The sequence below is a fragment of the Trachypithecus francoisi genome, unplaced genomic scaffold, assembly GCF_009764315.1.
Source record: "Trachypithecus francoisi isolate TF-2019V2 unplaced genomic scaffold, Tfra_2.0 Lachesis_group0, whole genome shotgun sequence".
In the NCBI taxonomy this organism is placed as follows: domain Eukaryota; kingdom Metazoa; phylum Chordata; class Mammalia; order Primates; family Cercopithecidae; genus Trachypithecus; species Trachypithecus francoisi.
The window spans coordinates 138114782-138403139 of NW_022681453.1; the positions used below are offsets into that span (position 1 = coordinate 138114782).

The 288358-nt window shown below is 41.3% G+C and overlaps 1 long non-coding RNA gene across 1 annotated transcript; it reads left to right on the forward strand.

Annotated features, from left to right (window-relative positions):
- The first annotated feature begins 29178 nt into the window (after positions 1-29178).
- LOC117083936 lies at positions 29179-132033 on the forward strand. The gene is made up of 3 exons (XR_004437257.1): positions 29179-29477; positions 90049-90193; positions 131841-132033. It is a non-coding gene; the product is annotated as an uncharacterized LOC117083936 (long non-coding RNA).
- The last annotated feature ends 156325 nt before the right edge of the window (positions 132034-288358 follow it).

Below are 288358 nucleotides of genomic sequence, written 5' to 3' on the forward strand. Positions count from 1 at the left end.
AGATCTCTATAATGAAAACCATAAAACGCTGAGAAAGAAATTGAAGAGGACACCAAAAATATGGAAAAATAGATCATGTTCATGGATTGGAAGAATCAACATTGTTAAAACGTCCATAACTACCCAAAGCAATCTATAGATTTAATGTAATTCCTATCGAAATACCAATGACATTCTTCACAGAAATAGAAAAACAATCCTAACATTTATATGAAACCTCAAAAGACTCAGAATGGCAAAAATAATCCTAAGCAAAAAGAAAAAAACTGGAGGAATCACATTACCTGACTTCAAATTATACTACAGAGCTACAGTAACCAAAACAGCATGGTACCGGCATAAAAGAAGACATATGGACCATATGGAACAGAATAGACAATGCAGAAACAAATCCACATGTTTATAGTAAACTTATTTTCAACAAAGGTAACAAGAACATATACTGGGGAACATATGGATATCCATATGCAGAAGAATAAAACTAGACCCCATATGTCTCACCATATACAGAAGTCAAATCAATATTGGCAGATGACTTATACCTAATGCTTCAAACTATGAAACTACTCCAGGAAAACACTGGGGGAAACTCTCCAGAACATTGGTCTGTGCAAAAATTTTTTGAGCAATACCCCATAAGCACAGGCAATCAAAGCAAAAATGGACAAATGGGATCACATCAAGTTTAAAAGCTTTTGCACTACAAAGGATATAATCAACAAAGTGAAGAGACAACCCACAGAAAGGGAGAAAATATTTGCAAACTACCCATCTGACAAGGGATTAGTAACCAAAGTATATAAGGAGGTTAAACAACTCTACAAGAAAAAAAACTGTAATAGTGCGATAAAAAATGAACAAAAGATTCAAATAGACACTTCAAATGGCAAACAGGCCCATGAAAAGGTGCTCAACATCATTGATCATCAGAGAAATGCAAATCAAAACTACAATGAGATATCATGTCACCCCAGTTAAAATGGCTTGTATCCAAAAGACAACTGCTACGGAGGATGTAGAGAAAAGGGAACTCTCACACACTGTTGGTGGGAATGTAAATTAGTACCACCACTAGGTACAAGTGGACATACCATATGACTCAGCAATCCCACTGCTGGCTATATAACTAAAAGAAAGTAAATCATTATGTCAAAGAGATATCTGCACTCCCATATTTGTTGCAGCACTACTCACAATAGCCAAGATTTTGAAACACCCTAAGAGTCCATCAACAGATGAATGGGTAAAGAAAATGTCATATTCCTACACAGTGGAGTACTATTCAGCCGTTGTTATTTGCAACAACATGGATGTAACTGGAGATCATTATGTTAAGTGAAATAAGCCAGGCACAAAAAGACAAACATTGCATATTTTCACTTATTTGTAGGATCTAAAAATCAAAACAATTGAACTTATGGAGAGTAGAAGGATGGTTACTAGAGGCTGGAAAGAGTAGAGGTGTGGTGGGGCATGGGGAGGTGGGGATGGTTAATGGACACAAAAATTAGAAAGAATAAATAAGACCTAGTATTTGATAGCACAACAAAGTGACTATAGTCCAATAATAACTTAATTGAACAATTAAAAATAACTGAAAGAATATAATTAGACTGTTTGCTGCACAAAGGATAAACGCTTGAGGTGATGGATACCTCATTCTCCATGATGTGATTATTATTCATTGCATGCTTGTATCAAAACATATACCCCATAAATATATCCACCTAGTGTGTACCAACAAAAATTAAAATATAAAATTAAAACATTAAAAAAATTTAAACTTTACCAAAGTTACTTTAAAAATAATACTCAGTACAATTAATGAAGTAATACAAAGTAACACATACATAGAGAAAAAAGTTTAACCATTTCCACCTGCTTGCCTTTCCATTCCTCCCTTCTCTGACAATGTCACTTCCTTATTCATACTTCAAATTAACTATTAAGTATTGTAGAGATTGCTGAAGACTTCTCAGTATCCATTCTGACTCTTCATCTTAGTTTAACAAACCCCATATTTTTAGCTGGTACATTGCTTCCCAAATAAAGACTACATTTCCTAGCTTCCTTTGCAATATCATATGGTCATCTTTCTAAGTTCTGGCCAATGAAATGTAAATGTAATTGTCACATGGGACTTCTCAGAGCCCTCCTTTAAAAGCGAGCCTTTCTAACAACTTTTCCTCCTTCTTGCTTCCTTGAATGTCAATATGATGGCTGGACTCTAGCAACCATCTTGGACCATGAGGAAAATAGCCAGGCCATGAGGATGAGGGCTATATCATGGCACTTTGCAGTGGTGACCCCGAAGAAGCCCTGTCCCTGGTGACTTTGTAGAGCCACTATACTGGACTGCCTGGCTCTAGGCTTCTTTGTCATATGGAGAAATGAGCTTCTGTCTTGTTTGTGTCACCTGTTGTTCTAGTCTCTGTTACTTATGATCGAACCTAATTCTACTTGATAGCAAATATTGGCAATCTTGGTGTTTCCTTTCACATATTTCTACAGGCCAAACAAACATGTACAAACACATATACATATATGTAAAATTTTTTATGTCCATTGTTTAAAAATGGAGTCAATAAATGTGTCTGCTTCTAGCTTTTCTCTTTTGATAATGCATTGTAGATATTGAAGTATTGCTCAAGTGATTCAGAAAGAAAAAATAAGCAAAACTTGAAACAACTTGAAAGCCATCAGTAGGTGACTGAATAAATTATGAGTCATCCATACTATAGAATAGCCAACATTTAAAAGAATCAGTTGTGTCTATATTTATTGATCTTTTAAAGCTTATCTCCCTTGATAAAACATTTTTTGATCAATAAGGTTCTAAAGGACCCACGAGGTTTCACTTTTACCCCCATCTCAGGAAGCTCAAAGCTCCTGATTAAAGCAACTCTCTTCCTTAGTAAATGAAACAATGATCCTCTTTGTCCACATAATACCCAATATCTTTCTTATCTTTATTGCAGTCTTCCCAAACTACCATGTGTGCTTTTATTATAAGTTCTTTTGAGTCTTTTGTGGGAGCAAGTGGAACACAAACAATACATTAACCAGTAATTCAGCCATTTAGTTTCCCACTGAAACTCTCCAAAGCAATTGGAAAGATCAACTGCAAATTTGGGTGGATGGAGATATCTTTTCATTCTTGTTCTAAGAAAGTGAATTGGTTCACAGCCCTGGACACTCTACCCTGGACTCATCTGTTCATGAGATGAACAGTTCAAGAAAAGGATGAAGAATTTTGACTCTTGGATATGGCCAATACCACAGAGTGGTGGTTCTCATTGGGAGGGTGGGATGCCTATGCGTCAGGAGCATTTAGGAGTCCCCGCACTGCCTGCGTAAAATTCTCGTTTGTGTCCCAGCTCTTACCTTGCAGAGAACCACTGCTGTAGCATGCTTTCCAGATGCCAAAAGAACAAGCCGAGGGCTTTTAGCCTGCCTCTTCGTTCGTTCCTTCCATTCCATCCCTTCTTTATCCCCGGGCTTCTCCTGAAATTTCTCTAAAGAACCAGAAGCAGGTGGTTCTTAGCTTGAATTATCAAACCCATCCATCTATGTGGATCAGATTAACCAAATGCTTGCTGGGTCTCTAGATTGGTGAGGCTCAGTGGTTAGTGGAACACCCAGGCTTCTGCATTGGCTAAGCCTCCCTTACTGACTCTGGACACTCTTCCCAATCTTGAGGATATTGGGTTAGAAGATACATTCTTGCTTCTTCCTTGGAAAAGCTGAAGCTTTGATCAGGTCCTAAAAGAATACGCAAAGGCTGATAAGAAAGAAAAACACATGTAATCATCCCCAGTAAAGATTTTTTAATTAAAAAATTATTTTTATGAAAAGAGATGTGTTTGGTCCCTGGAAAGAAGAGAACTTAATTGATAGATCTGTCTAATGGAGGAAAAGAAGAGCTTGAAGAAGACGAAAATAATTTTAGTGGGTTGATAGGGTGTGACAAATGCTTGATTAACTGAGTTGAGGGTTTCCAGAGATCTAAAATCAGCAGCTGCTATCTTGACATGTGACTCAGAATAAACCACCTTCCCAGTGGGTCTCACTTTGCCCAAAAATACGATAAGAGGATCTCTTGGGACTCTTGGTTTGAATACTGTTGGGTTGTGAGTAAGCTGGACTCATTTGAGAACTCTCAGGTCTGTAAGCCAAGCCACTTCTGTTTCTCTTTGGGTTGCTGTAAAGTACAGATAATTATACCAACCTTGACACAAATGCCCAGCTGCCCCCAGTTCAGTTCCACAGAGAAAAGTCTTGCAGGACAGGTTGAGTTTGTGGGTGGGCATGGGGTAGAAGGTATCATCCCTTCTCTATCAATGACTTGGGTGATACTTCTGGCAACAAAACAGACAGGTAAGTGCTCCTAATTTGGTGTGATGTGAGATATGTCTGGGTATGGTGGGACCTCAGAGGGGATGCTGAGGATATATGTGCTGCCTCAGGGGAGATGGACCAGATCATGAAGGGCTGTGCCAACAATGGACAGAAGGGGGTTTTTTGTTGAGGGAGGCAGGAAGAGAAAGCAGTAGCAGGTTCACGACTGGGGCTCTTTGTTGCATATGACAGAAATAGACTCTGAATGATATGACCAGGAAAAGAAATTCACTGAAAGAATATTGGGTAGCTGACAGGATCCCTGAGAGCTCTAGAGACTCAGGCTTGACGTTGTATGTGGATAGATGGTGGCTTCACTGAGAGAACCACAGTCACTATTGTGCCACAGAAATAGGTGTGTAATGGGGGATGCCCCTGCAACTGTGAATGGGCCACTGGCTTCTGAATTCTGTGTTCACACCACCCCCACCATCATCAAAAGAAATTTTCCTCTGCTTCTGCTTCTTTGGGTGGCCAACTTCCAACTGAAAGTCTACAGATTGTGGGTGTGAGTGACCAAGCCCTGACCACCTGCCTGTGCCCTACCTGCACAGCTTATTGGCTTCTATTGTGAGAAATAAAGTGGTGGAGAAGACCCTAAACATAGGACAATGAGCTTGGGACACTCAGAAGCTTTCTTCCCCCACAAAAGAGAAAAGCAGCATATAGTTATTAACATGTTAAATTAAGTTAACATGAACTTAGGAGATCTTTCAAGGTTTAGAGGAAAAAAAAGTGGAAGAGACTAAAGATCAAGTTACAAAGAAGGGAAAAAGTGATATTGAGGGTCCTCAAGTTTCCGTACATTAGTGACTCCTTAGTTTAGATTTAAAATCAGAGCTTGGATATAAAAATGTGATCAAACCTGGTGTCCACCAGCGTTCCGTATGATCAGGGTGACACATGTTTTGAAAAGAAGTATGATCTGGGATGCATTCCTGTTTGAAATGTTAGGGAATTAACAAGGGTGACCTGACACATGGACCTATCATCACAAAACTTGGGAGACCCAAGAGAGCTTGGCAGCAGGTCGGGTGTCAGGCAAGGAACTTTCAGCCACTTTCATGGGACAGGAGGAACAAAGTAACTTCCCATCCAAGTGGCAACCAATCACATGCTTATAAACAGATAGCACTTTTATGAGAAGCATGACCCCAACCTATACCTTTCTCCTAACCTTCTGATAGTGTGGGGAGGTCTTCAGGCACTGTGCTCAGGTCTCTTAAAAAGAACCACACATATGTGTATGTGCTTATACACACCCACACACATACAGCCAGGTCTACCAAGGTGGCCAGGTCTACTTTGGGACAAGGGAAACACAAAGATGGCAGGTTAGGTCACAGGATGACCTTGAAGGGGTGGACTCATGACCTTGGACTCCCTACTCACTCTCTGGATTTCTGAGACAGAGAAAGAGGACCTCCAACAAAGAAGACATCTGGTCCTGCCCAGGAGAACATGGATTGGATTCAGAAAGGTGCTATATGCGAGTGAATCTTGAAAGAGGAGAGGATATTGCTACTTGAGGGAGCAGGAGGGATGACAGACCACACTGGGGGATGGGTATGGAAACACTCCAAGTCCTCTGCCCTTCTCTTACAGTGATGCTCAGTGAAGGTCTGGGCCTTCCAGTTATTCATTGAAATAATGAATTCCTGCTCCTCTGATGGCTCTTCATGCCATGATTTGAAGACAAGTTAAGCAATAAAAGGTATTTATGGCAGCATGAGATTTTATACTCAGAGTTGTAAGGGAAATCTTAAAAATGGAAGAGGTTATTATGAGATTTTCCAAAGCAACTCTGAGTTTTCATGAGTCAAGCATGGTGACGGTGTGACCCTTCCAGAGATAAGGACTGTACCAAGAGAATTAACAGATGCAGAACCTTCATCCTGGAATTTTCTGCCATTTCTCTGAATGGTGACGTAGCACTGGGACTCAAATTGTGGAATGTCCCCACCGGAAGAGGCCCCTGAGAGGCACAGCAGGAGTGGAGGTCTTGGGGGTGGGAGTCAGGATTTTACCTAAGGTTATGCAGCTAGCTCTGGCAGGAGCAGGGTATCATGTGAACATAAATATGCTAGACCCAATTCTTCCAGATACAAGACACAGAATGTCTTGAGGAAACAAGGTTATTTGTTGGCTTACATCCCTGAAAAGTCTAAGGGTAGTCACAGCTATCGGGGACAATTGGATCAAGGCACTTGAAAAATGTCCCTAAGAAGCTGCCTCTCCCCCACCCTTGGCTCCGCTCCCTTTCAGATTGCCTTCATTCTCAGGCAGGCTCTCTCTCGTGGTGACCCCTGGAAACTTCACACGCTCATCCTCACAGCTCCAGGTTTAGCATAAACAAAGTGTCTCTTTCCTGGTTGACTCAGTAGAAGTCCCAGGATAAACTCTGATTGGATGACTTAGGTCATGTGCTCATCTCCGAGTTAGTCATTGGACTGGAGTTATGAAATATGCTGATTTGGCTGGGATCAGGTGGGCCTCACTGTCTCAAACCTTTGGGATTAAGAAGGGGGAGATGTGAGATTTCCAAGGAAAATCTGGGAACTGTTTCTGACAAAAGGGTGTCTGGCTACTTGGAAGATAAACCCATAGATGCCCACTACATTAGTTTATCTGTATGTGAGCCTCATGGATTTCCTCTACATCAGCTGCCCTTTCCAGTACCCTGGGAAAGCCCAGGTTTGATTTTTATGACCAGGTGCCCAGAAAGCTCAACCAGTGGTGCTCAACAAGCAGTCAGTGGTCATTGCCAGGCTGTTCAGGGAAGGGTGGGAGGTAGGAGAACAATTAAGTCTGCCCTAATGCATCATCCTACCCCAAATGAAGAGCTTAAGCAGCTTATTGTTTTAACTGCATAACTCATTAAAAGAAAATGCATAGTTTTATAGCTCTCCTTGATTGAAACTATGTGGCTCATTAATGTTTGATACACCTGCCAAGGACTCAGAGGAAGGCAGTGAGCCTGGTGCTGGGGGCCAGCAGGCTGAGAGCCCCACCCAGGATGTCTACCCAGGGAGCCTGAGGGCAGTGGAGCACACTGCTTGGCACTCTGGAGGCATCACTTGCCTGAGCAAAGTAGCACCTTGCAGAGAAAGACTGGGCAGGGGCAACAAATGTGAAGATTGGTGCTTTCTCAAACCTCTGCTTTCTCAGAGCTCTGGCTAGGGCTGAACGTTTTCACAGGCTGTGGCTGAAAATGATAACTTGGATTTAGCTGTCAGGCTGCAAGGCTTTTGTGGACAGAAAATTGAGATTTTCAAGACAGATACGACCTTGGAAATCTTCTAGCTGGGGTCCTAGAGTGGGCAAGAGATTTGCTTGAGGTCACACAATCATGAGTGCAAGAGCAGCTGGAACACTAGTGCTTTTTTTTGTTTTTTTGTCACTATGGTTTAATGTTCTTTCTGCGTCCCTAACTAGGGTATTATGATTTGGGGCCACAGAGATACGCCGTTCCTTCAGGTGCTGTGGCCCCCACACTCTCTGTTCTCTGACACCCGGTGGCTCCTTACAGCGGTGCCTGTTACTCAGCCTGAGTGCTTCCTCTGGCTGCAGGGCTATGCATGGTGAGTAGGCAAGGCACCAAGGAGTTAACCATCCCAGGAGCAGCCTTCAGTCAATGACAGATGAGAAGTGACAGATGAATATGCAACTCTTTACCCCTAGGCAGGACCACTCTGAGGCATGCGCTTCACTGTTACTCTCAAAAGTATGGTCCCAGGGCCAGCAGCATCAGCATCACCTGAGAACCTGAAAGAAATGCAGATTTGCAGGGCCCACTCACTTCAGACCTACTCATCAGAAACTCTGAGGGTGGGACCCAGCAGTCAGTTTCAATATCCCTTCCAGGCGATTCTGATGCACCCACAAGTTTGAGGATCAACCCTTTACAGTCTCCAGCGCTTCCTCAAAGCCCTGTTTGCTCTGTGATAACCTCCTTATTAATGTACCCTGCTTGTTCTGTCTGCTTCTCTTACTTCCCTAGTTTTTGACTGGTGATTTCTGAGATCATTTCCCGAATAAACAAATTGCCCTCAAATCCTTGTTCCCCTGCTTCTGCAGGAACCTGAATAGTGCCAAGGGCTCCAAACACATCTGAGGTTTCTTTTTCTTTATAGCCACAGCTGGTCCTAGAAGCAATGTAGGTTGATGCAAAGCCCTTGAGAAGTCATACCATCTTGGGCCAGTAATTTAACCTCATTGAGCCAAAGTTTTCTAACTGAGAGCCTAAATTTTGGTGACTGAAGGCCTAAGAATCAAAAGATGTGGGTGAGTGGAGTTCAGTATTCTTTTCTAGTATACTCAGTATTTAGGGACTAAATGATGCCTCCTGAAGGAGGGCAGATCTCCTTTCCTAATACATTTCTGCTGCAAAAATTTTCCCAGAGGCCATGAAAACTCTGGGAGAAAGGGACTGGGATGCTGGTCACTCACTTGACATCGAGTTTCAAAGGTAAATCGAATTATAGGAAAGTAGTTAGAAGAGAGGGCAGCAGCCTCCCTGAGGGCTTAGTACATCTGTTTCAGTAAACCGCATTCCCTTGAGGGTTCACTGGAGAGGGCTGCTGGTCCAGATATAGCGTGTGCCCAGATCCACCACCCCAAGGGCACATGCCAGAACAAATGGCCATCAGTGTGTACTGTAATTGTTGTAACCTATGTATGAGCTGTGACACTAGGGGCTCAGATGTTCAGCCATGGAGCACCCCTCAGCGAGGATGATACAGAGGGATAAGTGTCCTGTTTCTCACCGTGTGAAATCCTCAGGACGAGAAAGAAGGGTCTCTACCTGAGCTTTCAGAAGCAGGTGGCTTAGCAGTGACTGCAGGGTTGAGGAGTAAGATCTCAGTGCCAGTGGGAGGGGATGGTTTGGTAAAAACCAAATTCCTGTGATCCTGCCAGAAGGTTTGAAAAGCACCACAGATCGCTGGTTCTCCCCTCCCCCAGCAGCCTGGCAGACACTGAAGTAACTGAAGCCAGAGGCTGGCAAGGATGTTGGGAGCCAGAAGTTGCTGAGCTCAGTTTCAAGTAAAGTTACCGCCATCCAGCCCTTCCGCAAGCCAAAGCAGTGAGCATTAACTTTGTATTTTGGAGAAAAATTTATGAGAATTTCTGGCAATGAAGTAGGTAGAGTTGTTGCAATTTGGAATACTCATGTATACATATACATGCAATACACATTCATGTATATATATTCACACACATACATGTATATCTGCATCTATTAATACAAACCACGTGTATCTGCATGTATTAATACACAACCCCATTGAGACCCTCAGTAGATAAAAAGGCAGATAAACCTTAGCTGGCTGTAGTGGGAACTGAGTAAGTTAACAGTAGTGCAACAGCTCAAAACAGTGCCTGGCATAGAGGAGACAATAAATGTCAGGAGTATCCCCATAAAGGCAGAGGGGCAACCATATGGAATACAGTGAGGAGCAGGAATGTCTCAGACTCATGGATACAGGAATCTGGAACACAGACATCCAATCAGTCAGTCTGAGCTCTCAGCCCCCTCCCTCAGGTCCTCCATGGTCAGCCCAGCAGGCTCCATTGACAGATAAGGAATGCAACTCCTGGAGCGTACATGTGGTGACCTGGGCCCCCAAGATTTTCCACTTTAATCCTGGTTTCACTCTCCACTGGAGACACAGGATTCCGAGTGTTAGGTCAATGGTCATTGCCATCAAAGCCAAGAAAAAGAAAAGCTTACAGCTTCTCAGTGTTAGCCTCTAAGACCCTGAAGACATACTTCATATCTCCCAGAGCTGCAGTAATATGCTATCCCACATACCAACATTGAAACTGGCTGTTCCAACCAAAGGCACCAACCAGTACCAATGCATGGCCAGGCCACTCTGAAAAATGTACCAGGGTCACCAAACCACAAAAATCACTTCCTTTAAACAACAACAACAACAACAACAATGCTGGGCGCGGTGGCTCACGCCTGTAATACCAACACTTTGGGAGCCCGCAGCAGGTGGATCACGGGGTCAGGAGATTGAGACCATCCTGGCTAATATGGTGAAATCCCATCTCTACTAAAAATACAAAACTTAGCCAGGTATGGTGGTGGGCACCTGTAGTTCCAGCTACTCGGGAGGCTGAGGCAGGAGAATGGCGTGTACCCAGGAGGTGGAGCTTGCAGTGAGCCGAGATCATGCCACTGCGCTCCAGCCTGGGCAACAGCGCAAGACTCCATCTCAAACAACAACAACAACAACAACAATGAAGAGTTGCTTAGTCACATTTTCAATTACAATTAAATGAAGAAATGGAATCAGCCACCACAAAATACTAACTATAAACTTCATATTTGCAGCCCTGCAAGTGTCGCTCTTCCTCAAAATACAACCTTGCTGGATTTTCTCCTTCTCATCCTTCACTGGTGAAAATTAGTGATGGAACACTCCCATATGTTACTGACAACAATGCACCCTTCTAAAAGGCTAGTATTTGGCCGGGTGCAGTGGCTCACACCTGCAATCCCAGCACTTTGGGAGGCCAAAGTAGGTGGATCACATGAGGCCAGGAGTTCAAGATCAGCCTGGCCAACATAGTGGAACGCTGTCTCTACTAAAAGTACAAAAATTAGCCAGGTGTGGTGGTGCTTGTCTGTAATCCCAGCTACTCAGGTGGCTGAGGCACAAGAATTGCTTGAACCCAGGAGGCAGTGAGCCAAGACTGTGCCACTGCCCTTCAACCTAGGCAACAGAACAAGACCCTGTCTCAAAAAAAAAATTAAATTAAAATAAAAGGCTAGGATTCATCCAGCTAGAATGGGGACATGGGAGTGAGGGTTTCTGCAGCACAACTGAAGTCCAGTGACTCAGTAGCCCTGGGTTGGTATAAAAATGCTCATTGCCTTGATTTATTGAGTGTCAGACAGGGTGGTACCTGCCTTCATACAGTATTGCTAGTTGTCACAACAGTCATGCAGACTGCTAATTCCTTATCCTGTGATCTTAGGGTATGTAGGAGTTTCCAGATCTCTAACCCTGCTACTAGTGAGAGCCCACAATGTGCCACCTCCTGTACCAGCTGTTAACAAGTGGTACTTCTAATATTGACCAATGTCATGGCTGCCAAACTGTAGTCTTACAAATGAGGAGAATAAAATGGAGCCGATATTAACTGTGTTGCTAATGAATGGCTACTGTAGAGGAAAGTGGACCCTTCTATTTTTTCAAATCAGTAATTACAGGGCACACATTTTAAAGGAAATAAACTAATATGAATGACTTCCAACTATGATTGGTAAAATAGACAATTCTTTCTAAGAAAATATGTATTTTGTAATCTTGGCTTTTTAAAACAGCTTTAGCAATATATGTATGCTATACTTTAGCAAAGTATATTTTACATATCATAAAATTCATACATTTCTGGTGTATAATTCAATGCATTTTGAGTAAATTTATAGAGTTGTACAACAATCACCATAAATCAATTTTATGAGATTTTCAATATGATCCCTTGTGCCAACTTACAGTTAATCTCCATTCCCACCCCAGCCCCAGGCAACTACCAATATATTTTCTTTCTCTATAAATTTGAATCTTGGCTGTTCTTTAATGCAATTCTGGGCCTCTGTGTTTTCATTTGTCCAACTGAAGATTAGACAAAAGGCAGCATGGGGTGGTGGATAAATCGTGGACCAGGAGCGAAGCAAAGATCTGCTCACCTGGGACACTCATCAGGTAAGTGAGATTGAGAAGGGGACTCCTTTTGGATCTTAGTTTCTTCACTGACTAGCAGGCATTGCAAGACCAGTTTTGCAAGGCTGCTGAGAGTCAACTGTGCAAATATGCTGTGAACTAGGTAAGTGGCATCATCCTTATTTACAGACGAGGCAACCAAGGCTTAGCAGATTAAGTAATAGTCCCAATGTCACTCAATTAGAAAGTGATGGTGTTGGGATACACACTCAGTCTTTCTAGCCTTGAAGCTCATGTGTTTTCTAGTATACCTCACTGGTCCCCAAAATTCAATCCAATATTGAGCTGAGTGAATTTTCTCAAGTCTCACAGTTGTCTGCACTAATTCTCCCTGAGCTTACTTACAGTCAACCTTCAGTATGAACCAGAGACTTCTGCCTCCTCAGCAGCTCTCATTGGCAGCACCCCTGGAGATGCACGAATGCAGATGGCAAGCGCTTTGAGTCTCTTCCAGGTTTACAGCTTCATCTGTGAGTTCTCTAGGGTCCTAGGTGTGTAGCTGCAGACCAGGCATCCAAGCTGCCTCTCATCCAGCATGTTTCTTCCCATCACTTGGAATTTCCATTACAAAGTGGGTTCATGGCAACTGTTCCTAATCAAGGAGCGTCACTATTCTCATCTTTGACTCTCCAGCTGTTAGCCAAACATACAGGACTCACCTTCCCACAAGCACAGGCAACTCTCCTAAGAGGCAGACTCACATCCTGCAATTCTGACCTTGATAATCAGAATCTAAAGTTGTTCTGCTAATAGTCATTTGCCAAGGAGTCAATCAACAGATTCTGCCCTAGGAAACAAAGGGGCCAAGGTTCAAGGTTTTGAGGACTTGAAACCTCCAAAATGACTATTTGGCTCAGTTCATTTTCCAAAATGGTTACCTGAAAAATATTAAAAGCCCTAGACTCAAGGTCTCTGTGAAATTCTGAACTTGCCTGCAAGGAGTAAGGTAGGAGGCGCTGAATTCTGCTGTTGGTTCTATACTAATGCACACTTCCTTGCAAAATGAGTTTGGTCAGGCCGGTTTTTGTTATTTTGCTTTGTTTAAGTTATTTTCCATAGCAATTCACCCTCCACCCACCAACCCACACTTACCAAGTTCTGTTTTTATGCATTTTATATATTTGGGTTTTATGTAAGACTTTATTCAAAAAAGAATTCCACTACAAAAAAGAATGGAAAAACACTGGGTTTGTTGCCTTCAGCTCTAACAAATAATTTAAGACTTTGTAAAAGATTTCTTTCAAAACTCAGAGCCATCCCTATGATTGATGTGAAGTAGCACTTAGTTGACAAGCATTCTATTACAGCTTTCTTTACAGACAGTGTTTTAAGAATTCACCCATCTGTGATCCTTCAGGAATTTTACTTGGAACAACAGATAAAGTAACAAACACCATGGACATCTGTGCAGGACATTCAGCCATCACATTTGTTAATTTGTTTTGGTCCTGTCTCTTATGTGCAGGTTATTGAAGGAGGACTCAATAACAAGAGAGTCTCAAGAAAGCCAGTGGAAGGGTTATAGCACAAAAAGCAGAAGACGCTTTGATAAAGCTGCACTCATGTTTAAGCTAGGGACCTTGTTTATTTCTTCAGCTCCAAGTTCATACACTTTCAGCCACAGGTGTGTGCAGGACTCCCTTACAGGATATCCTGGCTGTGCATGTATATGTGTGTGTGTACGCGCCTGTGAGACCCAAAGATAGACAGGACTTGGGAAGGAGGGAGAGAGAAAAAGAGAGAGAGAGAGAGGAGAGTAAGATACAGATAAAGGCACAGGCAGACAGAAAGCTATTCACAGAGAGATAAAGTTACACAGAAACAGACCTGGACAGACAGAAACCAAGCCTGCAGAAACCAAGATGTTTATAGAAGGGAGGATAGAAAAATAGACACAGAGAAACAGAAAGAGATGTGGTCAGCCAAAACATATTTGGTGACGATAGCCTAACAAGACTTATTACACAACACAATGTATGAATCTTATTTAGATGCTCATCTGAATGAACAAACTGTAAAAAATAAAAAAGAAGTGGAGTCAGTTGAATAAATCTGAAGCACTGATTCAGTGTTTAATAATAGCAAGAAATTATTCCTAACTATTGAGTGTGTTAATGGTATTGTTATGTTTTAATCGAGCCATTATCTTTTAGAGACACTTTCTGAAATGTTTAGGGGTAAAATGATACAATGCCTGAGCCTGGTTCAAAATAACATGCAGGGAGGGTTGGGTGAGAATGTCAATGAAAGATTATTAAAACTGGGTGATGGGAACATGGTGGTTCCTTATATTATTCCATAACTTTTGTGTATGTTTGAAATTTTCCGTAATATGAAGTTTAAAAAATTGTTAAATGCCTACCATGAGTCAGGCAATAGTGTAGGGAATGGGAAATAGGGTGAACAGGATAGAGGCAGGGATGAGAGGGACAGACAACGGAGATGGAGGGATGGTGACAGAGGCAGACAAAAATCCAAAGAGATAAAGGAGAGAGGGAGGGAGGGAGTGGGGAGGTTGAAGGCGTGAGTGCTGTGCTCACAGCCATGTACAGAAAGGAGGCTTCATCCCAATGATATTAGGGTAGTGACAAATATTTCGGCATTCCAGGAACCCCAGGGTTAAAAATGAGACTTCAGCAGAAATCACTCCACCCACCACCAGCCATGACAGGAGTTCAGCTCATGTCAAAGCCTCCCCATATTATATTTATTGGTGTCTTCTGGGATCTCGAGCCCAAGTCCATTCAGCTGCCACACAACGTTCCCCCAGGCTCCTTTGTCTCTTTCTCTGGCTTATGGTCCAGGCTGGGCCTCTGCAGGGCACTGCTCTTCTTTCCTCTCACTGGTCACTAGGGTTTTCCTGGTGGGCACCTTCTTCCTTCCCTCCTACTGGGCACCGCAGCCTGTCCTGTGCACTGCCATGCTTGCTGGGCATGGCCACCTCTTCTAGGTTTTGCTTCTGCCCCACACTGATAGCTGCCACCCTAGCCAGAGAAAGTGCTAGAGCCTTCCATATGACAAAATGCATAATGGCCTGCGGCAACATGGAGAAGATGAAGGCACCTCTCCACTCTGCCTCACATGGAGACCAAGGACAGTCAGAGCTGGGCTGCTCATGCTCCAGCGCTTCGCCACTCTTCATTCGACAGCCCTTTCCATTTTCCCACATAGCACTCTTTCTTCCAGCGATCACATGAATCCATGGGGCTGGGTAGGGCCAGACCCAGGGCCAGCCACTACACTGTACTTCGCATCACTCTGCTTCTAATCACTTCACATCATTCTGCTTCTAATAATCAAAGCCAAGCATGACCCACCATGCAGATGGAGTAGTAGTCAGGGTTCTCTAGAGAACTAGGACCTACAGACTATATCTAGATATACAGAAAAAGACATATTAGGAAGGATTGTCTCATGCCATTATGAAGGCTGAGGAGTTCCACAATCTTCTATTTGCAAACTAGAAGCCCAGGTCACATAGGTCCAGTCCAGACTCAAAGGCCTGAGAACCAAGACAGCCAGTGGCATACGTCCCAGTCTGAGTGAGAAGACTCAAAAACTCAAAAACTGAGAACCAAGACAGCCAGTGGCATACGTCCCAGTCTGAGTGAGAAGACTCAAAAACTAGGGCCACTGATGTCTGAGGGAAGGAGAAGATGGAAGTCTCAGCCTAAGCAAAGAGCAAATTCAGACGTCCTCTGCCTTTCTGTCCTAGCAGGGCCCTCAGTGGATTGGATGATGGCACATTGGTGAGGGGAATCTTCTTTACTCAGTCTACTGATAAAAATGCTTATTTCTTCCTAAAACACTCACGGGCAAAGCCCAAAGCGATGTTCTTCCAGCTATCTGGGCATTCCTTAACCAAGTCAGACTGAGATAAAATGAGCCATCACAGATGCTTTCCTCCCATGCGGTTCTGTGGTCTTCAGAAGGCCTACCCCACTACTTCCCATCCCCAAATGTCTCCAGACATGCAGAGACCACGCTTGGCAGAAAGCAGATCCCTCCTACACACGGTTATCAGGAAGGAGAACTCCAAGAGGGAACACTGCAATTCCTTGTGCCCTATGCTGTCACATTCCAGAGCCGTGGCTCCTGCCTAGCTCCAACCTTTCCATAGACGTCTTCCTTTGTATTTAAATTCAAAAAGACACTCTGAGCCTACTGGACTTACTCCTCGAGACTTAATCCTCCAAGACTTAAGAGGGAAAGATGTGTTTTCCAACAAAGGCAGAAACTTTCAGTGATGAAGAAATGATTCCTCAAACCATACTCTGAGAGCATGGATGTGTGCAGAGTGTTACCATGCAAAGGGAGGTATTTCCGCTTAAGAAGATGCTGCCCCTTCCTTTGTATGTAAGGAGGAAAGGACTCTGGCATTGACTGAGATAATGTCTATAAAGCACCTGGTATTGTGCTCTTCACTTACAGGGTCTCTGTAAATAAGAGCTCCTTTCCCAAGTCCTATCCTTTCCTCCTCCCTCCACCCCCACCAGGAAGATCTTTTTTTCTGTAAAGCAGGCAGTTGTCACACTTCTTCCAGGGGGAGTTTGCATTCTAAACCTTCTCTGCATTTGCAGGGTGATTAAAGAAGGGGCAGGAAGATGGAAACCAACTAAAGGCTGATAGATACCCTAAGGAAGCAAAAGGGAGCATAAAAGAAAAACTTATCTTTGGCTTAGATTTTGCAAGTATTTATTGCACATCTTCTATGTGCTAAGCATTATGCTAACTTTCACATTCTATGAGATGAATATTCTTTTAATAATAATAATTATAGCAGCTAGCATTTATTGAGCATTTACTATTTACCAACTGTTGTGCAATGTGCTTTACACACACTATTTAATTTTCATGTAATCTGAAAAGGTATATATTTTTGTTATGCCCATCTTACCAATGAGAAAATGAGGCTTGGGGAGAACTATGAGTCCCAAATCCCACCTGTGTCAGTGCCTTATTGCTTTGGTCCTTTAGACCAGAGGGCTTGTTATTGTGGCTCAAAGGCTCTGGATGTTGTGGCTGTGTAACTCTGAGAAACCTGTTATGAGGCTCTGATGTTATTTGTGTTTTTGAAGGCACTGACTAGCTCTGAATCAGAAAGGAAATAGGCGACAAAAAGGATTTCCCTGTTGTAGGCAGAGCACGTCAGCTGTATGTGAGACACCGAGACACCCTGAGAGGAGGAACCACCTTTGCCTCATCCCCCTCATTGCTTGAGCTCCCTGAGATCCCATGGCCCTCTTCAGTCCAGATGGTTTTTGACAACCCCAAATAGGGCTTTATGTCACTTAGTGTGTCAGCGTAAGACCGTCACCATCCTTAGCGTCAGGCAAAGAGCTGGAAGGCAGGAAGTGATTTCCTCCCATGTCATTTCTCTCATCCAAGCTTTGAAGGGTGAAGTTTATATTTTACTCTATCCTGAATTCAGACACAATCCCACTGACCACCATTGAAGAGATTTCCCAAATGCATGGATGTGACTTCTATCTCAGCAATCCCTTCAAGACCTAGAAGTCCTCAAGTCCTCTATAGACCCTCCCATCCTATCTACTTGTTGTTTCTGCCCATTCAACCAGGGAGAGGTACAGGGTATCATTAAAGACTCTTAGCCTTGGCTACTTGAAGTGTGATCCATAGACCAGCAGAGTCAGCACTCCTTGTTAGGCCTCCAGAATCTCAGGCTGAATCAGAACTTATTTTTTTAACAAGATCCCAGGTGGTTCACATATATATTAGAGTTTGAGAAGGACTGTTAAGCCAGTGGTTCTCAAACTTGGCTGCATGCTGGAACCATCTGGGGAGTTTTTAAAAATATGAGTGCCTGGTCCTACCCCCTGGAGATTCTTATTTTCTTGGTTTGGAGGTTGATTGGGTAAAGAAGTAGTGAAAGGTCCCCAGTGATCCCGGTGTGCTGCTGGGGTTGAGAATCACTGGCTTAGAGAATTGGATAACACCTACTTTAACTACACTGATGAAATCTAGACGAGCGACCCCCTTGTGCACGTCCTATCACTTAGAGTGCCGAGGGTGATTCCCCTACAGGACTCTGATTCCAGAGCCAGTTCTGCCTCCTCTCTCCCTGGCAAGGAGGAGCAGGGACCTCTCTCTTCTGCAACAAAGGGGGCTTCTTTGGCTTGTTTCATGGGAAGATGGGAGGTGAGGGAGCAGTAGTTTCCAGCCAGAGTGCTTTCACTGCCCTGTGGCCAGGGAGCCACAGGCCCTGTCGAGAAAGAAGGCATTACTGGCCAGTGCATCGGAAGGTCAAAAGTACTTGAACACCTTTCCTGAAGGATGGAAAAGCAGTGAAAGGAGTCAGACTTGGCTGCTGCCTGGCCGTGCTTTTATGGGAAGAACAGAAGTTATGGGAGGAGCATGAAGAGTGGGTGTTGCCGGCCCTCCTGGCATCACAGCTTGTGAACTGTAGCAGTGATAGGCAGTCTGCTCTCTTCACTGACCCTACCAGGTCCCGAGATCCCTGCAGAGGCGCTAAGAATTCACCCACTGCAGAGGCTCCACCTCGAGGCAGTTTCCTGTGGGCAGTTATTTTGGGAACAGGAACTGGATGTTTGGGAGGAAGAGGGGTAGCCAAGGGCCTGGAGGCAGGCGGTGGAGAGGTGAGGCCCAGCAGCTCAGCAACACTGAAAGGGCTCCAGTGTCCAGACACCCAGGCAGCTTCCACTTGCCTCCACTCCCGGGACAAAGGCGCAGTCACGTGGCCGCTGGGGCTGCGACTTGAAAGAGCTCCCATTGTCCATGCTGCCTCAGGTTTCAGGGAACCAGACGCTGGGAGGACGGACTTTTTTTTCTTTTTTCTTTCTTTTTTTTTTTTTTTAAGTAACAAGGGCGAAGGCCAACAGCATTTTCGACTCCGGAAGTGGGTCTACACATGCACATACGCCAAACAGACTTCTCCAAGTTTGTTTTTCTAACACATTGGAAACCACACGGTTCAGGAGAAAATGCATCTCACATGCTGTAGCCTGCTTTCCCGGAACGTGTCCAGAGACTGCTGTGTCAACACTGCCAAACTCAGCAAGCCGCCCTCCCAAAGGAATGGTGTGATTTGCCAAGGAAAAAACTCAACCCAGAGCCTGGGAGGAGGGAGCAGGAGGCAGGCAGCTGGGGGGGATTGCGCATAGTTCAAAGGGAGGGTGGGCTTCCAATTGGACAAGGTGCTTCCCCGATTACACAGCTGTCACTGACCCCTCCAAAGGCCACCGCTGCATCCCCTTGGACTCCCTGTTCCCAGACAGGGCTGCATTTGTGTGCTCAGCTGCTGACTGTCCTACTCTTAAAGCACTCAGGGCGGGAGTGTGCGGAGGGAGGAATGAGGCTGGGGTTGAGGATGTTTCTCAGCCTAAGTTCTGCCCCGAGGCAGCTTGGCGGAAGAGGAAAGGGCTTTGGCATCACTGAGACCGATGTAAATGTAGCTCTTAGGTCCTAGCTGTATTTCCCTAAAACAAAGATGAGCGCTTCCTCTTTGCAGAGAGATTACAAATAGAAACGACGCTAAGGATGACGAAGGTGTTTACTACAGGGCAGGGGCATAACAGGTGCTTACTGAATATCCGTTTCCTCCTACCGGTTTGTCCCTGGAGGTTGAATGTAGGGTTCTGCCTCTCTTACTTGATTTTCAGGAAATAGAGGACTGCTCCCCCATAAAGGACTGTCTTGGATATGGAATTTCACAGTTAAAGCAGCCCCCCAGACACTAAGTACAGTGACGAAACTCCTTTTCTTTCTCCCCATGGAATATAAGCCCCAGTTCTACTGGGTGGCAGGAAACATCGTTCAGTTTGTGTAATGACTCCAGTCATTGTTAGGGTTAACTTAGGATCTGCAATTTGCAATTTGGTCACAGTCTAGCCCGAAATACTGTGGGATTTCTTGCCTCTTCCCCTGTTTTGTCCTAACTTAGTCTCTGAGGAGCAGGTGGTGACTGGAGGTCTTAGTGACTGGATGTGTGGGAGGGACTGGAGGTCTTCATGATTGGATGTGTGAGAGGGAGCAGCCACCTTGACCTCTTCTACTTTGGGTGTCTGCATGCAGGGTGGTAACCACCTTCTCCGTGCGGGTGGACTGGACGTGGGCAGTCTGCTGAGGAGTGTTGCTCATGTAATTTACACTCTGGGTGTGGCAAGTGGGTGGTCTGGTTTCCAAAAATTTATCTTAGAATCAAATCAGTCATGCTTCCCTTCTTCTACCTATCCCAACCACCATATAAGCTGCACACTTTTTTGGTGTTTGTCTTCCTGAATTTACCTCACTCATCTGGCAACTTTCAAGAGCATGCTGACTCTTTCTGCTGGCTATATGGGACCTGCAGAGTCTCCTCCACACCACTTGGGGGCTGAAGACAGCCTGATGCCTGCCTCCTGTACCTCTCCTGTACCAGCTCTCTAACACTCTGCTGGCTCCAATGAGGTAGTTCCATGAGATTGCCACTGTCAGAAACCTCTGGAAGAGAAGCAAAGGCCTTCCTCTTCTCTCTCAGCTGTCCTCAGCTCTCATGAGGAACCCTCTCCCATTTCTTGCTCCTTCCTTTGATGATGATGATAATGATAATGATGATGATGTTGATGATGATGACAACCTCTGTGTGTGTGTGTGTGATGGAATGTATCACTCCTCATTCTTGATCTTTAAACTCTTCTCTCCTCAGGCAGAGGAAAAACCTGTCTCTTGCTACCGCTTTGCATCAAGTCTGTCTAGTCTCAAACTCAGAGCTGTGTTCTTTAGCAACTTTAGGGTTAGGAGTCTCTGCTCTCAGTGCTGGGGGGATGTCTGCAGCAATGGATGATCCTGATTTTAGTTTCCATTTGGTGGAGAGTCCCAACAAGAAGCCACGAGGGGTCATGAAGGAGCACATTTAATGAATATCTCACTTATCAACCTGTCAGTTATGTCATTTTAAAATTGACTGGTTTCAGGTCCCCTCTCAAGTTGTTCACTAGCTACTGGCAACCATCTCATGGTATGACCTTGAGCACATTGCTTCAGATTTCTGAGCTTTGATTTTCCCAGGCTGGATCATCTCTAAGTCCCCTTCCAGCTCCAAACTTCTAACATGTATGTGTTTGAGATTCTGGACAAGCCTCTATGTGCTGAGCTCTGGCATCCATATGAAATACAGGGAGTCCCCATCAGACTTCAATTTCTCTAGTAATGGAGGGGAGGTCTGGTATAGATTAAATATAATCCACTGATAATCCAAAACCCCACGTTAGCCTTTGGTTTTGATCTCATGTATTAGAGCAGCGAACAAGCTACAAAATTGACCAATTTGAATTCTACCTGTCCCTTCCCCTTCTATCCTCTCAAAGACATGCTAATTTGATCTGTAATGTGGCCAAAGGGCAGACAGTAGAAGGGAGGAGAAGCCAGAGGCATGAAAAATCCTCAAACTGGATCATCCACCCCCTGGATAATGGGCAGCTGCCTGAACAGAATGCTCAATGAGGGCTCATCTTTTTTCAAGCTAGCCCTGTCCCCATGCTGCAATAGCTATAATCTCCATGGCAAAATGCATTAAACCATTGAGTTCCTTAGACAAATTCCACCATTCCTCACTCAATTCACAGGCAGGCTAGATTTTTTGAAATTGAGAAACTGGTTAATTGTCATTTGGAAGTAACAGGATATTTAAAAGACCTAACCAAAATGCCCGTCTGGGGATCCAGGAACCTAGTTTTCTGCTATCTGGATAAGTAAAAGCAAACAGAAACTTGCATAAATTTTTCATGATTGCCTCCATAATTATGAATGTTTTTCTATGAATACCCCTTAAGCTATAAATGTACCCCACTTGTAAATATTGCTATGACCTCCTCTGGTCTCTCTCTACACTATAATCTCTTTGGAGTGCTGGGAGTACCCATTTTTGCTAACCATAATCTCTCTCTATATATATCTCAGTTCATATCTTTGAAGAAGGAAATTTGATTGGCTCTTGGCTTGACAATGGATAGGCTGCCTTTGGGTCAGAGGAGGATGTTTGCTGTACCCACAGTCCCTGCCTGGACAAGGCTGCTCCGTGTACCTTAAAACTATGACAACAGGTACTTAGACTAGGAGTGGACATCTGAACTGGTCTGCGCTTACAAAATTCTTGTACTCTATGGCAAGAGACTAAACCAGCATGTAGCAAGGTCCTTCCCCGCTATGAATTACAAGTTAGGCTACACGAGACTCTGAAGGTCCCTCAAGTTCGAATGTTCTGTAATTTCTTTCCTAAGCCTAAAGATTCTTACAGTCTCTTGAAACCAGATCCCAGCAGAGATGAGGACTCACCAGGATATAGTGCCTGCCATGGAGCAGACTGGAAGCCAAGAGACTCTAAGCCAAGGTTAAAGAGGACTGGGAGTTAACAGGAATGCATAAAAGTCAGGGCCAGAACTGTGATGACTGTGGCCATCAGGAAGGGGGAGCAATCAAAGATCAGGTCTAAAACTGGTGTCACAGGTGTCTTGCTAGGGCTGGACACCTGTATGCTTCTGGCATATGGAATTGGATACCCCTTGTCTCTACCCTCTGATTTATCTTGAGGCTGAGGAACCTCCTTGGAAAAGATTCAAACTCTGCTCACAGTTGGAGTGAGACCCCACTCAGATTTCCTTTACCTGCTTTCGCACTCCTCCCCCAGCTCCTGTAAGTGGCTCGAGAGAATTGCCTTTGGCTGAACCTGAGGTTTTGCATCGCAGTCCCAAAAGGCAGCGTAACTAACTTCTATAGGGCTACAAAAGGCTAGCTCCCAGCCCATTTTTGGGACAAGACTGAGGCTGGTATCCATCTGAGACCACGTCCTTGATTAGTTGCTTTCTCATTCCATCCTGTTCCCTTTCTCCTGAAGAGCTTCTTTCAATAAATTGTGTACCTTGAATTTCCTGTCTCAGGTTCTATTTCTAGAAATCCTGACCTAAGTGACGTTTTGTTGTTTAATACTGGGGAAAACTTGTATTTCAGAGATTCTAAGGACACCACCTTTTTAATACCTGCTTCTTTCACGTCTTTAGGATCTTTCATCCTAATAAGGAGAAAATGTGTTAATTCACCAACATGGTGGATTTGTTGACTGTTACGGAATAAGATAACCACTGCTCTACAAAGGTAATTTATTTAAAGCAGAAAGCTACTTTTGTTTTTGGTGTTAAGAGATGTTTTAATTTAGTATGCTGTGACAAAAATTTGTATACTAGCAATTGAGTTTAAAAAAAGGTATTTGTGTTATTTTGAATTGCTTCCCAAACACACAAATTAATAGAAATTGCTTAAAGACTTCGATACAGGCTTTTATTTTTATTAATTAATTTATTTTTTAAGATACAGTCTCACTCTGTGAACCGGGCTGGAGTGCAGTGGTGCGACCTCGGCTCACTGCAACCTCCGCCTGCCAGGTTCAAGCGACTCTCCTGCCTCAGCCTCCCAAGTAGCTGGGACTACAGGCATGCACCACTACGCCCAGCTAATTTTTGTATTTTTAGTAGAGATGGGGTTTCAACATGTTGGTTGGCCAGGATGGTCTCGATCTCTTGACCTTGTGATTCACCCGCCTCGGCCTCCCAAAGTGCTGGGATTACAGGCATGAGCCACCATGCCTGGCCCTGTATAGGCATTTTTATTGTGGACATTTCTTTCTTTTTTGTTTTCCGTATAGCCCTCTTTCCCTCTCCTTCTTCTCCTCCTCCTCCCCTTCTTTATCTTTCTCTCCTCTAGGTTAGCTATTACCTTCTTATTGATACACTCATCTCAAAAATTTCAGCTCTTTGAGCTATTCCAGTTGTATATTTTCTCACAAAAGGCCTGTATTCACGTCTCTTCCTTCAAATAGTGATCTCAAGCATAGTTCCTGCTCTTAAGAAAGAAGCCCCCTTTCCTGACTCACCCCACCAGGCTGCTGCAAGCTTTCCCACGACTGCTTTGGGTTCCGAGTTGTTCCTCTGCTCGTGCAGCTGTTTTATCCAGTTAGCCAGTGCAGCCTTACTGTGCCTCCCCTTTCTCTTGGTTTCAATCCCCTAATCTTGCCTCATACCCAAGGCTTTTCTTCCTGCTTGGTTCTCCTTATAGTGGTAATGGCTGCTCCATGATAGTCATTGGTGACCATTGGTGAGAACAAACGCAAACAGGTCTAGAATTGCTTTATGGGTCAGTATATCAGTTTTCTATGGCTGCATAACAAATTACCACAAACTGAAGGATTTAAAATATTTAGGTTGGTGAAAAAGTGATTGCAGTTCTTGCCATTACTTTTAATGGCAAAAACCACCATCAATTTGTACCAACCCAGTAATATCCATTTGTTAGCTCATGGTTCTGTAGGTCAAAATTCCTGGCCCATCTTGACAGAGTTCCCTGCTCAGGTCCCACATTTAAGGGGTCCTTCTTATCTGGAGGTTTTGGGGCTGGGGGGTGGGGTGGGCAGAAATCCAAGCTCATTCTCATTGAACTCATTGGCAGAGTCTAGTTCCTCAGTTACAGGACTGAGGTCTCCATCTTCTTGCTAGCTGTTGACCAGGACTTGTTCTCAGCTCCTAGAGGCCAGCTGCCCACTGCATGCCATATGACCCCTTCATATTCAGGTAGGCAGTGGAGACTGTCCCTTGCAATGATTCCCTCTTATATTAATATATTGGGTCTCTTATATCCCCTGTCTGTAATCTCAAGACCCAGATTTAAAGGACTCATGAGATTAGGTCAGGCCCACTTGAATAATCTTCCTTCCTTAGAGTCAACCATGGCATATAATGCAACTTAATCACATGAACAATACCTGCAACTCTTTGCCTGAGGACTTTGATCCGTCCATGTGGGAACAAGCAAGAAGTGTTCAGGACCCCCAAGAACAGCCATCAACCAATAGCAGATGAAAACTCCAGCTTTCCTGCCTTTCAGTTCCTAACAGGCCATGGACTGGTACTGGTTTGTGGCCTGTGGGTGGGGACCCGTGACCTAGGGTGTCAGGTGGAAGAAATTGCTAAATGGCAAAGGATTCAAGATGTGATCTGGCTGCTTCTAATGGCCTACAAGCAGATACAGGAGCAAATAAATGAGTTAAAGTTGAACTTAGAAGGAGAATATAAAAATTTGGAAAATTTGCAGACTGGCCATGTGATAGAGAAGGAAAAAACATTTTCAGGAGAGGAATTCAAGCAGTCTGTGGAGCAACCACTTGCTGGAGAGATCAGTGTAACTAAAAGGGAGCCAAGTGCTAATATCCAAGACAGTGAGGAAAAGGCCTCAAAGGCATTTCAGAAATCTTGGAGGCAGCCCTTCCCATCATAGGCCCAGAGGCTTAGGTGGACTGAATGGCTTCCAAGGGCCAGGCCCTGGGTGCTGTTGCCCTGAGCCACTTTAGGAGGCTTCCCACCCTATCCCTGCTGCTCCAGCTGCAGTTCAAAGGGCCTTAGGCACAGCTCAGGCTGCCACTTTGGAGGGTAATCCTTGGTGGATTCCATGTGGTGGTAAGCCTATAGGTGCACAGAATACAAGAATGAACTAGGGTTGGCGGTTTTTATGTAAATTCCAGACTATGTCTGAGAAAGCCTGACTGCCCAGGAAGAAGCCTACAGTAGGGTTGGAGCCCCCACACAGAATTCTCACCAGGGCACTGCCTAGTGGAGCTGTGGGAAGGGAGCCATTGTCCTGCAGACTCAAAAATGGTAGAGCCACCAGTAGCTTTTATTCTGATCCTGGAAAAGCCACAGGCACTCAACTCCAACCTGTGAGAGCAACCATGGTCTCTGCACCCTGCAACTACAGTGGCAGGGCTGCCCAAGGCTTTGGGAGCTCACCTTTTGCACCAGTGTGCCCCAGATGCAGGACATGGAGTCAAGGGAGATTATTTTGGAGCTTTAAGGTTTAATGTCTGCCCTGCTGAGTTTTGGACTTGTATGAGTCTTATTGCCCCTTTTATTTGGCCAACTTCTCCCATTTAAAATGGGGATATTTACCCAATTTCTGTTCCACCATTGTGTCTTGAAAGTAAATAACTTGTTTTTTACTTTACACACTCATAGATAGAAGGAACTTACCTTGATTCTCAGATGAGACTTTGGACCTTAGACATCGGACTTTGATTTGATACTGGAAAAAGTCTTTGGAAAACTATTGAGAAGGGATGGTTGTGTTTTCCAAAGTGAGAAGAACATAAGATTTGGGGCCCCAGGGGAAGAATGATATAGTTTGATTTGGATGTTTGTCCTCTCCAAATGTCATGTTGAAACACGATCCCCAATGTTGGAAGTGGGGCTTAGTGGGAAGTGTCTGGGTCATAGAGGCAGATCCCTCATGAATGTCTTGATGCCCTCCTTGTGGTAATGAGTGAGTTCTTGCAAAATCTGGTTGTTTACAAAGCATGCGACACCTCCCCACTCTCTCTGTCTTGCTACATGGTACGCTGGCTCCCCCTTCACCTTCCACCACGATTGTAAGGTTCCTGAGGTCCTCACCAGAAGCCAAGCAGGTGTTGGTGCCATGCTTGTAACAGCCTGCAGAACTCTGAGCCAAATAAACCTCTTTTCTTTATAAATTATGCAGCCTTGGGTATTCTTTTATAGTGATGCAAAATAGATTAAGAGACCTGCTGAGCCACCAGCTTGAGCAATGTGTATGGCCAAGCTCTACTTTCCAAAGGAAGCCCTTCATTGTAAGACAGCCTTACATGCTAGAAAATCCTTCCTTGGAATGATCTGAAAGCTACCTTCCAGCAATTTCTGCTTGTTGGTACCAGTTCTGTACCCTGGGCCAGAAAGAGGGGCAAATCTGTGTCCTCTGCCGCACAGTCACTAGAGAAGACCTTGAAATGCTGAGGGGAACAATCTATTTAATCTGGCTAGCATCCCTTCCCATGCATGTAGATGCTGACTGAATATTCTTCCATGCCATGTGATTAGCTGCACATAAGTCCCCATGGCTTTAAGTACCTGACTCAGATAATGAAGTTAATTCCTCCCTGGAAGGAGAGACAAGAGGTCATCTGATCAGGAAGAGGGAATTGTCTTTGGATCCTCTGGAGAGGCAGCTGCAGAACGGAGTGTGGTAATTAGACAGGAAATCTCAGTATCCCTAATGCCTAAAATGGCTAATTGAGGCAAAGATGTATTTACTGAGCCTTAAATTATATACTTAATTTTTTTTACCACTACATAATAAGTGTAGACTTAGTCAAATAATATATAACCTCAAGAGACAAAAATAATTTAATAAGCAATTTTAACTTTGTTATCTCATTTAAACCTTTTAACACCCCTGGAAGATAGATTGAAATATTTTCATTTTATAGGTGGGAAAACCAGCCCTCAGAAGGCAAGTGTAATCAGCATACTCTCAGCAAACTAGGCCGGCCTTATTCTGGGCAAGCTGGAATACAGTACCCACTTACCCCTTGTGGAGAGGAATTTGGGAGAAGACCTGGATCTGGGGTTCTAATCCACGTTCCACATGGACCATGCAGGGTAAATGCTGGCAATAGTTCCAGTTTCACAGTTGTAATTTGGACCTTTGAATATCATTGATAGCAAAATAGCAACCCCTCCCCCCAAATCCATGTCCTAATTCCTGAAATCTGAGAATATATTATCTTCTATGGCAAAGGGGACTTTACAGGTATGATTAATTTAAGGATCTCTGAATAGGAAAATTATCCTGGATTATCTGGATGAGCCCAACATGATCACAACAGTCCTTATAAGAAGGAGGCAAGAGCAACAAAGAGAGATTTGAATATGCTATGCTGCTGACTTTGAAGAAGGGGGAAGGGATCACAAGCCAAGGAATGCATGTGGCCCCTAAAAGCTGGAAAAGGCAAGGACATGCATTCTTCCCTTAGGCCTCCAGGAACAAAAACAGCCCTGCCAATACTTTGAGTTTAGCCGAATGAGAACTCTGACCTACAGAACAATAAATTTATGTTGTTTTAAGCCAATTAGTTTATGGTAATTTGTTACAGCAGCAATAGGAAACTAATACAGTATACAACCATGGTTCCAACTCGCTTGCTATGAACTAAGGCACACATAAACAGATAACACATGTCAGCTTGTGTCTTTGTCTGGGTTCTGCAGAAGCAGACCCTCAAACTTATGTGAATGCAGTTGTTTATTTGGGAGCGTAAAGAAGCAAAGAAGACAGAGAGGCAAGGAAAGTTATTCTTGCTGAGCAAGTTACCACTGTGGTTAATTGGGGGTGAGGCTGACGGAGGGTCTTTGGGAAACAGTGTGGGATAGGCTGCCGAAATGTGCCACCTGAAGGGCAGGAAAGTTGGAGTTTTCATCTGTTATTGGTTGATGGCTGCTCTTAGGGGTCCCTAACACTTCTTGCTTGTTCCCACATGGACTGATCAAAGTTCTCAGGCAAAGACTTATACGTGCTCACATTAAGAAGCCATTGTTGTACAGGGGAATGTTGAGTGCTGAGGCAATATGTGGGCCCATCAACATCTGCTGAGGCTGATTTCATTGAGAGTTTGCCAGAAAAAACAAGCTGGTCCTTATTCTGCAGATTCACGTGGATCCTTTCGGAGTTGAATTGGAATGTTGCCTTGGGGTCTGAAATCTCAGTTAAAGAACTGAAGGGCTTGGCCAGGGGCTGGTTCATGCCTGTAATCCTAGTACTTTGGGAGGACAAGGCAGGGAGATCAAGAGGTCAAGAGATTGAGACCATCCTGGCCAACATGGTGAAACCCTGTCTCTACTAAAAATACAAAAATTAGCTGGGCGTGGTGGCACGAGCCTGTAGTCCCAGCTACTCAGGAGGCTGAGGCAGGAGAATCACTTGAACCCGTGAGGTGGAGGTTGCAGTGAGCTAAGATCGTGCTACTGCACTCCAGCCTGGCAACAGAGTGAGACTCCGTCAGAAAAAAAGGAACTAAAGAGCTTGACAACTCAGCACTTTTACTTCTTCCACTTGTCATACCTAAGGAATAACTGGATCATGTGGGCTGTGAACAGCTGACTCCAGCCACCAGCAAGAAGGAGGCATTTTACTTTTTTTTCCTGGACTGTGACCTTTGACGACACAGCAGGGATTCCTGGCTGGGGATGGAGGGCATTTCATGAAGAAAAAGAGAAAAGTGTTTCATAAGGACTTGCTTAAAGAGGGAGCTGAACTGTGCCTTGACCAAGGCAGGGAGGAATAAAACTCAGGGAAAATCAAGATGACCTCAAATTTTAATGTAGAGAGGGAACAAGAGTCTCATAAAATACACTCAGCTCTGGTAAATAATCAACTGAAATACAACTAGAAGGATGCTGTGTTCAGAAGAAAGGCAGACAGAATCACACTATAGAAGATGACCCAGAAACTCATGGATCCATGTGGAGAAACACAGTGGAGACTATTCTGGTGAGACTAAAATGTGGGAAGAACAATTGTTTTAGGAGTTTTAGCAGTGGGACCGGGGCTGGGGCTGGGGCTAGAGTGTCAGCTCTCCAGCATTTTGCACAAGCCTCATTCTGCTGAAAACAGGGTATATTCCTACAGTGCCCTGCTGACAACTTCCACTCCTAGCCAGGCAGGGGAAGCCACAAAGGAAGAAAGATTATTCTGGAATTGATTATGACCACCAACAACAAAAAAAAAACTAATTGGTAAAATGGAAACGATAAAAGCTTTGCATAAAGTGACTGTTTTACCCCAGGATTCATAAACGAAATCTTAAGGGTGGTAAGAAAATGGGTTCTAGACTTTGGAAGGCAGATTTCCAAAACATTCCCCCAAAATGGATACAATCCTGTGGCTAGAAAATCTAACTGGTGATATGACATAAGAAAACATGGAGACTTTAAAGCTAAAATTATTACAATCCAAGAATATGTCACCTCCAGAAAGAAATGTGCCTGTACATGATGCTTTCAGATAAATTCTACTCTAGAGTATATAAGGAAAAGCTAGAAGAAGGGGCACAGCCAAGGTATGTGACAAAAGTAAGACATGGGCCAGGAGGGCTTCAGGAAGCCTAACTTCCAGGAAAACCATTGACTACCCCAAATGCTCAAAATAGTAATAACAGCTGAACATTTATTCATCTCCTTCTATATTCCAATGACTGTGCAAAGCATATTATCCTATTTTATCCTCATATCAATCCTTTGAGGTAGGAAGAGGACCCTGAGGCTCCAAGTGACTAAGTGGCTGGTTCAAGTCACACAGCTAGTAAGCAGATTAAACAAAAATGTTGACAAGTAAGATGGACTGACAGCTAATTCAACCTGGCTCAAAGAGCACTGCTTCCTGCCTCCAAATGAACTTGGAGAAAGGTTTGTAGTAGTTGCCAACTGGTTCTGTATTTGGCATAGTTGTGGGTAACATTTGAGTAAATGACCCTGATCTACATTTCATAAAGTCAGGAGGCACAGAGAAGAAATGTTGATAGATAAAGATTCAAAATTATTGCAAGCTGGACTTCTTAGACAAAAGGAAACTGGTGCTCATGCATAGGTTGAAGGGCCTTCTGAGGACATTTCTGGGGTGGTTTCCAGTGGGGGCCTGATAACCACGAACCTCACACAAGACAGGGTGTTGTGGCCAGTCTCATGAAGTCCTGGTGGTCTGACCATCTGCTTGGAGCTCCTGCACTCACATTTGTAACGGGGTCGCTTAAGACTGGGGGTGGCGAGGAATGTCTGGGGTACCTCATGTGGTAGCTTGATGGCAGTATCCCAGCTAAGGGTACCCCTTCTTGCTCCTGGATTCCACTATATTGGGCCTCATTCTGCCTTCCCTTTCTGCGGCCTCACTGTCTTGCATACCCACCCTCCTGTCTTCCTTTTCAGTGTGATCCTCTACTTTCTGTTGTTGGTGTGTTTCTCATAGCTTTTTATCCATTGAAAGCCCCTCTTCTTATTTTTTAATGTGTTTATGTAGATATGTAATATATTATTTTTATGTTTTCTATCCTTTCTAGGATTTAGCCTAGGAGGGGCATAATGTAATGTTTGCCCAGTCATTGAAAGCAGAAGTTGTTGCCTAAAATAAACTGTTGAAACTATCTCTGAAGTGTCTGTTTGAGAGCCATGGAAAATGGGAACATTAAGTGATTTAATTTCAAATCCAACTCAAAAAGCACAGAGAGCTGCTTATGCTCATTGCTCAAGTGACAGCCTTTTTCACAGACCCACATAGGTGCCTCCCTAGTCAAAGACTGAAAAGACAGTCACTATAATACTTCATCAAACACCTTCTAGACTTGGGGCAATTTTTTTCTTCATGAAGTCTTGCAGGAAGCCTTGGACTATCTCAAAAATAGCCAGTGAAATTATAATAACTGGAGGCTGCAAAAACTAATCACATATTTTCATGATTACATAATGTTTTTATTTTTAAACATAGATTACAAGAGCCAAAACTTGATTTTTTCTGCACACTTATTTGAGCTATTAAAACTTATTATAAACGCCTTCTTTTCCTTCCTTCATTCCTTTTTTCCTTCATTCCTTCTTTTCTCTTTTTCTTTCTTGTATTTACAAGAAAAAATAAGAAAAGGGAAATTAAATCAAGTCTTCCTTATCTCATCTTATTATCAAGAATATGTTCTACAAATATAATGTGGCGTAGTATCCAAATGTGGTTTTGCAGTTAGTAGAACTAGCAAGATTCCCAGGGTCCAATTTCATCCTTTGATATAAATGTCAGGAGATTTTTTTAAAAAGACAAAAACACCTTGGAGAACTAAATTCATCAGAATCAACCATGAAAGATAGGTAAGGAAATGTGGATAATACAGTGAGGGCCAGAACTCTTATCATGCATACAAGAGTTTGAGAACATCTTATAGTGTGGAGAGGCCTCTTGTTGCCTGCCCAGGATTTAAGGTTCTTGATGAGCCAGCATCAATCTTCCCTTCCAGGTTTGTCTCTCATTATTTTCTCTTGCCCTCACTTTTTCTCACACACTTTCTTTTTCTCTCTACTTACGTACACACACACACACAGAGACAAAGGGGAAGTTAAACAATTCAGAGAACAGTCCTACAAATTAGGACCATATCTGCATCATGAGTATTAATATTCTGTGACTGTCATTAACCTTATTTATTTCAGGGATAAGCTGAAGTTCACCAAGATTCCCAAAATATTTTCATAGTTGATGGCAAGGCTAGGGTTGCCAGATAAAAATACAAGGTGCCCAGTTAAATCTGAGTTTCAGATAAACAGTGAATATTGGGAAATTTTTATACTAAAAAAATTATTGTTTATCTGAAATTCAGTTATAACTGGGTATCCTGTCTTTTGATTTTGCTAAATTTGACAATCCTAATAGGGGTGGGTGTCAATCAGGGTCTTGCCGGAAAACAGATGAAACACTTACACGGGGTAGTTTAAGGAGGGTTTTGAAAAGAGATTATTTTTTTTTTTTTTTTGAGACGGAGTCTCGCTCTGTCGCCCAGGCTGGAGTGCTGTGGCCGGATCTCAGCTCACTGCAAGCCCCGCCTCCCGGGTTCACGCCATTCTCCTGCCTCAGCCTCCCAGGTAGCTGGGATTACAGGCGCCGCCACCTCGCCCGCTAGTTTTTTGTAGTTTTTAGTAGAGACGGGGTTTCACCGTGTTAGCCAGGATGGTCTCGATCTCCTGACCTTGTGATCCACCCGTCTCGGCCTCCCCAAGTGCTGGGATTACAGGCTTGAGCCACCGCGCCCGGCCTGAAAAGAGATTATTTACAAAGGCGTAGTCAGCCCCAGGAAAACAAGGGATGATGCAGTACCTGGAGTTAGAAACAGCAGCTTCAGTTTCTGTCCCCACAGGAGCAAGGAGAGGGAGAGGCTTTCAGAACTGGAAGACAGGGAGGCTCCATGGGGATGGCTGCCTGAAGAGCAACAACCTCTGCATAAGAGGCTGGACCCAACTGGTGGCCAGCTGGAAGTTAGAAAACCCTGTGATGTGGCTCACAGAAATCAGTGTCTTGGCCAGAGTGCTGGTAAAGGCAGGTGGATATTGGATCTAAAGAGGCAAATACAACACTTCCAGCATGAGACATCTTGGGGGCTCTGGACACCCAGATGACATGGATCCAGCATATAATTAGGCCATAACACTGGGGGTAGAACCCACATGACTGTGAAATGCCTGCTTGGGAAGGGTCCCTTTGCCCTGGGACAGCCTCAGGGTCCCACTCCATGGGTCTGTGTGTGTGTCTTGGGTTTTCCTTTTCTCTCTCTCTCTCTCTCTCTCTCTCTCTCTCTCTCTCTCTCTGTGTGTGTGTGTGTGTGTGTGTGTGTGTGTATCTGGAGTCTGGCAAATGTAAAATCTGCAGGGTGGGCCAGAAGGCTGTAGATCCAGGAAGAGCTGATGTTTCAGTTCAAGACTGAAGCCTGTCTGCTGACAGACTTTCTTCTTGCTGAGGAGAGGTCAGTCTTTTGTTTTATTCAGCCCTTAAACTTGGAGGTTCACCCACATTTGAACCTCCTTGGAGGTTCACCCACATTTGGAGGGCAATCCATTTTACTCAAAGTCCACCAATTTAAATGTTAATCACATCCAAAAACACCTTCACAGAAACATAAAAAGTAATGCTTTACCAAATATTTGGGTATTGTGGCCAAGCCAAGTTGACACATTGTGTTAGTCCGTTCTCACACTGGACAAAGAACTGCTTGAGACGAAAAGATGCTTCATTGACTCACAGTTCCACGTGACTGGGGAGGCCTCAGGAAACTTACAATCATGGCAGAAGGGGAAGCGGGCACATCTTACATGGTGGCAGGTGAGAAAGAGCAAGCAAGAGCAGGGAAACCTGCCTTATAAAACCATCAAATCTCATGAGAACTCACTCACTATCATGAGAACTGCATGGGGAAACCACCCCCATGATCCAATCACCTCCCGCCAGATGTCTCCCTCAACACCTGTGGATTACAATTCAAGATGAGATTTGGGTGGGGACATAAAGCCTAACAATATCACACATAAAACCGTCACAGCTGACTTTTAGTGTAGCCTTGGTCAGATGCACAAAGATTGTCCTTGTCATCCTCTTGTGGTCCAGCTCAGCCACCAAGGTTGGACTCTTTCTATATGGTTTTGGGGACAAAGCAAGAGAAAACTTGCATTTTTCTCACCCTGGCCTCTTTCTTATCTCTCCTCTAGGAACCTGAAGTAGGTGCAAGCAAGTGGCAAAGGAGTGGGGGATTAGGAGTCTTGGTCCTCTTTTCCTCAATTTTAAATAAATTAGAGGAATTTTGAATAAGAATCTGCCATGGTCAAAAAGCTGTTTATCTGAAGTGGTTGTTATGAGTTCTTGATAAGAGAAAATATTAGATGCCAGTGTCATAAGTCCACTGGCATAAGATATATCTCCTGTAAGTGTTTGCAATATTGGGATTAATAATGGGGCATCAAGTGTAGGGTTTCTCCAGACTTTCTTGTGGACATTTCCTAGAAGGACCACTTGTATGATGGTTAGACTAACATGGTGAGTGTCTTTTGGAGAAAATGTGATACTTTGGGGGCAGATACAAACTGGTCCTAATATTTAAGAATGACTCAAATCCTTTGTATTAGAAATAATATTCAAGTGACATTATGAACCAATTTTGGATTTCACAGAATTAACTGTGCAAAATGATCACCCTGAGAATATCTAAATCTGGGACATGCTGTGACATTCAAAGTTTTATATTAGGAATTCCTCCTCTAGGTGTGTCACTAAGTCAAAGGATTTCAGCATTGCATAGATCAGAGCAAAAATTAAAACTATGGCATTTTCTTTGGATAAAAACTTGTGATCAGTGCCACCTGTAGTGTTCCAGTTGTCCCAGGAGCTACAGACATTTTTAACTACTGAGATGAGAAGGAAAGTCTACACTATGTTCCTGAAGAATGAATAATGAGAGCTACATTGTCATTCTTACATTTTGTGACAGGAACTTCCTGCCATCTTGCCATGAGCTAATTATTGGTTTACCTCATGAATGGGCAAAGACAGTTAATACATTCCCAAAAGATAGCACCTTCCACCCCCTGGGTGGATTCTAGATGGCAAGATGTTCATAAAGTATGAGAAAGTCCCGAGGTCAATAAAATTCCAAATCGATAACTCATAATGTAGTATGTTGAGTTTGATTGTGCTTTTGCTGTAATGTCATTAATAATCAGCTGTCGATAAGCTTAGCCAAGTCATATTTTATGAAGATTTTAATTCCCCAACAAGATCATCAAGAAGTTCAGTGACTCTCAGTAAAGGTAATGTGTAAGTGTCTCAGTTAAATTGTATTTTCAGTCTCTATAGAGTCTTACCTCACTCAGACTAGAGTGCTGGAATAAAGTATGTGTTACCAGTTCAAGGGCATCTTGTTTGATTAAATGTTCAGTCAATCTCTTATACAAAGCAAGAGCTCCATTTATAGATTTCAAGGGAATTGGCAAAATCATTATTGAAGGCTTTAAGCAGAGGATTGGCATGTTAGATTTGTATTTTAGAAAGGTCTTTCTGACTGTGGTGTGGAAAAAGGCTTGGAGAGATAAACATTAGCAACAGGGAGACCAGTTGGGGTTCTCCAGAGAATGGAAGGGTCTGAACTGGGCCAGGAGTTGTAGAGTTGATGAGGAGCTATGTGCCTGGGCATCAGTCTAGACTCCCCAATTACAGGGCACATAATGGACCATGGGCACTATTGCTGTGCTCTAAATCCAACCTCACGTTTGTGTTGAAGCCATGCTTCCCATGAACCAATGTCAACCAGTTACCAAGGGTGGCAGTAATACAAGTGCTCCCAAACAAGGGATCTTTCTGGGAGACCCGGAGCTCCCCTAATGGTGCTTGTAGCTTAAAACTCCCCAGTGGCTTTGTGGAACCTTCCTTGCACTGCACAACAGTGTGACACTTCCACCCAAACTTCTCTCCCTCTTTCCTTCATTTGAGGTCACACTCATCATGAACATCTACTGGCTTCCTCCACATTTGCTCTCGTAGATATTTTCCTTAACAAAAATCCTTGCATGTTTAACCTCACCTTGGTGTCTGCTTCTTAACAAACCTGGAAGAACACAAGGGCAATTTCAAAAAATTTTTTTGTGTGTGACAGAATCTTGTAATATTGGCCAGTCCTCAAGTGATTCTCTTGCCTCGGCCTCCCAAAGTGTTGGGATTACAGGCATAAGACATTGTGCCCAGCCAAAAATATTTTAAAAGTAGAATTCGCAAAGGAATGAGGGAGAAAAACCTTGGTTTCTTCATCCATAAAATGGTGATGGCAAGAATATCTTGTAGGGTTCCTGTGAGGTTTAAGAAGTCAAGCTTAGAAGGTCAGGAGATTAAGACAATCGTGGCTAACACAGTGAAACTCCGTCTCCACTAAAAATACAAAAAATTAGCTGGGCGTTGTGGCAGGTGCCTGTAGTCCCAGCTACTTGGGAGGCTAAGGCAGGAGAATGGCATGAACCCAGGAGGCGGAGCTTGCAGTGAGCTGAGATTCGGCCACTACACTCCAGCCTGGGCGACAGAGCGAGACTCTGTCAAAAAAAGAAAAAAAAAGACAAACCAAAAAAAAAAGAAAAACAAAAGAAAACGAAGTCAAGCTTTAAAAAATGGCAATATGTGAGTGGAGAATTTTAAAACTTTTTTAACCTGTCTGGGTCCTTAGTTGTAAAGCAAAGGTGTTAGACTAGATGACCTTATCAGATCGTAAAACCTAATTCACATGCTCCCTGACCCACTCCCCCACTCTCACTCTGAGAGCTCATCATTCCTTCCAAGGCCTTCCCACAATGTGCTGGGGACACCTCTAGTTGATACTCAGCTAGTTTTGCTTTATGTTTTACTTGGTTGTGTGCAAATCTCTCTACTCCCCTGGATGAGAGGCTGTTTGAGTGCAGGGAATATTTTTCCTTGTAACCCTAGAGTGACCAGCATGACAGGAACATAAAAATTCTTATGATTAATTAAATGATTAAGAATAGCTTCTAGAGAGAGATGGTGGCAAAAGTGGGATTCATTTTAATAACAGATAAGTTGATTAAATTCTCACTTATACGGGTCACTGTGTTTAAGTACTTTTTAAACATTATCTCACTCAATTCTCATCAGCCCTAATGATAGGCATTATTATTCTCATTTTGCAAGTGAGGAAAGAGGCTCACAGAGATTTAGGAACTCGCTAAGTAAGTGGCAAAACTGGGAGAGAAACCCAGCTCTACTGGCTTCTGAAGACCATGTTATTCATGCTACATTGCCAGAGTCTTTGATGCTAAATATTCCTCAAACTCTTGAAGACTAATTTGTGTTCATTATGGTCTGAATGTTTGTGTCCTCCCCAAATTCATGTGTTAAAGTCCTAATCCCCAGTGCGATGCTATTTGGGAGTAAGGCCTTTGGGAGGTAATTAGGGTTAGAATAGGTTATGAGGCTGGGGCTCTTATGATGGGATTAGTGCCCTTGAAAGAAGAGAAAGAATCTTTCTGTCTTTCCATGCTCATACATGGAGGAAAGAACATGTGATGACACAGTAAGAAGGTAGCTGTCTATAAGTCAGGAAGAAAGTCTCACTAGGAACTGAATCTACCAGCACCTTCTTAGACTTCCCAGCCTCCAGAAGTGTATGAAATGTCTATTGTTTAAGCCACCCAGTCTATGGTAATTTGTTATAGTAGCCCAAGCTAAGACAGTGTTGTATTTCACTTCTACCTTGGCCACACACTCAATAAATACTATGTTGTCACCTGCCTTCCCATTGCACACCTCCCCATCCATCCCTGGCAACTTTGGTTGCCATTCCAGGCTGGCTCTCTCCAGTGGTCCATGCACTAGACCTCTCCCTCCTCATTAGTAACACCCTGTCTGCTTAGAACTTTGCCAGTTGGATGGGTTAGTGCACATTAAGGTGTTAAACACTTCAAAGGGTTATTTCTTTGGGACAAGACTCTTGCCCAGGCTGTTGATACTTTGAACCCCACATAGGAGCCCTTTGAGTTCAAGGCAGGCTGGTGGGGAGATACGGGGGGAGCAGAAGGGTCTTTTAGTCCCTCCTGAATAAGATCTCAGCTCTCAGGTACTGTTACTTAACGCAATTCCATCAGTTTCTTGAGAGAGAGGTATGATCCTCGGGGGGAATCTGTTAATAGAAGCATAAATATAGGAAGCCCTCAGAGCCTCTTATTTCACAGTCAGGTAACTAAAGCCCAGCAAGGTTACTCACAACGACACATCCAAAGTAGCAAAGCCAAGGCCAGAAGGAAAGCACCATCAAGGAAGGCACATCCTTCTAGAGCAGGGCTTACTCATGCATGAGTTCCCTGCTTCCCTTTCTTTCTCCTCCTCTCACACACTTCCTTGTTGCTTTTGCTGAGCAGGAGGGCTAAATCACAGCCAGTTTTCAGAGGTCAGTTTCCAGGGTAGGCAGGTGCTGAGATTATGCAACTACATGGTGAATCATTCTGGAAGGACAGCTCAAGCACATTCTCATGTGGTCAGCTCCACGGGATGTGGCATTTTTCTACAGCTGCAGAGAAGCTGGAACAATCCTATCTGCAGGATAAAACCCCTCTTAAGAGTTTTAACTGTTTTAACCAAGCCTTTGAGGAGCTCTCCGTGCAGCAACTACAACAATCCTATGGGCAGCCATGGGGGATGCAAAAACCTTTTACAAAGATGATTTAACCCCCAAGTTTGGGTAAATAAAATGTGGCTCTACCAGAAGAAAATAAATATCCAGGAAAGGAGCCATTCCTTAGAAAATTATAAGTGACCAAAATTGGCTCAAAATTAGAAAACCTGTTCAGACCAATAATTATGGAAGGCCCAAAAATGTTGTCCAAGAATTAACTGAAAGAAAAGTCACCAGTTTCCAGTAGGAATATAAATGAGTAATTTAAAAAAACTTTTAAGGAATTTTTTTATTGTATAAATTATTTTAGGACATAAAAATGTGAAAAGCTCCTCTGATTCATTTCACAAAGCAAATTTAACCCTAGTACTAAACTATGACAACTGGCATTCCCAAAAGAAAATGCTGAACCAATCATCTCATTTGCAAGTATAGATATAAAAATTCCAAATAGAGAGGCTACCACTCAAAAGTATAGTGAAAAGAATATGCAGGTATGCAAGTAGGGTTCAGGGTACTAGGAATGCAAGAATGCTTCAAAATCAGGAAAGCTATAAATAGAATTAATCACGTAAATAGACCACAGAGCATTAACACAGTCTACATCTATTCCTGATGTTTAAATACGAGTAGAATGATATTTACCTGAGGTGCTGGTTATTCCCAGTTTTTGCTCCCAGATTTGTTTTTCTCCTCCCTTTTCAATTCCTGTTTTGTGTCCTTCTGTGGCTGACCTCCACAGACCGCATCTTTCAGGCTCTCAGATCCTCTGTCTTCAGACTGTGCTCCACCATCGGGTATGGGCAGAGGAAGGAAGGCGAAGGGAAAGATGTTTGGAATGTTTGTCCCCTCTATCCGTTTCACCTCCTGCAGTTTCAGCAGTGGCCGTGTTCAGCAGTGGATGTGCTCCTCCTCAACTACAGCTCCTCAAGGCAGATCTTCTGGCACGGCTCTGACTCTCACAGGCTCCAGTGATATTTTTCCCTCCCTTTTTTCCTTCACGTTTACGGGTATTCACAGATTCCCACTGTTGCTAGTCCCTGGACACCTCACCATCTTTGTGTGGTTCCCTTAACCCCGCTCACATCTCTATGCTTAGTTTCCTTGTTCAATTCTCTTTAGTTAAATATTTTTCGGCGTATTGTCTTACTGCCAGGATCTTGACTAATACATCCAGCTTGATGAATACTATTTATTATAGATCAATAAACAATCTTATATTTATTAGAGTAATTAAATTGTCTTGTAATGTAATAATAGATGGAAAACCCTGAATTTTCCCCTTTGATGATTTTTGAGTCAATGAGAAAATTGAAGCTGAAATTTCAAACTCTAAGGCTTAGCAATAATAAAATACTGCATGTCAAAATTAATGAAAGATGGCCAAAGCTGATTTTACAGGAAAATAAAACCATAAACACATATATTAGACACTACAAATGAAAAATTTTTAAAACGTGCTCCAGAAGTTAGGAAAAAAAATCATGAGTAACATATGGAAAGCATAAATAATAAAGTAAAAGCAGAAATTAATGAATTACAAGGCTGAAAAAGAAGAAACGAATTTTAAAAATTTGACAAAAATCATATTAGAAATAAAAAATAACAAATTAGAAAGAAAAATTAATGAAACATACAGAGGACCCTCAAAAAACTTTCAGGAAATGTTTGGCAAACCTAGGCACAAATTAAATTGAAACTTGGATAAAATAATTGAGTGTCTTAGAAAACATAGAAATTACCAAAATTCACCCTAGAGAAAATAAGAACTCTAAATGGATTAATAATCAGAAATTGAGACTAAAACATCCCCTAATCACCACGCTCAGATGATTTCTCAGGTAAATAATTTCAAATGTTCAAGGAACAAAGAATTCCAATACTTAAAACTGTCTCAAAGCACAGCAAGATAAGAGCTTCCACAGGAAGCCAAAACTAACACCACCACTCAAATCAGAGTACAAGGAAGATGACCAAATTCATTTATGAATATTGCTGTTAAAAACGTATTAATAATAAAAATTAGCAAATAGACTGAACAGATAAAAAAGAAGAGGTCTGTCATGAAAGCAAAAAAGAAGATGGGATACCTTGGGAATAAAAATTCTGCAAGTTACTGGGATCCAAGCAGTCCATTTTGATGCCCAGAGATTTGCAACAGCTTAAAAAAACTTGCAGATGAATCATATAGCCTACAAATATGGAAAAAAATTAAGAAAAAGGTATGGAATGAATGCATAAAATGTATATAGATGGCAGTCTATTTTTATAATTTACTATCATAAATTATGCTCATCTATTATTAAAAGTTTAAATTTATCAAAACTTACGCATACACACAGTGCCTTTTGCAGTTGAGAGAAATGTAAAGAAATGTAAAGATGCAATATTAAACCATAACTGCATAACATGAACTATAATACATACTGTACTACTGTAATAATTTTGTATTTACCTCTTGTTACTATTGAGTCAGCTCCAGTGTTGGGAGTATCTGCTTAAAACACCATGTGCTGCTAATCATCTCCTTTTGAACAGTTTGTCTCTCCAGTAAATTGCATATCACATTAAAAAATGATCTCTTGCGGTTTGCATGTATTTTTCATCGTGCAATACCATAAACCTTGAATAACATCATGGGACACATACAAACTTGCCAGTACTTGAAGTGCTCCCAAGTATCAGAGAAAAGTCATGACATTACAAGAAAAGACTGAGTTGCTTGATATGCACCATCAACTGAGGTCAGTGGTTGCAGTTGTCCACCATTTCAAGATAAATGAAACCAGTGTAAGGATCATAGAAAGAAGAAAGCAAGAAGAAAGAAGAAAGAGAGAGAGAGAGAAAGGAAGAAGAAGGAAAGAAAAAAGAAAGGAAGAAAGAAAGAGAGAGAGAAAGAAAGAAAAGAAAGAAAAAGAAAGAAAGAAAGAAAGAAAGAAAGAAAGAAAGAAAGAAAGAAAGAAAGAAAGAAAGAAAGAGAGAAAGAGAGAGAGAGAGGGAAGGAGGGAGGGAGGGAAAGAAGGAAGGAAAGAAGGAAGGAAAGAAGGAAGGAAGGAAGGAAGGAAGGAAGGAAGAACAATTTCATTAAGCCATCATTGAATTTAAAAAAAAGTGCATGAAACCTTGCACTTTTTGTGAAGTACTTTTTATCTCACATTGAAAATGTGGCTTTTCTGTGGATGCAGGATTGATATAAGAAAGGCATACGTTTATACTCTAATATGATTCAAGAAAAAGTGAAGTTATTACATGAAAACCTAAAGCAAAACCTAAGGCAAAGAATCTAAAGCCTGAGGATTTAATGCCAGAAAAGGATGGTTTGATAATTTTAGAAAAAGGCCTAACTTTAAAAATGTCAAGGTAACAGGAGAAGCAGCTTCTGCCAACCAAAAGGCAGCAGAAAAGTTCCCAGACACCTTCAAGAAAATCACCAAGGAGAAAGGACATTTGCCTGAACAGATTTTTAATGCAGATGAAAGTGCCTTATTCTGGGGGAAAATGCCACAAAAGAAATTTATGAGTAAGGAAGAGAAGTAAGCACCAGGATTTAAGGCAGAAAGAGATAAGCTAACTCTATGTTGTACAAATGCTGTCGGGTTTATGATCAGTACTGCCTTTACCTACAAAGCTGCTAACCCCTGGGCCTTGAATTGAAAGGACAAACATGAGCTGCTTGTCTTTTGGTTATACAATAAAAATGCATAAACAATAAGAACCCTTTTTCTGGATGACTTCCACTGATGTTTTGTCCCTGGAGTAAGGAAGTACCTTGCCAGTAAGAGACTGGCTTTAAAAGTTCTTTTAATATTGGACAATGCCTCTGTCCACCCAGAATTCCACAAGTTCAATACCAAGGGCATTAAAGTGGATTATTTGCCCCCAGACACAATGTCTCTAATTCAGCCTCCAGATCAGGGCATCATAAGGACCTTTACAAAATCATTACACATGGTACCTTATGGAAAGAATTGTCAATGCTATGGAAGAGAACCCCATTAGGGAGAACATCATAAAAGTGTGGGAGGATTACACCACTGAAAATGCCATCATTGTCATAGAAAAAAATCCATGAAAGCCATCAAGCATAAAATAACTTTCTGCTGGAGAGAACTGTGTTCACATGTTGTGCATGACTTCACAGGATTTACAACAGAGTCAGGCAAGGAATTCATGAAAGAGATTGTGGATAATGGCAAAAAAAAAAAAAGTGGTAGGTGAAGGGTTTCAAGATATGGATTTTGGAGGAATTCAAGAACTAGTAGACACCACACCATAGGAATTAACAGATGATGACTTTATAAAGATGAGTGCATCTGAACCAGTGCTGGATGATGAGGAAGAAGATGTGGAAGCACCAGTGCCAAAAACTTTAGACAATCTGGCAGAAAAGTTTTAATTATTCAAGAGTACTTACAACTTCTTTTGTGACATGGGCTCTTCCATGATATAGGCACTAAAGCTAAAGCAAATGGTGAAAGAATAATTGGAACCATATAGAAACATTTTTGGAGAAATGAAAAAGCAAAATGTCAGACAGAAATTATCAAGCAAAATGTCAGACAGCGTAAATTATCAGTTATACTAAGTATGGCCGCCTTTCCTGCTTCCCCTTCCACCTCCTTCATTTTGTCTGCCTCTGCCACACCTGAGACAGCAAGACTAATCTCTCCTCCTTCTCCTCCTCAGTCTGTTTAACCTGAAGACATCAAGGATGGAGACCCTTAGGATGATTCACTTCCACTTAATGAGTAGTTAATATATTTTCTTTTTCTTACTATTTTCTTAACATTTTTTTCTCTAACTTTATTGTGAGAATACAATATATAATACGTCTAACATACAAAATACATGTTAATCAACTGTTTATGTAATCAGTAAGGCTTCTGATCAATAGAAGTCTATTTGTAGTTAAGTTTTGGGGGAGTAAAGATTTATAAGCAGATTTTCAATTGCATGGAAGGTCAGTTCACCTACCTCCTGCATTGTTCAAGAGTCAACTATATATTAGTAGAATACGTATCTAATTTTGGAACACTTTCATCATCCCAAAAGAAAACCTATACTCATTAGAAGTCACTTTCTCCATCCCATTCCCACATACCCTACGCAATCACTAATATACTTTCTATGTCTGTAAATTTGCCAATTCTGGACATTTCATATAAATGGAATAATACAACATATGAGTTTTGTAACTGGCTTCTTTCTTTTAGCATCATGTTTTCAAGGTTCATCCATGCTGTAGCACCTATCAAGACTATTTCTTTTAGTGTTGAATGATATTCCATTGTATGAATGTATCGTATTTTATTTATCCATTTATCAGTTGATGGACTTTTGGGTTGTTTCCACTTTTTGTCTATTATGACCAAGGCTGCTATGAATATTGCTATTTCTGTACAAATTTGTGTGTAGAAATATGCTTTAATTCTCTTGGGTATATACCTATGAGTGAAACTGCTTGGTCATTTGGCAACACTGTATTTAAACTTTTAAGGGAATGCCAGACTGTTTTTCAAAGCAGAGGCAATATTTCATATTCTCACCAGCATTGTATAAGTATCGTGATTCTTCTACATTTTTGCCAACATTTGCTATTTTCTGGTTTTTATTTTATTTATTTATTTATTTATTTATTTATTTATTTATTTATTTTGCAGTTGCAAGATTTAATAGAGTGAAGACAGAGCTCCCATACAAAGGGAGGTGACCCAAAGAGGGTAGCCATTGTTGGCTTGAATGCCTGGGTTTATGACCTGAGCATTGGCCCTCCCACTGTGCTCTCAGGCGATATATGATTGGGTATTTCTTTACCTCCTGTTTTTGCCTAATATTAGCATTTTAGTGAGCTCTCTTTACTATCTGATTAGTCGGGTGTGAGCTAAGTTGCAAGCCCCGTGTTTAAAGGTGGAAGCGGTCATCTTCCCAGCTAGGCTTAGGGATTCTTAGTTGGCCTAGGAAATCCAGCTAGTCCTGTGTCTCAGTCCCCCTCTCAACAGGAAAACCCAAGTGCTGTTGGGGAGGTTGGCCAATGACCACTGTAACTGCTTCCTGCTGAATTTGGGCATAGTAGGAGTTGTGCAGTTGAGATTTTTTCGGAGGGGGTGCCTTCGATGTCATTAACATCAGAGCATGGACTAGCAGGCCAGTCCAGGGGTCCCTGGTAGCTCTGAGTCACAGACTGCATCTGGGACTCCATTTGAAGAATCATTTGTAGCTTTACAGCTTTCATTCTGGAAGAGACAAACTTAACAAGAAGGTTAAAGATACAGGGTCCAAAGAGGAGTAGAAATATTATAGCTGCTAGAGGTCCTAAGAAGGGGAGAATCCAGGACATCCATCGGCTGAGGAGGCCCCAGGGTGTAGTGTTTTGAAGCTCCTCTACTCTACGTTGTATTCAATCTCAAATTTCTTTAACTTTCTTGGTGACGATTCAAGATTGATTAACATAATAACAGCATTCTTCCCCTAAAAATAAACAGGTTCCCCCTCTTTTGGCAGTTAGCAAGTCTAAAGCTCTTCGATTTTAAAGGACTACTGCTGCTAGGGAGTTAAGTTGATCTTGCAAGGTGACTAGAGAGTCAGCGACTCATTCCACGTCACCCTTTAGTTCTTGAGATAGTTTGTAGTAGAACTGAGTAGAGGTTGTGATACCGCCAATGCCAGTACCTAGTCTGCCTAGCACCCCTACTCCGATAACAAAAGGTGTCCCGTCCAGCGGGATCATTAACACAGACCTTGGAGGAGGGGGTGGGAATTTAGAGAGACAAGAGACACAAGAAATGGAGACAAGAGAGTATCCTGATCAAGTCTCGTTTTTTGAGGGCATTGGTACAGCTTATATAGGCTGGTAAGAAAGAGGAGGTGCGGCAGAGCAGGCGGGGAGGAGAATAATGAGAGATGTCACCAGGCACATGCTCAGTAGACTTAGTCTTTCCCAGGCGCGGGAACTTATCTACGCGTGCGCGGGAAAAGTTCGCGCGCGCGGGAAAAGTTGATGATGAAGAACCAGGAAGTGCGCCATCTTGTCTCCGCAATGCGGAGCTTAAGCAACAGAGGCTGCGGCAATTTCCGGGCCTCACGGCTCCGGACAGGTCCTCCTTTTTTATATTATTAATGACTAGAAGATAGTCCCTCGGGAACTGCGCCTGTCTTAGGTTGGAGTGACACATCTCTTCACTGGTACCCGTCATGGGATTAGGCAGTAGCTATGACGGCCCTCCTGTCTTAGGTTAGTGAGAGATGACACTCTCTTACCCGTCATTGGCTGTCCAGTTCAGCGCACAGGGAAGGTGGTTTACGGCAAGCGTAAGTATGGACCACCGTGATCTTCTTGTTCAAGGCGATGATAATGGACCTGTATGGGTTTGGCTTGGATGGCCTCGATTTGTTGCTTAATGAATGTCTAGCTTATTGAAGATTATAGGTCCCAAAGAGAGTAAGAGCAATAGGCAAAACAGGGGGCCCAAGAACGGTATAATATAGGGGAGGAGTCCATGGAACCCAGTCCAAAAATGGGTTATCACTCATTTCTTTTCATCGTTTTTCTAGGTCTTCTTGTAGACATTTGATTTTATCTCTGACGATCCCAGACTTGTTGGCATAGAAACAGCATTTTTCCTGTAGAGCTAAGCAGATACCTCCCTGTTCGGCAGTTAATAAATCTAGGCCTCTTCTATTTTGGAGCACTACTTCTGCCAGGGAATCTACTTGATCTTGTAGATCTTGTATAGTACTTGAGATGACCTGCATATCTGAGATCAATTGGTGAGACAATCTGGTGTATTGAGTAACAGAGACCCCTAGGCTTGAAGCCCCAGTTGTTACGGCAGTAGTGATGCCTAATCCTACAAGTAAGGGGACAAATTGTATTGCCTTTTTGGCTCTTCCCAAAAAGTGATCTATAGGTGGAATAGGTACAGGTTCATCTCCAGGGATAATGTCTATATCTGGCAGAAGAGTGGCTAAGACACAACGTCCTGTCCAGTTTACAGGCAAATAGGTATACGCTCTATTATTGCCACGTATAAAAACTGAACTGTTTGGGGCACACAGCGATTGGGAAATATTTGTTGTGATGGAACAATTATTGAATTCAACGATTCCTACATCGATGTCGTAGGTGTTATTGAGGAAAGGGGAGTAGAAGCAAGGGGAGTTAGAAAATTCTAGGGGCTGCACTTGAAGGGGAGGAATTATGGTGCAGGAAGTATTGGATGTATAGTTTAAGTCATTGCTGGGTATGGCAAGAGGAACGGGATCTCCTAACGGTAAACATAGCCAGCAGTCATTGGCTAGACTAGAGTTGGAATTATTGAGCAGATTATGAGTAGCAGTGAGGAGGTCAAAAGTCTGGGCATCAATTTTTTCTTTCCCTCAGATTTTGGGCAGAGCCAAAGGGTGGTAGCGAATTTCTGGATATAGAGATTTTTGCAACTCTTCAAGTTTTTTGTGCACCATAATTTCCCGGACACTATCTTGTGGGCCCCCTCCATCAGAGGTATGGAGAGGGGGATGAGTATTCCAGCAGACAGGCTGGCCTATTGTACCAGTGCAGCCAGCCACTTCAAGGTTATGGTTATTTCCCAAAACTGTAGGGACATTACTGGCCCCTATAGTGGGGTTTCTAGTTGTAGCTAAGATAGTAGTATAGTATGTCTTATTGTCAGAGGTGCATTCTTGATAAGTGGTGTAGCAGGAGCTGTGCATGGTAGCCTTAAATGTGTCACAAGGGCAAGTTGTAGCGCCCCCTCTGCTAGATATTCTAGGGGTTGACACACACCTCCATTTGAGGGAGTCACTAGGCAGGTATGCTGTGTGAGCGGAGCAGGACACAGTTGAGAGGTATTTATTTGGAGGGGAGGTCACATATCCCCCATAACAATCACAGGGCTTACCGTGCCGTTGTTGTATATATGTAAGGGCCTCATGTGGATTACCGAAACCGGTATGAACCTGGAATACTTGGCAAGTCAGCACTAAGGTCCAGAGGGGCCTGTAGTTGGAGTTCATCTCTGTAATAGAAGGAAAGGGTACTCTCAGGGAGAGAGTTACTCCCTGGATTGACTATTGTTAGGTACCTGTCTTACCAGTCGCTCTGGCAGCCATCTGGCTGCATCATGAGTTTGGGAAAAAACACAAACTGAGCCTCTTCCCCAGATTAACACTGGGTCTGGACCATGCCATGTGTTGTCTAATGGGTCTTTCCACTTAACCATGGCAAATTGTTTTTTGGAATCAGAATGCCAAAATCGATCAGCTGCTGATTTGTTCAGATCATCTAAATTTAAAAAATTCAAAATAAAGAGTGTGTGATTAAGAATGTTTCTAGGGGTGCCCTTAGTAGGGTACCATTCTCCCTTTTTTATTTTTTCAATGGTGGTTTTTAAGGATAGGTGAGCTCTTTCAACTATTCCTTCTCCTTGAGGGTTATAGGGAATTCCAGTAATGTGTTTTATTTATAATTTAAGACAGAAGTCTTGGAAGGCTTTGGATGTATAGCCAGGACCATTGTCTGTTTTTAGTTGTTTAGGCTTTCCAATTATAGAAAAACAGTGTAGTAGATGAGCTATGACATGCTTGGTAGCTTCGCCTGTTTGTAGGGTGGCCAGTATAAGTCCACTAAATGTATCTATACATACATGGATGTATTTTAAGTTACCGAATTCTGAATAATGAGTGACATCCATTTGCCAGATCATGTTGGGAACTAGTCCTCTTGGGTTAATTCCTAAGTGAGGGACTGGCAAGTATGTTATACAGGTCTGACATTGTTTAACTATTTGTCTTGCTTGTTCTCTAGTTATTTTAAACATCAATCTCAAAGTTTGAGCATTAAGATGGTGTAAGGCATGAGTAGCCTGTGCTTGGGCTAGGTTTGTTTTTGTAGCTATGGCTACCATCTTGGTTGCCATATCAGCCAGTTGGTTGCCCTGGGATAGAGGTCCTGGTGATCCTGAATGAGCTCTAATGTGTCCAAGAAAGAAGAGTGTTGTTCTATTATGTATTAACTGTTGCCATTGTAAAAATAACTTGGCTGTGTCTGACACATGTTTGATTTGTGCTACGGTCTCAAGTAAAGGTATTGAGTGAGCTAAGTATGCACTATCAGTATAAATATTAAGAGCCTGATTAGGGAAGGCTGACAGCACCGCAATTAGGGCCTGTAATTCTACTAACTGAGCTGAGGTATGGCTGGTTTTGAATTTAACAGTGGTGTCAGCAAAGGTATATGCAGCAGTTCCTGTGGATGACCCATCAGTAAATACTAACAAGGCATTGTCTAAAGGTGTTTTACTGATGACATGAGGGAAGACAAAAGCATGTAGTTTACAAAATTGGATAAGCTTATTTGGTGGGTAATGGTTATCTAAGTTACTGGCATAAGAGGCGCAAGCAATCGGCCACGTTTCAGTGTTTTGCATTAGCCAATGGATTTGTGGCTTAGAATAAGGTTGTATGATCGTAGAGGGCTCAATTCCAAAATATTTTTTGCTATTGTCTCTCCCTAGAATAATTAAATCTGCTATGGCATCATAATAGGGGAGTAATACCTTTTTGGGTGATGAAGGCAAGTGGACCCACATAATAAGGTTATTTTGCCAGAATAAACCAGTAGGTGTTAGTGTTGTGTTAAATATTAAAAGGGTTAATGGCTGTGAATAGTCTATGTTAGTAACAAATTGCTCAGCAATGGCCGCCTCTACTTTATTAAGTGATAAAAGAGCTTCTTTTGACAATGACCTAAGGGACTTAGGGTTGGGGTCACCTCTCAGGGTGTCAAATAAAGGTTTTAAGTCTCCCGTGGTGAGTTTTAAGTATGGCCGGAGCCAATTTATGTCTCCAAGGAGCTTTTGGAAATCATTGAGGGTTTGTAACTTATCTTTACGGATAACTGCCTTTTGATTAGTAATTTTAGGTCCATTTATTTGAAAACCTAAATATGTATAAGGGTCTTGTAGTTGTATTTTTTCTGGAGCTATTTTAACCCCGCTGTGGTTAGTTCTTGTCTGAGTTGAGCAAAACACTGTAAAACTTGTTCTCCCATTTTTCCTGCTATGAGGATATCATCCATGTAATGTATAATGTATATTTGTTTCCATGTCTCTCTAACTGAGTGTATGGCTGTAGCCACATATTTTTGACACAAGGTGGGACTGTTGGCCATACCTTGAGGTAACACTTTCCATTGGTATTGCTTCATTGGTTCTTTAAAATTATAGATGGTAAGCTAAAGGCGAATCGTTTTTGGTCAGCAGGATGAAGGGGAATTGTAAAAAAGCAATCTTTAAGGTCTATGATAATTTTAAAATATCCTTGAGGGATTGCTACCGGAGAGGGTAGTCCGGGCTGCAAGGCACCCATGAGGATCATAGTAGCGTTTACTGCCCTTAAATCTTGTAAGAGTCTCCACTTACTGGACCTTTTTTTTGATAACAAATATGGGTGTATTCCAGGGAGAGTTACTCTCCACAATATGCCCTGCCATTAGCTGTTCCTGCACTAACTGTTGGGCCACAATTAGCTTTTCATTAACTAAAGGCCATTGATCAACCCAAACAGGCTCATCCGACTTCCATGTTATGGGGTCAGCGCACTTTTGGGGTGCAGGCATGTCAATGGCCGAAGCTAAAAATTTCCAAACCCCTTTGTGTTAGATTGTCCTAAGGCTGGAATAGGCTGTTGAATACCATTTTCCCTTTTTCCCAGTCTTTTTCCGGGACTATAACCTTGGGCTAGCATTAGTGCAGTAACTATATCATTAGGGCTGCACATCATAATTTTCATCTGGGAGAGTAGGTCTCGGCCCCAAAGATTAACAGGCAATTGAGGGATAACAAATGGTTTAATGAGACCTGAGTTATTTTCTTTATCTTTCCAGGTGAGGTATTTAGAGCTTTGTCTGGGATTACTGCTTTGCCCAATTCCTCTTAAGTTAGTTAAAGTCTCTGTGGTAGGCCAGTGAGAGGGCCAGTCCTCTTGTTTGATGATGGTTACATCAGCCCCTGTATCTATTAACCCTGTAAACAACTTGCCATCTAGCCACAAGGTCAGGGAGGGCTTTTGATTAGTAATTGGCTGTACCCAATATATGTCTGAAGATCCAAAACCTCCTGTTCCTCTGTTAGGATGTTGGATTTTATTAGTAGTTTTAACCAAAGGCAATAGGATTAACAGTGCTATTCTATCCCCTTGAGGAACAGTAATGATACTGTTAACAGCCCTGGCCATAATTTTAATTTCTCCAATATAATCATTATCGATTACTCCTGGAAAGACTTGTAGACCTTTCATGGTGACACTGCTTCTTCCCAGGATTAATCCAAAGGTATCAGGAGGCAAAGGCCCATATATTCCAGTGCCTAAAGCTTGTGCTCCCATCTCAGGCGTTAATACTGTGTGGGAGGTGGAACAGAGGTCCAGTCCTGCACTTCCTGGGGTTGCTCTACTAAGTCTTGAAATGGATTGTTGCTGCTGGCTGGAACAAAGCTGACCACCCCATAAGCTTGTTTCGGGGCCTGGGGCTGGCCCCTCATCCCGTTTCCCTGTTGGGATGGTAAAGGATTCCCCTGACTGTCAGTTTTAGATTTACATTCATTAGCCCAATGTTTTCCTCTTTTACACCTTGGACAAAGGCCTGGAACCTTTGCTTCGGAATTTTTATTTGAATCCCCACGGCAATCTTTTGCAAAATGTCCCCTTTTGCCACATTTAAAACACCCTCCTTTTTCTTTGTTCTTATTATTAAGGAAGTCTTTTACGGTTTGTCCACTGAAAGCTGTGGCCATTGCTAAACCCTGTTGATAGGAGGGCCCAATGTCTGAACAGAGACGGATATATCCAGTTAAGTCTGTTTTCTTTCTATAAGGTTGGATCACCGCTTGACAAGCTGGATTGGCATTTTCATAAGCCAATTGTTTAACATAATCTACACCCGCCTTGGCATTACCAAAAATCCTTCCTGCGGTTGTTATGAGCCTATGTACAAAATCTGCGAACGGCTCATCAGGTCCCTGCTTGACTCCAGTGAGCGAAGCTCCTGGGTCTCCTTTAACAGGGAGTTTCCTCCAGGCTTTTGTAGCGGCCGCCTGGATTTGTGAAAATAGTCCAGGGTCGTATTGCATCTGAGCATCAATGTCAGTATAATTACCCGAGCCAGTTAACATATCAAAGTCCCAACCGTTTCCTGCCTGTTGGTTTCTTTTGGCGGTATCTCTGCAATTTTCAAAAAACTCCGATTTCCAAATCAAATGATCTCCCCCTGAGAGGACTGCTCTGACTAGTGTGTTCCAATCTGTTGGAGTAAGCCAGTTATCGGCCACAGACTCTACTATAGCAAGAGTGTATGGAGCAGTAGCTCCATATTGAGAAACAGCAGTTTTTAATTCTTTTATGACAGTGAAATCAAATCCACTATGATGCCTCCAGGCCTGACCCTGTCCATCTACAGTTTCAGTTACCGGGAAGATATCTTTAGGGGAGGATTCTTCCCTGTCTCGGCTAATAGAAAATCTTCCTTTTGGGACATGTTGTCCGGGCCGCTGAGGTGGGCGAGGGAAGCCTCCCATATTCTCTGAATTAGTTACACTCTCATTTCCTGTTTTTAATTTTTGCAGCCTAATGATTAGTGACTGATGTAACTCTTCTATCTTAATTTGCTCTTCAAGCTGAGTGATTTTTTCTTTGAGTTCCTCTTTTGGATTGACTACCGCCATTACCTTCGGTGCAGAAGTGCCACGTGTCCCGTTATAGGGAGGCGGACGCAAGAAAAAGGGAGGCCAGTTAGGATTATGATATCTAGCTGCCTCTTCCTCTAAGTCATCCCAATTTACATCTGAAAGGTCAGGATTGTCGTTACTTTTATCTTTTTGTGATGTTTGCAGAATTGGGTATTTTTTGGGCCTTTTCTCGCCTAGCATCACTTTGTCTTTTACAGAAGGAGCCTTGGCCCCTTCGTCATCACTTTCAAGAGAAATAAGATCTACTTCTTTGTCTGGCCGGGGGCTCCCGAGGTCGGTCTGAGAACTGACCTTTAAAATCTCCTCAGTCTGGGCGACCGCAGCCATTACTTGTGGATCGGCCTCCTTTTTATCTATTAGATCCCTGATTAAATTCCAAAAAGAAAAGGCGGTTACAGGAATTTTTTCCAGCCCAAAGGTATTATAATAATCTTGAAAGGCGTCTCCCACCCTCCGCCATCTTTTTATATCAATGGTTCCTTCCTGTGGGAACCAAGGACAGGTATCTTTCACAAAATCAAAAAATCTAAATAAGTCACCACTTTTAACCTTTACTCCCCTTGTCTTTAAAGCCTCTTTTAATTATCCTATGTAGATTTGATGCTGGCTTAATTCTTGTCCCATTTCGGGCACGTAACTTACCCTCAACTCTGACGCAGCAGGCTCCTGTGACGGTTGGAGGGATTTTTCTTTCACTTTAGTTTCCGGCCTTTCTTTTTTTTTTTTTTTGAGACGGAGTCTGGCTCTGTCGCCCAGGCTGGAGTGCTGTGGCCGGATCTCAGCTCACTGCAAGCTCCGCCTCCCGGGTCCATGCCATTCTCCTGCCTCAGCCTCCCGGGTAGCTGGGACTACAGGCGCCCACCACCTCGCCCGGCTAGGTTTTTTTTATAGTTTTTAGTAGAGACGGGGTTTCACCATGTTAGCCAGGATGGTCTCGATCTCCTGACCTCGTGATCCGCCCATCTTGGCCTCCCAAAGTGCTGGGATTACAGGCTTGAGCCACCGCGCCCGGCAGTTGCCGGCCTTTCTTTTTTTTTTTTTTTTTTTTTTTTTTTTTTGAGACGGAGTCTTGCTCTGTCACCCAGGCTGGAGTGCTGTGGCCAGATCTCAGCTCACTGCAAGCTCCGCCTCCTGGGTTCACGCCATTCTCCTGTCTCAGCCTCCCGGGTAGCTGGGACTACAGGCGCCGCCACCTCGCCCGGCTAGTTTTTTTTTGTATTTTTTAGTAGAGACGGGGTTTCACCGTGTTAGCCAGGATGGTCTCGATCTCCTGACCTCGTGATCCGCCCGTCTCGGCCTCCCAAAGTGCTGGGATTACAGGCTTGAGCCACCGCGCCCGGCCAGTCGCCGGCCTTTCTATGCACCCTCTTCCTCACGTAGTTCCCTCCTATCCAAGCCCCGCCTTTCGGTGCCACGTGTCCTGTCCAGCGGGATCGTTAACACAGACCTTGGAGGAGGGGGTGGTAATTTAGAGAGACAAGAGACACAAGAAATGGAGACAAGACAGTATCCTGATCAAGTCTCCTTTATTGAGGGCGTTGGTACAGCTTATATAGGCTGGTAAGAAAGAGGAAGTGCGGCAGAGCAGGCAGGGAGGAGAATAATGAGAGACGTCACCAGACGCATGCTCAGTAGACTTAGTCTTTCCCGGGCACAGGAACTTATCTACGGGCTCGTGGGAAAAGTTCCCGCACGCGGGAAAAGTTGATGATGAAGAACCAGGAAGTGCGCCATCTTGTCTCCGCAATGCGGAGCTTAAGCAACAGAGGCCCAGCAATTTCCGGGCCTCATGGCTCCGGACAAAAAGGAAGAATGGATACTCTTTTGTTGTGGGGCTTAGGTACGACATGATTGCATAAATCTCGTTCAGTGTAGATGGTCATAGGGGCACTAAGAATGAGAGGAGGCACATAGATTCTGAAGAGCCATTCAAACAATGATAGGCTGAGGTACCACAAACAAAAAATATTCCTGAGAGTAGGCAGACTGTGTGGAAGGACTTACCCACCTGATGCATTGGGAGTTGGTTGTATCTACAATAGTGCTAAATTTTACATAGGTGAGGTTTGAGGTATGGGTTATTTCCAGATTGGAAACAAGAGGTCCTACTAAAACGAAAGTGGTATTTATTTCTGTGCTGAAGTTGTTCCATTATTCAGGTACGGGGATTGAAATATATGGCCTGAAGTGCAGGGGGAGGCACATCTGACAGTTAGTAGCATTTTGGGCTGAGACCTCATGGAGCCCAATGAGGGTGGTATTAAATAGGCTTGCCAGGCGAGTATGGGTGTAGAGGGTTTCATGCAGTTTTGAGAGATCTAGTCCTTTGTAGGGGCTATGGGTGCTATGTACCTGGGTCAGTTGGGAGATTACTTCCTTTATGTATTTTTCTCTTGCCTGATCTTGAACTCCACCGCCATCAGACATACCAGTATGGGTGAAGTAAGTCCAACAGACAGTGGCTCCGAGTCCTCCAGGACAACTAGGATTAATCATTTTCCCTATCCAGTAATGAGTATTTGCATGCATGCAAAGAGTGGCAGTTATAGCAGTTTCTGGGTATATGGGTGTGGGCAGTGAAGGTGGGGGTTCCCTTAGATAAACTCCTATATGATGGGGTATCAATATTTTTGGGATGCCACATTCTCCACAGAAACTCTTGGTAAGGGGAGCTACTGATCATACAGTGGCATGGAGGGGGTGCAGTGAGAGTGAAAGGGGGTAAGAGAACAGTAAAGAGAAAGATATGATAAGGGAGGGCCATGGGGATTTATGATTTTGTTACTTTCCTCCTGGTTGTCATTTGAAGAGCAGGCACAGATCCTCTAGAAGTTCACAGCAATAGCTAGCGTTGTCTCCTGGATTTTTGGGTTCCTTTGGCAGTATCCAGGGTTTGACTCGAGTGTGACGTATCCAAGACTCCACTTCAGTCACTGTAACCGCGATTGGGGTAGATTAAATGACTGGGTAGTGTCCTTCCCAGGATGTGTCTAAGGATGGAGAATTAGAGGGAAGGGACTTGACTAATACCAGGTCACCAGGGTGGAATAGTTCCTTTCCCTCTTCTCTGGGACAGGCTCCTTGTAATGTTTTAAGAACTTGTTAATATTTGGCTAAGGAGGTGATGTCTGCAACTAAGTATGCCATCTCTCAGTCAAGTACAAAGTCATTGGCTAGGAAGGGCCATCCATACAGCATTTCATATGGACTAAGTCCTTCTTTTTGGGGAGAGTTTCGGATTCTTAGTAAGGCTATAGGCAACAGAGCAGGCCATGCGAGGTGGGTTTCCTGGGTTAGCTTTTTTAGATGTCATTTGAGTGTTTCGTTCATTTTCTCCACCTTCCTTGTGGACTGTGACCTCCAGGCGCAGTGTAAGTGATATTGTATACCTAACCCTGGGATACTCCCTGGGTTACTGTAGCCTTGAAAGCAGGGCCATTGTCACTCTGTAAGCCTCAGGGAAGTCCAAATCTGGGAATTATTTCATGAACTAGTGCCTTCGTTACCTCTTGGGCCTTTTCTGTCCTACAGGGGAAAACCTCTGTCCAACCAGTGAAAGTATCTACCCAAACTAGTAGATACTGAAATCCCTGAGATTTGGGCATGTGGGTAAAATCTAGTTGCCAGTCTTCTCCTGGGTAATGGCCTGTCCTTTGTTCTCCTGAAGGAGTTTGGCAATAAGACAGGGGATTATTTCTTTGGCAAACTTCACAGGCCCTGATTATGTGCTTGATAGTTTTGAAAAGGCCTGGTCTGGTAAATAATAATCTGGCCATCTGATGGGTGCTATCAATGCCTAAGTGAAAGGTTTGGTGAAGGATTTTAAGTAATTTCCATTGGTTAGTTGCAGGCAAAAGTATTTTTCCTTCTTCGGTGGCTAGCCATCCTGAGGGAAGGAAACTATGTCTTTGTGAGGTTCCCTATTCTATTTCTCCTGTTGAGTACTGGGGCTTGGTTTCCTGGAGGGGATTACCCCATACTAAGGGTCCTTCTATGAGCATTTCTAATGGAGGGTCCTGCATGCACCTCTTTTGGCTTCAATATCTGCTTGGTGGTTCCCTCTATTTCCCTTTCCTTTCCTTTCTGATGACCCCGGCAGTGGAAGACTGCCACCTCTTCAGGTTTCTGTACCGCCAATAATAATCTGCTAATGGCTTCCTGATGTTTGGTAGGTGTTCCCTCAGAAGTTACGAATTCCCTTTCTCTCCATATTGCTGCGTGGGCATGGAGGACTAGGTAAGCCTACTTAGAGTCTGTATATAGATTTACCCTTTTTCCTTCTCCTAATTCCAGTGCCCAAGTGAGGGCTATTAGTTCTGCCAGCTGAGCACTAGTTCCTGGAGTGAGGGGATTACTTTTAAGTATTCCCTTATCACTGACCACTGCATACCCAACTTTTCGAAGTCCTTTTTCTACAAAGGAACTTCCATCAGTATACAAGTTGAGGTCAGAATCAGTCAAGGAACCTCTAAAAGGTCCCCTTGAGCGGCATAAGTTTGAGCAATCACCTGTTGACAGTTATGTTCTATCTTTTCTTCATTGTCTGGAAGAAATGTGGCTGGGTTAAGATTTGCAAAAGTGTGCAGTTGCAGCACTGGCCCTTCAAGTAATAGAGCCTGATATTTAAGTAAACAGTTGTCTAACAGCCACAAGTGTCCTTTAGCAGTGAGTATGCCATTCACATCACCAGATGTCCACACAGTAAGATCTCTTCCTTATATTATTTTAACTGCTTCAGATACTAAGACTGCTACTGCCGCCACTACCCGTAAACAACGAGGCCAACCCTTTGCCACTACATCAATTTCCTTACTCAGGTATGCCACGGGTTGCAAGCTCGTCCCTTGGACCTGTGTAAGGACTCCTAGAGCTATTCCTGTTTTTTCTGTGACGTATTAAGAAAAATCTTGCCCTGTTGGCAAGCTTAACACTGAGGCTTGGGTTAGGGCCTTCTTTAGGGCCTGGAAAGCTGCTTTTGCTTCAGGTGTCCATCTTACTAAATGGGTTTTGGCTTTCTGAGTTTCCTTAATTAGTGTATATAGTGGTCTGGCTATTTCACCGTACCTGGGAATTCATATTCGGCAGAAACTTGTTATGCCAAGGAACCCTCTTAGTTGCTTTAGGGTTTGGGGATGAGGATAAGCCAGTACAGGCTGGATACATTTCTCACTGAGGGCCCTGGTGCCTTTGGATAATTTTAGCCGTAAGTATTTAATGTGCTGTGAGCAGAGCTAAGCCTTTGGCTTGGAAACCTTGTAGCCACAGGTAGCGAGGAAATTTAAGAGTGCTTGGGTGGCTTGATGGCACAAGGTTTCTGAACAGGTGGCTAAAAGTAAATCATCCATGTACTGAAGGACAAGAGTGTCCAGGTATGAGAACTGGCTCAAGTCTTGGGCTAATGCCTGGCCAAATAGATGGGGGCTATCCCTGAACCCTTGGGGTAAAACAGTCCAGGTGAGTTGAGATGTTGGGTTCAAAGGATCTTCAAAGGCAAACAAGAATTGAGAGTCAGGATGTACAGGGATGCAGAAAAAGGCATCCTTAAGGTCCAGGACTGTAAACCACTCTGCTTCCTCTGGTGTTTGGGAAAGCAGAGTGTAAGAGTTAGGTATAGCTGGGTATAGGGGAAGAACGGCCTCATTGATAATCCTGAGATCCTGCACTAACCTCCACTGTCCTTTGGGTTTCTGTACTCCTGACTAGTATTTACCCAACTGGAGTATTGCAGGGGCTATTGCATGGTTTTACTAGGCCTTGGACTTTTAAGTCCTTAACTATCTTTTGGAGTCCTTGTTGGGCCTCGGTTCTAAATGGGTACTGCTTTGGTGGGGAAAGGAATCCTTTAGTTTAACTTGAACAGGACGGGCATTCTTTGCTCATCCATATTGTCCTTCTCTTGCCAAGACTTCAGGATTAATTCCTCCACAAGCGGGGGACAACAAACAGATGTTCCTTCTCCTATGTTCAAGTGTATAATGGCCCCTGCTTTTGCTAGAATGTCTCTCCCTAACAAGGGAGTGGGGCTTTCAGGCATAATTAGAAAAGCATGTGAAAGAGTAAAGTTCTACAGTCACAACTTAGTGACTGGGAGAAGCATCTAGTGACTGGCTGTCCTAGGACCCCTCGGATAGTGACAGATCTGGAGGACAGTTGTCCGGGACAGAGGAGTAAGACTCAGAAAGCTGTGCCAGTGTCCAGGAGACAGTTAACCTCCTGGCCCGCAATGGTCAAGCATACCCAGGGCTCTGGGAGGGTGATGGCATGGGCTGGCACTTGCCCCAGGCACCCTCAGTCCTGCTGCCAGATCATCTGGTTAGTGGTTTCTGACTCAGAGGACCTTTGTCCCCTGGGGCAGTGGGCCTTCCAGTGATTCCCTTGACATAAGGGGCATGGACAGGGGGCAGCTTACTTCTACTTGGACAATTTTTTAAAAGTCTCCTTGTAGACTGCACTGGAAGCAAGCCCTATTAGGTGTTCAGTTTGCCCAGTTTTTCCCTTTTCCAGAGCCTCGAAAGTCTGCTTGCCTGAGGGCCATGACTAAAGCGGTGGCCTTTTTTTATCCCGTTTGTCCCATTCTGCCTGCTCCTCCTGATCTCTATTATAAAAAACCGAGGTTGCCAAGTTCAATAGGGTTTCTAAGTTTTGCTCTGGGCCTAAGGCAGACTTTTGAAGTTTCTTTCTAATGTCTGCAGCTGACTGAGTGATAAACTTATCCTTTAAGATTAGTTGGCCTTCAATAGAGTCAGGTGACAGGGAGGTATGCTTCCTCAATGCCTCCCTTAGTCTCTCCAGAAAGGCAGTGGGATTTTCTTCCTTTCCCTGTGTTATAGTGGACATCATTGAATAATTCATAGGCTTCTTCCTAGTTTTCTTTATTCCTTCTAGCACGCAAGTTAGCAAATGTCTGCAGTACCAGTCTCCATGTTCTGATTCTGTGTCCCAATGAGTCTACAGTGGGAACTGCCTGCTGGCCTGTGGGTAATCGTTCTCTTCCCTCTGTTGTCATCGTATCATTGACCTGACTTAGATACCAGAGATCGCCAAACTCTTGGGCTGCAGTTATGGCGGCACTTCTCTCATTTGGGGTTAGTGTCTGATTTAGCAGCAACATTATATCGCTCCATGTCAGATCAAAGGATTGCCCTAACCCTTGTAAAACATCAATATAGCCATCAGGGTTATCTGAGAATTTACCTAGGTCTATTTTAATTTTCTTTAAGTCTGAGAGAGAAAAAGGTACATGCACTCTGGCCAGGCTGAATTCTCCTCCTCCAACTGCTTGGGGGGGGCGTAATCGGGGAATATTGGCACGCTTTGGTTCATTGTTTACCCCTTTGTCTACCTCCTTTTGGACCGTTTGGGTTGAAGGGGGGTCCTTATTAGTTGGAGGAGTCGGGGGGACACTGGAATAGGGAAGTAGACTCTGAGGGCTTCCTGTAGGGCATAAATCACACTTTTTACATATTTGTGAGTTGTCTCTTAATGAAAGGAAAGTTTGTATATATCACACTTCACTCCATTTGCTTCTTTTCTACAAAAGAGGTCTAGCTGTAAGGTGGTGTTATAATTTATACTTCCTTCAGGAGGCCAGGTTTCTCCCCCTTAAAGAGGATATCGTAGCCAGACAGTACTGCAGAAGAATGTAAGTCGTTTCTTTCTTAGTGTCTGAGGGTCAAATTCATCCCAATTCTCTAGAATGCATCTTAGGGGCATTTTTGCCTTGGGGGGGAATGTTTCCCATCTGAAAAAAGAACTTAGGGATGCCAGCACCCCTAGTCATTTTCTGATGGGCATTAGTCCTAGAGCATGCTCTATGGTCCTAATGCTTATTCCTTTCCAGGGTGCATAACCACCCATGGACCTCTGCTTATTGGATTAGTTACGCTCACCGATGTCGCAGTCCTGCACCCCTTCTCCCACCTTTCTTAACCACAAAGAAAGGCGTCCGGGCTGCTGGATTCTAGTGGTTCTTTACCAGCATGCCCAACATTGCCTTTGTGCTCAGGGGTGAGTCCTAGAGCTGGGCTGGGTTCCTGAGTATTTCATAACAACCCAGCTGCCTCATCAAGATGCATTCCCATAACAATAGTTTTTTATGCAAATTCATTTCAGAGAGGGTGTACATAACCTTTTGAGTCAGGATTGAGGTAGTCCTTTTTTGATTCTGTAAGTACTTTAAGACTTAGCTGAGTGCAAAGAGCTTGCATGTTTGAGGAGACCAATTACTAGGCAATTTTTCTAACTCTGCTTCCATAAGTCTCCCTATCAATTACTGAATACCCATTGTGATTTTTTCCTCAATCACCTAGGAGGAACCATCTATCCTCCCATCCTGAAGGGAGTTCCTCCTAGGTCTGGTTGGACCTTTCTATGGTAATTAAGATTTAAATTCCCTGTAAGGAAATCTGCTGGGCTAAGGTAATTATCAGTGGTTAGTGTTAAATTATCTTTTTTTTTTTTTGACAGAATAATCCCATACTTTAAGATTTTTGAGTTAGTAAGTTACCTTTTTGCTTTTTTGACTTAGAATAATTTTGAACTGGTGAAATGTGCTCACAATGAGGTTTCCTCTAAAAGTTACTTTTCTACTTTCTTCTTTAGCAAAGCAGTTGCCGCTACAGATTGAATGCATCTGCAGGTTACTGGGTTAAGGATTTTTGATAGGAAATCTACAGGTTGTCAGTGGTCTCAGTGTTTTCAGGCTATGCCTTTGTTTACACTGACATCAAGGTAGGAGTAGAGTGTTATAGGGTCACAGAGAAGACCTTCAATTATCAATTATAGGTTTTAAATTTACCCTGGCTTTTAAAGGAATAGGGCACACTGTTTGTGTGTGTGTGTGTGTGTGTGTGTGTGTGTGTGTGTTTTCTATTTCTATCTTTCTTTCTTTTTCTCTTTGACTTCCTCTTTGTCTCTCTCTCCATCTCTTTCTCTCTCTCCGTCTCTCTCTCCCCATCTCTCTCTCTGTCTCTCTCTTTCTCCATCTCTCTCCATCTCTCTCTCTCTGTCTCTCTCTCTCTCCATCTCTCTCTCTCTCTCTTTCTCTCTCTTAGCCATTACAAACTTGGGGCCCTAGCAAGGGTGGTGGGGAACGGGTCCCACATAACTGCCCAACAAATCAAAACCACAATGAGATACCATCTCACACCAGTTAGAATGGCAATCATTAAGAAGTCAGGAAACAATAGATGTTGGAGAGGATGTGGAGAAATAGGAACACTTTTACACTGTTGGTGGGATTGTAAACTAGTTCAACCATTATGGAAAACAGTATGGCGATTCCTCAAGGATCTAGAACTAGATGTACCATATGACCCAGCCATCCCACTACTGGGTATATACCCAAAGGATTATAAATTACTCTACTACAAAGACACATGCACACGTATGTTTATTGCGGCACTATTCACAATAGCAAAGACTTGGAATCAACCCAAATGTCCATCTGTGACAGACTGGATTAAGAAAATGTGGCACATATACACCATGGAATACTATGCAGCCATCAAAAAGGATGAGTTTGCGTCCTTTGTAGGGACATGGATGCAGCTGGAAACCATCATTCTTAGCAAACTATCACAAGAACAGAAAACCAAACACCGCATGTTCTCACTCGTAGGTAGGAACTGAACAATGAGATCACTTGGACTCGGGAAGGGGAACATCACACACTGGGGCCTATCAGGGGGAGGGGGGAGGAGGGAGGGATTGCATTGGGGAGTTATACATGATATAAACGTTATGCACATGTACCCTAGAACTTAAAGTATAATAAAAAAATAAAAAAATAAAAATAAATAAATAAAAAAAGAGCTGTATACCTAAATTGGGAGGGACACCAGGGATAAGACTTCCTGGGTTTATAGCCTAGATGCCTAAGGATGCAGCATAGAGCTTCCTTAGATCCCTTTGGAGATACAACTTGCTAGAGGAAATGGAAGTCTGAACCATTAGTACCTAGGAGGCAGGAATCAGAGGAAGTAGATTCGGAGGTAAGGAGAATTTTGGGGCTACATATTCGAGAAAGTCATGGTCGGGACCCAGGTGGTATGGGTCAGAAGGAAAGGTAGGGGCGCACACATGGGCGACTGTTGAGTAGAGACTTCTGGCTGTGCCATGATCTCAACCGGCTAATGCTGGGAGTTCAGAACTCAGCTTTCTGCCTCTAGTTGGCCCTTGGCTTCCCCAAGAAAATTGAAAGTGGAAGCTGACTCCAGGCAGACCAACATTCCCAACTCAGAAGGGTTGGGGGTTGTTAGAAAGCCCTTCCCGAGATAGCCTCACACCTGAGTCTTAAGTCCAGTGACAATGCTAATCATTTTTAACTGGCCAACAGGTGCCTGGTATTTCCCTTCAATTCTAAGGAAGGATAGGACAGAATAGCAAGTGAAAGTGGTCCAATATTACTCACCACTTTGGAGGTCCCTTTGTGGTCACCAAAATATTATCGGGGGGTTCCTTGCTCCCAGAGCTCCCAAGATGGCGGTGGGCCACTTTCAAGATGGTGGCAAGCCTCGTGTTCTCTGACCTGGGGTTCTTGGTCTCATGGATTCCAAGGAATGGAATCTTGTGCCATGTGGTGAGTGTTATAGCTCTATTAGAAGCTGTGGGTCATGGAAGAAAACCTTGGAACCCAGTGACTAGTGTTCAGCTCAATTAGGATGAACCCAGACACTTAGCTGTGCAGGAACAATGGCAAGCCTTTAGCTCGATCGGGAACAGCAATGGGCACCTCGCTGGGTCAGGAGCACAGCAGACAACCTGCCAGATCTGGAGGGATGGAAGTCAGCGGCAGGTCTGCGATGGCAGCGAACAGCAGTGGTGGACGGCTAGCGAAAGCTCGGCTTGAGCTGCAACTCAGCTTGAGCTGAACCAAGAGAGAGTGCAGTTGCAAGATTTAACAGAGTGAAGACAGAGCTCCCATACAAAAGGAGGGGACCCAAAGAGGGTAGAGCTGATTTTTTAAATTATAGCTGTCCTAGTGAGTGTAAAATAGTATCTCATTATAGTTTGATTCACATTTCCTTGAAAGATAATGGTTCTGAGCATCTTTTCATATGCTTATTGACTATTTTTTGTGTATTTTTGTTAGGTAGATGTTTATCCAGATCCTTTGTCCCTTTTTAAATTGGGTTATTTGTCTTTTTATTACTGAATAATGAAGGTTCTTTATATGTTTTGGATACAAGTAACTTAGTAACTTAGATGTGTGAGTTGCAAAAATGTTGTCTTAATTTATAGATTGCCTTGTTTTACTTTCTTGATGATATTCTTTGTAAAAAGTATTTAATTTTGAGGAAGCCCAATTTATCTTTTTTTGTTGCTTGTGCTTTTGGTGTCATATCTAAGAAACCTTTGTTTAACTCAGGACACAAAGATTTACTTCTATTTTTCTTGTAAGAATTTTATAGTTTTAACTCTTACATTTATGTTCATGATCCATTTTGAGTTAACTTTTGTGTATGGTATGAGGTAGAAACTCAATATCATTTTTCAAATGTGAATAACCAATTGTTCCAGTATTATTTGTTGAAAAGATTTTCTTTCCTTATTGAAATGTCTTGGCACCCTTGTTTAAAATTGATTGTAAATGTCAGAATTTCTTTATAGACTCTCAATTCTATTCCATTGATCTGTATGTCTATTGTTATACCACTACCAATCTGTCTTAATTACTGTAGCTTTTTTTTTTTTTTTTTTTTGAGATGGAGTCTTGCTCTTTCGCCCGGGCTGGAGTGCAGTGGCCGGATCTCAGCTCACTGCAAGCTCCGCCTCCCGGGTTTTATGCCATTCTCCTGCCTCAGCCTCCGGAGTAGCTGGGACTACAGGCGCCCGCCACCTCGCCCGGCTAGTTTTTTTTTTTGTATTTTTAGTAGAGACGGGGTTTCACCGTGTTAGCCAGGATGGTCTCGATCTCCTGACCTCATGATCCGCCCGTCTCGGCCTCCCAAAGTGCTGGGATTACAGGCTTGAGCCACCGCGCCCGGCCATTACTGTAGCTTTATAGTAAGTTTTGAAATAAAAATGTGAAGTCTTCAACTTTGTTTTTCCTTTTCAAGATTGTTTTGGCTATTATGGATGTATCATATTTTCCTGTGAAGTTTTGAATCAGCTTGCAAATTTCTGCAAAAAAGTCACTGGGATTTTAATAGTGGTTACACTAAATCTGTAGCTCAATCTGGCAAATATTGCCTGACTAACAATGTTAAGTCTTCTGCCACATAGCATGAATGCATTTCCATGTACTTAGTCCTTTATAGATTTATTTCAACAGTATTTCACAGTTTTCACTGGGCAAGTCTTGCACTTTTAAAATTTAATTCTAAGTTTTTTATTCTTTTTGATGCTATTGTAAATAGAATTGTTTTCTTAATTTCATTTTCAGATTTTTTATACAATTGACTTTTGTACATTGTTTTGTATCCTCCAATCTTGTTGAACTTATTTATTAGCCTAGTAGTGTTTTGTGGATTCCTTGGCATTTTCTATATAAAAGATAATGTCATCTACAGATAGACATAGTTTAGGTTCTTCCTTTCTAGTCTGGATACTTTTAATTTCATTTTTGTACCTAATTGCCCTGGCTGGAACTTTTAGTACAATGTTGACTGAAAGGTAATGACAGTGGATATCTTGTCTTGTTCTTCATCTTAGGTGGAAATAATTTAGTCTTTTACCGTTAAATATGATGTTAACTGTGGGTTTTTCATAGGTAATCTTTATCAGGTTGAGGAAGTTCCCTTTTATTCATAAGTGTTGTTGTTATCTACTTAATCATCAAATGGTATTGGATTTTGTTGGATACTTTCTCTGCATTTATTAAGAAGATCAAGTAGGAGGGTTTTTGGTCCTTCATTCTATAATGTACATATTAATTGATTACACTGATAGAGTCTTGGATGTCAAAACAACTTTATATTCCTGAGATAAATTCCACTTGGGCACTTTTACATGTTGCAGGATTCTGCCTGCTAATATTTTGTTAAGAAATTTTGTATCTATATTTATGAAGAATATTGGTCTGTAGTGTTATTTTCTTGTGATACCTATTTTGTTTTCGTATCAGTGAAATATTGCCCTATAGAATGCTTCAGCAAGTGTTCCATCCTCTTTTTGGTAGAGTTTGTAAAAAATTAGTATTATTTCTTCTTCAAATGTGTGTTAGAATTCACTAATGAAGCCATTTGGGTCTTGACTTCCCTTTGGGGATAATTTTTAAACTGGTAAATCCATCTTGTTATTTGTTATAGGGCTATTCAGATTTTCTATTTCTTCTTTTTTTTTTTTTTTTTTTTTTTTTTGAGACGGAGTCTCGCTCTGTCGCCCAGGCTGGAGTGCAGTGGCCGGATCTCAGCTCACTGCAAGCTCCGCCTCCCGGGTTTACGCCATTCTCTCGCCTCAGCCTCCCGAGTAGCTGGGACTACAGGCGCCCGCCACCTCGCCCGGCTAGTTTTTTGTAGTTTTTAGTAGAGACGGGGTTTCACTGTGTTAGCCAGGATGGTCTCGATCTCCTGACCTCGTGATCCGCCCGTCTCGGCCTCCCAAAGTGCTGGGATTACAGGCTTGAGCCACCGCGCCCGGCCTCTATTTCTTCTTGAGTCAATTTTGGTGTTTTGTGTCTTTCTAGAAATTTGTTCATTTTATCCAGGCTATCTAATTTGTTGGTGTACAATGGTACATAATATTTCCTTATAATTCTTTATATTACTTTAAGGTCAGTAGTAATATCCTCTCTTTCATTTTTTTAGAGACAGAGCTTCACTCTGTTGCCAGGCTGTAGTGCAATGGCACAATCATAGCTTACTGCAGTCTCAAACTCCTGGGCTCAAGCTATCCTCCCACTTCAGCCTTTCTTATTCCCGATTTTGGTAATTTGAGTTTCCTCTCTTTTTCCTTGGTCAAGCTAGTTAAAGATTTGTCTATTTTATTGATTTTTTCAAAAAGCCAACTTTTTGTTTCATTGATTCTCTCTGTTGTTTTTCTATTATCTATTTCATTTATTACTGCTTCAGTATTTCCTTGCTTTCAGTTAAGTTTGCTCTTTCCTTTTCCATTTCTTAAGGTGGAAGGTAAGGTTATTGATTTGAGATTCTTCTGTTTTAATGTAGCTGTTCATAGCTGTAGATTCCCCTGTGAGCACTGCTTTTGCTGCATTACAAAAGTTTTCATTTGTTGTGTTTAGTTACATGTATGTCAAAGTATTTTCTAATTTTCCTGTTATTTACTTTTTGATCCATTGGTTATTTTGAAGCATGTTTAATTTTCACATATTAGTACATTTTCAAGTGTCCTTCTGTTACGATTTCCAATTTTATTTTATTGTGGTTAGATAACAAATCTTGTATGATTTCTTGAAAATTTATTTAGGTTTGCTTTATGTTTATTGTTTATTCTGGAAAATGTTCCATGTGTGCTTGAGAAGAATGTGTATTCTGCTATTGTCGGGTGGATTACTTTCTATATACATCTCTTAGATCTAGTTGGTTTATAGTTTGTTTACGTCTTCTAATTTTTTATTGAACTGCTGTCTATTGTTGCACCCATTATTGAAGATGGGGTATTGAAATCTCTGTTATAGTTGAATTGTCTATTTCTCCTTTTTATTCTGTCAGTTTTTCTTTCATATATTTTTGGGCTTTGTTGTTAGGTGCACATATGTTTATAATTGTTTTGTCTACCAGATATATTGAAAATTTATCATTATAAAATTTCCTGCTTTGTTTCTGGTAAAAATTTTTGTTTTAAAATGGATTTTGTCTCATATTAATGCAAACATGTCTGCTTTCTTTTTGCCATTATGTGCATGATGCATTTTTTTCTGTTTTTTTACTTCTAACCTATTTGTGTTTTGAATCTACAGTGGAACCTTATAGCCAACAGACTGATGAATCATATTTGTTTAAAATCCATTTTTCCAACCTCTGACTTTTAATTGGAGGGTTTAATCCATTTACATTTAATATAATTGTTAAAATAGGATTTATGGCTGTCATTTTGCTGTTTGTTTTCTATATGCCTTATGACTTTTTGTTCCTCTATTCTTCCATTATTGCCTTCTTTTGTTTTAAAAGGGTATCTTCTAATATATAATTATAATTCCATTTTAACCAAATTTTTTGAGTTATTTTCTTAGCGGTTGCACTGAGAATTATAATTAGCATCTTAAAACATCCTACTTTGTACACTGGCAACCAGGAAAAAGCAAGCAGGAGTGCTGTAGCCAGTGCCATAGAGCGCAGAGTCACTGCTCTAAAATGTAAGTAGCCAAAAGGATAGAACTCTTTTCAACCATTTTTGTAGCAGAATGAAAGCCTACCTTCAGCAAGTACCTGGCTTCAAGCTGCTAAACTACCTCCTGTTATGCAGATGTGAAAAGATTTTTTGTCATTGAATATAAACAATTAGCATACACAGATAGCCTCTTCAATCTCCATGTGAATTTAGGATGAACTATGTATGATGTGGTGCTGTAAATTCTTCCACTTGTGGACTAATTTTGGTGACCATCTTTCTGTCTCTGCAGTCTCTTAAGCAGATTGACTATGATGCATGTCACATTCAAGTTTGATTTTGTAATAAAACAGTTTTCTTTTTGTTCTAAAAAAATCCTACTTTGGATTAATATTAATTTTATTAATATCTAGAAACTTAGTATCAGTATTGCTTGATTCCATCTGTACTCTTTTTTGTTTCAATCACAAATTAAATCTTGATATATTATAAGCCCATCCATATCATTTTATAATTGCTTTGTGAAACTCTCTTTTAAATCAGATAGCAGAAGAAAATATTATAAAAAGTACATTTATACTGTGATTTACATTTGTCTATGTAATTATCTTTACTGGTGCTCTTTATTTCTTTGTGTGAATTAGAGTTACCGTCTAATATCCTTTCATTTCAGCCTGAAGAACTCCTTTATTATTTCTTGTAAAGCAGATTTACTATTGATAAATTTTCTCTATTTTAGGTTGTCTGAGAATGTTTTAAATTCCTTTCTAAGGATAATTTTGCTGTATGCAGTGCAGAATACTTGGTTAACAGACATTCTCTTCCCCTCATCCTCTAGTCCTTTAAGTATGTCATTATTCCACTATCTTCTGGCCTCCATGAGTTCTGTTGAGAAGTCAGCTACTAATCTTGTTAAGGATTTCTTTTATGTAATGGATTGTTTTTCTCTTGCTATTTTCAAGATTCTGTATTTGACTTGGCTTCCAACAGTTTGATTATAGTATCTCCTTGAGATTACATTACTTAGTGTTTGTTCAGCTTCTTGAGTGTGTTGATTAAAGATTTTTGTTTCTCCTCTCTTTCTGAAATTCCCATTGTACACATCTTAATCTGTTGGACAGTGTCTTGCAAGTCTCTAAGACTCTGTTCATTTTCTTCCATCTTTTTCTTACTATTCTTCAGACTAGATAATCTTTGTTGAATGATTTTCAAGTTTGTTGCTTCTTCTGCCCACTCAAGTCTGCTGTTGAAACCTGATAGTATTTTTTTGTTCAAATAATTGTATTTCAGCTCTTTATTAAAAATAATTTCTATTCATTTCTTGATATTTTCTACATACTGAGTCACTGCTGTCATACTTTATTTAATTGTTTGGCTGTAGTCCCTTTAGTTCTTTGAATATATTGATAAAATTTAACATCTTAGTCTGGTAAGTTCAACATCTAGTCCCCCTTCAGGGATAATTTTCATTAACTGCTTTCTTTTCTTTGTATAGGTCACACCTTCCTATTTCTCTGTGTGTTTCACAATTTTTATTGAAATTTGGTTACTTTAGATAATATTATGTGGTAATTTTGGGAATAATTTTCTTCCTCTCCTGAGGGTTTGTTGTTGTTCATACATTTGTTGCTATTGTCTGTATTCTTTGTGGTTTGTGAAGCTTCCGCTCAGTCAGTTTAGTGATTAGATGATGTTTGGTCAGAGATTTTTTTTTTTTCGAGACGGAGTCTTGCTCTTGTCACTCAGGCTAGAGTGCAATGGCATGATTTCAGCTCACAGCAACCTCCACCTCCTGGGTTCAAGCGATTCTCTTGCCTCAGCCTCCTGAGTAGCTGGGATTACAGGTGCCCGCCACCACACTGGGCTAATTTTTGTATTTTTGGTAGAGGTGGGATTTCACTATGTTGGCCAGGCTGGTCTTGAACTCCTGACCTTGTGATCTGCCCTCCTCAGCCTCCCAAAGTGCTGGGATTACAGGCGTGAGCCACTGTGCCTGGCCGGTCAGAGTTTTTTTTTTAATGCTTTGAGCCAATACATCTTCCAGTTTTTGCTGAGGGACTCTGAGTGTGTAAAATCATGTCTTTCAACACTTAGATAGTTTACACCTTTACCTTAGACTTTACTTTGTAATAGCTCAGGGCCTCAAGGTCAGCCAGTGAGGAGTGATTGGGGTATTCTCAGGTCTTTTCTTCAATGCATATAGCATTGCATGGCATGCATCCTTCTAGGTCCCCAGGAATATGTGAGAGATTTTCAAGGTCCTTTATGGCATATTGCTCCCTAGATCTCCCTTTTAATTATTGGTCAGGTTCTTGTTTACCTCAACTGGTATTACAGGTTTGGGAAGCTGTGATGTTAAATAATTGACATTGATTTTTTAAAAAACTTTTTCATTAAAAACTTTTTAACTGACTAAAAATAACTGTACATATTCATAGGGTACATAGCAATGCTTTCATCTGTATAATGAAGAATATTTGAATCAGGATAATTAGCATATTCATCTCAAGCATTTATCATTTCTTTGGGATCATTCAATATTATCCTTCTAGCTATTTGAAACTATGTATTATTGTTACTGTTGCCACTGATTATTTTGACAAATCTTCTGGAGTAAGGGCTTTTCCTATAGGGTGAGCTCTGAGTTAAGTAATGACAGCATGTTGCACGTGGGATTTCTTCAGGGAACTATGAGGTAGACCGCATAGTGACAGCGCCCTAGGGTGGGGCTTTTTGAGAACCTCCAAATGCAGTACATTTTGACTGAATGGCTGCTGATTCTCAAGGCTACTATAGAGTTAGAAAGACGGGAATGAGAGTAGGTGAAGTTAAAGTGCCGTGAACCCTGCTGTTCTTACTGAGGTAATCAGTTTTCATCAGATGAATGGTCTTCATGTTGTTGCAAGGCTTTGGTTAATCTTAGAGTTCTGAAAAGTTTGATTAAAACATTTTTGGGACTGTTTTATTCCTTTTTGGAAGAGCAGATTTATGGAGGCCTTTCTTTTAGCAATTTGGATGTCCAATCTTATTTAATTTTTTAATATTGTGAATAGTGTGATTACATTTTCTAAGAGTTCATGTAATAAAAATGAGAACAACTGCAATACAAATGCCAGCATAACCTTGACATTACTGGGAAAACAAAAGGCTCATTGACTGTGTAATTTTAATGAAAGATGTAAGGACACATACAACTGGATGAAGGAGATAAAGGATCAAAACATAGCATACTATGTGATATGTGAAAAAAAAGTTGAATTGTGCCCGATGGGGAAGGAGATATGAAAACAGATGGACACTGAATCCCTCAAGTCCAGAAAGAGACAGATACATACTTCTAAATCAAACAGTTTTTCATCTCTAAACAATACAATAAAGCTTAGCTGAAAACAGCACCTGCTGAATTAACTCGAGATAATCACACAAACATGCATTATCATGTAATTCCTCTGTTACCTGAAATTGAGTGAAATTTCCTTTCTTGATTAAAATAGCAATTAAACACAATTATAATGTCCTGAGAGTAAACCAAATGGAAAATTTTGGTAATAGATGTTGGTGTTGACACATTACAGTGTAGTACAGATTTTTTTCAGCTCTTACCAATGGTCATACTTTCTATCAAAAATACATTTGTATCAAAAAATGCATCTTATCCTGAAAACCAGCAACAGCTTGTAGGAATTAGTTTCCAGATCTCCACAAATGTCCATCCATTTGGTAAATACGGGCTTGTTTTGAAGAGCTAGAAACTAATTCCTATCAATCTAAAAGCCTGCTGCTGCTAGTAAGCAAAATATTTTTGTTATATTAAGTAACCCGTGCCAAACACTTTCACTGAGACCTGAAGGTATATTTAGCTTGATGTCATCACATTGAACCTATACCAGAATCCGTATAGCATGCATTTGATAAGAACAGAACTACAAGTCAAAGTAACTCTTACGTTTGACTATATTCAGTTTTACCCCTACATAAAAGAAAAGAAAAAATATCCTAAAGGTTCCAGGGAGTTCAGAAAAGTATTATTGGCAAAGAAAAATCAAGGATAAAAATACCCTATTGTATCATCGAACAAAAAGAAAAATTTCATTTTTTTTTTTAAATATAGGTAATGTCTCTTTAATAACCACCATTGTATTATCTGTTTCTTTTCAGAAGTCCTACATTTATGTATGTTAAGAACACACAATATAGCCTATAAAATTTGAATATTGATTTAAAAGCTTTTTTTAAAAAAGAGTTTAAATAAGTTGCCCTATCAGAAGACAGAAAAAAATTATAAAAATGTTATATTTTATTACATATTTATTTTATTGGCCCTACGATTATTTGCTCAATGCTGCTGTTAGCTAATCCTACTGTTGTTTTGTTTAAATAATAACCTTTTGTTGTAGAAAAGTAAATAATACAAAATAATATCAGTTTCACATATTGTTCATATTTTATATTAAAATAGTAAAACATGTATGATTATTACATACATTATTGTTATTATTTTATTTCACATGACTGTGTTCTGAGTTGGTTCTCTACAAAGTAGATACTATCCACAAACTACAAAACATCCTGGTCATTTTAGGGGCTTGGGTGCCCCAGGGTTGTTAGTGAAACAGAGAGAGGAACCCTGCCAATCTGTGCCAAGAGCCTGCAGTGTCCATCTAGAGGCTCGGAAAGCAGCAGAAGTTGGTGGGAAACTCTTGTGCCCGGGGAGAGATTTGAGGGCTGTACAGTACCTACAGGAAACAAGCCCATGTGATACTCCCTGTGACTCTCAGAAATACTGGGTGGGTAGGAGGCCTTTGGAGAGGAAACTAAGGTCTTCCACTAATATGTATGGTCAAGTGCTGATAAATTTGGGTTATTAATGTTAATGTAACTGTATTAGATAGCTTGGGCTGCAATAACAAAATATTGTAGGCCAGAAGGCTTAAATGACAGAAATTCATTTTCTCACAATTCTGGAAGCTGAAAGTTCAAGACTAAGGTGCCAGAAGGGTTGGTTTCTCCAGAGGCTTCTCTCTTTGGCTTGCAAATGGCCACCTCCTCGCTGTGTCCCCACATGGTTTGTCCTCTGTACACATGTGAAGAGACAGCACTGGTGTCTCTTCCTTTTTTTATAAAGCCACAGTCCTACTGGATTAGAGGCCTATCCTTATGACTTCGTTTACCTTATTACCTCCTTACAGGCCTTATCTCCAAATTATAGTCACATGGAGTTTTAAGGCCTCAATATATAAATTTGGGGTAACACAATTCAGTCCATAACAATGGCCCTCATTGGCATCCATAGGCAGGCAGAGCCCATAAAGCAGAAAATGGAAATGAGATCAAAGAAAGGAGATCAACTGAAGAAATATCAGTGGTTACATTCTCCTGTTTAATTATACAGACTGTATCTGAGTCTTTGAAAGATTATGCAAACCATTAATTATGATAGAGGATTTGAATAATAAATCAATAAAAATTATTAAATAAGTGTCCAAGGATCTTTGTGTTCTCTAAATAGAGAATATATATTCTTTTTTATTGCATATAGCATATACCCACATACACAGAGACACACACACACTATTCCACACTCTTTGTTCATAATGCCACAAGATGTAAAGTAATAACAACAGCCTCTAAATACATGGAAATTTTAAAAGTGCTATCCTTTAAAACTCTTGGGTCAAAGAGAAAATTCAAACTATAATTAGAATAATAGGAATAATTAATAACATAGCAACATTTGTGGAATGGGCCCCAAAGCATTACCAAATGGGAAATCAGTAGCCCTAAATGCTGCCATTAATAAACAGAGAGAATGAAAATAAATGAGCTCCTGATTCCATTCAATAAGTTCTAAAAAGAACATCAAATAAAGAAAAGAAATTAATGAAGATAAAATGCATACATTAATTAATTAGAAAGCAGAAAAGCAGAAGAACTGATAAATACCTTTAAAAGCTGGTTCTCTGAAAAAGGCAAAACAATAAAATAGAAAATATTCTGACCAGTTTAACAAAACAAAAGATAGAAAACACAAATCAATGAAATTGTGAATGAATAAGTGATGCAACCAAACTGGCTTGTAATAATTTGATTCTAAAACTTGTTAGAAAGGCTGTGACTCTCAATCTGCGTGGAAATCTAGTTTGTTCATTTAAATTGCAGAATTCTTTCCCAGCATGTGACTATATCACAGTATACTTATCTGCTCTGTCAATGAATATTTACATTGTTTTCTGGGTTTTTTTGCTGCAACAAATGCTACTACAATGGACATGGTTGTACATATACCTTGTGCATATGCGTAAGAGTTCTGCAAGGGCATTGATTTTCAAAGTGTGGTTCCTGGACCAGTAGCATCATCTGGGAACTGGTTAGCAATGCAAATTCTCAGGCCCCACCCCAGACATACTGAATCAGAAACTCCAGGGTTAGGTCCCAGGACTCAGTGTTTTAACAGGCCCTTCAGGTGATTCTTATGCATGCTCTAGTTTGCAAAGCACAGCTCTAGAGTGTATACCTAGAAATAGAATTGATAATTGCAGGGTTAAGTGCAACTCATTTTTTATAGGACATTGCCAATGACCTTCCTAAAGGCTATGCCAATTTATACTTTGATAAGCAGTTAATAAGATTTTTGGTAAGCTGTAGTCTTGCAAACACTTGGTATTATAAGACTTAAAATGTCAAAGTGATAGGTGCAAAATAGTGCTGCATTGCTTTGGTTTGCATTTCTTTGATAACTGGTGAAGTTAAGCACCTTATCCTAGGTTTTTTTGATCCATTGGTTTTCTCCTATGTTCGTTGCCTGCTCATATTTCTTGCCCATTTTTCTGTTGGGTTGATGATCTCTTTCTAAATGACATGCAGAAGTTCTATATGTATGTCAAGCAAGCATATTGCAAATATCTTTTCCCACTCTCTGGTTTGTCTTTTTACTTTAATTAGGGAGATTATAATTAAACAGAAGTTTGACTTTCTATGTGATAATAAAATTCATCACTTTTTCCTAATTTGTACTTTGTGGGAGGTCTTGGTCAAGAAATCCTGTCTGACTCCAGCGTCATATAGAACTTCTCCACGTCTCTCATAAAACAGAGATAGCCTGAGAAGTAGTGCGTAAGCATACACTTAATGAATATGCCAGAGTTCCAGAGCCATTGCCCACTGGCCTTCTTGAGGGCTTCTCCACGAAACAAGAACAATTATCTTCTTTTTGTAACTTTGTATTTCCATCCCTCGCCTCTGTCCCCACCTTGCTTCTGTTACCTTGTCTTTCCACTTCTAGGCAGAGACTGTGAATCCCAGACACTAACTACACCTGAAACATTGATGGTTGCTTATGATGGTAGTGATGAAATTTATAATGGAAATGAGGTAACAAATTCTGAGAGGTGTAACCACCAGAGAAACACCACTGGCTATACAGAGAACAGAAAATAAACCTAATAAAAATCTACCTATAGAATTATTGTTTTCACGTGATACATTATTTAGAACACAGATAACTAGGCAGGTAGAGTGTTTCACAAAAGGCTTCCTAAAACTGGCACTGGCTGTTGCTGCCATTAACATGTCCTTCAGACAGAGATTTGAAAAAAAAAAAAAATTTGGTAGAAACCAAGGAAATCTATTCACCCTCGTATTTATGGATCGACCCTGTTTGAGGATAGAGAGAAAACTACTAACTTGTGGGATTTTCAAAAAATACTGAAGGAAAAGGAAATGGAATTACATCTAGAAGATTCAAGGGATGAGCACCCTTCTGAAAATGATCTGTTATAGGACCCAGAGGGGACAAAAACTGAGAAATTAGTCAGCATTCTTAATAGAGTGCTAAGTATGGAGTCTGATATGATTTGGATGTTTGCCTCCTTCAAATCTCATGTTAAAGGGTGATTACCGATGTTAGAGGTGGGGCCTGCTGGGAGGTGACTGAATCATGGGGATAGATCCCTCCTGTCTGCTTTAGCACCATCCCCTTCATGAGAAGCTTGTTCTTGCTCAGTTAGTTCATGCAAGATCTGGCTATTTAAAAGCGTCTGGGACCTCTCCCTTCTCTCACTTGCTCCAGCCTTGCTATGTGATGTGCCTGCTCCAACTTCACCTTCCACCATGATTGTAAGCTTCCTGACACTCTTATCAGAAGCCAAGCAAATAGTGGTGCCATGCTTGTACAGCTTGCAGAACTGTGAGCCTATTAAACCTCTTTTCCTTATAAATTACTCAGCCTAAGGGATTTCTTTGTAGCAGTGTAAGAAAGGACTAACACAGAGTCTCTAGGAAGCAATAGCATAAAGTCATAGAGAGCAGGCTAAGGTGATAAGGCAACAAAAAGAGAAGAAAAGAAAGTGAAATAAAAGAAATGAATGAAAAGGAAGTATTACATGGAAACTAAAATCTCAGCAACAAAACCAGTATCTCCATTGAAATCGGAAGTTATGTTATGTATTGTTTTATATTGTTATATACTTCTATAAAGATGTTCTATACTTCTTTACATTGTTGGTATAGGGAAGTTATGTCAAGGGAACTATAAATAGTAACATGTTAAACTAAAGATACTCTCCCAGAATGCAAAGAAATATACTAAAAAGTGACAACGAAGGAAAAAAAATCATAAATATAGAACAATGAATACAAAGATAATTGATTCGCTTGAAGAAGGCAAGACATAATGAAACAAAAACAATACTAGTTCACCCATTTATTCAACATGTATTTATTGAGCTATCTACCATGTACTGTGCACTGTGCTATGTGCTGCATAGGCTGCAATGAGCATATTAAATGTGATTACTTCCTTCAATTAAGTTTCTATCTAATTAGATAGTACAGAAGCAAATACACAAATGAATATGTACTTGCAGATTTTGGTAAGCATTACAGAAGAATGTAGAACAATAATTAACAACATAACAGAATAAAACACTAGTGAGTTGAGGAAAGACCTCTGCATGGAGCTTGAAAGTAAGCTTTCCCTGTCAGGCAAAACCAATAAAACAGAACTATACCAGCTAGATAAAGACAGTATCTAAATTGTCATTTTTTAATTGTAAGAGAAAAAATTGGTAAGGGGTCATGCAGAACAATAACAACAAATTACCCTAACAGGACTCATCTCTTCAATGCTGAATGTCAGAAACTTCTGGATCATCTTACCTAGAGACTTTGGAAAAAGATCATGAATTTCATACCCAATAAAGTGTCTTCCATGTGCAAAGGCACATGACTTTATCAGATAAACTCTTCAAAATATCTCTAATCCATGTAGTCTTCTTGTAGAAACTATTAGTTCAACCAAACAAGAGGAGGTGAAAAAGTAAGAGCTTAAGTATTAGTTTGAAATTAGATAAAACTAAATTATTGATGCACACAAATTAGAAAACTGAAACTTTGGGGAACCAAAAAGCAGCCAATGTGGGTGGAGTGAGATGGAAAACATGGAGGGCATAGGCTGCACACGTGTACTTAGGCCAGGTCCTACAGACCTTACAGGTCATGCACTTTTGTTTTCCTAACCTGTTCCTCTTTGAAAGAAGTATGTCTAACTTCCTGTAAAACATATTACTCTGATAATTGAAAATAGGTCTCTGCCTCAAATTATACAAAGCTTTCTCATTTCTATAAAATAAAGGTGAATACTCCAATAGAAAATTTCTAAAAAATGAAAAGACTGGATCAAAAAGGAAGACAACAAAAATGTAATTAAAAATGCAAAATTAAAAAAAATTAACATATCAGAATAAAAATAGCTGAAGAAAAGATACTCTGTAGTATTGGCAAGGGCAGGAGGAAATATACATTGCTTATACAATGTTTGTAGAAATGTAAATTGGAATGATTTTCCTGGAGGGCAATTTGCAACATATGCCAAATGCCTTGCAAATACGCTACTCTTTGACTCAGTAATTTCACTTCTAGGAATTTGTTCTTGTGACTTTCCTTCATAGCATTTTCCTCAGATTTTTAAAAATAATTTTTTGTATGATCATATGATTAATGCCTGTTTCTGTAAAGGCAGAGATTAGTCTTTTTTGCTTATTATTGTAACCTAGCATGCAGTATCTTCTTGAACACATGAATTAGAATGTTTTGAGAAAATATACACATACGTATGTACATGTTATTGAAAAATTTTCAATGAACTGGGGCATACTAGAGCTGTCTTCTACCAAGTATCCTGAATCTTGATTGTGATGATGGTTACACATATTTATACCTGTGTTAAAGTTTATTAAGCTGTTGATTATAGGGTATATAATATTTTAAAAAATAATAAAAAAGGAAAAATGTAATATATACTCAAAATTAATTACTTATTATGTTTTACTGTTTCTATGCTTTTGAGGTGATTTGTGTGAACTTATGGTGAACATGCTGCATGACTGTGTGCTACGGCATTTTTATTTCCAACACTTTGTTCAGTGACTTCACTATGTTAGCTTAAAATTGATCACATGGGAGTATTTACACCACAGAAAGTGACAAATGCTTACAACTTAAGGTTTTTCTCTTTGGAGAGAGCCAGTTGTTAAATATTTATCAGCTCTCCCTTCTTATGAAGCCGGGCTTTGTAAGCAAATGTACCATGAGCATTTGGAACTTGGATACTGCTGATGAGAGGAGATAAGAGGGTGGGTGGGCATAGAGCCTCCATTTGCTTATTTTTCTGGGATCCTAAATGTATACAAGAATAGAGGAACTCTCTGGGGAAATGTGAAGGAGGTATAACATTTTCCCTTTTCAGATAAAGTTATTAAACTATGTTTGAAACACAGGGATCATTGTGATGGAAGCCACCTGTTAGGAGAGGGAGCAAGACCCCTGTAGTGAATATTGTTGGAACACCCATATCCACCTGCTGAGAGTATTGGGCTGCTAATAGCTCACAGTTACCCCCTTCTTGAGAGAATTACCCTTGACTGACTGGAAGCTGCCTTGCCTGGAAGGTTATGCTTCCCACTCCTCCTCTGGGGACAGTCCATAGCCAATGACAAGCTTGCATGAGGTATAAAAAGGCTGGATCCTTGAACCTCTAGGTGGGACAATTCTGTGGTGCAATTGACTCATGCTGAGACCGCATCCTTGCTTAGCTCCTTCTCCTCCCCTGCCCTACTTCCCTTATTCCCTTCCCCTGAGAATCATCTTCAATAAATTATCATAAATCTCCAATTTCAAGCTCTGTTTCTATCTGGCCTCAGATAGAACAAAGAATGGTTTCAATAGGAGAGTAGGTGAAGACTTGACCAAGAACAGAGGCATGTGTTGGCTTCCAGGCCTGTCCTAGTCCTGTCCCAACAGTCATTCTGTTCACAAATGATGCTCTCAAAAAGTGGACATGTGGATGAAACTAAGATCAGAAGGTTGAATGACCATGCACTTTCAATCATGAAGTGCCACACACTGAGGTGGGAGCATCCTCACCATCACTCTAGGACCCATGCAGCTTGGGCAGAGACTAGGAAATGCAGGATCAGCAGGATTTCTATCTCTATAGATTCCTTGGGTTCAGTAAGCAGTGATAATAAGCCTCAAGATTTGTAAAGACTAGTGGAGGCAGGATCCAGAGACACTCAGAAATGGCGGCCAAGTTGGGATCTTGTCTCTGGCCACCGTTATGTTAGGCTGTTAACAAGAACTGGATGAGGCTCCTGGCTTCATCAAGAATAGAGGAGACAATGATGGGAAAATGTTGCAATAGTGTTGATGGTTGCACATGAATGGCTGACTTCTGACTTCCCCGGGACCCAGTGGAGTTTCTGTTTCATTGCTGAAGAGTTAAAGGCAGCAAGAATGAAGAAAGAGCCCCTAGGGAGTTCTGCATGTATTCATTCAACAAATATTATTGAGCTAACCACTTGTCAAGCACAGTTCTACATTATCTTACATTATACTCCCCGGAAACAAGCTGTGTGGCAGAAGTTAGCCTGCAGGAGGTTTACTGGGGAGTAATTTCAGAATAACATCAGTAGGGGAGTTAGAGGAGGACATTATAGGCCCCAGCCAATTCCACAGAAAGCTCTAGATTTGGAATGGCCCTTTGGAGTTGTTCCAAGTTGTGGTGAGGGGTCTGGGCCTTTAGGTACCTCCAAACCCATAGCTCATTGGATGTGGGCTACCTCTGGAGGAGATGTAACTTTGGAAGAGTAGCTCCCTTGGCTGAAGGCTCTTCTGAGAGAAGAATTCATATATGAGCCAACCCTTGGAGCAGGTTGGGTAATAAGTACCTTGGTCCTGAGCATGTGATCTGGAGAGTGAACCTTGCCATCCATTAGCGATACTGGGATGCAACAGTGATAAAAAGAAATAAACTCTTGCTTTATGGAGATTACATTCTAATGGAGACAGATAATAAGTAAATGATATTCTCACAAAAATGCTACCACAGTGATCATTTTTGGTTGGGTAAGTTCACAAGGGATTTTAATTTTTCCTATTCTTACTTGTGTACATTTCCTAAGTAGCCAATAAGAAGTATGTATTACTTGGATAATTAAAACATAAACATTATTTAAAAAATATTCTAGAAGATGGGCTGGGTGCGGTGGCTCACACCTGTAATCACAGCACTTTGGGAGGCTGAGGCGGGCAGATCACCTGAGGTCGGGAGATTGAGACCAGCCTGACCAACACGGAGAAACCCCATCTCTACTAAAAATACAAAATTAGCCAGGCATGGTGGCCCATGCCTGTAATCCCAACTACTTGGAAGGCTGAGGCAGGAGAATCGCTTGAACCAAGAAGGCAGAGGCTGCGGTGAGCCGAGTTCAACCCATTTGCACTCCAGCCTGGGCAACAAGAGCGAAACTCTCTCAAAAAAAAAAAAAAGAAAAAAATCTTCTAGAAGAATGTATGGGTAACAATAGTCAAGATTAATTTTGATTATGTAGAATCATCAGAGGCGTTTGTCCTATCAGCTGTTTAAATAATAAGATGCAAGTCTGTACTAACAGATCAATGGAACCAAACAAAAATTTCGGAAAGGAACCATGCTTGACGTAACAACTTGGTCTGTGATGCAAGTGGCATCATAGAAAGGTGTTTAAGGGAAGGGGCTGTTGGGAAGCAGAGTGTGTGTTGCTGGCTGTGTCCCTGCTCGACCTTTCGGAGGCTCAGTCCCCAGATCTGCATAGTGTTGTGAGGTTTAAAGCAAATGATGTATGCTAATGTGTGTAAAAAGATTTAGCACAATTCCAGGCATGTAGCAAGTACTGATAAGTGGTAGTGGATATGATTATTAATAAAATCATTAATATTCACTCTAGATGTATTAAAGATTTTACATTAACAAAAGGAAGTACATTCCAGGAGAATTAAATTATTAAATGTAAAAAACTATCACTACATTTCAAATGAGTTTAAAAATTTTTTAAAACCCCATACATTAACATTTAAATGTACCCAAATCAAAAGTCCTAAAATTATAGCTTTAAATGCAATTCAAGCAAAAAGAATTTTTTTTGAGGAAAGGAATTTGGGTGTCATTAGAAGTCTCCTCACGATGGCTGGACTTTTCCCTTGCAGAATCAATTTTCTTCCCTCTACTCTGATAGAAGTAGGAACTATGCTTCTTGTTTAGAAATTCCTTCTAAGTATCTATTTAGAATTCTGCTCTTGCAGCCCACCATTTTCTCTCCACCCTCTGCCTTGTATTTTACATCATCCAAAGCTCTACTAATAGGAGCCATCTCCAGAGACATTATCTGACCTCCTCTACCTGAGATCTAATAACTCTGAGAGTTTTCAGATGTTTAAAGTGTCAGGCACACCATTATCCAAGGAAATATTTTACCTAGCCATTTACCAAGTTTCACAAAATCATTTTCCCAAACACTGACAGTGCTTTGTGAAGGATAAATAAGTATAGAAAATTGCGAGGATGAACCAAACACCCAGTGATTTTGTAGATGGATCATTGCCAGAGTCTCCTGAAACCTTGTTTATCTTATTAAAGATAAATTAGTTAGAAATGAACAAAATGGTTTTGACAAAATAACTGTATTTGGCATATGTTTACTCTGACCTTCAAAACCACTCCAAGTGTTTCACATTTTAATATTCTGTTTTTTCACTAGCTCTTCCTGCTCAAGTAACATGAAAAATAATTTTGTATATTACTATTATTTTATTTATTGTTTGTCACTTCTTAAATTATGGTAGTTGTATATTATAGAGAATTAGGAAAATAGAGAAAAGTAGAAAGAGATGGAAAGTCAATATTAACCTCATGAAACAGATATAACCATAACTAACATTGTAAGATATCTCTTTCATGTTATTTTTCAGGTATATACAGAGATATAGCAAAATTGGGATTACACAGCATAAAAAGTTTTAACTCCTTTTAAAAATTAAAGATTATGTAGTAAATTTATTTTCGCATCTTTAAATGATATTCAGAAACCTTATTTTTAGAGATTATCAAGTGTATGTTTATGTTGAATTACTATAATTTACCTAAGTGATTTCTTCTTTTTGGACATATAGGTTATTTTTAATGTTCACTATTATATGTAACTTCTTTGTATATACCTATCAATAAATCTATTTTTGGATTTTTTATTTTGTCAAGTTAAATTTCTAGAAATGTAGTTACTAGTCATATGGCATGAACATTTTAAAGATTTTTCACATGTTAACTTACCCTCTCTGTATCTCAGTTTCCATATTGTAAAATGGGATACTATTAATGCAAACCTCACATGACTGTTAAAGGATCTAGTGAGATAATTTATTGTCAGTTTTTAGCAAATTATAAAGTAGTATACAGTTTATTATCATTAGTCATTCCATTCCACCCCATTCTAATCCAAGCCAGTTGGTTCCCAGGCAGGCTAATTAGCTGCATCCTATTGCAAGCTTGCTGAACACAAAGGCAGACTATTAATACATTTCTGGGTAGCCAGTGGCTGCTGGAACCAGATACTAGCATTTCATTCCCTTGAAAAGTCTCCGGTGCTTTTTGCTCCATTTCCCTACCTGTAGTTATATGCTTAATATATAACACATATAACTATATGGGAAATGCATGGGTTAAAACAGAGCAGTATGAGGAGTGGTAAAAAGCTTGCCCATTTTTTGCCATTCCATACCCAAAGGTTCAGCCCAGCTCCAAGAAGTTTGATCCCAAAGCTTCACTGTTTTGTGGAATCATGAAGAGTAACTAATAAATATAGCGTTTTATTTTGTAATGGAAAAAGGTAACTTCCTGAATGTGTTCCTAGAATCCATATTTATAGTCATAGGTACAAACACACACACACACACTCCACACACACACATCATATGCATCATTACCAGGTTCAACATCCAATTTTAGGGAAATCGTCAGGGACAAGGCCAGCACATCCGGGTTCATTCCGGGTGGCAGCCTGAGTCTGCACTAGGGAGAATGAGAAAACTAACCCAAGAAAGCGCTAGCTGAGTCCCTCTGAAGGCCCAGAGCTTGACCATAAGCTGTCAAAGGGATAATGAGCTTCAAGTCACAAAGTGAAGCAAAATGGAAGAGAAATTCAGGCCAGTTAAATAAAGTTGAAGTGACTGGTATGCTGAGGGACAGCAATGGCTCACAAGGAGAATCTCATTTCATCGTTAATTTACATATGGTGAAGATTGATTTTCTACGGCTAATCCAAATTTATGACACATCAGGTGATATTTAAAGGACTCAATGGAGCATTTAATAGCCAAACATTTTTCCTGATTAGTACCCACTTGACCTGGTGGCCCAGAGATGAATGCTGATTACCCTGTCCCCCTCCTCCTTCCAAGTGGCTCTAAGCAGAATAGCTGCCAATCAGGGAGCAGAAAAACACAGCCAGACTGTAGTCAGAACATCCTGACACTTAGAAGTTAGGAACTCTCGAAGTGTGGAAGGGGGTTGGTGGAGGGGAACTGATGGGTTTGTCTCTTTTCAAAAATTACACTTGTCAGAGACTTTATAGCTTTCACATCCCAGCCTCATTTATGCAGAGCACACTTATAGGGCAGTCATTAGATGCTATCATTTTTCTGATAAATAATCTCAACAATCTTGATAGATAAGGATTCTTAATCCCAATTGGCAAATCAGAAGACTGAGTCTCAGAGAAGTTAGGTAATCTATTTGTCCAATCACCTAGCTAATGAATGAGTGGTGGGGTCAGGATTGAAACTTGGTTCAGGGTAACTCCAAAGCTTAGACGCTTTCCAGTTCTACACTGCTCATTGAAGACTTCTGGATCACTTCTTCGGTTGGTGTTGGATCTGAGCAGAAACTATCAGGACTCTAGGTCAAGGCATGGGGGTGAGAGTAGGCAGAGCCAGACCAGAGGTCTCTGCATAAATCTAGACATCAGATATCAGAAAATTTTGATCATGGCTTTTATTTCTTTGCAACAGTCATCCAGAGGTTCTGAAGAGAACTCACTGGTTGTAGAGTCTGTGTTAATCACCCAGCATTAATATTTCCATTGCTCCATCATGATGCGTAAGCCTATCACAGCGTTTCTTCTCCAGAAGTAAACTTGCCCAACCTTTAGTTTCACATCAGTGAAGGCAGAATCTTTCACCAAGATAGACTTGTTTGTTCTCATGAAATCCATACAGCCCTGGTTGAAGAATTCAGAAATGCATTATTTATCTATTGAAGCATAAAAAGCACCTATACAATTTTATGGTTTAATACAATGAGTTTTTCCTCATAATTCTGTGGGTCAGCAGTTTGGGCTGGGATCAGCTGGGCTGTTCCTCTGTTGGTTTTCCTGAGGACACTCATGTGACTGTTATCATCAGGCAGTTCCACTGGGGCTGGGTGATCCACCATGACTCACTTACATGCCTGGCTATGGGTGACAGCTCTTCTCTGGGACTTACTCTCCACAAGCTTTCTCATCCTCCAGCCAGCTGGACTGGGTTTCTCCACACAGTGTTCTCAGGGTCTCAAGAGAGCAAGAGCAGAAGCTGCCAGGCCGCTTGAGGTCCAGACTTGGCACTCTAACACCATCACTTCTACTGCAATTCATTGTTCAAAGCAGGACATTTGTCCGGAGCCGTGAGGCCCGGAATTAGCCGACCTCTGTTGCTTGATCTCCGCAAAGCAGAGGCAAGATGGCACATTTCCGGGTTCTTTATTACAAACCTTTCCCGCGCGCGCCTAAAGTTTTTCCCGCGCGCGCTTAAACCCTTCCCGCGCGCGCCTAAACCTTTCCCGCGCGCGCGCAAGCCTTTCCCGCGCGCGCGCAAACATTTTTCCCTCCCAGGAAGATATGCAGCCTACGGCGCAGGCGCGATCCTGCGCCCGGGAAAATTACCAACCAACGGCGCATGCGCAATTGTAATTTGAGAAAATCCGGCCCCCCGTCGCCGCCCTGGCGCAACCTCTTCCTCTGCCAGCCTATATAAGGCATTGCACTGCCACCATTAAACGAGAGTTGATCAGGCTATTTGTCTTGTCTCCATTTTTCGTGTTTTCTTGTCTCCTCCATTCCCTCTCCCCCCTTCCAGGGCCCGTTCGACTGTCCTGCCGGTGGGGACAGACATTAAGCACCCGTATTCAAGGGGGTAGAGAAATAGACTCTACCACTTGATGGGGAAAGCAAAGGCACATGAAAACAGAAGTGGGAGAAATCTGTGACCATTTTTTACAGTCTTTCACAAGGAGAAAATAATCTTACCTGGACAAAGAAGAGGCTTCACCCCAGTGTTCTTTCAACTTTAACATGTATATGAATCACCTTAGGAACTTCTAACAATGTAGGTTCTGATTCATTCAGTCTGGTGTGGGACTGAAGGTATTTCTAACAAGCTCTCAGGTGATGCTGATGCAACTGGTTCACAGACTACAGTTGAACCAAGGTTCGAATCACCGACATGGGGTAAGTCCATACCCTTTTCTCTACTTAGTGGGGTGAGTGCTGGCCTGCCCAATAATGTACTGGTTCTTCCAAGGGTAGAGAGCCACCCAGCCTATGCCTATAATTTAAGATATGCAGCCAGTGAACTCAGTTAATGGCGTATGTATATTACAGGTCTACTTTAAGAACCACAGTGGCCTGACAAGGATCACATACCTGCTGGAATTACTTGATTCTCTGTTAGCTCTGTGTCTGTGTTTTCCGGTTTGGTTTTGTGACCACACTGGGAAAGATCCACAAAGGTCAATATTAAAATGTTCACTTTGACTTTAAAAAATGCCATCATTGCCTTCTATAGGATTTTAAAATTAGATTTTAAACAGTTTCACATTTCAAGCATTATTATAACAGATTGCTTAGGCCAGATGGATGGTTCTCTGAGTTCTTTACCAGGACTGGTAAAGCTTGTCTAATTACATTCAATCACAACTTTCTCACATTTTAATTCCTCTTCCATCAGAGGCTGTGCATACCATCAAGTCAGGAAGGGGCCCCAAGCTTGGGGACAGATACCCAGATAACAGAAACATGGGTTAAAGTCATTAAAGCCCGGGGCTCCGGTCACCAGGAGCCCAGAGTATCTTTCTCTTTCTGATATGAACTGATGATGCAGTTTGTAATACAGCTAAGGTGAATGTCCTGAGTGTGTCTGTTTCTGGCTGATGTGGGAGCAATAAAGCATTTATACACAAGAGTGGCCAATAATTATATTTGTTCACTTGTTTTATTTTTTGATGCCACCAAGCCATTTTATTTTTGTCCTCCCAAATGCTGATCACCTGGGGGAAACTGAGGCAATGCTTGTAGTTCTTCTGATAGTATGGTGCTGCAAATTTGAAAAACAATCAGAAGAAACACAGACATAGATGACGGACCACAAACATAGTTATCTTTCTCTCTGAATGAAAACAAATAAAATTCAGGGATCGGGTCAACACCAAGAGACAATTGTTTGTTTTTAACGGTTGCCCAGTTTCCTTTCAAAATGGAGGGCTGAAGTATGATACAGTTAGATAAGGAGAAAAAAAAGGTCTAGTTATAAATTGATAGAATGATAGCATTCCAAAGAACCACAGAAATCAATGAATACAAGCCTCTTACTTTACAAATAGGAAAACTGGGGCCCAGACTGGTGACATGACTTCCATGAAGCCATGGAGCTTCCCCCTGGTCATCCGCATTCACTCCACAGACTCCAACAAATCAGGAAGGAGATTTTACACTCTGAAGTTGATGTCATGCTATTGGTCCCGCTTCTACGATTTCTTGCACCTTTACTAGAAACTTCTGGTCTTGTATTTGAGATTTTCCAAATTATTTGTTCAAAATCATGAGTCTGATAAAAACCCTGTTTTCCCCTTACGGCCTGTTCCATTCTTCCCTGGAAGTTTCTCATTTCACACTATCACATTTTTATTAAAGTCACACTGACAAATGAGGGAAATAAAATCCTTCTGAGGGTTGCTTTCCACCAAACTTTCTTTCTCTTCTGTGCTTTATTAAAGATAGAAAGGACAAGAAAAATCTCATATTATACTACTCCTCAGGCTTTCTGGAATTATACATTAAATTGGCTGCTTCTGTGAGGGTCCATGAGGGTTCGTGGGGGAGGAAGGGGAAGAAATTTTGTGTACAATGCTGGACACTTTTTATATACAAGACCATTTAATCCTCGTAACAACTTTCCTCTATTTTACTGGGAAAAAGAACTGAAGCTCAGAGTAGTTAAATAGCTTGCCCAAGATTACACTATTAGTAAGGAGAAGAAGTTGGTTTGGAACCTAGATCTCCAAACTCTTTGGTCTTTGTTCTATACCAATGGTTCTCAAATGTTTGTCCAGGTTGTATTAGAATCATTGTGGAAATTTTCAAACAATAAATTCTCAGGATTCACTCTCTGGCATGATCTTACAAATCTGAGTTGGGATCCAAAAATTCTATTATACATCTTTGTTTCTATTTTATTTTCTACTTCTATATCTGCATGTATCTCTATCAATTAGTACTTGATACATAATCAGTTGTCCTCAAAAGTTTAATATACACCTTTTTTAGCTCACGATTCTGTGACTAGGGAGTTGGGGCTATCCTCAGCTGGTTGGCTCTTCTGCTGGTCTTGCTGGGCTCATGCATCCATGATTGGCTGCCAGGTTGACTGGGAATTAGCTGGTCTATGATGGCCTCAGTTGAAACAGGTGACATTTGCTCCATTTGGTCTCTCACCTTCTAGCAGTTTAGCCCAGGTTTTTTACATGGTAGCGGTAATCAGGGGTCCCAGCAGCAAAGAGGGCAAGTTCCAATACATAAGCAATTTTCAAGCATCTACATGTATCACATTTGCTATTGTCCCACTGACCATAGCAAGTCAAGTGACCAAGCCTGGAGACAACGTGAGGGTACCACACAAGGGCACGTATACAGGGAAGACAATTATTATGACCATTTTTGCAACCAATATACATCTATAAGTAAATATAGATACTTGCTGAACATGCATGGAGATAAAAGCTCGAACAGTATTTAAGGGTATGGAAATACGTGTGCACTTCATCTAGACCCCTTCCTCATAATCCTGCTCTCCAAAGGATCCTACTTTTACCTATGTTTTTGGCTAGTGGTGTATAACTTTTTTACTGTTATTTAACAATTTGAAAAAATATTATATGAGTAAACTTACAGAGTCAAATTCTTCAATAAAGTCTGTTACAAACAACAGAAGCTTCCTTCTCATTTTGTTCCCCTCAGAGGCAAATACTTTCAATTCTTCTGGCTGATTCTTTTGGTAGTTACTTCCATATTACTAAGAATTCTTTTTTTTGTTTTCACTTCTCAACTTTTCAGTATCTATTGTTTTTCTTCAGAAGAGGAGAGCCCAGACCTCTTTTACCTCATGTCTGCCCTCATCAAACCACACACCCTTTGCACCCCATTCCTGTCAGTGAAGCTGTCTTAGAACTTTCTTTACTACCAGCCTGGGATTCAGCTGTCCCAGGTTAGTTGAGAGTTAGTTCCAATCCATTTGCTTCCCAGCTTCCAACATTTTTCTGATGGTACACTTTACTCTTTCCTTTTGTTCCTATGGGTTTTTTTTTTTTTTGTTCTGTCTTTTAAAAAGCCCCTTTACTGTTGTTTTGTTGGGATTTCAAGACAGAGTAAAAATATATCCATGTGCTCAATCTATCATCTTGATCTGGAAGTCCTATAGTATTTTTTCTTGTTTTGTCAACGTCAAGAAATATCTATTGATGCTCTACTTTGAAAAGCAAGCATTTTAGGTCATTTATACTACCCCTTTCATCCTCTTTTATTCCTTTTGATTTGGATTAGTTATATTTTTATTTTTATTTTATTTATTTGTGTCAGATCCTAGGCAGTAAGAACACAGCAACTAAAAAAAATAATCAAAGTCCCTGCACTCTCAGAGCTTACATTCTCATAGGGCAAACAGAGTCTAAATTATATATGCACACATATACATGTTGTTATTACAAACATAAAAGTATAATGTATAAAATTATAAAAATAAAATACATATATATATAATTTCTGGATCTTCTATATCTGAAGTCTTGTGTCTTTCTCTAGCTCTGGAAAATGTCTTCTATTGTTTTTAAAATATTTTCTCCCCTATATTTTCTGTTTTCTCTTTCTAGACTTTTACTTGATGGATGTTCCCCCTCCTGGTTAGGCCTTTCTGCCATTTCCAGCCCTGCCAACAATTGCTTTCTCATCCGCCTTCTCTCTCCTCTGCTCCATCCCTCTCTTGCTTTACATCCTAGGACATTTTAAATTACAGCCCCTGCATTCAATGTTTAATGTAGTGATCATATTTTTAATTTTCATAATTGTATTTATGAACTTTTGTAAACTATTTCTTATTCTCTTATTGCTCCTTTATATAGCTGTGTGCCCTTGCATAAATGGATGCAGTAGCCACTCAACTTTTTCTGGGAGGTAATGAGATTTCTTTGAGGTTTTCTTCTCCAAAAGTTAATTCTGCTTTCCTGGGGTCACTTGTTCTATTTGTATCTATTTGATCATATTGGCCCATCTCCTTCGTTTCACTTGTTTGCTTCAACAGGTAGTGAATCTTGGTAGTCCTGTCATATTTATGAAGGAATAACTATAGCAATTACCATGGGTAAGTGGCTGGAGTTTTCTCTACTATTTTATTTTATTTTGTTTTATTTTATTTTGTGAGACAGGGTCTCACTCTGTAGCCCAGGCTGTGGTGCAGTGGCTTGATCACAGCTTATTGTAGCCTCAATCTCCCAGCCTCAAGCAATCCTCTTGCATCAGCCTCCTAAGCAGCTGGGAACTACAGGCACATGCTACCACGCCTATCTAATTTTTGTTTTTTTTTGTAGATATGGGGTGTCTCCATGTAGTCCAGGCTGGTCTTGAACTCCGGGCTCAAGTGATCCACCTGCCTCAGCCTCCCAAACTGCTGGGATTATAGGCATGAGCCACTATACCTGGCCTTTCTCTACCTTTTAAAATTTTCATTTTTATCTCAGGCTGCCTATGAGTGGACCAGATGGATAAACCAGAGACCTTCACCTTAAGGGGCCCAGCAGATCAGATGAGCACTTAATGTCCCCTGAAATGTCAAGACGAAAAAGAGTCCAGCCCAAAGGTTCAGCCTCTCCATCAGATGTACAGGTAGGCATGTTGTTCATTGATTTTGAATCCTTCTCCTAGGACTGAATTTCGACACAACATATGCTCAGAGCAAGGGTCATGTGAGGGAGGGATCCTTTATAGCTGGCTTGACTATGGAAGCCATGGAGAAGGTAGTGTTTAAGCCAAGAATTCCTAGGCCAGGATGTGTCAATTAGGAATCTTAGGTTACGTACAACAGAAAACATCACACAAAAATTTATTGACTCAAGTAACAGAAGCCCTGAGTTAGGACGGCCTTCAGGGTTTGTAGATCCAGTGACTTAGCTGTCTCATTGAGGAATTTCCTCTCTTCTATTCTCACTCCCTTGCACAGTGCTGACTTTGTTCTAAGGCTGGTTGGTTGACGGTTGACAGCAGCAGGTGGTGCCTTTGTTTCCCCTTTTGTGTCCAGTGGGTGAGAGGCAATGCTTTCGCCCCAGTGTTCCAAGCAAGAGACCTTAATTCCCAATGGGATGATGGCTTACATCACATGTCCACTCCTGGACCAATGACTGGGGTCAAAGGGTATAACATTCCGATTGTTCTGAGTCAACCAGCGTCTGCCCCTGGTGCTGAATGGAGTGGAATCAGCTTCCTGGAGTGGGAGGGTGGATAACTAAACAAGACTGTGGACACTGATAGGGTGGAGAGTGGGTGTAGGAGAGGCAACCAGCAATATTTACTGCAGCAGAAAATCGCAGATTAGACAAGGCATCAGTAGGAAGAGATGGCTGAGACTGAGCAGTGTAGTCTGAGTTTGGGGGCTGCTGAATATCCCAATGTGACTACATAAAAAGTAGAGTAGCATCTTTGTGCCTATCTTTACCTGGAGTATGGCTTTCCTCTCTAGGTCTTTAATTTGCTTTCCACAACTCTTCAGATTAGAGATCTTCGTGTTTGAGTCAGTATCCCAATAACTCCACTGGACAGACTCAGGAGATCTGTCAGTCTCATGCAATTACATACAAAGCTGGATGTATTTGTACATTTTTCCGGGACAAGAAGGCTGGCACCCTATCGCCTTCTTGCTGATCAGCCTACCCTGATCCCTGTGATTCCTGCCCACCTGTATCCTGGACACAAACACATACCTCTTTCTTTCTGCTTCTACCAATTTCCATGGACTTGTCCTAGTAGGTACTTGATCCTTTCACATACGTTGACTTTTAAACCAATGAGGAAAGGCCAGATGGTTGATAAATGGAGTTGGGATATCTAGCTAAATATTTAGAAAAGATAAGCCTTGCAATTTCTACACAAAAATAGATTCCATATGGTGTAAGGGAATAAATGTAAAAAGTTTTACCAAGAACATACTTGAAGACATTATACTTGAATAACAATATAATTTTTAAAGTATGAAAGGAATTTCTTAACATAAGCTCAAGGGCAGTTATCTTAAAAGAAAATTATGTAGGGATTAAAAAACTCTGAACATCAAAAAGAAACATAAAAGATTAGAAAGCAAATAAACTAAAAAATATATGAAACATGTGTGGCCAAGGATTAATATAATTAATCTATAAAAACATCCTTATACATCAATAACAAAAGATGAATTCTCCAAAAGAAACATGGGCTACAGACATGAACAGTTAGTTTACAAAAGATGAGTTACAAAGTACTAATAAAAACTAATAAAAATATAAAAACCTTCCAACTTACTTACAACAGAAGAAAATGAAAACAATGAGATTTTTCTTAAAATTACAACAGTCAATAAAAGAAAGCTGTAAGGAAATGAACCAGGGTATAGTCTACTGATGGAGTTTAAATTAGCACCACATTTTTTAGACTGCCATGGTAGTTTTTAGCTTATAAAACTATAAAGTATCAAAAACCTTAAAAATGTGTGTTTTTTGATTTAGCAGTTCCACATTTGGAAATTTAGTATAATAAAATAGTCACACAGACAAAAATGTAGGTTCAAGGATATTTATTATAATGCACTTTGTTTAGTGAAAAATGGGAACATTCCACTGTTTACTAAAAGCATGTTGATTGAAGAAATTATGGCCCACTTTTACAATGAAATGCTGTGGCTATTACAAATAATTTTAAAGAAATATGTCCAAAGGCGTGGAAATATGTTGAAATACATTACTAAGTGAAGAATGGGGGTCATGAAATAGAAGTACCATGATCCTTCCCTTACAATATGTATTTATGTACAGAGATACACAGAAAATTATCTTCTGAGCAACACTGTCCAACAGAAATATAATGCAAACCACCAATATAGTTTTGTTTTCTAGTAGCCACATTTAAAAAGGTAAAAATAAGCTAATATAACAAATAATATGTTTTATTTAACCTAATATATTAACAATATTTTACTTTCAACATGTAATGAATCCTAAAATTATTAATGAGATATTGCACACCATTTTTCCATATTAAGTCTTCTGATGTGTATTTTCCTCTTACAACACATCTCAATTCAGACTAGCCACATTTCAAGTGCTTAACAGCCATGTGGGACTAGTGGTTATTAATTTGGAGAGTGCAGATCTAGAATTATATTCACCAAGCTGTTAAAAGCAGTTGGAATAATTAGTGTCCTTTTTTGTTTTTCTCTGTTATTTTGTATTTTCTGGAATAATCGTGAACTACATTTTTAACAGGAAAAAATGAGCAAAGGAACTTTTCTATTTGCTGAAAAGGGGAATAAAAATAACAATTTCAATATCAGACCAAGCAGAAGCAGAAAAGAGAATCCACTGCATTGATTGCATACTCCCAAAGAGTGGAACAGAGCTCCTGCGATCTCCACAGGTAAACTCCCAGTATAGTACACCCCATGAGGGTGCTTAGTTATTTCAGGGAAACTGGAATTTTGTTCAAGTAAAATGACTGATTTTAAAAATGGCTATCACCTAAACTTTGGAAATCAAAGTAATTCTACAGACATGTGATGAGAAAAACATTTGAAACCTTTCTATATATGGATGGTAATCTTAAATGAAGAATTAGAAGAATCCTGAAATATACTTGTCCAGTAAGCCAGATCAGTGGGTGGAATTATTCCAGAAGAGATAACATAAAAATGGAATCATTATTCAATTACAAATCAATTATTCAAATCTCTTCACATCATGTATACTTTAATTGAAGAGCTAGGAACAGCTTATTCTGGTCATTAGGATACACATGTAACATAGGTGGTGGTGATTCCCCTCCAGCTGTAAGCCTGTGAAATCCAGCAAGGGACCCACATGAAGCAAAGTAGGTAAGCTGAGGAACTAACAGCATTCTTGCAAGTAAGCTTGTTTTGCCAATTTTGGGCCTGCCAATTAATTTTCTTTAACTATCCCAAGGGTTAAAGATAAATAAGCTGTAAATTCCGTATTTTATTTGCTGGTGCCTCCACAAGGTCTAGCAGAGGACCTAGTATATGATAAAAGTTGGTTACTAATTTACTTAATAGCACTATTTAGTGACTATCTATTGCATGTCATCATGCTTAGAATGCTTGGATACATCAGGGAACAAACAAGACAAAAATCCCTCATGGAGCTTCCATTTTTGTGAGGTAAAATAGATACTAAACAATATATGTGATAAATAAAGTAAATTATATAATGTTATAAAGTGATAAATACCATGAAAAAAATAGAGGTGAGTACACACTCATGTTCATTGTAACATTACTCACAATAACTAAGAGATGAAAGCAACCTAAGTGTTCATTGATGGATAAATGGATAAACAAAATGTGAGTAGATAGATAGATAGACGGGCCCTCATGAGAATCATTTTCCAAAAGCCTCCACTTCTTAATACTATCATATTGGATATTATATTTCAACATATAAATTTTGGGGGAAATACTAACAAGCAGATCAAAGCATTCTGGTCCCCTGAGTTTTGTCCTTTTCACATGCAAAATACATTTATTCCATTCCAATAACCCCAAAAGTCTTTGTTTCAACATCAATACAAAAGTCTAAAGTACACAGTCTCATCCAAATATCACCTAAATCACATTTGAGTAAGACTCAAAGGTGTGATTTATCCTGAGGCAAATTCCACTCCAACTATCAGTCCATGAAATCTAACAAGTTCCGTGCTTCCAAACTACAATGGTGGGATAGACATACGGCAGGCATTTCCATCCTAGAAAGGAGAAACAGGAAAGAATGGAGGGATAACAGGTCCCAACCAAATTTAAAACCCAACAGGGCAAACATTAAATCTCAGTGTTCCATAATAATCTTATTTGACTCCATGTCCCACTTTCTGGACACATGGGTAGGGTTTGGTCTCCCAAGGCTCTGGGTGACCCTGCCGCTATGGGTTCCTGAGTGTGGCAGCTCTCAGATTGGAGTTTTGTACCTGCAGTTCTTCCAGGCTGGGGTTGCACAATGTGAGCTCTATAGTCCTGGGGTATTGGGAATAGCCCTGACTCCCATGGCTTCACCAGACATTGCCTTAGTGGGGACTTTCTGAGGCAGTCCCACCCTCAGGGTTCCACTGGGTATTGCCCTAGTTGGGGCTCATTATAGTGGTTCCACCCTTGCTGTGGTTCTCTTCCTGGGCCTTGAGGCTCTTTGGGGCATCCTTCCAAATCGAGGTGAAGGTAGCCATCCCTTCACAGTTCATCCATCCCTGCACCCTGGTGGAGATGGCACCTCATAGATGCTGCCAAGGTTTACCACCTGTGCTTCCTGGAAGGGGTGGACAAGCTGCACCTGCTTGAGTCACAAGTGGAGTGGCCAAGGAGTGCTGCACTGTAGTCAGGGGAGTGGAGCCATGAACTCATTCTGCTCTCAAAGCCCTGATATTCTGGGCCTGCGATGGGTAGGGCACCCCTCAAAGATCCAAAACATTCGTGCATTGTCGTAAAGAATAGCACTAGGCTTCTGCCCACCCACATTAATCTCTTTATCAAATGGTCACTTGGCCATGCCCTTGGCATTATCTCCCAAACATGCCTTTCAATTCTTGACAATATGGCCAGGCTGAGAATTTTCCAAATCTTTAAGTTTTGCTTCTCTTTTGATTATAAATTCCATCTTTAATTTTTTTTGTTTCTTCCTCTATTTTACTATAAGTAGTCAAGAGCAGCCATGCCACACCCCCAACACTTTACTTGAAGATTTCTTCCACCAACTATTCTATTTCAGCACTCACAAGCTTTGCCTTCCACAAAACACTAGGACATGAATACAATTTAGCCAAGTGATCACTGATGCTTTATAACAAGGATCACTTTTCCTCAAGTTTTTAATAACATGTTTCAATTTCTGTCTGAGATTTCATGAGAACAGTTTTTATCATCCATATTTCTACCAATATTCTAATCATGACCTCTTAGGTAATCTCTAAGAAGATTGAGGCATTCCCTACAGTTCTTTTCTTTTTTTGAGCCCTCACACTAATCACCCTTAATGCTCTGTTCACAACAATGTAAGCTTTTTTCAGCATGCACTGCCAGACTCTCAGTCTCTACCCATTACCCAGTTCCAAAGCCATTTCTACATTTTTACATTTTTAGCTGTCTGTTATAATAGCACACCACTTCTCAGTACCAATTTCTGTCTTACTTCAGACTACTATAACAAAATACTTTAGATTAAGTAGTTTACAAACAATGTGAACTTATTGCTCACAATTCTAGAGGCTGGAAATTCCACGATCAAGGTGCCAGAAGATTCAGTGTCTGGTAAGGTTTCACTCTGCTTAATGCATCTGGCCTTCTGACTGTGTCCTCACATGGCCTAAGGGCAAGGCAGCCCCCTTCAACCTCTCTCATAAGGACACAAATCCCATTCGTGAGGGTGGAGCCTTCAGGATTTAATCACTTCTCCAAAGGATCCATCTCTTAATACTCTCACACTGGATATTAGGTTTAAACATATGAATTTCAGGGGGACACCAACATTCAGACCATAGTACAATGGGATATTATTGAACCTTAAAAAGGAAGGAAATTCTGACACACACTACAACGTGGACAAACCTTGCGAAAAATATACAAAGTGGAATAAGCCAGACACAAAAGAATGAGTACTATATGATTCCACTCATAAAATAACTGGAGTAGTCAAATTCATAGAAACAGAAAGTAGAATGATAGTTGTCAGGGGCTGGAGGGGGAGGAAAAGGGAAGTTGTTGTTTAATAGGCACAGAGTTTCAGTTTTGCAAAATGAAAAAGTTCTGAATATTAGTAAAAACAATGTGAGCTACTTAACACTACTGAACTATACACTTAGAAATAGTTTAAGATGGTACATTTTATATTAAGCACTTTTTACCACAATTTAAAAATATTTGAAAAATAGAGAGTAGGACCGGGGTGCTGAGGGCAGGGGGCTCAGAGAGGTCTCAATTTTAATGCAGTGGTTAGGATAGGTCTCATTGTGAAAGTAACATTTCAGTAAAGATTTGAAGGAAGGAGGGGATGGCCACATGGCTATCTGGAGGATATTTACATTCCAGGCAGAGAGAACAGACAATGCAAAGGAGAGGCCTTGGCTTCGTATGTGTGAAGAATGGTCAGGAAGCTGATATGATTGGAGAGGAGTGAGAAGACAGGAGAGGGGATGAGGGTAGTCAGGTGATGGGAGCCAGGTCATGAAGGGCCCTGTACACTATTGTAAGGACTCTGGCTTTTTGTCTGAGATGGGAGCCATTGGTGTCCTTAGCTGAGGGGTGACATAATCTGACTTAGGTTTACAGGGGATGGCTCTAAACAAGGGAAAGGGTGGAAGCTGGAAGACCATTTAGGAGACTGTTAGAATGGTAAAAATGTTGCTTTAATACAGAAATGAATGAAGAAACAGGTAAATAAATGGAAACCATAAAATTAGGGAATTTTGAAGCTGTTATATATTATTGTGTAGTGAAGAATTAACTTTACCCAAAGCAAGTTCTGTCCTTTGTCCTCAGCTGCTAGAAGCTGATCTCTAGGTCCCTTGAATGTCTTGTTTGGTAGAAGTATTTTTGTTTTCCAAGGGTTTTTAGCCACTGGACAGCCTAATAATGCAATATGATGGGGACTTATGGCACATGCCATATCAGTTCTGATCTTTTCCCAGTTTCAGTTTAAGAACTGGAAACTAAAACTTTTAGCCCCAATCTCCAGGAGAGGCAGAGGGACTAAAGATCAGCTAACATGGGCAGTATGCGATCAAGCCCCGATAAAACACTGGACAGTGGAACTCAGTTCAGCTTCCCTAGTTGGCAGTACTCTTGAGTATTATTACTAATTGTAGTTGGGAGGAGGTAACATGATCAAGGACTCCACAGGAGATGACTGACAGTTTTCTGTTTGGGACCCTCCCAGATCTTGGCCCTATGTATCTCTTTCTTTGGCTTGTTCTGACTTGTATCCTTTTGCTATAATAAAACCATAATTAGAAACATAGCTGTTTCATAAGTTCTGTGGGTACTTCTAGCAAATGGTCATGCCTGAGAAAGTCTGTGGGTGTGGACCCTTGAATTTGTAGCCAGTTGGTCAGAAGTGAGGGTGGCCCTGAAGATCTCTAAACTTTCAGCTGGTATCTGAATTTTGAGCAGATGCGATAGTTGTGTTGGAAGACTGTGCCCTTAACTGTGAGTTTGGCAAACTCATTGCAGCTGTGTATTTCATTACAGTGGCTACTGAACTATATCATATGCATTATATCACAAATCGTCACTTCCTGGATCAGAAGTTTGCAAATTACAGCCCATAGGCAAAATATGGCCCACTGTCTATTTTTACAAATAAAGTTTTATTAGAATGAGCTATGCTCATTCCTTTATGTATTGTCTGTGGCTGCTTTCATGCTACAACAGCAGAGCTGAGCAACTGTGGCAGAGATGGTACCGTCTGCAAAGCCTAAAATATTTACTGTCTGGCTCTTTATTAAAAAAAAAATTTGCCAGTTCCTGCTCCTGACCTGGACCTGACCTTGACCTGGGAATTGGGAGTATGAACTCAGAGGGTCACTAAATATAGGCATTGTCTTTCATGGGACAACATTGTCATGATGGTTCATACAGGACAAGGAGAATGAGGCACAGTAATGGATTCAGCAAAAGAAGGGCAAATTGCTAGTTAAGTGTGGCACTATTGCTCTATTAATGTAAAATGACAGCCCTTAAAACTGGCTTCCACCTTGACCTCTGTCATCAAAATATATTCTATAGGCCAGATGCTGTGGCTCATGCCTATAATCCCAGCAATTTGGAAGGCGGAGGCAGGTGGATTACTTGAGGTCAAGAGTTCGAGACCAGCCTGGCCAGCATGGTGAAACCTTGTCTCTACCAAAAATATAAAAACTAGCCGGGCATGATTGTGCATGGCTGTAACCCCAGCTACTCAGGAGGCAGAGTCAGGAGAACTGCTTGAATCCAGGAGGTGAAGGTTGCAGTGAGCTGAGATTATGCCACTGCACTCCAGCCTGGGTGACAAGAGCGAGACTCTATCTCAAAATACATATATATATATACTATATAAGGATTATTTTTTTGGTCCCCATGACACACATCTCTAATTTTAGGCTTAGCAATGATGGTAATTTACATTCAATATTCTACAAACTTTGCCAACAACCAAGATAATAGGTGTTCAGTTCTTTTAAACAATGCCAACTGGAGTCATTGCGTCTGAAGATTGGCTCAAATTCCATTCTGAATCCTGTAGAAAGTGAAATGCTGCCCTGATATTCTACCAGGACTCTGGAAGTTATGTCCAGAGGGTCACTCACACCGAGCTCCTGTCTCTGCTGAACTAGTTATGTTCTGGGCTTCTCTTCCCACCCGTGTATGTTGTTCCCAGCCTGCCTCCTTGAACCATCTCTGATACTCATCCACTTTTAGACTCACAGAAGCCTGTTTCAGGTTTATGAGAATATGCTGAACGTTAGGAAAGACAGAAGAACTTGACGCGGCAGTCAACATTGGCAACTTACAAGTAAATACTACAGCACCATGGTTCCCAAACTGTGTGCGGAGACACCTTGTGATGCTGTATCCAACTTACGGAAATGCTATGAGGGAGCTGGGTGTGGTGGCTCACGCCTTTTTAAATCCCAGCACTTTGGATTTTTTTCGCCATGTTGCCCAGGCTGGTCTCGAACTCCTGAGCTCAAGCAATCTGCCAAGGAGCTTGAGATGAGCCTGGGCAACATGGCGAAGCCCCATCTCCAAAAGATACAAAAATTAGCCGGGTGTGGTAGTATGCACCTGTAGCCCTAGCTACTCAGGAGCATGAAGTAGGAGGATGGCTTGAGCCCAGGAGGTGGAAGTTACAGTGAACTGAGATCCCACCACTGCACTCTAGCCTGGGCAACAGAGCCAGACTGTCTCAAAAAAAAAACAACAACAACAACAAAGAAAAGAAAAGAAATGCTATGAGGTATTTTACATTTTCAAGATAAACAAAGCGATATTCAGTATCTGTCAGGTACTACAGCAGAAGTTATTGGCTCAAAGTAGTTCACTGTTTCAACAGTAGATTGCGCCACATCCTTTCAATGATATCTTTGTGAATCTGGATGTTCTGGGTTACTGAGACAAAAAGCAAGCACTGAGTGAAAATCAACATGGAACAGGAAATGAGGGTGGAGGTGTCCAATCTTAGGCCAAGGTTTGAGAGGTGTGCATATCCAAGGTACACACACCTGATTAATAAATCATTTTAGCTATTTAACAATCAAATAACACTTTTTATTTAAATTTACATTATTATTTCAAACTACAATTAAGTTGTTAGGACATATGAAGCTGGTTGGGTTTGCAACTTAATAAAGGAACTGTTCTTTCTTGTGGCCCAGGGGAGACTATGAAAAAATGCTGGAGGCACCAAGGAACCTGTGAACCAAGGAAGTTTGGGAACCGCTCTTACAGTAATTAATACTGTTGAAAAAAAGTCACTGGGTCATTTCTACCATCTTAAGTGTCAGCTCCTGGCTAAGGGGCTAGGCGTTTATTGTCTTTCTCGGCTGTGTTTCTATTTCCCAGCTGCTATTTGCTTCCCATGCAGAACCCTTTAGTCATCTTCTCTGTTTCTCTGCCTCCTTTCAGATCATGCCCTCGGGGCGCTGCTCCCTTCTACCCTCCAGTAACTTATCAAGGTATTCCCCTAAACAAAGACAATTTCCTCTCTAAAAGAAATTCTTTTACCAGTATTAAATAAAGAATACACTTACTCTTCTAGTATAAATTGCTGCACTATGGGTCTTGAATCACCTGAGCACTGGCACTCAAGGACAGGGTGAAAGGAAGGCCAAATCAAAGGTAAAATTGGGGAATAAAGGCAGAGAACAGGCCTAAGAAAAAGTTGATTGCTTCACAATTTTACTGTAACCACAAACTGTGTGCCCAAAACACATTTAAATTTGTCCAGAGTCCAAATACAGAGCATGTAACAGATAAAATCTTTTTCTTTAACTCTGTAAACTGAATATTTTGTAACCTCAAAAGGCAGGATTTTATATCATTGAGATGCTTTATTTCTTCCTGCAATTAAATATACTGGTATAAGCTGTGAAAGGAAAAGCTGGAAATTTAGTCCAGCAGATGTCTATTTTCTCAAACATTTTAATGAAATTTTTCTTGTTCATCATCTTTGGGCTCTGAGCATACACACCAACCACTCCTTGCCTTGCTTTATCCTTTATTCCATTCTTATTTCAGAAGAACATTATACAACTTTGCCAATCTGGGAGTGTGACAGAAAAACAACTGATTCTTTTATGAGAGCAGATTGGTCCTGGCATTTATGAAGCCCTGACTGCACTGAGGTCCAATGAATGAAAATATCTGTGTTCTCTCCACCTCCGGCTAGCTGCAGCAATATCCTCTTCCACATCCATCACTGTCTCATGCCTGACAGAATGATAGACACACAAAATCATTCCTTATTGTAGTAGAAATCTCTCACCCAAACGGTTTTCTGGTAGTTACTCTGACTCAACTCTGGCCAACAGGCTCCTGTAAAATGGGTTCCACATTCTGCTCTGCATTGCAAGAACCACATGTTTCCAGGTTTCTTTGGATTTATTTGCATTAACCTCCATGGAAAGCAGGACCTCTGCACTGCTTACAAAACTCCAAGAGGCCATTTATATAAGCCTTTACATTTACATGAGGCATAGATTTAATGGATGAGGATAAATGTGGCATTCTTGGTGCTTCTGTTGGGAATGCTTGCTAGGAATTATTTCTAGTTCATCAGTCTGAAGGACCCAAGATCTCCTGAAATTTTGGGTGAAAATTCCATGTTTTATTTCCTATCCTAAAGTGTCTAGAGATCTCAATCTGATCTCGACCATGCATTTTTTGTAAATGACTCCTACTTAGTCCTTAGTCAGGCACCAGACTAAGTGCTTATGGTAACACTTCTCCAAACATGGCCACCGTCAATTCCTTCCCCTCCTGGATGCACATGGTTCCTCATTTGAAAAGATGACGCTTATTTCTCCTTCCCTTGAATCTAGGCTGGCCATCTGAGTTTCTTTGACCAATAAACATTGGTGGAAATGGCACTGTGCTGGTTCTAGGTCTAACCTTTAGGAAGACTGGTAGTTTCTGCTTCCTCTCTCGGGAGCCAGCTGCCAAGTAGTGTGACCAAATACTCTGATACTACCATGCTGTATGAAAGCACAATTAAGGCTGGGTGTAGTGATTCGTGCCTGTAATCCCAGCACTTTGGGAGGCCAAGACAGGAGGATTGCTTGAGCTCAGGAATTCAAGACCAGCCTAGGCAACACAGTGAGACCCTATCTCCATAAAAAATAAAAATAAAAAAATTAGCCAGATGTGGTGTGCACTTGTAGTTCCAGCTACTTATGGGACCGAGGTGGGAGGACTGCTTGATCCCAGGAGCTCGAGGCTGCAGTGAGCCATGATCATACCACTGTACTCCAGCCTAGGTGACAGAGCAAAACTGTTTCAGTAAACATGAACAAGAAAAAAAAGAAAGCCCAATTGCCAGATGGAGAGGTCACACACACACACAGAGATTGCACTATTTTAGATGTTTCAGCCCCAACAGCACAGAGAAGAACCACCCAGTTGAGCCCAGCCTAGATGGCAGAATTATGAGAAATCATAACTATTGCTTTAAGTCACTAAGTTTCAGAATGATTTGTTGTACAGTAGCAGATAACTGAAACAGTGCTTAATAAGTATTATTTAAATTAATAAATATAACAATCAACCCTGTAAGGTATGAGCTACCCCCCACATTTCAGAAATGAGGAAACGGAGGTTTTACGAATTACATGACCTGCCGGATGTCACACTGCTAGTAAATGGCTGAGCTGACACATGATCCCAGGCTGCCTGATTTCAGTCTTCTCACTTAACCAAAATACCTCTCCACAGGGAATCAGGACTCCCATGTACATGGAACATAATAGTGGTGCCCTTTGTTCAAAGGAAATATGTTAGAATGCTTGGATTAACAGGTGCTAATGGCTCCTAACTACCCCTTTCCTTCATGGTTCCCTAAAGAAGCCCCTATGTCAGACTTTTTACAAAGATAGATGGTGGCCGTGTGAACCATGTCTGGGAATGACAGCTGCTGACAGGAACAAGAGGACAGCTGGGAAAAGAAGTGGCATTTGTTGAATAGCTGCCATGTGCTGCTATCTGTACATGACTGACTGATTAATCCTTAGGCAACCTAATAAGGGCGGCATAATTATCTCTGCTTAATAGATGAGAAAACTGAGACACAGAGAAGTTAAGGAACTTGCCCAAAGTAACCTAGAAGTAAATAGCAAAGATGGGATTTGACTTCAAGTCTATCCCTCTCCAAAGTCTGCAGTCTTTCTGAGTTAACCAAACCAAAAACCTGGGCTTATACCAGTTGTATAAGATTGAGATTTGAGATTTTTACTGTTGGAGATAAGGAAGTTTTCAGGTTTTAAACTTTATTTCTCAATGCACTAATTTTGCCATAACAAAAAGCCAACCTGAGGGTAAAAGCAGAGGAAAAACAGCAACAATGGGAACGAATTAAAACATAAACCTGTGTGGGAAAGCAAAGTAAAACAGAAAGAACTCTTGACTGCAGCCTTCTGAGAAAACCAAGCATTGGGAGGGTTGCTGCTCCGTGGAAGGTCTTGATATCAGATAGTGGGGCTAATCCTCACAATGGGGTCCTCATGCTTACACAGAATGATACCCAGTTCATTCCTCTGCATCAAATACCTATAGCAGAGACTGCTAGTTGTTATAGTGAGTCTCTAAGGAATTTTAAAATGTCTTGAGAAGTTAAATCAATCTCTAAAAATTGCCCTGCATGTTTTATGGCTCCAAGGTACATTAGCAAAGATTCTAGAGTCCACCAGAACTTCTGCAGCCTTGTAGTTTCTATCTACTTAGAGGAAGCCTAGCTCAGTAGCTGAATCCTGGGACAGTTTGTCTATCTTTGTGAAAACACACACAAACACACACAGACACACCTGATAAGCCTCACAGTGTAGACCTTTATCAGCAAGCCAAGCACTGTTCTAGCTTCCTTTGGATTTCCTAGTTACTTAGGAGTCAGTCTGAATAGCTCTCTCTCTCTCTCTAGCTCACTCGCTTTCTGTCTTCTCTATCAGAATAGAGGCCGCAGGACCAGCTGAGCATTGTCTGTGTTCCCTGTAGGCTGCACTAGAGACACGTGCAGTCTGCCCAGTCTGTCCCTGTATTCTATTTCCTTCTGCCTTCATCCCTAGCACACAAGGGATGCAGGCATCTTTGGAATGCTCCCCCTTACCCAGGCCCACAGCAGGTGCTGAGGCTCTGGAAGTCGGTGGCTACTGACTATCACTGTTCCCTCTGGGATTGCCTTGGGAGAGGAAGCGTGACCAGCCACCCACAGGCTGTGGGGGTCCCCTACTCCTCCTTGTAGCTAGATCCAACTAGGAGGCTGCAGCGGGGAGTCTGGAGGGGCCTTCCCACCTCTGACATTGTAAGACCAGACAGTCTTTCCCCATTAGCAGACTGCCATGCTCAGAAGGGCAAGCCTTTCCTTCCCACTCTCAAAGACTCAGCCCTGCCATGCCCATGTGGGGAGCCCTTCTAGGGTCATTCTTGGAGGGGCAATGCATGGATGAATCTCTAAGCTTATGTGGGTTTTGCTCTCCACGCATAGGACTATCTGCCTATTTACATAATAAGAGGGAAGCAGACACACATGTGGGGTTGCCTTAGTAATTAGACACATGGCTGTTTCCTTCTTTTGTTGCCAAGTAATTGCAGCATCTGGTTTACCCCAAGAACGACTCTCCTATTAAAAAGCAGAGGGGAGGAAAGAAAGACCTTATAAACCCACGCATATCTGCTGGTAGAGCTGCTGGAGAAGCAGGCAAATTAAGAGCCTCGTTTTGTAATTTTGTTTAAAGCAAAGCAGCAATAAGCACCACCCCTGCCACCCCTCTCCCCATCTCATTCATAAATGCTTCCAAAAGCTTTAGACAACTGGAGCTTATGAGAAACTGACTAACAATATTTTTGGAACTATGAAGTCATCTGTCACACCACTAGAAGGATTGGATCTGGGGCTCAGGGCTCCATGACCATATATAATATTAAATCTTACTTGCTTTTCTGTACACTGAGCTATAAGATCATGTTTATTGTCCTCTCCACAGCTGCATTAAAATGATATGTGAATCTGTCTGAAGAGGTTCTTTGCTCATCACTGCAGAGCAAGGCTTAGGCTCATGGCTGAACAGGGAGGCACACACTCTCAGATAAAAATGGTAAAGTATGGAAGAGAAAAGACTCAGATATGGGATTCTGGGTTGGAAAATGACTTTGGCAAGTCATGCAATCTTCCTGAGAGTTTTCTCATCTAAAAAATGGGAATAAGAATAGCTAGCTCACCAGGTACACAGCTAGATATTTGCCTTGCGTGTCTCACAGAGTTATTTGGGGGCTCAAATAAGGTAGCAAGAATAATGTGGGTGTTTAATCACTATAGAAATATGAGATGCTATTATTTGGCCCAGCCATATTGCAAGGAGAATTCTCAGGGCAAACATGGAGAAGAGCCTGCCTTGATTGCATCAGCTCGGAGTTACTCTTTTAAGGTCCCTTTTCCTTATGATCCTTCCCAAGGTATAGGTCGATTTCATTTTCTTCCTCTGTAAGAAGAGGAAATGTAGCCAGGTGTGGTGGCTCACGCCTGTAATCCCAGCACTTTGGGAGGCCAAGGCAGGCAGATCACTTGAGGTCAGGAGTTTGAAACCAGCCTGGCCAACATGGTGAAACCTCATCTCTACTGAAAATCCCAAAACTTAGCCAGGCATGGTGGTGGATGCCTGTAATCCTGCTACTCGGGAGGCTGAGGCAAGAGAATCACTTGAACATGAGAGGTGGAGGTTGCAGTGAACCAAGATCACACCACTGCACTCCAGCCTGGATGACAGAGTGAGACTCCATCTCAAGAAGAAGAAGAGGAAATGCACATCTAGGAAAGCTTATAGAATTCCCAGTCGCAGGTCTATGAAAGGCAGAGCAGGGTAGGAGCATCTGGGACCTTTAACCACTTTGGGGTGGTTCCCAGATGACAGTTTTGGTGGTTTCATCTCCATAAGGAGGGAGGCACTCATGTGCCAGTTTCTCAACTCATTCTCAAAGTCATTCTACCTTGACATCAATACAAAATAGGTACATCTTGGCTTGGTTTAATGAGATGCTAATTAAAGCAATATAAAGTAAAATGTCATTGGGGAAGAATTATCCTAGTTAAGTGACAAAGTTTGTAGACAAAGACCAACTAGAGAATGATCAGCTCTGTCCACCTAAACTGAGGAGTTTCACAGGGTCTTCCTGCATCTCGGAAAGCAAAACTACCTCAGATCAAAGTGGATAGGAGTCAAGGCACTTTGGAGTTGGAAGCATATTTAAGGATGCTTCCAACTCCAACGCTCATTTCACAAATAAGCAAAATGAGTCCCACCAAGGGAAAGGATTTGGCCAGAGTGACAAAGTAGATAAAAGGTAGGGCTAAGACGAAAACCCAGGTCCTCTATAACCATTATATTTCTAACAAATGCAGGGCTATAACTTCAGTAAAAAGTAGTCAAAGTTCTAGGCCCACATTTTCAGTTCTCCATGCAGGACACCAAGCTATGCACCAAGCTGTGGCTAATTCCTTGATGCTTAATCATAGCCTCTTATATAGCCAGATTACCACGGTCTGGCAGGGCAGACTGTTGAGGCCTCTCAGGCACCGAAAATACATCACAAGGCTGCAAGTGACCCAGAAAGTTCTGGAAGGATGTAAGATGTCATCTGGACAGTAGGTAGAAGGACAGAGTGTCCTGGTAGAGGTGAATTAATAGCAAGATGTCTTGGCAGGAGGCAGAATGGGAGAGAGAGGGAAAGACAGGGAGTGTCAGGGAGGTGACACAGAATGGGTAAGAGCGAAAAAGTTCCTGTAGGAACTAAGGCAGGTGGAGAAAGAAAACCAAAACCAACCTACTGGAAGTAGAGTGTAGAACAGCAGCTCGCTTCCAAAAAATGAAAATAAATAAAGCAAAAAACCCCAACGGGATGATGCCCCTGGTACAAAGCATGCAACACAAGACCAACACAAGTCTTGTGTGGGTAGAACAGAATGCCTGGCCTAGAACCCCATTAACTACCTTAGGATCCAGAAAGAGTCGAAGAGACTAGTGAGAGTGTCTCCAGTCATGGAGGCTAGAGGACTGCAGCAGATGAGAAAACAGATGGATCCTCTTCTTTTATGCACTGCACCCGAACCTATTTCATCTAGAGATAAAGGAAAGGAGACAAAAGGCAGCTGAGTTGATACATAAATATTTCTAAAGCATTTGCTTCCATAACACAGTCTTTTTTTAAATTGAGAAATAGTGACAGAAAGATCTAAGGGGTAGAGCCCTTTTTTATTGAAGTGGCATTGCTCAGATAGTCCTACAGTAGATAACCAGAATGGGAAAGCAGAGCTCTCTAGACGTGGCCCTGGAAGGCATCCGGAGGAAAGCCAAAGCCACTGGGTCTCCTCCCACTTCCGGTCTCCAGTATATTTTTGGAAATATATGGTGTAGGTAAATGTCCCATTCTCATAAAGATTTTAGCCTTGAAATCTTTGGCTTTATTCTCAGCTGGACCTAGGCCCAGGGTGACCATCACTTAAGTAATTCCATGCCTTGGGGAGCCTAAGGTAGGGCTTTCATGTTCAAAGGACATGGTCCATTGAAGACTTGGAATATGGACTTGCTCTGATCTTCATAGTCTTCAGTTCTCAGAGCCAAAGCAGGCTGACTTTAAAAAGGTGGCTTGTATTCTCTTCCTCTCTTCCCCACCCCCAGTATTATCAACTGTTCAAGGGCAGAGGAAGATAATGGAATACAGGATTGGAGGAGCTATGGCCACACCGGCAGAATTTAACTCTTGGACTTTTCAGAGCTTTTCTCCCCAATAGGCAAACCTTTCCTAAGACACCCTTTTGTTATGAAAAGCAAACCATGTCAGCCAGACTTTTCAACCAGACTTTGAGGGCTGGATCTAAAATAAAAGGAAAATGGTTTTGAAATCTGTATTCAGCCAGCATAGTTTGATATTCCAAATTTGCACAAATTCAGAGAAGGGTGCAAATTATTTCCTTGGGAGAATAACGGGGGTTGGGGGTGGTATTAATGCTTGTTCCAGGTCAAGACATCAATTTGAGCTGGTTTAGCTCAGATCAAGAATAGGTTCTAACACATGAGACAGTCACGCCAGGCAAGGAGGGACCTGTACCATTGATGAATGGCATAACACTGCAGGGTGGGTAGAAGGCACACACGTAGTGACAGTTAGAACATATGTTAAAGTGGCATTGCTTGCTAGTTCGTTAGAGGCTTTGTGTGTCAGATGGGGGATAAGAAAATAGAATTGGTGCTGGAGCAATTCAGGAAGTTCTGCAGAGGCATAACTAGCACAGACACTTAAAGTTCACTCCAAGGGGAGAGAGCAGTGCTTCCTGTGGGAGAAAATGTGATGAGAGATATGAGAAGACTAAAGACTAATTGAACATCCCATATGAAAAATTCTGTGCTAGGCACAGAATTACATGACAAATACAGTTTTTCACTTAGATATCCATCCACAAGCTAAAAATTGTTTCCTACTTTACAGAAGTGGAAACCGGCTAAAAGACCTGTTAGAACTGTATGTCCAGGCCCCAAAGGCCTGGGCTAATGATGGTGCAAAGACACCAGTGGACATGAGCAGAAACCACTGTAGAGAACAGCAATGGAGGAGAGGATGGAGGGGGTTGGAAGGTGGTGGGAAATGGTGAAGGCACAGTGGGCCAAACCATAGAGAATGTTATGTGGCAGACAGGTTTTCAACTGGAGAATTTTAGAAGAGGTGTGATGACATTAGTGTTTTGATTAGGCTAGGAGCTACAGAGGTTCTAGCCTCTTGAACAGAGGCTAAATGGAAGCAGGAGAAATTGGAAGTGGGAAATGATGAAGAAACTGACATGGCAATCCAAGAATGTAGATCCAGACTAAGGTTTCTTAACAGGAGTGGAGAGGAATAGATGCAAATAAATATCCCAGGAATAACCCATAGAACTTGTTTTTTCACTGTGTGATAAGGAAAAAAGATTTCTCTTAGTAATAGATCATATTTAACTGTTTCAAATCTTCAAGGAGAGACCACGCAATGTAAAGCCACCTCCACCTTTAGGCAAGGCTGCACACAAGTCATCCCAGCCATATGTTTTATTCTGAATGTTTTCCCCATCTCTCTGGAGAGAGTTTCAATGACCACTAGGATTTGGGGATTGTTATACAATAACACTACAATTTTTAAAACCTGCCTAATAAGGTAACTGCTGCAAACTTTGGTTGTTTTCGATTTGCAGTACATACTTCTTGCAGCTCCTGGTTCCATGAGTTTCAAAGGAAATACCATACGTAAGATACTAAATATAGCATGCAGCATATATAATAAGTGCTTCAAAATAGTAGCCTTGTCATCATCATTAATGTTAATAGCACTACAAGATTCATGTACTGGGTCCTTTTCAATGACTGTGGTACACACACTCTGCAGTAGGTTCCAGATTAATCTATGGCCTGGTTTATAAAGCCAGATCTCACATGACACCTAAATCAGCTGGGCTCAGATCATACTTGCTCTCTGAGGTGACAACATTTTAACTTGAATTTCTTTTCATATACCAAGTGAATACTGTATGAATTGCAGGTGCTAAAATTTATTACCAGATCACTTGATTTGAGATCAGTGGGCCAAGGGAATACACCATCACAATCTCTACACATCATTAAAGAGCCGGTTTTCTTGAGAACATCAGGTAAGGGGAGTAATTTAATGAGAGCAATAACAGACTTCCAAATAAAAATTCAGGTTCTGAGAATTAGGTCATCCTAAGTGGAACTCAGAAACCTGGGCCTAAAAATAGACTAATTCCATGCAGGGTAAGAGATGAAGCATTTGGACCTATATGAGGCTGAAAGTTAGAACTGGAATCTTTGTATAAATCCAGAATCGTCAAATGTCCCACAGTCTCTGACACAATGTGATGATTAATCTTGCCCATCAACTTGGCTGGGCTATGGTGTCCAGATATTTGGTCAAACATTATTCTGTATGTTTCTGTGAAGAGTTTTTAAATGAGATTAATATTTAAACCAGTGAACTTTGAGTAAAGCAGATTACCCTCCATAAGGTGAATGGGCCTCATCTGATCAGTTAAAGGCCTTAATTAGGAAAAGACTGACCTGACAGGGAGAAGAGGAAATTTTGCCAGCAGACCACCTTTGGACTCCAGCTGCAACTCTTCCTTGAGTCTCAGCCTGCTGCCTATCCTGCTGACTTTGGACTTGCCAATCCTCCACTATCACGTAAGCCAATTCCTTACAATAAATCTCTCTCTTTCTCTCTCCCTTCCCACACACACAGACACATAAACACATACCCTATTGATTGTGTTTCCCTGGAGGACGCTGACTAACATACACAGAGAACTAAAGAAAGTCTACTTGCCCTCAAAAGAAGATGGCCAACAAGCTTGAATCTCTCTTAACCACTCGTTTTAATGAAAATGAGTCTACCTACAAATTTTGCAAATGTATCGCAAGAGACCCCAAACCTAGAAATTAATAAAAAGTGATTCTCAGCAAGCAACATCTCTGGAGCATCTGGAAGGAAGCAAAACTAAAACCATTTAGGAAGAATGTAGGATGCTTCCACCCTAAGCTACACAGGACATTCACAAATAAAGCCTATGAAATATGAACTCACAATTTCAAATTATGAAACACATCCTGGAATAAAATGCCATGAACCATAGGAGAATCAATTAACAGCAAATTTAGACTTTTAAGAACTTTAGACAATAAGAGTATCAAATTCAGAATATAAAAATAAATCATAATATAGAATTTACTTCACTGGAAAATTTTGGGCAAGTTACTTAATCTCTATGCCTCAGTTTCCATATCTGTCAGTGGATCTCCGAAATATTCATTTTCACAAGATCGCTAAGGGAATATGATACACACTCTATCTTGGAATCTACTGCCCTGGTCATACTACATCAGGAGGATTGTAGGACATTACATGTTCGCCTGCCTTCTGGATGGAGGTCATTCTTTCCATTGCCTGCTCACTTTCCTCTCACCCTGCACACAGGTAGGATCACTTCCCCCTGAGTGAAAGGGACACAGAGACTCTGTGTGGTGTTTTTACTATTTAATACATGCCTGCTACTACCGAGAAAAATGCCATTAGGTTTGGTTGGGAACCTTGGTTGCCAACCATCTCTGCTGAAGATAAGCAAAGAAAGTGAGCCACAGGATCAAGAGCACAGGTGGCCTCAGAGCCAAAATATGGTAAGAGTACCAGTTAGCCACCACTATTGTTTGCCACAGCAAGGACCTGATTAAATTATGTTGCTACCCTAAGATATCGGGGCTTCAAGAAGGGGACCAACTGAGGAACAAAACTAAGGATAGCATAGGAGGAACAAAATGATCAATACTGAAGTTTCCCAGTGTAAGATTTGATTCTTCAACAAAATATGTAGGAGAGTGGAGGAGAGCACACTAAGGTTGTTCAGGTTAGAAACAACTGGTTATTTCTCCTAAGGAGGATAATAAGAAAATTGTCCTCGTGTGCAAATATCAAGTGTAGGTGGGGTCACTTGACAAGGGACAGGAAAGGGGGCTTTCTGGAAAGGTGGGTCTGAGGGTGGATGCCCTTGGGTTGTGGCAAGAAAGTAGAGCCTTAATTGAGGAAAACAGGCAGCCACAAGAGAAGGTGGTCCCGGGGGGCCAGGGAGGCAAACACATTTCCATAGCTTCAGTGAACACCTGCATGATGATGTTGGAGCCTAACTACACACACAGGGATGGCCCAGAGGTGGACAAGAGACAGAATCATTAGGAAATCACACCCTGGGAGAAAAAGCACAAAGGAGGTGAGCAATTCACCCAGGGGCCCTGCTAATACACACACTCAAGGAAGCCAGGAGAGAGAGCCACTCCCTTAGTGGTGGGTGGTGTGTCCACCCAATGAGAGGAAGTTGCTCCCCTGAGGACACAGGGATGCGCAAAGGATCGCTGGCAGGAGAAAGTGCAGCAGGAATGGACTATTCAACCTGGTTGTACATGCTGACAGCTATTCTTCCTCCTTTTTTTTTTTTCTGTCTCATTAGCCGGGCACTATTGACTTTGGGAGTGGAGGGCACTTCCCAGCCACCAGGGTGGTACGTACCTATGTCTCACCACTTGCTCGCAGAGTTTAAAGAGTAAGCTCATCTTGCCCTCGAGGAAAGGGGAGCCAGTTTTTATGATTGCTAAATATGGGAGCTCTGGGTTTTAATGAGCCAAAGTTAATTGTGAAAGAATAAAATAGAGCTTTTGTGTGTCAGAACCGGAAGGAAGACTGTGGGAATAAAAGCAAGCAAATAGGATCTGGGACAGAGCCTGGAAGCTCGAGACATGCCATCTGAACACCTAGTGGGGAGGTTGGTGGGGGGCCCAAGACCCCTAGTATGTGATAGGATTAGTGATGCCTTCTTTACTTTGGCGACATTACAGAATTAGTGTGGAAATCCCCAGATACTAGCTTTTACACCAAAAGAAGACAACTTATTAGCCCTTCTGGGGATGTGAGTGGCATAACCAGGACAACAGGGGAGACAATATGTTATTTCATAGCAAGTTGCTGACACCATCTGCTACTGACCTATCATGTACAGGCCTGTCTGGAGGGTGTATCCAGACAAACAATAGGCACTAAACCCACTTGTGGCTTTACCTCTTTACAGGAGATAGCACAGCAAAAACATTCCATCCTGTAAAACAACAATAACCCAAGTAGAGCCCAGGGATACACAGGCCCACCTCAGGCCTCTTGCACTTGCTGTTCCCTCTGCTTAAGACTGTTTCTGCAGATATGTGTGTGCTCCCCTCCCTCACTTCACTCCATTGTCTTCTGAAATACTAATCCCTCAGAGAGGCCTTATATGGCCATCCCAACTGAAATAGCACCACCCGCGACCCTAACTCTGCCTGAATTTTCTTCACAACACATGTTACTCTTCGTATCATTCTGCATACTTATTTACTTATTTTCTGTATCTGTCTCTAAGATATAAGCTTAAGAGGGCAGAGAATTTTTTTATTTTGTTCACTGCTATATCCCGATTATCTAGAGCAATGTCTGGTACATGATAGGCATTCAGATAATATTAGTGAGTAAATGGACCATCAAAATAGAAAAATTAGCCCCTGCATAAATACTTTAGTTAAAACATAGGTATATTCATAGGGGTTTTATTTCAAGTCAGTGGGGTGTCATCCTAGCCCAATCTTTAGCCCCTACAAGCTAAAGAAAACCAGATTGTCTTACTAAACTACTCTGCTATTAAAAATGAAAAAGTTGTCTAGAGCCTGAATTACCTGTTGGGCTGCTCCATCAATCGATTTCTCAGCCATTGATTTATCTTTGTGGAGTTGTCAGAGCTTGAGAACATCAATCAGCTAATGGCTGTCACTAATCCACAAGCAAGGAGATAGGGCCTGTCCAGTCACTTCTGTTCTTGGCTTCATTGTTTTCCTTCTTTAATGTACATGTAATTCAATTTCCTTCTTTAAATGTAAAGCAATACAAGGATGACGTAAAATAAATTCAACGCAAAACAGTAAATGATAAAAAATAAATTTCCTCTTAACATCAGTGACCCTTGGCTTCCCTCATCAGGAACATCTATTGGTATCTCAATGTGGTGGTTACAATTTATACTGCCCTCATTACAAAGAAATTAATCAGCTTTTCATGTTTTGTTTCGGGTTTTTTTGGCCATTTGTGTATCCTCTTCTCTAAGTGATTTGTTCTAAACCCCTTGCCTATTTTTTCATTGGGTTTTATGCCTTTTTCTTATGAATTTGTAGAACTTTACATTCCAGATGCAGGTCCTCTGTCAATTTTGTGTTCCAAATATTTTTCTCCCACTCAGTGGCTTGCATTTTTATGCTCTTAAGTGTTATTTTTGTGAACAGAAGTTACTGATTTTGAGCCTGATTTTGAGTAATCATTTCCTTATGATAGTCAGTGGTTTTATTTCTTATTTAATCCAAGATAATGAAGATGTTTTCCTACATTGTCTTCTAGAGAATTTGTTGTTTTGCCTTTCACATTTATGTTTAAAATTCACCTGGAATTTAGTTTTGTGTAGTGTGAAGTAGGAATTCAGTTGAATTTTTTCATGTTGATACACCATTGATATGCCATTGTTTCAGCACCATTTATTGGAAAAACTTTTTTCTAATCCTCTCTAGTACTGCCTTGATTTAAATTAAGTTTCTACACCTGTATAGGTTTGTTTCGTGGCTCTGTATTCTCTATCATTGTGTATTTGTCTAGATTTTCACCTTAGTTATCTATACTGTTATTGTGTGTGTATGAGACAGAGCCTCACTCTATTGCCCAGGCTGGAGTGGAGTGGCACAATCTCAGCTCACTACAACTTCCACCTCCTGGGTTCAAGTGATTCTCGTGCCTCAGCCTCCCAAGTAGCTGGGACTACAGGCTTGTGCCACCACTCCCTGCTAATTTTTGTGTTTTTAGTAGAGATGGGGGTCTCATCATGTTAACCAGGCTGGTCTTGAACTCCTGGCCTCAGGTGATCCGCCCAGCTTGGCCTCCCAAAGTGCTGAGAGCATGAGCCACTGTGCCCAGCCTAGACCTGAATTATTAGACCTTTATAATAGTTCTCGTTTGTTAGAGCAAATCATCCTGCTTTATGTTTATTCTTCAACAATGTCTTTCTTATTCTTGGCCCTTTGCACTTCCATATAAATTCTAGAAAGAACTTACTAATTTTCAGAAAACAGAAAGCTATTCATATTTGATTTGAGATATCAATTTGATAAGAATCTTTTATGATATTGAGTTTTCTAATCTCTGAACGTGGTGTGCCTTTCACATACACATACACAGATGTGTAATTTTGATGGGAGAGGCTTTCTAGTTTACAAAGTATTTTATACTATTATATAGACAATGTATTTTATTTATAATTTATTTATTGCTAATACACGTAGAAATGAAATGGATACAAATGTAGATTGATTGATTTTGCATTCTACAATATTGCTATTAAGTCTGATTTATTTTTAATACTCTTGAATGTTCTGTGTATATGATCATAGCATATCTCAATAAAGGCAATTTTATTTCTTCTGTTCTAATCACTGTGTATTTTATTTATTATTCTTGACTTACTGAACTGTTTAGGACCCCCAGGAAAATGTCGCCTAGAAGACGTGATAACTATACCAGTTATTTCTTGTTGCTGGTCCAAAGAAAAAGCCTTTAATATTTCATCACTAACTATAATGTTTCTGCAGGTTTTTAAAATTAGATACTCTTTAATTGGATAAGGAATTCTCCTCCTCCTAGCTCATTGTTATTTTTAAGATTATGAATGAATATTGAATTTTGCCAAATACTTCTGCATTTTTTGAAAATCATGATTTCATTCTTATTTCTTTTTTTTTTTTTTTTATTCTTTAAGTTCTAGGGTACATGTGCATAACGTGCAGGTTTGTTATATATGTATACTTATGCCATGTGGGTGTGCTGCACCCATCAACTCGTCAGCACCCATCAATTCATCATTTATATCATGTATAACTCCCCAATGCAATCCCTCCCTCCTCCCCCCTCCCCATGATAGGCCCCAGTGTGTGATGTCCCCTTCCCGAGTCCAAGTGATCTCATTGTTCAGTTCCCACCTATGAGTGAGAACATGCGGTGTTTGGTTTTCTCTTCTTGTGATAGTTTGCTAAGAATGATGGTTTCCAGCTGCATCCATGTCCCTACAAAGGACGCAAACTCATCCTTTTTGATGGCTGCATAGTATTCCATGGTGTATATGTGCCACATTTTCTTAATCCAGTCTGTCACAGATGGACATTTGGGTTGATTCCAAGTCTTTGCTATTGTGAATAGTGCCGCAATAACAACGTGTGCATGTGTCTTTGTAGTAGAGTAATTTATAATCCTTTGGGTATATACCCAGTAGTGGGATGGCTGGGTCATATGGTACATCTAGTTCTAGATCCTTGAGGAATCGCCATACTGTTTTCCATAATGGTTGAACTAGTTTACAATCCCACCAACAGTGTAAAAGTGTTCCTATTTCTCCACATCCTCTCAACACCTGTTGTTTCCTGACTTCTTAATGATTGCCATTCTAACTGGTGTGAGATGGTATCTCATTGTGGTTTTGATTTGCATTTCTCTGATGGCCAGTGATGATGAGCATTTTTTCATGTGTCTGTTGGCTGTATGGATGTCTTCTTTTGAGAAATGTCTGTTCATATCCTTTCCCCACTTTTTGATGGGGTTGTTTGCTTTTTTCTTGTATATTTGTTTGAGTTCTTGGTAGATTCTGGATATTAGCCCTTTGTCAGATGAGTAGGTTGCAAAAATTTTTTCCCATTCTGTAGGTTGCCTGTTCACTCTGATGGTAGTTTCTTTTGCTGTGCAAAAGCTCTTTAGTTTAATTAGATCCCATGTGTCAATTTTGCTTTTGCTGCCGTTGCTTTTGGTGTTTTAGACATGAAGTCCTTGCCCATGCCTATGTCCTGAATGGTACTACCTAGATTTTCTTCTAGGGTTTTTATGGTATTAGGTCTAACATTTAAGTCTCTAATCCATCTTGAATTAATTTTCGTATAAGGGTTAAGGAAAGGATCCAGTTTCAGCTTTCTACTTATGGCTAGCCAATTTTCCCAGCACCATTATTAAATAGGGAATCCTTTCCCCATTTCTTGTTTCTCTCAGTTTGTCAAAGATCAGATGGCTGTAGATGTGTGGTATTATTTCTGAGGACTCTGTTCTGTTCCATTGGTCTATATCTCTGTTGTGGTACCAGTACCATGCTGTTTTGGTTACTGTAGCCTTGTAGTATAGTTTGAAGTCAGGTAGCGTGACGCCTCCAGCTTTGTCCTTTTGACTTAGGATTGTCTTGGCAATGCGGGCTCTTTTTTGGTTCCATATGAACTTTAAAGCTGTTTTTTCCAATTCTGTGAAGAAAGTCATTGGTAGCTTGATGGGGATGGCATTGAATCTATAAATCACCTTGGGCAGTATGGCCATTTTCACGATATTGATTCTTCCTATCCATGAGCATGGTATGTTCTTCCATTTGTTTGTGTCCTCTTTGATTTCACTGAGCAGTGGTTTGTAGTTCTCCTTGAAGAGGTCCTTTACATCTCTTGTAAGCTTGATTCCTAGGTATTTTATTCTCTTTGAAGCAATTGTGAATGGAAGTTCATTCCTGATTTGGCTCTCTGCTTGTCTGTTACTGGTGTATAAGAATGCTTGTGATTTTTGCACATTAATTTTGTATCCTGAGACTTTGCTGAAGTTGCTTATCAGCTTAAGGAGATTTTGGGCTGAGACAATGGGGTTTTCTAAATATACAATCATGTCATCTGCAAACAGGGACAATTTGACTTCTTCTTTTCCTAACTGGATACCCTTGATTTCTTTCTCTTGCCTGATTGCCCTAGCCAGAACTTCCAACACTATGTTGAATAGGAGTGGTGAGAGAGGGCATCCCTGTCTTGTGCCAGTTTTCAAAGGAATTTTTCCAGTTTTTGCCCATTCAGTATGATATTAGCTGTGGGTTTGTCATAAATAGCTCTTATTATTTTGAGGTACGTTCCATCAATACCGAATTTATTGAGCGTTTTTAGCATAAAGGGCTGTTGAATTTTGTCAAAAGCCTTTTCTGCATCTATTGAGATAATCATGTGGTTCTTGTCTTTGGTTCTGTTTATATGCTGGATTACATTTATTGATTTGCGAATGTTGAACCAGCCTTGCATCCCAGGGATGAAGCCCACTTGATCATGGTGGATAAGCTTTTTGATGTGCTGCTGAATCCGGTTTGCCAGTATTTTATTGAGAATTTTTGCATCGATGTTCATCAGGGATATTGGTCTAAAATTCTCTTTTTTTGTTGTGTCTCTGCCAGGCTTTGGTATCAGGATGATGTTGGCCTCATAAAATGAGTTAGGGAGGATTCCCTCTTTTTCTATTGATTGGAATAGTTTCAGAAGGACTGGTACCAGCTCCTCCTTGTACCTCTGGTAGAATTCAGCTGTGAATCCATCTGGTCCTGGACTTTTTTTGGTGGGTAGGCTATTAATTGTTGCCTCAATTTCAGAGCCTGCTATTGGTCTATTCAGGGATTCAACTTCTTCCTGGTTTAGTCTGGGAGAGTGTAAGTGTCCAGGAAATTATCCATTTCTTCTAGATTTTCTAGTTGATTTGCGTAGAGGTGTTTATAGTATTCTCTGATGGTTGTTTGCATTTCTGTGGGGTCAGTGGTGATATCCCCTTTATCATTTTTTATTGCGTCTATTTGATTCCTCTCTCTTTTCTTCTTTATTAGTCTTGCTAGCGGTCTGTCAATTTTGTTGATCTTTTCAAAAATCCACTCCTGGATTCATTGATTTTTTGGAGGGTTTTTTGTGTCTCTATCTCCTTCAGTTCTGCTCTGATCTTAGTTATTTCTTGCCTTCTGCTAGCTTTTGAATGTGTTTGCTCTTGCCTCTCTAGTTCTTTTAATTGTGATGTTAGAGTGTCATTTTAGATCTTTCTTGCTTTCTCTTGTGGGCATTTAGTGCTATAAATTCCCTCTACACACTGCTTTAAATGTGTCCCAGAGATTCTGGTATGTTGTATCTTTGTTCTCATTGGTTTCAAAGAACATCTTTATTTCTGCCTTCATTTCGTTATGTACCCAGTAGTCGTTCAGGAGCAGGTTGTTCAGTTTCCATGTAGTTGGGCGGTTTTGATTGGGTTTCTTAGTCCTGAGTTCTAGTTTGATTGCACTGTGGTCTGAGAGACAGTTTGTTATAATTTCTGTTCTTGTACATTTGCTGAGGAGTGCTTTACTTCCAATTATGTGGTCAATTTTGGAATAAGTGCGATGTGGTGCTGAGAAGAATGTATATTCTGTTGATTTGGGGTGGAGAGTTCTATAGATGTCTATTAGGTCTGCTTGGTGCAGAGATGAGTTCAATTCCTGGATATCCTTGTTAACTTTCTGTCTCGTTGATCTGTCTAATGTTGACAGTGGAGTGTTGAAGTCTCCCATTATTATTGTATGGGAGTCTAAGTCTCTTTGTAGGTCTCTAAGGACTTGCTTTATGAATCTGGGTGCTCCTGTATTGGGTGCATATATATTTAGGAGAGTTAGCTCTTCCTGTTGAATTGATCCCTTTACCATTATGTAATGGCCTTCTTTGTCTCTTTTGATCTTTGATGGTTTAAAGTCTGTTTTATCAGAGACTAGGATTGCAACCCCTGCTTTTTTTTGTTCTCCATTGCTTGGTAGATCTTCCTCCATCCCTTTATTTTGAGCCTATGTATGTCTCTGCATGTGAGATGGGTCTCCTGAATACAGCAGACTGATGGGTCTTGAGTCTTTATCCAGTTTGCCAGTCTGTGTCTTTTAATTGGAGCATTTAGTCCATTGACATTTAAGGTTAATATTGTTATGTGTTAACTTGATGCTGTCATTATGATATTAACTGGTTATTTTGCTCTTTAGTTGATGCAGTTTCTTCCTAGCCTCGATGGTCTTTACATTTTGGCATGTTTTTGCAATGGCTGGTACCAGTTGTTCCTTTCCATGTTTAGGGCTTCCTTCAGGGTCTCTTGTAAGGCAGGCCTGGTGGTGACAAAATCTCTAAGCATTTGCTTATCTGTAAGGATTTTATTTCTCCTTCACTGATGAAACTTAGTTTGGCTGGATATGAAATTCTAGGTTTAAAATTCTTTTCTTTAAGAACGTTGAATATTGGCCCCCACTCTCTTCTGGCTTTTAGAGTTTCTGCCGAGAGGTCTGCTGTTAGTCTGATGGGCTTCCCTTTGTGGGTAACCCGACCTTTCTCTCTGGCTGCCCTTAACATTTTTTCCTTCATTTCAGCTTTGGTGAATCTGGCAATTATGTGTCTTGGAGTTGCTCTTCTGGAGGAGTATCTCTGTGGCGTTCTCTGTATTTCCTGAATTTGAATGTTGGCCTGCCCTACTAGATTGGGGAAGTTCTCCTGGATGATATCCTGAAGAGTGTTTTCCAACTTGGTTCCATTTTCCCCCTCACTTTCAGGCACCCCAATCAGACGTAGATTTGGTCTTTTTACATAATCCCATACTTCTTGCAGGCTTTGTTCATTTCTTTTTCTTCTTTTTTCTTTTGGTTTCTCTTCTCGCTTCATTTCATTCCTTTGATCCTCAATCGCTGATACTCTTTCTTCCAGTTGATCGAGTCGGTTACTGAAGCTTGTGCATTTGTCACGTATTTCTCGTGTCATGGTTTTCATCTCTGTCATTTCGTTTATGATCTTCTCTGCATTGTTATTCTAGCTGTCAATTCTTCCACTCTTTTTTCAAGATTTTTAGTTTCTTTGCGCTTGTTACGTAATTCCTCCTTTAGCTCTGAGAAGTTTGATGGACTGAAGCCTTCTTCTCTCATCTCGTCAAAGTCATTCTCTGACCAGCTTTGATCCATTGCTGGCGATGGGCTGTGCTCCTTTGCAGGGGGAGATGCGCTCTTATTTTTTGAATTTCCAGCTTTTCTGCCCTGCTTCTTCCCCATCTTTGTGGTTTTATCTGTCTCTGGTCTTTGATGATGGTGACGTACTGATGGGGTTTTGGTATAGGTGTCCTTCCTGTTTGATAGTTTTCCATCTGACAGTCAGAAGGACTGTCTGTTGGTCTGCTGGAGATTGCTTGAGGTCCACTCCAGACCCTGTTTGCCTGGGTATCAGCAGCAGAGGTTGCCGAAGATAGAATATTGCTGAACAGCGAGTGTACCTGTCTGATTCTTCCTTTGGAAGTTTCCTCTCAGGGGTGACTCTACCCTGTGAGGTGTGGGGTGTCAGACTGCCCCTAGTGGGGGATGTCTCCCAGCTAGGCTACTCAGGGGTCAGGGACCCACCTGAGTAGACAGTCTGTCCGTTCTCGGATCTCAACCTCCGCGTTGGGAGATCCACGGCTCTCCCCAAAGCTGTCAGACAGAGTCGTACACGTCTGCACCCGCCCCCGCTGCTTTCCCTATTGGACTTCAGCTGTGGGCTGTCCCCAGAGGTGGAGTCTACAGAGACAGGCAGGCTTCCTTGAGCTGCTGTGAGCTCCACCCAGTTCGAGCTTCCCAGCGGCTTTGTTTACCTACTTAAGCCTCAGCAATGGCAGGCGCCCCTCCCCCAGCCTCGCTGCTGTCTGGCGGATAGATTGCCGCAGACTGCTGAGTTAGCAGTGAGGGAGGCTCTGTGGGCGTGGGACCCTCCCGGCCAGGTGTGGGGTATATTCTCCTGGTGTGCCTTTTCCTTAAAGCGCAGTATTGGGGTGGGAGTTACCCGATTTTCCAGGTGTTGTGTGTCTCAGTTCCCCTGGCTAGGAAAACGGATTTCCTTCCCCCTTGCGCTTCCAGGTGAGGCGATGCCTCGCCCTGCTTCAGCTCTCGCTGGTCAGGCTGCAGCAGCTGACCAGCACCAATTGTCCGGCACTCCCTAGTGAGATGACCCCAGTACCTCAGTTGAAAATGCAGAAATCACCGGTCTTCTGTGTCGCTCGCGCTGGGAGTTGGAGACTGGAGCTGTTCCTATTCGGCCATCTTGCTCCGCCCCCATCTCATTCTTATTTCTTAATGTGGCAAATCACATTAATGGGTTTGCTAATGTTCCACTAACCTTGCATCTGCATTTCTGGACTAAATCTAAGTTGGTTATGACGTATTTTCTATATACATATATATGGATGTGTGTGTGTGTGTGTGTGTGTGTGTGTGTGTGTATGACTGGATTGTGTTTGCTAACTTTTTAAAGGAATTTTTAATGTATGATCATGAATAAAATTAACTTACTTTTGTCTCTTATTCTGGTATTGGTATCAAGTTATACTAGCATAACTTTATGTGTACACACGCAGGCTTGGTATCAAGTTATACTAGCATCATAAAATGAATTGAGGCATGTAATTTTTATTATTTTCCATTCTCCAAAAGAGTTTGTTTAAGATTGGCATTATTTCTCCCTTAAATGTTTATGGAATTTAACAATGATGGCTTTGGGGCCTATAGTTTTATACAGGGGAAGTATTTTTTTAATTATGGATTTAATTTATTCAATAATAATAGGATTATCCAGGTGTTTAAAATTCTCGCTTCGTGTCTTTTTTGTAAATTGTATCTTTCTAGGATTTTGTCCGTGCATTTAAATTTTCAAACTATTTGGCATAATGTTTAAAACATTCTTTCATTGTCATTTTAATGTCTGTGTAATATTATTACACTGGTCACTTGTGGGCCTTTTTCTCCTTTTTTGGATCAATCTTACCAAAAATTTATCCATTTCTTTCTTTTCTTTTCTTTGGTTTTTTTTTTAGACGGAGTCTTGCTCTGTCACCCAGGCTGGAGTACAGGAGTACAGTGGTGCAATCTGCAACCTCTGCCTCCTGGGTTCAAGCAATTCCCCTGTCTCAGCCTCTTGAGTAACTGGGACTACAGACCCATGCGATCACGCCCGGCTAATTTTTGTATTTTTAGTAGCAACAAGGTTTCACCATATCGATCAGGCTGCTCTCAAACTCCTGACCTCAGGTGATCCCCCTGCCTTGGCCTCCCAAAGTGCTGGGATGACAGGCATGAGCCACCTCACCTGGCCAGTTTATCAATTTCATTAAGCTTTCCAAATAATCCAATGTGTTGGTCCTGTTGATTTTTCTCTTTAATATATTTGCTTTCTATTTTATTAATATCTATGTTTTTCTGTATTATTTATTTGCGTTTATTTACCTTCTTTTTGTAATTATCTGAGATGAATGAATCTTGGCTTGGTAATTATATGTAGAATTACTAAGCTGAGATTCAGAGAAGAGGGATGAACCTGGAACTTGGAGCCACTTTTGCCCCGGAGACAATTTACATATACATGTATATATATTCAGTGTGTGTACACATAAATGAGGGGGCTTGGCTGTAAGCAACAAACACTCACCTCTGCACAACTTAAGCACAAAATAACCACTCACAGAATGGAAGGAAGAGCTGGAGAACCAGGTTTCAAAGAGAATAGGTGCGAGGGCAGGCCAGGGATCTGAGGAGCAGAAACTAGTATCATTTTTTTATTACTCTGTTCAAAAGTCAGATTCCAAGAAGCAGGCATCTGATCTGTGTCAAGCGCCCACCTCTTGGCTAGGAGCAGGTAGGGCAGACTGCATGCAGTGAGAAAGACTGGTTCCTCTGAAGCAAATTCAGAGGCTATTTATCAGAAGATTTGGGAATGAATAATGGGCAGACAAAAATAACAAATGTTCACTGTAGATAGAAAAAAAGAAATACAGCAGGAGAGACACAGGAGCAAGGAAGCAGAAGAGAAAGAAAGAAAAGTGGAAAGAAATTGGTAAAATGAGGTAGGGTGGTTTGGATCTGTGTGAGCCATCCTAAATGAGAGAATGTGCCAACAATCTAGAAAAATAATTGAAGCTCTTCCTCTATCCAGGGACACATATGACTTTTGTCAGTCTTCATGGGCCCTTTCCTCCATTAAAAATATTAAAAATTATATTTTATGATGGTATTGGTATAAAGACAAATACAATTCAGACTGGATTTATTGTTATGTATCATGAGTATTATATTCATGTTTTTCTGCTGATCTTAAAAGGAATCAAAATTAAGACATTTTCATGAAGCCCTAAAAGTAGCATGGGTCCTAGATGCTCTGCCTACTCCTTCCCTTCTGTAAGATGCAGCTTGCATTGGCATTTACTACCATCTCCATGCACGTCAGTCCATCTTCCAGCTGCCAGCACCCACAGCACTTCACCTGAGAGCTCTCTCTGGCTGTTGGAGGCAGCTGAGATTTGCCATCCTTATCCCACAACTCTTAAACAATAGGTGATGGGAGATGGTATTTAAATACCCCAAATCCTTCCCCTCAGAGCACATGTTCATTGACTCCCAGAGGACCTAAGCAAGAGAAACCTCTAGTCCCCCAATGTGGTAACTTGCTTGGTATGAACTTCTGTTGGCTACTTTCCGTTTCCTGCTTCACGCCTCCACTGCCCTGCCAGTGTTTTCCAGGACCTCCTCCCCCCCCAAAAAAAAACATTCACACTCAAATCCTTGTCTCAGTCTGCTGCTGGGAGAACTCAAACTGAGACACTACAGAGATAGTTCAGATCTGAGTCCCTGTCCAAATCTCATGCTGAATTGTAATCCCCAGTATTGGAAGTAGGGCCTAGTGCAGGTGATTGCATCACAGGGGTGGATTTCTCATGAATGGTTTAGCATCATCCCCTTGGTGCCATCACTACTCATGATATTGGGTGACTTCTCACAAGATCTGGCTATTTAAAAGTGTGTGGCACCTCGCTCTCTCACTCTTGCTCCTGCTTTCACCATGTGACATGCCTGCTCTCCCTTAGCCTTCTGCCATGATTGTAAGCTTCCTGAAACTTCTCTAGAAGCCTAGCAGACATTAGTACCATACTTCCTACAAAGCCCACAGAACCAATTAAACCTAAAGTTACCCAGTCTCCAGTATTTCTTTACAGCAATGCAAGAACAGCCTAACACAACTACACTTCAGGTTAGCTTGCACTGGGGCATGAGGAAACAAAGCTCTCTAAAAGATCAGCCTTGCAACCAAATACAAAGGGCCGGTGCCTTCACTCTGCAGAGAGGGAAGAACAAAGGGTCTTCTACTAATTATTTTCTTACAGAGCTGTGACCTTGTTGGGAGGGGTAATCTGGCCTTGAATATTTTCTTGGTTCACTGTTGTGAAAATATTATTCCAGAAGTTTTTCTGGTCATTGGACTCTCTTGGCCTGGCATTTGTTCTTGTTTCAATTTCATATGAAAACTTTAGTTTTGGCCAAAGAATGCTGGACTATTTAATTCTATCAAAGCCTGGTGAAATCTTTCTTCCTGGTGTTTTGGCTGGCGGCGTCACTTAATTTGTATAAACCAACAGCAACAGGGCAAAGCACTTTGACAACATAAAGGGTTATGGAAGGAATAATTCATATTAATCATCTGAGTTATGCTTTCATTTGCTTTAATGTGGTGGATTTGGCTATGGGGGCAGTAGGTCTTATGACCGCCCCTCAGAATAGAAGTTTAAAGGAATGTGTATTTCTGGAAAATCACTTTTCTGTAACACACCCAGAGTTCTTTTAAAGACACTTTAGTTTGCAAAACTTCAAATGAAAAGCCATTATTTACTTTATAATCCAAGGCAGAATACGTGGGAACCCTGGGAGAGAAGAAGCTGGAGGAATCATACATGTTTTCATGGTGGAACTTTGCAACAAATGTAATTTATTTTTTCTTTAAAGCAGTTCTTATGGTTTTCCCCACATTGATACATGGGCAATTTTCATCTCTGGTGTTCCCAAGGGGTGAGATCACAAAACAGCATAATGCTTAACAACATGAGCTTCAAACTCAGAAAGATCTGGGTTTGAACCCTACCACCCATGTGTGACTTTGGGCTGGTTACCTAACCTCTCTATACTCCTGTAGATTGAAGATAATTATTTTACCCTCCTCATATACACACGAGGTTAGTGAGGGGATAAAAAATAATGCACAACAGTACTTAGCATGCACTGAATGTATTATGTACTAAATATTATCATTTTTTGTTTCTTGATCTTAGCCAATGTTCCTTTAACCTGAATCCCTCTAATAACTTTTCTAGACACTCATAACATCCTCAGCAACTACCAAGCAGCTTCCACTCAAGGCCAGCATGTCCTCTGCATGGCTGAACATCTGATGTAAGATCTAGAGCTACAAAATCCTGCCCACACCTGTGAGTCTCCTGGGAGCCTGATCCCTAGCTTCTGTCCCCTTGTCCACCATGTCAGACACTCTTTAGGATTAGGTGACTAGGGTGGGACTTGGCCAGGTCTGGTGTTATGATCTCTAAAGACCATTAAAAAGCTAACTGGCCACCTACAAGGGATTTGAGGGCTTGCCTCAACCTTCTCACCTTTGTGAAGGCAAGGTAATTAGGTGACAGAATGAGCAGAGGCCTGGAGCACTGAGAGGCAGGAAAAGTAAACTTCAGTAGGGGATACTGAGGGTACATCAAAACCCCAAGATGCCCAAGGCAACCAGGTCACACACGGAAAAGACGAGGGTAGGCCGTGGTCAGGGCTGTCCGGATGAAGTCCAGAAGTGAGATGGCCACCAGAGGTGAGTATGAACTTCGACATCCTAAACAGTCAACCCAGATGACCCAGGAACTAAAAGTAACAACCACAAAAATAGTAACACATTCTGCTGGTCTTTTGCTTTATCTCTGATATGGTTTGGCTGTGTCCCCACTCAAATCTTAACTTGAACTGTAGCTCCCATAATTCCCACCTGTCATGGGAGGGACCTGGTGGGAGGTAATTGAGTCATGTGGCAGATCTTTCCTGTGCTGTTCTCATGATAATAAATAAGTCTCACGAGATCTGATGGTTTTAAAAGGGCAGCTCCCCTGCACATGTTCTTGCCTGCCATCATGTAAGACATTGACTTTGCTCCTCATTTGCCTTCTACCATGATTGCGAGGCTTCCCCAGCCATGTGGAACTGTGAGTCAATCAAACTTCTTTTTTTTTTTTTTTGAGATGGAGTTTTGCTCTTGTTGACCAGGCTGGAGTGCAATGGCAAGATCTAGGCTCACTGCAACCTCCGCCTTCCAGATTCAAGCGATTCTCCTGCCTCAGTCTCCTGAGTATCTGGGATTACAGGCATGTGCCACCACACCCAGCTAATTTTGTATTTTGAGTAGAGATGGGGTTTCTCCATGTTGGTCAGGCTGGTCTCGAACTCCCGACCTCAGGTGATCCGTCTGCCTCGGCCTCTCAAAGTGCTGGGATTACAGGCATGAGCCACCGCAACTGGCCAAACTTCTTTCCTTTGTAAGGTATGTCTTTATTGGCAGAGTGAGAGCAAACTAATATAATCTCCATATGTGGTAGAGTGCTAACCAGTGGCTGCTTCATGTAATAGTCACCAACATCCCTGTGTGTTTCTTGGGCAGAAGTGCCAAGGCAAAGCCCACAGTCAGCAGTGGGAGATCTAGGAAGAAGTCTCCACCTCAGCCCTTCCATTCACAAGCTGAGTGACAAGAGCAAACCACACAGCCTCCCGAATCTCAATAGATTCACTCTGCTGGGCAGTGGGGACAGCCAGATGAGGCAGGGCACGTGAGCTGCTTTGTAAACTTTACAGAGTTGTGTGAATAATATATGACTCAACTTATGGTGCTTAACCCAGGGCCTGGCACCTGTACTAAGGTGTTAATATTGAAGTTTCCACAGACATAATGAAACACAATAGTATGGAATTCCAAAGCCAGATCTCTCATGCAAAAATTATAAGGAAAATTGTGAGGAACTGGTTTCATAACTTCTAAGTCCCCTCTTACGTACTCTGAGAATAAAAAACAGAAGAGACAGAGAGAAGGAGAGAATTTTGAACATGTGTGTGAGTATGTGTGGTGTATTCATTTTTCAGAGAAAGCTGTGGTCATGTCGTAAGCTTCCCACTCCACCCGTGGGAAGGAGGTAGGGAGTGCCGTCTTTGCCTCAGGTTTAGCAAGGAGGCCTCCATGGGATCACTCAGAAAACTGTGAAATGCATTGCCTGCATTTGAAAGTATGGAAGGAAAGATCAGTGTCTTACGGTGCAACTGCTATAGATGAAATGGCCCATGGTTTCAAGGTTGAGGGGGTGGGGCTGGGTGGAGGTGGACCCTGCAGGAGAGAGGAACAGAGTGGGATTTGCTTGGGTTCATCTCAACAGGGGCCCCAGGAGCTGAGGGGAGATGCTGGATTTCTAGGGGCTGTGGAAGAGGCCTCAACTGACTCCTGGAAGAGAGAAGCATCTATCAGGATGAAGGAAACACCCAGTGAAGGGCCAGCAGGACACCTTCAAGGAGCCCCCAGATGCTTCCTAAGAAAAATGATCAGCTCCAAACATCTGTCAGACCAAGAAAAGACAGATCTAGTTCTGTTCACAATCAAGCAGATTTTTCCTGCTCTTACGTCTCCATTCTTCCTCTGCAGCTACCCTGACAGTCAGCAACTGTCCACCATGTTGGGCTTTGTACAGTCTGATGGTTTTGTACTGTGAATATACTCTGCCCAGAGACACTTTTTAACTGCAGAAATCAGCCCCTGTGCCTTTAGAATTCACCAGCATCCTGGGGTGAAAGAGATCCCGGGGAAGTTTTACATTTCTCTCTGCCTCTTGGCAGGCAACCTGCAACAACTCTTGATGCATGATCCCAAACCAGACTAGCTACATAATCTGTGGGGCCTAAGGTAAGATGAAAAGGTAGGGACCCTTGTTTAGAAATTATTAAGAATTTCAAGACAGCAACAGCAGAACATTAAACCAAGAGTAGGGCCCTTCTAAGTGTGGAGTCCTGTGTAATTGCACAGGTCAGAGGCCCACGAAGCTGGCCCTGACCCCAAATTATCTCTTCCATTAGTAAGCACTTATAGAGGAGGCTGGAATGTGGCTGCCTTTGAGGGAGATCTTCCTTAAACTGCAACCTTCGCAGTGAGTTAAACAAGCATCAGCCAGCAGTTCTCTTCTACCTCTTTCAAGCAGGAAACAAAGGCAATGGGAGCTGACTAGTGGCCATTGGAACAGGGGAACTCTATGAATGCAAGAAAGTCTCAGCCCAGCAATGTAGTCATGGGTCCTGGGGGCAGAAATTCCTTGGCAGGTAGTGTCCATGTGAGAGCTCAGGATGGCTGGAACATTTATTTACCTGCAATCATGAGAACTGAAGAGTGACTCTCAGCTCACAATAGCATGGGCTGGTCCCGAGTTGTTCAGGATTTTGTGGGCTGGGTGGTATAAATCCCGGCCAGATTCTCCTGGGAGGCAGCCATATCCCCTGTGGGCAGGAAGGCTTCCTGACAGACTAAACAGGGCAAGCTTTTCAAAAAACAAAATAATTAGTAAAAGGAGGAGTGAGCACTTGCAAGGGGTCTCCTTCGGGGTCCTCACGCCTTTAGCCGCCCCTCCCTTCTTGGCTCACTGGTGAGTGTCAGCCCAGCAGAGACACAAAGAGATCCCAGCTACATCTCAGCAGCTCCCAAAGCAGAAGAAAGGCCCTGGTGTCCAGGCTTACTCCTGTTCCTTCATCGTCTTAGAAACAGGGACTTGGAGGCAAACAGTCCCTGTTAAATGATGAAGACTACTCTCAACACGATGCACGCAAATGAATGCATTTACCGGTTTGATGTCTGCCTTTTCTCCTGGATGAAGCTCTATGAGAGAATAGGCTGTGCCCACCTGATTTCTTGTGTGCCAGAGTGTACAAAACATGTTTCAATGTGTTTGTTGAATAAATGAATGAATTTAAAAGGGATAAGTGACTGGAAATTTTGCAGAGATTTGTCAGGGCTCCTTAAAAAGTCTGGCTCTATCTCCACTTGTCTTAGATTGCATTCCCTAGAAGCAGATCCTGAGAAGGTGATGAAGTGCACATGTCTGTTGAGAAAATGCTCTCAGGAGAAGAGGGGAAGGTAAGCCAGGTGCAGTAGAGGACAGAGCAAGGTTGGGGTCTCAGCTGGACACTTCTTGGACCTGTTCCCACAGGAGCTCTGGAGCTTGAACTGTACCACAGAATTGTCTCACCTAGTGGTAAGGGGCCTGCCTTTTGTACCCTATGCCAGTCGTGGATTGCATGCGGCCCCTGCTGGGAAGGTGGGGAACCTCCCGAGGGTGATTCTCTGAAGGCAGCTGTGATTTCCTTAGCAGACAACACTCTCAGCAGCTGGGAGATGGGTGTAGCAACCACTCTCCATGAGACCACCCATTTTCACCCCCTCCAACAACAAACATGCCTGAGCAGGTGGGTCCAAAGATCTAAATTCTCAGGAAAATTGGGAAACTAAGCTTTAGTCTGCTAGCCTAAGCCACATTCAGCCTGAAGGGTATCTTGTCCTTTCCCAGCGATCACAAAAAGGATGCTTTATTTTCTGTTTGGCTGCTAGTTCTTTTGAACACAGAAAACTCTGTCCGGGACCCTGGAGGGGAGAAGCAAAGGGAGTTGGAGGGTTACCAAAACCTTTCTCTCTTTCCCCATTAGACACTGCCTGTGTAGAGAGAGGTGTGTGATACAGAGAAGAGTCGAAGTGACTCAAAATCTCAGCTGAGAGGTGCTTCTGATGGACATCAGCTCCCATAAGCTGCTGCTGGAAACCCTGCCTGGCTTTGGACAGCACTTGGCTTAGATTCCAAATTCTGTAACCCATTGCCAAAGCCTCACCTCATCTAATCACTGGCCACCTCGCTAACCTCATCTCCTCCCACTCTCCTGTTATCATGCTCCAGAAGCTCAGCATCTTTTCTGTTTGGGGCCTTGGCTCCCTCAGGGCTTTGGTGCTTGCTGTTCCCTGTACCTGGAATAGTTTCCTCCCTGATCGCCTCCCTGGAGAAGCCAATGTTGGTCACTCAGTCCAAATGGGTCCATACCCCTAATCCATAACCACCTAAACTGTCATTTCCTGCTGTTTCTCTTCTTCATTTACTGCTTGTTTATTGGATTCTCTCACCCCTCTCTAAAATGCAAGCTCCACAAGAACACAGATATTGGCTAAATTACTTGTAGCTATAACATCAGTGACTACAAGTAGGAAAGTCAGGGAAGGGAGCTATTTGAGAGTGAAGGAGGAGGAAGAATCATGTATTATATTTGGTTGAAGTTGCAATTGATGTTCCAGTGAAATATGTGGATGGAAATGCCCAGGAGACAGCTAGAGGTGCCTGGCTAGACCTAAGAGAGAGTTTGAGCCTGGGATACATATTTCAGAGTCCTTCCCATAAAGCTAATAGCTAAAGTCTGGATATGGAAGAGAAGATAGTGAAGAGCAGAGCCTTAGGCAACACCCACATTCTGGAGATTTATTTTATCACATTACCTAGAATGTTCCTCCACCTCCTATTAAGCACCCCTCTCTCAAAACTGAAGTTGCAGCTTAAGAATTACTTGCTTCTTTCCCCACGTTTATAATCCCTGCCCCCTGTTGCAGATGCAGAACAGCAACCCAAGTCCCTTCTGGAAGCAGCCCTCTCCCTCCTGGCAGCTGGCAGAAGGCTCTCTGGCCAGACCAGCCTTTTGGCTGCTCTGCATATGGAAGTTCAATTACTGTCAATGGGAGGCCCATCTGCAGGGTGAGGGCAGAATACACAATGGAGATTGGTGTACCAGATAGGCGCCTAGATCAAAGAAGAACCCAGAGTTTGTGAAGTCCTTTCATCCTCCCTGATGAAAGGTGGATACATGAAGGCAAAATTATTATGATTATTTCATTGGGTTCCAATTGGAGATGGGCTATAGCTCACTACTGCGGACAATAGCAAGCAGCCTGCATGGATCTCTCTATAACATACAGACAGGTTGGACACAAATTCTAATTGTGTGTGTGTGTGTGTGTGTGTGTGTGTGTTTATTCATCAATAACATCACCTAAGCACTCCTTATTGTCAAGGAAGCCCTAAAGAGAATCACAGACTTGAACTCCCTGAGTCCTATAGACACAGACATACCATGAAATATACATACTTTATAAATGTGTACAGAAAAAGCCATAAAGTAAGGGGCAAAGAAAACAGTAAGGACATTTGAATTTGTCAGCGTCTCTGCAGAGAGAGCCCTGAGGATATACAATTCTTAGAATAAAGCTTTCATTTCACAGTGCATCAGGAGGAAAATTAACAAGCTCCCCTCATCCTGTTCCATAATTCATTCTCTTTGTTTTAGGTATTGAGCTGAGCTGGTGACTTAAAACCATGAGAAATAGCTTTTAAATACAGATCTGGCCCTGCTTGCCAATGACAGAAGACTAACTTGTCCCATCATTAGGGAGATGGACATAATGTCACTTTGTCATTCAAATTCCTTTTCAGTTTAACTCCATGTCCTTCACTGGTGCTGGCTGCTGTGCTACAGAGCTTGTGGTTTCCAGGCTGAATGTTTTCCTGCCATCCCAGGATTGCTACTGTGGCTGGACTGAGAGGTCCTTAACTTGGGGCGAGGATAAGATGTGTCTGTGGGACGGGGGAAGGGAGAGCTTTCTCTGGTCCTGTGTTACCTGACCTTACACACAGCTTTTTCTTTCTCAGGGTGAAGCTTACTGCTGTTTTCGTGGCTCTGCATGCCTGGGCAAAGAGGAAGGCCACAGGAAGGTGACAGCCGAGGCAGGGAGTAACAGCAGTTCCCCAGGGTGGGTCATTCACTGGGCTGACAATCCAGTTGATGCTTGCTTGGGTTGGGGCCCTGTGCTAATTTGGATGCTGACAGCCTGGTGACAGCAGCAGAGGGAAAGTAAGCTGAGAAGCAGAGAGGGGAAACCTTGAAATGATGCCCCTAAATGATGGTTGACTTGTTTGTGACATCACACCCCTAAGGCATAGCTCTTTCCCCTGGGAGGGATGCTGAGGTGTCAAGTAGGCAGGCTGGGTACATTTCCTTTTGGGATGTGGTAGCGACAGTGTCCTACAGAGTCAGACTGGTGGCTTTAACATCATAGGACTTTGTCCAGCTGGGTCCAGATATCCGTTTGTCTAGATTCCATTTTCTGTGCTTCCTTTTTTATTCCAGTAAATATAGCAGGCTTTCTCCCTGTAGCCATGCAGAAGAGATACAACTCAGAGATGATTCCTCTCAAAGGACATATCAGATTCTTGAAGACAGTCTAACAGGTTTAAGTGGGTCAGATGCCATGACTCAACAGCTTCCCCTTGATCCTTTAATCTCACATCTGAAGCATAAGACCTATCCAGGTTACCTGGGGCAGCACCACCATGGTACCATTAAGGCTTCTCTTTCAGAAGGTTGAATAATCCATCTGCTGCACTATTTTACACTCTAGTTCAATTCAAGGCTCTGAATATGATTTATAAGTGTGAGCTATTATTTTAAGATCAACCAGGGTTAAGCCAGGGAAATTCTGTCCTCTGGTAGGGAACCTCAATGACCAGACCACTGTAAAGCCCCATGAATGCCAAGAACTCTCAAGAAGAAAGATTCACCTCTAAGTGAGTTGGAAGCAAAGACAAAAAACAAAAAACAAAAAGAAACAGTACACGCCTTAGACTAAAGAGTGTGGGAATGAGTTTCACCTCCATTTCCAGCAACTGCTACACATAGAGTCTCTTCCAGAAATGCCAGTGGCCTCAAAGAAGAGACAGCTGCCTCCCCAGCCCCACATTCATCACCTGCTTGCTGGCCTAGGACTGATAAGACAGATCCAGATCAAATTACCTGGCAGCTGGGAGAGGAAGGAGATAAGGAAAGGCGAGCTCAGGAGAAGTTCAGTAGAGTAGCAAAGATAAAATTGTTTTAAATTTTCCAGGAATTAAAACCTTGCTCCCTCTGCAAATCTAGGAGAGACACCTCCAATCAGTCAGCACCAAACAGGGTTCCCAGGAGAAAAGCAATGCCTTCAGCTTCTACTAGGAATTAAGAAAACAGAGTACTGAGACCAATTTATTCTCACACAGTTGGATGATAGGAAAATGAAAACAAAGATCAGAATGGCCAGAGAAACTTCAGGCAACAGAAAGAACACTGGGCTGAGTAAAACACTTGTGTTCTTGTTCTAGCTCCATCTCTCTCACTTTGAAAATGCACTTGAACCCCTCTGGGCTTTATATTTATTTATTTATTTATTTGTCAAATGGTGGGGTGAGGATTTCTGCAAGCTAAGATCTCCCTGGCTTGAAGCTTTTAAAATGTATTACTGCAGTCTTCCTAAGACATTCCATCTCATGGCTTACTCTTTTGACTCTGCCATTTTACTCAGCTAAATCTCAAAATTCTTGACTATGGAAGCCTCTAGAAGTGTTGTCAAAGCTTTAACTCTTTCATTAAAAGCCATGTGACTTGCTTTATCCAATGGGAGGTTAGTAGATGTGACACAAACAAATGCTCGTGTTTCCATTTACATTTCTGTTCTTGCCTTCTGTCATCACCATGACAACATGCCCAGCCTGGCTCCTGGAGAATGGGACACACAACGTGGGAACAGGCGAGTCACCAGAGTCATCTCAGCCAAGATCAACCAACAGTCAGTTACCAGGAATGTGAAAGAATTCTGAGACCAGGACCGCTCAGCCACCTCTGCCCAAATTACCAACACACAGACCAGTAAAGTGAATGGATGTTTATTATTCTAAGCCACTATATTTTGAGATTGTACCTCATGCAGAACTATTGTGACCATAGGTGACTGATATAAAAAGTAAGGAATTATGAATCATAAGAAAAAGATAGATGAACCAAGGAAAGAATCAGCTTTGAAGAGGTGGTAAACTATGGGAGTTAGGTATGCTTTTCTGCAATGATCTTGTCCTATTTTCTTTTTTTTAAAGGAAGGCCTACCTGAATAATGCTGTGCAGGAAGATAAAAGCAAGATTAGAGCGGGACCAATTCAGGGAGGTATCATCTTGTGATCAGTTCATGATTATACCCAATAATGAGGGTCTCCCTACATATCTGAATTTTAATCCTTACATATATGGCCTCGGATGAATTAAAATAATTATAAGAAGTAGTGTCCTTGTAGACTTCTATGAAGAAACATATACCTACACGTATACATGTTTATGCACAAGAATCAGCCTGTATAGGCACATTTACCTAGGCGTGTTCATTGCATAGTGCTCTCACGGTTGTGACTTGGTGGGTGTGGCAAAGTGACAGGCCGGGATCTCACTACATAGGAAGAACTTTGGTCTGGCCAAGACAGGGCCAGATAGTGGCCTCCCTGCCATTAGCTCTGTCTGCCACCTGAGACAGAAGAAGCTAACAGTCCAAGGGGACATAGCAGCTTCATTTTGATTCTAGTTAGTGGTGCCATAGAAGAGGAACAGGCAGATAGGATCTCATCTAGGCCATGAAACAAGCAAGAGTTCCCAAGAAGGGTTGAATCTTAGAAACAGGAGGTCAGTGAGACATGGATCTAAGAGGCATATCCAGGTAGGAGCAGGCCTAGTCAATGGCTAGAAGTATAATGTCCCAATAAAAGAGGCATTCTTAGAAAGCTGGGCAGCTTCTCAGGACCACACATGACTGGGGAAAAGGGGTTGGTGAGGGGCAGACCCAGCCAGTTAGGCCTGTAGATGCTGGGACAGGGTGGGGGATGCATTGTACCCGCAGAATAAAGCCATAAGGGTGAATAGCAAGAACCACATTGTGGATCACCCTGTAGCAGGTGTCAGAGTGAAGCCTGACATATGGAAGCTCTAGGAACACAATGGTAACCAGGGGAGTAGAGGAAAAAAAGAGAGGTTTCAAGGCCTCGATAAAGCTGAGACTCAGGAACAGCAGGTGTGCACAAGTGCTAAGTGGTCTGGATTAATTCAGGAGCTGGGTGGCAATGCCTGACTCAGCTTCTAGGGGCTTCTGAAGGATCCCAAAGAGGTGATAAAGTTCAGGTAAAGACAGTGGACTGGGACCAGGCAGAGCCTGGGATTCTGGGGTCATATCCAGCCCATTACCAAATCCTGCCAATTAAATTTCCAAAATGTCTCTGAGATCTGCCTGGGGCTCTCAGCATCTTTTCCACCACTGTCTCTTGTCTTGGTTTAGGCCGTGGTCCTTACTTGTCTTCCTACATGGCTGCCAGAGTGGACTTTTAAAGATGTAGTTTGGATAGCATCATTCTCCCTGTTTAAAACCCTCCAAGGCTTTCTGAATTCTTTCCCAATAGTTTCAAACACTTTACTCTGAGCGTCCTTGTCCCATGCATGCCATTCTCCCCCTTTCTTGCAGCCATAGACACAGTGACCAGGCCTTGGTTGTATGATGCCTGCAGCTCGTTTCTAAGTCAGGACCTTCACTTTTGCTCTTCCCTTTACCTATAGGCTCTTTCTCCCACTTCTCATGGGGCCTCCTCTTTCTCTTCATTCAGGCCTCAGCCTCAGTGCTACTTCTTTAGTGATGTTTTCCTGGGTTACCCAATCTGAATGACTTTTTTACAGTTCCTGCTCTACACATTTATATAGAAATAGAATCCCAGGCCTTAGAATCCCAGGCCTTCCTCCCTGCACGGATTCCCACGTCCTAGGTCTGCATTACTCTTCAGGTTAGGTTTGAGAAAATTGGGAGACAACAAGACAACACGTGTGACCTAAACTTCATGGAATTAAACAAACATTGAACATTTGCAAAGCCACAATTTGTGGTCAGAGAAAAATTGCTAGAACCAGAGGGCCATTCAATAGTGGAAGACCTAAAGTGACCACAGGGGTAAGGGCCTTGAATGATCAGAATCCTGTTGGCAATTGGCAGCCTGGATGATATTCCTTGTCCTGCTTATCATCAAGGAGGCTCAAGCCCCTCCACCCTGCCACCACCTCTGCAGGGCTGGACACAGGCACTTTGTATAGGGAACCTTCAAAGACATTTTTCAAAAAGCAAAACCAGAGTGCACTTATATTTCAGGAAAAATGAGCTCCTCCTGAATTTCCGACATTTCACAGATTTATGCAATCACACTTAGGTACCAAAATAACAGAGCAACAGAAATAGAATTGCTGAATTGTAATCAAGACAGAAAGTCTCCATATTTTAAATACTGGACATTGAACAACTTCTATATTTAGCAACCTAGCTCAGACACAAGAAAATGATCAATCCAATGTGAGTCTGTTTATACTGATTTGGGAAAAGCCCCTTCATGGACTGTTGAAGGAAGTAAGATAAAGATGGAACCAGGGCAATGTGAGAAGAGATTCCAGAGCAGACATTTATCGTCAACCTCTTCTGTCAAAAAGATGCAACCGTTCCTTAGGAAGGAGGGTTGGGGAGTAATCACTGGGCCCATAAGGGTTAAGCCTACATATATTTGTAATCTGCTTACATGGTATTTATGCATCTTAATGTGGGCATAATTATGAATTTAATACATGCATTTAAATAGAACTTTCTGAAGACACTGCCTTTAGTGACTTTTAAATACTGGTTCCAACAGTAGGAAGGTCAAGCGCAATGGAAGGGCAGTAAAGGGAGACACTTTGGAAGTGGACAGTATCTTGCACTGTTACTGATACCATCTCAAGGAAGCAGCCTTCTAGACTGCTGCTGGATAGGGCCAATTCTGCTCAGAATACTGTACACTATATTGCAAATGGGATTAGTCTGCTGAAAAGTTAACCCCATGTTCCAGGAAATTTGACTTTCCATCACAAACGATGCTAAGATCAGGCCCCATGCCAGAGGGAGAATGGCCTGAGTACCAGGCATTCACCCGAAGGGCAAGGTCTCTGGAGGCTGCTGCACATTCCACAGGGCGGAGTCGGAGCCCTTGCTTGGAAAGGAGACTCCTGAGCCCTGGCCTTGTGTGTGCCCCACCCCATCCCCATTCAGCTTGCACCTTCCCTCCCCCATCTCTTAGTCCCAAGACCAGGCATCTAGAAAAGCTCTCTCCTTGTTTTATCTGGCAGAACTTTGGGACAATAATTGGACTGAGTTCAACTGGCCAGGAAACCAAAGCCCAACAGAAAAATGCCTCATGAGTCCTGCCAACCTCCTGCTCCTTGCCAGGCCCAGTGCCGGACAAACAGCCCTGCTAGCGTTTGGGTTTGTGAGGGGAAGTACATTCCGTATGTGGAAGCTACATAATGGAAGTTATGTACTTTTCGGGAACTGTATAAGCAAGCACAACTGCTGCTCCCATTATGTGGCTCATGAAAGGGTTTTCACCTCCTGGGCTGGAAGGGAGTTGGTCTGTCTGCAACAAAGGCGTTTGCCTCTGTGGCTTTCTGAAAAAGAATGTGTGTGCTTGTCAAAACAGAACTTTCCTGCGTACTTGGAAGAGTGGGCCTGTATGCCTGCCAGAAAGGAGCAAGGCTCAGTTTGGTTCAAAAGGGAAAAAAATTCCACTAAGCAGCCCCATTAGCCACTGCTCAGAGCAGCCTTCTTCTCTCACAAAGACATTTGTTCACTGTTGCAAAGCTGGCTTCCCTAGCAATTTCCCCCTACTGCAGTTTGACTCGGCTGGAAGGTGGAGAGCTGGCATTAGGGATGAGTGTTTTCCCATCATGGAAAGGTTAAACAAAACTTTTCTCTGCGGTGGTCCAGAGCCCCAGGGCTCAGAGAAATATGAATACAGTGTTGGTAAATGCTCTCACTATGCTTTTCCAATCTTTTTTTTTTCCTCCAAAGTAGGCTGCTGTTATTCCTCTAATGGTAGCAGAAAAACAGATGCAAAGATAACCTGACCCGGAGCGAGGCTTTGAAAACCCACCTGAGTTTTAATCAGCTGATTGTGGCAATGTGGCCCTCCTTCAGAAGTTTGGCAATGTGGCCCTCCTTCAGAAGTTTGCTCTTGGTTGACCCCTGCCCATGCAAAGCCCGTGGTTCATATCAAGTATGACTCTGTGAGTAAAGTAAATCGCACCAATTTCTTCTACAAAGATGTTCTAACATCAGTGTGCCTTGCAAACATTCACTTCCAGGACCTGATAGCTCCGCTTCCTTAGTGGCTCCAGGTTCCCAAGGGAATCTTCATGAAATTCAAAATTGGACCTAGAAGAGGCTGTCCCATCCTCCTCTGTGAATGGATCATGTTTTCTCAAGATGGGTCTCCACAATAGAACAACTGAGACTACATGTTTATTTTAAGCCCTTGATTGCGAGAACTGCATCCATTTAATTTGAGTAGTTGGGTTAACTTTCCTTAGCCAATGAAAATTACCTCCCTGGCTCCTGCGTAGAAAGGAAGAAAGGAGGCAAGCAGAACCTGGGACTAATCTCACAATTACTTGGTTGTTGGTAGTTGCTTTGAGATGCCACAGCCCTCAAGCAAATGCCTAAATTTCACCAATGAAAGTCCTGGTAGCATGGAGGACATTTCAGATTGAATTCCTAGAACCATCATTGTGAGCTCCAGGACAATGATTAATATTATTGCAGCTGAGAATTATGGTTTAATCAATTTATGCAAACTTGCTTAGATGCACCTGGGAGTTTCTGTTAAATAATACCTGCAAACTTACAAATGGTTTGTCAGTATCAATAACTGAGACCTGTGAAAGTGATTGCTTTGCTTTGTAAGAACATGCCTGACTCCTCGGAGCTCTGAGGACTAGCATGGAACACAGTACCTGGCCGATGCCGTGGACTGTTTTATCCCAGGCATAACTTGATCTCTACTTGAGAGGTTAAAAATCAACAACTGGGTATAATGATAATTAGAGACAACAAATGGAACTTCAGGAATAACCTCCTGTGTTGTACCTGCTGATCTCCCAGAGGGGTCAGCTGCTTGGAGTACCCTGTGGTTCATGACAGTTTTGGGATAAAACATAAAGTCAATAGTAGGAAGCTTCAAGTGTGGCCAGATTGTAATTCAAGAAAAGTATGTTAAATTTAAGAAAAACGATAGCATGCATTTAGTAAGTATGCATTTACCGTGAGCTAAGAAGATGTGAGTATTAGGTGTCTCCTCAAATTAGTAAGAACACAGCATTCCCTAAGCAGTGTTCTTTCCAGAAATAATTAAGCCTGGATTTAATCATACATCTAGATCTAACTACCAGTTTACAGGAAATTCAAGAGATTGAGGAACATGCTAAAAAACATTATAAGGAAGAAAGAAGCCAGAGCCAGAATATGAGGAATTCTATGGGACAGAGAACTTGACTCCTTTAATACAGGCATACTTCAGAGATGCTGTGGGGTCAGTTCCACACCCTTGCAATAAAGCCAGTCACACAAAATCTTTTGTTTCCAAGGGTATATAAAAATTATGTTTCCACTACATTACAGTCTATTAGGTATGCAAAAGCATTGTCTAAAAAGTACATACAGGCTGGGCGTGGTGGCTCATGCCTGTAATCCCCACACTTTGGGAGGTCAAGGCAGGTGGATCACCTGAGGTCAGCAGTTTGAGATAAGCCTGGCCAACATGGTGAAACCCTGTCTCTACTAAAAATACAAAAATTAGCAGAGCATGGTGGTGCACACCTGTAGTCCCAGCTACTCTGGAGGCTGAGGCAGGAGAATCGCTTGAACCCGGGAGGCGGAGGTTGCAGTGAGCCGAGATTGTGCCACTGCACTCCAGCCTGGGTGACAGAGCAAGACTCCATCTCAAATAAATAAATAAATAAATAAATAAATAAATAAATAAAAATAAAAAGTACATACATTAATCTTAAAATGCTTTATTGCTAAAAAAAAAAAAAGTGCTCATGATCATCTGGGCCTTCAGTGAGTCATCTTCTTTTTGCTGGTGGAGGGTCTTGCCTCAGTGTTGATGGCTACTGACTGATCAGGGTGGTGGTTACTGAAAGCTGGGGTAGCTATGGTTATTTCTTAAAATCAGACAGCAAGGGAATTTGCTGCATCGGTTGACTCTTCCTTTCACAAAAGATTTATCTGTAGCATGTGATGCTGCTTGATAGCATTTTACCACAGTAGAACTTCTTTCAAAATTGGAATCAATCCTATCAACCCCTGCCAATTCCTCATCAACTAAGTTTATGGAATATTCTCAGTTCTAAACATTCTAAATCACTGTTGTCATCGCAGTAATATTCACAGCATCTTCACCATAAGCAGATTCTTTTTTTTTTTTTTTTTTTTGAAATGGGGTCTCTCTCTGTTGCCCAGGCTGGAGTGTTGGCCAGGCTAGGTCTTGAACTCCTGACCTTGTGGTCCATCCACCTAGGCCTCCCAAAGTGCTGGGACTACTGGTGTGAGTCACTGTACCCAGCTACCATAAGCAGATTTTATCCCAAGAAACCACTTTCTTGGCTCATGCATAAGCAGCAACTCCTCATTTATTCAACTTTAATCATGAAATTGCAGCAATTCAGTCACATCTTCAGGCTTCACTTCTAGTTCTCTTGCTATTTCTTCTTCTTTTTCTTTCTTTCTTTTTTTTAAATAGAGACAGGGTCTCACTATATTGCCTAGGAACTCTTGGGCTTAAGCAATCCTCCCACCTCAGCCTCCCAAAGTACTAGGATTACGGTCGTAAGCCACTGTGCTCAGTCTAGTTCTTTTTTGCTATTTCGACCACCTCTGCAGTTACTTCCTTCACTGAAGGTTTGAAATCCTCAAAGTCATTCATAAAGGTTGGAATTGACTTCCTCCAAACTCCTGTTAATGTTGATATTTTGACCTCCTCCTATAAATTACAAATGGTCTTAATGCCATCTAGGATGGCGAATGCTTTCCAGAAGACTCAATTTACTTTGTCCAGATTCATCAGAGGAATCACTATCTATGGCAGCTATAACCTTATGAAATGTATTTCTTAAGTAATAAGACTTGAAAGTCAAAATTCTTGATCCATGGGCTGCAGAATGGATGCTGTGTTAGCAGGCATGAAAACAACCTTCATGTCCCTGTACATCTCCATCAGAGTTCTTGGGTGACCAGATGCATTGACAATGAGTGGTAATATTTTGGAAGAAATCTTTTTTTCTGATTCATAGGTCTCAACAGGGAGCTTCAAATATTCAGTAAACCGTGCAATAAATAGATGTGCTGTCATGTAGGTTTTGCTGTTCCATTTATAAAGCATAGGCAGAGTAGATTTAGCATAACTCTTAAGGGCCCCAGGATTTTCAGAATGGTAAACGAGTACTGGCTTCAACTTCATGTCACCAGCTGCATTAGCTCCTAACAAGAGCATCAGTCTGTCCTTTGAAACTTTAAAACCAGGCCCTAACTTCTCCTCTCTAGCTATGAAAGCCCTAGATGACATCTTCTTCCAATGGAACATTGTTTTGTTTACTCTGAAAATCTGTTGTTCAGTGGAGCCACCTTCATCAACGATCTTAGCTAGATCGTCTGGATAACTTGCTGCAGCTTTGCAGTAACCCTTGCTTTTTCCCTTTACACTTTATGATGTGGTGATGACTTACTTTCTTAAACCTCATGAACCAACCTCTGCCAGCGTCAAGTTTTTCTTTCACAGCTTCCTCACCCCCTTCGTAGAATTGAAGAGAGTTAGGCTTGCTCTGGATTAGGTTTCAACTTACGGGAATGTTGTGGTTGTTTTGATCTTTCTTTCAGACCACTAAAACTTGCTTCATATCAGCAAATCTCTGCTTCACTTTCTTATCATTCATATGTTCACTGAAGTAGCACTTTTAATTTCCTTCAAGAACTTTTCCTTTATATTCACCACTTGGCTAACTGGTGCAAGAAGCCTAGTTTTTGCCCTATTTTGGCTTTTGGCCTATCTTGATGCGCCTTCCTCACTAAATTTAATTATTTCTAGGTTTTGATTTAAAGTGGGACACATATGACTCTTCCTTTCAAATGAATGCTTAGTGGCTACTATAGGGTTATTGATTGGTCTAATTTCAATATTGTGTCTTAGGGAATAGAGAGGCCCAAAGAAGGAAGAGAGATGGAGGAACAGCTGGTCAATGGAGCTGACAGAACACACACAAGAGTTATACATTGAGATTACCCTATTCTACGGGTGTGGTTCATGGCACCCCAAAATAGTATCAACAGTAACATCAAAGATCACTGATCACAAATCACCATGACAGATATAATAATGAAAAAGTTTGAAATATTGCAAGAATTACCAAAATATGACACAGAGACACAAAATATGCTGTTGAAAAACGACACAAATAGGCTTGTTCGTCTCAGGGTTACTACAAACCTTCAATTTGTAGCAAGTGTAATAATCTTGAAAATACAGTAAAGCAAAGAACAATAAAGTGAGGTATGCGTGTACATAAACGGCAATGAAAATGTGAGAAAAGACATGGGTTAAAAGAAACTTGAGATATATTTTAAAAAACAGTGCATGGAATTCATTTGGATCATGATTCAATCAAACCAACTATAAAATTTTTTTTGAGATAATCTGGGAAATTTGAACAAAGATAGTTCATTAGATAATCTTAGTGATAATATATTATGGATATGTTAAACATGAAAGTTTATCTATCTATCTATTTAATACACAGAAATGAAGTAGCTGAGATTTACTTTTAAATATTTCAGTGAAGAAAGTGGGATATAGATAAAACAATATTAGCAAAATGTTGATATTTGAGTAATGTGTACATGAGATTTCATTATACTATTCTGTCTACCTTTGTGCACATTGGAAATTTCCAGAATAGAGTTCCAAATTAATGGAAAGAAAGTGCTGTGAGAGTTGCAGCTTTCTGGCAAGGGAATCTTGAACACTTGCTGCTGCCTTGCTTTGGTGGGGGTGAGGTTGTGCAAGGCAACAGGGTGATCACAAAGCCTGGGGCTGATGGGGATGGCTGGCCTGTGGGAAACACGGAGCATGCTGGTTCTCAAGGCAGCCCACGAGGCTAGCCATTGCTTAAGGACTAGAATCACAGAGCTTGATGCCTTCCCCTGCCCTCTTGGCTTACTTCTCACCCTCTCTTCCATTCATCCTCAAACATACATCTAACACCTAACACAATGTTTCCTGGGGAAACAGAAGGAATAGGCCATATGTCCCACTCTTAAGGGGAGGATACACAAATACTCAGAATGAGAGAGTTAGCTCAATAGTGCAAACCCTTAAGCATCTTTGACCACTTGAGCCAGGAGTGTCCCAGAATATATCAGAGGCCAATCATGGTGGTCACAGGAAGACTCGAGGGTCAGCAACCCTCAGAGGGCCTGGCAACTTTGGCCACAGTCAGGTGCTTCAGAATGCTGGTCAGGCTTCCCCTCACAGTGGCCTTTATGATCCTTAAACCAGGATCAGAGCAACCAGACCCTTTCTTTGCTGCCTGGCATTCCAGCTTGGGTGGCTGATCCAAGCATAGGTATGCATAAGCCATAGCTCCTTGGCTGAAGGCACTTCTGTAGCCACCCAGTGGCCTCATCTTGCCTGCTGCCTAGGCAGAGCCTATTTATCAAGACAGGGGAATTGCAATGGAGAAACAGTAATTCACACAGAGCCAGCTGTGCGGGAGACTAAAGTTTTATTACTCAAATCAGTATCTCCGAGGCCAGGTCCTGTGGCTCACCCCTGTAATCCCAACATTTTGGGAGTCTGAGGCGGGCAGATCACTTGAGGTCAGGAGTTCGAGACCAGCCTGGCCAACATGGTGAAATCCCGTCTCTACTAAAAATATAAAAATTAGACAGGCTTAGTAGCACACGCCTGTAATCTCAGCCATTTGGGAGACTGAGGCAGGAGAATTGATTGAACCTGGGAGGTAGAGGTTGCAGTGAGCTGAGGATCATGCCACTGTACTCCAGCCTGGGCAATAGAGCAAGACTCCGTCTCTAAATAAATAAATAAATAAGTCTTCCCAAGCATTCAGTGATCAGAGTTTTTAAAGATAATTTGGTGGGTAGGGGCTTGGGAAGTGGGGGTGCTGATTGGCAGGTTGCAGATGGAATCATAGGGGATAGAAGTGAGGTTTTCTTGCTGTCTTTTGTTCCTGGGTGGGCTGGCAGAACTGGTTGAGCCAGATTACTGATCTGGGTGGTGTCAGCTGATCCATCTAGTGCAGGGTCTGCAAAATATCTCAAGCACTGATTTTAGATTTTATGATAGTGATGTTATCCCCAGGAGCAATTTGAGGAGGTTCAGACTCTTGCAGCCGAAGGCTGCATGACCCCTAAATGATAATTTCTAATCTTGTAGCTAATTTGTTAGTCCAACAAAGGCAGACTTGTCCCCAGGCAAGAAGAGGGTCTTTTGGGGAAAGGGCTATTATCAATTTTGTTTCAGAATCAAACCACAAACTGAATTCCTTCTCAAGGTTAGATTGGCCTACGCCCAGGAATAAACAAGGACAACCTAAAAATTAGAAGCAAGTTGGAATCGGTTAGGTCTGATCTCTTTCAATATCAGAATTTCCTCAGTTATAATTTTTGCAAAGGCAGTTTTACTTCCTTGTTGATTCAATCGCCAGCCTTGAGACCATGTCATCTAGATCAACCTCCAGGAGGCACATGGCACAGGCCTGCTGGCAGCTGCCATTCCTGGCAACATTGCTCCATACCCCTGGGGGACTGAGCACATTTGAGAGTGTATCACATACGCTCCTAAGAATAATCATTTCACACCTCCTAACTCTGTGTTCCCCTATTCCCTTCCTGCCTCCTTTCCTGACACAGACACAGCCCCAGGTAACCTCTGCCCTTCATTCCACTGCTCTTCTTCAAAAGTGTGTGATCACCTGCAGCCCAGTTAGTATGTTTTGCTCACCTCTCCTCCATACGTGTTCTATTTGAAGCACTCCAAACAATTGTTTGGGCTAATTGAAAGAACTATTTTAATGAGAACCAAGTTTGTGGTGAATGAACAGCCATGATTAGAGAATGTTTTGTTCAGAAGCAATCTTATTTCTACAAAGCATGCACAGTACCTCTAACTGCTTATCAAACAGCTACAAATAAAGCCCCTTCCTCTCACAATGGTGGCTTTTAAACTGGCCTCCCTGATATCACAGGTCCCTGTGGAGGTTCTTAAGGGGCTAACACTGCAGTGCAAGAAGAATGAGATTGTTAGGAGAATCTAAGCCTGCCGGGTCCCACCCAACCACCTCAAAGAATTCCTCTTTCTTTGGCTACAGCTGTTAGAGTTGTGCATAAGATAGACAGAATGAGAGAGACAGAGAGAGAGAGAGAGAGAAAGAAAGAGCAAAAGAAAGATTCCTTATCTATGAAAACAAAGTTAAACACCAACCACTTCAATAAATATTCTAATTCACTGTGGATTTACGTAAGCCTTGCGAAAGGGCTTGAAAAATGACCCCTTAAGATATCAGAATATGCCATTTGCATTTTTGTCTAATCTATTTGTTTTGTTAGCAAACCTTTCCTTCATAGCTATCGTGAAAGCAAATCAGCCCAGTCCTATGTGATCTTACACAAATTTGCAGAACTGGTGGATTCAAAGGTAATTACATTTTCTGTAGTCGATCTTTTCTCCAAGTGGAAGTTTATTGTCACCAATAAGCCCACTTTCCATTATGGCATGCCCTTGTGGCTCAGTGTGCCTGGTCAGAACCCATATCAGGGCTTAGGGAGCCACTGAGTGCAGCAGGAGTAGTGGGGTGGAGCTGTGTGGTAATTGTGTGGAGGAAATCATCTCTCTTTGTTTTTTTTTTGTTCTTTTTTTTTTTTTTGAGACGGAGTCTCGCTCTGTCGCCCAGGCTGGAGTGCAGTGGCCAGATCTCAGCTCACTGCAAGCTCCGTCTCCCGGGTTTACGCCATTCTCCTGCCTCAGCCTCCCGAGTAGCTGGGACTACAGGCGCCCGCCACGTCGCCCGGCTAGTTTTTTTTGTATTTTTTTAGTAGAGACGGGGTTTCACCAGGTTAGCCGGGATGGTCTCGATCTCCTGACCTCGTGATCCGCCCGCCTCGGCCTCCCAAAGTGCTGGGATTACAGGCTTGAGCCACCGCGCCCGGCGAAATCATCTCTCTTGATCATGAGACTGACCAGCTTCCTGCTGGCAATCCATGTTGATAAATCCAAGTGACCTCAGACATGGTCCTCCTAACCCCTCCTACTCCAATAATTCCTGCAGCCAAAGGCCAAGCAACACTTGACAGCAACAGGAAAAGTGGCCACACCATCAATCACAAAGGAAATCCCACAGCTCCAGAGCAGCATTGCGAGTTCATCACTGCTTTCTTGTCACCATTTCCAATAAAAATGATGGCAAGGTACCATCTTACAACTACAAAACTGCTTCATTTTGCAAAGCCGATAAACAAGTGTGGATGCCACTATCTCTTTCTGTGGATTCTCTAATACTTGAGGGGACTACATCAAATGGAGAAGAGGGCAGAGAGTGATATCCAGGCAATGGTTGTATTCCCATTCAGGAATCAGACAACCATAGTCCCTGGCCAACAGCTGGGGACAGGGCATTCTATTTGTGTCAACAAATCTTTATGGAGCACACGTTCCAGGCAAAGTCCTGTGATCTCACTACTGGAGCCACAACGATGGAAGGGACGTGGTCCTTTTCCCGGGAGCTTGCAGTCTAGTCAGAAAGTGAGGTTGTTGTCAGCTAGCTGTCACATTTAACGCAGAAGGTGTTAATGCCATGAGAGAAAGTGAGCAGACACTAAGGAGGTGTTGGGAATGGTACACAGCCCTGAAGGCCTGGACAGGAGGACAGGGGGTGTGAACCACTCCCCAGACCGAGTTTGACTTGGGCTATGCTGTTGGGATGCTCCCAGTAGTACTGCAGCCCTTTCCATGTAAACAGTGCTTATGAAGAACAGAGGATACCATGTTCTCAGGGACACCATGGGAACCCACAGAGACTCCCTAGATGCTGGTTTTGGTGCCAGGAAGTGCCAGCCAGATGAATGGCACCTATACAAAGGAATAATGGTCAGTAGTCTACTTGGTTTGATTTTGAGACATATCTCTGGTTTGCCTCTTTTGAAATAAAATGTTTGTCTTGTAAAAAAAAATAGTAATACCTTTGTAAGGGACAAGGGCTAGCATACTGGGTTGATAGCAGGTCACTGGCACACTAACATGCAAAGATGCACAGAGCTGACAGGTTCCATAAAGAAAGAGAACGTGTCACTCAGCGGCTCCTACTCTTCCTGGTTCTTCAGCCTCATCAGGAACTTCAGGCCCTTGATTTCTCGATTTCCTTCTGTAAATTATCCTTTTCCTTCCCATACTCCCCTACCCAGCTGAACAGTAGATACTCACTCTAGGGAAAGTTATTATCAGGTTACAGAGAGGTCCTTTGACTTTCTGCCGCTGAAGTTATAAACAGGCATGCATCATTTCCATCCTCTACTCCTTCCACCTTGGTAAAATACAGGAGCCCAGTGATTATTGGGCTAAGACCAGGCCCACCCCGCTGTGCTCTGGATCTCTTCTCTCTCAGCTTCCAGGAATCTCCTCCACTCTGTTATCCCCTACTCCACCCCGTTGGTTCTTTCCCATCAGTATTTATAGCATAATCAGATCGCTTCCATCTGAAAAAATAAATCCTTCTACAACCCATGTTAATCCTCTCCAGCTGCTCCTCAGAGCCAAACATTAAGAAAGTCTTAAACTGTAAACGCTTTCCACATCCTCACCTCCCATCTTTCCTCAACGCAATCAAGGTGGCTTCTGTTCCCATCGCTTTGCTGAATGTGCACCAGTTTCCCTTGCCACCCCCTATCACATTTCTTAGTTGAAAAACCATGGCTGTCTGTTCAGGCTTCAGCTCAAAGATCACTTCTTTTTTAAAGGATTTTTAAAAATTTTATGTATGTATGTATGTACGTATTTTGAGATAGGGGTTCACTCTGTCACCCAACCTGGGGTGCAGTGGCACAATCATGGCTCACTGTAGCCTCAACCTCCAGGATGCAAGACAGATCCTCCCACCTCAGCCTCCCAAGTAGCTGGGACTACAGGCATGTGTCACCATACCTGTCTAATTTTTTTTCTTTTTTAATTCTTTGTAGAGACAAGGTCTCACTATATTGCCCAGACTTGTCTCAAACTCCTGGGCTCAAGTAATTTGCCCACCTTGGCCTTCCAACATGCTGGGATTACAGACATGAGCCACTGCTTTCAGCCTTAAATATCACTTTTGGGAAGCTATTTCTGCCCTTAAGACTGGGTTGCATACCTCTTATCTTCCCATAGCATTTGACTTTTGCTCTTATCAGGAAACTTATTGCACTGATTTGCAATGACCCATTTGCTTCTCTGATTATAACCTCCTTGAGGGGAAGGGCTGGTTTTTGCTGGCTAAGGTACCCCACTGCCTGGCACAATGTCTGGAACAAAGAAAGGTGTTCAAGGCTATGGAGCTAATGATGGGCAATATTAAGCATCAACCCCTACCTGAAATGGGCTCTATCTCTAATGACTTCAATAAACTGATTTCTCAAGACCAGAGTTTCTCAAACTTCAATGTGCCACTCATCACTAGAGCATCTTGTTAAAAGGCAGCTTCTGATTCAGGAAGGGTGAGGGGAGGTCCAGGATCTGCATTTCTATCCAGCTTCCATGTGATGCTGATGCTGCTCGTCTGTGGGTCACACTTAAAAGCAAAGGTCGAGCTGACATAAAAACACAAGTTTTATAGACTATATTAGAGAAAGAGGATCACCTAATCTATGTTCAGATCCCAAAGACAATGTAAGAGGGACTGCAAAGGGGGTTCCTCTGCCCCTTCTCCTCTTTCTCAGAGCTGTCTGCTTCCTAACAGTCAGTGAGAAATGAGAAATTCCTGCCAATGCAGCTATATACTTTAACTCGCACTGCAATTCTTGACTGCATTTCTCACTCTAGGAAAGATTCCAATTTGACAGTGGAAGGTGAGATAAACCCTGAGTTATCAAATTGTATTTCCTGGATCTGTCTAAACAAATTCCCTTAAAACCTGCTGAGGAAATAGTTCTGCTGTTTCCCCAGTAATCTGGGTAGAGTTGATGTCATTCAAAACTTAGAGATCAGTCAGGGCTGTTCTCTTCTGACAGTTTAAGGTGCCTCACTCAAAGAACTCCATGCTTTAGAGATATTTTCTCTGTAAGAAATTAAAGAGATAGTGCCCATGAGCCAGCCAAGCAGGGGACTGCCATTCCATGGCTGGATAAGGACACTGGAGGGTCCTGAGGGCTGTGATGTACCCGCGTTACAGATACTGACTGTTGAACATTTTTCATGTCAAGTATACATAGCTTACTATTTCTTATGGAATTAAACCACACCCTTCCTTCTAAGTTTGCAGCCACTATTATCTTACTCTACCATAACTACTCATCTTTATTAATATTGCTCTAATGTATTTATCTTATCATGTATATTGGTACGATGGGGCACCAATGAACCGCAAATATAACAATGCAACAACAGCTACCAAAAAGTCATTAAAACAAGAGAAAATAAACAAAACCTAAGTCTCTAGGACCTTAGCAGACTTTAATTCTAAATATATCAATTTCTTTCTCCCTGTGCCAAAGTTGTCTAGGAAAGTCCACAGCATAGCCAGCTGTCTTGCAAAATCCAAATTTGGATCAATGCTCAAAAAGGAGACAGAAATAAATGGAAGTCTGAATCAACTTAAGCCCTCTCTTCCATTAAGAAAATCTTTCATGTATGCTTTCCTGATGAAGGTAGGGTCAATGGCAATGTCTTTATTGCCGTGTATACTAACTTTTCTTCCCACCTCAATTTTACATTTCTACACAAGGGTATCTCTTCCTGCTCTGCCATACCCCTTCCCTTACTATAGTGGATTTCATCCATTTGTTTAAGCAAACAGGGGTTTGTTTATATCACTTGGATAATTTCAAAAATCATCTTAAATTATTGTGCATGGTGAGAACCACATTATGTCATTCCCAACCTCTGAGTATTGAAGTCAACCTGGACCCTGGAAGGTTACAGTGGGTACAGGGGACATCTGCTGCATTGTCCTGCTCAGCTTTCCTCTTTCCATCCTATGTCATTCTGGTGGAAGAGCGTGTGGATCACAGAAACTGCCTGTGTCTGTCTGCAGAGATGTGACCTGTCCATTAATACCTTCTGTATCTGGATAGACAGAGACTGAATCCTGGTAAGAACATGTGAACCCCTGGCCCCTTCTTTGCCTGAGTCAGTTCACTCCTGCCTATCAAAGCACACAAGCCAACAAATGTCCCTACCTGCTAAGGCTGAGTTGAATTAGGCTCCTGTTACTTATTTGAAAGAGTCCTGTCCAAACAATGAGTTTGAGAATATTATGCTGTTTGTTGTTTTGAGGACTAATTCTTCCACCATCAGACTGTGATGACATCAGACAGAGAGAGGAGTGGTCACTGCATTCACCATTGGAATGTCAATGTCAGCACAGTGACACTGTGCCTTTGCTCTGAGGACCATGGGGAAGGTTATGTTTGCCTGAGCAACAGTTTGCTTTTGTTTTGTGGACACTAAATTGTACAACTAATCTGTTTCTCTCCTTGCATTGACTGCTAAGAAGTCCTCAGGGAATTTTTGTTCTATTATTTTCTCCCTTCATTGCCCAATTTCTTCACATATTTTATCTCCTGTACCATAGGCATTTGTGTACACCACTGCAAACCTGGGTGTTTTTTTCTTTTTCTTCTTTCTTTTTCTTTCGAATGAGGAATATTGTAGCAGATGCATTTCTACCTTTTGACTTCAGCTTGTAACCCAGATGAACTAATCCCGTAATGAACTAAGTAAAGCAATGTTGAGCTTCTCTCCATTTTCCTGCCTCAGGGCTTTCTGCAAAGCCACCAGGACAATCAACACAAGTATAGCCCAGAAGAGTGGGGGAGTTGACATCCCCCAGAGAAACCCTCAGTCAAAGCAGGATGGGAATTGGCATGGAAATGCCCCAGCCTCCTATTCAGGGGGACAGTTTTGAGAGCATTCTACACAGTTCCTCAGAGAGCCCCCAGAGAGATTGAGCTTCTGGGGACCATGGCAATAACTAGCTTTGATTTGCTTCAATAACTCGCCCTTTATTGACTTTTCTTCCTTCTCTTGTCTCAGTCCCCCACTTGCTCACTTTTACTCCCTGGAATCACCTTTCAAAAATTTGCCTGCACCTAAGCCAGTGTTTCAGGCTGTATTGGAGAGGACCCAAACCAAGACAGAAACAAATAAAATAAATAAATAGATAAATGAAAGAATACATAAAATTAACAATCTTTTTTTTTCTTAACCCATCCTAGAAAATGTGAAATGAAACAGCATTTTGTTAAAAATAGTGCAAATTTCATGTATTGGGCTGTAAAAATGGCACAGAGAGGATCCAAGAAGGTCCGCATGTGAGGTGCAAGAATCATATCCCCTTGGCAGTGGGGGACGTGATGAAATTATGGGGTGAAGCCAATTACAAGGGACAGTTGGACATATCGCTGCCTCTTGATTGCAGAATAAAAGAGAAACTGCTAAGAGGAGGAGCTCCTAAACTGCAGCCTTTCAGACACATTTATATATACATACCAAGCCATTATACTAAAGAGAGTTACATTAGAATAAAAGAAAAACAAACACGAGACTCAAAACTTAACCGAAATTAGCTAATTATTTCCACATCTAACCATTTGGTACAAATATCTAGCAGGATATACCATTCTCTCTCTGCATTTTGTGAAGAAAATTTCCATAGCATTTGTTCTCAACAGTGTAATTCATTTCCTGTTGTGATTTGTGAGCTGTTCACACCAATCTGATGGTTTGCTTCAATTAAAGCTTCTTATACTCACAGAAACAATTGCACCCTCAGAGATGGGATGGGTCCCCTCCTACCCCCAGACTGGGAGCAATGCCTCCCTGCTCTGAGACTATCACAAGTCCCCGGCCTGGTTCAGGCAAATGATCCCTGGGAGCCTCAGAGAAGTCACCCAGAGGCCTAATCACCAGGGACCTAGGGCAGAAGCACAGAAGTGTCTGCTTACAGGAGTGGGACCTGAGCAGGACCAAGCCCAGAATTCTCTATTTCCACAGGAAGAGAACACAAGTTAAATGTAGCCCATGGAGTTTGGCTTCACCTCAATCTGTTTACAAAAAAAACCTTTTTTTTTTTTCCTTTGAGACAGGGTCTCACTTTGTTTCTACCTGTGGTTGAAGCCAGGCAGTCACCCAGGCTGGAGTGCAGTGGCGCAAACACAGCTCATTGAAACCTCAACTTTCTGGGCTCAAGCAATCCTCCTGTCTCAGGCCTCCGAGCAGCTGGGACTACAGGTGTGAGCCACCACGCCTGGCTAATTTTTGTGTGTTTTTGTAGAGATGAGGTTTTGCCATGTTGCCCAGGCTGGTCTTGACCTCCTGGACTCAAGAAATCTGCCTGCCTCGGCCTCCCAAAGTGCTGGGATTACAGGCATGAGCCACCATGCCCAGCCAAATATATCCATAAATAAATAAATAAATAAATGGCCAGGCATATATATATATATATATATATATATATATTTATTATTGTATATATTATATATGTATTTATTATTATTTTTTTTAAATGAGAATTTAGAGTTGAGAGAAAGAAAATGGAGAATGGAGGAGATGGTTCTCCTGGTGCAGGCCTCTTCCAAGGGGAGCTATGAGGCAGGGAGGGATGCTCTGGCCAGAAGAGACCTGGGCTTTGCCTCGGCCTCAGTGTCTTTATCTATCATTGCAGGAGTTTGCACCAGCATGCCGCAGTCCTGGGCCACAGAACAGGTCCTGGCCCACAGAAGGCCCTCCAGAATTACGGGCTTGTATGTTAGTGAGTGAATGAGGCCCTGCAGGCTCTGATAGATGGATTTAGCCAAATCCACGGTCACTGAAGGGTCAGGGCTCAGAGACTGGCCTTGGCAGGTCCCAGAGCTGTCCTCTCTATGTCTTCCCAAAACATGGGGGAGGAGCAGGTGACCACATGGTTCCTGAGGAAGGGCCCCCACGGGGGCATGTGGTAGTCCCAGGCCAACTTTCCCCTGGGTGCCCTCGAGGAGTATCTGACTCAGCAAGCTCCTGGGAGAGCCTTGCCTTAAAGAAATCTGAAACAAGAATTGTAAAAATAGAGCCAAGAAACTGTTCGCTGCAGTGATGACAGAGGGTATTGCTTCAACCCGCAAAAGACCCTGGCTTTGAATGCCTGCCTTACACTGAGCGGGGCTTGTGTCAAATGAGAGTGGGCCTTGGGCCTTTGTTTCCACCTGTGGTTGAAGCCAGGCAGGTACCAAATGACTCCCTGAACCACCTTTGCCGCAGCCATTTACCCGTGAAAGTAGGGGTGGGGGTTCGAGGGGCAGCTGGCTCGGGGGCTGAGAAAGCCCATTTGCTTCCAATGGAAGATTCCCTGGGCCTTCCTAACCTGAGAGCAGCTTGAAGCAAGGAGGATACCAGGGAGGCTGTCTGTGTGTGGGATTGGGAGCTCTGGTTCTGGGTGACAAAGCGTCATCAAGCTTGGGGCCAGTGGTGTGCCATGGAAGGAAGTGACACAACACTCTTTGTTCATGTGGAAACAAGAGAGGGAGGTGTCAAAATCCCAGGCTGCTACAGCCTGCTGTGTGACCTTGGGAAAGCTTGTCACCTCTCTAGAGGCCCCTGAGATTTCTCACCTTTGGCAGAGTTCAGTGAATGCTCCGGAAGAAAAGGGAGTGGCAATGGGCCACACAACTGCCAGTATACAAAGGCTCAAGGGGCACGCTGGTACTCAAGACAGAAGGGGCAGCTGGCATGAGGGATAAGTGACAAGGTAGCATGGGGACTACACACACACACACACACACACACACACCCCTTCACTCTGCAGAAGCTCCCTGACCAGTAGAGGTCAATGCTGACCACATAGCTCAGAAAAGGAGGAGCTGGGCTGAGGTGGTGGGGCAGGATTGCGTGGAGGCCCAGTGGCTGCCACCGAGATATAATACGGGGAACTAACTCCCTTCCGTTTCCCTCCAAACACCCAGCACCACTGCTCCTGAGCACTGCTCAGGGTCTGCTGTCTCCTGGAAAAGCCAAGAAGGGAGTCGGAGGAGGGATCATCCTGCCCAAGAAAGAACAGCACAATTCTCTCTTACCCTGGGGGACAGCAGAGCTCAGTGCTCTCTGAGTAATCTTGGGCATGTTAGGGATGAGATGAGCTTCATGCCTGGTTTATGACACGAGGAAATTAAAGGCAGCAACTTCAGAGGGTTAAGTGCCATGATGCAGGTATCTTGGGTGTTCCAGTCTGACAAATAGTAACTGCTCAGTAAATACTGGTTATTATTATTATTGACCTCTGAGGCACCCATGGTGCCCTGCACATAGAAGAGTCTCCCTAAGTAAATTCAGCATAAAGAGACAAAGGTGTCAGGCCCCGGGAGGCTGGTTCCATGTGGTCTTGGGAAGGGAGGGGCCTATTCATGAAAATGTTCTAGCTCTGCCCTGTGTCCCTCTGGCCCTCACTGTGTCCCCACCCAACCAAACGAAATGAAAGGAAACTAAAGTTTATTGAACATTTCCCAGGAACCATCCATATATGATCTCATATAATTCTCATGGTAATTCCAAAGTTAGGAGTAATTATCTCCATTTCACAGATATTAAGTCTCAAGGTCACATAAGGTAGAAATGGAGAGAGCTGAGACTCAAACACAAGCCTCTGACTCTGGAGCCTCTGTGTTGTCAGTTTCACGCTTTCTCAAGGGTGGGCCCTGGAAGGACTTAGAATCTCCTTCCTTCCCCTTTTACCTTCAGCCTGAGACCCTGAGTCCAGGAGGGCCACCTTGTTATCCTCTTGATTCAATTCAAGAATAGCTCCATGAAATCTCTATGTCTCTTTCTCTGTCGTATCTTTGATCATATTTGGTATTACCTCTGTACAGTCAATTGCCTGGCTTCCAAAGCAAATATCCTGTTTTCATCTGTGTCAAGCCCTATTCTACCCAAATCTCTCTCTCTTTTTGTCTGTCTCTCTTTCTCTCTCTCTCTACACACCCTTTTAAAAGAAAATGTATTAATACTTCTCACTCCTAGCCAAACACACTCCAGCAGGAATGAAGGTTCCAGCAACTGATGAAAACTGCAAACCAAACCCCAGTGTTCCTTTCCTTGTCCCTTGCTTCCGTCGCGTACCTAGCTGTCTAATTGAATTCAGAGGCTATCTGCCCAACATTTGGATTGCAAAGGAATGAGTCTGGCTCTAGGAGGCTGCTTCTCTGCAAACCTCCCAGGTGCTGTCCTAGACATGTCCCTGTGGAAGACTGCCAGAGTCGCAGGTAACATCTTCTAGGTGGAAGATGGGTTCAATTATTTGAACCTCTTGGATTGCAGTCTATATGATAATGCAAAAGTCAGTGGACTATTCCCTAAATCCTGTTTCAGGGATTAGTCAGCTACAGTCATTCAAACTAACACACAGACAGCCCTGCTTGACTCAGCCTACACACATCCATCCATCACTCACTCAACAAACACACAGTGGAGCCTCTGCAATTGCCAGACAACAGACAAACAAGCCCCGTCAGCTCCATCCTGTCACCTTCCCATCCTTATGGCCATGCCCAAGCCCAGAACATCATCATCTCTTATTGGTCCAGGACAACAGCCACCGAATAGATTACCACCTTGAACAGCCTGTCAGGCCCCGTACAATCTCATGGTGCCTCATGTTCAAGCCTCATCTCCAGAGCCTCTGTTCATATATATGGCATTCCAGTGAAGCCAAACTTCTTGTAGCTCCCACATATTAGTTTTGTGGAATGTATTAGTTATCTAATGCTGCATAATAAATGACTCCAAAATTTATGGGCCTAACACAACAATTTATAATCCCTCACTGTTTACATGACTGGGATCAGCTGGGAAGTTCTCACTTGGGCTTTCTCATGCAGTTGCAGTCAGATGGTAGATGGAGCCGAAGTCATCTGAAGGCTCAACTGGACCACATGTCCAGGATGGCTTATTTACTTACATGTTCAGAGACTCAGCCAAGATAACCAGAACAGATAACCAGATAGGATAGCCAGCTAAGACAACCAGAAACAGAGCTAATCATCTCTCCATATGGCTAGCTTAGGTTTCTTCACAGCATACAGTCTTAGAATAGTTGGACTTCTTACACAGTAGCTGGCTTCCCCCAGTATGTGCATTTCAAGAGCTATATATTACTTTTTAAAGAGGTATTCCTTGAACCATTGCAATTCCACTGGATTTCTAAGACTATTACTTGTTCACTTCACAAGGCATTGGCCATGAGTGAAGTGAGGGAGTTGCACTCGCCTAAAACAGAAGAGCCAGTCCATCCACTGGTAAGCAGCAGTTACAAGGTAAACACTAAGGCGCCTGAGAGAGTTGGGATTATTTAAGAATTGATTGTGCCTTCATTGCTTGATGAATATGTAGTCCTGAAGTTGGGGCCTCGTATTTTCAGAATTTCTGGAACATATTTGACCTGACATTCTCACCTGACATCAGAACATTTGAAGGCTTGCTTCTTCATCTGATACCAGAACCAAATCTACTTGCTTTCCCTCTCACTCAAAATGGCATAATATTGAAACTGCACCTAAGATAGAGCTAATGACTAGGGAGCATCTAGTTTATTTGGGAGGTGACCCCAGGAAGCAGAAGTGATAGCATGAGGAGAGTGAGGTGGGGGAGGAGGAGAAGCCAATAAGGGAGATGTTAAGAAGTGAGGTGCCACTGTGTGCAAGAGGGGCTCAATTCCATTGGGACCTCCTAAGTGTCATCAAAAATAACTTCTACAAGCTAGAGAGCAGAAGGATGGTTACCGGAGGCTGGGAAGGTGGTGGGTGAGGTGGGCAGCAAGTGGGATGATTAATGGGTACAAAAAATAGAAAGAATGAATAAAAGCTAGTATTTGATAGCACAATAGGGTGACTATCATAATTTTATAATAATCAACAATAATTTAATTGCAAACTAAAAGTATAAGTGGAATGTTTGTAACACAAAGGATAAATGCTTGAGGTGATAGATACCCCATTTATCCTGATGTGATTATTACACATTGCATGCCCATATCAAAATATCTCATGTACCCACATAAATATATTCACCTACTGTGTACCAACAAAAATTAAACATAAAAAAAATTTTAAATAAAAAATAAATATCTCCTACATCTGTCCATCCAAAGGATGGGAGTCAAGCATTTATCCACCGGCTTCCCACTAGTTGGGGGTTGCCCCTGAGAGTTTATCCATACACTCAAGCTCAGGGAGACAGAGAGTCTGGCCTTGGAGAGGATTGGGGCAGAAAGCTAAAGAACTTAGCCGTGACTAGATGCTGTCAGGTCAGGTGGACCTGAGTTTGCCTACAATCATTCTCTGTAGGTGTCGCTGAAGACGTGACCTGGAAATGTGATGTAGGTTACTGGAGGCATCCGGTACGGTTTTCATAACTACTTCTTTCTATCCAGAGGCAAAGTTTTCATCTCAATCCTTGTTCTTATAGCTTACATGAGGCCATTTAGCCAGCACATTTCTAAATGACAAACAGCCAGGATTTTTCTTCTAGAGTCCCCTGATTCACACTCCTTGCATTTCTAAGAAGAACAAGTGTAAAGGTTTGCCTTTCCTTTACCTAGAGGCCCTATATAAGAAGGGTTTTTATTGCTGAATGACGTTCTTCTCAGAAAAGGGGTCCATGACAAGCAAAGATGCCAAAGGAACATCCCCACATGTTACAGGGAATGAAACTGAAATTTGTTTGCTCAGGGATGTCATTTTCACACATCCCTGTGAATGGGGGAAACTGGGGTCCCCCTTTTTCCTTCATGTTTAGGGGAAATTGCTTTGGAACTGCCTTCCCACCTCCTCCAGTCCAATTCCATGGCCAGGGGAAATCTAAAACTCTCTTTCAGGCTCCTGCCAAGTCTTGGGAGTTTCTGTTCTCCTGGGTCCACTGCCTCATAGGCTCCAGCTTCCTTGAATGTTTTATAACACATCAATTCCAATGAGAAACTCAAGCATATGTTTTTTCCAACAACAAACAATTGTTCACATGTAGCATACGTAAATTTGGTGAATTTTTCTCAAGGTTGAGAGAGGGCAGATAGCAAGAGGCAGGTCTTGCCCCACTTAAAACACCTCCCTGGTTCCTTCTTGAATGCTCTGAGAATTCCAAAAACTCCTTCTGTTACCATAGCTCTCCCTCTCAGGAAATTCATCTACTGGACACCTTTAGAAAGTTTTTTTGAATAATTTTTTATTTACAAAAAAATTTTTAGACAAGGACAGTTTACTTTACTAAGAAGAGTTTGGTACCAGCTACTAAGTAATTCCACCTAACCCCTTTCATTATTGATGTTCAGCCAGTGTGTTATCTGAGATTCTGTGCCAGCTACTAAGATAATCCCCACCTACCCACGGCATTACTGATGCTCAGCCGCTGTGTTGCTTGGCTTATTAACCAGTACTCCTTGTGGCACACCCTTTGCCTGGCCAGGGAGGCCATCCATACAACTTACACCCTGGGTGCGACCCAGAGGACATGGCTATGGTACTAGTACAAGCAATGGAAGCCATTAATTAATACATTATGGGAATTTGCTAAAAACTGCTAAGGTAGCTCATGGAATCCAAGAAACAGGAAAACCCCAGCTCCAGGAAGGCTGGGATCAGAGTTGTGTGGAGTCCACAGCCTTGCGAGTTTGCAGTTTCTTTCCTGTTTTTGTTTGTTTTGCTGTTGTTGTTGTTGTTTTGAGACAGTGTCTCACTCTGTCACCCAGGCTGGAATGTAGTGGCGCTATCTGCACTCACGGCAACCTCTGCCTCCCAGGTTCCAGCAATTCTTGTGCCTCAGCCTCCCACGTAGCTGAGATGATAGGCACTCACCACCACGCCTGGCTAATTTTTGTATGTTAACTAGAGACAGGGTTTCACCATATTGGCCAGGCTGGTTTCAAACTCCCGACCTCAGGTCATCCACCTGCCTCTGCCTCTCAGAGTGCTGGGATTACAGGCACGAGCCACAATGCCCAGCCAAGTCTGCAGTTTCACACTACCTCTTTGTCTACAATTAATGTGACTCTGTTGGAAAGACTGCCAGTCATATTGGTATATGTTCTAAACTTCAGATTCCCAAAACAGAGTCTGATTGGGTCAGCTTGGGTAAGGCATCTGCCTATGGACCTATGAATGATATTTAAGGGCCAAGGAAAGTGATAGAGATATGGCCATTTCCACAGGTGGGGTCGTGGGAGGTGACCAGGGGAGTGGGCAGGCATTTTGGACTGGGAAGCCTGCTTGGGAAGGTGTGCTTTAGCTGTACATTCATAGTCTGTCTCACACTTACAGGAGGTGGACCCTCCATTCTGAGATCACCATTCTGAGTGGCCCAACCCTTAACCCTATGTGACATTGGTGGTGTTGGTTTTTAAAGAGTATAAGCTGTAGGCTCTAGTGAAATTCTAAGCCTTGTTTTGAGGTTTGAAACTGAAGAAGCATTTCAACCTTTCTGCCACTGCCATGGTGGGCCAGGGCACAGCATCTTGGGTTGTATTTCATGGCACTTGTCCTCTTTGTCCTGTTTGCTGGCTCCCCTCTGGAAACACTCCCTCCTCCTTGTCAAACAGAATCTTTCCACTTGCCCCGAGTCCTCTTTTTTCTTTTTTTTTTCTTTTTTCTTTTTTTTTTTTGAGACGGAGTCTCACTCTGTAGCCCAGGCTGGAGTGCAGTGGCATGATCTCAGCTCACTGTAACCTCCATCTCCCGGGTTCAAGTGATTCTCCTGCCTCAGCCTCGTGAGTAGCTTGGATACTGGTGTATGTCACCTTGACTGGCTAATTTTTTTTTTTAATTTTTATTTTTAGTGGAGACAGGGTTTCACCATGTTAGCCAGGATGGTCTTGATCTCCTGATCTCGTAATCCACCTGCCTTGGCTTCCCAAAGTGCTGGGATTACAGGTGTGAGTCACCACGCCCGGCCCCGAGTCCTTTTCCTTTTGTAACCATTTGATGTAGGCAGCCACCCCACTTGTATTCTCCACTGTCTTTTTTTTCCCCTCAGGGCTAGCACAATATTTTATAAGGAAATTTGGGAATTAATGCCACAGTTAGATTAAGCTATATAGATAATTAGAGTTTATAGTTTGAAAAATTTTCCAAACTGAACCTAGATACCTATTTCTTATGAATTTTTTTATTGCTGTGGATTCTTTTAAAATTTAGTGTCAAGATGTATAGTTAAAGTTAGTTGTTTAAATAAAGTTTGCTTTTGTTTTTAGTAGTAGGATTTGGGATTTGGGTGGAAAAAAATAGAAAAAGATGCAGATCCTCAATTAATAAATCCTGTTATTCTAACCTTAGCCTTTCTGACTTTGCAATTGCCATACTTCTGCCATCCACTCCAGAATACTCTGATCGATGCTTGAACATTATGAGGTGTAAATAATAATTATTGGAGGCATTTGTCAATTACTTTCTATGTGATAAGCACCCTGTTGAGCCCTTTGCAGACTGCATTAATTTCTGTGGGCTGCCATAACAAATTACCAGAAACTTGGTGGTTTAAAACAACACAATCTTTTTTCTCTCACAGTTATGAAGGCCAGAAGTCTAAAATAAAGGTGTTGGCAAGACCATGTCCTCTCTGCAGCCTCTTGGGAAGAATCTTTCCTTGCCTCCTCCTCTTCTGGTGGTTCTCATTATTCCTTGGCTTGTGGCAGGTAAGTCCCATCTCTGCCTCCATCTGCATGTGGTCTTCTCTGTACCTCTCTGTGCCCTCTCCTTTTCTTATAAGGACATCAGCCATTGAATTTAGGGTCCTCCTTAATCCAGTGAGATCTCATCTTTATAGTTAACTAATTACATTTGCAAAGATCTTCTTTCCAAATAAGATCACATTCTGAGGTTCTGGGTGAACATGAATCTTGTTGAGGGGGCGGGTATTCAATCCACTCTCACATCGGGATTAGTAGATATAGTTATTTCCATTTCATCAGTGGGAAAGGTGAGACCCAGGAGGAGATGAACTTACCCTGCCACTCAATTAAACACTGAAAGAGTTTGGTTGAGGACTTAGCTCAGTCTGATGCCAGCGTTGTTCTCTTTCTGCTATGTCATACTGCTTCTAGAAAACCAAATTGCAAACTCAAGTCTAGAAAGCAATGGCATCAACATTTATCCATCCATTGACTTCCAGACCATACCACTTGGAGGCAAAAGATCAGGAGTAAGTAGGTAAATTCTCATAGAATATGAGAATTTTGAACTCCTACTAGGTGCCAAATTTTTATATATCCCTTAAATAGCCACAATACCTTATGAAGTGACTATTTGAGGTGCATTCAGGGATGGGATGGAGACTCAAACATCATGACTTGCCCAAGGTCCCATAGCTAGTGGTTACCAAACTCAAATTTTGGTTCCGATATTGTGTTGCATTTAAGTTCATGATGAGCTCATCATTGTTTGTAAACGGCAGTGATCATGCCATGTATTGCAATATTATGTATTCCACCAGGACCTAACTATCCAACCATCACACAACGGTGAGAGGGCCAGGATCATTCTCCTCTAGGGTCTTAGTTCTAACTAGTGAGGTGACCTTAGGACAAGTCAATTTTCTGGGCCTTTGTAACAGAAGGAGCTAGCACTGGACAGTGCCTTCATTGCTGATGTTTTGTAAGCATATGCAACACTTGTATAGTTACAGGAAAGTGCCCTTGCCCATATATGTTAATATTTGCTGGAGTGTGGTCAGGGTAATACAAAGAATGTTCTCACTATTGACTTTTCACCCCCGAGTTAATAGTTAACTTTGTCTCCTTGTTTGACTATGCTGTCTGTTGGCTTTGGTCAGAAAGAAAAATTCTGAAACACCTAGTGGAATGGTGCTAACATTTGTCTTTCTTCACCTTTACTTCATGGGTTTATTTCTATTAAGGTATGTCAGGATAGCTTTTCAAAAACATGATATTTCAAAAATACAGTTTAGTATAAAACAATGTACCATGTATATCTCTGAACAGATAAGTGTTCAAAATAGAAGGATTTTCTTTATATGTTCATGGTATTTTTAAAAGTTAGAGTCATCTATTGCAACAATTTGGAAAATCCTTTTTTGCAGGCTGTTCAGGAAAGGAAAGGTGGAAAGGTCTGTGGCCACACTGTGAGGTGGGAACAGTGGGAACTTTTTTTTTTTTTTTTCCAAACAGGGTCTTACTCTGTCGCCCAGGCTGGAATGCAGGGGCCACATGTCGGCTCACTGCAACCTCTGCCTACCAGGTTCAAGCGATTCTCCTGCCTCGGCCTCTCAAAGTGCTGGGATCACGGGCGTGAGCCACTGCATCCAGCCAACAGCGTAAACTTTGGGGTCATGCAAACCTTTGATCAATTTGAGTTCTGTAACCCACTAGCCATGTGACTTTGGGCAAGTCACAGTCTCTGAGTCTCAATCTCATCCCTGAATGCACCTCAAAGAGTCACTTCATAAATTACTGTGGCTATTAAAGGGACATATAAAAATTTGGCAACTAGTAGGAGCTCAATTAATCCACTCCTCCTCCTCCCTCCTTTAGTCAGTTGTTTTGTTGAGTAAAAATCCACCATTTTGGAAATGTGGTTAGGATCATACGATTTAATTCCCTTCTCTTTCAAGTCTACTGGTGAAGTGGAAAAAGTGAATCTCTTTGTCTCATTTTGATTAGGCCTCAGGGCAATATTCTGGAAGAAACTCAAGCAGCATGGAATGTTATCTCCCCATTCAGAAACAGTGCCTACGTTCATACACGTAAATTGAATCTCCCATTCTGTCTCACCACTGGATTTTACCTCTTGTGCCCTGAAATGAAAGGAAGGTTTGAAGCAGCACTGTGAAACTGTCAGCGAGCTCACTTGATAAATCATTGTTGGAACTGGAGGGATTTTTGCTGTGGAGGTAACAAGGGATCATAGCCTGCTTTGGTGCCCAGCCCAGAAAAGTATAGCTGAGACTTGGGCCTGCTTCTGGTTGCAAATTGTTTACTGTTCAGCACTGTGGGCACATTTCCTGTTGGCCCTGCACAGAAACGACAGATGCCTATGGTCATGCACCAGGACTTGGCCTGTCAGAGAAGCTTGTTTAGAAGAGATTTAGACTATGGAGGGAAAACCATCATGAGGGTGAAAAGGGTTGGGAAAGTTTGCTGTGCACAGAACCCTGGACAATGAAGGCAGGGGCAAGAGAATGGGCCTGGTCACCTTGGCAGGCCTCTCCAGTCCCAGCAGCAAACAGGTAATGAGCCTTCCTATGCTGCTTTTGTGTGCTAGCCCCTGTGCTCCTAGCTGGAGGAATGAGGGTAAATGAGAAACAGCTCCTGCCTCCAAGGTCAGAATTCAGTGCAGAAGACAGCCTATTAGCCATCCAGTGTAACAAGGCAGAACAGAGGCCTCTGCTCCACACAGAAGGAGGACGGCACAGTTAAGGACAGGGCCTCTGCGGCCCTGCAGCCGGGATTCAAACCCTACCTGAGCTGATACCTAGCTGTGTGACCTTGGGCAAGGTGTCTGACCTCACTGAACCTCAGAGGCCTCACCTGTGAAATGGGGAGTCTAATAATACTAAACTCCTGGGGTTGTCAGAGGATGGAAAGAGCATTTTCAGAGTGCCTGGCACATTGGAGACACTTTGCAGTTAAAATATAACCCTCAGGAAATCTGTTTTCAGTATGAGCTGAGACAGAGACCACGTTTTGCAAACTGAAAATCAAGGCACCTGAATATGGCATCAGAGCTTTCCTGATTTACACACATGTATTTGTGAAAAGTCTTACAGAGGGTGGAAACCTTAAAGCACATTTGAGTTTAACAGGAGACTCCAAGTGTTTGACATTAGCACCTTGTGTGCCTTTTGCCCCTGATTCTTTCCAGCAGAGGCTTATGGGGTTCTTTCAACGCTGGGGAGGCCTGGAAGCATCCCCAGGTCTTCAGTAAACTTCCTTAGGTAAAATCAGAGCAATGTAGGAAAGACTGACTCTGTGATAAATCCTGAAGACCAAACCGAAAGACCCCATGATGCAGAGAGAGCCAGTATGGGGAGAAACAGGTGCTTTCCGGGATAGCTCTTCTGTCTTCCCCATGGGTCTGCTTTCTAATAGTCCTGTTTCCACTCTATCCATCCTGACCCCACACTGCCATGGAACACATCCTGAGCACAGATATGTGTACATATGTTTGTAAGCATTCACATGTGCCCATGGGTGTGCACACACACACATGTGTCAGAGCTGTCTCTCTAAGCTCTCCTGGCTCTGAGGAAATAGTCTTGCTTCTAACTGGATCTAGACAGGCCCCTAATAGTACATCCACTCAGGCCCTAAGGCCTGTGAGCCGGACCGCGTCTCCCACATACCACAGGTCTATTGTCTGCCCTCATTCTGACCTTCTCAGCATGTCTTCATTTCCAGCCCAATGCCCTCCTCACTGACTTGGAGACAGAATTTGGCCCTCAGGGCTCCATGGGACACAGCCTGCAGTCACCCTATGGCTCTACACTGAAACCCAATCAAACTAGTTCCAGCCACTGGGACCCACCCAATGTAGATGGCCAGACAGGCCTGAGCACCTCTGCAGGTGAGGAGGCGAACCTCTGCCCCTCTGTAGCTGCAGCCTCTCCGTGATCCCCAGAGCCAACCATTTTTCCTCAACTCAGTTATGAACAGCACTTTCCCTCTCCAGGGAAGCATCATGGTGGCATACAATGGCCCTTGCATCGGAAGACTGTTCTAGTTGCGACACCTTGGGGAGATGCTGTAAAGATTCTGGGCCTTGATGTCTCCCTCCCACATTTTAAGTATCCCATAGAGTTTTATAGATGGAAACACTTTGTAAATTTTTAAGGGAAACTATTCTTTTTTGCCCTTTCTGTTCCTACCTGCTACCTTTCCGCACTTGCCCCTCATACCCTTCCCCCTCATATTTCATACCAGGAGCAATATTTTTATTAATTGTCAATTCCTCCAACCACCTATTTCCGGCCAATGATTCTGTTATAATAGATTTATATAAGCAATTAAAGACTGGGAGTGTGAGGACTGAGTTTTTCAAGAACAGAACTGTGTGCTAACTTCCCAGCCCCTAGCCCAGTGCCTGATTGAGTGAATGAATGAACACAGGAATGCATGCCATGATGAGTTTGCTACTTAGCATGAAAGGCTGCTTTATGCTAGTCAGACCAAAGATGCCATCCGATAATGCGGAGCTCACGGCAGCATCCCATGAAGATTAGCTGCACAGCAAAGACTGACAGAGACAAGAGATGGTGTCCACAGAAATGTCCCCACTTCTGCACTGCCCTACTCCTACTTGGGACTCTTCCCAGAGTCCTCGTTTTGGCACCTGGCACTCCAGTCAGAACACAGGAGTTATCTTCAATATCTTTCTCCCTTACTTACGTTGTTTAGCCCTAGGGATCCCACATACCAAAACTTCTCTCTCTCTCTTTCTCTCTCCTGCTACCACCGTATTTTTAGCCATTATTACCTCTTGCCTTTATTACTGTACAATTCTAGATCCCTAATCCCTCCACTAATTTGTTTAGCTAGAGTAATCATTTTCTAGCAAAAATCAGGTCATGTCATTTCCCTGCTTAAAACCCTTCCATGGCTTCAGTCTACATTTAGAATATAATAGGACTCAAAATAAAATTTTTGTATAATAGTTGTACAATGTGTAACTCTAACTTACACATTGCACAAAATAACTTAGCACAATGTATAAATAGGAGTAACGCTAGCTGCTGTAACAAATGGAACACAAAACACATAATGCTTGAAACCCAGTAGAAGGTTGTTTCTCGGGATATAACGTCCAAGGTGAGTGGTCCTAGTTAGCAATGGTTTTAAACTGTGGTTTAGGAATCATCTTCTGTCTAGCAAATTTACTATTGTTGAGAGCCTCGAAGACATCTGCTTCTAGCTGGGAGAATGGAAAAGAGAGCTCTGGGGAGGTAAACCTATCTCTTAAATGTCCCAGGCTAAAAATGACATGTATCATTTTGATTTGTTGGCAAGAAGTGGCCACATCAAAATGTGAGGATGACAGGAATGTAATTCCTGATTGGCCAGCCACTTCCCAGGAGCAACTGTGTATTCTGAAAGGGATAGCGTAATTTTCAGTGGGAAGGGGTCATCTCTATAACACACGGCACACAAGGCCATATGTGACATGTCCGACATTTTCTACTTCACTTGAGTCTGCCAGCATACCTTTCACTCTCAGTGGGCCACTGTCTTTCTCATTTGACCCACTCTCCAGCTCCCTTTCAGTGCCATAAGTATTTGTTGAATGAATGGATCTATGAATGAATGAATATCTTATTTTTAATATTTATGAAATTAAATTAAGGTTAGGAGACAGTGTAATCTTGTATTTATTGAGCATTTATTATATGTCACCACTTGACTAAAATCTTCACACACATTATCTAATTTAATCCTCAGACTAACTTTTCAAGATAAGTATCTTTACTTCCACTCTTCTCTGTGAGGGATCTGAAGCTCATGATTCCTAAGCATTTTGCCACAAATCAAATAGCCAGAACTTGGTGAAGTTGGAATTCATGCTCCCAAAGGTCAAGGCTCACTGGGATTTTACAGTGTCATTAAAGGAAATTCCACGAGTAGGAAGGACAGATCAAGCAAACTATATTAGGACAAGAGTTCTTCACCTACTCTTGCCCTCTCATTTACATTTTCTTTTCTTCTGTGCAGGCAGGTGCTGTGGAATGAGTGTTGTCTGTTTTCATCTCTTTATTTAAATATGTTTTGGTAACAGTTAAGTACTCTTATAAGCCCACCCACTTCACCCACAAAAATTCTCTCATCCATAACTTCTATGTTTCTGGAAAGTTAAATTCTAATAGTGCCTTTTCCTATGAAGTGAGTCCATTCAGAAGAGCAACTGATAAACAAGCACAGACTCAGCCATTGGTACCTGAGGGCTGCAAGGCCAAGCAAATCCATTCTCCATCAGGATTTCCTGGGGCTCAGAGGTCAGAGCACAAAGAGGCTCTAGCTGAGGGGCAGGAAAATAGTACTGAACCCCAAAAGGGAGAAAGAAGGACAGGACCTGCCCCATAAAAGCAATGTAAAATGAGGCTCCACTTTGGAAACCTCTGTAAGCCCTTTGCCATCCTGCCCCCCAGCTTATTCTTGTCTCCCTTTAGCCCCAACACCAACACTTTGGTGTCAATTACAGAATTCATTTTGAGGCTACAAGTGAAGGGAAGAGGAGAGGGGATGAGGAGGTGATTCAACACATACATTCAATCAATGGTCAGACCGGGTCACAGCCCTGTCCCTGCTAGAGTAGCCAAATGTTCAAGTTTGAGACTGAAGAGCTACCCTGATTGCAGGACTTTCAGTGCTAAAATCTGCAAAGTCCTGGGAGAATGGTGAATTGGTCACTCTAGTCCCTGCTGACCTACTCTTTAGAAAAATATACAGGAATAATTTATAACCCAGAAGTCATTTAAAATTAAATATTAAAATAAATACCAAGATTCATTGAGTTAAGCACAGGATTTGTACATTTTTCTGTAGTATTTTCAATTTTAATGTAAATTTTACTTTTAAAAGATCTCTAGTTTTAGAAGGTTGTTATTACTGTGTCACAAATAATAACTGCTATGACTTCATAGGTTACTAATCAGCAAATAGTTTAAATATTTAATTTGAACTCAGGTGATCTGTTTACAGATAATTATACAATGTAAAAAGATAGAGGGAAGTTTGTCATTAAAAATGATGGCATTTGACAATTACAACTGAACACTTTAAATTTTGATGTTGTGTGTTGCAACATTATCTTATAAAATAAAAACTACAATAATCTATTCAAATTAGAGTTATCACATAAATATCTATTATCTGCTTTTCTTATTGAGTCAAGTCCTTAATTCTATGGAAAAGTGAATATAAATCTGTAAAATATTAATATGAATTATATTTTAGAAAATAGTCTTGATTGAAGCATCCAAAAATAGGAAAACAAAATAATGAAAATGAACCTCAGATTTAACGTATGTGGATATTATGAGTCGGCCCATAGGACAGAACTTTATTGAAAGTCTCACTGCTTTATTTAAAATGTCAGAAATGGTAGTGTTCATTTGTTCAGATCCCAGGTGAATACAGCAAGCCATCCGAAATGGCTTTGCATATGTTGCTTTTAAGTAGAAAAGCTAAGGATAACCCGGGAAAGAAAACTTGCAATTTATTTAACATCATGACCTATATATGCAGAGAGGTAGGCCCCTGCTCTCTCTCACAGATAAGAGAGAAGGGAGAATGCCTATGCTCTGGATCTTTAACTCAGAGTGACCGCTTCTCTTAGAGAATGCAGCCCAACTGCTGTCCTGTTTGTACGTGAGGCGAGAGCGAGGAGATGAGAGGAACACAATGAAGGAAGGGACTCTAGTGCTTCAAGGGGTACTGCCAATCATGGCACACGAGAAAACACATGCAATTCGTAGTGCCAGTCTGCACTTATTTCGACTGAAAGAAAGTAAAATGAGGCAATAACACCCAGATCTTGCTAAAATGTACAATGTTTCCCTTTCTTACTCTCTTCGTGTTTCTCCATATATCTGTCTTTGGGATGACTATTTTCTCCAAAGGAGACAGTGTCTGTTGGAATGTGTATGTGTTTGAGGTGATCTGTATCAGCATCTGTGATGGCTCATGTTCTGTGTCAGCTTCACTAGGCTATGGCTGCCAGTTGTTTGGTCAAACATCAGCCTAGATGCCGCTGTGAGGGTACTTTTTAGCTGTGATTAACATTAACAATCAGCTGACTTTGAGTGAAGATTAACATGAAATCAATAGACTTGAAGTAAGAAGATGCCCTCCAAATGACAGTGGGCCTTATCTAATCCATTGCAAGCCTTAAGAGCAAGATGGAGATTTCCTGAAGGAGAAATTCCCCTCAAGATTACAACATCAACTCTTGCCTGAATTTTCACAAATTTCAGGTTTGCTAGCCCACAGAATTGTGTAAGACAATTCCTTAAAGTCTCTCTATTATATATAATATAAAGTTCATAAAGCTACAGAGAGCAAGCTTTCAGAGGTGCTCTCATATATGTATATATACACACACATAGAATATGTATATGTATACATATATACATATAATTGAGTACGTATATGTATTCATATATATATATATACACACACACACACATTATATTATTTCTATTTCTCTTATTTCTCTGGAGAACCCTAAGTAATACATCATCCTTTTGAAAAGAAGATCTAGAACATTACAACCGACTGTCACAAAAGGACTCCAGTACCAATCAAGCTGGCTAGAATGAGGCTGTCACACCTGACTAGGAAGGTCATTCTGCTGATTCTAGCAAGCTGAGGAAAATGGTAGACAATAGGTACAGGGTAGCTTTCCCAAGGCTCCTGGTTGACCAGTTTGCTCTGCTTAAAATACAGTACCTATGTTCTTAAGAAGTCTTGTCACAAAAGCACCCATAAAGACAAGCTTCAGTTGGAGAAGGAAGGGGAGTCAGGCCTAGAGACTTTCAAATGCTCAATAGTAAAGTCCTGTTTATCCTGCGGGAATTTTGATCATGATAATTTTTAACAGCTGCAGTATTTATCTGCAAAGCCCAAACATCACTGAGCAGGGTTGGACCACTTCTGTTTTTTGCTCCTGGGTTCAGGCCTTTCTTCCCCTTTCTCTGCCAGCAATTTCTTTAGTTTGGGGAGCCAAACCACAGGAACAAAGCAGCCTCCTACATCCAGGGTTGGTCCTGAGAAGGGCTAGTTCATCACTACCAGGCCAGATCAACCAGAGACTTCACCTGAAAAGCTAGCCTTATCGTTAAGTAGTTCCCTCATATTCAATGAGAGTTACAAAAACACATGGTGCAGGGAAAAGGCCCTCATTTCAGTGTGAGTCATCCTGTGGGCAACTTCCGATCAAGGTTTTTCAGCTGTGAGCTAGCAGAGTTAGGTGCAGAGATTTAAAGTCCCCTCATTCTTTTTTTCTTTTAGTCAGTTCAAAAGCTAGAATTGGGGGTTTGCAATGAAATGGTAACCTCAAGAATCCATGACATATTCCCTTAGAAAAGATTATTTAAAATCAGAAACCCAATTGGATGCTTCTGCCAGTACCTACCAAAGATTGATACTTTGATTCTACAGACGATTCCTGCACACGTAGACATGGAGACATGGGCCACAGTTTGCACTGAGGAAGCTCTAGGTCTCTGACTCCACCCCACATGCCAACCATAGTGGTTGTAGATATATCCTAGAATGTATTCATTAACCTACAAATAACTACTGAGTGCCTGTGATATGCCCAGTACTTTTCTAGGTGCTGAAATCTGTGTACTCAGTTTCCCAGAGAAGGTCTGGGTACGGCGCCTCTCTTAAGAATCTTTCATTACGGGGAGAGGGGTATAGAACTTGTGAGCTTGGCACTGGTACATGAGAATACTTGTGGCTACAGTGAGACAGAATATTCTTGATGGGAATATTACATGTTCCGTAAATCTGTATTCATAGGCCATAAATCAATTGCCTGATCACCTTACTTGGTACAAATTCCTCCAATTTCCTCTCCCACAACCCTACTGATGGGGAGTTTAAAAAGATGAAATGGCAAAGACACAGTGGTACTCAGGCCACAGCTGGCCAAAGGTCCTGAGAGTTTTCAAACTGTATTTTGGTTTGGGGTTTTGGGGTGTTGCTGTTTTGGGTTTTTGTTGTTGTTGCTTTTTAAACTGTGAAATATAGCTTACTCAATTATCAGGCAGAAAGGAGAAGGAGGGCACCCTCAAATGTAGAATGTAATAAAGTGAAGACTAAATTCTGCTCTTTTTCTTCTCTTGCCCAAATTCCTATCTAAGGGGACTGGAGAGTCACGCCCTACAAACTGTAAAAATCTCACCAGAGGAGTTTCATTTAACCCTATATAATGTGGTCTGCTTTCTAACGTTGACTCTGGCACAATATCACATGCCAGACAGAAAAAAGAAGGAAATCAAAATATTTTATCATACTTCTTTGTCATACTTTTAAATGGCCTGCAAAGCTGTTTGGTGGCAGTGGAGGGGACAAGGGGATTGCATCTGTAAAGGGTATCTATTACTATAACTAGATCTTTTCCCTTTCCAGTCTCTCCCAGTCCTGAAGAGATTAACTGAGAGTGTAACACCTTTTAGAGATCTGAATAGCAAACATTTGTCACCATAGTCTCTAAAGGCAGCCACACATGGGGCTTCATGTACATAACAACAACTGCAGTCTCTACAATCCCTTATCTTGAATCTGACACTCCTTTCTGTTGATTCCAGGACTTTAGATCATAATAACAATTCTTTCAACCAGAAACTGTTTGAATCCACCTATGACCTGCAAGCTCACCCCACCCAACTTAGAGTTGTCCCATCTTTCGAACCAAACCAATACATACCTCATATGTATTGATCGTGTCTCCCTAAAATGTATAAAACCAAGCTGTGGCACAACAGCTTGGGCACCTTCCCAAGGGCACAGGGCCTCTTGGGACTGTGGCTCAGGCCTTGGTCACTAATATTTGACGCGCAATAAACCTCTTTAAAATATATTACAGAGTTTGACTCTTCACTTGACAAAAGGATAATTTTTGAGGATAAGGGCTGGGTTAGGAAGACAACAGGAAGCAGGGAAGCACCTGGGGCCAGCAGCTGTGGGGAGCTCTTAGCTCCCCCAGTCCTGAGGTGGCAAAGGGAGGGTATGACTACCTGCACAAGAGCTGTGGTCTCTGGGGAAGAACCACAACATTCATGTGTGGTTTGGCAGAGAGAAAGAGCAGTGGGGTCACCTCCCAACTTAATGCTCCCCTAATCCTGCAGTTTCCTGCCAGCGCCTCCTATAGCCACACCAAAAACAGGAATAGGCCGGGCGTGGTGGCTCACGCCTATAATCCTAGCACTTTGGGAGGCTGAGGAGGGCAGATTACCTGAGGTCAGGAGTTCAAGACCAGCCTGGCCAACATGGTGAAACCCTGTCTCTACTAAAAAATACAAAAAATTAGCCGGGTAGAGTGGCGTGCGCCTGTAATTCCAGCTACTTGGGAGGCTGAGGCAGGACAATCGCTTGAACCCGGGAGGCAGAGGTTGCAGTGAGCCCAGATCATGCCACTGCACTCTAACCTGGGCTACAGAGCGAGACTTTGTCTCAACAACAACAACCACAACGACAACAAACAAAAACAGGGATGAAAGAGATGCTTGCTACAGTCCATAAAGGTCAGCAGGATTGGAAGGGCAAATGGAAGCTCACTAGCACAACTGCCAATCAAACAACACATCAACAGCAAAAGCGCTAAAGCAGTTTGTATTGCTTGAACTCCTGCTCCGAGGTGAGGTGAGAGGCACCAGGAACTGCATTCTCTCATGTGATCCTCCGAACAGCTGAGTTATGAGAGCTCCTGGATAAGGATCAAATCTGAAACTCTTAGAGCCCCAGAAACAGAAACAGTGTCACATCCATGGGAGGCAGGAGTGACCAGTTCCTGTCAAACCATTTGAAAAGAAAAAGGGGACTCTGAACAGAATATGGGGGGAGGGGGTCACTAACAACACAATAGCTCTCCGCACCTCGCCACATGCACGACCCGTAGCCTGGACTTCTGAGTTCTGGTCTCCAGTTTGGCCACTAGCAAACCCACCTAAAGGAGTGCTTGGTTCCTAATACTTCAGCTTTGTTGACACGGAGTGAATGGAAATGAATTACTTCTCACTTCCTGTTTGGAGTCTGTAAAATTATCACACTGTCACAGAAACAAAATTAGTCAAAGCCCCGAGTGAGCCATTAAATTAACATCCCGTGAACTTGACTCTCCTTACTTGATTCATAAGACAGTTTACGATTTTAAACACCATTCTCAGGGAGGAAAATATAAAAAGGGCTTGTCTGGAACTTTCTAGATTGCCTCCTGTGGTCGCCCAACTGATGGACATACTCCGTTTTTAATACATTGCCCTGTTGCTGACCCTGTTGTCAGGTTTGGTCATTTGTGATGGCGTGCAGGTGACTTTCTGTAACTAGAATTCCACACCCTCATAGTGTTAGAATCTGGTTTACCAGTTAGGATTGGATTGACCCTTGCAGTGAGCCTCTGATGCAGGCTGGAACTCACACTCAGAGAGGGAGTGTTCATAGGCTCCCTAAGGGTTGGCTGCATTGGCACTTTTACAACCTGTGTTAATGGCCAGAAGCATATTCCTTGACCAGTAGGCTTGTTCTTATGGGCAGTGGATGAGGCCAGCCTAGCTCACCAGGTGATGGGTCATTAGGTAGCTGGGAGGTGGGAGGCCAGAGGTCACAACCTGCTCTTTGTCTAGAGTGTGAAATGAGGAAAGTGACTCCCGGGTTACACACCCATCTGTGCTTCCCATGGTTCTTGGTGAGAGTCTAGCATCCCATATAACTGAGCCAACCTTGTTTGGCCACACCCCCCCACTCCCACCTCAAGTGCTGAGCACCTGCCTATCGGCCCTCAAGCCCTCCCCTGCCCTGCTCTGTGCTGCAGATGCCAGCCATGCAAACCGCAATTCCTAGGCTTCCTTGTCTACCAGTTTCTGCTTAGGTTTGGCTGATGGAAGGAAGACAGACAGGACATTGGAGGGTGGGAGGGAGGAGGGCAGAAGCCAGGGTTTTTCCCCTTATCTCTCTGCTTTGGGTCTCGTGTCTCAGGCAGCGGCAGGATCTTCTTTATGGATCCAGCTCACATCTTCAGGGCTCAGGTGACAGCACCTCCACCTTCGTTCCTCCTACTTAACTGTTGCTGATCTCTAGGTCACCTCACGGTCTCCTTCTATGTGCCCTATCAGCTTTTCTACTAACTCCAGTCCCCTGCACCAAATTCCTAGCTTGGGTTCTGTCTTTGTGTCTGGAACCATCTGATCCTCTGCCCCTCTTCTTATTACTTAAATAGGCTCTGCTACTTGCTCTTTCTAGTGTCTTCTGCAAAGATCCAAAATGCCTCTACACTTTCCACTAAGAGATCCCTCCATTCCTTGGTCCTCGCCAGCCCAGAGGAGTCTGGACTTCAGATTCCTGGAGAGCGGTCTCTTTACAAAACAAGCAAGGCCTAGAACCTGGAGCCCAAGGTGGCAAGGAGCCAACTCACTTCTACCTCCCTGAATTCTGAAAAAGCTCAGAGATCCCAGCACTTGCACAAATGGTCGCTGCTCATTTTAATCAAACCACATTGCTCTGCACGGCTGGGCTGTGGCCTTCAGTCAAGATTTCCTGCATGGCAGATTTTCTCTCCTCTCGGATAACAGTGATACTTACTGCAAGCATCTAATAGAGCTTGAAATTACCCTGGCAAGTTGTTTACTCTTCTTGAGTGTGGCACTAGGCTCTGAGCAGTGTTTGTCTAGCACCGTCATTATTTTTATTAACTACACCTTTGCACGTCCAATGTGTGCTGTAAGCTCTGTAAATATTTTATTAGCTTTTGTAATTAGTCGTTGCATCTCACAGCCCCGCTGAGAAGTGGGTCAGTGTGACAATTCGCATTTTACCACTGATGTGAAAGACAGCCACCCAGAGGTGGGAAAGAGGCCCTGGATCTGAGGGCAGAGGGTACAGTTCTTTCTTTCAAGGGAAGGCAGGGACTTTGCTGGAGTTTATAGGGATCTGATGGTGTGCAAATACTGAATAAGAAGAACAACTATCCGTCCCCTGCAAATGGATGAAATTTCCTTACACAGGAAGGTGTTGAGAACTGGGTTTAAAAAATAGGAAAAGTGGCTAATGCATGGAAGCTGCTATCTCGTAGCAGCCACCCAAGAGCCCCAGTTCCCCTTGCTCTCCCTTTCTTGCCTTCTCATTACTACCTAAGGCTTGATTTAACCGCCTTTGGAGGGGGATGGGGAGCAGGAAGAAACAAAGACAGCTACAGCCTTCAAGGAGTGTGGTCCAAGAATGTGACTTGTAAAATATTTTATTGGAGGTAGTTTATTTGTTTTCTTTTGTGGTCAAGTATATGTTGATTTCTAAACATATTTTCCAGGGGAACAAAATCAGAGAGAGCTATTAAGTTAGCTTGTTGGTTGTAATATTTAAATCCTTTCTACATTGCTTGTTTTTAATGCCTTAATATACCAAATACTGAAAGATGTAATAAAACCTTCTACTATCATTGTGATTTTATAAAATTCTCCTTATATTTCTAGGAGTTTTTGCTCTATAGTTTGCTATTGTATTTTTGAATGCACAAAGGTCTGTAGCTCTTTTATTGTCCTCAAGGATTATTTCTTTTATCATAAACAATCTAGTTCTTTTCTTCAATTCATGGTGTAAGCCTCAAATTAAGTTTTATAGTAACTTGTCATCTTTCTTGTTTTTTAATTGTTTGCATTTGCCTGGTATATCTTTGATCATTAAAATCAAGATTAAAATAAACATTTCTTTATTTTTTTACTTTTAAATATGTCTCATACACTTTATACAGATGCAAATTTTGTGGGGTTTTATTGTAGCCTGAGAGTCCTTTTTTTTAAAAAAAAAAAAAAAAGAAGTCAACTCATTTATGATTATTAGTTTAAATGGTACTTTTTTCCTTTTGTTCATGTTTTCTATTTATTATACTTGTTGCTACTGATTTATATATATATATTTTTTAGTATGGCGCTTGACCGAGTTTTTTTCCTATACTACCACCCCCGCCCCCACTACCACCATTAATTTCCAACTGTTATTATGCTTCTCCATTTTGCTTGTGGGTTCCTCCCTATCTTCATTACCATATTTAAGCCTATATTTCCCATTGATATATGAGATGAAACAATGGCCAATCTGTCCCCAACAAGACATTTTGCCAGCCCAATCCCCTTTACCACTCCTTGTGAAGGAAACTTTGTAGCATTTCTTACTTATTATAGCATTTCTTTCCTCCTTCAACTTTCAATTTTGCTAAGAAATGATCAATTCTAAACCATTAGTTTTCCTTTTCAAGTATTTATCGACCGTTGCAAAAAGTCTGCCTTACCACTTTGCATTTCCTTGCTGCAGTATCATCTTCCATTTAGATCTTTTTTAGAAATTTCATCTTTTTTAGAAAGTATCTTTCCATTTTGCATTTGTTTAAAAGTTTTCAATCGTTTTAGACTTTTCTTGGGTTTGTCAAGAAAGCAAAGGCTGACTGGGACAATGATCCAGAGGATGGCGTGAGTGTCCAGACGGTGACAGTGGGAAGGAGGAAGATAGGACAAAGATGCACTGTTGCTCAACCATGACTGCAGGTGACTATTTGCTCTATCCAGGGAGATTGCCATGAATCCTCTCTCAAAACTGTCTGTCCAGAGGAAGAAAGAGGATGTGTTTATCCACCAGCTCAGGACTCTCCACTGGTCAAAAGTTTGCCTTCTGGAGTGTTAACTCCCTTGCATTTCCAGGTTGCACAGATGTGAGAAGTGAGTGGGTTCCCACAGTGGCTCCTGCATGGGATTTCACAGAGAAGCCCAGGGGCATGAAGTCAGAAGTGCAGAGCATGGATCTGAGGCAAGACACTGTCAGGTTACCCCTGTAGGAAGCTGGTCAGATCCTGTGTAGAATTGGTTACCACAGCTAAGGTTTGAATAACACAGGTGAGGTAGAGACAATCTGAAGCAGTACACAGAGGGTTTACAGTACAAGTGTAGTGCCTACAAATAGTTACACAGTCAAATCATATCAAAAGATTTAGAATAAAGAATTACAATACTCCTGCAGCCCTTCCAGTCCCCAAGCCCACTTCCTAGAAGCAATTTATTTTTGCCTCCTTGAACTGTTTTCTCCTGATATTAACCTGCATATTTCTAAGTAATTTTATATTGCCAGTGTTTAGAATCTACTGATTCCCTGTAAAAATGATTCAAAATTTCATAGTAATATCACCAAAGGCCACTTCTCTGCTCCCATCCTTCTAAATGCTAACTAGTTTTTTTAATACAGTCAATGTTTACATTATTGTGCCTATGTAAATGACATCCACAGTGGAAAGTAGAGTGTTATATTTTTTCCTGTACTCTTTTTCATTTTCCTGAAGTTAAAGGTCACCTGGTTTTATTCATTGACCTGGGTTTTTTTATGTACCTATATTTTTTCCCACACACTGCATCTGATCTATCACATACTTACCAGTGTTTTCTTTTGGAATGCTCCATCATATCAGATGACCTTTAAGTAAATAGTTCCCTTTTATTACCTTTAGATCCCTCTTTTGGAGCGTTGGCTTTTCTGCGATCTGAGAGGGCTGGTTCCCTAGACTCGCTACAAAATCCTTAGCAAGAGACTTCCCTTTGTGGTATTTTCTGTTGGAGACCATTTCTTGGACTCCATGTCTTCCTGTTTCTTGGTTAACTCCCTTAATTTACTACAATACATCCAGCAGTTATCTCCCACAAAAGGATGCCTTATGGGTTCTGTTTTTCAATCCATGCCTTTATTTCTCCTTCACACTTAAATACTTTGACTGCCTCTAGAATTACAGGTGAATTTGGAAGATGTTTTTCCTTTGTCTTCTAACATCCAGAATTGCCCTTAGGAAGACCCATCCCTGCCATTCTGACTTTTAGTTTTCTATCTTTTTTTCTCTCTCTCTCTGGAAGAGTTTTGGAGTTCTGATATACCTGTGATATTCCATAATCTCACAGTTTCATATTGGAGAGGATACTTTTTCACTCATTGTATTGAGCACAATCTGGGCCCTTTCAATGAAAAAGAAATGTGTCTCTCTTTTTTAGCCATTTTCTTTCAACTATATGCTCTTTTTCTGGAACTCATCAATTTGATGCTGAATGCCTTAAATTTATTCTCTGGGTACTTTATCATTTTTCTATTTTTTCCATCATCTTTTTTCCCAATTTCCTATGCATGTTTTATACATGTTACATTTTATTTCATTTCTTCTCTTATTCAGCTTTTATAACAAGCACTTAAGAGGCACTCTATAACTGGTTAAGTAAATGTACTTCTCTGGGGATATTATAATTATTTTTATTATTTTGGAGTTTTCTTCTGTTTTGGGTATTATCTTTTATATCCAGACCCTTTTTAATTTCTTACTTTTATTTGATGCCTTTCTTCATATATGAGTGTAAGCCAGTTAAAATTGGGCTTGGGGCAGAGCAATTAGGCAAGAAAAAGAAATGAAGGTCATCCAAATAAACAATTAAAAATAAGTAAGTCAAATTAGCCTTGTGCACAGATGACATGATCTTATGCCTACAAAAACCTAAAGACTCCACCAAAAAACTATTAGAACTGATAAACAAATTCAGTAAAGCTGCAGGATACAAAATCAACATACAAAAATTAGTAGCAATTACATATACCAACAGCAAACAATCTGAAAAAGAAATCAAGAACACAATTCCATTTAGAATAGCTACAAAAATATAAAATGCCTAGGAATCAATGTAACCAAAGAAGTGAAAGATCTCTACAAGAAAAACTATAGAACGCTCGTGAAAGAAAAAGAAGAGCGCACAAAAGAATGAAAAGATATTCCATGCTCATGGATTGAAAGAATTAATATTGACAATACTACTAAAATGACAATACTAGCCAAAGTAATCTAAAGATTGAATTCAATCCCTATTTAAATATCAATGACATTCTTTACAAAAATAGAAAACAATATTCCTGAAATTTGTGTGGAACTAAAAAAGACCCCAAAGAGCCAAAGCAATCCTGAGCAAAAAGGATAAAGTTAACGGTTCACACTACCTAACTTCAAATTTTACCACAAAATTATAATAACCAAAACAGCATGGCATTGGCGTAAAAACAGATACACAGAGCAATGGAACAGAATAAAGAACCCTGACACAAATCCACACATTTACAGCCTACTCATCTTTGACAAAGGTGCCAAAAACAGTCTTTCCAATCAATAATGCTGGGAAAACTGGATAACTATATGCCAAGAATGAACTAGATTCATATCTCTCACCATACACAAACACAAAAATCAAAATGGAACCAAAATGGATTAAAACCTTGAATCTAAGACCTCAAAGTATGAAGCTACTATAAGGAAACATTGGGGAAATGCTCCAGGACATTCGTGTAGGCAAAAATTTTTGTGTAAGACCTCAAAGGCAGAGGCAACCAAAGCAAAAATAGCCAATTGAGATTATATCAAGCTAAAAGCTTCTGCACAGCAAAGGAAATAATCAAGAAAATGAAGAGATAACCCACAGGATGGAAGAAAATGTTTGCAAACTATCCATCTGACAAGGGATTCATACCCAGAATTCACAAGGAGTTCAAACAACTCAACAGCAAAAAACAAAACAAAACTCCACAAATCATCCAATTTTAAAATGAACAAAAGAAGGAGGCAGAGCAAGATGGCCAAACAGAAGCCTACACCATTTGTAACCCCTGTAGGAGCACCAAATTTTAACAGCTAGCTACACACAAAAAGCATCATCACAAGAATTAAAAATCAGGTGAAAAATCAAAGTACCTGGTTTTAACTTCATATCACTGAAAGAATTATTGAAGAAAGCAGGAAAGACAGTCTTGAAGTGCTAATGCCACCTGTTCCTCATTCCTCAGAAGTGGCTACATGGTGTGGAGAATCTGTGTGCTTTGAAGAGGGTGAGTGTGGTGATTATGAGGCTTTGCATTGAACTCAGTGCTGGCCCATCACAGTGGAAAGCACAACTGGGCTGTACTCAGCTGACATCTGCCCACAGAGGGAGCATTTGGACTTGCCCTAACCAGAGGGGAATTACCTATCCCAGCATCAGAGCTTGCGTTCCTAAAAGCCCTGCCACTGTGCGCTGGAGTGCTCTGGGGTCCTAAGTGAACTTGAGGGGCAGTCTAGGCCACAGGTATTGCAATTCCTATGCAAGTCCCAGCACTGAGCTGGGCTCAGAGCCAGTGGACTTGGTGGGCAGGGCACACAAACTACTGAGACACCAGCCAGGGTGGCTAAGAGAGGGCTTGTTCCACCCCTCCCTCACCCTCTGGCAGCAGCCATGCAGTGCAAAGAAATCTGTGTACTTGGAGCACAGTGACTAGGGAACTTTACATTGAACTCAGTGCTGCCCTGTCACAGCAGAGACCTGGTAGGATTCACCAACTGCTGACCAAAGAGCCCTGGGCCCTGAATAGCCAACAATACACTGACAATACGCTGTGGACCTTGGGCTCTGAGACTTACTGGCTTCAGTTGTGATCCAGAACATTCACACCTGTGGTGGCTATGGTGAAAGGCTCCTTTTGTTTGAAAAATCAGGTGAAAAGTAAACAGCACTGTCTTGCACCCTGGGTAACAACTTGGCCACAGGTGGGTAGAGCACCAAGTAGATTCTTAGGGCCCCAAGTTCAGGCCTAGGCTCTTGGTCAGCATTTCTGGACCTGCCCTGGGCCAGAGGGGAGCTTGCTGCCCTAAAGTTTGAGTCCTAGGCAGCATTCATCATAAGCTGACTGAAGAGTCCTTGGGCTTTAGGTAAACATTGGCAGTGCCCTAGCAGACTGCCCTATGGGTCAGTGCTCATGGTGGCCACAGGAGAGGAGGCTCCTCTCCTTTTGGAAAGGGGAAGGAAGAGTGGAAAGGACTTTGTTTTGTGGTTTGAGTGCCAGTTTAGCTGCAGTAAAATAGAACACCAGGTAAATTTCTAGGGTTCCTAGAGAGCATTTCTGGAATTCTGAGGCCTGGGGGCACTCGCCACCCTGAAGGGAGGGACACAAACCTGGCTGGCTTTGCCACCTACTCATTGTAGAGCCCTAGAGCCCTGAGTGAACCAGGTGGTTACAGTGAGCTTTGGGCAAAACCCAGTGCTGTGCTGGCTTCAGGTCTGAACCAGCACTATACCTGTCATGGTAGTGGTAGGAGTGCTTGTGTTCCTCCCACCCCCAATTCCAGGAGGCTCAGATCAAAGACAGAAACTCTGTTTGTTTGAGAGAGAGTAAGGAAAAAGAAAAAGAGTCTCTGCCTGGTAATGCAGATAATTCTTCTGGAAGTTATCCCACACCACCAAGGTGATACCTGTATAAGTCTGCAAGAACCATAGTGTTATTGGGTTGGGGCCCAGGTTCCTTTAAATACCTGGAAAGCCTGGAAGGACAGGCACAAGTAGTCCCAGACTGTGAAGACTACAATAAATGCCTAACTCTTCAATACCCAGACACTGATGAACAAGTATAAGCATCAAGGCCATGGAGGAACATGATCTCACCAAATGAACTAAGTAAGGCACCAGGGACCAATCCTGAAGGAACAGAGATATGTGACCTTTCAGACAGCTGTTTTAAAGTTAGTATTTTAAGGAAACTCAAAGAAATTCAAGAAAACACAGAGAAAGAATTCAGATTTCTATCAGATAAATTTAACAAAGAGATTGAAATAATTAAAAAGAATCAAGTAGAAATTCCAGAGTTGAAAATGCAATGGACATACCAAAGAATGCATTAGAGTCTCTTAATAGCAGAATTGATCAAGCAGAAGAAAGAATTAGTGAGCTTGAAGACAGACTATTTGAAAATACACAGTCAGAGGAGACAAAAGAAAAAGAAATAAAAAAGAATAAAGCATGCCTACAAGAATTAGCAAATAGACTCAATAAGGCAAATCTAAGAGTTATTGGCCTTAAAGAGGAGGTAGAGAATGATAGAGGTAGAAAGTTTATTCAACAGGTATTAGATAACTTTCCAAACCTACAGAAAGATATCAATATTGAAGTACAAGAAGGTTATAGAACACCAAGCCGATTTAACCCAAAGAGGTCTACCTCAATGCATTTATCAAGCTCCCAAAGTTAAAGGATAAAGAAAGGATCCTAAAAGCACCAGGAGAAAATAAACAAATAACATAAAATGGGGCTCCAATATGTCTGGCAGCAGACTTTTCAGTGGAAACCTTACAGACCAGGAGAGAGTGGCATGATACATATACAGTGCTGAAGGAAAAAAAAATCTTTTACCCTATAATAGTATATCCAGTGAAAATATCCTTTAAACTTAAAGGAGAAATACAGACTTTCCCAGATAAACAAAAGCTGAGGAATTTTATAAACATCAGACCTGTCCTACAAAAAATGTTAAAGGGAGTTCTTCAAGCTGAAAAAAAGGATGCTAATGAGCAATAAAAATCATCTGAAGGTACAAAACTTGCTGGTAATAACATACAGAAAAACACAGATTATTATAACACTGTAATTGTGGCATGTAAAATACTCAAGTAGAAAGGCTAAATGATGAACCAATAAAAAATAATAACTAAAACAACTTTTCAATACATAGTATAGTAAGACATAAAGAGAAACAACAAGTTAAAAAGTGGGGGAACAAAGTTAAAGTGTATAGTTTTTAATAGTTTTCCTAGTGCTTATTTGTTTATGCAAACTGTGGTAAGTTGACATCAGTTTAAAATAATGGCTTATAAGATTGTATTTGGAAGCCTCATGGCAACCTTAAGGGAAAAAATCATACAATGAATGGACAAAATACAAAAAGCAAGAAATAAAATCATATAGAGAAAAATCACCTTCACTAAAAAGAAGACAGAAAGGAAGGAAGAAGGAAAGAGAAGATGACAAAGCTACCAGAAAACAAATAACAAAATGGCAGGAGTAAGTCCTTACTTGTCAATAATAACATTGAATGTAAATGGACTACACTCTGTAATCAAAAGACACAAAGTGGCTGAGTGGATTAAACATGCACATGTGTACACACACGCACACACACCACGACCCAATGGTCTGCTGCCTACAAGAAACACACTTCACCCATAAATGTACACATAGACTGAAAATAAAGGGATGGAAAAAGATTTTCCATGCCAGTGGAAAGCAAAAAAAGCAGGACTAGCTAAACTTAGACAAAATGGATTAGATTTCAAGACAAAGACTGTAAGAAGATACAAAGGTCATTATATAATGATAAAAGAGTCAATTCAGAATGTAGATATAATAATTGTAAATATAAATGCACCCAGCACTGGAGCACCCAGATATACAAAGCAATATTATTAGAGCTAAAGAGAGAGAGAAGCCTCAATACAATAATAGTTGGAAACTTCAACACCCCACTTTCAGCATTGGACAGATCTTCCAGACAGAAAATCAATGAAGAAACATCAGACTTAATCTGCACTACAGAACAAATGGATCTAATGGGTATTTACAGAACATTTCATCCAACAGCTACAGAATTCACATTCTTCTCCTCAGCACATGGATAATTCTCAAAGATAGCCTATATGTTGGGTCACGTAACAATTTTTGAAACAGTCAAAAAATGGAAATAATATCAAGAATCTTCTCTAACCACAATGGAATAAAACTAGAAACAATAACAAGAGGAATTTTGGAAACTATCCAAACACATAGAAATTAAACAATATGCTCCTGAATGAAGAAATTAAGAAGGAAATTGAAAAATTTCTTGAAACAAATGTTAATGGAAACACAACATAGCAAAACCAATGTAATACAGTGAAAATAGTACTAGAAAGGAAATGTATAGCTGTTGGTGCTTACATCAAAAAAGAAGAAAAACTTCAAATGAGTAACATAACAATGCATCTTAACTAGAAAAGCAAGAGCAAACCAAATCCAAAATCAGCAGAAGAAAAGAAATAATAAAGATCAATGAATTTGAAATGAAGAAAACAATATAAAACATCAGTAAAATGAAAAATTATTTTTTTGAAAAGAAAAATAAAATTGACAAACCTTGAGCCAGACTAAGAAAAAAAGAGAGAAGACCCTAATAAATAAAATCAGAGATGAAAAAAGAGACATTACAACTGATACTGCGAAATTTCAAGGATCATTAGTGGCTACTACAAGCAACTGTAGGCCAACAAATTGGTAAATCTAGATGAAATGGATAGATTCCTAAACACATACAACCTACCAAGATTGAACCATGAAGAAATCTAAAACCTGAACAAACCAATAATAAGTGAAAAGATCAAAGCCGTAATAAAAAGTCTCCCAGTAAAGAAAAGCCCACGACTTGATGACTTCACTGCTGAATTCTGTCTAAACATTTACAAAAGAACTAATATCAGTTCTCTATTCCAAAAAATAAAGGAGAGGGGAGTACTTCCAAACTTATTCTATGAGTCCAATATTACCCTCATACTAAAACCAGACACAAACACATCAAAAAACAAAAACTACAGGCCCATATCCAGCCTCTGGTAACCAACCACTAGTCTACTCTGCTTCTATGAGTTTGACTTTTTTGGATTCCACATATAAGTGAGATCATGTGATATCTGTTGTTTCTATGCCTGTTGGTCAAAGGATACAAAATTTCCATTAGACAACAGGAATAAGCTCAAGAAATCTATTGCACAACATACTGACCGCAGTTAATGCCAATATGTTATAAACTTGAAAATTACTGAGAGTGGATTTTGTGTGCTAACCACAAAAATGTGATACATACATACATGCATCTGTTAATTAGTTTGATTTTGCCATCCCACAATGTATACACAAATCAAAACATCATGTTGTAAACTATACATTCGTTTATTTGTCAACAAAAAAGAAAATAAATTAAAAATGCAAATTTTCAATAAATAAAAGTAAGACACTAAAAGTCTGATTCCTCATGGGTGGGGTTGTCAACTGGAGGATTTCTCTGAAAGATGATCAGTTAGAGAACTGACAATTCTAACAAAGTCTGCAAAACGTCAGCAAATTACTGTCAGTTTTGTGGTGTCCTCAAGGACGGCTTTTACTCACAGAAAATATCATTTAAAGGTTAGTTTCATTTTGTTTAAGATTTAATGTTAAATTTATTAAAGTTATAATTTTTAAGTCCTCTTTCTTTTGTAAAGTTTGACTTGTACTTACAAATGTTATGATCGAATTTATAAGTCTTGCAGATCTTAGAAATCATTCCCGAGAGGTATTTGAGTATTTGGTCCTGTTTACAAACATAATTTATTATATACAGTTAAATATTTTAAAATGCATGCATAAACTGAAAATATTCAGTTTTCAAGTATTTTATTTTTTTCTGAATTAACAAACTTTTCTGAGCACATAAGTAATTTTTGCATTTAAAATATTAAATTTATGTATATGTTAAATCTAAAGTTAAATATTATAATTCAACCTAGAATTACAAATCTAAAACAAATACTGAGTACACATTTTAAACTTGAGTTCAAGTTTTTCATTTATAATTAGCCAAATTCTAGCATTATAAATACCTAAAATGTCAAATATGAAAAGATTCCCTTTTAACAAAAAATATCAATGCAATGATTTCTATTCTCTTAAGCCTTTCTATTCTTAATTGTAAATCTTGCTGGGGTTTAAAGATGCCTGCCCACTAAAGAAATAAAATTCTGCTCAGGCAGCCAGGGTTACTTCCTATGAAAGATTTTGTCAGACCTGGAGCTGCAGAAACTCAGAACCATCCTTCTCTCCACCCTTACTGTTGTACTGAGCCCCTCTTAAGTAGGTCAAAAAATATGAAACCAGCACTTTTATAGTGTCAGTAAAGACATTTATATCAGAGGCTTCAAAGCACAAAAAGGCAATATTCTCATATCTCTCATTACTTAATTCTCTAGGCCACATAGTTCTTACACATATCTAAAATGACATTTGAGTGAACTTGATCTATTTTCACAAAAATCATTTTCAGGAGCTCTTCTACTTTCTTCGCCCCTTGACCAAGGGTCAAATAATACCTTCTAACACTGGTTTACACTCACTTCTGTATTCTTTATTGGAACAATGAATAAGTTGATAATGCCCACAGATAGCAAGGTAAGAAATGAGATTGGGCCCAGCTCAGTGGCTGATGCCTGTAATCCCAGCACTTTGGGAGGCCGTTGGCTTGAGCCTGAGAACCCCAGAACAGCCTGGGCAACATGGCCAAACCTCATTTCTACAAAGAAATACAAAAATCAGTCAAGCATGGTGGTGTACACCTGTCGTCCCAGCTACGTAGGAGGCTGAGGTGTGAGGTTCCTCTGATCCTGGGGAGGCTGAGGCTGCAGTGAGCCAATATCACGTCACTGCACTCCAGCCTGGGTGGCAGAATGAGACTCCAAATCAAAAAGGAAAGGAAAAGGAAGAAAGAAATGAGATCCGACAGTAATGCATTGCTATCCCACTTTTCTTCATGTTAACTATTCAGCCTGGGGATATTTACCTTCTTCCCGGGTTATTGCTTCAGTCTCTTTTCTGAGGAGTGCATGCCTCACCACAAGCCTTCTGGGGAGGATTGGAAAGGAAAGCTGTAGGGGAGATCCTCTGGTCAGGATGCAGACTTTCACTTAATTCCCCTAGGTTAGTTAAGCTTGAGTCATTGCCTTCCACCCTTGACTGTGTCTGGTGTCTTCTGTCTTCTAAGTTTTTCCAAGTCAATCTACCCAGGCCTCTTCCTGTGAAGAGGCAGTAATGAGTCTCTCACTTGCCTTGCTCTCCTTGCCACACCCCACTTTAGAATTCAAGTTGCTATCTACCTCCTTGACAGACAGACAGTCTCTCTCAAGGGCAAGAACCACCCCCAATCCAATACACAAGCCACCTAGATGGTGCCTGACAAAATAATGTTTGCTTCATAGTTTGGCTTTTATCTCACTTTACTTCCCCCGCAGGCTTTTAGAAAAGTCTTTATCTTGTTCTCCAGAAAGCAATGTATATTTGGTTACTTATCAGTGAAAGCTGCTCAGCAATCACTGCCTGGGCAGCCACAATGGAAGGGCTGCCCCATCTGGTAGGCAGCTCCAGTCCCTGATAGAGCCAGTCGTCTGGGTCCCCAGATCTGAGCCACCAGCTCAGGCATCTGGGGTCCTGCAGAACAATCTCGTGGGTCTATAAAAGCCAGGTTTGCTGGGTCTCCCCTTTCTGCATGTTGGGCCCACAGTGGAGAGTTCACTTCCTGCCTGCCATCTTGCAGAATGAGAGAAACGCAACTGCTGCAATTACGCAGCAAAAAACGAAAGGCCATATGCACACCTTTGATGAATACTCAGCTAAATAGACAATCAACTCCAAAACAACCATATTAATGACCCTGTCCCCCTAGGCATCTCCCAAGAATATTGCTAGCAATCTTTACAAAGTGTTTAAAAAGTCTTCTTGGCTTCTGGAAAAATGTCCTAAGTATAATTTATTTTGACACTGTAAGGATGGTTTCTGCAAATTTTTCAAAACTTCTTCTCTTGGGGAGGGACTCTCTCACTGGAACTCTGTTGAGTCTGATGACTGGGATTGTTGGAGCTCTCACCCTCATGATTCAGATGCCATAACCAATGGTGGAGGCAGGTTACTGTCATAAGTTTATCAACGGGAAAACTGAGATTCAAAGAGGGAAGGGTTCCCCACCCCCTGAGTCATACTGTCCTGCAGTGACGGCGTTGGCAATGAGAACCTGGTTTTCAACGTCCGGGCTTTTGCTATCATCCAAAGCTGCTTCCACGATTGGTGAAAGGAGAAGCCAGAGACTCTAGTTTGACCGTTTCCAGTACTTCTCTGTGGCTGTTCTCTGTTCCTGAGACGTATGGATTGTGATCTGTACCTCTTGGATGCTTTACTACTCCACTAGGTTCTCATGCACAGAACGTTGGATTAGAGAATTGTTAGACCTTGGAGTAGCCTACTCAAGGAAAAAAATGTAAAGTGACTGCTCATAGTGTGACATGGCTCTAGAGAATGTGTTTCAATCCATAGCTTCAGAAACTAAAATAGTCTAATCTAAGACTTAGTTTTGACCTCTAGCAAGGAGAGTAAATAAGCAAACCCAGACAATACAAGCCTGAGCAAGGGTCACAGAAGCCCAGCCTAGCATTTTAGCAATTAGGCCTCCTTGTCCATAAAGCACTTAAAAATCCATTCGACCATCCAAGTCGGTTCAAGCTCTTTAATCTTGGATAAAGTAAACAAGATTGTTTTTAAGGTTTTTTTTTTTTTTTTCTAGTTTAAAGTAAGAATATTGGAAGAGAAAAGAATAAGACACTCAAGGCCAGACCTTTGGACCCCAGTAATGTGTAACAGCTGCAGATGCTGGTCAGACGTCTTGGTGATATTTTCAGTCTGCTAATGCCAGCTCACCCTTTCACAGATTGAAAATAACTCATCTCTTTCAAGTACTCTTTTCAATTGCACCTCAAAAATTCCTTAACGGCAGCGCCCAGACATTTTTCTGTACCCCACAAAGTGTAGCTCAGCCCATGGGGTCTCAGCAAATGCTTGTTAACAGATGGCTCATTGGAAGCAGCAGGCTTTGCGCCCCTCAACAATGGACAAATCTCACCACAGCCCCCAGGCACTGCACTCTGTAGCCAAACCAGCTCCCTTTCCATTCTGAATCTCTGCCTCCCTGTTTTACACATACTGGTTACACACCCGAAGCACAGTGCTACCTTTCTTTCTTTACTCCATCTCCCTTAGCTGAAGGGACACCTCAGAGGAGCTTTCCCTGACCTCTTTGGCACTTCCCTCGTTTATTTTTCTGCTCCAGTCTCTTGGCAGTGAGTTCTGGAAGGCACGGACTACTACATGTTGCTCTGTGTTTATTTGTTCAATGTCTGTTTTCCCACCAAACTCCATGAAGGCAGGGACAACAAGTGCTTTATTCACCTCCATATCCCCTGTGCCCAGCACAAGGCCTGCCAGCATGTGTACTGAGTTGAGCTGAATAACTTAGACATCAAGAAAACCAGGCTAAACAAATCTCAATTTATCTCCCTTCCAGTTCAAGTTGTAAAGGATAATGTGTCCTTTAACCAACATGGCTCAGACAGCTGATTAGTCATCGAAGGCCACAAAACTCCAAGTTTACTGGGTGTGACACTCCAAAGTATGGATTTCAGGAGCCAGAGGAGAAACATCGTGGGGTTCTTGTCTGAACAATGTGTACCTACAAGATAATTTGCAAGAATAGGAGGTGGAATGTGACCAGACCGGGGACAGCAGTGTCTATTTCTACTTGAGAAAATTGTTCAATGGAGCTACAGTCACACCTCCACTTTTTAAAGTTCTTTTTCAACTGGAAAATGTTGCTCTACATGAGGGATTTCCTGAAGTCCTGGTCACATTCCCTAAGTAGGAGGGTTCCGGAGAGGCCAGCAGCCTGCCCCTGTGTGTGTGCTGACAGGTGTGGCACTGTTAGGCAGCAATGTGCTGAACTTCGGACCCCCCTGGAGACCAAATACTTCAAAGCTGCTTGGAGACCTAGAAACACAAACAAAGCATTTAATCTTGAGGCCCTGACACTTTTGCAAGGTAGAAAAATGTTACCAAAGGACCACACTCCATTCCTCAACTTAGGAGAAAAGACATTGCAAACACACAGCTTTGAGGCTCATCATACAGCCCCTTTGGATTTTGTTTTGGTTTCATCTCCTATTCAGTTAGGATAGTCTTTGTTTAAACTTTTTATTTTGAAATAATTACACAGGAAGTTGCAAAGAGCAGAGAGGCATTGTGTACCCTTCACCCATTTTCCCCAAGGGTTACATCTAACATAATTATAGTAAAATACCAAAACCAGGAAAGTGACATTGGTACAATGTGTGTGTGTATATTTCTAAGTCATATTTTCTCACAGGTGTAGATTCCTGCAACCATCATCACAATCAAAATGCAGAACTTCCATTACTGCAAAGATCTCCCACATGCTACCCCTATACAGTCACAGTCACCGCCTCACTACCTCACCTGTAATCCCGGGAAACCATTATTCTGTTTTCCATCTTTATGATTTGTCATTTAAAGAATATTATATAAATGAAATTATACAGTATGTGATGTCTTGAGATTGGCTTTCTTCATTCAGTATGATGCCTTTGAGATTTCATTAGATCATCTTGTGAATTAATGTTTTATTCCTTTTTATTGCAGGTGGATTTATCGTGATGGATTACCACAGTTTGTTCAACTATGCACTTGTTTGAGGAGCATTTTGATTGTTTCCAGTTCTTGGATATTATGAATAAAGCTGTATGAAAACAATCATATAGAGGTTTTGTGTGGACATAAGCTTTTGTTTCTCTGGGAGTGCAATTTCTGGGTCATATGGTAAATGTACTTTGAGTTTTTTAAGATACCGCCAAACTGTTTTTCACAATGACAATACCATTTTACATTTCCATGAGCAATGTATGAGATCCAGTTTGTCCACATCTTTGTTAGCATTTGATATTGTTAGCATTTTATAATGACTATTTCATCTGTGTAGTGATAATTCATCATGTTCTTAACAGGCATTTCTCTAATGATTAATGATATAAACATTTTTCCATGTGCTTATTGCCACCGTATATTCTCTTTGATAAAATATCTCATGTCTTGTGCTCACTTTCTAATTGGATTGTTATTTACTATTGATATGTGAGAGTTCCTCATATATTCTAGATAGGAGTCTTTGTCAGATATGTGGTTTGCAAATATATTCTCACAGTCAATAGCTTGTCTTCTTATCATCTTAACAGATATTTAAAAGAGAAAGATTTTAAATTTTGAGATAGTCCAATTTATCATCTTTTTATTTTATGGATCGTGTTTTTGATGTCATGTCTAAGAACTCTTCACCCACGACTTAGGTCCTAAACATATTTTTCCTATTTTATCATCTAAAAGTTTTATAGTTTTACATTTTGCATTTAAATATATGATTGATTTTGAATTAATTTTCTCATAGAGTGTGAGGTTTAAGTCAAAGTTCATTTATGTCTATGGATACCCAACTGACATGGTGCTATTTGTTGAAAAAACTATCTTTCCTCCGTTGAATTGTTTTTGACCTTTGTCCAAAATCAGTTGCCCATACTTGTTCAGGGATACGTCTGGGTTTCTATTTTGTTCTATTGATCGATATATCTGTCCCTTCACCAATACTGCACACTCGTAAGTGCAGTACCTATATAATAAGTCTTGAAATTGGGTAGAATGATTATCCCACCTTACTCTTTTTCAAAATTCTAGTTGCTTTGTCTTTCCATATAAACTTTAGAATAATCTTGTCCATAGTTAGAAAAATTTTGTCTAGTTAATTGGTAGTTTTGGTTAAGCCTATCTATCAATTTGGGGACATTTTATACCTTTATGCCTATTCTAGACATTTCATACAAAAAGAATTATACAATATCTTGTCCTTTGTGACTGACTTTTTTCACTTAGCATAATGTTCTCATGGTTAATCTATGTTGTAGCACATATCCATATGTCATTCCTTTTTATTATCAAATAACATCCTATCATATGACTACACCATATTTTCTTTATTTAGTAATCAGTTGATGAGCATTGGGTTCTTTATACGTTTTGGCTATTACAAATAACACTACTGTGAGCATTGATGTACACATTTTTATGTGGACATATGTTTTCATTTTTCTTGAGTATATATCTAAGAGTAGAATTACTGGATCAGATGGTAATTCTAAGTTTAACTATTTTGGGAATTACCAGACTGTTTTCCAAAGTGATTGCGTCATTTTACATTCCCATCAATAGTGTATAATTTTCTCTACATCCCTGCCAACTTTTGTTATTATCTCTTTTATTCTAGACATCCTACTTTTTTGTTCTAGACAACCTAGTGGGTGTGAAATAGTATCTAATTATAGTTTTGATTTGCATTTCCTTGGTGACTAATGATGCCAAACATCTTTACATCTTTTCATTTGCTTTCTGGCTATTTGTTTATCTTCTTTGGAAAAATGTCTATTCAGAACTGTTACTTGTTTTTAATTCCATTATTTATCATTTTACTGACTTTTAATAGTTTTTCATATGTTCTAGATACAAATCTGTTATCAGATATATGATTTATAAAAATGCTCACCAGGAGTGCTGGTTCATGCCTATAATTCTAACACTTTGGGAGGCCAAGGCAGGCAGATTGCTTGAGATCAGGAGTTCAAGACCAGCCTGGTCAACATGGCAAAACCCCATGTCTACTAAATCACAGAAAATTATCCTGGTGTGGTAGTGCATACCTATAGTTCCAACTACTCGGGAGGCTGAGACATGAGAATTGCTTGAGCCTGGGAGGCAGAGGTTGCAGTGAGCTAAGATCTCACGATTGCACTCCTGCCTGGGCCATAGAGAGAGACTCTGTCTCAAAAAATAAAAATAAAAATGAAAATAAAAAATAAATTAAAAAAAAAAAGTGTCTTCCAATATGTGGGTTTTCATTTTATTTTCCTAAGGGTATCCTTCAAAGGAAAACTTTGTAATTTTGGTGATAACAAGTTTATTTGTGTTTCTTTTTTTGTTTTGTTTGTTTGTTTTTTGTTTTTTTTTCTTGCTCATGCTTTGTTGTTATAGCTAAGAAATAATTAGAATCAGTTTATCAATTTCTGCAAAGAAGTTAGATGGAATTTTGATAGGGATTGTGTTATCAATTTGGAGAATATTGCCATCTTAAAATATGAAGTCTTTTACTTTATGAGTATGAAATTTTTCAAAATTGATTTAGGTCTTCTTTCATTTCTTTCAATAATGGTTTGTAATTTTCAGAATATATAAGTTTTATACTTTTTGGTTAAATTTATTTCTATGTACTTTGTTTTCTGTGCTGTTATAAATGGAATTGTTTATTTTATTTTCAGTTTGCTGATTGCTACTGTATGTAAACACTATGATTTGTAAAGATTTATCTCGTATCCTACAACCTTGCTGAGCTCTTTTACTATTTCTTTTTCTTTTCTTTTCTTTCTTTTTTTTTTTTTACTGGATTCTATGGGGTTATCTATATACAAGACCATGTCATCTGCAAATAAAATGGTTTCACTCTTTCCTTTCAATATGAATGCCTATTTCTCCACATCCTCTCCAGCACCTGTTGTTTCCTGACTTTTTAATGATTGTCATTCTAACTGGTGTGAGATGGTATCTCATTGTGGTTGGTGGGATTGTAAACTAGTTCAACCATTATGGAAAACAGTATGGCGATTCCTCAAGGATCTAGAACTAGAAATACCGTTTGACCCAGCTATCCCATTACTGGGTATATACCCAAAGGATTATAAATCATGCTGCTATAAAGACACATACACACGTATGTTTATTGTGGCACTATTCACAATAGCAAAGACTTGGAATCAACCCAAATGTCCATCAGTGACAGACTGGATTAAGAAAATGTGGCACATATACACCATGGAATACTATGCAGCCATAAAAAAGGATGAGTTTGTGTCCTTTGTAGGGACATGGATGCAGCTGGAAACCATCATTCTCAGCAAACTATCACAAGAACAGAAAACCAAACACCGCATGTTCTCACTCATAGGTGGGGATTGAACAATGAGATCACCTGGATTCGGGAAGGGGAACATCACACACCAGGGCCCATTATGGGGAGGGGGGAAGGAGGGGGGGGAGGGATGGCATTGGGAGTTATACCTGATGTAAATGATGAGTTGATGGGTGCTGACGAGTTGATGGGTGCAGCACACCAACATGGCACAAGTATACATATGTAACAAACCTGCACTTTGTGCACATGTACCCTAGAACTTAAAGTATAATAATAAAAAAGTATATGAATGCCTTTTATTTCATTTTCTTGCCTCATTGGCCTAGCTAGAACTTTCAGTAGAGTTGAATAGACGTGGTAAGAACAAAAATGTTTTGTTTCTGATCTTAAGAGGAAAGCATTCAGTCTTTCACCATTAAGTATAATGTTAGTTGTGGGTCTTTTATAGTTATCCTTTATCAGGTTGAAGAAGTTTTTATTTCTAGTTTGTCAAGCATTTTTCATGAAGGGTGTTAAATTTTGTCTAGTGATTTTCCTGCATCTATTGGGATGGTCCTTTGATTTTTGTGCTTTATCTTATCAGCCTATTTTCTCTCTGTTTTTCAAATTGGCCAATTTCTATTGTTTTATCTTTAAGTTCATTAATACTTTTCTCTGTCTTATCCATTCTGCTGTTGAACCAATTCACTGAGTTTTTTCTTTTTGTTATTGTATATTCAGCTGAAAAATTTTCAATTTAAAAAGTATTTTTTATTTCTTTTCTGAGACTTTCTATTCTTTCATTGGTTCAAGTATGTTCATAATTTCTCATTTAGACATTATGATGGCTGTTTTAAAATTCTTGTCAGATTAGATAATTCTAACATCTGTGTCACCTTGGTTTTAGGGTCTATTGATTTCCTTTGTCATTCAAGTTAAGATCTTCCTGTTCTTGGTATGACAGTTGATGTTCCAATGAAACCTAGATGTTTGGGGTAACATAAGACACTGGATCTTATTTAAATCTTGTATTTTAAAAGGCCTCTTCTTACACTGTTCTCATGGGAGAAGGGAGACACAGTCTCATTATTGCCAGTGGAAGTGGAAGTGAAGCCAGGGGTAGGGAGGAGGCTCTTTTCACCCCTGGGCAGGGTTAGAAGTTCAGTCCCCCACTAGGTCCTGACTGAGAGGCAGAGTACACTTTATCGCTCTTCTCCACCTTCTTCCACTGAGAAAGGGTGAACTCATTACTGTTGAGCAGTGATAAAAGTCTTCACTTTCTAGTAGGCATTTCTAACACCACCTCAGTGAGGAGGGAGAGGGACACCTCATTATCTTCCTCAATGGGTGCAGGTGGAATTCCAGGATTACCCCGTAGTCTCCAATTGTCATTGGATGTATGTGTGTTCAGGCTGGGGAGACAGTCTTTACTCAGAAATGAAATTCTCTGCTACTTGCCTTCTCTGACATCACCCCACCCCACCAGGGGTCGAAGTGCCTTGTCCCAGGTTGGCAAGGGTAGTAAACTAGACTCTAATTGGTCTTTGCTAGATGGGTTGGGGTGGAGTTGAAGGTGTTTGACTGGAGTAGAGCAATTGTTACTTAAAGGTTTTCTGTCTTGCTAGACTGCCCCTTTCCTGGTCCTTTGGCAAAAAAAAAAAAAAAAAAAAAAGAGCAGAATTTGTGGGGAGCTTATTTTTGCCTGAAACCATTGGTATTTCTGAAACCATTGGTTTCCTTTGGACTCAGTCTAGGATCTATGAGGCCAAAAGAAACCCCAGGTGACTCATATCCCTTGTTATTCCTAGTGTTGCAAAGTCCCTAGTTGGTCTACTTTCTTTTCTCCATTTTTCAGTGTCTTCTTATGTACGTTTTGTATATAATGTCCAGGGTTTTCAGCTGTACTTAGCTGGAGGAACAACAAAATATATGTCTGCTCCATCTTCCCAAAAGTGGAAATGCCCTTCCCAACCTTTGGATTTTAAAGACTGGCTTCTCCTGGAACCCCCATATAAATTGCTTCATAAGGCACTGTTGCATGCATGGAGAACTAAGTGCCTTGGAACGGGACTCCCAAAGAGGGATTTATTTTTTTCCTATTTTTTATTATACTTCAAGCTCTAGGGTACATGTGCACAATGTGCAGGTTTGTTACACAGGTATACATGTGCCATCTTGGTTTGCTGCGCCGATCAACTTGACATTTACATCAGATATTTCTCCTAATGCTACCCTTCCCGCAGCTCCCCACTCCCCAGCGGGCCCCAGGGTGTGATGCTCCCTGCCCCGTGTCCATGTGTTCTCATTGTTCAACTCCCACCTATGAGTGAGAACATGCGGTGTTTGGTTTTCTGTCCTTGTGATAGTTTGCTGAGAATGATGGTTTCTAGCTTCATCCATGTCCCTGCAAAGGACATGAACTCATCCATTTCTATGCTGCATAGTATTCCATGGTGTATATGTGCCACATTTTCTTAATCCAGTCTATCACTGATGGACATTTGTGTTGATTCCAAGTCTTTGCTATTGTGAATAGTGCCGCAATAAACATATGTGTGCATGTGTTTTTATAGCAGCATGATTTATAATCCTTTGGGTATATACCCAGTAGTGGGATGGCTGGGTCATATGGTACATCTAGTTCTAGATCCTTGAGGAATTGCCATACTGTTTTCCATAACGGTTGAACTAGTTTACAATCCCACCAACAGTGGAAAAGTGTTCCTATTTCTCCACATCCTCTCCAACACCTGTTGTTTCCTGACTTCTTAATGATTGCCATTCTAACTGGTGTGAGATGGTATCTCATTGTGGTTTTGATTTGCATTTCTCTGATGGCGAGTGATGATGAGCATTTTTTCACGTGTCTGTTGGCTGTATGAATGTCTTCTTTTGAGAGATGTCTGTTCATACCCTTTGCCTACTTTTTGATGGGGTTGTTTTTTCTTGTATATTTGTTTGAGTTCTTTGTAGATCCTGGATATTAGCCCTTTGTCAGATGAGTAGATTGCAAAAATTTTCTCCCATTCTGTAGGTTGCCTGTCACTCTGATGGTAGTTTCTTTTGCTGTGCAGAAGCTCTTTAATTTAATTAGATCCCATTTGTCAATTTTGGCTTTTGCTGCCGTTGCTTTTGGTGTTTTAGACATGAAGTCCTTGCCCATGCCTATGTCCTGAATTGTATTACCTAGGTTTTCTTCTAGGGTTTTTATGGTATTAGGTCTAACATTTAAGTCTCTAATCCATCTTGAATTAATCTTCGTATAAGGAGTAAGGAAAGGATCCAGTTTCAGCTTTCTACTTATGGCTAGCCAATTTTCCCAGCACCATTTATTAAATAGGGAATCCTTTCCCCATTTCTTGTTTCTCTCAGGTTTGTCAAAGATCAGATGGCTGTAGATGTGTGGTATTATTTCTGAGGACTCTGTTCTGTTCCATTGTCTATATCTCTGTTTTGGTACCAGTACCATGCTGTTTTGGTTACTGTAGCCTTGTAGTATAGTTTGAAGTCAGGTAGCGTGACGCCTCCAGCTTTGTCCTTTTGACCTAGGATGGTCTTGGCAATGCGGGCTCTTTTTTGGTTCCATATGAACTTTAAAGCAGTTTTTTTCCAATTCTGTGAAGAAAGTCATTGGTAGCTTGATGGGGATGGCATTGAATCTATAAATAACCTTGGGCAGTATGGCCATTTTCACGATATTGATTCTTCCTATCCATGAGCATGGTATGTTCTTCCATTTGTTTGTGTCCTCTTTGATTTCACTGAGCAGTGGTTTGTAGTTCTCCTTGAAGAGGTCCTTTACATCTCTTGTAAGCTTGATTCCTAGGTATTTGATTCTCTTTGAAGCAATTGTGAATGGAAGTTCATTCCTGATTTGGCTCTCTGTTTGTCTGTTACTGGTGTATAAGAATGCTTGTGATTTTTGCACATTAATTTTGTATCCTGAGACTTTGCTGAAGTTGCTTATCAGCTTAAGGAGATTTTGGGCTGAGACAATGGGGTTTTCTAAATATACAATCATGTCATCTGCAAACAGGGACAATTTGACTTCTTCTTTTCCTAACTGAATACCCTTGGTTTCTTCCTCTTGCCTGATTGCCCTAGCCAGAACTTCCAACACTATGTTGAATAGGAGTGGTGAGAGAGGGCATCCCTGTCTTGTGCCAGTTTTCAAAGGGAATTTTTCCAGTTTTTGCCCATTCAGTATGATATTGGCTGTGGGTTTGTCATAAATAGCTCTTATTATTTTGAGGTACGTTCCATCAATACCGAATTTATTGAGCGTTTTTAGCATGAAGGGCTGTTGATTTTTCTCAAAAGCCTTTTCTGCATCTATTGAGATAATCATGTGGTTCTTGCCTTTGGTTCTGTTTATATGCTGGATTACGTTTATTGATTTGCGAATGTTGAACCAGCCTTGCATCCCAGGGATGAAGCCCACTTGATCATGGTGGATAAGCTTTTTGATGTGCTGCTGAATCCGGTTTGCTAGTATTTTACTGAGGATTTTTGCATCGATGTTCATCAGGGATATTGGTCTAAAATTCTCTTTTTTTGTTGTGTCTCTGCCAGGCTTTGGTATCAGGATGATGTTGGCCTCATAAAATGAGTTAGGGAGGATTCCCTCTTTTTCTATTGATTGGAATAGTTTCAGAAGGATGGTACCAGCTCCTCCTTGTACCTCTGGTAGAATTCAGCTGTGAATCCATCTGGTCCTGGACTTTTTTTCGTTGGTAAGCTATTAATTATTGCCTCAATTTCAGAGCCTGCTATTGGGTATTCAGTCATGGATCCAACTTCTTCCTGGTTAGTCTTGGAAGAGTGTAGTGTCCAGGAAATTATCCATTTCTTCTAGATTTTCTAGTTGATTTCTGTAGAGGTGTTTATAGTATTCTCTGATGGTAGTTTGTATTTCTGTGGGGTCAGCGGTGGTATCCCCTTTATCATTTTTTATTGCGTCTATTTGATTCCTCTCTCTTTTCTTTATTAGTCTTGCTAGCGGTCTGTCAATTTTGTTGATCTTTTCAAAAAACCAACTCCTGGATTCATTGATTTTTTTGGAGGGTTTTTTGTGTCTCTATCTCCTTCAGTTCTGCTCTGATCTTAGTTATTTCTTGCCTTCTGCTAGCTTTTGAATGTGTTTGCTCTTGCCTCTCTAGTTCTTTTAATTGTGATGTTAGAGTGTCAATTTTAGATCTTTCCTGCTTTCTCTTGTGGGCATTTAGTGCTATAAATTTCCCTCTACACACTGCTTTAAATGTGTCCCAGAGATTCTGGTATGTTGTATCTTTGTTCTCATTGGTTTCAAAGAACATCTTTATTTCTGCCTTCATTTCGTTGTACCCAGTAGTCGTTCAGGAGCAGGTTGTTCAGTTTCCATGTAGTTGAGCGATTTTGATTGAGTTTCTTAGTCCTGAGTTCTAGTTTGATTGCACTGTGGTCTGAGAGACAGTTTGTTATAATTTCTGTTCTTTGACATTTGCTGAGGAGTGCTTTACTTCCAATTACATGGTCAATTTTGGAATAAGTGCAATGTGGTGCTGAGAAGAATGTATATTCTGTTGATTTGGGGTGGAGAGTTCTATAGATGTCTATTAGGTCCGCTTGGTGCAGAGATGAGTTCAATTCCTGGATATCCTTGTAAACTTTCTGTCTCGTTGATCTGTCTAATGTTGACAGTGGAGTGTTGAAGTCTCCCATTATTATTGTATGGGAGTCTAAGTCTCTTTGTAGGTCTCTAAGGACTTGCTTTATGAATCTGGGTGCTCCTGTATTGGGTGCATATATATTTAGGAGAGTTAGCTCTTCCTGTTGAATTGATCCCTTTACCATGATGTAATGGCCTTCTTTGTCTCTTTTGATCTTTGATGGTTTAAAGTCTGTTTTATCAGAGACTAGTATTGCAACCCCTGCTTCTTTTTGTTCTCCATTTGCTTGGTAGTTGTTCCTCCATCCCTTTATTTTGAGCCTATGTATGTCTCTGCATGTGAGATGGGTCTCCTGAATACAGCAGACTGATGGGTCTTGACTCTTTATCCAGTTTGCCAGTCTGTGTCTTTTAATTGGAGCATTTAGTCCATTTACATTTAAGGTTAATATTGTTATGTGTGAACTTGATCCTGCCATTATGATATTAACTGGTTATTTTGCTCATTAGTTGATGCAGTTTCTTCCTAGCCTCGATGGTTTTACATTTTGGCGTGTTTTTGCAATGGCTGGTACCGGTTGTTCCTTTCCATGTTTAGGGCTTCCTTCAGGGTCTCTTGTAAGGCAGGCCTGGTGGTGACAAAATCTCTAAGCATTTGCTTATCTGTAAAGGATTTTATTTCTCCTTCACTTATGAAACTTAGTTTGGCTGAATATGAAATTCTGGTTTAAAATTCTTTTCTTTAAGAATGTTGAATATTGGCCCCCACTCTCTTCTGGCTTGTAGAGTTTCTGCCGAGAGATCTGCTGTTAGTCTGATGGGCTTCCCTTTGTGGGTAACCCGACCTTTCTCTCTGGCTGCCCTTAAGATTCTTTCCTTCATTTCAACTTTGGTGAATCTGGCAATTATGTGTCTTGGAGTTGCTCTTCTCGAGGAATATCTTTGTGGTGTTCTCTGTATTTCCTGAATTTGAATGTTGGCCTGCCCTACTAGGTTGGGGAAGTTCTCCTGGATGATATCCTGAAGAGTGTTTTCCAAGTTGGTTCCATTTCCCCCTCACTTTCAGGCACCCCAATCAGACGTAGATTTGGTCTTTTTACATAATCCCATACTTCTTGCAGGCTTTGTTCATTTCTTTTTCTTCTTTTTTCTTTTAGTTTCTCTTCTCGCTTCATTTCATTCATTTGATCCTCAATCGCTGATACTCTTTCTTCCAGTTGATCGAGTCGGTTACTGAAGCTTGTGCATTTGTCACGTATTTCTCGTGTCATGGTTTTCATTTCTGTCATTTCATTTATGACCTTCTCTGCATTAATTAGTCTAGCTGTCAATTCTTCCACTCTTTTTTCAAGATTTTTAGTTTCTTTGCGCTAGGTACGTAATTCCTCCTTTAGCTCTGAGAAGTTTGATGGACTGAAGCCTTCTTCTCTCATCTTGTCAAAGTCATTCTCTGACCAGCTTTGATCCGTTGCTGGCGATGGGCTGTGCTCCTTTGCAGGGGGAGATGCGCTCTTATTTTTTGAATTTCCAGCTTTTCTGCCCTGCTTCTTCCCCATCTTTGTGGTTTTATCTGCCTCTGGTCTTTGATGATGGTGACGTACTGATGGGGTTTTGGTATAGGTGTCCTTCCTGTTTGATAGTTTTCCTTCTAACAGTCAGGACCCTCAGCTGTAGATCTGTTGGAGATTGCTTGAGGTCCACTCCAGACCCTGTTTGCCTGGGTATCAGCAGCAGAGGTTGCAGAAGATAGAATATTGCTGAACAGCGAGTGTACTTGTCTGATTCTTACTTTGGAAGCTTCCTCTCAGGGGTGTATTCCACCCTGTGAGGTGTGGGGTGTCAGACTGCCCCTAGTGGGGAATGTCTTCCAGTTAGGCTACTCAGGGGTCAGGGACCCACTTGATCAGGCAGTCTGTCCCTTCTCAGATCTCAACCTCGGTGTTGGGAGATCCACTGCTCTTTTCAAAGCTGTCAGACAGAGTCGTTTGCACCTGCAGAGGTTCCTGCTGCTGTTGTTGTTGTTGTTGTTAGCTGTGCCCTTTCCCCAGAGGTGGAGTCTACAGAGACAGGCAGGTTTCCTTGAGCTGCTGTGAGCTCCACCCAGTTTGAGCTTCCCAGCGGCTTTGTTTACCTACTTAAGCCTCAACAATGGCGGGCGCCCCTCCCCCAGGCTCGCTGCTGCCTTGTGGTTAGATCGCAGACTGCTGTGCTAGCAATGAGGGAGGCTCCGTGGCCGTGGGACCCTCCCGGCCAGGTGTGGGATATATTCTCCTGGTGTGCCCGTTTGCTTAAAGTGCAGTATCGCGGTGGGAGTCACCTGATTTTCCAGGTGTTGTGTGTCTCAGTTCCTCTGGCTAGGAAAAGGGATTCCCTTCCGCCTTGTGCTTCCCAGGTGAGGTGATGCCTCGCCTTGCTTCAGCTCTCGCTGGTCGGGCTGCAGCAGCTGACCAGCATCGATTGTCCGGCACTCCCTAGTGAGATGACCCCAGTACCTCAGTTGAAAATGCAGAAATCACCGGTCTTCTGTGTCGCTCGCGCTGGGAGTTGGAGACTGGAGCTGTTCCTATTCGGCCATCTTGCTCCACCCCCCCATATTTCATTATATATTTATGTATTTATTTATACTAGATTATTATATAATATATTATTTATATTTATATATTAATATTATTTATATTAGTAATTAATTATATAATTGCGCTTGTATATAATTATATTATATAATAATTACATGTAATATATATTTACATAATATATATTATATAATAGAATATTTTATATTTATAATATAATTATATTCTATTGTGGTGTCTATTGTGGTCTTAAAATATATTTTTTTTCTTTATTCATTCACCCATTAACAGACATTTAGGTTGTTTCCATATCTTGGCTACTGGGAATAATGCTACAATGAACATAGGAGTACAGGTATCTCCTTTGACATACTGTTTTTATTTCCTTTTGATATATATACCCAGAAGTGAGATTACTGGATCCCATGAGAGTTCTATTCTTAATTTTTTGAGGAACCTCTGTACTCTTTTCCACAATGGCCATACCAATTTACACTTCCAGAACAATGTACAAATGTTTCTTTTTCTCCACATCTTCACTAACACTTACCTTTTGTCTTTTTGATAACAGCCATTCTAACAAGCGTGAAGTAATATCTCAATGTGGTTTTGATGTGCATTTCTCTGATGATTAGTGATGTTAATGACCTTTTCATATACCTGTTACGTTTTGTATGTCTTCTTTTAAAAGAAATGTCTATTCAGGTTTTTTACCCGTGTTCTGATCAGGTTATTTCGCTTTTTGTTATTGAGTTCTTTTAGTATACTTTGTATATTAACATAGTTTGCAAATCTTTTCTCCCATTCTGTAGGTTACCTTTTCACTCTGCTAATTATTACTTTTGCTGTAAAGAAGCTTTTAAGTTTGATGTAATCTCATTTGCCTACTTTTGCTTTTGTAGCCTGTGCTTTCAGTGTCATATTCCAAAAAATCATTGCTCAGACAAATGCTATAAAGATTTTCTGTATGTTTTCTTGTAGTTGTTCTATGGTTTCAGATCTTATGTTTAAGTTTTTAATCCATTTTGAGTTGATTTTAATATATGGTGTGAGGAAAGGTTCTAATTTTATTCTTTTTGCTCTTTTGCACCATTTATTGAGAAGACTATTCTTTCCCCATTGTATATTCTTGGCACCTTTGTTGACGATCTGTTGACCATATTTGTGTGGTTTTATGTCTGGGCTTTCTAACTGTTCCATTGGTCTGTTTTTATGCCAATGCCATACTGTTTTGATTAATATAGCTTTGTACTGTATTTTGAAAACAGAAAGCATAATGTCTCCAGCTTTGTTCTTGCTCAAGATTGCTTTGACTATTCAAGCTCTTCTGTGGTTTCATATGAATTTTAGGATGACTTCTTTCTACTTCTATAAAGAACACCATTGGAATTTTGATAATGACTGCATTGAATCTTTAGATCACTTTGGGTAGTATTGATCACTTTGGGTAGTATTGACATTTTAGCAATATTAATTCTTCCAACCATAGATATGAATGTCTTCCCAATTATTGGTGTCTTCCTTATTTTCCTTCATCAATGATTTAAAAATTCACTGTATGTCTTTCACCTCTTTTGTTAATTTTATTCCTGAGTACTTACTTTATTCTTTTTTTGCTATTGTCAGTGGGATTGTTTTCTTAATTTCCTTTCAGATAATTCATTGTTTATATATAGATAACTCACTGATTTTTGTATGCTGCTTTTGTTTTTGCAACTTTGAATTCATTTATTAGTTCTAACAGTATTTCTGTTGTTGTTGAGATGGGTTCTCAGGCTGGAGTGCAGTAGCATGATCATATCTAAGTGCAGTAGCATGATCATGGCTCACTGCAGCCTCGTCCTATCTGGGCTCAGGTGATCCTCCAACCTCAGCCTCCCAAAGCAATTAGGACTACAGGTGCACATCACCATGCCTGACTAATTTTTGTATTTTTTGTGGAGATGGTGTTTTACCATGTTGCTTGGGCTGATCTTGAATGCCTGGGCTCAAGTGGTTCACCTGCTTTGGCCTCCCAAAGTGCTAAGATTACAGGCATAAGCCACTGTGCCTGGCCTACTCCTAGTTTCTTAAAATATAAAGATGTGTTGTTTATTTGAGATATTTCCTTTTTTTTTTCTTTTTTTTCTTTTTTGACAGAGTCTCACTCTATTGCTCAGGCTGGAGTGCAAGTGCAATCATGGCTCACTGCAGCCTTGATCTTCTGGGTCCAAGCGATTTTCCTGCCTCAGTCCCACTAGTGGCTGGGATTATGGGCACATGCCACTACAACTGGCTAATTTTTTTTTTTTTTTTTTATAGAGATAAGGTCTCACTATGTTTCCCAGGCTGATTTCAAACTCCTGAGCCCAAGTGATCCTCCCAGTTTGGCCTCCCAAAATGTGGAAATTATAGGTGTGAACCACTGCATCTAGCTCTTTTTAATATAAACATTTATTACTATAAATTTCCTTCTTACTACTCTATGTCATAAATTCTGGTATGTTGTGTTTCCATTTTTGTTTGTCTTGAGGTATTTTTTAAATTCCCTTTTGATTTATTCTTCAACCCAAAGGTTGTTCAAAAGTGCAGTGTTTATTTTTCATGTATTTGTGAATTTTTCTATTTTTTATGGTTGTTACCAGAGTTGCTGTTGGGTATGGCTCCTCTCAGGTCCCTTGCAGGATGGCGCTGATGGCAAAATTGCAGCTAAGTGGGGCAGGAGCCAAGTCCATAAGAGGGCATGAAAGATTCCAGGTCCCCAGCCAGGACCATACCACAGCCACTGGGTCACAGGCCTGCCTTTTCAAAGTGGCCCTCCTGGGTTTTGATGTCCACCAGTGTTTTGCAACCTCCTACCTGGATCCTAAGGCTCCTACAAAGGCACTTTTGTCCATGGATGATCATCAGATTATTGTTTATGTAGGGTATGAGAGCTGGGGACCTACTATTTCACTACTTTGCAGATGGTATAATTTATTGAGTCATCATGTTTCACATTTACTGAACAAGGGTGATGAATAAAAAAAAAAAAAATCAAATTTCAGTTGTCACTTACCTAATTAGTGGGCTTTTCATTGATGTAAAAGAATAGTGAGTTTGGGAAGTTCCTACAAAATCATCATTTATTTTCCTTTCTGAGGACATTGGTTCAGTCCAATATCATATGTTAATGCCTCATATTCCCTTTGTAACCTTTCTGAACTCACTAAGTTTCCATTTCTTATAATATCTGGGCAGGGGGGTGGGGAATAAGCAAGCAAAACTGAAATCTCATTCAGACTAATTCTGCAAGACATTAAGCCCCTTTCTAAATATTTCTAAAGGTGAAGAATTAGAGATGCCTCCTCTCTCTCTAAGCTGCTTCTAGCTTTTGCTTAGTGACTTCTATCTCATCTCTGTTCTACTGGCTGTTGTGCTCTCCTCGCATTTTTTTTTTTTTTTTTTTTTTTTGCCCCAGACATCAATGTAGCTGCTTCCCCCTTCCTCCCCTACAAATACCACTAATACAGGGCTTTATAGATAAGGAGATTCCCTAAATGTTTGCAGATAACAAAGGGGAAATACTGCACAAGACCAAAGAGTAACAAAGCTGACCATGACTGCCTTGGGTATATTTTACAGACTGGCACCCCAATTCCTGACTACTGAGATCACTAGGGAGAATCCAAAAACTCCAATATTAAATTACTGAGGCTGAATAATTTCTCTCCTTTTGTCTTGAAAAGGGCCAGGGAGCTCATTTATAACCAAAAGGGCTATTCAAGCATTTTCTTAAAGAAAAGAATTGTTTTCTTTCTGAAAATAAATTCCCTTTTCCAAAGGCAAAATTGCTTGAAGTGTTTTTAAACAGCATTTACCCAAATACTTTTTAAATGATCATGTTTTTTAACTAAAAATCAATTTATGTGGTCTGACAAGTTTTTTTTTCAATGTATAAATATATCTATATGAAAAGCCTTTCAAGGTTTTAAAATTAAATTAGATCACAGTGCATGCTTAATGGAGCCTCAGTTTTCTCATCTATAAAACTGTGGATGCTGTGAACTACCTTACAAAACTATTGTGCTATAAATGACTCACAAAATATGCAAATACTGTAGGCATCTAGCCTGGTTTCTGGCACACAGAGCACTCTCACTGTGTTAGCTGATCTTATAATGTTAAAAGTAAAATTAAAAGAAACTAAGAGTGTCCTGAAATATTTGGGTGGGAATTACCACACTTTACCAAATACATGAGTCTCTCCCCATATGTGGTGTTTTGAAACTTACTTAGAGGAGAAGGGATCCTGAGAATGCTTCTTTCCAAAACAATCTTTCTTCTTCCTGTATCACCCCTTCATTACTTTAAAACATTATCTTGTGATCGAAGACATAAAAAATTGTCTATTAACTTTTTAATTGATACATATTTATGGGGTACATGTGATACTTCGTTATATGCATAGAATGTGTAATGATCCAGTTAAAATATTTGGGGTATCTGTCACATCGAGTGTTGATCATTTTTATGTGTTGAAAACATTTCAAGTCCTCTCTTCTAGTTATTTTGAAATACTTAATACATTGTTGTTAACTACAGTCATCCTACTCTGCTATTGAACATTAAGACTTATTTGTTCAATCTTACTGTATGTTTCTATCCATTAAGCAAACTCACCTCCCAAACCCCACCCATACATCCTTCCCAGCCTCTAATGTCTATCATTCTACTCTGCCTCCGTAAGATCAACATTTTTTAGCTCCCACATATTAGTGAGAACATGCAATATTTATCTTTCTGTTCATGGCTTATTTCACTTAACATAGTGACCTCCAGTTCCATCCATGTTGTTGCAAATGACATAAGATCATTCTTTTTTATGGCCAACTAGTATTTCATCGTGTATATATACCACCTTTTCTTCATTCATTCATTCATTGATGGATACTTCAATTGATTTCACATCTTTGGCATTGTGAATAGTACTGCTTGTCGCATGAACTTGTAGATACCGTTTTGATATGCTGATTTTTTTCCTTTGAAGAAATTTCTAGTAGTAGGGATTACTGAATCAAATGGCAGTTCTATTTTCTGTTTTCCATGGTGGCTGTATTAATTTACATTACCACCAGCAGTGTATGAGTTCGCTATTCTCTACATCTACACCAGCATCTGTTATTTTTTTGTCTTGGGATAATAGCCATTCTGACTGAGGTTAAATGATATTTCATTGAGGTTTTGATTTGCATTTCACTGTTGATAGTGATGTTGAGCACTTTTTCATAGACCTGTTGACCATTTGTATGTGCTGTTTTGAGAAATGTCTATCCATGTCTTTTGCCCACTTCTTAATGGGATTATTTGTTTTTTCTGTTGTTAAGTTGTTTGCATTCCTTGTATATTATGGATATTAGTTCCTTGTCAGATGAAGAGTTTGCAGATATGTTCTCCCATTCAACAGGTTTTCTCTTCACTCTGTTGATTGTTTCTTTTGTTGTGCAGAAGTTTTTAGTTTAATTAAATCCCATTTGTCTATTTTTGTTTTTGTTGTCATGCTTTTGAGGTCTTAGCCATAAAATCTTTGCCTAGACCAACATCCTAAAGTGTTTTTTATGTTTTCTTCTAGTAGTTTCATACTTTCGAGTCTTACATTTATGTCTTTAATCTATCTTGAGTTGACTTTTGTGTATGGTGAGAGATGAGGGCCCAGTTTCATTCTTCCGCATATGACTATCCAATTTTCCCAGCACCCTGTACTAAAGAGACTGTCCTTTCCCCCATGCAAGTTCTTGGCATCTTTGTCTAAAATGAGTTGGCTGTAAATATGAGGATTTATTTCTACATTCTCTATTCTATTCCATTGGTCTATATGTCTGCTTTTATTACCAATACCATGCCATTTTGACTACTACAGCCTTTTAATATATTTTGAAGTCAGGTAGTGTGGTGCCTCCAGCTTTTTTCTTTTTGCTCAGAATTGCTTTGACTTTTTGGGCTTCTTTTGGTTCCATGTGAATTTTAGGATTGTTTTTTCTATTTCTGTGAAGAATGCCATTGGTATTTTCCTAGGGAGTGCATTAAATCTGTAGATTGCTTTTGGAAGTATGGTTATTTTAATAATATTGATTCTTCCAATCCATGAGCATGGAATATCTTGCCATTTGGCCATTTGTCTGTGTCGTCTTTAATTTATTTCATCAGTGTTTTGTGGTTTTTCTTGTGGAGTTCTTTCACCTCCCTGGCTAAATTTATTTTTGTTTTGTTTTATTTTGTTTTGTTTTGTTTTTTGGTTTTTTTTTTGTTTGTTTGTTTGTTTGTAGCTACTGTAAATGGGATTGCCTTCTTGATTTCTTTTGGCTAGCTGAAAGTATGTTGATTTTGTATTCTGCAGCTTTACTGAATTTATTGATCAGTTCTAAGAGTTTTTTGGTGGAATCATTAGGGTTTTCTAGAAATGAGATTATGTCATCTGCAGAGAGGGATACTTTGACTCCCTCTCTTCCAACATGGATGCCTGGTACTTCTTTCTCTTGCCCAATTGCTCTGGCTAGGACTTCCAGTACCGTGTTGAATAGTAGCAGTGAAAATGAGCATCCTATTTTTTTCTAGTTCTTAGAGGAAAGACTCAGTTTTTCCCCATCCAGTATGATATTAGCTGTGGGTTTGTCGTATATGGTCCTAATTGTGTTGAAGTAAGTTCCTTCTATGTCTTGTTTTCTGAGAGTTTTTAAAATCATGAAGTGATGTTGAATTTTATTAACTGCTTTTTCTGCATCTATTGAGATGACTATATGGTTTTTGTCCTTTATTCTGCTGATGTGATGTATCATGTTTATTGATTTGTGTGTGTTGAATCTTTGCTTCCCTGGAATAAATCCCATTTGATCATAGTGAACGATTTGTTTTGTTTGTTTTTTGAGATGGAGTCTTGTCCCCCAGCCCAGAGTGCAATGGCACGATCTCAGCCCACTGCAACCTCTGTCTCCCAGGTTCAAGCACTTCCCCTGCTTCAGCCTCCCAAGTAGCTGGGCTTACAGGCCCGTGCCATCACGCCTGGCTAAATTTTGTATTTTTTAGTAGAGATGGGAGTTTCACCATGTTGGTCAGGCTGGTCTCGAACTCCTGACTTCAGGTGATCCACCCACCTCAGCTTCCCAAAGTGCTGAGATTATAGGCGTGAGCCACCACACCTGGCTGAATGATCTTTTTAATGTGCTATTAAACTTGGACTGCTGGTATTTTGTTGAGAATTCTTGCACATATGTTCATCAGGGATATTAACCTGTAGTTTTCTTTTTTTGTTGAGTCTTTGTCCAGTTTTGGTACCAGGGTGATGCTGGTCTTGTAGAATGAATTAGGAAGAATTTCTTCCTCTTTAGTTTTTCTGGAATAGTTTGAGGAGAATTGTTGTTAGTTCTTCTTTTTAAAGCTAATAGAATTCAGCAATGAAGCCATTCTGTCCTGGACTTTTCTTTGTTGGTTGACTTTTTTTTTACTGTTTCAATCTCATTACTCATTACTGGTTTGTTCTGTTTTTCTATTTTTCCTGATTCAACCTTGGTAGGTTGTATGTGTCCAGAACTTTATTCGTTTATTCTAGATTTTCCAGTTTGTTAGTGTACAGTTGTTCATAAGAGTTTCCTTTGATCTTTTGTATTTCTGTGGTATCACTTCTGATGTTTTCTTTTTTATTTCTGATTTTGTTTATTTGGGTCTTCTCTCTTTTTTTTCTTGGTTAGTCTAGTTAGTGGTTTATAAAATTTATCTTTTCAAAGAGTCAACTTTTATTTTTTATTATTTATTTATTTATTTTGAGACAGGTTCTCACTCTGCCACCCAGGCTGGAGTGCAGTGGCACAATCTCGATTCACTGCAACTCTGCCTCCTGGGCTCAAGCGATTCTCTCACCTCAGTCTCCCAAGTAGCTGGGACCACAGACATGCACTAAGTTTTTGTATTTTTGGTAGAGATGGGGTTTTGTCATGTCGCTCAGACTCGTCTTGAACTCCTGGGCTTAAGCAGTCCTCCCGCCTTGCCCTCCCAAAGTGCTAGGATTACAGGTGTGAGCCACTGCACCCAGGCAAAACCAATTTTTCATTTCATTGATTCTTTGCATTATTTTTTAGTCTCTAATTCTAATTCTGCTATGATCTTTATTATTTCTTCACTTCTACTACTTTGGGATTTCATTTGTCCTTGCCTTTTAGTTTCCTGAGGTCCATAATTAGATTATTTGAAATCTTTTTACTTTTTTGATGTAGTTGTTTATTGCTATAAACTTCCCTCTTAGCACTATTTTTTCTGTATCCCATAGGTTTTGGTTTACTATGTTTCAATTTTCATTTATTTCCAGAATTTTAAAAGTTTTCCTCCTTAATTTCTTCCCTGATCAAGTGATAATTTAGGAGTGTGTTATTTAATTTGCAGGTATTTGTATTGTTTCAAAGTTCCTCTTGCTGTTGATTTCTAGTTGCATTTCACTGTGGTCTGAGAAAATACTTATATGATTTTATCTTTTTATTTGTGGAGACCTGTTTTGTGGCCTAACATATGGTCTATCCTGAAGAATGTTCCATGTGCTAATGAGAAGAATATGTATTTTGTAGTTGTTAGAGGAAATGTTTTATAAATGTCTGTTACATCCGTTTAGTCTAATGTGCAGTTTCAATTCAATGTATATTTGTTAATTTTCTGTCTAGATGATCTATCTGATGCTGAGAGTAGGGTATTGAAGTCCCTATTATTGTTATATCAGAGTCTGTCTGTCCCCTTAGATCTAATGATATTTGCTTTATATGTCTGAGTGCTCCATTGCTGGGTGTGTCTGTATTTTAAATTGATCCCTTTATTATTATATAATAGACTTCTTTGTTTCTTTTCATTGCTTTTGACCTAAAGTCTGTTGTCTGATGTAAGAATAGCTATTCCTGTTTACTTTTGGTTTCTATTTGCATGGAATATCTTTGTTCCATTCCTTTACTTTCAGACTTGATGTGTCTTTACAGGTGAGGTGAGTTTCATATAGGCAGCATATAGTTGGGTCACTTTTTAATCCATTCAGTCAGTGTATATCTTTTAAGTGTATCATCTATTTATATTCAAGGCTATTTTTGATATGTGATGGGTTATTCCTATCATTTTATTAATTGATTTCTGATTGCTTTATATATCTTTATTCTTTTTACTTATTGTTTATCCTTGTGATTTTGTGATTTTCTGTAGTGGTAACAATTGAATTCTTTCTCTTTATTTGTGAATTTGTTCTACTAGTGGGTTTTATACTTTCATTATTTTCCTGATGGTAGGTATTATCCTTTGACTTCCAGGTGTAGGACTCCCTTAAGCATTTCTTTTAGGGCTTGTCTAGTGATGATAAGTTCCCTCAGCTTTTGCTTGTCAGGAAAGACTTTATTTCTCTCTCATTTATGAAGAATAAGTTTCCCAGGTATAGTACCTTTGACTGGCAGGTTTTTTTTCTTTTGGCACTTTGAATATATCATTTTACTATTTCCTGTCCTATAAGATTTCTGCTGAGAATCTGCTGTTAGTCTGAAGCAAGTTCCCTTATAAGTGACTAGATGCTTTCCTCTTGCTGTTTTGAGAATATTCTGTTTGTCTTTGACCCTTGATAGTTTGACTATAATGTGCCATGAAGATCTTCTTGAATTGTATCTATTCGAGGATCTCTGAGTTTCCTGTATCTCAATATTTAAATCTCTTGCTATACTTGGGAAGTTTTCAGTTATTATTTTGTCAAATATGTCTTCCATTCCTTTCATTTCCTTTTTGCCTTCTGTTTATAACCAAAGAAACCAATGAAGATTACACTATTGCATGTACCCAGAATCAAAGCCAAAGAGCCCTACCCAATCAACATCATAGATACATCTTCAGAAAAAAGTTCTCCCCTACAAAAGCAAATTCAAAAAATTGGAAGAAGTAACTGTTATACCAGATGCACAGACAAAAATGTAGGAACACAAAAAACATGAAAAAGCAAGGCAATATGAAATTCTAAGAAATTCTAAACCAGAAATGTTTTTGGTTGCTTTATGGTGTTCCATATGTTACATAGGCTTTGTTCATTCTTTTTTCTTTATTGTTGTTTGACTGGGTTATTTCAAAAGTCCTGTCTTTAAGTTCTGACATTTTTTTCCTGTTTGATCTGGTCTATTCTTGAAATTTTCAAATGTATTTTGCATTTTATTCAATGAATTTTTCAGTTCTAAAATTTTGTTCTTTTTGATGGTAGCTACCTATTTGATATATTTCTCATTCATATTCTGAATCACTTTCCTGATTTTTTATATTATTTACCTGTGTTTTCTTATACCTCACTAAGTTTCTTTAATAGTATTATTTTAAATTCTTTTTCCAGAATTTCATAAATTGTTTTCATTGAAATCTACTGCTGGAGAGTTTTTGTGTTTCTTTGGAGGTGTCATATTTCCTTGCTTTTTTCTGTCCCTTGTGTTCTTACACTACCTGTGCATCTGGTGTAATAGTTACTTCTATCAACTTTTTGTATTTCTTTTGTAGGGGAGGACTTTTTTCTGAAGATGTGTCTATGGTATTAGCTGGGTAGGGCACTTTGGCTTTGATTCTGAGTGCCTGCAATAGCGTGGTCTTCATATGATTTATTTGGCTATAAACAGCATTCAGTGGTATTTGTGGCTTAGGGTGCAGTTGTTAATGGAGGCTGTGGTGAAGTTTTGCTGAGGATGGAAACACCGGGTAAATCAGTCCTTGGGCTTCAGCAATGGCAATGGCAAGCTGAGCATTCCTGTCCTTGGGCCCCAGGGCAGCATACACTGGCATCAGTGTTCACAGGTTCAGGTGAGTCAATTCTTGGGCCCCCTTGGGGACTTGTTCAGGTGCTGGTAGTTGCCATGATGGACCTGGTGGATGGGTGAGTAGGCTTCAGACCCTGGACAGCAAGCATGGCATGGGCAATGGCAGTATCAGTGGTGGAGCAACTGTCTGGCTCCCAAGCAGTCTGCACTGGTGTTGCAGGTGGCTGCAACAGGATGGGTGGGCCAGTCCCCAGGCCCACATGTGGCATGTGTGGGTAGGTGCCAGCTGTGGTGGTAGTGACACATTGGGTGGGCTCAACCTCAAGCCCTCTAGAGGAGTGCTTAGGTATCAATGATGGTGGATGGGGTTAGGTAATCCTCAGGCCCCCAGGAAGCATGCCTGGGCATTGGAGAGGGCGAGGCTGGGCCAGGAGGACCTGTCCTCAGGTCCCTGGTGGCACATGCAGGTGCTGACTGTGGTAGGCAGGGGTTGGGTGATCCTCAGGCCCTGGAGGAATGCTTAGATGAATACAGGCGGCAGCAGCTTCACTGCAGCCCTACTGGGGAGGGAAGGGTTGTTTTGAGTGGCAGAAGCAGTAGGCAGGTGACTGCGGAGCATGCATTTCAACCCCAAGCGGCAGTGGCAGGTGGGAGTGTCTCTCCTCAGGACCCGTGAAAATGTGCAGCAGCTTGCACTTCAGCCTTGGTGGTCAAGAGGTTCTTCCATGGCTAGGATTGCAGGAGTCTGTGTTGGGAAGTAGACCACTGGGGGTCTCTCACTTACCCTTTTCCTGCATTGGAGAGCCTCTCCATACTCCCAGACAATCTCAGCCAAGCAGGCTGCCTTGCTTTCCTCTCCTTCCTTGCTTTAGGTGTTTCCTATCGCTTTCCTATTACATTCCAGCTTACCCTCTTAGATGATCTATTCTAAGTGTGATTATCCACTCACCGTTTCAGTTCTTTGCAGAGGAATCAAGTCAGCCCTCTAGAAGCCCTGTGACTATTAACTTTTATTTTCATTTTCAAACTGTAAAATTCCTCTGTTATTTTCTTAATTCAGCATGCTTTTATGAAGGTAACAATATTTATAAGCATTTTAGTTCATATAGAGTCTTATTTCCCCAATCTTTTCTTAACTATTAACTTTTCTAGCAATGTTTTTTTTTTAATGTAACCATTATGACTAGGGAAAAGAATATTATCCAGTAGCTTTCCCTTGAGTTAAACTAGAATTCCTTCTCACCTGCTAAATTGAGTCACCCTGCTAAGGCCCCCATGAGGCCTTTTTCACTTTCTGTATTATTAAGCCCTTTGCCCAGCCTGACTAGATGGCAGTCATTTCCTGTGGGTCAGAGGGTTTTCAAAGCCTTTTTTGGAACTCTCCTTTCCTCTGGCTCAGGTATAAATGGTAATACCAAAAGGTAGTAGGTGGTATTCTAAGGAGACTGCTAGTGGACCTCCAAATGCTTTTCATTTCAAAACTTTAATTTTAATAATATTGCTCTCTTATTTCGGGCTCCCTTAAAATCATAGCCTGAGACTAGACACAAGGACTTGGTACAGGTGGTTTATTTGGGAGGAGATCCCAAAAAGCAGAAGTGAAAGAAAAGGGAGAGAGTAAGACAGGGAAAAATGAAAAGCCACTGAGTGTCCATCATGAAGGTTGCTGCTATGGGCAATAGGGGCTCATTTCTTCTGTTACCTTTGGCAAGTGTGCAGAATGCCTTCTAGAATGTTCCCTCCAAAAGATGAGTGGCTAGACATGTTGACTAGCTCTCATTCTTCACTGGTTAGAGATGGCTCCTAAGTTGTTATCTCTCCATACTTGCAGGTTGCACTTGCTTGGGGGCTGACTGGGCTCCCAGCTTCAGAAATGGCTTTGAGGCAAAAACAAAAACAAAAACAAAAACAGGGAAGCCTGTTGCATGTTTCAACAGGGCATTGTCATGGGAACCCACACTGCACTTTCTACCAGATCTGTGACAAAAATCATAGGTATGCTGAGGGGATTTCTTACAGGGTGCCAAAAGCATCAGCTACAAGCATATTGTCCCTTCTGAATCGACTGTTCCCCATTGTGCCTGTGGGGGCACTTCCCCACCAACGGATCACCTGGTCTTTGCATTCCATTCCACATGACACTGATGGGGAAGGTCACTGCTATTAGCCTCCCTTGACTGGTGTCAGGGCTCTAAGGATCACTCTCCTCCACCTTCCTTCCAGTCTAGTCCCTTGTCCATTTCCTCCCTCTGTTGAGCTCACCTGTGTCTGGAAGGAGTTGTGCAACCTCAAGTGGCCCCATTGAAAGCTGCAGTTGAAGAGAGCAATTCAGTTGACCACAAAGGAATGTGGAAGAGAATCATCCAATGCTGCCTAGAATGTCTCTCCTGCTCACCTCACCTGGCATGCTCACATGCAGCCATGTGGTCAGCGCAATTCCAAGGCTGAGTTCAATGCCACCTGTGCTGCCCCTTGCCAGCGAACTTGTCACACTTGTTTACACATGTGTGCAGGCCTCTTTCTTATGGGCATCAGCAGCTTGTTGAGGACCATTCTGTGTGTTCATTTTGTGCTCAGAACCTACTGTAGTGCCTGGACACAAAGGGTTCTCAGCAAACACTTGTGGATACAAAGGAGGGAGGGAGGGAGGGAGGAGGGCAGTTGGTTGCTAGGAGATAAAATGATTTGCTTATAGCACAGTTGCCAAAAATAAGTCACAAGTGGGGACTTCCCAGAACTAACCATTTAGTGCAATACTTAGCTGAAATCTATTGCAAAATGCAGTACTTACTTAGGCACTTACTTTTGTCTTTATTGTTTTTTAAGAAAGAGATGCTCCAAAGGTCAGTGACTCAGACCACTAGGTGACTTGGCTGTGGTTTCCTATGAGTCAAGCCTACCAGACAGCAGAGGACAGAGGTGAACAGGAAACTGGGCCAGAGAAAAACCAGAGAAACAGAGAGAGTCAACACAGACGTCAAGGAGGCTTCCGCCCAGCTCTCTCAGGCCAAAGGGGCAGACAAACCCATGAACTCCCAGACATTCATGTCCAAGTGAATGCAGCTATATGCAACTTCAGCTCAAAAACTCCTCTCAAATAGCAGGTGGGGAGAACAGGTAGTAAATGCCTGGGGTTGTGGCCGCTTTCTTCCCCAGCAGAGCTCCACCCCAGTGAGAATGCAGGAAGGGTAGATAAGAGAGCCAAGTGGGCAGCTTTTCTTATTTATTCGTTTGGGTAAAGAAAAACAAACAAGATGTGTGCATGCATACCTTCACAAACTGTAAAATTTATCTCTGTCCTCTATTCCCTGCATCTTTCTCCCTCCTCTGACATCTTAACAATCCTAATATTTGCCTATTGTTACACAAAATATGCACCAGTAGATATCAACATATGCATTTAAGAAAAAAAAAACAAGAAAAAAATGCTTTACTGCTTTTCCTTGAAAGCACAATGACACAAGGCATCTTTGGAGAGAAAAGCTGCCACAATCCGATGCCTCCTCGTACCCCCTACTGGCTGTGTAGGCTTGTCTGATCTAGCCCTCTGAATGTGAAAAAACTAGAGCAACAGGGAGAAACAGAAATGTAAAAGAGTTAGTTATACAAATTGCTGAGTGTGCCCAGGAAAAACATATTACATTTGTAACTGTGTTTACAGTGTACAAAGCACTTTCCCATATTCCTCCTAATCTAACAACAGTCCTGAAACCATCACTATTTACGATGCAGAAACTGAAGGAACAGTAAATGACATGTCCTATGCCATACAGCTAATACCAGGCATATCTTGGCATTGAACTAGAGATGTCTGGGCCTAGGCCAAATGTTGTTTCCAGGACTCTGCAGCAAACTCTACCAGTTAGGTACCTATAGCCTCCCCTGACCTGCCTTCTGTCTCCTGAGCAGAAGTGTTTATACCTCAGTTCCAGCATGCAATAACCATAACAGATAATAACCACTTTGGAGAAACACAAACTGCATCCAAAAGAGAGCCTGGTTCTGATAATTCTGCTTCACTAACTTCTAGAAGAAAGAGAATGAACAGCTTAGGTGAACATTTAGATGAAATTAGAAAAAAAAAATATTAAGGGAGTTGAGTATTTGTTAAAGGTCCTTGAACATGCAATTCTAAAAGAAAAGGAAGCTAGCGAAAGACATTGTGCTCTTCCAGAACTGGAAAGAGCTTAGGACCCAAGATACAAAGATCTAGAACCAGAGAAACCAGAAAACTTCGCCTACAAAGTTCCATGTGCTGCACTGGGCTCTCAGCCCACACACATGCCTAATTCTACCTCTTGGCTCTCCAGTCTTCTTCACAGACTGTGCTCAGTGCCTGGGGCCTTTCCAAGAAGAAAGGTGTTACAGTGTGAGGCTCTGATGCCAGTCATGTTGGACTGCCCCTGCTAACACAAGAGTGTTGCAGAGAAGAAGAGGATGTCTGGTGGGCCCCAGGGACCAACCCCTGGCATAGGCTACTGTAGATGCAGCATGAACATGCTAGGGTCAGCAGGGCAGCCAGGGCTCTATTAAAATTCTAGGCCAGTTGGCACAAAAGAGAGAGAATAAGAATAGGGTGTCAGTTGGAGCCCTGCTCACTGAGGTGGCCTATGGTTTTAAATATCATGCAAATGCTGACAAGTCTCAAAGGTATATTTTCAGCCCAAACCTCACTTCCTAGCTCTACACTCACTAGATGATATCACACATTTGGATATATCATATTATCTCAAACTTAATTTGTTTAAAATGAAACCCATCACCCATTCCTCTCACCAAGCATCCACCAGTTGCTCCGGTGAGAATCTGGCATTTGTCCCTGAGTTTCTCTCTCCTTCTCACTCCCACAGTTAGTCCATCACCATGTCCTATTTATGCTCCCAAATTCATTTACCTCTTTTCACCTCCAAGGCCATCTCCCTAGGCCTAGCCCCCACCTCCTCCTACCTGAATCCTTGAAATCATATCCTTACTGGTTTTCTGGCTTCTATTGTGCTCTGACAAGAAAGCCAGAATGGCCTTGCCAAAGCTCAATGCAGACTGTGGTTCCTTGGCTCTAAATCCTCCAATGGCTTCAGAACAGAATAAAAACTCGAATGGGGCCAGCAAATCCCTGTGGGCTCCAGCTCCAGCTGTCACCAGCCTCACTTCAAACTCCTTTTTCCCTACTTACATTCCAGCCCCTTCTTCTCCTGTGACACCAAACCCCTTCTGACTTCAGGGTCTCTACACTGTTGTACCCTCTCCCTGGAATTCCTCCTTCTCTCCTACCTTTTGTGGGGCTATTTCCTTCTTATCCAGTCTCAGCATAAGTGCCATCTCCTCAGACCTTCCCAGAGGCCTTTCCTCACCATCAAAGATGATCCTTCGTGTTAGCCTCTCACAGAATCCAGCTGTTTTCTTTCCTAGCAAATGTCATAATTTGCTAATATATGCTGATTTGGTTTTCTTCTTTAATGTTTGACTCTCCCTCTAGACTTCAAGCTTCATGAGGGGTGAGACCATGTCTGTGATGTTTATCCGTATATCCTGAGAGCCCAGCACAGTGCCTGGTATACAATAAAGGGTCAATAATAGTTATTGAATTAATAAATACATTTAAAATAAATACATAAAATAAAAATAATGAAAACTAATTTGTCACTTGTTCTCTCAAGAGAGCTTCTGCTCAGACCATACCCCACCCCTGCAATCCTTGATCTTTCTCAGTCTGCCATTGGCTCTGAGCAGTACATGCAATTTAACGCTACATCAGGATGAGTATGCAAAGAGAAGCAAGAAAATCCCTCCCTTGATCGTGAGCCACAGCCCTTCGCATCAGTCCTTCCTTCCCTCCTTTCCTCCTTTATTAATTTAATAGATGAACCCATATATAATAAACATAATCATAACATAATAGTAGCTACATTTATGGAGCGTCTACAATTTGTTGGGCACAGTCCTTTATCTGGATTTTCTTATTTGATAATCTGTGGAGCCCTATAATGCAGTCACTTGTATTTGTTCTACTTTACACAGAAGAAAATCAAGGCTTGGTGAATTAGGTTACCTTCTCTAGGTCAGATATTAGTAACTGGCAGAACCAGGATATCTGTTTGGTGCAGTAAGTCTAATCCTTCAACCAATAAACCACACCACTTTCCAAATGTTCACTGCTATTCAATGGACTTTAAGATTCAACCAACAACTATTGAGCCCCCAGAGATAAACCAAGCATTGTGCAAAGTATTTGTGTGTATCTTCCTATCTTATCACCACAACAACCTTGTAAGATGGGTCTTTATTATTCTCATTTTTGCAGAAAGGAAATTGAGATCAGGATTGTTGAATCACCTTCATATGGTTCTTTATGGAATATCAGGATTTGATGCAGGAAAGAAGCAGGCAGAACCAGGACTTGTGCATGCACACACTATAATCAGTGGAGTATAGCCGATTGGATTAAACCACTCCCAGAGAAGCCCTGTTGATCTTATACCTCAAGAGTGGCTTGGGAAAGCCATAGGACAGGGGAGAGGGCTTGAGTTTTGGAGTAAGACAGATGTTCATTTAATTCTTTGTCCCTCACTAACTGGGTGGCCTTGTGCAATCTACCCAACTCTCTGAGCCTCTGGCACCACTGAGAAAAAGGGTCCTGGTACCAACATCACGGAGATTTTGTAGAAATTAACTAAGATCACAGAAAGAAAGCCCTTAATGCAGAGGTCAGCACATGGTAGGTTCTTGGTAACCTGCTTGGTATTTTTAACTTCCTGCCCACTGGGTTCTCAGGCCCAGGAGAGGAGACACTATAATTAGGCTATTCTGCTGTGGAATTCCTCAGAGCCTCATGCCTGTCTTTTTTCCTCCAATTGTCTCTCCCTTCCTTTCCCACCCACAATTTGAAACTGACTTTTCTGTCTGCAGGAAATGTGTTAAATGAGACAATGTTTGTGTTAGCGCCTTGTTTCATGAGCTTTGCTGGCATGTTCCTCTCTTCTGGTCCTTGGGGAATGTCTGAAATGTGGTCAGGTGCGTCTGCTGACAGTCTCACAGGCACGATGCACACAGTTAGAAGAAGAGAATTTCATTAGCAGAAAATAATATGAGAGGGATGTATTTATATGAGCACAGATTTTAGAGATACAGGTTTGGGTCCACATCCCAGCATTGTTACTGGCTGTGAGCCTGAGGCTGTGTTATGTACTACCTCCAAATGTCAGTCTCTTTGTCCACAAAACTTCTAGGATTCTTATTCTCATTAGAATAATGACAGACAATGTTTTGAAACATCTAGGACAATGTTAGACTGGTTGTAGGTGTTTAACATTGTACATGGATTATTTTAGAGTATCTAACTGTGCTTGGTATCTAAAACAGGGATTGATAAATAACAGCTGGCCCACCGGCCAAATCCAGCCTACCACTTGTTTTCATAAATAAAGTTTTATTGAGACACAGCCACGCCCACTTGGTTACATATTGTGGCTGATTAGTGAAGGCTATGGTTGCTTTCTTACTTTAATAGAAGAGTGAAGTAGCTGCAGCAGAGACCACGTGTCCCACAAAGCCTAAAGTTTTTACTATCTAGCCTTTTGCAGAAAAGATTTGATCTCTCATCTAAAACATGCTCTGTGAATGCCTTGCACACAGCTGATGCTCAATAAATATTGGTTGAATGCAATATACCTCTACTTCCTAATACCAGACAGGAAGTCAGTTGGATGTGGAAATTATCTTCAACAAACTCACCCCAAATCGTAAATGCCCTCACTTACATGCTTCGTTGAAATTGTGGGTATTTCTTATTATCATCATTTTTGGGCAGATGCTCACTGAGCTCACACTCAGTCACTTCCACATTTCCTGGACACCCTGTATAGAGTTACCTTGATACCTCCTGGATCTCCAAGTGCCTGAGCCTCCTCGGCTCATGCCCACAGTTCAAATCTCAGAGCCTTAAAGGAAGAGACAAGAGAGAAAACACTAGACTTTCTGTTTTTAGCATGCCACCTTTTCTTTTTCTTAATATCTTTCTTTTCTCTCTGGCTTCTGCTCTCTAGCCTCTTCTCTCATCAGCCAAAAATTCTCTTCAGGCTTCTCTTTGAGTTTCTCTTCATCATCCAAGCTGACCACCCTTCCTCCAGCATTGATTCCTGCTGCTGACAAGCTGTTGATTTGGTTTAAAAAAAAAAAATCACCTTTGGTAATTGGAGGAAAACTTTAAAAATCTGCTCACTTCCTTACTATCAACCTCTCCCTATTCTTTCTGAAGCACGAAGGCTGCTGTAGACCCCAGGGTACAATGACCACGACAGGCACAGAGACTTCTCAGTAGCTGCCCAATTAGTGTATCAATGGGTTTAAGTTCATCTGCATTAACAGAGTATCAAAATAATCATGGCTTACCCATGATAGAAGTCTATTTTCCTATCATGGTAAAAGCCTGGAGATGGGCAATCTAGGGTTACTCTACCCTACAAAGACCTCAGGAATCCAAGTTTTCTCACCTTGCCACGTTTCCTCCCTAGAATGGAGACCTTTGTTTTCACCGTACAAGACCGTGGTTCAAGTTTCAGCCACTACAGTCTCATTCTAGATAGCAGAACAAAGAAAGAAACGGAGACAAGGTGCAAATTGCATGCATCAATTTTTTTAAGGATGGTTCCCAGCAGCTGCCACCTGACACATCTGCTAATATCTCCTAGGTCACATGGGCACACTCAGTTGTAAGGAAATCTGGGAAATAGAGCATTTATTTAAGTGATCATATGCCCAGATGAAAATGGTGGGGGGAGGTATTTAGAAAGATGGGGAGAACAAATAAGACAGCGGGGAAAAAAACAGTGAGTGTGCATCCCTTAGGATTGTTTTTAGCTACAAATAACCAAAACCTAGTCGTCAGTGGCTTAATCCATTAGGATTTTTGTTCTTTAATTGTAGAGAAGTCCAGAGATAGGGAGCCCAAGGTTTGACTTAGCAGTTCACTGTGTCATGCAGGACCCAGACTTCCACCTTCCTCTTCCGTATGCTAGCTTTATTTCCATAGGCAGTGGTCTTACAGGGCAAGATGGCTGCTGCAACTTCAGGAAACATATCCTCATGCTCTGCTCCAAAGGTAGGAGGGAAGAGGCAGTGGAAGAGGGTTTCTGCTTCTGATGCTCTTTTTTCTCCCTATCCTTCTCCCCCATCCCAGGAAGTCCCTAGAAGTTTCCCCTTCCATCTCCTTTGATAGCCTTTCTCTCATGCCCACCCCAGACCAATAATTAGCAAAAGGGAATGAGATTGCCAAGACTTGCTTGCATGATGTGCTGCCTGAACAAAATAGGACTCGGTTAGCAAGCAAGAAAAAAAGGAAACCACTTGTGAGTAGAAATACAATAGAATGATCCACTATCATCTGAGAGGGGGACAAACAGTAATTTTTTCCCTCCTGCCTTTAGGTGCATGATAATTAGATTCTTCCTGGATAAAAGGAAAGGAATTAATTGAATTTGGATCATATTCTCAACCTTCTTATAGCTGCTATTTGTTATCAACATGTTTTGTATCATTTCAAAATCCAGAAGAAGTAAAATCTGCACCATAAATCTTTAGGCTTGAGCTTTCAGTTCAGTACTCTGCAACGTGCTGCCTCCACAATGCTCAGAGCTATTTTCAGGTGAATGTTCTGGACAGAAAAAGCAACTTCCTAAAAATAATTTTGCAGTGGCAATCTTGTATCTCCTAGAAGTGATGCACCCTATCTTGTTGATAGGGTCTGCAATCCTATGGCAGGGCCATCAGCCCTAACCAGACTGCTGGTGATAATGAGATTAAATTCCTCTCCACTGAAAATAGTCCTCACCATTACATCAGAGCCCATACAGCACTTTCTGATGTTACCAATCTGAGTATGACATTTGAAAAGCCTCAATGGACGAACCACATCTGGATTTGCAATGTAGAGATGGAGACTTAGCATGACACATAACTCGGCTCACTCAGATTTCATCCAGATTCTTCCCTTAGACTGAAGAAAAGGGAAAATGACATCCCTTGGGTCTCTGCCAGGTGGTAGGTGTTTTATAAGTGTTGTTTATTAAGGTTCCATAATCATAAATAAAGTTGGTCTTGTTTCTGCCTGCAACTTGCCTGCAACTCCCCTCACAGGCTGGACAAGAATGGAAATGGGTGGCTTAGAGCTTGGGGTCTGGTACTCTGAACTCCAGAATTGGAAAGAACCAAAGGGTGTACACAAGACAAATTCCTCAACAACACAAAGAGTCCTGGCCTAAGAACCCAACAGTACTGCAGAGAAAGGGAAGAAATCATAGAAAAACTCAATAGATTAGTTTGCATAAACAAAGCTCAAGGGCACGTATGGTGTAAGAGTAGCCTTAAAGATTTAGTTGGGGAAACAATTATTACCATTTCACAGGGGGCACCTGAGGTTCATGGAGGTCAGATACATTACCCCAGATAACACCATCAGCAGGTGGCAGCGCTGGTATCTGAACTCTGGCTTAGTACTGGTCCCAAATTACTACTCTTTCCACTGTACCACACAGCTTCTCTAAATGTGAGAGGAGCCACCTGGATGGGATACTGAAAGACCTTGCTCCTGATGCTGGACCCTTAAGGCTGCAGGTCTAGCCACTACCTGAGCAGTGGAAATAAAACTCTTTGTCCCCTCTTGGTCCTGGCTCATTTCCTTGCCTTCACTGTTCCCGGTGTCCCATAGCTGAGTCCTCTGATTCTTCCACCTACAAGATCAAGGTTAGTCTCAACAGAGACAGGAAGCATAACTGTAAGACTGTAACTCTCTAGAATTGTATTAAAAGCTGTATTCTGAGGATTCTTTTAGTGACCAAAACCAAACTTGATCCAACGTGGATTAAAATAGTGATTCATTGGAAAACCACTGGGGTAGTCAAAGCAAGGGAAGGGCAACAGGGCAGCTGGGCCTCAGGGACACCTGGACTCAGGGACACAATCACCACAGCATTCTCCTTCCCTCTCCTGTCATACAACTTCTAAAATCATTGGAATCTATAGAGTGCTGTGTTTTTGCATGCTAATGTTAACTGACGGCTTCAGGGAGGGGATGGTCATCCAAGACAGAAGCAGGTTTAGAGGGTTGGGACTTTTAGCCCCACTTCCAACCTCCTGGGAGAGGAGAGAGGGTGAAGGTTAAGTTAATTACCAATGGCCAATGGTTTCATCAATCATGCCTACATAATGAAGCCTCCATAAAACCCCAAGAGGACAGGATTCAGAGAGCTTCTGGATAGGTGAATACTTGTAGGTTCCTAATGTGTGCATGCCCAGGGAGGGCGTGGAAGCTCCATGCCCCTCCCCCCATACCTCAACCTATGCATCTCTTCATCTGTATCCCTTGTTATGTCCTTTATATTAAACCAGTAAACCTAAGTAAGTACTTTCCCTAGTTCCATGACTTGCTCCAGCAAATTAATCGAACCCAAAGAAGGGGTCATCGGAACCTCAACTTGAAGTTGGTTGTTCAGAAGTTCCAGAGGCCCAGACTTGCTACGAGTGTCTGAAGAAGGGATGGGTGCATCTGACACTGCAGGTAGATAGTGTGGGAATTGAATTGAATACCCAGCTGGTATGCACTGCTTGGTGTGTGGGGAAAAACCTCCACACATTTGGTCACAGAAGTTTTCTGTATTGATGATTGTTGTAGTGGTGTGAGAGCAGAGGAAAAATGTGGTTTGAGGATTTTTCCTGAACAATTTAGACTCTGAAATGATGTCACCTCCCTGATTCTAAATATTGGTAATTTTAACAAATATCATTTGGTTTAATTGATGTTTTCTATTATTTTTCTCTTTTCTATTTCACAGATTTTCATTCCGATATTTATGGTACTCTTTCTTCTGCTTACTTCAAGTTTAATTTGTTCTTATTTTTTTCTAGTTTCTTACGATGGAAGCTAAGCTGACCTTTTCAAATATACGCATTTAGTGCTATGAATTTTTCTCCAATCATTGCTTTAATGGCCTCCTACAAATTTTGATATGTCAGTTTTTTAATTTTCACTCAAAATACATTCTAATTTCTCTTTTTGATCTCTTTGAATTATTTAGGAGTGTGTTACTTAGTTTCCAAATATTTGCGGATTTTCCAGATGTCTGTCTGTCATTGATTTCTAATTTAATATTTTGTAATCAGAAAACACTTTGTATGCTTTGAAACTTTGTAAATTTAACAAAACTTGTCTTATGGCCCAGAATAATATTGTCCATCTTGGTAGTCTCTATAGGCACTTGAAAAAAAATGTGTGTATTCTGGTTGTTGAGTAGAATATTCTATAAATGTCAGTTAGGTTAAGTTGGTTGGTTGTGTTGTTCAGCTCTCCTATATTCTTACTAATTTTCTGTTTGTTTTTTCAATTACTGAGAAAGAATGTTACTAAGATTTCTGTTATTGTAAATTGTGTCTGAAATTCTGTTTTTGCTTCCTGTCTTTGAAGCTCTGTTATAAGGTACATAAACATTTAGGTTTGTGAATGACTTTCATGAATGACTTCTTTATATGATATTCTTTGCTCTAAAATCTACTTTGTCTAACATTTAATACAGCCACTCACTCCAGGCTTTTTTTTTTTTTTTTTTTTTTTTTTGCTAATGTCAGCACAATATTAACTAGCATTGTTTGGCTAGTGTTAGCACAACTTTTTTCCATCTTTTTACTTTTAGCCTATTCATATCTTTATATTTAAAATGCATTTATTTTAAATAGCATTTAACTGTGACTTGCTCTTTTTATCCAATCTGACAACCTCTATTTTATTTTATTTATTTAGTTAGTTAGTTATTTTTGAGACAGAGTCTTTCCCTGTTGCCCAGGCTGGAGTGCAGTGACGTGATCTCAGCTCACTGCAACCTCCACCTCTTGGGCTCAAGTAATTCCCATGCCTCAGCCTCCCAAGTAGCTGGGATTACAGGCGCCCACCACCACGTCTGGCTAATTTTTGTATTTTTAGTAGAAATGGGGTTTCATCATGTTGGGCAGGCTGGTCTTGAGCTCCTGACCTAAGGTGACTCACTCACCTTAGCCTCCCAAAGTGCTGGGATTATAAGCATGGGCCACCATGCCCAGCCTGACAATCTCTATTTTAATGGGAGTATTTAGATAATTTACATTTAATTGGTTGTTATTAATTGTAAGTCTGTCATCTTACTGTTGGTTTTTTAAATTTATTTATCCCATCTGTTCTTTGTTTCCTTCTTATTCTGACATTTATTAGGGGAAGGATTCTTTTTTTATGATTTCACTTTATCTTCTTTTTTATTTATTAGTTATAAATGTTCTATTATTTTAGAGTTTATATTTTACATCTTTAAGCTATCATAGTCTACCTTCAAGTAATATGATGCTCACTTCAAGTATAGTGTAAGAACTGTACAATCATTCACTTCAATTTATTCCTTGCTGGCCTTTATGCTAATGTTGTCGTGCATTTTCCAGGGTAGCTGGTGGGAATAGGCGCTACTTCCAGCCTGCACTGGCACAAGGCACTTTTACCTCTAATCTGTTCAGGTAGTTCTTTCCTCAGTCTTGGGTAGTTTTGTTATACTTTTGCAGTGATCTATAGTTTGGTGAATATTCAAGAGGGACCCTCCACAGATCTCTGGGGCTTTCCTTTGGGGCAGATCCCCCCCACCCCGTTTTTAGTCCCTTATCCTGCAAACTCTAGCTATCTTGGTCTCCCTAAACTCTCAGCTCTATCTCCTCAACTCAAGGAGACTTTCAGGTTTCATCGTTGTTCTTCTTCCTGCTCTGTGGCTGGAAATCCTCTCAAGATGTAAGCTGGGGCTCACCTCATCTGCTTTCTGTCTCTCAGGTACCACCACTTTGCACTGCCTAAGGTCCAATATCTTGTAAATTATTATTTTTTAGACTTCGTCTAAGACTTTCTAAAACTTCATTTGTTTGTTTGCTTGTTTTGGTTTATTCTGTCAGGAGGGTAAATCTCATCTCTGTTATCTTATTCACTTGGAAGCAGAAGTCTAGTATCCAAATGGAAATTTTTTTGAAGTAAAAAATACCATTATTAAAATTAAAACCTGAAGGATGTGTTAGAGATCAGGCTATTTGTGGCTGAATAGAGAATTTGTTGTTTAGAGGATAAATCTAAGGAGAATACCCACAGACAGCACAGAAACATAAAAATGCTCACAGTATGAAGGAGAGGTAAAGGATTTTGAGGACAAAATAAGAAAGTGCAACATTTACCTAAAAGGAGTTCCAGAAGAAAAAATAAAAAGGAAATGAAATATTAGAAAAAGAGAAAAAATTAAGATTGACAAAGAACATGAATTCTCAGACTAGAAAAGTTTACAAGCAGAATAAATAAATCTACACATAACACATTGTTGTAAAACCACAGGGTACCAAAAACAAAGAAAACCACCCTAGCAACCAGAGAAGGAATATGGAGGGTTCGCAGAAATATTTATTCTGATGATAGCCTTTTCCACAACAATAGATTGGTATAATATGATAGAATAGCCAAGGGAAAATTCATTCTTAATCTAAAAGTCAGCTATAGAAGTAATCTATACTCAGCTAAGTATCAGTCAAGAGTAAGAGTAAAATAATGACATTTTTTAAGCAAAACACAGGAGAATCTGTCACTCAGGGATTTTTCCCTGAATTAACCAGAGAGATACCTTAGGAAGAAGAAAATTAAATCCAGAAGGAAAATGTAAGATACAATAGAGTTGGAATTAATATGACAAAATGTAAACTTCTGTTTGATCTTGGTAGTGGTTGTGAGGGTGTCTAAAATACTTCCTATGCTTTTTGTATGTTTAAAATATTTTAATGCAAAAGGAAAAGAACTCTGGAGAAAATGATATAATGAAAGCCAGTCTAGGACAGTGTTACTGTGCAAAATATTTAAAGTAAAGTAAGATGAGGACAGAAAATTACCCACAGTTTTCCGAGATGTAACCCACTGGTAGGCTTGACGAGAGCAGATCTATGACTTTGGCCTATGACTGGAGTCAATGAGAAGTCAGGTAGAAGTGCTGTGACTGATCTTCCATGCATTGCTACCTGACCAGAATTACCAGAGCTTCTTTGTGTGACATACAAATGTAAGTTGACCCACCACTCATCACCTCCCAAATTTAGCAACTTATCTACAGCCAGTCTGTGGCTCCTCTTTGCCTAAAAGACAAAGCTTGAACTTCATAGTCTAACACACAAAGTCTGTTAGCTCCTGCCCACCCTGGGAGAGTTTATGTAGACTCACATGCCTAAGAAAAAGTTAGTAGAGACCCATATATCTAAGAGTTAATGGAGACCCAGATGTCTACATTGATCTCCTGGGTTGGAAATGAAGTTGCCTGCTCAAACTTATCTAGGTTTTTTGAATTTCTGGACACTCACTTTAGCTTCCATCTTGTCTGTCTTAGCTCTTCCATCTCTTCAGCCATCCTGGGTCTTCTGGTATTAGATTTGACTCAACCTATTATCCATTATATTCAATCCTGTTTTCTTTTCTAGATAGAACCTGCCTTCCTGCTTATGATACCTTTCCCAAACAGACTGTATTCCACATGTATTTTGTGTTTTCCAGAGTCCCAAACCTGATGTTCTTGGCACATTTACATTCTGGTGCAACCAAAACCCTAACAAAAACAGAATTCTCCCTTCAGTATCTCTTCTGGCTGTTTGTTCTGCCTGTTCTTAAATATCTGCAATAACAGGGAGCTCCACAACTTTAAGTTACCAGGCTTCACTCAGGACAACTCAATTAATTTTAATTGATTAATCAATCAAATTAAAAATTAAATTAAATTAATTCAATTAAATTAAAAATTTACCTCTTACCATGAATAAATCGTGTCTTAAGGAGGAGGAAGAAGTGGGTTTTCACTCCAGGGAGAAGGTGTGGTGGTAGCACCAGCCATAGTCCTGAGGACCAGTACACATCATTGGTTCTCAACCAGGAGTGATTTTTCTCCCATGAGACATTTGGCAATGTCTGGAGACATGTTTGTTTGTCACAACTTGATGGGAGAGGTGGAATGCGATTAGCATCCAGCATGATGCTGCTAAACATTATAAAATGCATGGGACAGTCCCCCACAATGAAGAATAATGTTTCCTACAGAGGAGAAGCATTGTATAGCTGAGGAGGGACTCCAGTAGCTGAAAGCCTCAGTAGTGGCTTTACACTCTTCAGGCCGCTGGATGGGCATATTCTTTCACAGGCCCTCCATGAGCAAGGTGCTAACACGAGCGGACCCCCTCATGCTAGTGTTTGTAGGCCAATTCACTCATTCTCTATGAGTGAGAGAGTCTACTCGAGGAACAAATCATAAGCTTGCTTTCTGGCGAGAAGCCAAAGCAAAGGGAGGCAATTTCATTAAAGTCAAAGCCAGCGCTGCAAGAGGCCAGACATACCAGGTTTTGGTTGGATTCTCCAGAAGCAGATCCTGAGATAAGAACCTGATAAGGGAGAGCAGGGAGGAAGTCAAACAAGGGAGCTGTCTCAGGCAAGATCCCACAGAAGATAGTTTCAGCTTGACCCCGCATGGGAGCTCTGGCATGTATGTTTTGCTCTGGAGCTCAAGTTACACCTCAGAAAAGGGAATGGGCTCAAATTCTCCCACATTCATTAGCCATTGGTTAAGGGCCATGATGGAGAAGTAAACTTCTAGGAACTTCCAACCTTCCCTACAGGTGGCCTAAGTGGGCTCCAGCAGCCTGGGGGCAATCCTCCGTAAAAAAACGTTGCAGGTTGCAGGTGCTGGCTGTTGGAAGTGAAGATATACCACAGATAGGGAGCACGTAAAAATGGTTAAAAGGGATCCTGAGGGGATCTGGGTGGATCACTGATGTTGTCTGCTGCACACTTATTTCAGTTGAGGCTGCAGGCCCAACCTCAACAGCAGTCATTTATGGAGTGTCTCATAGGTCCCAAGCACAGCTGCCAGGGACGCACACTTTTTAGCCATCGCGCTGTACTCCATCATCTCTAGGTATGCATGCCGTAATTGCTAGCTTGGAGCCTGCGTTTGTTTCATTCCAGTCCCCAACTTATGCTTGTGTCTGGTTTGTGTGTTTCTTACATCTTCATTATAGTGCGTTTACTGGTGTAATCCAGATGTCAGTAAATCAGTGTCAAACTCCCAAATCCATGCCCTGTGGAAAACTCTGAAGAATCCCCTCTGCCTCCACCAATATTGCCACAATTGCTGGGGCTTCCTTATGATCCCTTCTGCATCTGGAATTTGCTTTAAATATTCCATCTTGAATCAACTCGGACATCAGATCAAGCTCCTGTACGTACTTACACAAAGAGGCCACTGACGCCCAGAGTGGAACAGGGATTTTGGCTAAACTAACTGAAATTTCCAGGACTGCAGAAAGAAGTTAGCATCATAGAGAGCACAGCCTATGAGGATTTTGCTGGCTCCTTCTCTTCTCTCTCTAATTGTCTCCTATGATCCAGATAAAGTCCTCTTCTGGGTTCTGCACAGCAGGTTAGTAAGCATCTTCTGAGGCTTAAGCTTGCCCTTGGGCTTTCAGCACCACCTCAGTGGTTCATCATTATATTTCTTCCGTATAAATACAATGCTCTTGCCAAGAGGAATTATGTGGAATAACAAGACTTCCTTCCACAAGCCTTTGTTTTAAACAGATTACTTTTTAATTTATGTGCTTTATTCCGGTATATTCCTGCCCGTTCCTTCATTCATTTATTTCCTTACTTACTAACTTACTTATTTTCATGTCTCAGTTATTGTTTGAGACATGTTTCTTATAAACAACCTGCATTTGGATCTAATCTGGGAGTCTTTGTTTTTATTGTATTCATTATTATATTTATTGTGAAGATTGACGTGTTTGCTCTCGCTTCTTTCATCTTAGTTTATGTCTTGTTTTTTAGGCCTCTTCGCTTCTTTTCTTCCTATCTTTTGCCAAATGTCTTTTGTTTATCTGCTGTTTTTACCCTAGTGATTTCAAAGTCATGAATTCTATTTTTGCTGGCTTCATGGTTATCCTTACAGCTCAAAAAATATTTAATCTTATATTCTTTTATGCAAGACCTTTTGACACTCTCCATGAAAAATGAGATCTCTGTATAGTTCCATTTCTTTCCCACCTATGTACACCTCCAACTTCTCAAGATTTTTTAGTATAACCTTGGCTTTTAAATCCAAGTTATTCATACTGTTACATTTTAAATCTCTTTCTTTTTAAAATTATTTTAAAATTTGTATTTTTTCATACACAATTAAATATCCTTATTTATACAGTAATTCTGACTTTAAGCTATATCATTGCTCACCACATTTCTTTCTTTGTTTTTTTTTTTAGACAGAGTCTCACTCTGTTGCCCAAGCTGGACTATAGGGTGCGATCTCGGCTCACTGCTCCCTCCACCTCCCAGATTCCAGTGATTCTCTTGCCTCAGCCTCCTGAGTAGCTGGAATTAAGGCACGTGCCACCACATCCAGCTAATCTTTGTATTTTTAGCAGAGACGGGGTTTCACCATGTTGGCCAGGCTGGTCTCGATCTCCTGGCTTCAGGTGACCCACTCGCCTCCGCCTCCCAAAGTGCATATTTCTTTTCCATCCTATTTTCCTCATCTTTGAGTTCTTTGTCATGTTTGTCTCTAACATCACTAGAGTGCTTTTTGAGAAAACAGAATTAAGAAAGGAAGGTGAGTGGCATCCTTTCAGAGACCTTGTCTGGCTGGGAAGTTCTCTCCATTTGCCTCAGTTCAGAATTGTTCAATTGCCATCTGTAACATTGCCCCATTTATCTCTGATTTGTGTTTGTTTGTTTGTTTGTTTTTGAGACAGAGTCTCTCTTCCTCGCCAGTCTGGAGTGAAGTAGCATGATCTCGGTTCACCACAACCTCCACCTCCCGGATTCAAGTGGTTCTCCTGCCTCAGCCTCCCAAGTAGCTGGGACTACAGGAGCATACCATCATGCCCAGCTAATTTTTGTATTTTTAGTAGAGACGGAGTTTCATCATGTTGGCCAGGATGGTCTCGATGTCTTGACCTCATGATCTGCCATCTCGGCCTCCCAAAGTGCTGGGGTTACAGGCGTGAGCCACTGTGCCCAACCTTCCTCTGATCTTTAGAGTTGCAGAAAATAAGTGAGTTGTCAGCTTGATCTTTTTGTTTGTTTTATCTGCATGGTTACATGTAAGATTTGTTTCCCTATTCTTAAAATTGTTTAAACTTTCTAGAATATTTCTAAGTGTGCCTTTTTTTACATTACTGTCTCAGATACTTAGTAAACCCTTTTAATCTGAAGATTCTAGTCTTTACCTCAAGAAAATGGCTCTTATTACACCTCCTGGATTCATTTTTCATGACTTTTCTCTTTTTTGCTCATGATCTCAATCTTTTTACACTTACAAAAAACTTTTTTACATTTCTGAATAATCAGATAATTTATCAAACCATCCTTCAAAATCAATGAGTCCCTTTTCTACCTTATTTACCATGCTATTCATGCTGTCCAGGACGGTTTTCTAAATTAAGGAATTCATGTTTTTCATCAGAAACCAATCTATCCTGATCTCAGATTTCTCCCTTTTCATAAGTGCATTGTCCCCTTGAATCTTGCTGAGAATATAAATTAGAGGGTTTTGTTTTCTGTGGATGCAGTTCCCTGGTTGTTCCCAAGGTTGCAACTTGCCTGAGAGCCTGCCAGTCTCCAGCCCCTGCTAGGGGTGCTTGTGTCAATCAGGGCTGCCATTGTCCACAGCAGATGGAAAAACCGGCTGGGGAGAGAACCATGCAGTAGGAGGATTCACTGTGAATTGAAAGCTTCACCTCACAACACTCAGCAACCTCACATTTTATGGAGTCTTCCAAGGCTTTCTTAGGACCACTGGCAACTTTAGGCAAGCCCATTTCATTAACTGTGATGGTCAAGCCACGTGAGTGCTGGTGATGACCACCATAGCCACTCACTACACATGGTACACACTAATATGCTTTGTTCATTTGTTTGTGCATTCATTCAACAAAGTTTTCTTGAGCACCTCTTTGTACCAAGCTCACACTGAAGATATGATGGTATATAAAGATCTACTCTATAGTGTTTTTATTAGAGTCAGGAGACAGACAATGTACAATGAATAGATGATATAAAAGTGTTGTAAGTGCTATCAAGAAAAAAAATCCAAGCCAAAATGTTAGAGAAAGAAAGGTTGTTATTTTTAGTAAGCATGCTCTGGAAAGACCTTTCTTAAAAGGTTTATTAGAGCAGAAACTGGGAGAAAGTGGGGGAGTAAGCTCAGCAGATATTTGTGGGAAGAGGAGTACAGGCAGAGGGGACAGCCAGTGCAAAGGCCCTGAGGCAGAATAGTGATTAGACTTTCTAAGGAAAAACAAAGAGGCCAATGTGACTGAGGCTACAAGGGTGAGGCAGAGCAGGGCACGGGGATGTTCTGAGGGGCAGCATGCTACATTGTGTTTGCTTTATGAGGAAGCCTTAAGGGCACCTGGGCCACACTTGGACTTCTTGTGAGAAGGCCCCACCATTCAAGATGCAGGGCATGTCCTTTGCCAATCAGGGACATGCTTTATCGCAAAAAGCATTTCAGCAACCCCAGCCCCAGCATGTGGGTTGGCATCATTCCTGCTAAGCCACAGGCTTGACGTCTGCTGTGATGAGTTCTCTGGCCACCAAAGAGCTCCCTGCTGCAGCCTTTCACTAATGTCCAATGTGTTGGGCCAACTTCCCACACTCTGTTATCCATAAGCCTGTTCCTAAGCTTCCACTTTGTTGATCTGAGCCCTGAACCTGCTGAGGGTCCACCAGAGCCTTTCTCTGGCAAGTGACCAGATGGCCCTGTCCACTGGGGCCTCTGCAACGCTTAGTTAGCCTGGTTAGGGGACTCATGTCTAAGTGTGTTAATCATACTCAGACAACCACCTCCTGCCTCTGCTATTTTGGACACTCCTACTATTTGTCCAAAGTCTGGGTTGTCCTGGCAAATGCCTGCCCCAGAGTCATGTTCCTGACCCCCGTTTCCATTCTTTGCATTCTTCCCTAGCTCCATCTCCTCTCCAAGCCTGTTTTTGAAGTTTGTGTGTGTTTCACCCCAAGCCCATTTGAATTTTTGCAGCTAGGCACCTACCATTCTTACCCTACTCTACATTCAGGATGGGTTATGTAAAGGAATGAAATCATATCTAAATTTTTAATAAGCAAAGAAACTTGTAATTAAGGGAAAACAAAAGGTTATTTTTCAAAGGAGAGTTACTAGGATTGAGCAACCATCTGCCTCACTCTGTCCCAACAGACCCAGCCACTGAATGACCTTTCTTAAAGGTCTAAGTCTTTCTGAAAGTTTTAGTTTATGCAATGCAGAGGTCATACATACCTTTAAGTTTTATAACTCTAATATCTGCCTGACACTACTGTTAACAAGAAGTTACAGTCTTTTCCAAACTATATAGATCGATAAATATATATTGATTTATATCAAGATAGATTTATATCAAGAAATTCTTTCCTTGCACTCATTTTGCAGAAACCTATGTGGATTTCTCATCAAAATCTGTTGACTAGTCATGCTAAATGTGAGAATTCATTCCAAACTGCCTGGAATGTTATCAGGTGCAACACCTGGATGAATTATAGGGCCAACATATCACAAAAACTGTCTTCTATAATTATATAGAGTTTTCCTGTGAAAATCATTCTTCAGTAGAGAAGTTATCCTTTCTACAGTTTATGAATAAACCAAATTGATGAAAGAAATTCTATTTCCTACCACCCACCCACACCTATTAAGACACCTGTCAATTAAGACCATCTACAGCATCAAGCCACACAGTTGATAGCATTAATCGATCATCCTGTGGGCTGTATCTTAGAGAAACTAGCCCAGTGAAATGCAGGACCAGTATGGCAGGTGGCTCAGCAACATCTGATTCAGCATGAACTAGTTGACCTCGAATAGGCCTTCCACTCTGATATTGCCAGTGGTAAGAACACAATATATTTGTAGAGACTCAGAAGTGTCTTCAATGACTTCATTGACCTTGTATCATCTTCCAGACAGGATGGTCTTCATCAGGAGTCCAGTTGTCATTGAAGTGATTCAGCAATGGTTGCTGTTTGTGAAAGAACAAGACCTAAATCAAGCAGCCTTGGATAGGCTTGAAATTCATGGCTTCTCTTTTGAGTCAGCCCACTGTGGATTATTAAAATCTAATTTTTGGTGCTGTGAATAGCAGGTGCTTTGACCAGGTAACCTTAGAAGATGAATTGGCCCAGGATGTTATAAAATTCACAACCTAAGCAGCAATTTTTCAAAACTCTTTTTTGGTAGTAGAAGGAGCACAAATTATTAATATCCAACTTAAACAGCAGTAGTTCACAAGCTGCAGATTCCATTTGTGAAATTTAAATCTCTGAGCAGTGACTGATGGTGCTTGGGAAAAGCGCCCCTTCAGTAATACCACATGTTCAGCTGTCTTGCTCTTATTTAAATCAGGGACTGTGAGAAACTCTGATATGGCATATGTTTAAGTCCTGCTGACCAGCGATGTAAGCAAAGTGGGGGCTAGAGGGGTCCTTATGACAGCAGTCATTTCCATTTTAGCAGCACAAGCCCATACCTCATGCAAAACCATCGCGTGTTCCTCCAAACTGCAAGGGTCCCTCATATGCTCATAAACAGCTGTCTTTTCCTCTTCTCTGGCCCGTCACTGATGCTCACCAATGAGGAAGCCACTTAAGGGTAGTGCCCACCACTGTGTTTCTTCCAGGGGAACCCAATTGTCTTAGTTGGGTTTCCACAGAAGCAGAACCTAAGACAAGGATTCAACCACAATTACCTTATGTGAGACACAATCCCAGGAGTAGAGAATCAAGCAGGGAGGGGAGAGAAGCAACAGATCTGTTATCAAGCCAGTCACCATTGTTGGCACCTGAAGTTTAATCTCAGTGAGAGACTCTTGGAAGCAATATAGAAAGCACACCTCAGAGTTGGCCCTCTGCCCTCAGGAATATTTACATACCAGCTCCCATCAGTCATTAATTATTCAAGGACTATTGGGGTAGGGGTCTTAGTTCACGCCAGAGAAAAACCTTAGGCAACCGGAAGACAGGCTGGTATGCACTACAATGGTAAGGCCCAAGAGGATATGCGTGGGGAACCCATAGTGTCTATCTCACCAATACCCACGGTAAAGATGCCATTTCCTGGCTGTTCCCAAGCTGAGAAGACCAGGTGGACCACATTCCCTGCAGGCCTGAGTGCACCAGTGTGCACATGTGCAAGCATGTCTGTAGGATACATTCCCAGAAGTGGAAGTGCCTATTGTGAAAAGTACATGTTTTTTAAAATTTTAAGATGTACTGCCAAACTGCCTTCCAAGAAATATTCCCCAACTGATATTCTGGCCTACAGTGTAACTGAATTTCCTTTACCCAGCTTTGTAGGATATTGATATTTCCTATTGCTGTAAAATTTGTTATGCTGTAGTCTCACCTTATTGTTTCACTTTTAGGTTAAATTTACATGTAGTAAAATGTAGACATTTTACTGAACAGTTCTGTGAGATTTAACGGATGCATAGAATTATGTAACCACCCCACAATTAAGATTAAAAAACCCAGCTCCCCAAAAATAAAAATACACATATGTTACCTCGTAGTCAACCTTTCCCACACATACAGTCCCTGGCAACCATTGATATGTTTTCTATTTATACAGTTTGGCCTCTTCTCAATGGTCATATAAATTGAATTATAGAATATATGACCTTTCAAGTATGTCTTCTGTAATGTAGCATAAAGTATTTGAGATACATTCATGTTGTTATGTGAATCAATAAGTCATTCTTTTTTATTTACTGAGTTGGAAGTATTACAGCGTGTTTATTCATTTACTCATTGAAGAATATATGTGTTCTTTCCAGTTTTTGATGATTATGAATACACATTCACGTACAGGTGTTTGTGTCAACATAGTTTTCATTTCACTTGGGCAAATACCTATGAGTGATATTGCTGGGTCATATGAAAACTTTGTTAAACTTTATAAGAAACTGTCAAAATGCTTTCCAAAACGGCTATATCATTTTGCATTTGCACAAGCAAAATACGAGTTTCCGTTTCTCCACATTGTTATTAATAATGTTTCTTTTTCCTTCCTTCTTTCCTTCCTCCCTCCCTCCCTTCCTTCCTTTCTTCGTTCTTTCCTTCTCTCCTTCCTTCCTTATTTTAAATTCTTTCTTTCTCTCTACTTTTTTTTTTCTTTTGCCATTCTAATTGTTGTGTAGGGGTATCTAATGATTTTAATTTGCATTTTCCTAATGATATATGCTTACTTGCTATCTATATATCTTGTTGGTAAAGTGTCTGTTAACTTCTTTGTTCATTTTTAGTTGGATTGTTTATTATCTTATTGTTGAATTTTAAGAGTTCTGAATATATACAGTAACTCTATCAGCTACGCGATTTGCAAATATTCTTTACCAGTCTACAGCTTGTCTTCCAATTACCTTAAACAATGTTTCCAAAGAATGGAAGTTCTTAATTTTAATAAAGTCAATTTATTATTATTCTTTTATGAATCTTGCTTTCTGTGGTATATTTAATAAATCTTTGCCTAACCCACATTCACAAAGATTTTATCCTCTATTTTCCTCTAGAGCTTTATAGTTTTGGAGTTTACATTTAGATCTATGATCAATTTTGAGTTGATTTTTGCTTATGGTGTGAGATACGGATCAAGGATTTTTGTTTGTTTGCATGTGGATGTCCAATTGTTCCCACATCATTTGCTGAAAAGGCAATCCCTATTCTATTAAATTTCCTTTGCAATTTTGTTGAAAATCAATCAAGCATATATCTGCAGGTCCATTTTTGGATGTTATATTCTGTTTTATTGATCTTCATGTTTACTTTTGGCAAATATCACACTCTGTATATCACTATAGCTTTATAATAAGCCTTGAAATCCAGTAGTGTAGGTCCTCTAACCCCGTTCTTTTTCAAAATTGTTTTGGCTCTTCTAGTTCCTCTGCATTTCTATGTACATTTTAGAATAGTTTGTCAATGTCTATGAAAAGCCTGCTGGGGTTTTGATTTGAATTGCACTAAATATACAGATCAACTTGAAGGTAACTGATATCTAAACTATGCTGAGACTTCTAATTCATGAACACAGTACATTTCTATTTAGGAACCTTCTTTTATTTCTATCATCAGTTTTTTTTATAGTTTTCAGCATACCTGAATATATTTTGTAAAATTTGTACCTAAGTATCCACATTTTGGTGCTATTAAAAATGGTACTGTTTAAAGTTTCAATTTTTCAGTTTTTCACTGCTATTGTGTAAAAATATGGTTAATTTTTGTATATTGACCTTGTCTCTTGCAATGTTGCTAAGCTCCTTCATCCAAAATTTTTTTAAAAGAAACTATCTTCTGTTTTATTCTAATACCTTTATACAGTCATGAGTCCCTTAACAATGGGGATACATTCTAAGAAATGCACCATTAGGCAATTTTATTTTTGTGCAACCATCATGGAGTGTATTTACACAAACCTAGATGGTGCAGCCTACTACATACTTAGGCTTTATGGTATAGCCTATCATTCCTAGGCTACAAACCTATACAGCATGTTATTGTACTGAATACTAGGCAACTGTAACACAACGGTAAGGATTTGTGTATCTAAACACATCTAAACATAGGAAAAGAACAGTCAAAATATGATGCAAAAGATTTAAAGACAGTACACCGATACAGGGCACTTACCATGAATGCAGCTTATAGGGCTAGAAGTCACTCTGGTTGAGTCAGTGAATGACTGGTGAGTGAATGGGAAGGCCTAAGACATTATGCTACTGCAAACTTTATAATAAACACTGCACATTTAGACTGCATTAAATTCATTTTTTAAATTATTTCTTCAATAACAAATCCTTAGTTTACCATAACCTTTTCCCTTTATAAGCTTTTGAGTTTTTTTTTAACTTTTTGACCCTTTTTAAACAATATTTAGCTTAAAACACAAATACATGGTACAGCTAGCTATACGGAACTATTTTCTTTCTTTATATCCTTATTCTAAAATTTTCTTTCTTTTTTTTTTTTTTTAACTTTTCAAGCTTTTTTTGTTAAAAACTAAGACACAAGCACCCACATTAGTCCATGCCTACACAGGGTCAGGATAATCAACATCACTGTCTGCCACCTCCACATCTTGTTCCTCTGGTAAGTCTTCGGGGCAATAACACGCATGGAGCTGTCATCTCTGATGATAAGAATGTCTTCTTCTGGAATACCTCCTGGAGGACCCGCCTAAGGCTGTTTCACAGTTAACTTTTTTTTTTTTTTTTAATAAGGAGAAGGAGTACACACTAAACTAATGATAAAAAGTATAGTATAGTAAATACAAAAATCAGTAACATAGTTGTTTATTATCAAGTGTTACATAGTGTACATTGTTGTATGTGCTATGCCTTTATAAACTGGCAACACAGGTTTGTTTATACCAGCATCACCGCAAACATGTGAGTAATGTTGTGCTACGACTTAATGATGGCCACATGTCACTCAGTGAGAGGAATTTTTCACCTCCATTATAATCTCCATTATAATCACCATTGTTATCTGCAACATCATTTTCAGTGCATGACTGTACTTTTGTTTTTAGACTTCTTAACCCTCTTAGAATATATTTCTGTGTATGGTGTGGTATTGGAGTACAGTATCATTTCTTTCCTTCTAACAGCTTTTTGTGAATAATCCAATCTTTTCTCCCCCTTTCAGCAAATCCTATTACAGGAAAATTTGAATATGGGTGTGTATCATACATATTGAGCTCCTGAATTCGGAGTACTTGCAAACCATTCTGAAAATACACTGCACATGTAAATGCTAAATATACATTTGGCCCTCCCTAACTGTGGAAGATTGGTTCTAGGACCCCTGCAGACACCAAATCCTCTGATGCTCAAGTCCTTTACATAAAGTGGTACAGTACAGTCAGACCCCTGCAACCCAATCTGTGGGTTCCATCAACCATGGATGGAAAATAGATACAGTCGGTTCTCAGTATCTACAGATTTTGATCCATGGATGTGGAACCAGCAAATACATATGTGGAACGATATGTACTAATATGTAGCTAACATTATGTACTTTTTTTCTTCATTTTTGTTGCACCTTACTTCAGAATGGATTATACCCAGGGTTGTGCCATTGTTTCAGCAGTGGAATGTACTAGATGGTTACTTTGCATCTTCATCTCAGCAGAGTTCTTCTGCAACAGGCATTCTTAAAGGTCCTGCACTAGGGTGACTTTAATTGAGCAGGTTCTCATCACAGGAGCTTTCTACTTCGACTCTTAGTGAATTCATGTGTGCATGGAGCAATCTACCAAAAAAGAGCCAAAAATGTGTCCTTAGCTCTCACTAGGTAAAGCAAATAGGGGAGGAAGGAGGGCTCAGCGATTTCCTTTTTATTTTGTCACATAGAGCTTTAAAGAAAAAAAAAAAAGGCTCAAAGCATGTCACCCTGATCCAAGAGGCAGAAAAGAGAGAGTGCAGTATCAGGCAGAGTCCCTGCTGGCTCAGGGTGAAGAATAGCCGAGGAGTGCATTCCAGCCTGGGGCCAGCTGCACCTGCTATATTTGGGGTCAGTCTCCCTGAGGCAATGCCTCTGTAGGATTCACCAAGGGAATTCCTGGGAATGTCCACCCACTTCCTCTCCTCCAAACGATAGCAAGTGGCTTTTCACTCTGACTGCATTTGTGTTTGCATTTGGATTTAGGAATAATTGTTAACTTACCCAGGCTTCTTGGAGAATCCACAGGAATCAGCGTCTTCTTTGGAACGTAAATGGCATTTTCTCATGTGTGCTATTGTGTGTGTGTGCTATTTTCTTTGTTTATGATATTTTTAAAAACATAGATCATATTGAATGTTTGAGGGCAATGATTTCAGTATTAATTAAAGGCATATAACAAGGGGAGAAAGCATGTAATGGAGAAGACTGGCAGTTCTTTGGTGAGAGTGAGCTCTGTAGAGCTCAAAGCAAGGGGGTATTGTCCCTAGGTGAGTGGTGGGAGAGTCAGAAAGGCATCTCTGAGGAGGTGATCTGCTCAGGGCTCTCATTCCCCCCTCTCTGCAACGACGAATGCTCGTTCTCTACGTCCAGCCTCAGCTATGTCTTTCTGACAAACACCCACAAGCAGGCCTTATCCACATTCTAGCCTTCGGGACATCTGAAACAGCCTCTGGGGCACCTCCCACTCTCCTAAGGTTTCCCCCCAAAAACAGTGAGTTGGCTCTGCAAGGCCTGTGACCACGAGGTGACGAAGAATGCCCCTAACCACCCCCAACATCAGGGGCCCTTTTGATAACAACAAAGGGGCCTCCAGCTGTGCTGTGAGGCAGACACTGACCAGCCTAGCAGGAGGTCAGCAATGTGGGTGGAAGGGAGGGACCAGGAGATTGCTATCCCATAGTCACACTGGATTAGGGGCTCTGCATTAAAGATCACTCAGCGTTAACTGCAAAAAAAAAAAAAAGTGCAATCAGAACTATATGCCAGAAACTGAATTCCACAACAACCCCATGCCGTTTGCATTAACATTCCTGTTTTACAGATAATGACACGGAGGCCCAGAGAAGCTCAGTGGCTAGTCAGCTCTGAATTCAAACATGTGTCTTCTCTCCACAAGTTTCTCCCACTCTGCCACACTTGTGGATCCAGGGTTATATTTCAAACCAGTAATTCTCAGCCTTCCCTCTGCCTTCACATTGTCTACATTCCAAAGTTCACCCATCAGTAACTTCCCAAATTACACACAGGGATTCTCCACCAGGGAGGCAGAGAGGAGGCCATGTCCCCACCCCCAACCCTCTGCAGTGGGACCCATTAGAGGAAGTGTGTCTGGTTTGAAAGAGTCTCCCCAGAACCTTCTAAAACACCCTCTAGGCCACTTGAGTATCACTGATTTAATGAAAGCGAAAGACACAGGCCAGATCACATAATTATTTTCCTGCCCACATAACTGCTATTTCCACTCCCAGGGACATTATTGGAGTAACATGTGACACACACCCCAACCCCAAGCCTTTATTCCTGGGTTCTTTGTAATGTGGAAGTTTATCAGAGAGCTGCATTTACTAACTAGAACACACACAGCCAGGGCCAACGTGGAGGTACACTCATGTTAGAGAAGACAGGGGCTCTGGGCTACGTGGGAACAGAGAATGGCGATTTCAAAGATGAAAAGGGGTGGGCACCAGGAGTGAGGGGTGGGGGGATTCTGCCCTCCCCACCCACCAGGGAGTTCCGCCAAGGACAGGAAGAAGACAGCAGCGATGAGGACCGTGTCCCAGCCACATGCCCTCGCTGCACGCTGGAGGATTCCCGCACCGGTGAATGCCCAACCTACTGAGGGACTCCGTATCTCTCGACCTGGGGGCGTTCTCGGGCCACAGGTCCATGCCAGGCCCACATACAGGTTAGGTCTGAAAGATGGGAGAGTAAGATGCCTCTGAAAGTTTCTCAGGCAGCGAGGGATGGGAGATAGTGAAGGAAACTCCAGTTTGCTACACCTTGGTGAGAATTCTGAGGTACGTTGTACCCTGGTTCCCAGAGGGCCCCAGTGGGAGGGAGCCCACTTGCCCGCAGAGCACTGTGCTCATTAATGCCCCTTGAACGGACTTCTCCTCCTGCCCTAATTCACTTTCCCACTCCCTTATGGCTGCTTTCTGGGATCACCTCCCAAATAACCCACACGCAAGTCCCCGTCTCAGGGTCTACCTTGCAGAAACCCAAATGAAGACACACACACACACACACACACACACACACACACACACAAATGTTTTCAGTCCAAGCTCTTTCTCAGGCTTCAGGCTTCAGTACCACACACCAGTTGTCTACGGGACACCTCGATGACACCCCAGCCGGACTCCTCATTTTGCCCTGTGGAGTCATTCTCCTCCCTCCTCTGCCGAGTCGGTGAATGGCAAGAGGATCCTTTTCTAGGAGTATCACCTCCCGCTGTCCTCAGGGAGTCATTTAAGTGACCCAATTTGGATAAAATGAAAGCCAGGATCAGTTTTTTTGCTCAGTTATTGGGAAAGAAAATCTCTTATTTCCATCCCCAAGACATGGGACATGGGGCTGCCGTGTGTGTGCGTGCGTGTGCGTGTGTGTGTGTGTGTAAAGGCAGAACCTACTAAGAGTGAAGAAGAGGCTGAATCTGTCAGGCAGCTGTTACTCATGGATTCTCTCCACTTCAGGGTGCCAGCCGCTTCCAGCTGAATCTCTTTGCCCATGGGCTTTCTCAGAACTCTCCGAAGGCTGCGCTGCCTGAGTGCCCAGCAGCTGGAAGTGCCGGGAGATTAATAACCCTCAGGGAGGCCCTCTACCAACGACTGATGGGAATTGTTGCCCCAGCTGCTTCGCCCCTCAGGTGGGTAACACTGAGGCATGCAGTCCACCAGGTTTCCCAGGGCTGCACTGTGGGATTAAGCTCCAGGTACCCACAGGAAGAGCTGGCTGGATCCTGCACCACTTTTTGGCTCTCTTCCCTTCCCTGTCTCACTTCCCCACACTCTCGCTGCTACCTCCTGCATCTTCCAAATCACTGTCAAATTCTTGCCTGAGGGACTGCTTTGGGGAAACCCACATTAAAAGGTGGCAACACCAAGGACACAGATAAAATAACAAAAAGAGGCAGGGAAAAGTAGTCTCACTCATCATTTGAACCCTGGATCAAGTAATGTCTGAAGCAATACAGCATTTTTTTTTCCTTAAACAAACCTGATTTTTTTTTTGTCAGTTGCAACACTGAGTCTTAGTAGATATATCTAAAATTGTGCAAAAACCACTGAACAACACTGACACTGCCATTCCAGATCCTTCACAACACGGTTCCAGCCTTAGCTTCTCCAACACTCTACCCCACCCTTCCCCACCTCCAAACATAGACCAGACTGGGCTCCTCACTGATGGTGGAAACCCTCCATGCCCTTTTGTACAGTCAAGCCATCTCTGCCACTAGGCACATCCCACTCATGCATCCACCCATTCTCTGTTGGACCAAATGCCATCCATCTTGCAGGGTTCCAGTCTGGAGCCCTCTTTGCTCCCTCTACTCAGGTCAAAGTCTCCTCCATTTTCTGACCAGATGTTCACCTCTCATGGCACTTTCCATGTTCCATGTTCAATAATTTCCATGTTCCATGTTCAATAATTTTCTATTAAAATTACCACCTCTCTCAGACAGGAGGCTCTGGATGCTGCTCTCGTCTTGTCTCTAGGTCTGCCTAATGGTTACACAGATGTGTTCACTTTGTGGAAATTTATCAAATGATGTGCTTCTAATGTGTGCAACATTACCTGTTAACAAAGTCATTTATTTAAAAATAAAATATCAGCTGCAATCTAAAGTTCTCATGGCAGAGGGAAAGTCCTTTTTTCCTTCTGAGCATTATGATACATTTGGGTTATACAACTTGAGGATTAGGAGATGGCTGAATAACTTGCCCCCAAGGAGGAAGAATTGTGGCTTCCCAGAGTCGGGAAGAGTGGGTGAACAGGATAGATGGAGGAAAGGGAGAACAACCACACACCCACAATGCGATCGCTACTCCCTGACTCTCAGCTTTCAACACATTATCTAAATTCACAAAATGCTTGGCACAAGTGGATTTTTTCTGGACTGTGGTAAAGTGGCTTAGTTCCATGTGTCCACTGACGCAGAATGAGATGTTGTTAGCATACTTGATTCAGGAGTTGGCAGTAAAGAGCCCCAAGAGACGGTAACTCTGAAAATTAGTGTTTGTCACTGGGAGGACGTCAGACTTTTTGGGGCCAAAAAATTGGATGTTGAAGCCAAGTTTAGTCCCTACCAGAGGAATAGGAACACGATACAGTGTTCTCAGTATGTCTTTTCTCCTTTATTGGTCTGTAAGGTTCTTGAGGTTGAAAATAGCCATTGGATGGGTGAAGAGACAGAAATATTTCCCCTTTACTTGTCCTCTTTTCTCAACTCTAAACATGAAAAGGTGCCGATAAAACTATTTTCTGCATGAAGTAATGAAAAATAGAGAAGAGGGACTTGGTCTTCTTGGACAGACAAGAATTCTTCTGATATAGAAGCGCCTAAACAGTATAAAGAACCCAAAAATTATAGTTGAAGATGAGGCCGAAATCTCAGTTTAACCACTTACTAGTTGTGTGACTTTGGGCAAGTCACAGCCTCTCTGAACTTCAGTCTTTTCATCTATAAAGTTGGTGCCTAAGGAAATACTTTTATAAATGGTAAAGTGCTTTTTAGATTTCTGTGTTGAGAGCGTTGTTTTCAGGACCTGCATTCTAATCTGGCAAAGCTTGCTGAACAGTGTAACTTTTCTGCCCGCAAATTCCTCCCCCATGAGTTCGTGAATTCTGGCACAGCTGGAACAGGTATCAAAAGTATAGAAATGCAAATATTCATTGATTGAATTCGCACAGAGGTGTAAGTGATTCTCGGTAGATTCATTCCAGAAAGAATAGGTTTTCTTTGATGAAAGGACACTAGCAATTTTAGTAGGATGGGGAGAGGCCACAAGAGAAGGGACTGGGGCCATTGGCAACTTTATTTCAAATGCCATCAAGAAAAGGCCCTCATACCTCCCTTGCTGTGTCATCACTGCTGTGTGCTATTGTCATTCGTGTTCCTATCTCGTTGAAGTAGGCAGATGTTATACGAACTTCGGAAAGAAATAAACCAGGTGTGAAATGTGTCTTCTCAAAGTAACACCTGCAGGAGGTTGCACCTGGCCCTTCTTCTCAAAGTGCCTCCCAGTAGGGGGGTGATGTTTGCCAGATGCACCCTTCCAGCATCCCTGTAGGGCCATACCCAGTAGTGGGTGCAGCAGTTATCCTATAGATCAGGCCTTCTGACTTTTGGGTGGCTAAGAACTCCCCGGGAGTTTCGTTTAAATGCAGATTGTAGCTCAGCAGGACTGGGGTAGGGTCTGAGATCCTGAATTTCTGACAAGCTCTCCCAGGTGATGCTCATGCTGCTGGTGCTTGGACTGTGCTTTTAGGGGCAAGGCTACAGATGCTTGTTAAATTAATAAATGAATCAATAAGTAATAAATGAATTCATTTGTTAAATTTCCGTTACCTCTATTATCAGTCATAGCTCTTTCATCTACTAAAAGACTCTTACCTGCCTGCCCCTCCCAGGAAATTGCAGGTTATTATTTGCAGGCGGCTGTCTGACAGGAAGCCAGGACCTGTCTTCAGTCACGTGGCCTGTCTCTGCTTTTGGGTAGCAGCTGCCTACCCCTCGCCCCCCACACCCCCAGCCTGTGCCCTGTAACTCACCAGGTAGCATTTGATGTGAAGATGAAAGGACCAGCACACCTGGGTGTCTGCCCCACTCTTCAAGCTCTACTTCCTTGACATCAATCACTCCAACCCTCTCACTGATTCAAATTAAAAGCTGAGCTCCCCAGCTCCTACTGCAACATATTCTGGTTCACAACTGAACCCAACACCAGCTCAGCCCAGCCCAGCCCCAAGAATAGGTGGTGGGACCAGCCACTGGTCACTTCCTTGCTCAACCTCTGGGGAGCAATTCTATGGTTGGCTGACTGTCATTCTCTTCCTAACTTCCCAGGTGTTGTGTTGGTCAGCATCTGGGAATGAGATAGGGAGAACCCTAAGCATCTTCAGGGCGTGCATAACAGCATATAGCCTGCCAGCTGGTCCACCTCAGAGCAGCCCGTGGGCACAAGTTTTTTCCCAATCCCTAGTATTAGGGTATGCTCTGTTTTGAGTAGTATAAGCTAAGAGCTTGGTATCTTGTTTTCCGTGGCTTCTTGCTGCATGAGAGCCTGTGTCAAAATGAGTTACTGAGGACAAGAATGCCACTTCATCTCCAACATCAGCCAGATTTTTAACTTTTGGGTTCCTTTTGACATATACCCCTTATGGATATGGGTAATACCCCATTTTTGGAGGACTTTGGTGAACAAATTCAATCCATATTTGTTGAGCACTAAGTCTTAAGCACTGTCTATATTGTTGAGGACACCGTGTTCAACAAAACACACAGGTCCCTGCTCTCCCAGAGCCCACATTCTAGTGGGCGGGAAGAGAAAACAAACAAGTCAATAAATAATTAAGGTATTTTCAGGTAGCCACAAGCCAATTGCAAAGACAATTAACTGTTGGCAATTTGTATGTCTTCTTTAGAGAAATGTCTATTCAGGTGCTCTGCCCACGCTTTTGTTGGGTTATTTATTTTCTTGCTATTGAATTCTGAATTTCTTATACATTTTAGATGTTAATCCCTTATTAGATATATATTTTGCAAATATTTTCCCTTATTCCATAAGTTGTATTTTCATCCTGTTGATTGCTTCCTTTGCTGTGCAGAAGCTTTATAGTTGGTTACAATCCCATTTGTATATTTTTGCTTTTGTTTCCCGTGCTTCTGGGGTCATATTCAAACACTCATTGCCTGGACCAATTTCAGGAAGCTTTTCTCCTATGTTTTCTTCTAGTAGCTTCATAGTTTCAGATTTCACATTTAAGCCTCTATGTGCTTTTGAGTTTATTTTTGTACAAGCTGTACAAAGGGTCCAATTATGTGGATGTCCAGTTTTCCCAACACCATTCATTGAAGAGACTGTTCTTCCTCCATTGAATTCTTGGTACATGTGTCAAAGATCAGTTAATGTTAAATATGTAGATTTATTTCTGGGCTCTCTACTCTGTTCCATTGGTCTATATATCTGTTTTTATGACAATACCGTTCTGTTTTGATGAGCATACCTTTGCAGTAATTTTGAAATCAGGCAGAGGGATGTCTCCAGCTTTGTTCTTTTCACTCAAAATTGTTCTGGCTATTCAGGGTATTTTTTTGTTCCATTTGAATTTTGGGATTGATTTTTCTATTTCTGTGAAAAATGTCATTGGGATTTTGATAAGAATTGCATTGAATTTGTAGGTCACTTTTGGTAATATGAACATTTTAACAATATTAATACTTCCAGTACATGAACATGGGATAGTTTTCCATTTATTTGTGTCTTCTTTAGCTTTTTTTGTCAATGTTTTACAGTTTTCAGTGTACATATCTTTCACCTCCTTGGTTAAATTTATTCTTAAGTGTTTTTATGCTATTGTAAATGAGATTTTTCTTGATTTTTAAAAAATAGTTTATTGTTAATGTACAGAAACACTGTTAATTTTTGTAAGTCACTTTTAGATCCTACAACTTTACTCTGTTTATTAGTTCTAACAGTTTTTTGGTGGCGTTTTTAGGGTTTTCTAAATGATTGTGCCATCCACAAACAGCGACTATTTTATTTCTTCCTTTCCAATTTTATTTCTTTTCTTGCTAATTGCTTTGGCTTGAAATTTCAATACTATATTAATTAGGAAGAATGAGACTGGGCATCCTTGTGTTCCTGATTGTAAAGTAAAAGCTTTCAACTTTTCACCACTGAGTATGATGTTAACCATGGGATTTTCAAAAAGTTCACAGAAAATGCATGTTATGAAAACACTGTACAGGGGTTTCAAATCTTTTTTGCACCAAAATAAACTTGTACTAATTTGTTATAATATGTCTGAACAGGGTCTAGTTTGAGGCACTAAGAACGATAAGACATTACTTTGAAAGGAGCCCCTATTAGAGGAGCATGAATTCTGCTAAAACTGAAGCAAGAACAAATATCAAACTTATGATGAAGCTTCGTGGAAGAATGGTGAAATCATTGATGCTTTATGAAAACTATATGGGGACAATCCCCACCAAGGGAATTAGCAGTTTAAAAATGGATAGTTTATTTTATGAAGGGACAAGGCAATGTTGAAGATGAAGTCCACAACAGGACACCATTCACATCAATTTGCAAGGGAAAAATTAGTCTTATTTGTGCCCTAATTGAAGAGGACTTACAATTAACAGTGCAAACAATAGCCAACACCATAGACATCTCAACTGGTTCAGCTTATACAATTCTGACTGAAAATTTGAAGTTAAGCAAACTTTCCACTCGATGAGTGCCAAAATCAATAGAAATTTTAAATAAGTGGGATCAAGATCCTAAAGCATTTCTTCAAAGGATTGTAACAAAAGATGAAATATGGCTTTACCAGTATGATCCTGAAAACAAAGAGCAATCAAGGCAACGACTACCAAGAGGTGGAAGTGATCCAGCCAAAAGCCAAGCAAACCAATCAAGAGCAAAGGTCACAGCAACAGTTTTTTAAAACGCTCAAGGCATTTTGCTTGCTGATTTTCTGGAGGGCCAAAGAACAATAACATCTGCTTATTATGAGAGTGTTTTGAGAAAGTTAGCTGAAGCTGTAGCAGAAAAATGCTCAGGAAAAGTTCACCAGAGAGTCCTTCTTCACCACAACAATGTTTCTGCTCATTTCTCTCATCAAATAAGAGTAGTTTTGCAAAAGTTTTGTTGAGAAATCGTTAGGCATTCACCTTAAAATCCTGATTTGTTTCCTTCGGATTTCTTTTTGTTTCCTGACAAATATTTTTATTTCCTAAAAATAAGAAAATATGTTTATTGCCTATTTAGGAAGTCTTTATTTCCTAAATATCTTTAAGGAGCACCCATTTTTCTTCAGTTAATAATGTAAAAAAGGCTGCATTGGCATGGTTAAGTAAATTCCCAGGATACTCAGTTTTTTAGGGATGAACTAAATAGCTGGTACTATCACTTACAAAAGTTTCTTGACCTTGATGGAACTTATGTTGAGAAAATGTTGAGAAATAAAGTTTATATTTTTTATTTTTACATTTTATTTCCATTTTTCCACAAACTTTTTGACTCCTCTCATGTGGTCTTTATTGTGTTGAGATGCATTCCTTCTACCTAATTCGTTCAGAGTTTTTGTCATGAAAGAATGTCAATGCTTTTTCTGCACCTGTTGACATGATTATATGATTTTTTTTATCCTTCATTCTGTTAATGTGGTGTATCACATTGATTGATGTGCATGTGTGGAGACATCCTTACATCTCAGGGATAAATCTTATTTGATCATTGTGTATGATCCTTTTCATGTACTGTGAAATTTGTTTTGCTAGTATTTTGTTGAAGATTTTGGCATCTGTGTTCATCAGGGATATTGGCCTGTCGTTTTCTTTTCTTGTAGCATTCTTGTCTGGCTTTGGTAGCAGGGGAAAGCTGGCTTCATAAAGTGAGTTTAGAAGTATTCCCTCCTCTTCAATTTTTTGGAAGAACTTAGGAAGAATTTAGCATTAATTTTTCTTTAAATGCTTGACAGAATTTACCAGTGAAGTCATCATGACTTGAAATTTTCTATTGAAAGGTTTTAATAATTGATTCAATCTCTTTATTCATTATTGTTCTGTTCAAATTTTCTATTTCTTTGTGCTTCAGTCATGGCATGTTGTGTATTTCTTGGAACTTATTCATTTCTCCTAGACAATTCAATTTGTTGGTATATAAATACTTGTAACAGTCTTTTATAATCCTTCTTATTTCTGAGATAATCCTTCTGGCATAATGTCTCCTCTTTCATTTCTAATTTTACTTATTTGAGTCTTCTCTGCTTTTTTCTTAGTCTAACTAGAGGTTTATCAATTTTGTTTATCTTTTCAGAAAACTAACTCTTAGTTTTATTGATTTCTTAAAATTGTTTTTATAATTTCTACTTCATTTATTTCTGCTCTGATCTTTGTATTTTCTTCCTTCTGCTGACATTAGCCTTAGTTTTTAGCCTTAGTTTCTTCTTCTTTTTCTAGTTCCTTAAGGTGTAAGCTTAGGTTGTTTGAGATGTTTATTCTTTCTTAATGTAGCCATTTATTGCTATAAACATCCCTCTTAGAACTGCTTTTCCTATATTTCATAAGTTTTGATATGTTTTCACTTCCATTTGTCTTGATATTTTTAATTCCCTTCTGATTTCTTCTTTGACCCATTGGTTATTTAAAAGTGTACTGTTTAAATTTCACACACTTAAATTTCACCCAATTTCCTCCTGTATTTTTATCTAGTTTTATACCATTGTGGTCAGAAAAGATGCTTGATGTGATTTCAGTCTTTTGAATTTGCTAACACTTGCTTCGTGGCCTAACATGTGATGTATCCTGAATAATATTCCATGTGTACTTGCAAAGCATGTGTATTCTGGTGCTATTGGATGAAATGTTCTGTATATGTCTGTTAGATCTATTTGGTCTATAATATTGTTCAAGTCCTCTGTTTCCTTATTGATTTTCTGTCCTGATGATCTACTCATTATTAAAAATTGGGTATTGAGATCCCCTACTATTACTCTATTGCTTCATATCTGTTAATATTTGCTTTATTTATTTAGAGGTTTTGATTTAGAGCACATATATATTTATAATTGTTATTTCTCTTGATGAATTACTTCTTTACCATTATATAATGACCTTGTCCCCTGTGATAATTTTTGAATTAAAGTCTACTTTTTCTGATGTAAGTATACTCAATCCTTCTCTCTTTTTATTACCATTTACATGGAACTTCTTTTCCCACCCCTTCACTTTCAGCCTATGTGTGTCACTAAAATTAAAGTGAATCACTTGTTGGCAGCATACAGTTGAATCTTATTTTTAAAATTCAGTTAGCCATTCTGTCTTTTAATTAGAGAATTTGATCCATTGACATTTAATGTAATTGTTGATAGGTAAGGATTTACTCTGCCATTTTATCAGTGGTAGTTTTGTAGGGTTTTGTTGTTGTTCCATTCTTCCTTTTCACTGTCTTCCTTTGTGATTTAGTGTAGATTCATTTCTTGGTTTTTGTTTGTTCATTTGTTTTGTTTTTTTAGTGGTACGTTTTCATTCCCTTCTTTGCATCTTGTATATATTTTCTTTTTTATTTGTAGCTACCATGGGGCTTACCTAAAACAGCTTATAACAGTCTAACTTAGGCTGATAAATAACTTCACTTTCACCATATACAAAAACTCTACACTTCAATTTATCTTGTACCACATTGTATGTTATTGATGTCACAATTTACATCTTATTTATTTATTTAATTTTTAAATTTAATTTAATTTAATTTAATTTATTTCTTTTTTGAGACAGAGTCTTGCTCTGTTGCCCAGGTTGGAGTGCAGTGGCACAATCTCAACTCACTGCAAGCTCCGCCTCCCAGGTTCATGCCATTCTCCTGCCTCAGCCTCCCGTGTAGCTGGGACTACAGGGGCCCACCACCACGCCCAGCTAATTTGTTTGTATTTTTAGTAGAGATGGGGTTTCACCGTTTTAGCCAGGATGGTCTCGATCTCCTGACCTCATGATTCACCCACCTCGGCCTCCCCACAATTTATATCTTTTATGTAATACGTATCCATTAACAAATTGTTTTTAATACCTTTGTCTTTCAACTTTTATACTAGAGTTAAAAGCGATTTATGTACCACCATTACATTATTACAGCATTGTGAATTTCACTGTATTCTTTCATTCATGATGAGTTTTATATTTTCATATGTTTCCTTGTTTTTAATTAGTGTCCTTTTATTCTAACTTAAAGAATCCCCTTTAGCATTTCTTGTAATACAGGTCTAGTGGTGATGAACTCCTACTTTTGTTTGTTTGGGAAAGTTCTTATCTCTTCTTCCTTTCTGGAGGACAGACTTGAGGGGTATAGTGTTCTTGATTGGCAGTTTTATTCTTTCAGCACTTTAAATATATCATCCATATCATCTCACTTTCTCTTGACCTGCAAGGTTTCTGCTGATGAATATGCTTAAGCATTATGGGGGTTCCCTTGTATGTACTGAGTTGCTTTTCCTTTGGTGCTTTCAAATTTTTCTCTTTGTCTTTAACTTTTAAGAAGTTGATTAGAATGGGATTCTTTGGAATTCATGGATCTGGGTGTTTATTTCTCTCTCCAGATTTGGGGGATTTTCTCTCATTATTATTTCTTTAAATAAGCTTTTGTCCTCTTTCTCTTTCTCTGCTCCTTCTGAAATTCACACAATGAATGAGTATATTGGTTAACTTGATGATGTTTCTTAAGTCTCATAGGCCTTCTTCACTCTTTTTTATTCTTTGTTCTTTTTGTTCCTCTGATGGGTAATTTCAAATGACATGTTTTTAAGCTCACTGATTCTTTCTTCTGCTTGATTGAGTCTGCTGGTGAAGCTCTCTATGGAATTTTTCAGTTAGTCATTGTGATCTTTATCTCCAGAATTTCTGTTTGGCTTTTAATGGTTTATATCTCCTTGTTGAACCTCTAATTTTGTTAGTGTACTGTTTTCTCAATTTTGGTTTAGTTGTATATCTGTGTTATCTTGTAGCTCAATGAGCCTCTTCAAGATGACTATTTTGAATTTTTGCCATGCAGTTCATACACCTATAATTCCCTAGGGTTTGTTACTTGTACTATATTTTGTTCCTTTGGTAGTATCATGTTTCCCTGATTATTCATGATCCTTGTGGCCATATGTTGGTATCTGCACATACGAAGAAGTAGACATCTATTCTAATCTTTACAGACTGGCTTCAGCAGGCAAAACCTTTCACCAGTCAGCTCATCTAGAAATTCTGAGTGGGCCACCTAGTGAGGCCTGCAAGTGGGCTTGCTGTTGGAGTCATCAGGCAGGCTGGCCTGGTGCCTTGGTCAGCAGGTGGATGGGTTTGATGCCTGGGTTTCAGGGACTATGTTTAGAGCCTAAGTCCATGGGGGTGGTCTGAAGCCTAGGTGAATCCACAAAGAAGCTGGTCTTGACCCTGAGCCTCTGAGGGCTATCCTAGAGGCAGGGTCTGCAAGTGCTAGCCTGGAAACTAAGTACACGGTAGCCAGCCTTGTGCTTGGGTCCATGAGGGTGTTTCTGGAGCCTAGGTGTGCAGGGGTGTGCAGCCTACTGCCAGTATCTACCAGGACAGGACAGGATGCTGAGTGCACTGGAGCATTAGGCCATAGGTGCCAACCTGGAGCCTGGGGCTGTGGAGCCTAGACTGGGGCTGAGGAAGGCCTGAAAGCTGGGTCTGCAGGAGCTGAACTGGCAGTAGAGTGAGTTTAAAGCCTGGTACTATGGGGCCTGGCCTGGAACTGGGGTATTTGGGCACAAGTCTGGCACTGGAGCTGGCCTGGAGCCTGGGACTGTGGAGTGGAGCATGAAGCCTATTGTTGCAGGGCCAGTCTGGATCCTGGACCACTGTATTTAGTCAGGGTTCTCTAGAGGGACAGAACTAGTAGGAGCGATAGATAGATAGATAGATAGATAGATAGATAGATACACATATATATGGGAGTTTATTAAGGAGTATTAACTCGCACAATCACAAGGTCCCACAATAGGCTATCTCCAAGCTGAGGAGCAAGGAAGCCAGTCCAAGTCCCAAAGCTGAAGAACTTAGAGTCTGATGATTGAGGGCAAGAAGCATCCAGCACAGGAGAAAGATGTAGGCTGGGAGATTAAGCCAGTCTAGTCTTTTCACATTTTTTCTACCTGCTTTATATCCTGGCTGATTAGATTGTGCCCACCCAGATTAAGGGTGGGTCTGCCTTTCCCAACCCACTTATTCAAATGTTAATCTCCTTTGTCAACACCCTCACAGACACACCCAGGATCAATACTTTGCATCCTTCAGTCCAACCAAGTTGACACTTAGTATTAACCATCACAGCCACTGAGGCAGACCTGGAGCCCGAGGATATAAAGGCCAGCCTGGCACTGGGTGAGTCTGGGGTTATGAATGCTGACCTGACACTGTGTTTCAATGGGGTGGCCCTGAGGCCAAGGTCCACAGCAAAGTTGGATGCTCACTTCACTCCCCTTCCTTCATGCAGACGGTATCTCTCTCCCTGCTATGCTGCCCAGGCTTGGGGGAAGAGTAACACAGGTAATGTAGAACTGTTCTTCCTATCCTCTTCAATGTGTCTTTTGTTATTTCTGCACTGCATCCAGGTACTAGAATCTCTCACCTGGATTCTTCAGCTCTTGTGAAGATATCTTTGTGCATGGATAGTTGTTCAAATTGATGTTTCTGCAAAGAGACGTGCAGTGGAAAGACCTATTCTGCCATCTTACTGACATCACTCTTAGTACTAAATATTTTGTTCTCCACCATAAACTGCCATAAAGTTTGTAACTGAATGGGAATCTGCTGTTTCTTAAAATGTGTCCAGTCCAGTGTTCCTAGTTCTGAACACTTATCGTGAAATTTGTGAGTGGAGAATTTCTGGTTTGTCTTCATTCCTGCATTGCTCCAGGTGATCAAAACTAGTGTTTATTGACAGCACATCACCTCTTTCCTGGACTGTCATGACCATCAGACTCAGCAATGCGGCCGTCATTTACAGAGACCAAACTCCATTCCAAAATTTTCCAGTGGAGCAGTAATTGTGAAGGGCAGAAAAGTAGTAAGGGCATAGACCTACAACAACCAGCATTGCTATGGTCCCTGATAGATACCTCTTGTTTTCACTACTTTAGGATAAGGTCTGAAGAGCTGCGGAGACAACAAAAGCTATAACTCAGAGAATTGTAGCACCCACACAAGGAGAAACAGAAGTGTTTAAAACCCCAAAAACCTTATATGAATTGTAGTTAAATCACACGTGTTGATTTTAAAAATTATTGAGGAAGATGGGATTTTCAGGAATTCTTGACAGTTTTCTTTTATCTAACAGACTCTTAAACCTGGAAGGAATGAACAAGCCTGATTCCTTCATTTCACTGGAGAGGAAACAGAAGCGCAGTAAGCAAAAATAACTTGTCCAGAATATACCTAATTGGCGTATATCTTAGCCTAGTTTACCCCCAGAAGCAGAGTCTGGGACCAGGGTTTACAAGCCAGTTGCATATTTAGAAAATTATCCCAAAGAATAGGAAAGGGGCCCTGGGAAAAGTGTAGTAGAGAAGGAGAGAATGCTAGTTTCTGTCTCTGTGATCAAGGGTTTCCCCTGGGGTGCTGACTCCCTCATACTTCCTGGCTTCTGAGCATCAGCACGGCTGAGCAGGTGCCCCAGGGTGACCTACGGCAGACAGGAAAAGATGCACAATATGCCACTGAGGAGACCTGCTCCAGTGTTTTATCCATTCCTCCACCCATCACTGACCAATGGGGAAGGCTGTGAGCAAAGGGTGAAAGGCAGGTCACAATCTCGAATTCAAATTCACGAGTATTAATGCTTGTTATAAAATATTGCCTTTCAAATAGGACTGCCAGAATTCCAGACTACTGAAAGATAAGGTGTGCTTTTAACAATAAATGTGAAAATCAGAATGAACTACATCAGCAGCAACTCACCCAGCATCTTAGATGTCTGTGTTTACTCACTTCTGTTTACTTCTTAGGCACACTGCCCAGTGAACACTTCAGATATCAGAAGAGATACATCTTTTTTTTTTTTTTCATTGATTCACTTAAGTAGCTCAAGGGAGCACTCAAGAATTCTCAGATTTTCTCAACTCACAGCCCCTTTCATTATCCCCTCTGGCCTGTCACATCAGAAAATCCAAACAGAACAAATGAGACCAATGAGACAGCCCTTGAGAAGTCACATGCCCTTGCCCCAAATATCCACATTGTTATAATATCTTCATGGAGTTCTTAAGCACTTTCAGAGTTTTTCCATATTCTATAATTAGTGAAAAATAAGAATATCTGTAAACATTTTAGTGATGGATAATGTCTTTATTTCCGAGCTGACGGGGACTTTATTTTTGCCAACTCAAGTACGTAGCTGACCTCAATCACCATTCTCATTTTTCATTTGTCTCAAGACATGAAATAGCAACAAATTCTATGTTATAATTTGCAAGGTTTTTGTTTGAATTGTCAATACATGTATTGTTAAATGCCATTAACCTCTCTACACCTTTAGTCATTAGCACTATTTGATTTGATATTTTTAAAAAGTATTTACTTATACACTTATTTGTATTTTTTACTATTTCTCTTATTTTTACTTGTTTACTTAAATTATTTCTGAACATGTATGATCAATCTGACAGAAGATAAATTTGATAATCCTTCCCTGTTGGTGAAGATTTTTTTTTTCTGTTAAAGTTCTTTGCCTCCTTGCCTCTTGAACTTTGATGTCTCCTAGACCCAGCTCAAATGTCACTTTTCCTTGGACCCTTCTTTATTCTGCTAATCAGAATGATTCCCTCTCTTCTTAGTGGTACTATCACCCTGTGATCCTTCTTCAGTTGTAGCACTGATGACATTCCATTACAATTTCTTGAGTGTGATGCTTGGTGAACCATCTATTTCTGGAGAGGAGAGTCCACTAGTAGCAATCTCAGAGTCTTGATGTAAGCATACTATAAATATTTGTTTAATTAATTTTACCAAACTTCCTGTCTCCAAAGATGAATGGTTGACAGCCTTCCTATAACCAGGTACCAATCTCCCATAAGAGGAAAAGGCAAATTGTTTATAACATGTTCACAAGAGTTTCCCCTAGAAACTGACTCTGAGACAAGAATTCTAGTTCTACTCATTTATTTTGGAAGTAGATTCAGGATTCAGAGTGATAGAGTGGGGAAGTGAGGCAGGGAAGGGAAGGCAGCTACCACAGGGTGGTTGATGAGTGTGTTCCTACTGTGATTTCTAGGGCCCAATAAGACACTTTGGAAGAATGCAAAGAGCATGCCTCAGATCTTACCCCACCTGATGCACAAGGAGGACAGAGCATTTATCCACCAACTCCTCAGCATTTTAGTTGTGAACTGTTCCTGGGAGCATTGTCTCCCTAGCAGTTCTGACGACTTCTGTGCATAGGTGGTGCATACCGCTGAAACCAGAGAAAACCCTCAGGCAAAGAGTTGCAAGGGCATACAGTGGGCAGTGCATACTGAAGGACAAGAGCTGAATAGAATCAGCAAGGCATCCAATCCAGCACAAGCATTCCAGCTTTGACCATCTTTGACCGTGAGAAGTTCCTTTCTGATATTGAATTAAACCCTCTGGTCTCGTTCTGCCTCTTGGGGCCACACAGGAAAAAAAATCTAGATTTGATTTCGGATTCAGTTTATGTAATGGTTACTGGTTTACTCCATGTTTTCTATTTCAATTTCAGTAAATTATATTCTAGAAAATTATCTACCTCTTGCCTGATTGCCCTAGCCAGAACTTCCAACACTATGTTGAATAGGAGTGGTGAGAGAGGGCATCCCTGTCTTGTGCCAGTTTTCAAAGGGAATTTTTCCAGTTTTTGCCCATTCAGTATGATGTTAGCTGTGGGTTTGTCGTAAATAGCTCTTACTATTTTGAGGTATGTTCCATCAATACCGAATTTATTGAGCGTTTTTAGCATAAAGGGCTGTTGAATTTTGTCAAAAGCCTTTTCTGCATCTATTGAGATAATCATGTGGTTCTTGTCTTTGGTTCTGTTTATATGCTGGATTACGTTTATTGATTTGCGAATGTTGAACCAGCCTTGCATCCCAGGATGAAGCCCACTTGATTATGGTGGATAAGCTTTTTGATGTGCTGCTGAATCCGGTTTGCCAGTATTTTATTGAGAATTTTTGCATCGATGTTCATCAGGGATATTGGTCTAAAATTCTCTTTTTTTGTTGTGTCTCTGCCAGGCTTTAGTATCAGGATGATGTTGGCCTACTCATCTGACAAAGGGCTAATATCCAGAATCTACAAAGAACTCAAACAAATATACAAGAAAAAAACAAACAACCCCATCAAAAAGTGGGGAAAGGATATGAACAGACATTTCTCAAAAGAAGACATCCATACAGCCAACAGACACATGAAAAAATGCTCATCATCACTCGCCATCAGAGAAATGCAAATCAAAACCACAATGAGATACCATCTCACACCAGTTAGAATGGCAATCATTAAGAAGTCAGGAAACAATAGATGTTGGAGAGGATGTGGAGAAATAGGAACACTTTTACACTGTTGGTGGGATTGTAAACTAGTTCAACCATTATGGAAAACAGTATGGCGATTCCTCAAGGATCTAGAACTAGATGTACCATATGACCCAGCCATCCCACTACTGGGTATATACCCAAAGGATTATAAATTACTCTACTACAAAGACACATGCACACGTATATTTATTGCGGCACTATTCACAAGAGCAAAGACTTGGAATCAACCCAAATGTCCATCTGTGACAGACTGGATTAAGAAAATGTGGCACATATACACCATGGAATACTATGCAGCCATAAAAAAGGATGAGTTTGCGTCCTTTGTGGGGACATGGACGCAGCTGGAAACCATCATTCTCAGCAAACTATCACAAGAAGAGAAAACCAAACACCGCATGTTCTCACTCATAGGTGGGAACTGAACAATGAGATCACTTGGACTCGGGAAGGGGAACATCACACACTGGGGCCTATCGGGGGAGGGGGGAGGAGGGAGGGATTGCATTGGGGAGTTATACGTGATATAAACGTTATGTACATGTACCCTAGAACTTAAAGTATAATAAAAAAAAAAAGTAAAAAAAAAAAAAAAGAAAATGTGGCACATATACACCACGGAATACTATGCAGCCATAAAAAAGGATGAGTTTGTGTCCTTTGTAGGGACATGGATGCAGCTGGAAACCATCATTCTTAGCAAACTATCACAAGAAGAGAAAACCAAACACCGCATGTTCTCACTCATAGGTGGGAACTGAACAATGAGATCACTTGGACTCGGGAAGGGGAACATCACACACTGGGGCCTATCGGGGGAGGGGGGAGGAGGGAGGGATTGCATTGGGGAGTTATACATGATATAAACGTTATGCACATGTACCCTAGAACTTAAAGTATAATAAAAAAAAAAAAAAAGAAAGCTAGGAGGCATGGAAAGGAGCCATGGAAGCATTGTTTATGAAAGGAAATGGCTGAAAAACCTAAATGTCCATCAACAGAGTAATTAATAAGCAAATAATGGACTATAAGGCTTCAATTAAAATGAATAAACTACATCTACAAGTATCAAAAAAAAAAAAAAGAAAATTATCTACCTCATCTAAGTTTTCAAATTTAATGACATTGTATTTTAGTATTTTCTTACATTTCCTACATCTCTATTTTAACTACAGTTATGTCTCATTTTACTCTTTTAACAAATTGTGCTTTCCAAAAAGGGCCACAGCAATATTTCCAGTCTCCAATGCTCTTGCAGAACCTTGTCACTCCTTATCAAGTGGCAGAGTATATTTCCCTTCCCCTTGAACCCTGGGAAGGACTTAGTGACCGCTTTGATAAAGAAAATGCAGATGATTCTCCTCTCCCATGATGACTGTTGTCATGTCCAAAGACAATTGCTATATTCCCTGTCATCTCAGACTTACTTTCTGATGCAAAAACCTACCAAGCTCCCTGCCTGTCCTTGAAAATCAACACTGGGACCATTTTTGAAGAAACAGAGGGTTTGAGAGAGGTGATTTGAAATATATTACATTATAAATAGGAATCCTGAGAGCAACTTCCTACACCCTTATTCTACCTTTCTACTCTAATGCAAATGGAGACTTGGAATGCCTTTGATGACATTGTGTGATAAGGTGTTTGAGCAGCTGGTTTATGGTTCATGTTCCTTTACAGCATAGTTTTGAATAATGCAGTTAATCCTGAAGTGTTATTAAAACATCAGATTAGCCTCTGTGACAGTACAAGGTGACCTGGTCAGTTGTAGCACAGAATCCTAAACACAAAAAAGCAGGCTTACTGCTGCAGCCATGCCAGGGATCTGTCTCAACCTCTTCTCTTTCCTCTGGGAGGTGTCAGGTTTACTCATTTATTTATCTATCTCTGCCTTGCCCAATAATAAGAAAAAGTTTGCAGCAACTTACAGAAATACATAATTTCAAATAACGTAAGTGAAAAGTGGGAACAAAGGGAAAAGTCAGAAGTAGCCAAAGAGTGGATCCATGCACACAACAAGGTCAAAAGGCCCTCTGCAAATTGATGAGGAGCACAGATTTGGATCTAGACATCCCGAGGTAAGAGGAGAGAGGGAATTGCAGCCATACGGCTATGCCACAGATATCTCTAAGAAAAAAAAGTCAAGCCAAGGGATGAGGAAAAGAACAACACAGGAGCTTAAGCTTGGCAATTTGAAGGTCTTCCAAGTCAGGTCACTATTTTAAAAATATGTATTTATTGGCCAGGTGCGGTGGCTCAAGCCTGTGATCCCAGCACTTTGGGAGGTCAAGACGGGCAGATCACGAGGTCAGGAGATCGAGACCATCCTGGCTAACACGGTGAAACCCCGTCTCTACTAAAAAATACAAAAAACTAGCTGGGCGAGGTGGCGGGCGCCTGTAGTCCCAGCTACTGGGGAGGCTGAGGCAGGAGAGTGGCATGAACCCGGGAGGCGGAGCTTGTAGTGAGCTGAGATCCGGCCACTGCACTCCAGCCTGGGTGAGAGTGAGACTCTATCTCAAAAAAAAAAAAAAAAAAAAGTTAAAAATATGTATTCTTTTAAATCTTTTCTGGACACGTAGTGTCTATATAGAGTTTTAAAACATGGGAAACTAAACTACATATTGATTAGGAGTATGTGTGTCTATATCTACCTATATACATAGATATGCCAAATCTCCATTTGCATTGGAGTAGAGAGGTAGAATAAGGATGTAGGAGGTTGCTCTCTAGATTCCTGTTTATGATTAAATATATTTCAAATCACCTCTCTCAAACCTTCTGTGTCTTCAAAAATGGTCCAGTGTTGATTTTCAAGTACAGGCAATGAGCATGGTAGGTTGTTGTATCAGAAGATAAGTCTGTCAAATGACAGGGAATTGTTATATACATACACACATGTGTGTGTATTTAAAGTATAAAGATATGTGTCCACCAAATCAGAGGTAAGTAAGAAAGAGAGAATCAGGTTCTCATGGAGCTTTCAATTGTGTCAATAATATTTTATTTCTTATGTTGAATGATGGCTACATAGAAGCTTGCTATGCTATTCTTAGTACTTTTCTGTGACTCAGAAATATTTCACAGTATGAATTTTATCCTGACTGTTAGAGAGACAAAAATGGAGGTGGTAAGACCACTAAGGAGTCTATTGATGTTGTGCTGGGCAGAAATGAAGGTAAATTGGACTAAAGTGAAAGTGATGAAGAAAGTGGACAGATTTAATATATGGATTTGAGGTAAAGCCAAACAGTAGGTCTTGGCTTTACCATCATACTTGATGGAAGGAGTCTTACCCCTTTTTGCCCTTCTGACATGGATTGAAGTGTGAGGAAAATAGAAGAGTTGGAACTAAGTTTCTGGCACCATAAACTACAGGAATGGTGCTGAGATATGGTACTATGGGGATGACTTAGACGGGACAGTTGGGGCTAGAATGGGAGGGTATAGTAAACACTAGCTCTCTTCGGACATACAAAGTTTGGGATGTCTAATAGACAAGCAAGTGAAGATGTTGAGTTGGTGGTTGAATATATGAGTCTAAAACCCAGAGTAAAGAACCAATTGGCTGATTAAAACCTAAGAGTCATCAACACATACATTTCATTATACAACAACAGAATCTGGATAGAGAAGAGGGCCAAGGAAAGAGCTTTGGGTGTTCTAACATTTAGAGATCTGGAACAGAAGCAGCAGCCAGCAAAGTAGGCTAAGAAATGGGGCAACGATGTAGGGAAAAAAAAGAAAAAAAAAAAAAACAAGAAGAGTGTGTTATTTCAGAATCAGATGAAGCAGAGTTTCAAAGAAGGAGGGAGCAGTCAATTGGATCAAATGCCACTAAGATATCAAAGGAGGACAGAAAATTGACCCTCTGTCTGTTTGGGGAAGATGTAGGTCTTAGTAAAAGCCTTCTTGGTGTGGATTGATGAGAATGAAAGTGTGAATGGAGTGACTGAGGTGAAAACAGGAGGCAAGGAATTTGAAAGGTTTGTTTGTGTTCAAATATTTCCATGAGTCTTGTTGTGACTGGGAACAGAGAAATGAGGGGAGGAGGTACACAGCTGGAAGGCAATGCCAGGTCAAGAGGGTTTTATTTAAGATACAAGATTAAGGTATGTACGTATGAGAATAGCCTAGTTGAAAGGAAAAAGTTTTCATGTAGGAGAGAAAGAGGACACTTACAGCAGGGAAATCCTTCAGCAAAAGGCAGATAGGATCCAGGATAGAATGCAAGGCTTAGAAGATAACACAAGTCTTCCATTGTAAAAATGGGGTACAACAAGGTGGAGCTGGTACCATTCCTTCTGAAACTATTTCAATCAATAGAAAAGGAGGGAATCCTCCCTAACTCTTTTTATGAGGCCAACATCATCCTGATACCAAAGCCTGGCAGAGACACAACAAAAAGAGAGAATTTTAGACCAATATCCCTGATGAACATCGATGCAAAAATCCTCAATAAAATACTGGCAAACCGGATTCAGCAGCACATCAAAAAGCTTATCCACCATGATCAAGTGGGCTTCATCCCTGGGATGCAAGGCTGGTTCAACATTCGCAAATCAATAAACGTAATCCAGCATATAAACAGAACCAAAGACAAGAACCACATGATTATCTCAATAGATGCAGAAAAGGCTTTTGACAAAATTCAACAGCCCTTTATGCTAAAAACGCTCAATAAATTTGGTATTGATGGAACGTACCTCAAAATAATAAGAGCTATTTATGACAAACCCACAGCTAATATCATACTGAATGGGCAAAAACTGGAAAAATTCCCTTTGAAAACTGGCACAAGACAGGGATGCCCTCTCTCACCACTCCTATTCAACATAGTGTTGGAAGTTCTGGCTAGGGCAATCAGGCAAGAGAAAGAAATCAAGGGTATCCAGTTAGGAAAAGAAGAAGTCAAATTGTCCCTGTTTGCAGATGACATGATTGTATATTTAGAAAACCCCATTGTCTCAGCCCAAAATCTGCTTAAGCTGATAAGCAACTTCAGCAAAGTCTCAGGATACAAAATTAATGTGCAAAAATCACAAGCATTCTTATACACCAGTAACAGACAAGCAGAGAGCCAAATCAGGAATCAACTTCCATTCACAATTGCTTCAAAGAGAATCAAATACCTAGGAATCCAGCTTACAAGGGATGTAAAGGACCTCTTCAAGGAGAACTACAAACCACTGCTCAGTGAAATCAAAGAGGACACAAACAAATGGAAGAACATACCATGCTCATGGATAGGAAGAATCAATATCGTGAAAATGGCCATACTGCCCAAGGTGATTTATAGATTCAATGCCATCCCCATCAAGCTACCAATGACTTTCTTCACAGAATTGGAAAAAACGGCTTTAAAGTTCATATGGAACCAAAAAAGAGCCCGCATTGCCAAGACAATGCTAAGTCAAAAGGACAAAGCTGGAGGCGTCACGCTACCTGACTTCAAACTATACTACAAGGCTACAGTAACCAAAACAGCATGGTACTGGTACCACAACAGAGATATAGACCAATGGAACAGAACAGAGTCCTCAGAAATAATACCACACATCTACAGCCATCTGATCTTTGACAAACCTGAGAGAAACAAGAAATGGGGAAAGGATTCCCTATTTAATAAATGGTGCTGGGAAAATTGGCTAGCCATAAGTAGAAAGCTGAAACTGGATCCTTTCCTTACCCCTTATACGAAAATTAATTCAAGATGGATTAGAGACTTAAATGTTAGACCTAATACCATAAAAACCCTAGAAGAAAATCTAGGTAGTACCATTCAGGACATAGGCATGGGCAAGGACTTCATGTCTAAAACACCAAAAGCAACGGCAGCAAAAGCAAAAATTGACACATGGGATCTAATTAAACTAAAGAGCTTTTGCACAGCCAAAGAAACTACCATCAGAGTGAACAGGCAACCTACAGAATGGGAAAAAATTTTTGCAACCTACTCATCTGACAAAGGGCTAATATCCAGAATCTACCAAGAACTCAAACAAATATACAAGAAAAAAGCAAACAACCCCATCAAAAAGTGGGGAAAGGATATGAACAGACATTTCTCAAAAGAAGACATCCATACAGCCAACAGACACATGAAAAAATGCTCATCATCACTGGCCATCAGAGAAATGCAAATCAAAACCACAATGAGATACCATCTCACACCAGTTAGAATGGCAATCATTAAGAAGTCAGGAAACAACAGGTGTTGGAGAGGATGTGGAGAAATAGGAACACTTTTACACTGTTGGTGGGATTGTAAACTAGTTCAACCATTATGGAAAACAGTATGGCGATTCCTCAAGGATCTAGAACTAGATGTACCATATGACCCAGCCATCCCACTACTGGGTATATACCCAAAGGATTATAAATTACTCTACTACAAAGACACATGCACACGTTTGTTTATTGCGGCACTATTCACAATAGCAAAGACTTGGAATCAACCCAAATGTCCATCTGTGACAGACTGGATTAAGAAAATGTGGCACATATACACCATGGAATACTATGCAGCCATCAAAAAGGATGAGTTTGCGTCCTTTGTAGGGACATGGATGCAGCTGGAAACCATCATTCTTAGCAAACTATCACAAGAAGAGAAAACCAAACACCGCATGTTCTCACTCATAGGTGGGAACTGAACAATGAGATCACTTGGACTCGGGAAGGGGAACATCACACACTGGGGCCTATCATGGGGAGGGGGGAGGAGGGAGGGATTGCACTGGGGAGTTATACATGATATAAACGTCATGCACATGTACCCTAGAACTTAAAGTATAATAAAAAAAAAAAAAAAAGGGGTACAAATCTAGGCAGAGTAGCAGACTGCCATGGTCTGAAAATGTCCCCAGAAATTCATGTAGAAACTTAATCCCCAATGCAATGGCATTGGGAGGTGTGGCCTCTAGGAGGTGATTGAGTCATGAGGGCTCCTCCCTCATGAAAGGGATTAGGTGCCCTTCTAAATGGACTTGATGGAGGGAGTCTCACCCATTTTTGCCCTTCTGACATCTGCTATGTGAGGATCCAGGGTTCCTTCCCTCTAATGAATGCAGCATTCAAAGTACTATATTGGAAGCAGAGACTGGACCCTCACCAGACACCAAACCTGCTGACATCTTGATCTTGGACTTCCCAGTCTCCAGAACTAGAGGAAATAAATTTCTGTTTTTTGAAAATATTACCCAGGTTTAAGTATTCTATCATAGCAGCACAAAATCAACTAAGACACAGATCAGAAGGTAGAAAGATAAGGTCATTCTCATCTAATAAAATCATTTTTCTCTATGAAGTCGAAACTGAGGTCATAGTTGAGATTGAGAGGTAAGAGGCTGTTGGAGGCTTAAGAAAAGAAGTAACAGCTGTTTGGGAGAACAGAAAAATAAGTTTATTGGGGAAGAGTAGCAGGAATATCTGAAGGGATTGAGTGCCCATTTGTGATCTGAGGTCATAAATTTGAAGTTAACATAATTTTCTCCAGTAATATTTAGCTTCTTGGCTACAAACGGAATAAGAAGAAAACTGGGTTTAACCAGGCCGTCTTTCCAGGGGTAATAATGGAGGGACAGAGGAGCAAAGGGTGTGTCCAAGTGGATGATTATGCTGTGCTGCCATGTAACCTAATGAGGGGAGAGACAGAAATAGTGAAGGATGATGGTAAAGGTAAAATTAAAGACTTAGAAGTTTAAGTAAATTTAGGTACCTTCTGCCAAAAGAGAACCAGAGAAGTGAGATAGAAGTAAAAGGCAATGGTAATCAGATAGAGGAATATTTAAAGTAAAGAATTAGGTCATGATTTGCTTCTTATGAAGGATTAAGTGTAGACTAGAAATGAGTGAGTGTCTGAGGTGCAGTGAGGAAAGAATGGTGACAAAGAAATAAACAAAACCCACAGCGATCTAAAAAGGCATACTCATAAAAAGAATTAAAATTAAAGATAACATGCCAAATAATCTCAACATGAGAAATGATTTCAGAGAAGTGAAGAAGAGAAAGATGATAGAGAGACCAGGGGAATAAAAATATGCTAATGTTTTGTTCTTTTTTGGAGAGAGGACATAAACCCTGATTGACTTTAGGCATTGATCAAAAAATATTTAAATGTATTTGTTCAAAAATTAAGGGTAACCAGTAGAAAATGAGAAACAGTATACAAATGCTCGAATCATTAAAAAGGAAAAGGATAAAAGAAATTGCAATTAATTCACTAAAAGGTAGAATGGGGGAAGAAAATGTGAAAACATGGTACATAGGAAACTAAAGTTAGATGTCAGGAAAAAGTTTGTATTTGTATAAGCAATTGCAATAAATGTAAATGGTGGGGACAGGAGGAGAGGACTTTTGAAAGGGCTGAGAGAAAAGCTTGGAAAATCCTTTCATTAAAAATAAACAGGCTGGGCGCGATGGCTCAAGCCTGTAATCCCAGCACTTTGGGAGGCCGAGATGGGTGGATCACGAGGTCAGGAGATAGAGACCATCCTGGCTAACACGGTGAAACCCCGTCTCTACTAAAAAATACAAAAAACTAGCCGGGCGAGGTGGCGGGCGCCTGTAGTCCCAGCTACTCGGGAGGCTGAGGCAGGAGAATGGCATGAACCCGGGAGGCAGAGCTTGCAGTGAGCTGAGATCCGGCCACCGCACTCCAGCCTGGGCGACAGAGCGAGAGTCCGTCTCAAAAATAAATAAATAAATAAAAATAAAATAAAATAAAATAAACAGTAAGACTGGAAAAAGTTGTAATAAATAATCATTTAAAGATTCTGGAGATTGATCAAAGCATATAACAAATGGAGAAATACTGCCTCATATTAATATGACTCAAGAAGAAATAGAGGCCGGGCGCGGTGGCTCAAGCCTGTAATCCCAGCACTTTGGGAGGCCGAGACGGGCGGATCACGAGGTCAGGAGATCGAGATCATCCTGGCTAATACGGTGAAACCCCGTCTCTACTAAAAAAATACAAAAAACTAGCCGGGCGCGTTGGCGGGCGCCTGTAGTCCCAGCTACTTGGGAGGCTGAGGCAGGAGAATGGCGTACACCCGGGAGGCGGAGCTTGCAGTGAGCTGAAATCTGGCCACTGCACTCCAGCCTGGGCGACAGAGTGAGACTCCGTCTCAAAAAAAAAAAAAGAAGAAGAAATAGAAAGTTTAAATAGATTTTAAGAAGAAAATGGATGAAATATGAAATTTGTAACTGAACATTTTCCCCATAAATAAAAGTACAGATGGCTTCACTAATTTTTTTTTTTTTTTTTCCTGAGACCGGATTTCTCTCTGCTGTCTAGGCTGGAGGGCAGGGGCATAATCATTGCTCACTGCAAACTCAAACTCCTGAGCTCAAGCAATGCTTCCATCTCAGCCTTCCCAGTAGCTAAGACTACAAGTGTGTGGCATTATGCCTGGTTAATTTTTTTGTTTTTTTTAGTAGAGATGAGGTTTCACTATGTTGCCCAGGTTGGTCTTGAACTCCCGGGCTCAAGTGTTCCTCCCATCTCTACCTCCCAAAGTGTTGGGATTACAGGCATGAGCCACTTGTGCCTGGCCAATTCACTGATGAATTCTACCAAAATATTTAAAAAATTGACATCAATCCTTCATTGAATCTATAGATTGAATACAATTTCTATCACAATTTCAGCTGAATTATGCTCTTCTTTGGCAGAAATTTTCAAGCTGATCCTAAAATTTTTATGGAAGTACAAATGACTCAGCATAACCAAAAGGATATTTAAAAAGCAGAACAAAATTAGAGGGCTTACAAGCTCCAATTTCAAAACTCACTAAAAATCTATGATAACCAAGACAGTATGGTACAAGCAAAACCATGGACATACAGAATTGAGTAAACAAAAATAAACTTTTATATTTATGGTCGAGAAACATGCCAAGGCAAGTCAATAGGCAATGAATAGTTTTTTAACATATGGCACTCAAACAACTGGATATCCACATGCAGAAAGATGATTTTAGACTGTTATCCTACACCATAAAACAAAAATTAACACAAAATGGATCATAGGTCTACATATAAGGACTAAAGTCATAGCACTTTTAAATCATCCCATCCTTATAATTGTATCTTTATAAAGAGAAATGTCTTTATAATTTAGCATTAAACAGATATTTCTTAAACATGATATCAAAAGAACTATCCATAAAAATTGGTAAATTTGACTTCTTCAAAATGAAAAATATTTTCCTTCAAAGACACCATTAAGAAAATGAAAAGACAAGCCACAGATCATGAGAAAATATTTGCAAACCATATATATGATCAGATACTTATATCAAGAATATATAAAGAACATTTACAATTCAATGATAAAAGGCATATAATTAATTTTTTCAACAATGTTTCATAGTTTTCAGAGTATAAGTTTGTACTTCTTTTGTTAAATTTATTACGTTTTGTATTCTTTTTGTGAATGAAATTTTTTAAAATTTTAAATATTTATTTTTAGATTAACTGCAAGTATATAAAAATACAACTGATTTTTGTATATTGATTTTGTATCCTGCAACCTTGCTCTGAAAAAACTGTCAGAACTATTAGTTCTACAAAGAAGAGAACAGGGCCTACTTGAGGGTGGAGGGTGGGAGGAGGGAGAGGAGCAGAAAAAATAACTATTGGGTACCAGGCTTAATACCTGTGTGATGAAATAATCTGTACAATCAACCCCTGTGATATGAGTTTACCTATATAATAAACCTGCACATGTACCTCCAAACCTAAAACAAAAGTTAAAAAAATAAGCACCATGACAATTTTTTAAAAAAGAACCATTAATTCTAACAGCTTGTTAGTGGATTTCTTAAAATTTTATATACACTATCATGTCATCTGCAAATAGAGATAGTTTTGTTTCTTTTTTTTTCCCAATCTGGATACTTTTTGTTTGTTTGTTTGTTTGTTTGTTTTTAACACGATCTTCCCTAATTGTCCTGGCAAGATGCTCCAGTACAACATTGAATAGAAGTGGTCAGAATAGATATCCTTGTCTTGACACTGATCTTGAAGAAAAATTTCAGTCTTTCATTTTTAAACATTGTCGGCTGTGGGTTTTCACAGATGCCTTTTATCAGATTAAGGAAGTTCCCTTCTATTCCTACTTTGTTGAGTGAGAGTGTGTGTGTGTGTGTATGTGTGTGTATGCATGTTATTATTGTTGTTTTATCATGAAAGGGTACTGGATTTTGTCAAATGCCTTTTCTGCAACTATTGAGATGATTATATGATTTTTGTCCTGTATTGTGTTGATATGGTGCCTTACATTAATAGGTTTTCAGATGTTAAACCAATCTTGCATTCCTAGGATCAATCCCATTTGGTCATGGCATATAATCCTTATTATATGTTGCTGGATTCAGCTTGCTAGTGTTTTGCTGAGGATTTTGTGTCTATATTCATAAGAGATATTGATCTGTAGCTTTCTTGTGATGTCTTTGTGTAGTTTTAATGCCAGGGTAACATTGGGCTCATGGAAGAAGTTGGAAAGTGTTCAACATAATTTTTAAATGGGCAAAATATTTTATTATTGCCATTTTGTGGGTATGAAATGGTATTTCACGGTGATTTTAACTTGCATTTCCCTAATAACAAACTTTAGTAAAAGATGTTTAACAGCTTTTCATACAGTTATTGGTCATTCATACATCTTCTTTGGTAAAATACAAATTCAATTAACACACCAAGTGTTAACAAGGACATAAAGAAACTGGACATAAAATGGAGTAACCACTTTGGGAAAAATTTTGACAACTTCTTAAAAAGTTAAACCTAACTGCACTATACAATCCAGCAATTATTCTCCAAGGTATCTATGCAAGAGTAACATAAACTTATGTCCGCACAAATGTTTATATGTAAGTATTTATAGCAGCATTTTCATAACAGCAGAAAAAGGAGAAACAGTGCAAATGTTCATCAAGTGTTAAGTAAATAAACCAGATGTGATGTATACCCATTCACAGGAATACTATTCAGTAATGGAAAAGGAACAAACTACTTATACATGCTACAACATGAGTAAACCTCAAAACACATTATGCTAAGTAAAAGAAGTCAATGCAAAAGACCACATATTATATGATACCTTTTTGTAAAATGTCCAGGAAAGGAAAGTTTATAGAGATAGAAAGTAGGTTAGCAGTTGCCTAGCCTGAGAGTGGGAATGGAAAGCAGCTGCAAATGGGCACAAGGTATATTTTTGTAATGATAAAAATGTTCTAAAATGGGAAGGAAAAAACAATTGTACAACTCCGTGCATTTACTAAAAATCACTTAATTGTACACTTAAAGCAGGTACATTTTTAAACTGTTTAAAACATTTAAAAAATATAAATATATTAAATTCATCACTTCAAAAAAGGAGATTCTCAGATTGGGTTTTAAACATCCAGCTATATGTTGTTTAAGATGACACGCATAAAATAATAATTTCTAATATTTACTAAGTATTTCCCTTGTTCTCTATATTTAATCCCCACAAGTTTATGAACTAGAACTATTATTATTCTCATTTTATAGAGGAGGAACTAAGACACAAAGAGTTCGAGTAACTTGCTAAACGTTTCTGAACCAGGTAATGACAAAGATGGACTTTGAATCCTACTCGCTAGTTTATATGGATTCTCTTAAGCGAGAGTGTTCAAAATAAAGAAATAGAAAAGATAATTCAAGAAAATTGTAAACAAAAATAAAACATGTTAACATCATAAAATTAAAGTCAAGGTAAAAGACATTAAAAGAGAAGTATTTCATATTGGTAAAAAGCCCAACTACCAAAAGATACATCAGACATAAACCTTTACACTTACAATATATAAAGCAAAAATGATAGAAATTCTAGGGGGGGAAATCTGCAAGTGTACCATCAGAGAGGAATATTTGTTTATCTTTCTCATAAATTAAGCAAAACCTTAAAGGCATAGAGAATTTGGGGGTTTTGTGTTTGTTTGTTTTTTGTTTGTTCTTTTTTTGAGATGGAGTATCACTCTGTTGCCCAGGCTGGAGTGCAGTGGCACAATCTCAGCTCACTGCAACGTCTGCCTCCCGGGTTCAAGCAATTCTCCTGCCTCAGCCTCATGAGTAGCTGGGACTACAGGCGTGTGCCACCATGCCCAACTAATTTTTGTATTTTCAGTAGAGACGGGGTTTCACCATGTTGGCCAAGCTGGTTTCAAACTCCTGACCTCAAGTGATCTGCCCACCTCAGCTTCCCAAAGTGCTGGGATTACAGGCATGAGCCACTGCACCTGGCCAACATGGAGAATTTGAATGCTGTAGTAACAAACTTTATGAGAAAAGAAAGAGAACAAGGAAGTTTTTTCAAACCCACATAAAATTTCCACAAAAGTTGACCATGCATTAAACCCCTTATACACACACAAACACACAAGTAAAATCTCAACCGAAAAAAAAATTCCCCAAAGCAGAAATTATATAGGCCATATTCTCTAACCACAATGCTATAAAATTAGAAATTAACATTTAAAGGATAGCCAAAAAATCTATTTGCTTAGGAATATTTAAACAGTCTTAAATATAATTTTTGGATAAGAGGAAGAATTAACATGGAAATTATTACTACTTAAAAGTGAACAAACATGAGAATACCACACATCAAAAGCAGCTCTCAAAGGAAAAGTTACAGCTTTAAATGCATATGTTAGAAAACTAAAACTCTTAAAAATAAATGAACTGATCCTAATACCCAGAAAATTATATAAAAGCTCTACAGAATAGTTCCAAAGAAGTAGAGAAATTTAATAATGATAAAAGCAGAAATTAATAGGCTAGAAAACAAAAGAGAATAATCAATAAACTTGTTCATTTAACAGACCAACAAACAAATAAACCTCTGGCAAATTTGATCAAGGAAACAAATTTAGAAGACATGAACGATATTAATGAAAAAAATGGAAGATGAGTCCAAGAGGAGATTTTTATAAATTAAGACATTACATGTATAAAAACATAATTACAGCAAATTTGAAAATCTGTGTGTAATGGATGATTTCCTAGGGAAAAAATAAATTTTATTTTTATTTATTTATTTATTTATTATTATTATTTTTTTTGGAGACGGAGTCTCGCTCTGTCGCCCAGGCTGGAGTGCAGTGGCCGGATCTCAGCTCACTGCAAGCTCTGCCTCCCGGGTTTACGCCATTCTCCTGCCTCAGCCTCCCGAGTAGCTGGGACTACAGGCGCCGTCTCTACTAAAAAATACAGAAAAAATAAATTTTAAAAATTAATTCAACAAGAAGCAAAACCTGAATAGATAGATATTGACTGAAGAAAAAGAAAAGGTAGCTAAATAAATTCCCTAGAGCAGGCACTAAGTTGAGATGATTTAAAAACAAATTATGCCAAACTTTAGAAATATGTATGCCGTCTGTTCTAGCAAATCTGTTTCTAAGTAATCCTAAAGAAATGCTCAAAGAGGGGCTGGGGCCGTGACTCATGCCTGTAATCCCAGCAGTTTGGGAGGCCGAGGTGAGCAGATCACGAGGTCAAGAGATCGTGACCATCCTGGCCAACATGGTAAAAACCAGTCTCTACTAAAAATACAAAAATTAGCTGGGCATGATGGTGCATGCCTGTAGAACCAGCTACTCGGGAGGCTGAGGCAGGAGAATTGCTTGAATCCAGGAGGTGGAGGTTGCAGTGAGCTGAGATCGCGCCACTGCACTCCAGCTTGGCAACAGAGTGAGACTCGGTCTCAAAAAAAAAAAAAGAAGAAGAAGAAGGAAAAAGAAATGCTCAAAGAGTTATGCACAAAAATGTTTTTGGCTTTATTTCAATTTTTTTGGGGGGGGGATTTTTTAGAGACAGGGTCTTGTTCTATCATCCAGGCTGGAGTACAGGCATGTTTATAGCTCACAGCAGCCTCAAACTCCTGGGCTCAAGCAATCCTCTGGGTCTCGAGTAGCTGGAACTACAGATGAGCACCATCATGACTGACTAATTTTTATTATTTTATTTTTATTTTTATTTTATTATTTAATTTTATTGTTTTGTAGAAATGGGGTCTTGCTTTGTTTCTCAGGCTGGTCTTGAACTCTTGGCCTCAAGTGATCCTCCTGCCTCAGTGTCCCAAATTGCTGGGATTACAGGCATGAGCCATTAGTCCTAGCCTCTTGCTTTGAGATTTACAATAGCCAAAGAAGTGGAAGAAATCTGCATTCCCCATCAAAAATGGAGTATTTAATAGAGTGTGGATAATTATATGAAAGAATACTATGCAGCCTTTGTATTCAATCTTTATGTATGTATACAGAATTCAGCCTCTATGTATACACACAGAAAGATCTTTAAAACATACCAGTTGGTAAAAAAATAAATCAAATTTAAAAATAGCATGTTTTATATGATCCTATAATGTTGCAATAGAAAAGTAGATCTGTGAATATATATATCCATTTTTGTAGAAAGGGGCTGTGAGGAAGCATCCTCCACTAGCTTCTTCTTCAAGGGTGGGCTTAGATGCCATGGCATGAAGGGGGAATGCTGCACATTGAGAATACAGTCATCCCTCAGTATTGTCAGGATGCTCAAGTCCTTGATATAAAATGGGGAACTATTTGCATATAACCTCTGTGCATCCTCCTGTGTATTTAAATTTATCTCTACTTATAATGCCTAATACAATGTAAATGCTATCTAAATAGTTGTTCTAGTGTAGTTCCTATTTGTACTATTTTTTATGGTTTTTTTCTATTAGCTTCTTTTTACAAATATTTTTGATCTGCAGTTGGTTAAATACAGTTGGAGGGTGGGCTGACTTTATACCAGGTATTGCTTGTGTAAGTAACTATAAAAATAAAATGAAGCATTCAAGTGGAGGACTGAGATTTCCCACAAGACAACCTTTAATACTCGTTCCAGATCTAAAATTCAATGACTCGCCCCTGTCATGGAGCCTTCCAAACCAGACCATTACAAAGCAAACAGCTGTTTACATTTAACATTCTATCCCCTGGCTGGGCCAGAGCAAATTACTACTTTTCATGTTCTGCCCCTCAAGCGAGAAGGCATTGGCATCTCTGAGTAGGTTCACTCCAAAGACACTTTTCTTCTTTCTGCCATTGTTCCCACTTGAACCCTTAAACTCCACAAATTAAGCACTCCTGTGGTAAGACTGGTGGCTGTCTTGTCAAATATAAGTTCCCTTCTGACTGAAACACAAAACCCTGTTTATTGTTTTGCAGTTAGGACTGAAGGAGCCACCCGACCTGCCCCTAAGGGAAAGGAGGTGGGTCTGGGACTTTGCAGGCATGACAACAATCCTGCCTGCTGGACTCAGCTCTGAATTCATTGGCAGCATCAGCCCACTCCTCCATTCCATCCCTGATTCTCTCTAGTTGAGTGACCTATGAGCCAGAGACTTGGCTCCATTTCCTAATGCTTTGTGCTTTTGTTGACCATTTCCAAGGAGCTCCACTCCTTGTCAGTCAGTGGAGCTATGGCATGAAAATAAGCCACACAGATACCAGTAGCTCATTTTTGCTTCAAAGCAGGCTATCCTAAAACTTAGTAGGTTAAAACAACCACCATTTATTTAGCTCACTATTCTAAGGGTCATCAGTTAGGCTGAACTCAGTTGGGTGATTATTCTGGTGTCAGCTGGGCTCCCTCATGAGCCTGCAGACAATGTGAATCATTCAGTTTGCTCTTTTTTTCTGGGAAGAGCTTGCTACCAGCTAGGTGACAGGGTGGTCAGGGCACATGTCTTTCATTCTCCAGCAGGCTAGCCCGGTCATGTTCACATGGTGGTGGCACCTGTACAAGAGGGTTAAAAGGCCATTTCCAGGCATTAAATATTCAAGTTAAGACAAAGATGAAACCCCACCCTATCATTTACCTTCCTACTAAATGTCTCAAGACAAGCTTGTAGTTGTCAGAGATTATTCCAAGTTCCATGAATTCCAGTGTTTAGCTCATCAAAGATCATCTACTCCAACCCCTCTGTACCCAGACTCTGTATGGATTATGTACCTCTGGGAGGCTAGGAACAGCTTGGAGGAATAAAAAAATAACCTTTATTCAAGCTCAGGTAATAACAGCCCACTCTAGTTATTCATGAGCACTGCGATCAGGATTTTCTTCATTGGGAAAGTTCAGGATCAGGGCTTCTTTGAAGGAGATGGAAGAAATAGAGTTAAAAACCTGAGATTTGCAAATAGAGGCTGCCTACAAAGTCTGGATATTAACATTCAAAGGCACCTTCTGGGTTGGTGGTCTTAACTTCTTGACTAAATTTTAAAACCTGCAGGTTTTAAGATACCTGATGGGGCAAAATACGAATCTGCCCGTTGGATATATCATGGCAGCTCTTTTTTCTCCCCAAACGCCATCTGCCTGATTTCCCATAGTTCCTGAGCTTCTCCTCAGAAAGTCGGGAGGGAAAGATGGTGCCAAGAATCCCCTTTGCTGGCATCTCCAGTTTTAAACCCAGAGTATCGCCTATATGATCTGCCTCTGACCCTAAGAATTCATGTGCTCTGGATGCTCATGGTCTAATGAGGAGCTACAAAGAGATATTCCAGTATTTGTAATGCAAAAAGTTAACTTCTATAATGAAGTATGCACAAAATAGAACAAGGAAGAGTTGGACCAGTCATCAAGTAGGAGAGAGAGAACAGAGGTAAAGATTCAGAGGATAGGAAGAGCTTGACTGAATCTCAGGAGGGCATGTGCGTCAGTGTTACTTGTGAATAATGTCAGGTGGGGAGGTGGACACAGACTGGGGGTGGAGGCAGGAAATGAGGCTAGAAAAGTCATCACTGCTCAGATCAAGAAGGGTATTTGTCCAGGCGCAGTGGCTCAAACCTATAATCCCAGCACTTTGGGAGGCCATGGCAGGTGGATCACCTGAGGTCAGGAGTTCGAGACCAGCCTGGAAACCCTATATCTACTAAAAATGCAAAAATTACCTGGGCATGGTGGTCGGCACCTGTAATCCCAGCTACTCGGGAAGGTGAGGTAGGAGAACAGCTTGAACCCGGGAGGCAGAGGCTGCAGTGAACTGAGATCATGCCACTGCACTCCAGCCTGGGCAATAGAGCAAGATCCTATTTCAAAAAAGAAAAAAAAAAGAAGGGTCTTCACAGTCATGCTAACCAGCCACCAAAAAGAGTTTTTTTTGCTTTAATTCTTCAATGGCTCCTTTTTTATTTAACTTTGATGAAGGCTGGTTCATCAAATGTGTGATAAGGTGGAGGAGAGCCATGTAGTCACTCTAGGTTGTAGGTGGGTTGTTCAATTGATAGTACTTTACGTTTTGAGGCGAAAGCTTCTCAGATTATATAAATTATTAGTAGTATTGCTACCAGGGATATAAAGGAGCCTGCTCAAAGTTTTAAGAGTTTTTCCCAGGGAAATCGGGAGCCATTGAAGAATTAAAGCAGAGTAGATGTCATTGTCTTTTTATTTAAAAAATACTACTCATTGGATGAAAACAAAGGCATTCAAGACACCACTGTAACTAACCAGTCCAAACAAGGTTCAATTCCCATGAAGACAGAGAGGGAAAAGAGCAGACATGAGAAAAGCCTAGCAATAATAAATGGGATTTGGTGGCTGGTTAGATAAAAAGTGGAAGAAAAAATGTCACCAAAAATTTTGATGACATTTTTACTTGGACCACTGTGCAGGTGATAGTATCCTTGGCTAAGGTAAGGAATACAAGAGGAGGAGTAGGTGTTGAGACATGTTGGGATGGAGACAGTAAAGGATAAGATCTGATTGGCACACTGAGTTTGGCCTCTGTGGAAGGGTTATCAAGGTGAAAGCAGAGGCCTTGGTCCTATGGTTCTAGGGCATAGGGGAGCAGCCTGGGATACCAGCAGGATTTTTAGTTAAGCTGAAACAGAGAATACTTAGAAACAGGATATGGAGCAAGAAACAAAAGGGCCAAGAACTGAGCCCCTGGAAACAAAACACTTAATGGGGCCAGAGGAAATGGGAGCTGGGAAGGAAACAGAACCACAGGGGGGAGTGGCCAGTCAGTGTCATCTGCTGCTGCAAAACTGGGAAGATAAGCCTGAAAGCATTCACTGTGTTAGCCACACAGAGGTCACTGGTGACGTCAGTGGGAGCTTTCATAGTCAGACAGGGCTCTGTTCCAGGGAGCTAGGAGTAAGAGAGGGGTCAGAATGGGGAGACAGCTGGTAGAGATGACACTTTAGAAACATGGTGTAAATGCAATGAAGATATATGACATTAGGTGGAGGAGCATACAGAGTCTAGGAAGGACTTTGCTTTAAAGGAGATTTAATTCTGCTTAAATGTCATTGGGAAAGTGGGAATAATAATACTACCCTCATAGGATTATTGTAAGGATTAAACTGCAGCATACAGTAAGGTGTTTAGCATGGTGCCTGAACATAGTAAGTGTCCAATAAACAGTGGCTATAACATAATTAATAATAACAATAATAACAGTTGTACATAAACCACCACCAGAAGGCAGGTTGAGGACACAACCCAGAAAACTAACAACTGACAGTACAAAGAGGCAGGAAGGGAAGGGATCCTGAATGCAGGTGAATAAACTATGTGTAAAGAAAATGAGATTCATTCATTCAACAACATATATCAAGCACTTACTTTACCAGGTGCTGGGTATATAAAAGAAAACAAGAAAAACACTGCTTCTGCCCTCAAAGAGCTCCATGGCCCAGCGAAAGAGATGTATAGTAAACCAACCATTACAATATGGTGGGATGGAATTAAAATCAGGGTTCAGTAGAAACCCAGGAGGAGGCCCTCACCTAGCCTTGGCCAGCAGAGGTGAGGGTGCCCAGGAAAGACTTTCTGGAAGAAGTGATATCTGACCTTAGACCTGATTTCCCCACACAGGAAACAGGCAGCAACAGCACAGGAGGGAAGAGGAGGAGACAAGGTGCAATAGGGTTTGCAGTAAATAGGGGTAAAAGTGGAGGAATTCATGCCAGAAACGTCTTTTCTTCTGTAATGGAGCAAGTTATTCTCTGTGAGACCTGAGAATGGGCTTGGAACAGCTGCAATGACAGGGCAGAAGAATCTGGGTACATTATACACATGCTGAGCAGTATTGAATGTACAGGTGGGAACGTTGTGATTGCCCCTAGAAGCACTGAGAAGACTAGAGACGAGGGGAGAGCGGGGATGAGGTCTACAGAGTGGTGCCACAGGCTGAGGGGCAGGGAGATGAGGGTGCTGGCCAAACCAAGGATGATGTGATGCCTCCCAAGATAAGCAGGAAAGTAAAGACAGGAGGGGACCAGCTGATGAATCCCCCAAATAGAGAGGACACATGCAAATGAAAGCATAGTGAAGTCAAAGAGTACATGTAGAAGAAATAAGAGACTGAGAAGCCAAGGGTGGTCAAGAAGCTGAGCACAGAGGAGCAGGTAGAGTCAATAGCAGCTCTGGGGATGACAACGTCCAGCAGGTGCCACAGGCATGGAAAAGTAGAGGGGGAAGGCCATGAGAACTGAGCAGATCAAGGAGCTGTAGGGTGTTAGCAGGATCACCCGAGACTGCCTAGGATGCAGGCAGGAATGGGATGGAGAAGAAGGGAGTGATCCAGTCTCCATCACCTTTGATGAATGTGAAGGTAGGACCAGGGTTGTGGTAGGAGAGCTATGGGGCTAGAAACTTAGGCATGGCTGGCTTAATGACAAGGGCAACCCATTCTACATTTACAACTGTTTTCTCCCATGGTTCCCATAAGCATGTTTGAGATCTTGTGCTCTGACTTTTTTCAATTTAAAAAACACTCTCGGCTGGGCACGGTGGCTCACGCCTGTAATCTCAACATTTTGGGAGGCTGAGGTGGGCAGATCACGAGGTCAGGAGATCGCGACCATCCTGGCTAACACGGTGAAACCCCCTCGCTACTAAAAATAAAAATAAAAAATTTTTTTAATTAGCTGGGTGTGGTGGCAGGCACCCATAGTCCCAGCTACTCGGGAGGCTGAGGCAGGAGAATGGCGTGAGCTCAGGAGGCGGAGCTTGCGATGAGCTGAGATCACACCACTGCACTCCAGCCTGGGCAACAGAGCAAGACTCCATCGCAAAAAAAAAAAGAAAAAAGAAAAAAAAAAAGGTCTGTGAATATGAAGAGTGACCTACTTTCTTCCATGTCCAAATTACATTCTCATGTTCACCCCAGGGCGGTTCCTTTGTTGCCAAGTGGGCAAAGCCAGCAAGCACGATTTACCACTTGATTAAGGCATCATGATTTACTTTTAAATATTATTGTTCAGTGACTTTAAATCCTTCAGACCTAGAGGTTTTCCTTCAACCTCACCAACTAGACAAGCAAATCAGCAATTAGAAAATGGTATATGAAATGATGCAGTAGGGGTCTGTGGGGATGCTTATTAAGCGTCCTAACCCAGCCTTGCAGGGGTCAAGAAAGGCTTTTGGCACCCAAAGGTCATGTCAGCCTCCCTCATTTCCCTTACTGCCTGGCCCAGGAGAAATGCACATGAGACCTGAACCACATAAAAGCCAGGCAGATGTAGCGCCTTAAGGGAAGGCTGTGTTTTGCTGTGCTCTTTGGCATCGTAGAGATGGGGAAAATGCCCTGGCCTTAAATTGGATTAATAAAGGAAACTATCAATCAAACTCCTGAAAGGCACATCTTCAAACTTCTAATGAGCATCAGATTTTGAGTGAGGGTCAGTGGTTATGCAAAAGGAGAAGCGGGCTATGAAGTGGGTTCTGTCCTGGCAGACGCCCCAAAGAAGCTGTCCCCACCTCAAAAGATGCCCCGGGCACCAGTTGTCTGACTTAGGCATGCTTGGCTCCTCAGCCTCCTAGCCCTGTGTTTCCAAGGTAACAAAGTCCCTGGTAAGTTGAACATTGGCCGGTGAGTTGTGCTTCCCTGAAATAAATCAACACACAGCAGAGAGAAATGGCTGCAGGCCCAACTGAACAGTTGCCCGATCCTGAAGGGCCACTGGTGGAGAGGCCCCTCTGTACCTGCGAAGGAGCCTACCTGCAAAGGCCCCTTTGTACGTTTCATTGGCTGAAGACTAGCCAACGAAAGGAAGAATCGTCCTGGGAAAGTACAGAGCCTGAAAGAGATAGAATTAGGGGGAACCTGAGATGAGGATTTGGATGCAGGGTTTTTGTTTTGTTTTGTTTTTGCTTTTGTTTTTGAGTCAGAGTCTCGCTGTGTCGCCAGGCTGGAGTACAGTAGTGCGATCTCAGCTCACTGCAACTGCCAACTCCCTGGTTCAAGTGATTCTCCTGCCTCAGCCTCCTAAGTAGCTGGGAGTGCAGGCACGCGCCACCACGTCTGGCTAGTTTTTCTTTTTGTATTTTAGTAGAGACAGGATTTCACCATGTTGGCCAGGATGGTCTCGAACTCTTGACCTCGTGATCCACCTGCCTTGGCCTTCCAAAGTGTTAGGATTACAGGCGTGAGCCAACAAGCCCAGCTTCTAGATACAGGTAATTTACTAAGGATATGCTCACAGGCAAGATTAGTACAGGAAAGAAGGAAGCAGGACAAAGACGGGGAGAAAGGCAAACAAGACTGGTGGTTTCAGGCAAAATCCTTCAGAGGGTAGCTTCAGACTGATCCCTCAGGGAATCCCTGACATGTAAATTCGATCTCACGTTGCTCCTCCCCACCCAGCCTTAGGGAAGGGAGCTGGCTCTCATAAGCCTGCTCCAATTGGGCATTGCTCAGTAGTTACCCTTGGGGATGGACACTCCCTGGTGTTCCCAATGCCTCCCAAGCAGAGAGGCTCCAGGAGTTGGAGGACAGTGCTCCACTACTGGAAGCAACAGTTCACCAAAGCCAGGCAGACACAAAGATCAGATAAAGGGACCTGAAGAAACCTGGGCAGAGCACAATGTTCGCTTCAGTTACAAATCCCTGCCTGTAAAGGGGAAAGAAGGATAAACAGAAATACTCAGACTTGAACACCAATTTCCTTTATAGAAACTCAGTGTCTGCTGAGGAGCATTTAAGGAGCCACCCCAATTAGGAGGAGGGCCGAGGAGGGGCTGAGCATGCCAGGATCTCCAATGAGAGCAGTTTCTCTTTCCGTTCTTTTACTTATTGCCTTTTATGTACAACATCGTTTAAAGGAAGGCTTCCCCTGTTGAAAAGAAGTTTGGAAAAACATCCTGCAATAGCTCTTTATCTCCTCCACATGTAGGGTGGGCAGAGCAAATCAAGATGGTAAATAAGTGTGGTGGCCCTTGGGAGGAGTCATCTACCCTGCCCTGAGACAGCACCAATCCCAGCCCTTGAGGAACACCACCCCCGCCCCCAGATCCTGCACCAGGCTGGAGACCCTGCGTCCTCGCTCTGGCTACACTCATAGAATTCTGTGGGAGGCCCCAAAAATAAATATGCAGAGAATATATTTCACTTTTCAGTGTGTCACAATGAGCTGGTGCTCAGACATAGACAAGGGACAGAGCCAGAAAGAAGGGAGCTTTGGCAACTTGTAAATAAAGCCCTTGGAAATGAAAAATGCAACCCCTTAGATACAAAGAGGAGGACCAAAGGGAGATCTGCGGTCCCAGAGAAGCCTTGCTCTCCATCTGGTTAAACAGGTTGCTGAAACATTGCTTTAATTTCACTCCAGGAAAAAAGATACAAACTGAGAGAGTTACTGGGGGAAAGAAGTTCCTGGATTCCTAACTTTGCAATTATTCAATGAATATGGTGAGCCAGGCAGCCCACTTGATCACTTGCCCTTGTGGAAAGTGGGGAGGAAAGGACATAATTAACAAAAGTGGAACAGGACCCCAGGAGAAATAAAACCAGGAAACCGAAAGAAGGAAGTGTTTAATGCTTGCCACTGAAATTCCAAAGTGTCCCATAATTGCCACTTAAATGTTACCAACCTGTGAAGCTACCATGTGCTTTAGAGAGAAAAACTCCATCAGCTTTCAGGAGACATGAGAAGTTATGGTCACACTGTGAAGAAATGCCCTAAAGCAGAAGCACAAACTGGCTGGCTGGGTTCATTTGAATTAGTTGTGAACGTCATAAAATTGAGAAGTTTCTCATAAAAATTCTGTTTTTCTGGTTTTTTTGTTTTGTTTGTTTTGTTTTTTTCTCTCTCTTTCTGAAAATTGACTTTCACAATGCTGGGCCCAAGATCCTGAAGATAATGGTGAGTGGTAGCTGGGTAGTCCCTTGTCCTCTTTAGACGGGGACACTTTCACATTTCTCTGCACTGCACTGACTTTGCAGCATGTACTTATATTGACATCACAATGAAGATGTTTTGCTTGAGCAGAGGGGAAAACTAACTCTGTTGTTGATACTCTGATTCCTTTGCTTTTACCATCTTTGTCCTATTCAGAATTTACCCATCTCTTTATACCAGGCCCTGTTATTATACACTTAACTAAATACAAGTCACATCTGATTATAGTAAGAATGGAAGCGCTAAGTCCTCAGTTAACTCGGAGGTGCAAGTGAACAGCATTGAAGAATAGTCCGTTTTGCGGGAGATAATAGTGTTAATACCATTTGATGAGCACATCATTAATTTATTTGCATGTGTTATTTTCTTTAGTCCTCATATAAGGTAGGTCACATTACCAACCCCATTTTACAGATGAGGGAACTAGGTTTCACATGTTTTAGAGTCAATATTTGAACAACTGGAGTTTTGCTGTATTTTGGAATCAAAATACTCAAACTGAGATTTGAGAAAAAGAACTGAAAATCATGTGTTTATCCAACTATACCACACTACAAGATAGAGCAAGGGTTGCATCTAGGAGGCTGGAAAGGTACGCAGGGTCTGAGCAGGAAAGTTGATACAGAGACAGAGTAGCATATCCCAATGCAGAGAAAAGAATGGGGTGATCATGTTTCCTAGAGCAAAATTGAAGCCAGTCTAGAACTTCGGGAGCCTACTCTTTTTTTTTTTTTGAGACAAGGTCTCACTCTGTCGCTCAGACTAGAGTACAGTGGCGCCATCTTGGCTCACTGCACCTCCACCTCCCAGCCTCAAGCGATTCTCCTGCCTCAGCCTTCTGAGTAGCTGGGATTACAGGTGCACACCACCATGCCCTGCTAATTTTTGTATTTTTAGTAGAGAGTTTCACCATGTTGGCCAGGCTGGTCTCAAACTCCTAACCTCAAATGATTCACCCGCCTCGGCCTCCCATAGTGCTGGGATTACAGGTGTGAGCTACCATGCTGAGTCACTTGGGGAGCCTATTCATAAGGACAGTACATTGGGAAATAAGAATCAGCACTGGAAAAAACTGGTTTTATGATTGGCAGGGTGCCAAGGTCCAAGCCTGACGGTCAGTTAACAGCAATAGCTAATATTTATTGCATCAACTTTCCTATGTCCCAGGCAGGGTGCTGAGCATGCCACATGTACTATCTCTATCCTGTGAGGTAGATACTGTTATTATCCTCATTGTACAGATGGGGAAACTGAGGTGCAAAGAGAGGTCAAGTAACTCATCCAGCATCATAGTTAGTAACTGCAGGAGTTGGGATTAAATGTTCGTAATTATAAACCCTACATTTGCCACTTCAGCTGGCCAAGGGACAGCCAGGCAAACACAGGACAAAGGTTTAGGTAAAGGAATCTCTTGAGGAAGCAGCACTAGGTGTCAGGAGCCAAAGCCTGGACAAACAGGGTCGGAGGCCCAGTGCAGGGGGGCCAACCTCAAAGGCAGAAATCCCTCATCAAACCCAGACCTCTTGTGGAGGTGAGAAATGCAGGCTTCCCATCCCATAGAGCAGCAGTCCCTAACCTTTTTGGCACCAGAGACTGGTTTCGTGGAAGACAATTTTTCCACAGATTGGGGTGGGGGATGGTTTTGGGATGAAACTGTTCTACCTCAGATCATCAGGCATTAGATTCTCATAAGGAGTGTGCAAGCTAGATCCCTTGTCTACACAGTTCACAATAGGGTTCAAACTCCTATGAGAAGCTCATACCACCACTGATTTGACAGGAGGTGGTGCTCAGGCAGTAATGCTCACTCGCCCATGCTCACCTCCTACTGTGCAGCCCAGTTCCTAACAGGCCACAGACTGGTACTGGTCGGTAGCCCAGGGGTTGGGGACCCCTGCCGTAGGGAGAAAGGTCATTGTATACAGCCCCCCGAGAGGGCAATTTGCCTGGAGTCTATGATTCATAATGGGCATCCTTAGAACCAGAAATTCCTTCTCCCCTTATTTACCCCTAAGGAGCCCTTATCCACTCCTGCTGTGGAAGGAAGGCACAGAGTCCTCTTCAAGGACGATGATTACCAAATGGTTCATTATAGCAAAGAAGGAAACAAGCTAAGTGTCCATCAGGAGGGGAATGGCTAGGTCAGTTATAATAAACCCACTCAGGGGAACATGCTCCAACAAAGACACATATACCTCCCATGAAGAGTTCATGATCCCAGAGTAAGCCATGGAGCTGTGCCACTCAGACTTCCCTTCAGGAAAGCAACTGCCATTCAGCTGCAAGGAATGCAGTGAGCTAACAGTCTCCAGCTGCAGAGCTTTTAGGCCTCACTGCAGCGTTTGAGTTGAGGCCATGCTTTCCAGGGAGTCTCCCAGCAGGTGACTGAGCATGGCTGAGGAACTAAAGCTTGGCCATTTCTGCCCAATGAGGCCATCCTCCAAAGGGCAATGTCAACTCTGAGCTCCCATTGGGCAGGTGAGACTGTCAGATCCGCACCACACACTACTCTCCTTGCTCAGCCCTACTCCCTTGCTCCTTCTACCTTTATCTTTCACAGGCATTAACCCCTTATACTCCTAACTCCTCTCAGTGTCCACTTTCCAGAGGATGCCTGAACGGGCATTTCCATTGATTAGTGAAAATAGCAAGTTACAGGACCCTGCATACACTAAGATACCATTATGTAAATAAACCAACACCCACATGAATAAGTATTTTTTAAAGGTAAAGAAAAGGAAAAATACAAGAATGTAGGAAGAAAGGAAGGAAGGAAGTAAACCTCACACACAAACACATTTTTTCTATGCGTTTGTATATATGCAGTCAAATGCTCTACCCTTGAACTATAACACCTGCATTCATATATATGGATAGGTATGCATTTAAAAGTTCTGAGAAAAGCCCGACTAAATGATAACTGTAGTTATTTCTTGAGGTAGGGGAAAGTTTAGGAATAATGCATTAAGATTCTCTGTATTGCTTTAATGTTCTTTTTACAAGGAGAATGCTTTCAAGCATTACTTAAGTAACTAAAAACGTTTAAAATGTACGCCAGCCCTTGGGAATCCAGGCCCCTTGGACCAAGACTGAGTTGACTCAAGGAGGATCCCAGCATCTCTGCTTAAGTTAGAGGCCCCCCAGACTGGAGCCAGAGGCCCTCTAGAAGTGTTGCACCTGGCAGGGGTCAGCCAGTCCTCAACCCACTCCCTGCCTCTGCTGGCCAACAACCACAGAGATGTATCAAGAAGGAGAAAGATCTTTCTGTCCAGAAAGATCTATGGAGTGTTTTAGATTGCATGAGACTCCTGGCCTCCCTGGCTGCACTGTGCAGAGATGCCATAACTCCCCAGAACAGCATCTCTGAGAATTGCACTTGTAAATCTTCCCCTCATGTGGCATGGAGTGCATCAGAGAACGGTTCTAAATCTAATTAGCTGCATGGGCATCTCACGCAGGAGGCAGCCATGTTTGTTACTTATCTGCCAGGACTACCTCTTTCACCTTTAAGCTGTCAGGGTCTTCTTTCTCATCTGTCTCTCTTTCCCTCCCTGACTCCCTTGCCTCTTGCCTTTTGCCTCCTTCTCCCCTCCTTCCCTGCTCCCCTCCATGTCTTAAAGACGGAGCAGGCTAGATGGGGAAGAGCCCCAGCAAGCTGGGCACAGACTGGAAGCTTCCTTCCTGTACTACTGGCCTGTACTTTCTTCCCAGGCATCACGCTCACTCCAACAGGCTGATGGTAGGTCAGAAGTCTGCAATCTGGATGTGGTGTGAATGGCTTCTCACAGCATGCCCAGAGGAAGAACTCCAGCTGGCTCACTTGAGGTGACTGATGTTTAGGAAATTACTATTATTTTTATTTTTAGACACCAATAAAAATGACATCTGGGACCAGCGCAGATAAATGTTCCATTTATAAGGAATCAGAAGTCTGAGTGATTGCTGAGGTTGCCCAGCCAAGCATGACAGGGGAACTGGGGACTTCTGAGAGGAAGTTCACCCCCAGCACTGCAGGGATGGAACAGAGCCCAACTTGGAAAACAAGTTGGAGGCAGAAGTTCTGAGAGGTCCCAGAATTGTTATCTTTAGCCAATCTGAAACTCCCAATCCCTGACCAAAAAATACTTTAAGTAAAGTACCATCTTCCAGCTATTTTCTACTATGCCCTGTCAGCCTACATTCACCAAATACAATAGTTTGCAAGAGTGGTACTGTCACCTCCATTCAACTTATGAGAAGATTAAGTAACACACCTACGGTCACACAGATGATGGATGGGGGCTAGGTTTGGCACCCAGTTCTGTTGAAATTACAGACTGTCTTTCCGCCAGCTCTCAAAGCCAAGATCTTTCTCCCAATGACCCACTTGTGCCATATAAGGCTTCAGAAAATAAACAAGGGGAGGGAACGAAGCAAGAGCTGAGCTAGTGTCAGTCTTTGCAAACACAACTAGTGTCAACTTTGTGAACAGGCTAAGATGTTGACCCTGACTTAGGTCATAACTGAATCTACCTCCCCATGTGCTAAAGGGAAGACAGCATGAATAGTTTAGATTCCTGCTCTACCACTTCTTTTAAAAAAATTAATTAAAGGACTTTTTAAAAAAAGTTTTTACCTAATGTCCTTTTACTGTCCCAGGAGCCCATTCAGAATATCACATTACATTTAGTAGTTGTGTCTCCTTACGTACCCCTTGGCTATGACAGTTTCTCAGACTTTGCTTGTCTGGAATGACCTTGAGAATTTTGAGGAGTGCTGGTCAGGTGTTTCGTAGAATGTTCCTCAATCCTACCACTTTTTACCCAAGATATCCTACCAGAGGACAGACCTCATGCAGTTTTCATAGGTATCTGTTAACTTCACAACCAGAGAATAACTTTGAGATATTAGGAAAAAGGCCTTCAAATTCATTCATTCTGCGAAGAAGCACTGAGCCCTTGATATGTACAAAGAAAGCATCAGAGGAGGCACAAAAAGGGATGCAAGAGAAGCAGGAGATGAGGGTTGACTGCCAATCGGTTCTCTTCCCCACCTCCTTTAGGTCTCAGTGCTTTCATTTGTGAAGGAAAGGTTGCACCTGAGAACAGACAGGTATATCAGATCAGTGTTTCTCAGAGTGAGGTGGAGGGACACCTGCACTAGAATTCCAAAGGTACTTGTTAAAATGCAAATTCCCGGCCTGGTGCGGTGGCTCAAGCCTGTAATCCCAGCACTTTGGGAGGCCGAGACGGGCGGATCACGAGGTCAGGAGATTGAGAGCATCCTGGCTAACACGGTGAAACCCGGTCTCTACTAAAAAAAATACAAAAAACTAGCCGGGCGAGGTGGCAGGCGCCTGTAGTTCCAGCTACTCGGGAGGCTGAGGCAGGAGAATGGCGTAAACCCGGGAGGCGGAGCTTGCAGTGAGCTGAGATCCGGCCACTGCACTCCAGCCTGGGCGACAGAGCGAGACTCCGTCTCACACACACACAAAAAAAGCAAATTCCTTGCAGAGTTTATCCTGCGTTTATAAAAAATAAAAATAAAAAATAAAATAAGATGCAAATGCTTGAATACTTCAGATTCACTGAATCAGATGTTAGTCAGAAACCTGCTTGGGGGAAAAACTGCACTTGATTCCAAGTCTCAGGCAAGTTTGAGGGCCACCATAAGAGATGATAATGAATGGTCTACCCTGACCTGATGGGACATGTACAAGACCCAGTGGATACAAAATCAGATAGGTGAAACCAGGTGACACTTCACTAAATTTCTGAAGAAATGGACAGGCAAGGGTTGCTGGAGACTCAGAGAAAGGGGCTATGATCGAGATGGTTGTGCATGGTGTCAGGAAATAGAAAAAGCATTACCAAGACCTGAAGCATGAATCTATAAACAGGAGATATCAAAATCTAGTGGAGTTGGGTGGCAGCGTGTAGGTACAGATTGGGGAATCTAAAAACCACGGTGACTTGTAGCCATCAACATAGGTGCCAAGAGAACAGTGGGAAACACAGAATCTATAAGGCAGAACTTGCATGGAGCTGGAAAGTAGAAAGGTGAGTTTGCTTTTAGACATGTTGTATTCAAGGTCTTGAGGAAATAAA